The sequence below is a fragment of the Glycine max genome, chromosome 4 (genome assembly GCF_000004515.6).
Source record: "Glycine max cultivar Williams 82 chromosome 4, Glycine_max_v4.0, whole genome shotgun sequence".
Lineage (NCBI taxonomy): Eukaryota > Viridiplantae > Streptophyta > Magnoliopsida > Fabales > Fabaceae > Glycine > Glycine max.
In genome coordinates, this window is record NC_016091.4 from 33,566,936 (window position 1) to 33,855,293 (window position 288,358).

At 37.8% G+C, this 288,358-nt stretch overlaps 1 protein-coding gene, 1 non-coding gene and 1 pseudogene across 2 annotated transcripts; all 3 read left to right on the plus strand.

Moving 5' to 3' along the window:
• The first annotated feature begins 24,893 nt into the window (after window positions 1-24,893).
• LOC100790766 (importin-9-like) lies at window positions 24,894-167,420 on the plus strand (annotated as a pseudogene).
• Window positions 167,421-207,774: 40,354 nt separating this feature from the next.
• LOC121174752 (uncharacterized) lies at window positions 207,775-211,839 on the plus strand (the record flags this gene model as incomplete). Its single annotated transcript, XM_041014703.1, has 6 exons — window positions 207,775-208,839; window positions 209,224-209,470; window positions 209,918-210,553; window positions 210,686-211,460; window positions 211,617-211,738; window positions 211,796-211,839. Coding segments are annotated over 6 exons (2,889 nt in total), but the record flags the coding sequence as incomplete, so codon positions are not given.
• A 30,905-nt stretch (window positions 211,840-242,744) lies between these two features.
• On the plus strand, window positions 242,745-242,851 carry LOC113001599 (small nucleolar RNA R71). The gene has a single exon (XR_003266992.1). It is a non-coding gene; the product is annotated as a small nucleolar RNA R71 (small nucleolar RNA).
• Window positions 242,852-288,358: the final 45,507 nt, after the last annotated feature.

A 288,358-nucleotide genomic window follows, 5' to 3' on the forward strand; every position in this document is an offset into this window, starting at 1 on the left:
TTTTTTCTCAAAAACTGGTTATGATCATTGAATTTTTCTAAAGAAAAGTTGGAAGTTATTTCTTTTCACAAGCATGTTGTTTTCTAGCTAGACAACTTTTATTTTTATTTATTTTCTTTTTTTCTTCCTTCTTTTTCTTTTCTTACTTGCTCTTTTTTCCTTTGCCTCTTTTTTTTTTTCTTTTTAAAGTTATTTATCATTTGTTCATTTTTTTTCTTCTCCTCTCTAAAAGATCATGCGGATGGGGGCGCATACTACCTACTTTCGTCTAACCACAAGGTAGACGAAAAACACACGAAATGGTAAGTCGCAAAAAACGGTGACGAAATAACTGAGATCCATAACGCCGAAAAATAATAATAGTAATGTTAGTAACCATATGGACAATAACAGGAAATAGTAATGTCAAGCAATATAGACAATAATAGAAAACATCAATAGCAAACTAACAAAAAAAAACAGTAATCTCACTAACAAAAGTGCGGCGACCTCGGTCATGTGGCTCCGCTTCCTCCCAAGAAACCGAGCAAGTCCGTCATCTCCTTATCCATACGGGCCTCCTCTCTGCATCACCGCGAGCTCTTACAGGCGCCTCCCATGCCTGGGCCTCGGGCTAATCTCCAGGCCATGCGACCTCAGCCCTAAACTGATCTGGAGTAGGGCACGCAAAAGGAGCGAAACCTTGTCCCTGCTGACTGAGGCTGAGCTGGTAGAGACACTCATGTATCTGCACCTGCCCCTGGTGGTTGGCCGCCTGTTGGCGAACCAAGTGCTGTAGATACCGCTCCATGCCTAATGACCCAGCGGGATCAGCCTGATGAGGTGGTGGCGGTGCATCTGCGCTTGCCTAGGTGTTCAATACTTCTCAATGAAGGCCTGGGTGATCGGTGGTCGGATCACCTTGCTAGGAGTGATGGGAACCCCGAATGACTGGCAGAGCCCCCTGATCAATGCCGGAAACCCCAGGGCCCTGTTAGACTTATCCGGGTCTAGAGGGTGCCTGGTGGGTGGCATACCTGCAAATAAATAGATGGTGTCAGCAATCAACTGAGCCACATGGATGCTCATACGTGTCAGGATGGCATACACTAGCTGACACTTCGGCAGAGGGAGATCAGAGTTATGATCACTAGGCAAGAAATTGCAGAGTAGCAATGTCATCCACATCTGGGTCAAGGTGGTCATGCTGGTGCGCATGATCCACACCCGCCTCCCTGCAGCGGTTCGGGCGAAATCCTGACCTGGTGTGCATAATAGCTGGGCAATGGCCTCCTTGTCGAACCCATCGGCCTTGTTCCTCCTCTGACTAAACTCACACTCCTAGCCTTCCTCCAACACTAGCGGGTCACCCAAGAACTGGCTGAGGGCATTTGTGTCAAAGGGAATCCACTGACCCCTCACCCATGACTGCATGTCTCGCACTCCCTCTTCTGTGGGCCAAGCATTAGCATAAAACTCCAGGACTATATCAGGGTCAAACTTAGCCATGGGAGTCACCAGCGACGTCCAATGTCGGCGAGCTATCTCCTCCTGAAAATCTATGTACTCATCGTCCCTGAGCTGGACGCGTCTCTCTCTGTGGAACGACCATCCTTTGATGGCCTCGAAGCGCTGCTGGTGCTCGGCGCTCCTGAAACGGTGGCTATCAAACTCGGGGGCGGCACTGGTCCCTTCAGCTGTGACATCCCTCCTAGATCTCTTCACAGAAAGCTTTTTCGGAGCCATTTCCTACGAGGACAAACATTTGGAAAGTTAATTTGCAAGGAAATACCAATCATTACGAACAAGAGCCAAACAACACTTATATGGTGCGAGTGTCAACATGCACTTTACAAAACAATCACATTGGGGCATGTGCTATTTTATGACACATATCTATATACATGCATTTACACACACAATTATTTTTTGGTGAAAGGCACTTTATGACACATATCCGTGTATGTTTTTGACAAGCATTTCCATGCTACATCCCACATACATGCACATTTCTTTTGAAAGGCTACCTACTCACAAATATACATATTTTGAAAGGAATTTTTTTGCTATATATTCACACACTTTGCAAGGCATTTTCATGCTATATATTCAACATATATACATATTATTGAAAGGTATTTTTCATGCTAACTAGGTGCAAGGTATTCCTCACGAGGCAGCAAATTCAAATTCTAGTCAAAAACCTCTAAAAAATGTTCTAATATTCATACATCTTTTACATTCAAAACCAAAAACTTAGATTCTTAGGCGTAAGTCATGCTTTTGGCACTTTAGTATAGCTTCTACAAAATTGCCCACACACTCACAATGGCAGGCATATGTGCATAATTCGTTCCACAAAATCATGCGCAAATGCCATTGAGGCATTTCACCGAACACTTGGTGGGCGCATGTTTAGGCATGAAAATCAAGGGAATGGGGGCAATGTGGCATGCCCCATTACTCCAGAATACAAACTAGGCCTAAGGCCATCCCCTACAACCCCTCAATTCAACGAAAACAAGCAACAATCCAAGGATAAATCCATCACGTTTTTGAGCAATTACATGCAACTTAGAGCACCAAAATACATCAATGGAAAGCTAGAGATCCCAAGAATGAGGTACTTACTTGTTGGAGATGAATAATAGTGCAAATTGGAATAAAAAACACGGAAAAATGGTGACCTAAGGGCTACAAAACTCGTGAATCCCGTGAGCCTTCGTTTTTTGAATGAGGGGGGGGGGGAGTTTTTGGGTGCAGAAAACTTCCCCCTCCCCCTTTTTAACCCCCCGGCGAGCTAACCTGCATTTTTTTTTTGGGTATGAAATAAGTACGGCTTCCTACGGGTCGGCATTCGCTTACTCGAACCCCCTCAGGGTAGATTAAGCATCCAATATTTACTTTAAAGAGACATCATAAATAATTACTGGGAATTTAAAGGATACTAGGTTTCCTTGCAGTGGCGCTTTCCGTTTGTCCAGAGCTGGGCAAGGGACGACGATCTATCGGTCGTGACCCTAGCCTCTACTTGCGTCTGTCCCTAAGTACCTGAAAGTAGGAAACAACATTGCACGGTAAACTGTGGCCGCGTTATCGTTTTACCTTGATTGGTTTCTGCCTTCAGCTTCGTCCCGACATCTGACCACTGCCTAAGACGATTCTGCCCCTGTTATCACAAAATATGCATGCGTATTCATATGGCTGAGTGTTTTTCAAATGCAACAATCTTTTTAGTGAAAGCTGGTTAGGTTCAGTTTTAATTAAGCGCTTGGGGCATCCCATGGATTGAGCGAAAAGGCTCAGGTTATCACAAACTGCACATGGTTTAAAGCACAAAGTGAGGACCGAAGCCTCAAACTCATGTTCTCTTCTTTTAAAAGACTATGACGAGAAATATACAGCAGACGGGAATCCCTGGGGGAAACCAAGAAGAACACATAAATATAAAAGAACATGCAGCGATATCCTCAATTGGCCCATATTCTAAGCATAGTATCGCTTAACAACATCAGAGTTCACGGGTAAAGGTAGCTCCTCGCCATCCATGTTGGTAAGCACCAGGGCCCCTCCGGAAAAGCCTTTTTCACGACGAAAGGTCCTTCGTAGTTCGGGGCCCACTTCCCTCGATTATCTTTAACAGCGTGGGACATCTTTTTCAGCACAAGGTCCCCCTCATGGATCTTGCGCAAGCGCACCTTCTTGTCGAACACATTCTTCATTCTTTGTTGATACAGGTGCCCATGGCTCACGGCCGTCAAGCGCTTACCTTCAATAATGTTGAGTTGGTCATAGCATGTTTGAGCCCACTCCAATTCTTCTAAGCCTGATTATGCTAGTATCCTCTGGGAGGGGACCTCTACCTCAAACGGGAGTACTGCTTCCATTCCATAAACTAAGGAGTATGGTGTTGCCCCAGTAGAAGTTCGTACAGAAGTTCGGTATCCATGCAAGGCAAAAGGCAACATCTCATGCCAATCTTTGTACGACACTGTCATCTTTTGAATAATTTTCTTAATATTCTTATTGGTTGCTTCCACGGCTCCGTTCATCTTTTGTTGGTAGGGCGTGGAATTGTGATGCTGGATTTTGAAATCCGCGCATATTTCCTGCATCATCTTGTTATTCAGATTGGTGCCATTGTCAGTAATGATCTTCTTAGGGAGTCCGTACCGACAAATCAGCTCCCTCTTTATGAATCTGACCACTACACTCCTCGTGACATTGGTGTAGGAAGCCGCTTCGACCCATTTGGTGAAATAATCTATTGCCACGAGAATGAAGCGATGACTGTTCGAAGCCTTAGGTTCGATGGCCCCTATGACGTCTATCCCCCACATGGAAAAAGGCCAAGGGGCGGACATGACATTCAGGGGATGTGGCGGAGCATTGACATTGTCCGCGAACGCTTGACATTTATGGAATTTCCTTACATGGGTGCAGCAATCACTTTCCATTGTAAGCCATTAATAACCTGCTCTCAGGATCTTCCTGGTCATAGCATGCCCATTGGAGTGAGTTCCAAATGAACCCTCGTGGACTTCCTCGATCATGTGGTTCACTTCTTTGGCATCCACACATCGCAGGAGGGTCATGTCATGGTTTCTGTTATATAGTATGCTCCCGCTCATGAAGAAACCGACCGCCAATCTCCTCAATGTCCTTTTATCATTGTCGAAAGCCCCCGGTGGGTATTCTTTGCTTTCAACGAATCGCTAGAGATAAAATGCGGGAGTAATTTGATTCGCACTGATTTTTGGATTAAAAAATGGGATAAACTCATTTTATTCAGAAAGTTATAACTAGTCAAGATCTGAGTGACAATACAAACTTCCTAGCGGTTTCTAATTATATGGGTCATTAAATCTATCATATGCTAACAATAGCCGAGAAGTCTGTGGATCTCCTCAGGGGCGGAGTAGGTGTCCGCCATTGCTTTGGCCTTGGCTAGCAATCGGGGAAGTTCTTGACTCCCGTTCAAGGTAAGAGCAAATCGGTCCATCCACATTGTTGCCTCTTGATGTAATGAGTCAATCACCCTTCCTCTAGCCTCCTTCTCCGCGTACACTCGGGCATACTCATCCGCCACTTTATGCTCGTGGGCCGTGGCTAGATTTAGCTCTTCTTGGTATTTGCTGACGATAGCTAACATGTTGGTCTCTGTCTCGCATAACCACTGAGACAAGTTTCTTTTGGACCTTGAGCAAATCTTCAACTCGTCTTTCAAGATCAAACTGTCTACTCGTGATTGGTCCCTTTCCATTCTCCGGAGCTTAAGCTCGCTGTTGCTGCCCCACAGAGCCCCTCGGAACTTGTTCCAGCCATGCTCTTCCCTACGAGCCCTCTTGGTCTCTTGTTCCAAGGCTTTGGGGGTTGCTATATTTATATCTCTCAGTTCGGCATTCTCCTTTCGAATTTTCAGAGCTGCTGATTTGAACCTTTCTTTGACTGTTTGGGTTTGCTTGAGTTCTGCCCTAAGTGCCTGCACCTCTTCGTCTTCCTCCGGTGCCTCAACTTCGTCCCTTTTAGCGGTTCTCAAACTCGAGAGCCAATCCAAACCTTGCACGTGGGCTTTCAACCACCTTTGGTAGCTACCGATGGGCCCATTGTTACTGCCCTTGAGTTCTTTGTCCTTCTTTTGCACCACCTCCCATGCTTTGCGGTCCTTCTGAAGTGTCTCCATGTTGGTCTTATTGAAACCTCGTGAAATGACAGGAGCGAGCTCTTCCTCTAGTGGTGCCCCTCTCATAGGGTAGCCAAGTTGCCTTATAGCAAGAACGGGATTGTAACTGATGCAACCCCTTGTCCCCATCAAGGGAACATTCAGAAATCCTCCGCACAAAATAAGAACCCTGGTTATTCCTTCTTTCCATCGAGGAAACCAGTTGACAGACGCTCCTTCTTTGTTTGCTAAGAGTTGGTCCCAATTTGCCCCTCCTTTCTCTGTGCATGAACGATGGCTTTCTAGCGGGCAAGCATGCCTCACCTCTTGGCGAAAAAGGTGCGAAACCAACCATACATAAAGAGTCGGAGTGCAGCAAACAATCCTCGTACTGCTCTTCTCACATCTTCGATCGAAGGTGTCATATAGGTCGGCTAGCATAGCGACAACTGGGCTTTCCTTGTGGTCATGATAGGCGAGAAAAGCGTCGATTGCTGCTAGGTCCACCAACCAATCCACATTTGGAAAGAGGACTCCTCCGAAGATCAACAGTGAGAGAATGTCTATGAACGGGGCCCATTCGCCTTTACCTACCAAGATTCTTGCTTTTGCCTCCAAACATTTTCTCAGTATTCCAACCACCCCATTTTCGACTTGCTTTCCGTGGTCTAATTCCTGCACCGAGATTTGGACTATCTTTGAAATTCTAGCTAATGAGGGATAGAACCCTGAGAAGAGGTATGGTCTCCTTCCCCCTAGAGGACATCCTAGGATTTCTTCAAATTCTTCCACCATGGATGACAGCTGGAAGTCCCCAAAGGTAAAGCACCTCAACAACTGATCATAATACTGGGCAAGGGAGGCAATGGCCTCTGTGGAGACTTCTACCATGGCTAGGTCCTAGATTTTACCGTAAGCTTTGCGAAAAGCTTGCTGCTGGAGCTGACCCATCAACTGCTTTAACTCTTTTAGACTGGTGATCCCTAGGCTCTTGACCTTGACTTGATAGAACCTCTTTTTAAGCGAAGGCATTTGACTTGATCCCATGTTTTACTAAAACAAAATCTAGTGCGAATCAAAACTCCAACATCTATTGTGGGTGGAATGGATGAATGCATGAAGAAATGCATATGATACAGATGCAATTTATGAATATGGGAGCCCGAAAAATTGTCTCCTTCGTAGATACAACGTCTTGGGGTAGCACAGTGCCCGACGTATGTATTTAAGAAGGTGACACGGACCCTCCGTCGGTTTGCCAAAGAGAGGGGATCAAGACAGAACCCGTGCATGATGCATATGTGAAAGGCACAACACGGGGATGTACCTAGTACGACAATATTCACAAACAAATATAAGCAAAAGGGTACATGACACTTATGCATGGCAGTGTGAAAAATGGTGCGCAGCGTGTTTGCTCCGTGCCCCTATTTTAGGGACCTACATGGGAGGGAGCTAAAAGGGCTTTTAGTGATAATTCCCAAGGTGGTCATATCTCTCTTGATGGTCTCTAGAGGTATCATCCCCTTCGAAGAACACATTGCAGCAGTAGGGACTACTAGCAACAATAAGTTCTCAAAGAGAAAAGCTCTAGATGAGGGTTCACTGTAATCAAGCAAGTCGAAGACCTAGCATGATCACAGATTCACCTCCACTCCTTATGTTCTCACGAACCCGGGTATAGGGCCCTTTTTCAACTCACTGTGTGTGCAAATAGTGTTGGTGTTTGTGTGCATCAAATGAATAAATATTTACCTCATGCATACATTTTAAAACACACTAAAAGCATCAAAGAGTTATATACACAAGAACATAAGAAAAATAAAGGGAAACCAACAAAGGAGAAAGTCATGATAAAACATTGCACAAGATTAAATGGCCTAACTCTCTAAACACAGTCCCCAGTGGAGTCACCAACTATCGCAACCGTCCCTTCGGAGGGAGGGAGACGCGTGACTCGTGGGAGCGTCTTCCAAGAAAGGAATACGCGTGGAGTCGCCACCAACGTTTATTTGAGGAAAACGTCGAAAAAACCGGAAAAGACGTGGTCTACGAACTTTAAGTGAACGGTTCGGGAGTTGTATTTACACACGGGGAAGGTATTAGCACCCCACACGTCCATCACAAAAGACGACAACCTTTAATCAAATGTGCAAATATGACTTCAATTTTTGTTATTTTCCCTTGTTACGTTCTTATGTCTTTTTATGCCTTTTTATATTTTTATCTTCTTGTGGTCGACAAGGGTGTTTCCCTTTGCTCCTACGTATTCCTCAATTATGATAAGGAAATCAAACCTACGTAGTTCTTTAACTAAGCGTTGGTTAAGTTGTTTTTTTATCCTTTTTTGCAAGATATGTTTTTATTGAATGAAAGGTCATTTAAGGCGTTGGACCATTAATGATCTCTTATTATTTTTGAAAGAGGTAATAAAGCTACATGTTGATTTTAGGCCTTTAGAAAATCTATGTTTAACCAATAAAAGCGGAAAAGACCATTTCAAGGCATTGGACCTTTAAAAATGGCTTTTTTAGGCGATGACCAAAAGTTTGATTTATGAATTGATTTTAGCCTTAGTTTCACTTTGGTTATTAGTCGATTCGATTAAGAAAGAAAAACCCCAAAGAAAAAATGTCCGATTGATTTTTTTGATTATTTTACTAAAAGACATTTTTTGATTATTATATTATTATTTTGCCTCTTTGATTTTAAACGTGGTTATGGCATGACCGAACGGTCGGATTTCATTTTAACAAAAATTAAAGTATGTTATAATGCGAAAGATCGGTGGAAATTTATTTTATTTTTTATTGGCGAGAAAATGACTTAAATAAATGACTAAAGCACGTCAAAAGTGGGTACAGAAAGTAAATGAAATAAAAATAAAAGCACGCAAAACAAATGAGGACCACTAAGGGTACATAGAATGAATTGAAAAGTTTGATTTCGGGAACTTACCGGTTGAAGACCGAAGAACGACGAAGAACGATTGAAAACTTCCTGGAAGGCCCAAGTGGGCCTGGTTGCTATTTGCACCCCCCCTGTTTACTAAATACACCCCTATCTTTTTTTTGTTGATTCTATTTCCATAACGTTACGAAACTTTACAAATTTTGTAACAATACTTGTTTTCTTTCCGTAATGTCATGGAACCTTACGGATTACGTAATCATTCCCTTTTTTGGCTTTCAGAATGTTACGGAACTTCACGAATTGTGTAACAATTCTTCCTTTTGACTTCCGGCATGTTACGGAACCTCACGGATTGTGCAACAATGCTTTCTTTCGACTTCCGACATGTCATGGAACTTCATGGATTGCCTAACGATGGGTGCTAAGTACCTCGAAGTGGTCAAATGAGGGTCGCATCCCAACAAACGGATGGTCCCTAGACGAAATTAGGGTATGACAGTGTCGTTTTGAATTCTTTGACAAGGGAGAAGGGAGACACAAAAGAATCCAGGCGGTTAGTCCTTCGTTCTTTTGGAAAAGGGAGAAGAGAGACACAAAAGGAATCCAGGCGGTTAGTCCTTGGCGAATTCTTTTTGGCAAAGGGAGAAGAGAAAGAAAAATGAATAGCACACTTTTGTTTTCAAGGTTTGGAAAAACCAGAAAACTTTAGAAAGCTTTTGGCAAAGGAAGAAGAAGAAGAAGAAGAAATTTAAGAAGATGCTCAATGAGATTCAAAAGGTTGTAGAGGATTGCAATGATTGTACTTCAAAATGCAAGTTAAGGACTTGCATTTATAGACTCTTCATGTCTGGTCAAGAAAACCATTAGAAGAGTTATAGCCTTTAGAAAAACTTGAAAACCATTGGAAGAGTTACATCTTTTTATTTTTGTTCAAAACTTATCACTGGTAATCGATTACCATATCATTGTAATTGATTACAAAAAGCATTTTTGTGAAAGGATGTGACTCTTCACAATTGAATTTGAATTTCAACGTTCAAACACACTGGTAATCGATTACCAATATCTTGTAATCGATTACACCATTTTGAAATTAATTGGAACGTTGTAAATTCAGTTGAAAGCTTTTGAAAACAAACTTTGCCACTGGTAATCGATTACCAGAGAGTAAAAACTCTGGTAACTTAGAAAATTTTGAGAAAAACTCTTTTGAAAAACAAAATTGTGCTATGTTTGTTTTTTGAAAAATCTTTTCAATACTTCCCTTGTGAAGTCTTCTTGATTTCTTCTCTTGAAACTTGAATTCATCTTTTCTTGAATCTTGAAATCAAACTTCTCTTGATTCTTGAATTGTTCTTGACTCAATCTTGAAATCATTCTCTTGGGCTTTTTGTCATCATCTTTGTTATCATCAAAACAACTTGAATCTATCTTGATTCAACATCATGAAGCTTGCTTCTATAGGTTACCCACTCTAAATCATCTATAGGATAAATATTTTCATGAGTCTTGAGTTGTCGAGAAAACATAGGTCGCTACTTGTCCTCCTACAAGCACTCCTCTTGTAAGCAATGGAAAACTTCATTATAGTTACCCACACACACTCAATGTAATGTATGCTCTGCAAGACTTCCAATAGTTAAAGTCATGAAGTATGTGGTCATCTTTCCAATACGATGAACATATTATAGCCAATTAATTAGCAAGGACCATAACAAAATATGTATTCGACCATGTACAACATATCCAAACTTCAGGAGAAAAAAAGAAAAGAAAGACAGAGTATTTGCTCAAGGATCATGCCATCTAGCCAATCCCAGAGGTCAAACTATATTGTGTTAATAAGCTTTGCAGGATGCCACTGCTGCTAACCAAAACAGTTTCCCAATTATGACCATACCCAAAAGAATAAAATGTTTAAACCAAAGTCATATCTCGCTCATTTATGCTAACTTAGCATAACAATGCATTGTTAGAATATTATGGGAAAGCAATTTGGGGACTTTCAATTCTTTTTACCACAAATTTATCCCTTTGGCCTTTTCTTCATCCAACCTCACCTTTCCCTTTACTTCTTTAATTTTCTTCTTCTCTCCCTTGTATGTAGTGTGTAGAAGCAAGCTTCATGATGATGAATCAAGTTGATTCAAGATGTTTTGATGATAACAAAAGATGATGACAAAAAGCCCAAGAGAATGATTTCAAGATTGAGTCAACAATTCAAGAATCAAGAGAAGTTTGATTTCAAGATTCAAGAAAAGATGAATTCAAGTTCCAAGAGAAGAAATCAAGAAGACTTCAAAGGGAAGTATTGAAAAGATTTTTCAAAAAAACAAACATAGCACAGTCTTGTTTTTCAAAAGAGTTTTCTCAAAATTTTCTAAGTTACCAGAGTTTTTACTCTCTGGTAATCGATTACCAGTGGCAAAGTTTGATTTCAAAAGTTTTCAACTGAATTTGCAATGTTCCAATTAATTTCAAAATGGTGTAATCGATTACAAGATATTGGTAATCGATTACCAGTGCATCTGAATGTTGGAATTCAAATTCAATTTTGAAGAGTCACATCCTTTCATAAAATGCTTTGTGTAATCGATTACAAGGATTTGGTAATCGATTACCAGTGACAAGTTTTGAACAAAAATCAAAAGATGTAACTCTTCCAATGGTTTTTATATTTTTCTAAAGGTTATAACTTTTCCAATGGTTTTCTTGACCAGACTTGAAGAGTCTATAAAAGCAAGACCTTGATTTTCATTTAAAAACACTTACAACCTTTACAAACAACTTTTCCACATATTCTTTTACAACCATTGAATCTCCTTGAAAATTTTATTAAACTTCTTCTTCTTCTTCTTCTTCTTCCTTTGCAAAAGCTTTCTAAAGTTTTCTGGTTTTCCAAACCTTGAAAACAGAAGTGTGCTATATCTTTTATTCTCTTCTCCCTTTGCCAAAAAGAATTCTCCAAGGACTAACCGCCTGAATTCTTTTTGTGTCTCTCTTCTCCCTTTTCCAAAAGAACAAAGGACTAACCGCCTGAATTCTTTTGTGTCTCCCTTCTTCATTGTCAAAGAATTCAAAACAATACAGTCTGAGAATTCTTTTGATTCTTCCCTTTCCCTTATACAAAAGATTTCAAAGGACTAACCGCTTGAGATATCTTTTGTATCCCCTTCACAAAGTTTTGAAGGACTAACCGCCCGAGAACTTTGTCTTAACACATTGGAGGGTACATCCTTTGTGGTACAAGTAGAGGGTACATCTACTTGGGTTGTTGTAACTGAGAACAAGAGAGGGTACATCTCTTGTGGATCAGTTCAAGTGGAGGGTACATCCATTTGGTTGTTCAAAGAGAACAAGGGAGGGTACATCCCTTGTGGATCTTTGCTTGTAAAGGATTTTACAAGGTTGAAAAGAAATCTCAAGGACCGCAGGTCGCTTGGGGACTGGATGTAGGCACATGTTGTTGCCAAACCAGTATAAAACTCTTGTGTTTGTCTTCTTCTTCCCTACACTTTTAATTTCCGCTATGCACTTTAATTATCGCTTTTACTTTTGGTTAAGTTTCTATTTCTGTTATTTACTTTCTTAACATTATAGTAAAAACCTAATTGAATCTAGTAACATTAAGAAGGATAAATTTTTAATTAGTAAAGGTTCACTAATAATTAATTCAACCCCCCCCCCCTTCTTAATTATTTCGAGGCCACTTGATCCAACATAGTGGGATGACGTACAACAAGGCTTTGCACTACATAGATTAGACATTTATGAATGAATTTGTCTTCCCCCATTTGGGGGTCCAAAAGAATTTCTTCTTTTTTCCCACTTCAGAAAAGAAGGAAAAGTTATCAAGTTGAAATAATTCTATTTATGAATTTATGATCACAACTCAGTATTATATAGAAAGTGATTGTAGCATTATGTCACTCTCTCTTCTCTCCATAAAGGATGACTGACATCGACAAACTATTGTGTCATTTTCCTAAGTGAATCAATAGAAATAATGGTAAATAAAAAAACTCAAGTGCTAGCAAAAGCATAATATCTATCATGTTTCAATTACCTTCCATTGTGATCCAATACAAAATTACATATGACAGTGCAACAAGTAGAAGCTAGATCGTTCTATCTACATCTCAATCATAATATATCTTTGTATTGTGTACTATTCTAAATTCTGAGCTTCAACAATTTAAAGCAAAAAAAAAAAAAAAAATTGAACCCATTACAAAATTCTTCACTTGTTTCACCTCTTCCAAAAAATTACAAAATCATAACACCGTCTGATCAATTTCATGCCCCACTAACTGTAAGTCTATAACACAACTATAAAAACTCAAAATTCTGCTATCAAAACCAAGGTGTTAAATTATTGTCATGTTAAAAATCTGATCTTTAATTATACTACCATATAAACCTAAAAAAATATTGACAAATGTTAAGTGTTAGTTTGTTAGTTTTTCCTTTTTCTTAACCACTCAAGCAACCTTATATCTCCTGAAAACTCAAAAAACCTTGAAGTTGTGTCGTAGACGGTTTAATAAAACCTTGATGAAAACATAACCTATGATGGTCTAATATAACTTAAACTCTCTAATTAGTTAATTACAAACCTCATATTATATGGACAACCCTATGCACACAACCACCTTTTTAGGAGAAGAGTAAAACATTGAAAAAAAGGGAGTATTTTTTATTTTCTCTATATATATTTTGAAAATTAGAGTTGGAAGCCTATAATATAAACTATACGGACATGACATGACCCTTAGGCAAAGGATGTGATTTGTGAATAAAAAAAGAAAGAATAAGAATTGTTACATATCAAAAGGTGACTCAGTTTGCCCCACTGCTAACTTGACCAATGCAAGTAGTACCAACAACCAATGTAGTAAAATGAACACCAAAATGGCATAGAGGCCAAATTATCAAAATGATGTTATTTATTCAAACTTTGGGCATTAAAAACTACCAAGGATCAATCAGACATCCATTAATCAACTTCTTATCTAGTTTTTCATTTGATTGAACTATTAAATGCAAAACATACTTGTTCCTTCAAGGGCAATAGACAGTTGTTCCCCTGATTAACACACGGGAGCTTCTTCCAACTCATTGCATCAATTTTACAATTTTTCTATGTTCAAGAGCTAACTAAACACGCAATGAAGAAACAAACAGACTATCAAAAGGTTACTATGAGCACGTCATTTCTCAATTCAATATACATTGGTCGTATTCAAAATATTCAAACAAAACCAATTATTCAGTCCACTAACACACAACAGTATATGAAATATCCTCTAATCACATTATTATGGCATTCTTCAATAAGAAAAACTTCATTGATACATTTTAATTCAAGCTCTAATTTAGCTAGGAATACAATGATTCATTTTAACTAAGCTATCTATGATATTTTAGCCACAAATAAAACTACCCCTATGATGCAATCCTACCCCGCAAGGGCATTGGATAGAAAACTCCAAGTAGATTGGGCCAGAGATGCAAGAGAAGGCCCTAGGGTTCTTATGAGCCTTAGGGTAGATTTCGGGCCCATGGGCTAAGTACGAGCCCACTTATCTTTGTAAATATTAGATTAAGGTTTCATTATTTTTGGGCCTTGTATTTAGGGCTCCATAATGTAGGTAGGGTACCCTAGAAATATAGGATTTTTCAGCCCTTGTATTTTAGGGCACCTAGACTAGTTTTTGTATTAGGGGTAGTTTTGTAATTTTACATGCACTAAGTGGATATTTGATGTGTGTGGTTGGAAATAAATTTAATTGGATTGGGACCCCCTTGAAAAGGATTTGACCTCAAATCCCGAGGTTCTTGAAACGCTGGGCTTTTTTCCTTAACACCTGTAAAAAGAACAAAAACATATGTATTAGTGGTGTTTAGTATGTTGAAGTAAGGTAAGGTCTGAAAACTCATTTCCTGGGCATCTTCCCATGAAGGAACATGGTTCCTCACCAACTCAATGAGTGGTGCTACAAGTATAGAAAAATATGGGGCAAACCTTTTGTAAAAGTTTGTTAAGTCTTGGAAGCCCCAAATTTTTCTTACACTTGGTGGAGCGGGCCACTCAGGAATGACCTTTATTCTCTTAGGGTTCATGGGAACCCCTTGATCACAATTTAAAAAATTAAGAAAAGTAAAGCAATAGAACATACCTTTTTCTGTATTTTCATGTTGATTATTCCTACCAAAAAGTATGACAAACCTAAGGTGTCCCATATGAGTGCCTAAGTTTGTATTGAAACTAAAAATAAGAACAAACCTACCTAATGAGTCCCTATGTACACAAATCATGAAGATGTTCGGTGCACGAGTGATTTTACAAAAGAGTGTTGCACCACCCAAAACATTCATCACACCACCTATTTTAGGGATTTGGTGCCTAATAATACCTATTTTGGGCACCAACAAAGCACAAGGATTTAATCTCTTGTGAACCAAACCCTCATCCAACAACTCCTTTACTTGAGGATTAAACTCAAGCCTAAGAGATGTGGCAATGCTAACAAGTGTCTTTTTACAAAGGAGAAAATGTGGAGGTTCTCTAAGAAGGGAAATTTCTTTAATATTTGTTTTTATTTCAAAATGTCTTTCCTTCTTAGCTAACCTCTTGGAGGAGACACTTACCTCCTTACACTCCTCCTTAACCATTAAAGGTTGTCCTTCTTCTTGGGGGTAGATCTCTTCACTAGATTCTTCCCCTTTTGCTTCTTCACTTTTACTAGAGGAAGGTGAAGTAGTAGCCTCATCTTGGCTACTATAAATGTCTTGGCCCCTCATAATCATGGTTTTCTTGGTGGGGCATTGAGAAGTAATGTGTCCTCTTCCAAGACATTTAAAGCACTTCATGGAGCTAGTATTCTCTTGCATACTAGCCTTAAGGGGTTGCTTTTCTATTGTCTTCCCCTTATCATCTTTGGGCTTAGAAGGTCTCACCCCTAAGATTCCTTGACCTTGGTCTTTCTTTTGATAAGAGTGAGAGCCATAAGATTTTGAAGTGGACTTCCTTTTAAGTTGTTGCTCTACCCTTATTTTCCAATCTATATTAGCCTCTACATTGTCCTTCCCATGGAAGTATGGGAGTTTAATGTTAACCTCTTGAGGCTTTCTTTCATTTTCTCTCCTATGGGAGTGAGGTCTAAGATGTGACCTATGCCTTCCTTCATAATAGTTACGAAGTTCTTCACTTAGGCTCTTGCAAGAGTTATGACTACTATAGGAGACATGTTTTTCTCTTTTCATTTCTTTCATTATTTTTCTTCTTTCTTCCTCTCTTATTTTCTTTCTTTCATCTTGACTTATTTCTTCCACTCTTTTTTTACCTTTATCTTTTCTCTCTTGTTTTTCTTTCCACAACTTAAGGGATCTCAACTCATCTAATATCTTATACAAGGGGTCCTTAGGAGTAGAACCCTCACCATTAACACTAGATGAAGAATGAAGACTCATGTTGGTTCCTAAGTTATGGTTCTTTCTTGTTGGGGGTTTGAAAAAAAGGTAAAAGAAACTATGGTTGAAACTAGCCAAAATAAACACTAAAAAAGGTTTGAAAGATAAGGTAAAAACTAATTGGTAAAAGGAAAGCTATCTAGGCGGTTTGACAATAGAGGGTAAAGGAAATAAGCTATGAAAGTAAGCAAGAAATTAAAGTGCAAGAAATGCAAACTAGGCGGATCCTAAGAGTGTTTGGATGACCTCATTTAAGGTTCCCAACAAAACACTCACTATCCTAAGGGAAAATTGCCTAAAATTATTACACACAAATGGAAGTAGGGTGACCTAGCGGAGGCTCCCAACTTACTTCCAATGAAAGGCCTTTTTGTTACAAAATTTGAAAGCAAAGCAAATTGCCAATTACAAAATTACAAAGAAAAAAGTCCTCAATTGTGGTGGCTATTCTCTCTTTAGTGTTTCACTCAATTTGGAGTGCTTCTTAGTCCAATAGCTCTTAAGGTGGTTGGCCCCTTGCTTCTTGACTCAAATTCTTCAAGATATGGCACCAATCCTCCTTTCCAATTCCCTATATGGCAACTCACAAGCAAGGAAACAAAGAGACAAGCAATAACCAAAGACCAAAAAAAAATGAAATGAAAGCTAAACCAATAGAGTTTTAACAAGACAAATTTCCAAGGATTATTCAACAATTAAAGCAATGAAAAGCAGAAAAAAGCAAGCTAGGACTCAAAGAGAAACCTAGAATGGCTCTAGAGTAGAGTAGAAAAACTCTAAAAAAAAGACTCAAGAAACCTCTAGTTTTGGCCCTTGTTTTCACAATAATTTTCAATTGAAATTTCAGAACTAGGATTGGTATAAAATAGGCACCAATTATAGAACAAATTTTGAGCCAAAACAACAAGCACACTTTCCTTTCACTTTTCTTTTTTTTTCCCTGGACACTGATTTTTCTGCCAACTTGTAATATTTTTCTTATTTTTTCCTTTAATCCAAATCGCTTGGTTCTTTTTTTATAATTTTTTTCCAGATGTCTAGAAAATTCAGTAAAAGTTTCAGCTCAAAAAATCAAGAGTAGTGTTTGTGTTGCTTAAGGCTTGGATAGTTACAATTTGTGTTTGCTTATGCTCAATTATCTTGAGTAACACAATTAAAGAGAGCTTAAGACTTATTTTGATTCACAAATCCAGCCACAACTCAGCACCAAACCTCAACTTCATCATAGGCATCATGTAGGAAACTTAGAAAGCAAAAAAAAAAAGTTCAAGAACAAGACTACCTCTAGGAATTGATTTAGAACATGTTATGAACTAAATAACATGCATGAATTAGACTCAAAATTCAAAAGATAGGCTAAGAATGACAAGAATACATGAACAAATGTATCTAGAATTCAATCAACAAAATAAAATTCAACACAAACTTAGAACATAATGTGACAATTACTATGACTAAACATGACTCTAAGACAACATGGATTAAGTGATTTACACTTAGATTTTTGTGTTTTTTTTTCTAATCAATATTTTTGAACAAAATTTAGATCTAAAGGTTCAGCACAAGAATATTATGAATGAAAATTGATAGAACCTAAAATCAATCACAAAAACAAGATTCAAGAGTAGATCTACAAAATTTGAACCATAGAAATGCAAGAACAATTGTAGATCTAAGATTTAATCGGTTTTTTTTTAATCTACTCTAAACAGCACCAAACCACAAGACAATGGAGGATATACATGGAGAATAAGATGAAGAACAAGGAATTAAAGAGAATTCACCGAACAAAAAGATAGAGGAAGCAAAAGAACATCACCTAGATGAAGATGCTCTGATACCACATGATGCAAGCTCCATTGGAGCTTGTAAGCCTAGGATCTTCTTCATCAATGGATTCCTTTGCTTCTTGGAAGATGAATGGCAGCGGAATGGAGAAAGGGAAAGAGAGAGGAGACGCCACTTCAAGGAGAAGATGAGTCTAGAAGAAGCTCACCACCATAGGAGGCCATGGATAAGAGCTTGGAGGAAGAAGGAGATGAATGAAGGGAGAGGAAGAGAAGAGCAAGAAATTTTGTACTCTAAATGAGCTTTGAAATCTGAATTTTAATATTCAAATTATCAAAGTTGAAAAAAATGCACACACATGACCTCTATTTATAGCCTAAGTGTCACACAAAATTGGAGGGAAATTCAAATTTCACTTGAATTTAAAATTGACTTTGTGGAGCCAAACTTTGGAGCCAAAATTTCACTAATTATGATTAGTGAATTTTAGTTATGGTTCAGCCCACTAATCCAAGATCAATTCCAAGATTCTCCACTAAGTGTGCTTAGGTGTCATGAGGCATGAAAAGCATGAAGGACATGCACAAAGTGTGACTATATGATGTGGCAATGGGGTGTAGTAAGCAAATGCTCACCTCCCCCTCTAAAATTTAATTGGATTGGGCTTCTACCAATTCAATTAAATTTATTTCCAACCACACACATCAAATATCCACTTAGTGCATGTAAAATTACAAAACTACCCCTAATACAAAAACTAGTCTAGGTGCCCTAAAATACAAGGGCTGAAAAATCCTATATTTCTAGGGTACCCTACCTACATTATGGAGTCCTAAATACAAGGCCCAAAAATAATGAAACCTTAATCTAATATTTACAAAGATAAGTGGGCTCGTACTTAGCCCATGGGCCCGAAATCTACCCTAAGGCTCATAAGAACCCTAGGGCCTTCTCTTGCATCTCTGGCCCAATCTACTTGGAGTTTTCTATCCAATGCCCTTGCGGGGTAGGATTGCATCACCCTACACTTATGTTTGAGGTTGTATTCATCAGCGACAATAATCATAATTCATAAAGCAGAACATGATATAGCCAGAAATAAAATTACCCCTACACTTATGATTGAGGCTATATTAATCAGTGACAATAATCATAATTCATAAACCAGAACATGATTTGCACAAACCTCACAGGCAGCCAAAATATGTACAAATCATCGAGACACAATGGAATTGTTCTTTGACTCGGTTAGGTCCATGTGAGTCTCTTTGGCCAATTTGCAAAACAACACTTTAATCTCGTCAAAGGAGCTGGTCTCGAACACTCCTAACAACTCATATGCGTTCTTTACAGGAAAATCTGTCCAAGCAGATTCATGTTTTCTATAGTACCAACACAAAGATGGGACGAAATAGAGCGTTGGAATGACGCCGTTTGGTATAATTGATATGAAAAAAACTTGTTTAATTACTTCTTTAGTCATAGTTTTTAAAATTATCTCTTTTAGTCCTTATAACTAATAAGTGAATGTTTTAGTTCCTAAAGTTTAATCAGTGAATTTTTTAGTTCCTGAAATTTACATTTTAATTCCCAAAAGGTTTTTGCTATTAATTTTTTTTAACTCCGTTAAGTAAATAATTTTTACAATAGAAATCTTTTGAGAATTAAAATGTAAACTTCAATGACTAAAAAATTTACTTATTAATTATAAGGACTAAAATAGATAAATTTAGAAACTATAGGGACTAAATGGATAATTAAATCTTTAAATTTTAATGCCTCATAGATTCATGATATTTTCTTTTTAAATACACTAAATTAAAAATTGAAATAGAACTTGGCATGGTGGCAATTCTATGCAAAGTTACTAATCATGTTTCTATGCAAATTTAACATTATAGATTAGTTTTTCAAGGCACCAAGCAAAATAATTTAAGTTAATGTAGTAAACTCCAGTTTATAATTCTTAGAAAAGCATTATTGTATTATATCTATATTAAATTAAAAATTTCACTTAATAATCATAATTAATATAAATAATTGTTTTTTAAATTTAACAATAAATGTATTTATTTTAAAACTTAATTAAATTAATTTTATGTCCTCTAATTTATTTTTTAAATTCAATTTGATGCTCTATTTATTTTTATTCAATTTAATAATCTAATCTTACATATCAATTCAAGAAATTGTACTTTATGACAGTTTAAAACTATTACTAGTTGCTTCTTGGCCACTACAAAATGTACATTTCTAACACCATCAGTTTAATTTAAATAACATGATTAAATTGAATTAATTTTTAAAATTAGAGGATCAACGTGACCAGGGTTCAGCGAATGTCCTGAAAACAACATTAATTTTATAAAAAAATAACTTTTACAATATTTCATTTTCAAGGATTTTTTAAAGGAAGTGTAAAAAGATCCTATTACGGTACCCAAAACACAAGAGACATTAAGGGAAGTTCAAACTAACTAGGAGAAAGGCATAGAAGTCATGATTACCTCAGAGAAGCTACGAAAGAAAGGATTGAGAGTTTGTTCTCCACCGAATCCTTAAGGTAGATTTTGAGAATTCCACTTTGATTAAAACATTCCTCTTCATATGGTGGTTTGACGACAAACAACAACAACCTGTGGTGGCCAACGATGGTCATTGGGTGGTGGAGGAGGGGTTTCTAGGGTGGTTTGGCAGAGTTTTGAGAGAGGGATTATGATTTTCACGCCGAAGAACGTATTTATAATCTGTAGATCTCGCTTATCCAAACTCACTAAGTGAGAATCCACTTTCAGTGATAAGCGCAATTTCCTCTCGGGTTAGGATTTGCGTAGAGCGTGACAATTTGCGCTAAGTGCATCTCATCTTGCACTGAACGCGACAATTCGCGTTGAGCGCAACTCATCTTACACCGAGCATGAAAATTAGCGCTGAGTGTAATTTTTTCTCGAGTTAAAATTGCGCTTAGCATGCTTCTTATGCTAAGCAAAATGTCAAAAATTGTTATTTTTTAAATCCCACCAGTCAAAACATGAATGAAATTCTGATATCGATGACAGATGTCGTACCGGATGTCACGACATCACGCTTCAGAACATGCAGATTATATTTGACAGTATGAACAGATTAAACAAGTAAATAACACAAGAGAATTGTTAACCCAGTTCGGTGCAACGTCACCTACATCTGGGGGCTACCAAGCCAGGGAGGAAATCCACTAAAATAGTGTTAGTTCGAAGATCTAACAGCCACTGTTTACAACCTTCTCACCTAACCACTACCCGTGCAACCTCTACCTAAGAGCCACTCTTAGATATGAGAACCCCTCTCACTCCCTCTCAAACACTCTCCCGTGTTTACAAATAAATCAAAGACACACCAGAGATTGCTCTCTGAACAAAAGAGATCAACTCTACACACTCAGGTCCAACACTTGATGTTAGGGTAACATCAAGGTGGCTCACAAAACACTCAAGTCCCAAAACTCACAAAATAACTCTTCAATCCCGGACTTGGTACAGAACCCGTGCAGCCTTCATGTTTATATAGCAGTGTACGTATCTGGGCTGCAACAACTTGCGCTGGATGAGATCTATCATTCTCCTGAAAAATCTGCACTTAAAGATCTAAAAGATACAGTTTGATCTTTTAGTTTTTATCTTTAATCTTTAATCCCTGAACGAACTATTCAAGTTTGTAATTCGAACTTTAATTATCTTTTAATTCGTTCCTAAAGATAGATCGCCAAATCTGTTGCTAACTGCACAATAATCTGTTAAAGATATAACAGATTTATGTGTCCAGTATTTTCGGGCAGGATGTCCTGGACATTGTATCCGACATCGTGGATCCTGCACAATCTGTTAAAGATATAACAGATTTATGTGTCCAGTATTTTCGGGCAGGATGTCCTGGACATTGTATCCGACATCGTGGATCCTGCAGCTTCAATTCTTCATTTGACATTTTATCTTGCCTTGTGCATTGTGCAGCCCGATCTGATTCCTTGACATCATGTGCAGCAACTCCAGCTTTCCTTCATTGTCTAAGTGCTTATGTTTTAACAAAATTTTAGCCAATCTTTTAAAACTCAGTAGAGCTAAGCACTAACAATGAAGATATGGGTTATGAACTTACAACCCAAATTTTATGGCGATCTAACGTTTAACGAATCCAGGATCATGTTTAGGTGAAACTTGAAATCTCATAATTTCAACCTAAGTCAATAAAACTCCATATAACTCAACATCCACATCAAGTAAATCACACATGGCTAATTCACACCATACCTCAACTCATCCAAGTCAATCATATAAATACATTTAAATATCGATTTACAATTAGCAAAATTTCAGGGCGTTTTATAAAACATCACAATGAACTTAACTTAAAGCACAACAAAACAAATTGATTTGCGAAACCGATGATGCAATCCTCCCTAGGAAGGGACCAATCACTAGAACCATGAGCAAGAGGCTCCAAGAAGATTGGGCTAGAGCTGTTGAAGAAGGCCCTAGGGTTCTCATGAACCTTAGGGTAGATTTCTGAGCCCATGGGCCGAGGTTGGGTCCAATTATCTTTGTACATATTAGACTAGGATGTCATTATATTTGGTCCTTCTATATAGGGCTCCATATTGTAGGTAGGGTACCCTAGAAATATAGGATTTTTCAGCCCTTGTATTTTTGGGCACCTAGACTAGTTTTTGTATTAGGGGTAGTTTTGTAATTTCACATGCACTAAGTGGATATTTGATGTGTGTGGTTGGAAATAAATTTAATTGAATTGGTAGAAGCCCAATCCAATTAAATTTTAGAGGGGGAGGTGAGCATTTGCTTACTACACCCCATTGCCACATCATATAGTCACACTTTGTGCATGTCCTTCATGCTTTTCATGCCTCATGACACCTAAGCACACTTAGTGGAGAATCTTGGAATTGATCTTGGATTAGTGGGCTGAACCATAACTAAAATTCACTAATCATAATTAGTGAAATTTTGGCTCCAAAGTTTGGCTCCACAAATTCAATTTTAAATTCAAGTGAAATTTGAATTTCCCTCCAATTTTGTGTGACACTTAGGCTATAAATAGAGGTCATGTGTGTGCATTTTTTTCAACTTTGATCATTTGAATATTAAACTTCGGATTTCAAAGCTCATTTGGAGCACAAAATTTCGTGCTCTTCTCTCCCTCTCCCTTCATTCATCTCCTTCTTCCTCCAAGCTCTTATCCATGGCCTCCTATGGTGGTGAGCTTCTTCTAGACTCATCTTCTCCTTGAAGTGGCGTCTCCTCTCTCTCTTCCTTCTCCATTCCGCTGCCATTTATCTTCCAAGAGGCAAAGGAATCCATTGATGAAGAAGATCCTAGGCCTACAAGCTCCAATGGAGCTTGCATCAACCTAGAAGCATTCTACCCAAAGAAATAACAAAACCATGCTTACATACCAATCCAAACTGAAAAAAAGGATATCAAACCAATCCAAACTGGAAAGAAAATGATATCAAAGAAATATGGTAACTTCACGTTTAGCACACCAAAACCAAGTCATTCAGTGCAAACCTGTGATGTAGTTGTATATCACAGATGCAGCGGATTCTAATGATTCACCTACAACATAAAGAAACAAAAGTTGTCAACCAAAGTGTTAAATACAAAAACTTCGAAATCCAAAACATAAAACACTAACACAAAATTAAAATGGGAAAGTCAACGCGCGGTTGCTATGACATTACAGTATAACAATCAAACCCTACCACAACATAAAAAGCTTGTTGTTTGAATCAAAAACCAAAACACACAAACCACAAACCAAGATAACTCACAATATATCAACACAATCAATTGATTTTTTTCTTAAAAAAAAGGGATAGAAAATCTGTGAAAATGATTTCGATGCCAAAATACCCAAACCTCATCCAACACTTGAGTCAAACTATAGGTTCAAATGGACACGAAAGAAAAGGAAAAAAATGAGGGAACTTAAACATTCGAGAATAATAAAAATTAAAAAAGATGCCAAATGTGCGAAAGTTATTCGAATGCCACAAATCCCACGCCTTATCGTACACTCAACTAGCCTTATCCTACACTCAACTATGATAATAGGATCAAATGGATATGGAAAAGTTGGACGGAGAAATGAGTGAAGTTAAACATAATGATAAAAGAGTAAAACAAAAATAGAAGTTAGGAGTACTCTCCGAATCCGAACACAACAATTTGATAATAGATGTGATGGACTTGACATTAATTCGGCTAAGTCAAGAAAAACGAGAAAATTTCTTCTAAAATCTGAAGTGCAGCAACCGAGGTATATGTTATCACAACTTCAATTTTTTTTGCTCGTTTGTTCTCTATTATATGCATATAGTTTTTAGAAAGCTTATAAATAAAGCTATAAATTTAATCTTACAAGTAAAGTTTGATTTGACTTTTGTTTATTATATAGTCATTTCAATAGTTTTTTATTTTTATTTTTTTAGTTTGAAGATGAAACAACAAAAGTATAATTTTGTTTTGTTATGAGAATCAAATGGACAATTGAATCAAAATATGACACACGTAATTAAATATATATTCTTTTATTAAGAGAAGTTGATGTTTAAAAAGCTTAATTTTAGTTTTGTAATATTTTTTTATTAGGTTAAATTGATTTTTTCATTACTTTATTATATCAATTTGATAAACTTGATAATACATGACAAATTATAAAAATGTCACATCAGTAAAAAAAGAAAAAGAATAAATTAAAACCTAAAATGTAGATAAGGAGAAGTTCTATTTAACTAGCAATAATTATATGTACAAAAAATTAACTCATGCATTTCCACGGTTTAAAAATTAAAAGGCTAGTAAGAAATAAGAAATAAAATCAAGGAATATCACAAAATTTCATTTCTGCCACTACCCATATAATGACTAATAACAGTTGAAAAACACCTTCCCAGCTCTTCCCCTATATATACATTCCTTCTTCTACAGAGCGGGAAAAAGTAGCGCGGCGAAGTGTCAAGCAGGGAAAGCAACAAACATCGTCGTTCCATCATCGAGCTCTAGGGTTTTCCATTTCGCGCATGGGGAACCTCGTGGATCAAGATCAGCAATGGCTGCTCAGTTGCTTGTCCACCACACTCGACCCCAACCCTGAGGTTCGCTGTTTCACCGAAGCTTCCCTCGATTAAGCCTCTCGCCAACCAGGTTTCGTTCATCACTTCAATTGTCTTGGTCGAAAACCTAATTGGATGCGGATTTCGCTCCGTGATGAAAAACCTTAGTTCATGTTTGGGATGGCTTGGTTATTCAGAAACGTTTGTTTAGGAACATAAGCGATTGTTTATTCAAAATTAGGTGAACTGAATTGATGCTTGTTGGTTTGTTAGGTGTGCTATGATTGTTGTTTGTGTAGTGTGATGTGGAGTGAGTGTTTTGCAGTTGAGGACTTGAGGGGGAGTGGCTATTGGTTTTGGAAATTTAGTTTGTTCGACAATCCTGTTGTTTTTTGTTTTTAATGTGTTACTAAAAGGATGAAAGGAAGAGTGGTTTTTGGTATTTCAGAGGTTGATGCATCTGCATAAGCATTTAACAAGAAGGAAATGATGATATTCACTAGGGTGGTAGCTTGTTGAATGTGAACATATGGTAATGGTGTTATGTATCAATCTTGTGCGGGCTTGATAATCATCATTGTTGAACGAGAATTGTATTTGTCATACTTAAACGGGAATTATATGGTTGATTTTCTTTAGTGAAGCACTTATTGCTGTTTTGCTTTATCTTTTGTAATTTGTATATTGTCTATAACTTGGCCATGGAGATGAAGGAGCATAACTCGTAATGCTCATTCAATGCTACTTTTACTTAACGAATATTCTTAATCTGGTTCAACCATGTTTCTATCCTAATTTTAAATGTTAAATTGTCCTGAAGGTTTTGGCAGTGCATTATCAAAAGTTGCTGCAAACAAGGAGCTCGTTGTGGGACTGCGTCAGATATCCTATTTCATAATGATCACATACTTAGTGTTATTTTTTATTCAGAAGTTGGAACCAAAACATTTCCTTCCATCTTTTCATTATTTTTCTTAAAGAAAGAAATATTTTGTGAGTTTTTCAGTGTTCATAGTAACAATCACTATGTTAGTTTTTATCATTGGTGAAAGTGATTACTAAATAGAACTTGTAGGAAACGAAGAAGACAGCTGATTGGACAACTAAGGAAGGAAACATTTGTTGTTGTATGCAATAACGCTACACTTGACATTTTCCTTGTTATCGAATTATCTAATCTTTAGAGTAACTTGATGAAGGACATTTGTGCTATGTTTTTTCTATCCTTTACAATCTTTTTATCATCTTAAATATTTCCTATATAATCCTTTCGAAAAAAGGAAACAAAGTGAAAAACATATATGACATTTTGTAAGTAAAAGTAACAAAAAAACATTTTCTCAAACTAAATGCCCTTTTATTCTGAGGAGAAAACAACTTTCTATAATCTTCATGTTTCATTTACAAACTTTTGCAAATAGGAAAGAAAGTCAAACAATATGACATTTTTGTATGTAAAAGTAAAAACATAAAACATTTTCTTGAACTAAATGCCCCCTTATTCTTTTAGGAAAAAAAAAAAAGTTTTATGCTATCTTGCTTGTTCCTTTTTTTTCATCAACATGTGAAGAACTATACTAGAGTTACAAGTCAAATGTTTTCATTTTCCTTCTTCCATGGGCTTTTTTTTTAATCAGCAATGATAATATTGTATATATATAATATGGAGTACCAGAGGTACTGATAATACAGAGATAGGGGATACCATACAAATGGTTCCATAATCAGACAGTCACAGTCTAAAAGAGAACCATTCTATGGTTACAATTGAAATTTACATGTATTACTCTCCTATTTGTTCTATCCTCTGTTGATACACAAAAACCTATCTAATGCTACTTGACCATTGATTAAAGTGGATTATGAAGTCTTTCTCCAAGCTCCTAAGCCAAGTCCAAAGAAGGAATGTTGCATCTTCAAACAGTTTATTAGCATTGAAAGTTGCATTAGAGAACACTATACTATTTCTGAGCTGCCAAATAGACCATGTTAAATCTAACCACCAATATTGCCATCTCTTGATTCGTACTCCATCAGCTTGACCATCTATTTGTTGAAGGAAATTGTGTTTTGGAGTTAGGAGAAAAGAACCTTTTATATTCATCCATGACATGGTTTCCCACCGAATAGGTTCGATTTTGCTGCAGTGAAAGAATAAGTGGAATGCACCCTCCTCTTTATTTCTACAAAAAGGACAAAACATATCTATTACTTGCACTTGTCTCCTCTGCAGATTTTGTCTTGTCGGCAGTCTGTCTCTAAGTAGCCTCCATGCAAAGACCGCTATTCTGCTTGGAATCTTTATTCTCCATAATTCCTCAAAGCAATCCTCCTGACTTCCTACTGCTGATTCCTCCCCCAGCATATTATAGGCATTGTGTGTTGAATATTGATCTGTTGGGTCTCCAATCCACTCCCAAACATCAGATCCTTGTTGCTGTATGGCCTTACCTTCAATCTCTCTTACAAAACTGATAGCCAAGTCAATTTCATTGTCAAACAGCGGCCTTCTCCAGGTAAAATTCCACTCCCAACCTATATCCTTGTGACTTCCCACCTGTCGGATAAGCTGATTCTGTTGTGATGATATCAAATAAAGTCTAGGATATTTTTCTGCCAGTGTTTCCTTCCCACATATCCACTTATCCTCCCAGAATTTGATTTTATCTCCACTTCCTACCTTCCACTTCAGACCATTTTGAATAACCTGCCCCTGATGTGAATGAAGGAGAGCATTTTTTAAATCTCTCCACCATATTGATTCAGGGCCTACTCTATCAGCTTCAACCAGACCCCGCCATCCTCCATATTTAGATTCCAATACCCTAGCCCATAATTCCCTTTGATGTTGCATGAGATTCCACTTCCATTTGCCGAGCAATGCAAGGTTAAAGTTGTTGATGTCCTTGATGCCCAGACCTCCATTTTTGATATGAACCCTCATTGCACAAGGGCTGACTTAGGATCGTCTAGGATTAAACCTTGTTGGAAAATTCAGAAAATTGATTAAGAAAAGGATGGGAAATTGGAAAGATTCAAGGGTTGGGCAGTGGCTAATTTCCTGGGACTTAATAAGTTGAATCTTGGCATAAAATGGATGAATGGGATGGTAAAAACGTAGGTTAAGTGATGGATGAATAGAAATATAAAAATGGTTATAACTCATGCTACAGGGCTCCAAATGAGGTGATTCCAAAATGAGGTGAAAGGACTCGTTTTGAATTTCAATTTAGGCTCAAGAATCACTTAATTTGAACAAGTAAAACGAGAGTTATGGTCATGAGATAATTTGGATTTTCTGGAATGGTGGTTTGAAAGAACAAGGTTGAAGATGAAATGGTGGAAGGAAAGAATCACTCTTTCCAACGAGGGCAACACACAAAGGATGTGAAAGACCTTTGATATAGCTAGGGTGTTCTTGAATCACTCAAGAACTTAGGAGAATCACTCTCACTAAGAAAAAGAGATAAACTCTAATTTTTCTGAATAAAACGCAGCATGTGTTTATTGATAAAATGGTTCAGCTTATATAGAAGCTTTACATTAGATTTTAGTAATGATCCACTAACCCAGGGAATTAAAAGAACTTAATGGCTGAGTGTAACTGAAATTGTGGCAACCAAAAGTCACCCCCAACAGCCATCAAGCCAGCCACCATTTGGTCTCCCAATAGGCTGATGCCTAGGTTGCCAATTGGACCCTTATTACAACTTGAACTAAACCAAACTAAAGCCCTTTTAGTTGATTAACCCAAAACATATTCTTGGTCAGCCAACTTTACAAGGATTGGGCCATTATTTAGACAAACTAAACTCTCTAAAATTGAGACAAAGTGGTGCCCTTTAGTCCTCCTTCATTTGGGCCATGATACAACTCACAACCTTGGACTTTTCTCCTTGAAACTTGGGCTTGTATTCATATAGTATGGACAACACTTGTTGAAGAGCTTCCTTGGCTTTCCTTGCTCTAGCCCTTGTCATAGGTCCTCCAAGTCCTTCAAGTGGATCCTTGCCCTTGCTCTTGGTCATGTCCTCATCATTCTCTCCCTCTTGAGAAGGATTTGTCCTCAAATCGGATTCTCCATCTGCATCAAAAAGAGATAAGTCAGAGACATTGAAGGTGGAACTAACATTATACTCACCGGGCAACTCAACTTTGTAAGCATTGTCATTGATTCTTTCAAGCACTTGAAATGGTCCATCTCCCCTTGGTTGAAGCTTTGATTTCCTTTGTTCCATAAACCTTTCTTTTCTCATGTGCACCCAAACCCAATCTCCGGGTTCGAAGACAACCTTCTTTCTCCATTTGTTGGCTTGTTTAGCATAACTTTTATTTCTCCTCTCAATTTGATTTTTTACTCTCTCATGCAGCTTCTTCACATAGTCCGTATTTGCTTGACCTTCTTTATGCTTGAAAATAGAAACATTGTGCATAGGCAAAAGATCAAGAGGAGTTAGTGGGTTAAAACCATAAACAACTTCAAAGGGAGAACAATTAGTGGTGGTATGAACAACTCTATTATAAGCAAACTCAACATGGGGTAAACAAACTTCCCAAGTTTTTAAGTTCTTCCTCAAAATTGTCCTAAGCAAAGTTCCCAATGTCCTATTAACAACTTCTGTTTGCCCATCGGTTTGTGGGTGACAAGTGGTTGAAAATAACAATTTAGTGCCCAACTTGCCCCACAAAGTCCTCCAAAAATGGCTTAGGAACTTAGAGTCCCTATCACTAACAATGCTCCTTGGCAAACCATGGAATCTCACAATCTCCTTGAAAAACAAATCAGCCACATGGGAAGCATAATCAACTTTTTGACATGGAATAAAATGAGCCATTTTAGAAAACCTATCAACAACCACAAAAATGGAATCTCTACCACTGTTTGTTTTTGGCATCCCCAAAATAAAATCCATGGATAAATCAATCCAAGGATACTTCGGAATTGGCAATGGAGTATACAATCCATGAGGCTTTACCTTAGACTTTGCCTTTTTGCATACAATGCAATGTTCACAAAATTTCTGCACATCCTTTTTTGTATGAGGCCAATAAAAATGTTCTTGTAATGTTTCTAGAGTCTTTTGGACCCCAAAATGCCCCATTAAACCTCTTTCATGTGCTTCACAAACAAACAAATTTCTTGTAGAACATTTAGGCACACACAATTTGTTTTCTTTGAAAAGAAAGCCTTCATATCTAAAGAAACCATTTTCTGAAAATTTTTCACAATTTTTAAAAATTTCTCCAAAAGTTTCATCATTTCCATACATGCTTTTCAAACATTCAAGACCAATCAATTTTGTTTCAAGCATAGAAAGTAATGCATGACGCCGAGAAAGAGCATCGGCTACAATATTACCTTTTCCCTTTTTATGTTTGATAGCATAAGGGAATTTCTCTAGGAATTCCACCCACTCACATGCCTTTTGTTAAGCTTGCCTTGCCCCTTGATATATTTGAGGGACTCATGGTCACTATGAATGACAAATTCCTTGGGATAAAGGTAGTGTTGCCATGTTTTCAAAGCCTGTACTAAGGCATACAACTCCTTATCATAAGTTGAATAGTTAAGGGTAGGACCACTTAACTTTTCACTAAAATAAGTAATTGGATGGCCTTCTTGCAACAACACTGCCCCAATCCCAACATTTAAAGCATCACACTCAATTTCAAAAGATTTTTGAAAGTTTGGCAACGCTAGTATGGGGGCATTAGTTAGCTTTTGCTTGAGAACATTGAAAGCTTCTTCTTGTTTCTCTCCCCATTTGAAACCAACATTTTTCTTGAGCACTTCATTGAGAGGTGCTGCCAATGTCCTAAAATCCTTCACAAATCGTATATAAAAACTTGCTAAGCCATGAAAACTCCTCACCTCGGTCACGGACTTAGGTGTAGGCCATTCTTGAATAGCCCTAACCTTCTCCTCATCAACTTGCACTCCTTTTGAACTTACAACAAATCCAAGAAACACAACATGGTTAGTACAAAAGATGCATTTTTCAAGATTGGCATACAATTGTTCTTCTCTAAGCACACACAAGACATATTTTAAATGATCAATATGCAAATCAAGTGAAGTGCTATAGATAAGAATATCATCAAAGTACACCACAACGAACTTTCCTATGAACTCTCTCAAGATATGGTTCATTAATCTCATGAAAGTGCTAGGAGCGTTAGTTAGGCCAAAAGGCATAACCAACCATTCATACAAACCATATTTTGTTTTAGAAGTAGTTTTCCATTCATCCCCTTCTCTAATCCTAAGTTGATTGTATCCACTTTTTAAATCGATTTTAGAGAAGTAACATGCACCATGATATTAATCAAGCAAATCATCAAGCCTAGGTATAGGATGCCTATATTTAATGGTGATGTTATTAAGGGCTCTACAATCAGAACACATGTGCCATGTCCCATGCTTATTAGGGACCAAAATCACTGGGACAACACAAGGACTCATACTATCTCTTATCCAACCTTTGCTAATGAGTTCATCCACTTGTCTTTGATTCTCTTTGGTTTCTTGTGGATTACTTCTATAGGCTGGCCTATTGGGCAAAGAAGCTCCCAGAATGAGATCAATTTGATGCTCAATTCCCCTCAAAGGTGGTAGTCCATGTTGGATCAAGTGGCCTCAGAATAATTAAGAAGGGGGGGAGGGTTTGAATTAATTATTATTGTACCTTGACTGATTAAAAAATTATCCTTCTTAACGTTACTAGATTTAATTAGGCTTTTACCGCAAAGTTAAGAAAGTAAAAAACAGTAATTGAAACTTAACCAAAAGTAAAAGCGATAATTAAAAGTGCACAGCAGAAATTAAAAGTGTAGGGAAGAAGAAGACAAACACAAGAATTTTATACTGGTTCGGCAACAACCCGTGCCTACATCTAGTCCCCAAGCAACCTGCGGTCCTTGAGATTTCTTTCAACCTTGTAAAAACCTTTACAAGAAAAGATCCACAAGGGATGTACCCTCCCTTGTTCTCTTTGAATAACCAAGTGGATGTACCCTCCACTTGAACTGATCCTCAAGAGATGTACCCTCTCTTGTTCTCAGTTACAACAACCCAAGTAGATGTACCCTCTACTTGTACCACAAAGGATGTACCCTCCAATGTGTTAAGACAAAGTTCTCAGGCAGTTAGTCCTTTGAATCTTTGTAAAGGGGAAACAAAAGATATCTCAGGTGGTTAGTCCTTTGAAATCTTTTTTTAAGGGAAAGGGAAGAATCAAAAGAATTCTCAGACTGTGTCCTTTCGAATTCTTTGAAAAGGGAGAAGGGAGACACAAAAGAATTCAGGCGGTTAGTCCTTTTTTCTTTGGGAAAAGGGAGAAGAGAGACACAAAAAGAATTCAGGCGATTAGTCCTTGTTGAATTCTTTTTGGCAAAGGGAGAAGAGAATGAAAAAATATAGCACACTTTTGTTTTCTGCAGAAGAATAAGGTTTGGAAAATAGAAAACTTAGAAAGCTTTTTGGCAAAGGAAGAAGAAGAAAGATGAGAAGCATGAGTTTCATGAAATCTCAAAAGTTGTTCAAGAAGTTCTTAAAAGTTGTAAAAGTTGTTTGAATGCAAGTCAAGGTCTTGCTTTTATAGACTCTTGATGTCTGGTCAAGAAAACCATTGGAAGAGTTATAACCTTGAGAAAATCTTGAGAAAACCATTGGAAGAGTTACATCTATTGACTTTTTATTCAGAACTTGTCACTGTTAATCGATTACCATAACCATGTAATCGATTACACAAAGCATTTTATGAAAAGATGTGACTCTTCACAATTGAATTTGAATTTCAACGTTCAGATACATTGGTAATCGATTACCAATATATTGTAATCGATTACACCATTTAAAAAACATTTGGAACGTTGCAAATTCAGTTAAAAGCTTTTGAAATCAAACTTTACCACTGTTAATCGATTACAGGAAACTGGTATTCGATTACCAGAGAGTAAATACTTTGGTAACTTAGAAAAATTTGAGAAAACTTTTATTGTAAAACAAAACTGTGCTATGTTTGGTTTTTGAAAAATCTTTTTCAATACTTCCCTTGTGAAGTCTTGAATCTTGAAATCATCTTCTGTTGAATCTTGATTCTTCTTGATGTCTTTTCTTTAATCTTGATCTTGAACTTGTTGACTCAATCTTGACATCATTCTTTTGGGCTTTTTGTCATCAACAAAACTACTTAAATCATACTGATTCATCATCATGAAGCTTGCTTCTACAGTCCACTTGGCACATTTGATGGAAACATGTCTTGAAAATCCTGCAAAAGAGTTTTAACACTAGAAGGCACTTCAAAATCATCAAAAGTGTTAGTGGTCAAAATCTGATTTTTGCAAAACAAGATGTATAGTGACTGTTTAGCACAAAACAGCCTCTTGACCTCACTTTTTGTGGCTAAATAGCTCTCCCTCACTTCAAGTGTTTCACTCTTTTTCCTCTCAAGTGTTTCCCTCTTTTTCTCACTCTCAAGTGTTTTGCTCACTTTTTCTTTTTCTCTTTTCTCTTGAAGAAGTCTCTCATTTTCTTTTGATCCTCACACACTTCTTGTGGACTCAATGGTTTGAGCACAATCTCTTTGTCTCGGTGCATGAAAGAGATCTTGTTGGTGAAATAGTCATGATTGGCTCTTTTATCAAATTGCCAAGGTCTCCCCAAAAGTAAGTGACTGGCCTCCAAAGGAACAACATCACAAAGTACCTTATCATTGTATTTCTCAATGGAAACGTCCACTTCAACTTGCTGCCTTACTTGTACCTCCCCATCCTTACTAAGCCATTGAAGTTTGTATTGCCTAGGATGTGGTTTAGTAGCTAAATTTAGCTTTGACACTAATCTAGCACTAGCCACATTGGTGCAACTACCTCCATCAATGATCACCATGCACACCTTGCCATTGATTAAATATCTAGTGTGAAAGATGTTTTCTCTTTGGCTCTCCTCCTCATGCTTCAATTGACCACCAAGTAACCGTCTAATCATCAACAAATCTCCCTCTGGAGTCTCCTCTTCCTCTATGTACTCACTCTCTTCTTCCTCTTTAACATTAGATTCACTTATATATTCTCCATCTCTAAGAACCATGGACCTTTTGTTAGGGCACTCATAAGCATAGTGTCCTAGGCATTGGCACTTGAAACACTTCACATCTCTACTCCTTTTAGAGGGTTCCTCTTGGGACTTTGAGCAAGTTTTTGATGGGGTAGGTGTGGAACTACTAGAAGTAGCAGCCCCATCTTTCTTACCTTTGTCTTTCCAACTAGAAGAACCAAAGTTGGTAAAATTCCTCTTAGCCACTCCTTTCCTTTTTAATTGTTGCTCTACTTGGATTGCTTTGTGAAGCAAATCATCCATTTCAACAAACTCCTGCAGCTCAACAATATTACGAATATCATTAGTCAAACCATTAAGAAATCGAGCCATAGTTACCTCCTCATCTTCTTCAATCTTTGCTTGAATCATGAGCACATCCATTTCCTTGAAATACTCCTCAACCCCCTTGTTGCCTTGGGTTAGTTTTTGGAGCTTGAATTTCAAATCCCTTGAGTAACTAGCCGGCACATACCGCTTCGTCATGATCCTTTTCATCTCCGCCCATGTATCAACCATTGGCTCTTCATTTCTTGCTCTCTCCTTTTGTAGCTTCTTCCACCACACAAGAGCATAGTCGGAAAACTCCATGGCGGCAAGCTTCACCTTTTGGTCCTCCTCATAGTTGTTGCATGAGAAAACATGCTCTATTTTCATCTCCCACTCCAAGTAGGCCTCCGGATCATTCTTTCCTTTAAAGGGAGGAATGTTGAGTTTAATACCATCAATTCGGTTTTGTCTAGGAACACCATCATTCCCTCTTCTCCTCCTTTCTTCTTCATTATGATCTCTATTCTCCATTTGATCCAACCTCTCATGGAGCACATCATCTCATTGTTTCATTAACCTCTCCAAATGTTGCATCAAAGCTTGCATTTGGAATTGCGAAAGCCCCACTCCATCATTAGGATTTGTTCCTGCCATCTCAAACAAACAAATCAAACGTAACAAGACAATTATAGTTGCTGTTTGAATACCTCACTCACTCAAGTGTATCACACAATTATGGTTTTTCTCTAATGAAACACTCTTGCCTTTTACCACTCTAATTCCCCTTGAGTTCTTAGGCAATTCAAGAGATTATGGCCACAACAAAGAACAATTCACCAATATGTGTAAGGTAAGGCTAGAGAAACAAGGAAAAGGTTAACCAAGAAAAAGGCTAACAATGTTTTTAGGCACAAATGAAGGAAACAAAATTCAGAATTTAGGAATTCAAGTAACAATCCTTCATGCAACCAATATATTACCTTAAAGAGATTTTTTTTTTAAAGTTCCTCAAGCATGAACCATTCAGCCCAATTTTTTTTTTTTAATTTTGCTTATACGAATTTCTGTTTTTTTTTTTATAACAAAGAGATCAAAAGGCTTAACTTTTGCAATGGTTCAGCCTAAAAATATATGAATAAAAAGGTAATATAAATGGCAAAGAGAATAAAGAAGGATGTTACCCAATATTTCCAACAAAGGAAGTGTTGGTCCTAGAACTGGAGCTCTGATACCAAATGATATGAATCCTCATTGCACAAGGGCGGACTTAGGATCGTCTAGGATTAGACCTTGTTGGAAAATTCAGAAAATTGATTAAGAAAAGGATGGGAAATTGGCAAGATTCAAGGGTTGGGCAGTGGCTAATCTCCTAGGACTTAATAAGGTGAATCTTGGCATAAAATGGATGAATGGGATGGTAAAAACGTAGGTTAAGTGATGGCTGAACAGAAATATAAAAATGGTTATAACTCATGTTACAGGGCTCCGAATGAGGTGATTCCAAAATGAGGTGAAAGGACTCGTTTTGAATTTCAATTTAGGCTCAATAATCACTTAATTTGAACGAGTAAAACGAGAGTTATGGTCACGAGATAATTTGGATTTTCTGGAATTGTGGTTTGAAAGAACAAGGTTGAAGATGAAATGGTGGAAGGAAAGAATCACTCTTTCCAGTGAGGGCAACACACAAAGGATGTGAAAGACCTTTGATATAGCCAGGGTGTTCTTGAATCACTCAAGAACTTAGGAGAATCACTCTCACTAAGAAAAAGAGATAAACTCTAATTTTTCTGAATAAAACTCAACATGTGTTTATTGATAAAATGGTTCAGCTTATATAGAAACTTTACATTAGATTTTAGTAATGATCCACTAACCTAGGGAATTAAAAGAACTTAATGGTTGAGTGTAACTGAAATTGTGGCAACCAAAAGTCACCCCCAACAGCCATCAAGCCAGCCACCATTTGGTCTCCCAATAGGTTGATGCCTAGGTTGCCAATTGGGCCCTTATTACAACTTGAACTAAACCAAACTAAAGCCCTTTTAGTTGATTAACCCAAAAAATATTTTTGGTCAGCCAACTTTACAAGGATTGGGCAATTATTTAGACAAACTAAACACTCTAAAATTGAGACAAAGTGGTGCCCTTTAGTCCTCCTTCATTTGAGCCATGATACAACTCACAACCTTGGACTTTTCTCCTTAAAACTTGGGCTTGTATTCAAATAGTATGGACAACACTTGTTGAAGAGCTTCCTTGGCTTTCCTTGCTCTAGCCCTTGTCATAGGTCCTCCAAGTCCTTCAAGTGGATCCTTGCCCTTGCTCTTGGTCATGTCCTCATCATTTTTCTTTTGGTAAGCACATTGTCTCCCACCTAATCCATGCAATCTTGTTTTGGTCAGGTCCACCTCCCCATAGGAATCTACGTTGTAATCTCACCAGCTTATCCACCATTGATTTAGGCACCCTGAAAAAACAAAAAAAGTAGATAGGAATTGATGTTAGCACTGATTGTATTAGTGTCACTCTCCCCCCCAAAGGATATGTGTCTCTGTTTCCACTTTGCTAACTTTTTCTCACATTTCTGGATAATGGGATCCCACATCTGACGTCGCCTCAGGTTGGCCCCTATAGGTATTCCTAGGTAAACTAAAGGAAAAGCCAACAAACCACAATTCAAATATTTGGTTGCCTGTTGCTTCCATTGATCTGTTTCACCAAAAGCTCCAAAATAGCTTTTTGCAAAGTTTATTTTTAGGCCTGATGCAAGTTCAAACGTCCTTAGGATAATTTTTATTGCTTTAACGTTCTCCATAGTTGCCTCCCTAAAAAAGATTGTATCATCAGCATACTGTAAGATGCTTATACTCACATTATTGGAGCCTACTTGGAAACCCTTATACAAATTTTCCTCCTTAGCTATTGATGCAATCCTACCCCCCAAGGGCATTGGATAGAACACTCCAAGAAGATTGGGCCAAAAATGCAAGAGAAGGCCCTAGGGTTCTCATGAGCCTTAGGGTAGATTTCTGAGCCCATGGGCCAAGGTTGGGTCCAATTATCTTTGTACATATTAGACTAGGATGTCATTATATTTGGTCCTTGTATTTAGGGATCCATATTGTAGGTAGGGTACCCTAGAAATATAGGATTTTTCAGCCCTTGTATTTTTGGGCACCTAGACTAGTTTTTGTATTAGGGGTAGTTTTGTAATTTCACATGCACTAAGTGGATATTTGATGTGTGTGGTTGGAAATAAATTTAATTGAATTGGTAGAAGCCCAATCCAATTAAATTTTAGAGGGGGAGGTGAGCATTTGCTTACTACACCCCATTGCCACACATATAGTCACACTTTGTGCATGTCCTTCATGCTTTTCATGCCTCATGACACCTAAGCACACTTAGTGGAGAATCTTGGAATTGATCTTGGATTAGTGGGCTGAACCATAACTAAAATTCACTAATCATAATTAGTGAAATTTTGGCTCCAAAGTTTGGCTCCACAAATTCAATTTCAAATTCAAGTGAAATTTGAATTTCCCTCCAATTTTGTGTGACACTTAGGCTATAAATAGAGGTCATGTGTGTGCATTTTTTTGAACTTTGATCATTTGAATATTAAACTTCAGATTTCAAAGCTCATTTGGAGCACAAAATTTCGTGCTCTTCTCTCCCTCTCCCTTCATTCATCTCCTTCTTCCTCCAAGCTCTTATCCATGGCCTCCTATGGTGGTGAGCTTCTTCTAGACTCATCTTCTCCTTGAAGTGGCGTCTCCTCTCTCTCTCCCTTTCTCCATTCCGCTGCCATTCATCTTCCAAGAAGCAAAGGAATCCATTGATGAAGAAGATCCTAGGCCTACAAGCTCCAATGGAGCTTGCATCATGTGGTATCAAGAGCATCTTCATCTAGGTGATATTCTTTTGCTTCCTCTATCTTTTTGTTTGGTGAATTCTCTTTAATTCCTTGTTCTTCATCTTATTCTCCATGTATATCCTCCATTGTCTTGTGGTTTGGTGCTGTTTAGAGTAGATTAAAAAAAAAAACCGATTAAATCTTAGATCTACACTTGTTCTTGCATTTCTATGGTTCAAATTTTGTAGATCTACTTTTGAATCATGCTTTTGTGTTGATTTTAGGTTCTATCATTTTTCATTCATAATATTCTTGTGCTGAGCTGTAGATCTAAATTTTCTTCCAAAATATTGATTAGAAAAAAAAACACAAAAATCTAAGTGTAAATCACTTAATCCATGTTGTCTTAGAGTCATGTTTAGTCATAGTAATTGTCACATTATGTTCTAAGTTTGTGTTGAATTTTTATTTTGTTGATTGAATTCTAGATACATTTGTTCATGTATTCTTGTCATTTTTAGCCTATCTTTTGAATTTTGAGTCTAATTCATGCATGTTATTTAGTTCATAACATGTTCTAAATCAATTCCTAGAAGTAGTCTTGTTGTTGAACTCTTTTTTTTTTTTTTTTCTAAGTTTCCTACATGATGCCTATGATGAAGTTGAGTTGTGGTGCTGAGTTGTGGCTGGATTTGTGAATCAAAATAAGTCTTAAGCTCTTTTGAATTGTGTTATTCAATATAATTGAGCATAAGCAAACACAAATTGTAACTATCCAAGCCTTAAGCAACATAAACACTACTCTTGATTTCTAGGTTGAAATCGCTGGTGTTGGCAGCTTGAACATACGAACTTGTATAAATTACTGGGAATTGGTAACTACGTTTTTTGAGCTGAAACTTTTACTGAATTTTATAGACATCTGGAACAAAATTATAAAAAAAGAATCAAGCGATTTGGATTAAAGAAAAAAATAATAAAAATCTCACAAGTTGGCAGAAAAATCAGTGTCCAGGAAAAAAAAGAAAAGTGAAAGGAAAGTGTGCTTGTTGTTTTGGCTCAAAATTTGTTCTATAATTGGTGCATATTTTATACCAATCCTAGTTCTGAAATTTCAATTGAACATTATTGTGAAAACAAGTGCCAAAACTAGAGGTTTCTTGAGTCTTTTTTTTTTTTTTTTAGTTTTTCTACTCTACTCTAGAGCCATTCTAGGTTTCTCTTTGAGTCCTAGCTTGCTTTTTTGTGCTTTTATTGCTTTAATTGTTGAATAATCCTTGAAAATTTGTCTTGTTAAAACTCTATTGGTTTAGCTTTCATTTCATTTTTTTTTTTGGTCTTTGGTTATTGCTTGTCTCTTTGTTTCCTTGGTTGTGAGTTGCCATATAGGGAATTGGAAAGGAGGATTGGTGCCATATCTTGAAGAATTTGAGTCAAGAAGAAAGGGGCCAACCACCTTAAGAGCTATTGGACTAAGAAGCACTCTAAATTGAGTGAAACACTAAAGAGAGAATAGCCACCACAATTGAGGACTTTTTTCTTTGTAATTTTGTAATTGGCAATTTGCTTTGCTTTCAAATTTTGTAACAAAAAGGCCTTTCATTGGAAGTAAGTTGGGAGCCTCCGCTAGGTCACCCTACTTCCATTTGTGTGTAATAATTTTAGGCAATTTCCCCTTAGTATAGTGAGTGTTTTGTTGGGAACCTTAAATGAGGTCATCCAAACACTCTTAGGATCCGCCTAGTTTGCATTTCTTGCACTTTAATTTCTTGCTTATTTTCATAGCTTATTTCCTTTACCCTCCATTGTCAAACCGACTAGATAGCTTGCCTTTTACCAATTAGTTTTTACCTTATCTTTCACACCTCTTTTAGTGTTTATTTTGGCTAGTTTCAACCATAGTTTATTTTACCTTTTGTTTTCAAACCCCCAACAAGAAAGAACCATAACTTAGGAACCAACATGAGTCTTCATTCTTCATCTAGTGTTAATGGCGAGGGTTCTACTCCTAAGGACCCCTTGTATAAGATATTAGATGAGTTGAGATCCCTTAAGTTGTGGAAAGAAAAACAAGAGAGAAAAGAAAAAGGGAAAAAAAGAGCGAAAGAAATAAGTCAAGATGAAAAGGAGAAAATAAGGGAAGAAGAAAGAAGAAAAATAATGAAAGAAATGAAAAGAGAAAAACATGCCTCCTATAGTAGTCATGACTCTTGCAAGAGTTTAAGTAAAGAACTTAGCGACTATTATAGAGGGCGTCATAGTTCACATACTAAACATCACTCCCAAAGAAGAGAAAAGGATAGAAGGCCTCAAGAGGTTAACATTAGCCTCCCATATTTCCACGGAAAAGATAATGTTGAGGCCTACTTAGATTGGGAAATGAAGGTTGAACAACTCTTTGTTTGCCATCATATTAGCGAAGAGAGAAAAGTTCCATTGGCTACCCTTAGCTTTCAAGGGTATGCCCTCTATTGGTGGACTTCCCTTGTTAAAGAACGAAGGATTCATGGGGATCCTCCAGTAGAGTATTGGAATGATCTTAAGAGTGCCCTTAGGAAGAGGCACATTCCCTCCTACTATGAAATGGAGCTTATGGACAAGCTCCAAAGGCTTAGACAAGGGAGTATGAGTGCTGAAGAATATAGACAACAAATGGAATTACTCCTTTTAAGAGCTGGACTTAGGGAGGAGGAAAGAACAAGCATAGCTAGGTTCCTTAGTGGGCTTAATATGGAAGTAAGGGACAAGGTTGAACTCCTTCCATATAGGGACCTAGATGAGCTAGTCCAACTTTGTATAAGAGTGGAGCAACAACTTAAAAGAAAGCCTTCTTCAAAATCTTATGGCTCTCACTCTTATCCAAGGAAGGACCAAGCCCATGGAAGTTTAGGGGCTGCACCTTCAAAACCCAAGGAAGATAAGGGTAAGACCATAGAGAAATACACCCCTAAGACTAGTTCCCAAGAAAGGACTAGCAACATTAAATGTTTCAAATGTCTTGGGAGAGGTCACATTGCCTCTCAATGCCCCACAAAGAAAACCATGATCATGAGGGGTCAAGACATTTATAGTAGTCAAGAGGAGACTACTTCTTGCCCTTCCTCTAGTGGAAGTAAAGATGAAGTAAGGGGTGAAGAGTCTAGTGAGGAAGTCTACCCCCATGAAGAAGGTGACCTCTTAATGGTTAGAAGGCTCCTTGGAGGTCAATCTTGTGATCTATCTCAATCCCAAAGAGAGAACATCTTTCATACAAGATGCAAAATTTTAGATCAAACTTGTTCTCTCATTGTGGATAGTGGATCTTGTTGCAATTGTTGTAGCACAAGATTAGTTTCCAAGTTGAACCTCACTATCATTCCCCACCCAAAACCTTATAAACTTCAATGGCTCAATGAGCAAGGGGAAATGATAGTTAACCAACAAGTGAAGGTACCTTTCTCCATTGGGACATATAAGGATGAAGTTAATTGTGATATAGTTCCCATGGAGGCAGGACATATTCTTTTAGGAAGGCCATGGCAATTTGATAGGAAGATCATTTGCAATGGCCTAACTAATGAAATTACCCTCACCCATCTTGGCACTAAATTTGTGTTGCATCCTCAAACACCTTCACAGGTGGCCAAAGATCAACTAACTATGAAAGATAAGAGGGATGAGGAAGAAAAACTAGAAAAACAAAAGAAAAAGAAGGATAGTAAGGCCTTGTGTTCAAAGGCCAAGGGGAAGGAAAAAGAGGAAAAGGGTTCCTCCAAGAAGATTGTTAACAAGGAAAATCATTTTGCAATCAAATGTGATATTAAAATAGCACTCCTTCTTAAACAATCTTTCTACCTTCTCCAATCAAGGGAAACATCCCTTAGCACCGCCATACCTCTTGAGCTTGAGGTTATTCCTCAAGTAAAGGAGTTGTTGGATGAGGGTTTGGTTCGCAAGAGCTTAAATCCTCGTGCTTTGTTGGTGCCTAAAATAGGCATTATTAGGCACCAAATCCCTATGATAGGTGGTATAATGAATGTGTTGAGTGGTGCAACACTCTTTTGTAAAATCACTCATGCACCCAACATCTTCATGATTTGTGTACATAGAGACTCATTAGGTAGGTTTGTTCTTATTTTTTATTTCAATGCAAACCTAGGTGCTCATGTGGGACACCTTAGGTTTGTCGTAATTTTTTTTAGGAATAATCAACATGAAAATAAAGAAAAAGGTATGTATTATTCCATTACTTTCCTTAACTTTTTAAATAGTGATCAAGGGCTTCCCATGGACCCTAAGAGAATAAAGGTCATTCCTGAGTGGCCTACTCCACCAAGTATAAGGGAAATTTGGGGCTTCAATATCTTAACAAACTTTTACAAAAAGTTTGTCCCATATTTTTCTATACTTGTAGCACCACTCATTGAGTTGGTGAGGAACTATATTCTCTCATGGGAAGATGACCAGGAAAGGGGTTTTCAGTCCTTACCATACTCTAACATACCCAACATCACTAATACATATGTTTTCATTCTTTTTACAGGTGTTGAGGAAAGAATCCATGAGTTTCAAGAACCCCTGGATTTGAGGTCAAATCCTTTTCAAGGAGGAGGGAATGATGCAATCCTACCCCCCAAGGGCATTGGATAGAACACTCCAAGAAGATTGGGCCAAAAATGCAAGAGAAGGCCGTAGGGTTCTCATGAGCCTTAGGGTAGATTTCTGAGCCCATGGGCCAAGGTTGGGTCCAATTATCTTTGTACATATTAGACTAGGATGTCATTATATTTGGTCCTTGTATTTAGGGATCCATATTGTAGGTAGGGTACCCTAGAAATATAGGATTTTTCAGCCCTTGTATTTTTGGGCACCTAGACTAGTTTTTGTATTAGGGGTAGTTTTGTAATTTCACATGCACTAAGTGGATATTTGATGTGTGTGGTTGGAAATAAATTTAATTGAATTGGTAGAAGCCCAATCCAATTAAATTTTAGAGGGGGAGGTGAGCATTTGCTTACTACACCCCATTGCCACACATATAGTCACACTTTGTGCATGTCCTTCATGCTTTTCATGCCTCATGACACCTAAGCACACTTAGTGGAGAATCTTGGAATTGATCTTGGATTAGTGGGCTGAACCTTAACTAAAATTCACTAATCATAATTAGTGAAATTTTGGCTCCAAAGTTTGGCTCCACAAATTCAATTTCAAATTCAAGTGAAATTTGAATTTCCCTCCAATTTTGTGTGACACTTAGGCTATAAATAGAGGTCATGTGTGTGCATTTTTTTGAACTTTGATCATTTGAATATTAAACTTCAGATTTCAAAGCTCATTTGGAGCACAAAATTTCGTGCTCTTCTCTCCCTCTCCCTTCATTCATCTCCTTCTTCCTCCAATCTCTTATCCATGGCCTCCTATGGTGGTGAGCTTCTTCTAGACTCATCTTCTCCTTGAAGTGGCGTCTCCTCTCTCTCTCCCTTTCTCCATTCCGCTGCCATTCATCTTCCAAGAAGCAAAGGAATCCATTGATGAAGAAGATCCTAGGCCTACAAGCTCCAATGGAGCTTGCATCAGCTATCCTCATTAGCCCATTCAAAGCTTCAGCTACCACATTAAATAGGAAGGGTGATAATAGATCCCCTTGCCTAAGTCCCCCTTTGGGGGAGAACTCAGCCATGGGGCTACCATTCACCAAAACCGAAATAGACGCAGATTTTAAACACCCTCAATCCATTTGGAACTGAAATCTGTTATTTCCAACATGTACAACAGAAAATACCAGGAGACCGAGTGCCTTCTCATAATCTACTTTGAATACAAGGAATGATTTGCTGCTCTTTTTGGCCTCTTCAATCACCTCATTTGCAATGAGAGCACAATGTAATAGATGTCTTCCCTCAATGAATGCATATTGGGTCTCATCTACGATATATGCCATCACCTTCTTCATTCTTTTTGCCAATAACTTGGAGACTATCTTGTACATACAACCTATTAGTGAGATAGGTCTGTAGTCATTCAAGAATTGTGAATCATCCACCTTGGGAATTAAAGCAATGAAGGATGCATTACAACCCCTTGGCAAGGCACCATTGACATGAAATTCATCTAGAAAACGGAGAACATTAGGTTTAATTAGCTTCCAGAACTGCTTGATGAATTTAAAATTCATTCCATCAGGGCCTGGGCTTTTCTCACTCCCACAATCCCATATAGCCTATTTTACTTCCTCCTCTTGAAAGCGAGCCACCAACATATCATTATGGTGCTGACTAATCGTCTGAAAATAGATTCCATCAAGCCTAGGTCTGTGTTTATCTTGTTCTTGAAATCTTTGTGAGGAAAATGATCTAACTTCCTCCTTCACCTTATATGGCTCAACAATGCATATTCCACCAATCATGACTCCCTTTAGAGAGTTATTCCTGTGATTAGCATTCATCATTAAATGAAAGTAACATGCATTGCAGTCTCCATGCTTGATGCATCTTGATCTCGTCTTTTGTCTCAACAACAATTCATAAGCATGGGCAGCTACCCATAGAGCTTCCTGTAATTGTCTCATTTTCATCTCTTCTTGAGTAAATAGCTATCTTTGGATTGTATCCTCCTCCATTTTGTTTAATTCATCTTCAATCTTCTTGACCTTCTTGAAATTATCTCCAAAACTCTTCTTATTCCAAATCTTCAGCCTTTGTTTGAGTCTCTTTATTTTTTCTTTGAGATCATAACCTCCTCAATCTGGTTGCTGATTGGAGGTCCAACAATTGTGAACAGTTTCCTTGAAAAAGTTGTCTAATAACCAGCAATCTAGAATCCTAAAAGGTTTAGGACCCCAGTCTACAGATATAGACCTAAGCAGGATTTGACAATGGTCTGAGAAGTTCCTAGGTAAAGTAATTTTAGTGCTTGCAGGCCATTTTCCAAGCCACTCAGGAGATAGTAGGAATCTGTCAAGCTTACTCCTGGACGCCCTGTTTGGTCTAAACCAAGTGAATTTTCTTCCCAACCATGGTGCCTCAACAACCTCCAAATCATCTATCCAACCATTGAACTCTTTGATGTTGTTATTCCTTGAGTCCCTTTGGCATATGCCAAATCTTTCAACTGGGTACCTGATGCTGTTGAAATCACCCAAAATGCAGCAAAGATCCCCAGACAGTGAGTGTTTCAGCTACTTTACATGATCCCACAATGTCCTCTTATTTTGAATGTCACATGGGGAGTAGATTGTAACTATATTGATTTGCTGTGCCGCCCTAATCCATTCCCCTACCAGGACAATAAAGCCATTTTCAATGACTTTCCTTTGTAGCTTGAATGTGTTTTCACTCCACAAACATAAGATTCCTCTTGTTGTGTTATTAGTGGGTTGCATCTCCCAACTAACCTCAAGATCCCCCCACAATGATTGGCACATGGCTTTATCAATCGACTCTTTCTTTGTCTCATGTAAACATATCGTCCGCATTCTCCTTCTTGATCAATCTTTGAATAGCTATCCATTTTATCCCCCCTCCCTAATCCCCTGACATTGTATGATATAATATTCATAGACAACTGCTATTGTTTCCACCATTTCCTCTCTACTGATTCTGTAGTAGAGTCATTATTGGTATTGAAAGCAGTCCCATATTGCGCCATGTCCTCTAGGTGCTGAGTATGCAAGCTAACCATTCCTGTTTCTATCGCTGTAATAGAGGAAGGGTAGCCCATATGTAGTTTGTTTTGATACCTCCTCTGTCTTGAATATACCTGACAGGTTCTTTCAAATCCTCCCTTCCTATTTTGCGAAGTAAGACCCAAAAGTTGTGTATTCTGCGTGCGGGTGTAAATAGAAAGGCCCACCCTTTTATTGGGCCTTCCTCCCTCCACGTGACTGCTCTCCCCCTCCTCACATGATGCCTTTTTCATGTACTGCCACATAGGTCTCCTGAATTTTAAAATTTTCAACTCCAACTTTTTCACGTGCACTACATATGGTTTGTGTTTCTGCCACGTCACATGTTGCTATTCCTAATGCCATCCTTGCCTCTGCCGCACCACTGCTCTCCCCCTTTTCTTGTTTTCCATTTTCATGACTTGGGTTTTCCCTTTCTGCATAGGTTGCGCTCCCGACACAATGAATCACCCCTTGTTTGGGTGTCTTGTCATGGTGGTAGGTCACCGCTGCCTATCACCCTAAAGTCCTTGTCTGTTCATCCAATGTGACCTGGCGTATACTGCATAGCGTCCGTGGGCTGAGGGCATTACCTAGTGGGTAGTTGCGCTCTCGATGACCACTGGATAATGGGTTTGTTCCATGGTCGTTGCTGCCGGCACTGGGAGAGTTGGTGGTCCTGCATGGCTCAGCTTGCGTTGCCGATGCCAATAGATCGTGCATGTCGCCTTCCTTCTCCAAAGTGTTTGTCAATCTCAGAATCAGGTTCCCGAGGTAGCTTTCGTCAGAGTCAATCTTCTCCGACGATCCACTGAAGCTGCGTCATCTTCTACGATAGTCATGGCTGCCACCGCCATATTCCTCCACTACGAACACTTTAAAACACTCATCGCCTATGTGGACATCGATGGTGTGCTTGATTGTCGGCCTCCATGGGGTCTTAACGAGCACCCTTTCTTGGTCCAGCCTCCGTTTGTCCTCGACGTCATCATCCATGTCCACCATTTCCCCCATAGGAACCAATATCTTCTGGATATATTTCATATCCCAAGCCTGAAGCGGGATACCCCAACATTGAACCCATGTTAGCCTGAAGCCTATGCATAAGCTTGGGCTCCACTTCTCCATTGAGTAAAACATCGATGCGCCTCCATGTTGTCGGCCATTCATGACTTGTTCTACTCCGGCGTTAGTGAGACCAAGTAGTAGGACTAGATCTTCCCCTATGTACTTGGGTGATATGTTCATTCCTATCTCCCACAGTAGCTCATCGTCCAATCTATCAAACATGGCAGGATTTTTTAGATGCCCTACCCACGCATCCTTCAACCAATTGTTATCTTCTGGTCCTATGTCGAGGTGAACCGAGGATATTGAAGTGTCATGTCTTTGGGAATGGTTGTTGTAAGCCAACCTTTGTCCCGGAGGTCTGATATTTCTTGTCAGCACCGCCATGTATGAGCTCGGGTTTATATGGTGTTGTTTTCTAGCTCAATCAGCTTCAGTTTGATTACTCTCGACGTGGTCCTGTGGTTTGTTTCCTGAAGCCACCTTTCTTGGCATCTCCCTACCATACCTTGGGATGTTAACGTATAATTTCATCCCACCAATAACGATCCTGTCCAGCTTTTTTGCCAAGCAGTGGGCATCGTTGACCCCTTCGAATCTGACAAAACCGTACCTCCTTCCATTGTAGTTTCTTCAGTTGGGTATGAAGATTTCCCTCACATCACCCCACTTTTTGAAATGATGCCATAACTCCTTTTCTGTAATGTTGTCAGAAAATCGGGTGAAGTAGAAGGATGATATATCCTTGTGATCCTTCCAGTTTGAAATGGCATTTTGCTGATCTCTTTCTTTGTTTCCTGGATATACTCGTCAGAGATCCTCCCTGAAGCTCACTCTACCTCTCTCTGCTACATGACATCTAAACTTGTCTCTCTCCCACCCAGTGTTTTTCTCTCTCTCTACCCATCTCTCACTTCTTCCATGGGCTTATGAACTGGGATAACTTAACTTTCCTGTACTTAGCTGTAGTCCTTCTTAAGCAGTTTGTTAAAAAGCATTGGCAAGAGGGTGAGGACTCTTTTGAACCTCCTGTTGTTGCTAGTGATGAAAAGGTAAATATGCTTTCATTTTTATTGTGAGTATTATTGATATGTAGATGTCTAGAAGCTATTGCAGGAAATAATTTTCTGAGCTTGATTTATTAAGATTTAAATATAGGTAAACTAATGAGATCTTTGAAGTTTGAATTTGATATAAGTAGTGCGGAAGTTAGGCTATGGTCCTAAGATATGAAAGGTATATTCTAGAAAAGGAAAAAAGAGGGATATGTGAAAAACAAACATGAGAGGTTGTTATGCTAAGTGGAAGCATGAGTGGGGTCCACAAGGAGGTGTCAAGATTTTGAGGTGGTTATGATTTAGAGACCAGAGAGTGATAGGGAATGTGGACATTTTTTGGAAAGCTTGGATTGGCCTTGGGGCATTAGCAGGATGTGACATTTCATAGCTACTCTGCATTTTTCTTTTATCTTTTTTGCATCATGTACTTTTTTTTGTTTCTTTTATACTAAAAAGTCTAACAATTAATCATTTTCAATGTTTTAATAGTTACACAAATATTTCACTTGGTGTTATTTTGCTGGTTGGCATCATAAATCTGATTGTGATTTGAATTTGTTTTGAGGTTTAGATACCTCACCCTTGGATTATAAATACATCTTTTGGTCTGTCATTGGGGGCCTGAAATCACATTGCATAATATAGTGCTGGATTTGGACTTATTAGTTTTGTCCTTCAGTTGTTGTTGTCAATGCCATATATTTCCTTGCAGTTGGTTGTTTGCAAGTGTTTCTAGTCTATGATAATACCAATTAATTTGGTATTTTCCTTCTTCTTGGGATCTAGACTGCTTCTGTCTTAGCGTTTTACTGGATGAATAATCATTTGCGCTTACTTATAGAAAATATCTTTTTACTTAAAAAAATGTCCAAAAATTCAAGATAACTGGGTAATTTTTTTAAATATGAAAAGCAACAAAAAATCAATTTCTGTTTTTTGCCCCTCACAAGTAAGAGTAGTTTATTAAAATAAGCTCTAAAAAATGCTTAAATGGGTGGGGGAGAGAAAATGAGTAGAGAGAGAAACATTGGGTGTGGGAGAGATAGACTTAGAGGTAAGACAATAGAGAGAGCTAGAGTGACCTTTGGGGAGGCATTCCGATGGGAATATGCTGGAAACAAAGAAAGAGTCAAGCAAAACTACATTGTGTCTAACTGGAGAGATCACGAGGATATCACATCCTTTTACTTCACCTGTTTTGCTGATGACATCACGGAGAAGGAGTTGTGGCACCATTTCAAAAAATGGGGGGACATTAGGGAAATTTTCATTCCAAATCGAAGAAACTACACAGGCAGAAGGTATAGATTTGTTAGATTTAAAGGGGTACGAGATATCCCATACACGGCAAAGCAGTTGGATAGGATTGTAATTGGTGGGATGAAATTATATGTCAACCTCCCAAAGTATGGAAGGGAGTTGCCAAGGAAGGTAGATGCAGGAATCAAAACACAGGTACACAAGGACAGAACTCAAATAGAAGATGCTTAAGCCCGACAAGCACGCCAAATAAATCCAGCCTCATATATGGATGTGCTGACATGAACTATCAGTTTACTGGGACAACGAGTGACCCCCAACAGTCGTGTATCTTCAACATCCTCGGTTCACATCAACATTGGCCAGAAGACGTGGGGAGGGCACCTATAAAACCCAGCCATGTTTGAAAGAATGGAAGATGAGCTATTGTGGGAGACATGATTGGATATAACACCTAAATACATAGGAGATGACTTGGTCTTGTTACTTGGTCTCACCGACACTGATGCAGAACATGTCATGAATGGCAAAAGAGAAGGAGGCACATTGGTTTTCTACTCAATGGAAAGGTGGAGTCCGAGCTTACGTACAGGATGTAGGCTGACCTGGGTTCAATGCTAGGGAATACTACTTCAAGCCTAGAATACGAAATATATTCATCAGATTGTGGCCGTTATAGGAGAAATGGTGGATATGGATGATGAAGTGGAGGAGAAATGGAGGTTTGATAGAGCAAGGGTACTCATTAAGACTCCATGGAGGCTGACAATCCAACACACCATTGATGTTGTCGTTGGCGGTGAAACTTTTAAGGTACATGTCATCGAGGAGTGTGGTGGCGGTTATCGCGACTGCCTCATGAGGGGTAGAAGTTTTAGGGGCTCGTCGGATGAGATTGACTCCGACGACACCTGGGTAGCCTCTCTCCAAAATCGCAAGACAAGATGGGTTTTGAATACAACATGCACCACCTATCGGCAATGAAATCGCGCATAGCTCCATCCCACATCGCTACGACACCCATCACCGCACCGAAGACCAACGGGTAACAATATTACCCAGCAGTCAAAGAGACCACAACTACCCGTTAGTTATTGACAATATCCCGTGGTTGTTTGGCGGAAACCAGCCACCAACTCCGTGTGGACATAAAAAGAGTCCAGGGAGGCAGGTAGGGGTCACCTACCACTGTGGCGAGGTAGCCAAATAGGGGTTTGGACAACATATCGGGTCCTCCAACCTTGTAGCAGGGGCACAAAAGTTTCACCGAAATGGTAATAAAGATAGTAGGGAGTCCAGCGGTGCAGTAGAGGCTCGAAAGGCACCAACAAATGAAGCACGTGATGAGATAGAGGTTCAAGACAGCTTTGGTACATGTGACAATTTCAAAAATAAGGAGGGTAGTGAAGATGCAACTGAAGAAGCAACACATGACTAGGACCATGCGGATGCTACTTGGTTAATTAAAAGGATGGGCTTTCTAACTTATGCCCCCAATGCAAAAACTTACAACTTGGGCCTCAATCCAGTAAACAATAAAGCAGGAGTTGAAAATACCTAGCAGGTGCATTCAAGACAAAGGAGGTGCCAAAAGAAATCCCAACTGGGCCATTCTTTATCCACTACAGTGGCTGAAACACATACAAGCAGCTTACAACTGCATCACCCACAGAACATGACTCAACAGGAGGCAATGTTCAATTCTAATCAAGACCCTATCATCGAAACACCTATAAACAATGGAGGGTTAGAAGCAATTTCAGATTCTGAAAACCAGCACATTCAAGAGGCAGCTCACATATGGAGCATGGCTAAACAATTGGGAGCTACAGGAGGAGAGAAGCAGAATATAATCATTAAAAAACTTCAGTATATAGAAGAAAGGGACAAGGCAGAAGCGGAAAGAAGGCGAGATAGCAGAAGGAATCAATAAATATAGTTTCATACAATGTCAAAGGTTTAGGGAGGGCTGTAAAATGGGGAGCAATTAGAAGATTGATTAAGAAAGAGGGTGCAGATATGATCTGTCTTCAAGAGACAAAGAAAGAAATGGTTGGCAAAGCTATGTGTCAGGCTTTATGGAGGGATGTAGAGGTTAGTTGGGGAATGCAATCTGCTAATAACACAACAGGAGGTATATTATGTTTGTGGAGTGAAAAATCATTTAGGCTTTAGAGGAAAGTCATTGGCAGTGGTTTTATACTTATGGTAGGGAAATGGATCAAAGAGGCATAGTAGATCAATATTGTTACCATCTATTCACCATGTGACATTCATAATAAGAGAGTGTTATGGGACTCAGTAAAGCAGCTGAAAGATTCATTGTCTGGGGGACTGTGGTGTATCTTAGGTGATTTCAATTCCATCAAGGATCCAGATGAAAGGTTTGGCAGTGGTCACAGGTTGTCCGGGGATAGCAACATCAAAGAATTTAATGATTGGATAGATGATATAGAGGTACTTGAGGTACCATGGTTGGCTAGAAAGTCCACCTAGTACAGAACAAATGGTGCATCTAGGAGTAGGCTTTATAGGTTCTTGGTCTCTCCTGAGTGGCTTAGCAGATGGCCTGGCAGCATTCAAACTACTCTTGCAAGGAATTTTTCAGATAACTGTCCAATTTAGCTTTGACCTAAGGATGTAGATTAGGGTCCAAAACCTTTTAGGATTCTAGACTACTGGCTATTAGACAAATCCTTCAAAGAAATTGTTCATCATTGCTGGACATCTAATCAGCAATCAGGCTGGGGAGGCTACATTCTCAAAGAAAAAATAAAGAGATTAAAACACAGGTTGAAGATTTGGAACAAGGAGTAGTTTGGAAATACTTTCAAAAAGGTCAAAAAGTTTGAGACTGTATTAAACAAATTGGAGGAAGACACAAGCCAAAGACAGCTATCTCCCCAAAAAGAAGCGAAAAGGAAACAACTACAGGAAGCACTATGGGCAGAAGCCCTAGCTCATGAATCTTTGTTGAGGTAGAAATCGAGATCGAGGTGGATCAAGGAGGGAGATTGCAATTCACATTACTTCCATCTGATGATGAATGCAAATCATAGGAATAATTCTCTAAAGGGGGTCCTGATTGATGGAATATGGATAGACGAGCCTCATAAGGTGAAGGAGGAAGTCAGATCTTACTTATCAAAAAGATTTCAAGAAACAGATTTTCATAGTCCCAAGCTTGATGGTATCAGTTTTCAAACCATCAATCAACAGCATAATTTCATGCTGGTGGCTCCTTTTCTAGAGGAGGAAGTACGGTAGGCTATTTGGGATTGCGAGAGTGAGAAAAGCCCTGGCCTTGATGGACTCAACTTTAAGTTTATTAAGAAGTTCTGGCAGTTGATCAAACCTGATGTCCTTCATTTTCTAGATGAATTTCATGCTAATGGTGCTTTTCCCAGGTGATGTAATGCATCCTTCATAACATTAATCCCCAAGGTGGCTAACCCACATCTCTAGAATGATTATAGACCTATCTCTCTAATAGGTTGTATGTATAAGATTGTGGCAGAGCTGTTGGCTAAAAGAATGAAGAAGGTGTTTCCAACTATCATAGATGAAGCCCAATTTGCCTTCATTGAAGGTAGACATTTACTTCATAGTGCACTCATAACTAATGAGGTGATTGATGAAGCCAAAAGGAGTACCAAATTCTGCCTTGTCTTCAAAGTAGACTATGAGAAGGCATATGACTGGTTTCATGGGACTTTCTATTCTACATGTTAAAGAGAATAAGCTTCAACCCCAAATGGGTCAAATGGATTGAAGGGTGTATGAAATCTGCATCTATTTTAGTTTTGGTGAATGACAGCCCTACGACATAGTTCCTGCCCCAAAGGGGTCTAAGACAAGGGGATCCATTAGCACTCTTCCTATTTAATGTTGTAATTGAAGCTTTGAATGGGCTGATAAGAAGAGCTTTGGAGGAAAATCTGTATAAGGGGCTCCTAGTTGGTTCTAATAATGCGAGCATAAGCATATTACAGTATGCGGATGATACAACCTTTTTTGGGGAAGCTTCTATGGAGAAAGTTAAAGCTATATAAAAGCTATCCTAAGGACATTTGAACTTGTCTCTGGCTTAAAAATCAATTTTGCTAAGAGTTGTTTCAGAGCATTTGGATTAATAGATTAGTGGAAGCAATCTGCGGCTAATTATGTGAATTGTAGTTTGTTGGCTTTTCCTTTTGTTTACCTTGGCATACCCATAGGGGCCAACCCGAGGCAGTGTCAGATGTGGGATTCCATTATCCAAAAATGTGACAGAAAACTAGCAAAGTGGAAACAAAGACATATATATCCTTTGGGGGGAGAGTGACACTCATTCAATCAGTGCTAACATCAATTCCTATTTACTTCTTTTCTTTTGAAGTAGGCAGGACATACCATGAATCAATATGATGGAGGGATTTAAAAAGGGCTATCCATCATTCACACCAGGGCAGGGTTATCCAAAATGGATTGAAATGGAGGGTAGGAGCTGGGGATAAAATCAAATTTTGTGAGGATAAATGGATCTGTCAGGAGGAATCACTAGTAGAAAAATATCCTAGACTTTACCTGATCTCATCACAGCAACACCAACTTATTCGACAATTGGGAACTCACAAGGACACTGGTTGGGAGTGGAACTTTATCTGGAGAAGGCCGCTATTTGACAGTGAAATTCACTCGGTTGTCAGTTTCCTTAGTGAGGTTGAAGGCAAGTCCATACAGCAACAGGGATCTGATGGTTGGGAGTGGATAGGAGATCCATCAGGTACATATTCTACACATAGTGCTTATCTTTTGTTCTGGGAGGAGGCAACAGCTGGAAGTCAGGAGGATTGTTTTGAGGAGCTATGGAAAATAAATATCCCAAGCAAAATTGCTATATTTGCATGGAGATTATTTAGGGACAGACTACCAACAAAGAAAATTTTGCGTTGAAGACAAGTGCAAATCATGGATATGTCATGCCCTTTTTGTAGAAGTGTGGAGGAGGATGCATCCCATTTATTCATTCATTGCATTAAGATCCAACCTATATGGTGGGAAACCATGTCTTGGATTAATATTAAGGGTGCCTTTCCTTTAAATCCAAAACACCATTTCCTTCAACATACATATGCTCAGGTTGATGGCATCAAGGTCAAGAGGTGGCAGTATTGGTGGTTGGTTGTAACATGGTCCACTTGGCAGCTTCGAAACATAATTTTGTTCTCCAATGCAACTTTCAATGGTAACAAACTGTTTGAGGATGCAACATTCTTAATTTGGACTTGGCTTAGGAACTTGGAGAAAGATTTCACAATGCACTTTAATCAATGGCCAAGTAACCTCCAACAAGGATTTTTGAAGTTGTAGAGGGTAGTATCACTTGGATAAACAACAGATGTGTATTCCATATATAGCCATAGTCTGGTTTCTATTTAGACTGTGTTTGTCTGATTGAGGAACCATTTATATGGCTTTTTACCTATGTACTCAGTACCTCTGGTACTTCATTTTCATTTATATATATATATATATATATATATATATATATATATATATATATTATTTTTTTTGCCGATAAAAAAAAGCTCTAAAAAGACTATTGTAAAAGCACTTGTTGTCAAAGCTTATGTCCACAAGCTGCTATATCTTTTCCCCATTGAGCTTTAGGTCTGCTGGATTTTTCTTTTCACTGGACAAGGATGTAGGGTAATATCAAGGTTTGAATGCCTTTTAGCTTAATTTCAATGGTTCAAAGTTGTCCTCATGGATCTCATATATGGCACTGCAAATAATATTTAATTTTCTGAGCATGAAATTCTGGAGCACTAAAATGATATGTCATATGTGTATACATTACTAATAAGCATGTTCTTGTTCCATGTCAATCTATAATTTTTATTTTCTGTATAAGACCATTTAATTAAACTGTCTACAAAAAAAGAACTTTTCTGATACTAACTAAAGTTTGTTCCATCATCAGGAAATCATCCGCATAATGCTTCTATTGGCATTGAATGACCCTCATAAGAAAATTTGCACGACTATTGGTATGGTTGTGGCATCCATTGCAATGCATGACTGGCTAGAGTTATGGCCGGATTTGTTACCATTTCTCCTGAATTTGATTAACAATCAAACCAACATGAATGGAGGTAAGCATTTCTGTTTGAGTTAGTGATTTTTGGGATTTTCTATGTATGAATGATTGTGGAAAAGCCTTGGGTAGTAGAGAGTAGAGACTAAACATTACATGGTAGGAGCACTTTTATATCCCTGAGTTGCCAATTGCTTGCTTGATGTTTTTCTTTCCCGCTAGTGACTTCTAGATTCATTCACTTTCTCTATTAGGTTTTCCAGAAATAATTTTATGATCGATAATTGCACTGCTTTGGGGCTACAATATTTGATGGAATTTTAGAATGTGAATCAACTTTTTAATTTGTTTATTTCTTAATCATTTTATCTAGTGCATGGAGCTATGAGATGCTTGGTTCTTCTCTCTATGGACTTGGATGATAAAATGGTTCCAAAATTAATACCTACTATGTTCTCGAGTTTTCTGAAAATTGTCTCCTCTCCCCAGGTTATGTTATGTATATTTTTCTGTTAACTTTCTAATTATCCTGTTTTGTATGTTTCTTTTGGTGTGCTGTGTTACATTTATTGTTCTCTTAGTTTTTTTTTCTCTTTTCATTCTTATTTTTTGGAACAGTTTTTGAGAATTTCTTATCCTCTTGCATTTGTACCTCAAAGTTCCCGTTATATCATTCCCCTACCTTATCTCCATTGTTACATATTCTTAACTTTCTGCTTTAGAAAGGAAGATAGCATACTGAATGAATTAACAAGTCCGGTACTCTAGTTATGGATAGGACTTAGTAGTCCTTTCTGTCTACCTGTATTTTGCATTTTTTCATTTGTCAAAAGTTTTGCCATTTAGATAGTGCTGACTTTTTGAAGTAAAATTGAAATATTTGAAATAATGTAATTTGTTTTTGGTTATTTATTTAAATACTTCTCCAGATCTTTGAATTCTACTTAAAAGGGAAAACGAAGAAAATAAAGGAAAATTACCATTTTTCTGTTTATAGGTTAATTGAGTATCTTCTGATACCTATACAGCTTTCTTACTGCCATTCAGATATATGATCCATACATTCGAATAAAGGCCCTTTCAATAATCTATTCTTGCACTTCTATACTGGGGACAATGAGTGGTGTCTATAAGGTATTTTTCCACTAAGTGATTGTTGTGAACTATTCCTGGGGATTGTTTGTTGGGCATTTTTCTTTTTAACTATTAACAGATAAAGGCATTCTGTTTAGGAAGAAACTAGTTCTCTGATAGTTCCTTTGCTTAAACCATGGATGGGCCAATTTTCTTTTATTCTACAAATTCCAGTTCAATCTGAAAATCCAGATGATTGGAGTATTAAAATGGAGGTTAGTCTGGTTCTTTTTAATAGTCTTTCCCCCTATCTATATGTGTCTCTGTGTTTAGTGTACAAACACAAACAGATGTATATATTTCCTATGTAGTAACATGATGTTGTGTTTACGCTGTTAAGGTTTTGAAGCAGTGTTGTCAAATGGCGGTTATGGCGGCGCCATGGTGGTATGACATGGTGGATTTTTGAAAAAACACCACCAAATAGCGGTGGTGTTGCGGGTTTCAACTGGTCGCGCCATGGCAGCCGTCAAAGGTTTAACGGTGGTGGCAGAATGGCGGAAGAAACATTTTTTTTTTTAAATTTTCCCAAAATGACAGATTGGGCCGTCTTGGGATGATTCGACCCAACCCTAAATCTGGTTTTGGAATCAAAATGGGATGAGCAGCACGCACTAGCGCGAGCACCACGCGAACTCCTGAACTCCCGAAGTCGACGACGACACCACGCGGGCACCATGCACCAACGCGAGTTCTCTCACGGTCTCAGCCGAAGTCGACGACGGCACCACGCGAGCACCACACATGCGAGCAACGAACGGTGATGGCAATGGCTACAGACGATGGTGGCAACACCCTGGTTCTATTTTTTTTTGTTCTGTTTTTTTTGTTTCTGTTTGACACTCTTTTTCAATTTTTGGTTCTGTTTTTTTGTTTCTGTTCAGCCTTCTTCTACTAATTACATTGGAGAAGATGATTAGAGCCTCAACCTTTACTTTGCACTTTGCATTATGCTTTTATCCTTTTGTTATTTTGAACTCTTGAATGAGTTTATTTGGTGTTGGTTATTGGTTATTGTGTGAACTCATGAAACTTTTTTAGTTTATTTGAATGCAATCCATTATTTTTTTAATTTTATTTATATTTATTTTTTGTTAATATTCATATGTGCATATATATATATATATATATATATATATATATATATATATATATATATATATATGTGTGTGTGTATATGTCATACCCTAATTTCGTCCGGGGACCATCCGTTGTAAGGATGCGACCCTCGTTTGACCACTTCGAGGTACTTGGCACCCATCGTTAGGCAATTTGTGAAGTTCCGTGACGTGCCGGAAGTCAAAAGAAAGCATTGTAGCACAATCCGTAAAGTTCCGCGACATGCTGGAAATTAAAAGGAAGTATTAGTGCACAATCTGTAAAGTTTCGTAACACTCCGGAAGGCAAAAAGGGGATGATTACGTAATCCGTAAGGTTTCGTAACATTACGGAAAGAAAACAAGCATCATTATGAAATTTGTAAAGTTTCGTAACGTTACGGAAAAAGAATCACCAAAAAAAGGCAGGGTGTACTTAGTAAAAATGGGGGTGCAAATAGCAACCAGGCCCACTTGGGCCTTCCAGAAAATTCCTCCAGAAGCAACCTCCTGGAGGAAGCAACATAGCTCGCCTGGGCGAGCTGGGTGGCAAGCATCTCCCCCATTTTCCTATAAATAGGGGGAGAAGTGAAGAGGAAAATTGTTCAGCCCTCCTGGTAATTCGAGAATCACTTGAAATTAGTGAAAAAAATTGGTTCTGTGAAGAAAATCCAAGCCAAGGCGCTGCCGTAACGTTTCCGTGGGTGATTTCGCGAAGATTTTCTACCGTTCTTCGACGTTCTTCATTCGTTCTTCGTCGTTCATCGGTCTTCAACCGGTAAGTTCCCGAAATCGAACTTTTCAATTCATTTTGTGTACCCTTAGTGGTCCTCATTTGCTTTCACGTGCTTTGATTTTCATTTCATTTACTTTCCGTACCCCCTTTTGACGTGCTTTAGTCATTTGCTTAAGTCATTTTTCGCCTAATCAAAAAATAAAATAAATTTCCATCGATCATTTGAATTGTAATATCCGTTAATTTTCGTTAAAATGAAATCCGACCATTCGGTCATGTCGTAACCACGTTGGAAACAAAAAAGAGGTAAAATAATAATATAATAATCAAAAACATCTTTTAGTAAAATAAGTCAAAAAAAATCAATCGGACGTTTCTCTTTGGGATTTTTCTTTCTTAATCGAATCAACTAATAACCAAAGTGAAACTAAGGCTAAAATCAATTCATAAACCAAACTTTTATCATCGCCTAAAAAAGCCATTTTCAAAGGTCCAACGCCTTGAAATGGTCTTTTCCGCTTTTATTGGTTAAATGTAGATTTCTAAAGGCCTAAAATCAACATGTAACTTTATTACCTCTTTCAAAAAATAAAGAGATCATTAATGGTCCAATGCCTTAATGTCTTCTCTCTTTTCAAAAGAATCAAAAGTTTGTTTAATGGCCCAATGCCTTAAATGACATTTCATTCAATAAAAACATATCTTACAAAAAGAATAAAAACAACTTGACCAAACACTTTGTTCACAAAGAACTACGTAGGTCTGATTTCCTTATCACAATTAAGGAATACGTAGGAGCAAGGGAAACACCCTCGTCGACCGCAAAAAGATAAAAAAATGAAAAAGTACAAAAAGAAATAAAGACGTAAAAGGGAACATAAAAATTGAAGTCATGTTTGCACATTTAATTAAAGGCTGTCGTCTCTTGGGACGGACGCGTGGGGTTCTAATACCTTCCCCGTGCGTAAATACAACTCCCGAACTTTTCATTTAAAGTTCGTAGATCCCGTCTTTTCCAGTTTTTCCGATGATTTCCTCAAATAAACGTTGGTGGCGGCTCCGCGCGTATTCCTTTCTTGGAACACGCATCCACGAGTCACACGTCGCCTTCCTGCCGAAGGGTAGGTTGCGACAGTTGGCGACTCCACTGGGGACTATTTTTTGAGAGTTAGGCCATTTAATCTTGAGCAATGTTTTATCATGACATCCTCCTTTGTTGATTTCCCTTTATTGTTTCTTATGTTCTTGTGTACATAACCCTTTGATGCTTTTAGTGCGTTCTAAAATGTGTGCATGCGGTAAATATTTATTCATTTGATGCACACAAACACCAACACTATTTGCACACACAATGAGTTGAAAAAGGGCCCTATACCTGGGTTCGTGGTAACATAAGGAGTGGAGGTGAATCTGTGATCATGCTAGGTCTCCGACTTGCTTGATTACAGTGAACCCTCATCTAGAGTTTTTTCTCTTTGATAACATATTGTTGCTAGTAGTCCCTACTGCTGCAATATGTTCTTTGAAGAGGATGATACCTCTAGAGACCATCAAGAGAGATATGACCACCTTGGGGATTATCACTAAAAACCCTTTTAGCTCTCTCCCATATAGGGCCCTTGAATAAGGGCACGAAGCGGACACGCTGCGTGCCATTTTTTCACACTGCCATGCATAAGTGTCACGTACCCTTTTGCTTATATTTTGTGGATATTGTCATAATGTACATCCTCGTATTGTACCTTTCGCATATGCATCATGCGCGGGTTCCGTCTTAATCCCCTCTATTGGGCAAACCAACGGAGGGTCCGTGTCACCTTCTTAAATACATACGTTGGGCAGTTTGCTACCCCAAGACGTTGTATCAAAGAAGGAGACAATTTCCCGGGCTCCCGTATTCATAAATTGCATCTGTGTCATGTGCATTCCTTCATGGATTCATCCATTCCACCCATGATAGATGTCGGAGATTTGATTCGCACCGATTTTTGTTTCGCTTTAGTAAACATGGGGACAAATCAAACTAGCAAAAGGTTTTATCAAGTCAAGGTTAAGGGCCTAGACATCACCAGCATTAAGGAGTTGGGGTAATTGATGGGACCTCTCCAAATGCAAGCCTTCCGCAAGGCGTACGGAAAGATCTTAGATTTGACCATAGTAGAGATATCCACAGAAGCCATTGCATCACTCACCCAATACTATGACCAGCCCTTGAGATGCTTCACGTTTGAAGACTTCCAATTAGTACCGACTGTTGAAGAATTTGAGGAGATTCTAGGATGTCCTCTTAGGGGAAGGAAACCGTATCTTTTCTCCGGCTTTCTTCCCTCCTTAAGCAAAATTGCAGTTGTGGTCAGGGATTTGGCGAGGGGATTGGACCGCGTAAAGCAAACTCGAAACGGCATAGTGGGCCTACCACGAAAGTACTTAGAAGGCAAGGCGAGGGATATGACGAATCAAGAGGAGTGGGTCCCGTTTATGGATGTATTAGCATTGCTAATCTTTAGGGTTGTCCTTTTTCCAAACATGGATGGTTTGGTGGACCTAGCCGCAATTGACGCTTTCCTTGCATATCACCATATCAAAGAGAGCCCGGTGGTAGCTATCTTGGCAGACCTTTTTGACACATTTGACCGAAGGTGCGAAAAGAGTAGTGCACGGATCATCTGTTGTTTACCCGCTCTTTGTGTATGGTTGGTTTCACACTTATTGCAACAAGACGTAAGGCATCCATGTCTGCTCCGAAGCCATTGCTCGTGTGTCGAGAAAAGAAGAGTAGATTGGAACCAACTCTTGGCTGGGATAGGAGGCAGAATAGTCAATTGGTTTCCACGATGGAAAGAAGGAAATGAGGGTTTTCTCTTCTCATGTGGAAGCTACCCAAACATCCCATTGATAGGAACGAGGGGTTGCATTAACTACAATCCCGCGCTTGCTATAAGACAGTTAGGGTACCCCATGAGGGGAGCACCGACGGAAGAAGGCCTGTCTCCTTTCCTTGTGAGAGATTTTGGCGCGCAAAGTTTCAAGGTTATACAAAGAGTCCATAAGGCGTGGGAAAACCCCTTAAGGAAAGATAAAGAACTTAGGGGCATTCGTAATGGCATCATTGGTGGTTATCATGAATGGCTGAAAGTTTATACACGGGGTTTAGATTGGCTCGCCAAGTTAAAGATTATCAACGAAGAGAATTTCGAAGCTTTGGAAGAAGATGAAGAAGTCCGAGCTCTAAAAACCGAACTAGGAAAAACGAGACTTGCCAAAGAAAAATTCAAGTTGGTCGCTACAGACGTCCGGAAAGAGTGTGCCGGGTTACGAGAAGAAAATGCAGCTACCGCAAAAGCCCTTGAACAAGAAACTAAGAGGGCTCGCAAGGAAGAGCATGGCCGTGACAAATTCCGTGGAGCATTGTGGGGAAGCAACAGTGAGCTCAAGCTTCGAAGGGAAGAGAAAGACCGATCACGAGCACATAGCATGGTCGTAAAAGAAGAGTTAGCCGCTTGCTCAAGGTCCAAAAGGAACTTGACTCAGCATTTGTGTGAGACAGAGACCAACATGTTAGCTATCATCACCAAGTACCAAGAAGAACTAAGTCTAGCCACGGCCCATGAGCATAGGGTGGCGGACGAGTATGCCCAAGTGTACGCGAAAAAGGAGGCTAGACGAAGGGTGATCGACTCATTACACCAAGAGGCAACCATGTGGATGGACCGATTTGCTCTTACCTTGAACGGGAGTCAAGAACTTCCCCGATTGCTAGCCAAGGCCAAAGCAATGGCGAACACCTACTCTGCCCCCGAGGAGATCCACAAACTTCTCGACTATTGTCAGCATATGATAGATCTAATGGCCCATATAATTAGAAACTGCTAGGGAACTTGTATTGTCACTCAGATCTTGACTAGTTATAACTTTTGAATAAAATGAGTTTACCCCATGTTTCTACTCCAAAAAAGTCAGTGTGAATCAAATCACTCCTGCATTTTATCCTCTAAACATGAATTCATAAATTTTACCTACTCCTCACGTTTGGTTTTTCTAGGAAAAACACCATAACTAAACGCGCCCCAAGGCATCCCTATCGCACCAGATCCAAATCTAGAACGATGGGTGATCAAGAGGAGACGCAGAAACAGATGAAAGCCGACATGTCAGCTTTGAAAGAACAAATGGCTTCTATGATGAAGGCCATGCTAGGAATGAGGCAACTCATGGAGAAGAACGTGGCCACCCCTGCCGCTGTCAGTTCGGCTACCGAAGCAGACCCGACTCTCCTAGCCACCGCGCACCATCCTCCCCCAAATACGGTAGGACAAGGAAGGAACACACTGGGGCACAACAGCAACCCCCATTTGGGATACAACCGAGCGGCTTACCCTTATGGATTGCCGCCTAATTACTCGCCGCCAGTCATGCAAGATGATGCGGGTCATATCTCTTCTCCCATCCTTGAAGGGGAGCCTCCTCGACAACCTGACGAGGTCCACGAAGATCATCAAGAGTATGCCCAAAGGGATGTTGAGTTCTACCCCCCGATCCTCGTCGAGGGGCCGGCACCCAACACTTTGCCTCAGCCCAAACTCACAGCACAACCAATAATCTTGTCCACAGAAGGACCACCCCCGGCGACCGAAGAAAGAAGGAAACTCGATCTCCTCGAGGAGAGATTGAGGGCTGTTGAAGGCTTTGGTGACTATCCATTCGCGGACATGACAGACCTTTGCTTGGTACCGGATGTTGTTATCCCCCCAAAATTCAAGGTGCCGGACTTCAACAAGTATAAAGGGACAACTTGTCCCAAGAACCATCTCAAGATGTATTGTCGCAAGATGGGCGCGCACTCTAGGGATGAGAAGCTATTAATACACTTTTTCCAAGATAGCTTGGCCAGAGCCGCAGTTGTTTGGTACACTAATTTGGAAGCTTCCCGCATCCGTACTTGGAAGGACCTGATTAATGCTTTCCTAAGGCAATATCAGTATAATTCCGATATGACTCCCGATCGCACTCAGCTACAGAATATGTTCAAGAAGGAAGGTGAGACCTTTAAAGAATACGCACAACGATGGAGAGACCTGGCAGAACAAGTGGCCCCTCCCATGGTCGAAAGGCAGATGATCACCATGATGGTGGACACCTTGCCAACATTTTACTATGAGAAGTTGGTAGGTTACATGCTATCCAGCTTCGCGGACCTAGTGTTCACTGGGGAAAGAATCGAAGTAGGGTTGAAGAGAGGGAAGTTCGATTACGTTTCCTCTACAAGTGCCAATGCTAAAAGGATCGGAGCAACTGGGGCTAAAAGGAAGGAGGGAGATGCCCACGTCGTCACTTCGGTGCCCGCGTGGGTCAAAACCCCGTAGACATCTCATGGTACACATCAGTACGTGCAACATCATCCGAGCTTCTCAGCTCACGCCAGGAACTCCTCTAACTCAGCACCCATGCAGCCTAAGGCACCCGTCCAGAGGGAGGCCCCCCAAGTTCCAACTCCAACCACGACTCACCCGGCCGACAATTCCAACACAATGAGGAACTTTCCCCCGAGGCCAATTCAAGAATTCACCCCACTCCCAATGACGTATGAAGACCTCTTGCCGTCCCTCATCGCCAACCAACTGGTCGTGATAAATCCCGGGAAGAACTTCCAACCCCCTTTCCCAAAGGGGTATGATCCTAATGCAACTTGCAAGTACCATGGGAATACCCCGGGGCATTCCATCGAAAAATGCTTGGCCCTTAAATACAAGGTCCAAAATTTGATAGATGCTGGATGGCTGACATTCCAAGAGGATCGGCCCAACGTGAAAACCAACCCGCTCGCCAATCATGGAGGGGGAGTAGTTAATGCCATTGAGTCAGATAGGCCACGCGGGTCTAAACCTATAAAGGACATGGCAACCCCTAGGAGGTTTATCTTTGAGGCCCTACAAATGGGAGGTGTGATTCCCCACGGTGGGCATGAAGAGGACTCTTGTTTGTTGCATCCCGACGAGCTACATAGCATGGAAACATGTTTGGTAGTAGAGAAATTGTTGCAGCGAATGATAGATCAAGGTAGACTGGAAGTCGGTAATGAAGGAAGAGAAGAGCAGCATATATGTATGCAGTCCGTGGATGAGAGAAGTTTTGGAAAGCCTAAACCTTTGGTGATATATTTCACCAAGGGCGCAGCTTCGCAAAAACCCCGACACCCCTCGGCAGCTAAACCTGTCCCTTTCCCATACCAAAATAGCCACGCAGTCCCATGGAGGTACACACCTCCGAACAAAGAAGGAGAAGAAGCCATCGACATCAGTTCGTTGTCGGCCAAGGTAACCAATATCACGGGGCTGAGCGGTGTGACTCGCAGCGGTCGCGTATTTGCGCCCCCCAACCTACCAATTCAGCCCACAAACGTCAAAGGGAAGGCAAAGGTAGTGGAAGAACAAGATGATAAAACACCCCTCACTCCGAACGAGGATACTCCGGTGAAAGGTCTTCCAGAGAAAAGGGATGGTTATGGCAAGAAGGAGGTGTCGCTAGAGGAAGCCAGCGAGTTTCTCCGCATAATTCAGCAGAGCGAGTTCAAGGTTATTGAGCAGCTCAACAAAACCCCGGCCAGGGTCTCACTGTTGGAATTACTCATGAGCTCAGAGCCTCATCGGGCTTTGCTAGTAAAGGTTTTGAATGAGGCCCACGTGGCCCAAGATATCTCTGTGGAAGGCTTCAGAGGGCTCGTCAATAATATCACTGCCAACAACTATCTCGCCTTCGCCGAAGAAGAAATCCCTGCCGAGGGAAGAGGGCATAACAAGGCTTTGCACGTATCAGTCAAGTGTATGGACCACGTTGTAGCCAAGGTGCTCATCGATAATGGTTCCAGCTTAAACGTGATGCCCAAAAGCACTTTGGAGAAATTACCGTTTAATGCTTCCCATCTAAAGCCAAGTTCCATGGTAGTTCGTGCCTTCGACGGCACCCGCCGAGAGGTTAGGGGAGAGATCGACCTCCCGGTACAAATAGGCCCTCACACCTGTCAGGTTACCTTTCAAATCATGGATATTAACCCCCCTTACAGCTGCCTGTTGGGACGCCTGTGGATCCATTCAGTGGGAGTCGTTCCCTCTACACTCCATCAGAAATTGAAGTTCATAGTGGAAGGGCATTTGGTTATCGTATCGGGCGAGGAAGACATCTTGGTGAGTTGCCCATCCTCTATGCCATATGTGGAGGCCGCGGAGGAGTCATTAGAAACCTCTTTCCAGTATTTCGAGGTGGTAAGTATTTCCTCTGTGGATTCCTTCTCTGGGAAACCTTGCCTGTCAGATATGGCAGTGATGGTGGCCCGGGTAATGTTGGGGAATGGTTACGAACCCGGAATGGGTTTAGGCAAGGACAACGGCGGCATAACTAGACTGATAAGCGCCAAGGGAAATCGTGGGAAGTTTGGGTTAGGCTACAAACCCACACAGGCATATATAAGGAAAAGCATTGTGGGAAAGAAAAGCGGAAGTCAAGGCTCACGATTAAGACAAGAAGACGAAGGAAGCCTGCCCTGCCATTTACATGTTTATTTCTTTATGTTTTAAAACACCAGATCCGACGACGAGTCCCTCGAAGGTACTAATACCTGGGACCCGCCCATCGATTTCGAGCAAGAAACAAATCAAATAGAAGATGAAGAGAACGAGGATGTGGGACTTCCCTCAGAATTGGAAAGGATAGTCGCCCAGGAGGACCAAGAAATGGGGCCTCATCAAGAAGAGACGAAATTAGTAGACTTGGGAACTGGCAATGGAAAAAGGGAAGTAAAGGTAGGCACGGGTATGACTGCACCCACCCGTGAAGAATTAACGACCCTGCTAAGAGACTACCAAGACATCTTTGCTTGGTCGTACCAAGATATGCCCGGTTTGAGTTCTGACATTGTACAGCACTGATTACCCCTAAATCCCGAGTGTTGCCCGGTAAAACAGAAACTGAGAAGGATGAAGCCCGAGACATCCTTGAAGATAAAGGAAGAGGTACCCAGAATGGGTCGCCAACATTGTACCAGTCCCTAAGAAGGATGGAAGGTGCGGATGTGTGTGGATTATCGGGACCTGAATCGGGCCAGTCCCAAAGATAGCTTTACTTTGCTGCACATCGATATTCTTGTGGATAATACGACAAATTTCGCTTTATTTTCCTTCATGGATGGGTTCTCCGGTTACAATCAGACAAAGATGGCACCTGAGGATATGGAAAAGACTACCTTCGTCACCCTGTGGGGGACATTCTGTTACAAGGTGATGTCCTTTGGACTCAAGAATGTTGGGGCAACTTATCAACGAGCTATGGTAGCTTTGTTCCACGATATGATGCACCAAGAGATTGAGGTCTATGTGGATGACATAATTGCCAAATCTAAGTCCGAGGAGGAACACCTTGTCAACCTGCGGAAGTTGTTCGAAAGGCATAGGAAGTATCAATTGAGGTTGAACCCCGCTAAATGCACTTTTGGGGTCAAATCAGGGAAATTGCTAGGTTTCATCATAAGCCAGAAAGGGATAGAGGTGGACCCCGAAAAGGTGAAGGCCATCCTTGAAATGTCGAAACCCCATACCGAGAGGCTAGTCCGAGGTTTCCTGGGACGTTTGAATTATATTGCCATATTCATATCACAGCTCACTGCTATTTGTGAGCCGTTGTTCAAACTCTTACGCAAAAACCAAACCGACCGTTGGAATGAGGATTGTCAAGAGGCATTTGGGAGGATCAAAAAGTGTCTCATGAATCCTCTTGTGCTTATGCCACCAGTACCCAGAAGGCCTCTCATCTTGTATATGACGATTTTGGACGAGTTGATGGGATGTATGTTGGGGCAACATGATGAGTCCGGAAAGAAAGAGCGCGTTGTCTACTACTTGAGTAAGAAGTTCACGGCCTATGAAATGAATTACTCCCTGCTCGAAAGAACGTGTTGTGCTTTAGTCTGGGCGTCCCATCGCCTAAGACAATACATGCTGAGCCATACCACCTGGTTGATATCCAAGATGGACCCGGTTAAGTACATCTTTGAAAAGCCAGCTCTTACGGGACGGATCGCCCGGTGGCAAGTCTTGCTATCCGAGTTTGATATAGTTTACGTCACCCAAAAGGCGATAAAAGGAAGCGCCTTAGCAAATTATTTGGCTCAGCAGCCTCTCAATGACTATCAGCCCATGCATCCCGAATTCCCGGATGAGGACATCATGGCCTTGTTTGAGGAAAAACTAGACGAGGATCGGGACAAATGGACTGTGTGGTTTGATGGAGCGTCAAACGTTCTAGGCCATGGCATTGGAGCAGTATTAGTCTCTCCAGACAATCAATGTATACCTTTCACAGCCAGGCTGGGGTTCGACTGCACCAACAATATGGCTGAGTATGAAGCATGTGCCCTGGCCGTCCAGGCAGCGATTGACTCCAATGTCAAGCTACTCAAGGTGTACGAGGACTCAGCGTTGGTGATCCATCAGCTGAGAGGGGAATGGGAAACTAGAGACCCCAAGCTGATACTCTACAAAGCCTATATCAAGGAGATGGCTAATTCCTTTGATGAGATCTCCTTCCATCATGTTACCCGGGAGGAAAATCAAATGGCTGATGCGCTTTCCACTTTGGCGTCCATGTTCCAGCTGACGCCGCACGGGGATCTACCATACATTGAGTTCTGGTGTCGGGGCAAACCCGCGCATTGTTGCCAGGTGGAAGAGGAACGGGACAGTAAGCCTTGGTATTTTGATATCAAGCGATATGTTGAAAGCAAAGAGTACCCACCGGAGATTTTCGACAATGATAAAAGGACATTGAGGAGATTGGCAGCCGGTTTCTTCATGAGTGGGAGCATACTATATAAAAGAAACCACGACATGACTCTCCTGTGATGCGTGGATGCCAAAGAGGCGAACCACATGATCGAGGAAGTCCACGAGGGTTCATTTGGAACGCACGCCAATGGGCATGCTATGGGCAGGAAGATCCTGAGAGCAGGTTATTACTGGCTCACCATGGTAGGTGATTGTTGCGTCCATGTAAGGAAATGCCACAAGTGCAAGCGTTCGCGGACAATGTCAATGCTCTGCCATATCGTCTGAATGTCATGTCCGCCCCTTGGCCTTTTTCCATGTGGGGAATAGACGTCATCGGGGCCATCGAGCCCAAGGCTTCGAACGGTCACCGCTTCATTCTCGTGGCGATAGATTATTTCACCAAGTGGGTCGAGGCGGCTTCCTACACCAATGTCACGAGGAGTGTAGTGGTCAGATTAATAAAAAGGGAGCTGATTTGTCGGTACAGACTCCCTAGGAAGATCATTACCGACAATGGTACCAATCTGAATAACAAGATGATGTAGGAGATGTGCACGGATTTCAAAATCCAGCATCACAATTCCACGCCCTACCGGCCAAAGATGAATGGAGCCGTGGAAGCAGCCAACAAGAATATTATGAAAATTATTCAGAAGATGGCAGTATCATACAAAGATTGGCATGAGATATTGCCTTTTGCCTTGCATGGACACCGAACTTCAGTATGAACTTCTACTGGGGCAACGCCGTATTCCTTGGTTTATGGAATGGAAGCGGTACTCCTATTTGAAGTAGAGATCCCTTCCCAGAGGATACTAGCAGAATCAGGCTTAGAAGAATCGGAGTGGGCTCAAACACGCTATAACCAACTCAACCTTATTGAAGGTAAGCGCTTGACGGCCATGAGTCATGGGCGCCTGTAGCAACAAAGAATAAAGATTGCGTTTGACAAAAAGGTACGCTTGCGCAAGTTCCATGAGGGAGAACTTGTGCTAAAAAAGATGTCCCACGCTGTTAAAGATAGTCGAGGGGAGTGGGCCCCGAACTAGGAAGGGACTTTCGTTGTGAAAAGGGATTTTTCCGGAGGAGCCCTGGTGCTTACCAACATGGACGGCGAGGAACTGCCTTTACCAGTGAACTCTGATGTTGTCAAGCGATACTATGCTTAGAATCTGGGGCAATTAAGGATGTCGCTGCATGTTCTTTTATTTTTGTGTGTCTTCTTGGTTTCCCCCAGGGATTTCCGTCCACTGTATATCTCTCGTCACAGTCTTTTAAAGGAAGAGAACATGAGTTTGAGGCTTCAGTCCTCGCTTTGGTTTTAAACTATGTGTTAGTTTGTGATAACCTGAGCCCTTTCGCTCAGTTCATGGGGTGCCCCAAGCGCTTAATCAAAACTGAAACTAACCAGCTTTCACTAATAAGATTATTGCATTTGAAAACATTCATGCATACGTATACGCATGCATATTTTTGTGATAACAGGGGCATAATCATCTTAGGCCACAGTTGGAGGTCGAGACAAAGCTAAAAGCAGAAACCAATCAAGGTAAGACGACGACACGATCACGATTTGGCACGCATTGTTGTTTCCTACTTTCAGGTACTTAGGAACGGACGCAAATAGAGGCTAGAGTCACCACCGACAGATCGTCATCCCTTCCCAGCTCGGGACAAGCGGAAAACGCCGCTGCAAGGTAGCCTAGTATCCTTTAAACTCACAGTAATTATTACTGTTGTTTGTTTAAAATAAATAATGGATTCCTAATCTACCTTGAGTGGATTCGAGTAAGCGAACGCCGAGGGCCATGCTTATGTCCCCCTAAAAAAAATGGCAAGTTAGCTTGCCTGGGCGAGCAACCCCTGCACCAGAATATAAAAAAAACAAGGGAGGGGAACGTTTTTTGCACTCAAAAACTCCCCCCCCCCCCCCTCATTCAAAAAGAGAGAGCTCACGGGACTCACGGTTTTTGCTCCCCCAAGCCACCTTTGGTTGCCTTTTGCTTTCATTTTTGGTACTCCTACTCACTCCAACAAGTAAGTATCTCATCCTTGAGTTTTCCAGCTTTCCATTGGTGTATTTTGGTCCTCTTTTGGTGCTCTAAATTGTGGGAATGTGCTCAAATTTGTGGGGCAATTTTGGTTTGATTTCATGCTTGATTGGTTTGAATTGAGGGGTTGTAGGGGATGGCCTTAGGCCTAGGGTGCATCCTGAAGCAATGGGGCATGCCACATTGCCCCCACTCTCTTACTATTCATGCCTAAACATGCGCCCACCAAGTGCTCGGTGAAATGCCTCAATGACATATGAACATGGTTTTGTAAGGTTGGGATTGTGGGACTGTTTTATATATATAGGGACAGCGTAAAGGATTTGAAATGAGTGCCCAAATGCAATTCTAGGCTTAGGAACCCAAGCTTTTAATTTCAAAGCAAGGAAGCATGACTTATGCCTAGGAATCTAAATTTTGGTTTTGAATAGGCATGAATATTAGGACGTGTTTGAGAGGGTTTCTACTTGAATTTGGTTGCCCCGTGAGGAATACCTTGCACCTAGGTAGCATGGAAAATACCTTTCAACGGTATGTATATATGTGGATATAGGTAGCGCGGAAATGCCTTGCAAAGTGTGTGAGTATATGGCATAAAAATACCTTGCAAAGTGTGAATGAGTAGCAAAAATGCTTTTCAACATGTGCATATTTGTGGATAGATGGCATAAGGAGCCTTTCAAAAAATGTACCCGTGTCAGAAATGCCATGAGAATGCTTCCCAGATGAATATATGATGTGGAATTGCCCCTCAAGTGTAGATAGATGGCATGAAAGTTCCTTTTTCAAATGCAAGTGTGTGCGTGACGGGAGATTGGCTCTCGGATGTGCATATGTGTATAAATAATGTGAATGAAACAACAAAAATTTGTGTGTTAATAAAATACTTCAAATGTGCGTAGGTAGTTTGTGGTAGCGAAATGCTTAGGATATGAACATGTGTAATTTTGACACAATATTTTGAGCACGTGTATACATATTCTGTGTGGTGACTAGAATGTTTTGAATATCCTTGTATGTTGATAATATTTTACACATATGCACATTCATAAATGTTTTACATTAAGGAAATATGTGCACAAGTTTCTTCTAAATCGGAAAGATTAGCATGTCGTTTTTGTTTTAAAATAAGCGTTTTCTTGTAAACTAACTTTCCAAATGTTTGTCTTTGCAGGAAATGGCTCCGAGAAAGCTTTCCACAAAGCGATCTAGGAAGGACGCCGCGGCCGAAGAGACTAGTGCCGCTCCCGAGTTCGACAACCATCGTTTCAGGAGCGCTGAGCACCAGCAGCGTTTCGAGGCCATCAAGGGATGGTCCTTCCACCGAGAGAGACGCGTCCAGCTCAGGGACGATGAGTACACAGATTTCCAGGAGGAGATAGCTCGCCGGCGTTGGACGTCGCTGGTCACTCCCATGGCCAAGTTTGATCAGGATATAGTTCTCGAGTTTTATGCCAATGCTTGGCCTACGGAGGAGGGCGTGCGGGACATGCAGTCATGGGTAAAGGGCCAGTGGATTCCTTTTGATGCAGACGCCCTCAGCCAGTTCCTGGGATACCCGCTAGTGTTGGAGGAGGGCCAGGAGTGCGAGTACAGTCAGAGAAGGAACCGGGCCGATGGATTTGATGAGGTGGCCATTGCCCAACTGCTATGCATACCAGGTCAGGATTTTGCCTGGACTGCTGCTGGGAGACGGGTGCGGATCATGCGCACCAACATGACTACGTTGACCCAGACATGGATGACGTTGCTGCTCAGCAACATCCTGCCCAACGATCATAATTCTGACCTCCCTCTGCCGAAGTGTCAGCTGGTGTACGCCATCTTGACATGGATGAGCGTCCATGTGGCTCAGTTGATCGCTGATGCCATTTATTTATTTGCAGGTATGCCACCTACCAGGCACCCTCTAGACCCAGATAAGTCTAACAGGGCCCTGGGGTTTCCAGCGTTGATCACGGGCCTCTGCCAGTCATTCAGGGTTTCCGTTACACCCAGTAAGGTGATCGGGCCGCCGATCACCTGAGCCTTCATTGAGAAGTATTGCACGCCTAGACAAGCGTAGGGTGATGCACCGCAGGCCATAGATGAACCGCCACCACCTCATCAGGCGGATCCAGCTGGGTCATTTGGCATGGAGCGGTACTTACGACACTTGGTTCGCCAGCAGGCGGCCAACCACAGGGCGCATGTGCAGACCCATGACAGTTTTTACCAGCTTAGCCTCAGTCTGCAGATCTAGGGTTTCGCTCCTTTTCTGTGCCCTACTCCAGATCAGTTTAGGGCTGAGGTCGCATGGCCTGGAGATTGGCCCGAGGACCAGACAGAGGAGGCGCCCGCAGAGGCTCCCGGCGATGGAGAAGAGGCCCGCATGGATGAGGAGATGACGAATTTGCTCGACTTCTTGGGAGGAAGCGGAGCCATGTGACCAAGGTCACCGCATTTTTTGACATATTTGTTTTTGTTTTGTTTAGTTTGCTATTAACGTTTTCTGTTATTGCCCATATTACTGTTGACATTACTATTTTCTATTTTGTTCATATGGTTGCTAACTTTACAATCATTATTGTTCGTTTCTGTTAGAAATTTTTGGCGTTATGGCCTTCAGTTATTTCGTCACCATTTTTGCGACTTACCATTTTCGTACGTTATTCGTTCACCTTGTGGTTAGACGTGAATAGGTAGTGTGCGCCCTCATCCGCACGACCTTTTCCAATAGGAAAAAAGAAAGGAGAGAGAGGAAATGAACAAATAATAAATAACTTAAAAAAGGGAAAAGGAGGAAAAAGAAAAAAGAGCAAGTAAGAAAAGAAAAAGAAGGAAGAAAAAAGAAAATAATAAGAATAAAAAGTTGTCTAGCTAAAAAAACAACATGCTCGTGAAAAGAGATGATTTCCAACTTTTATTTAAAGAAAGAATTCACTGATCATAACCAGTTTTTGAAAAAATGTGTATACACTTGAAGGATGAATGTTGTGAAAGTTTTTCGAACACCCAAAATAAGACTCGGATAAATGTGCATATTGATAAAAGAACATATTTTGGAAACACTGGGTTGACTAAAATAGAGAAAATGAATTATGAGCCCTAGCATCACATGACCAAAATTTTTTCGACACTTGAGTGTCCACATAGGTGCATGGATGACTAGTTTTGCATAAAATTTCCAGATCATCATTGTTGCATTTGTGTCATGGAAATAATGTGGGACATCCCCTTTTATCCCTGAACCAAACCAAACCCTGACATATATCATGTCCAGCCGTTCTACGAGCCTTGAGCCAAAATCCCAACTCACCATAAACCTTGCCCTCAAAAGAAAACAAAAAAAAAAAGGAGAAAAGAAGAAAAGAAGAGAAAAGCAAAAAGAGAAAATTCCCAATCAAGGAAAATGGGGGAAAGCAAAAAAGGAAAGAGAATTCTCGATCAAAGATCGAAAGAGAAAATAAGAAATATGCAGAAAGATCTTAGGACCAGACAATATCTGAACAATACACATTTGTCACCAAGAAAACATGAAAAGAAAGGAAACCACGAACAAAAGTGGTTCTCTCCCTTTGATTACCAACCAAAATCCTGTGCGTCGGTGACTTGTTTGCCTCGCGCTAAACAAAAATAGAAAAGGAAAAAGCCAAAAACATTCAAATTCCCACAAAAAAAACACCATTCCCAAGAAAAAGTCCTACTAATCCATGATCACGCATGTAACCTTTGATTTGATAGGAAATGATTTGCAAGATCAAGTCATGGCATATCTATGGTTCGGAATTAGGATGAAACACTTACCTGTGTGAGATTGATACACTTTGAGTGATTTTCTTCTATTTTTGTTGAACCCAGCATTTCCTCTAAATGGTCATTTAGAAACGAAATGCTAACATCCAAAATCTCATTTGTGGTTATGAGAAGATTTCATCAGCATACTCCCCTTCCCCGTAGACACATTGTTTTTATCCGAAAAGTGTATGTTGCTCTGATTTAGTTGGAAGTTTTTCTCTCTTTACTAAAGCATGTTCACATTTTAGTGAAGAAAACACCGAGACTATTTTTAGTCTCACAAGTTATCCAGAACTACGTAGGTCTGAGTTCCTCATTGAGGATTCACAGGAGCAACAGCCTCGCTTTTGTCGGCCGCCCCCACAATTTCTGTCATACTGACACTGGAGTCACGTGACATGCGGAGATACCCGAGTGGTTTTCCGTAAAAACTTTCTTTTGCTATCTCTAAGACTCAAAGCATGATAGCACGCAGAGACTAACGTCGTCTTCTGCACCCTTTGTCAATCGCGGCCAACAAGCCTGTTGACACGCGAAGATTTACGTCATCTTCTGCGCAGACTGATTCTGTCATACTAACACTGGAGTCACGTGACATGCGGAGATACCCGAGTGGTTATCTGTAAGAACTTTCTTTTGCTATCTCTAAGACTCAAAGCATGATAGCACGCAAAGACTAACGTCGTAAAGACTAACGTCGTCTTCTGCACCCTTTGTTAATCGCGGCCAACAAGCTCGTTGACACGCGGAGATTTACGTCATCTTCCGCGCAGACAGATTTTGTCATACTAACACTGGAGTCATGTGACATGCGGAGATACCCGAGTGGTTATCCGTAAAAACTTTCTTTTGCCATCTCTAAGACTCAAAGCATGATAGCACGCAGAGATTAACGTTGTCTTCTGCACCCTTTGTCAATCGCGGCCAACAAGCCATTGACACGCGGACATTTACGTCATCTTCCGCATAGACAAATTCTTTCATACTGACACTGGAGTCATGTGACATGCGGAGATACCCAAGTGGTTATCCGTAAGAACTTTCTTTTGCTATCTCTAAGACTCAAAGCATGATAACAAGCTGAGTGGGTAAACGCGTAGATACAGATTCTGCACCCTTTATCATTCAGGAATGACAAGCTGAGTGGGTAAACGCGTAGATACAGATTCTGCGCCCTTTATCATTCAGGAACGACAAGCTGATTGGGTAAACGCGTAGATACAGATTCTACGCCCTTTATCATTCAGGAACGACAAGCTGAGTGGGTAAATGTGTAGATACAGATTTTGCGCCCTTTATCATTCAGGAACAACAAGCTGAGTGGGTAAACGCGCATAAACGGATTATGCGCCCTTTATGATTCAGGAACAACAAGCTGAGTGGGTTAACGCGCAGAGACAAATTCTGTGCCCTTTATCATTCAGGAGCAGTGAGGCGGGTGATAAACGCGCAGAGACAAATTTTGCGCCCTTTGTCATTCAAAAACAGCAAGTTGAGAGGTGGGCGGAGACAAATTATGGTCATTCCGCACACCTTTTCGCTGTCCAGAGGCGGTCGTGTCCGGTGGCACACAAAGACAAATTATGGTCATTATGTGTCTCGCTGCCCAGGCTCGATCGTGTCCAACAAAATGCAGAGACAAATTATGGTCATTCTGCGTCTTGTATCAACCAAGAGGAGCAAATTCGACAGTATCAGGATGATGTGTCGGTACTGATCATTTTCAATTTTTTGCAGGTTCCGCTGACAGGGAGGTTCACTTGCCGAGTGGTGTTTCGCTCGAACGAAATTAGTGTCTTATCTTTACTTCCCTTTTATCTCCAATAAAAGAAAAGTAAAGAGGGGCAACTGTCATACCCTAATTTTGTCCGGGGACCATCCGTTGTTGGGATGCGACCCTCGTTTGACCACTTCGAGGTACTTGGCACCCATCGTTAGGCAATTCGTGAAGTTTCGTGACGTTCCGGAAGTCAAAAGAAAGCATTGTAGCACAATCCGTAAAGTTCCGCGACATGCCGAAAATTAAAAGGAAGTGTTAGTGTGCAATTCGTAAAGTTCCGTAACACTTGGGAAGGTGAAAAGGGGATGATTACGTAATCCGTAAGGTTTCATAACATTACGGAAAGAAAACAAGCATCGTTATGAAATTCATAAAGTTTTGTAACGTTACGGAAAAAGAATCACCAAAAAAAGGCAGGTGTACTTAGTAAAAATGGGGGTGCAAATAGCAACCAGGCCCACTTGGGCCTTCCAAAAAATTCCTCCATAAGGTGGTTGCTTCTGGAGGAAGCAACCTAGCTCGCCTGGGCGATCTGGGTGGCAACCATCTCCCCCATTTTCCTATATATAGGGGGAGAAGTGAAGAGGAAAATTGTTCATCCCTCCTGGTAATTCTAGAATCACTTGAAATTAGTGAAAAAATTGGTTCCGTGAAGAAAATCCAAGTCGAGGCGCTTCCGTAATGTTTCCATGGGTGATTTCGCGAAGATTTTCAGCCGTTCTTCGACGTTCTTCATTCATTCTTCGTCGTTCTTCGGTCTTCAATCGGTAAGTTCCCGAAATTGAACTTTTCAATTCATTCTATGTACCCTTAGTGGTCCTGATTTGCTTTCACGTGCTTTGATTTTCATTTCATTTACTTTCCGTACCCCCTTTTGACGTGTTTTAGTCATTTGCTTAAGTCATTTTCTCGCCTAATCAAAAAATAAAATAAATTTCCATCGATCATTTGAATTGTAATATCCGTTAATTTCTGTTAAAATGAAATCCTACCGTTCAGCCATGCCGTAACCACGTTGGAAACAAAAAAGAGGTAAAATAATAATATAATAATCAAAAACATCTTTTAGTAAAATAAGTAAAAAAAGAAAAATCAATCGGACGTTTCTCTTTGGGATTTTTCTTTCTTAATCGAATCGACTAATAACCAAAGTGAAACTAAGGATAAAATCAATTCATAAACCAAACTTTTATCATCGCCTAAAAAAGCCATTTTCAAAGGTCCAACGCCTTGAAATGGTCTTTTCCGCTTTTATTGGTTAAATGTAGATTTCTAAAGGCCTAAAATCAACATGTAACTTTATTACCTCTTTCAAAAAATAAAGAGATCATTAATGGTCCAATGCCTTAATGTCTTCTCTCTTTTCAAAAGAATTGAAAGTTTGTTTAATGGCCCAACGCCTTAAATGACATTTCATTCAATAAAAACATATCTTACAAAAAGGTTAAAAACAACTTGACCAAACACTTTGTTCACAAAGAACTACGTAGGTCTGATTTCCTTATCGCAATTAAGGAATACGTAGAAGCAAGGGAAACACCCTCGTCGACCGCAAAAAGATAAAAAAAATAAAATGTACAAAAAGAAATAAAGACGTAAAAGGGAACATAAAAATTGAAGTCATGTTTGCACATTTAATTAAAGGCTGCCGTCTCTTGGGACGGATGTGTGGGGTGCTAATACCTTCCCCGTGCGTAAATACAACTCCCGAACCTTTCATTTAAAGTTCGTAGATCACGTCTTTTCCGGTTTTTCTGACGTTTTCCTCAAATAAACGTTGGTGGCGGCTCCGCGCGTATTCCTTGCTTGGAACATGCACCCACGAGTCACGCGTCACCCTCCCGCCGAAGGGTAGGTTGCGACATATATATATATATATATATATATATATATATATATATATATATATATATATATATATATATATATATATATATATATATATATATATATATATATATATATATATAAACAACATTGTTTTGAGGTGCTTGAAAGAGTTTATTCAGAATTTTTCAAGTCTATTTACAAGTGAATTTGAGGGTATGTTTGCTCCCTAGCTGAGTTGCTAAGTATTTGTTTTTAGTTATTTAATTTATTTTGTTACTATATGCTTTTCATTATAAATATATTGGGACTTTTGTGGAATATATTTGTCACTTCTTTGAGAGTTTATGAGAAAGTGTCCATTGAAGGAACAGAAGATTCACATGAGGGAAGATATGATTTTGATGGTTCAGAGAAAAGCCTTGATTCATTTGTTATCCAGGTGATGATAACAGCAGTTTGTTGTGTTTAGCATGGTAATTATTTTGTATAGCAAAAAATGAAATTCTTCTGTTAGAGATATTTCCATGTCGGAGTTAACTGACTGACTTTCTGTCGTGAGTGGTGTTGAGTGTGTGTGAAGGTTTGTGTTTCAGCTTTTTCAGAGGACAGCTGTACTTTCTCATTGTTAACAGTTGTCCCTCTCTCTCTCTGTATATATATATATATATATATATATATATATATATATATATGTTAATAGAAATCTCAAATTCAAAATTCGAGCGGGTTCTTTGTCCGCCGCCGCCAAATTCACCAGCGAGTTCAGGGTTGGTTGCGCCTCGAGGAGCGTGACACACCCTTACAGGTCACGTGGCCAGATTCCCAGCCACGCGCCACCACGTGCCGCCACCATCTCCCGCCCATTCCAGCACGTGAAGCCCACGCGTCGTGATCTTCTAGGCACATTTCAGCCTCTGTTTCAGCGTTTGCTTGTCAACTCGTGGTTCCTCTTCTTCTTCTCCCTTAGGGTTTTGCCCTTTTGGTCAAAAATGGAAAAACTCGTGCTTCTACTACTGCAAAACTCAACTGGAAAAACTACTTGTCTTGGTCTGCTTCAGTGGAGTTGTGGTTCCTTGGCCAAGGATATCATGACCATTTGGAAAAGGGAGTTGGTGTTGTCCTGAACAACAAGAGAGCTGAGTGGGAGAAACTTGATTTTCAACTTTGTGATGTGCTATGGCAATCGGTTGAGCCAGATGTTTTGGAAATCTTTAGATCATTGAAAACATGTTGCTTCTTTTGGAAGAAGGCCCAAGAGATTTTTGCTAATGATATTCAAAGCCTATTTGATGCAAGCATGAGAGTTATGGCTCTTAAGCAAACCAGCCATGACATGATTGCACATATACGTAAAGCTTGAGCAGCAGTGGAAGAGCTGAAAAGATTTCTTGTGGCCGATTCGTTGGAGGAAGTGAATAGGAAGCTGGACAAGTTCTACATGGTTCTTATCTTGATGAGCCTACACTCAGATTTTGATCATGTGTGTGATAAGTTCTTGCTGGAGACCAAGTTTCGTCAATGGACTCTCTCATCACTAGACTTCTTCGTATGCCTCATGTATTGAAAGATGAAAATCTAGCTGATATTATGGAAACATCAGCCATGGTTGCACCTCGTGGGAGAGGATGAGGCTGTAATAAAAGAGGAAGCCACAGTGGAAGAGGTGGACGCCCTCAATGCACCTATTGCAAGAGGATGGGCCACACTCAAGAAAACTGCTATTCTCTGCATGGCTTTCCTGACAAAGTAGCACAGGTGTCTAAGTTAGAGAGATAAGAGTCTAGGTTCTCTGATGAGGAGTACCAAGAGTATTTGAAGCTCAAATCTGAGAAATCCAATAACCAAGCACAATCTTCCTCCATACCATGTTTTTCATCAGCATGTATCTCTCAATCTATTGAAGGTCCTAGTCCTTGGATACTTGATTTAGGTGCCTCTGATCATATTTCTGGTAACAAGTCTTCTTTTTCATCCATTTCCTTTCCAAAAATTCATCACTTTGTTACTGTAGCTAATGGGTCCAAAGTTGCATCTCAAGGAAGTGGTCAAGTTTCTTTATCTCCCTCATTAAAGTTGAATTTCGTATTATTTATTCCTCAATGCCCCTATAATCTAATCTCATTAAGTCAGTTAACTCGTTCATTAAATTGCTCAATAACCTTTACTGCTAATTCTTTTGTTATTCAGGAACATGGCATGGGTCAATTGATTGGAGAAGGACGTGAATCACGAGGACTTTACTACTTAGAACCCAACTTTCCTGTGTCCTGTCTTGCAACTTCAAAACCCAAAATTTTGCATGATCGTCTGGGTCACCCAAGTCTACCAAAACTGAAAATGATGGTTCCTAATCTTAAGAATCTTCGAGTCTTAGAATGTGAGTCTTATCAACTAGGAAAACATGTTAGGTCATCATTTCCTCAAACTATACAAAGATGTAACTTGGCTTTTTCTACCATTCATTCTGATATTTGGAGACCAAGTCGTGTTACATGTTTTCAATATTTTGTAACCTTTATTGATGAGTCTTATCAACTAGGAAAACATGTTTTCGATATTTTGTAACCTTTATTGATGAATTCTACAGATGTAATTGGGTTTATTTAATGAAAGACAGATCTGAACTTTTGCCTATATTCATGTCTTCTTTCATGAGATTGAGAATCAATTTGGAAAAACTATTAAGATTTTCAAAAGTGTTAATGCTAAAGAGTATTTCTCTCATGATCTATCCTCTTTTTATCTTCAAAAGGTATTCTACATCAGTCCACATGTCCTCATACACCACAACAAAATGGTATAGCAGAAAAAAAGAATTGTTATCTTCTTGAAACTGCATGTTCCCTAATGTTAAACTCCAATGTTCCTACACACCATTGGGGAGATGCAATACTTAATGATTGTTTCTTAATAAGCAGGATGCCTTCTTCTTCCCTTGAAAACCAAATCCCTCACTCAATTATTTTTCCTCATGATCCATTATTTCATGTTTCTCCTAAAGTGTTTGGTTGTACTTGTTTTGTCCATGATCTCTCTCCTAATTTAGACAAACTTTCTACTAAGGCCATTAAATGTGTCTTTTTGGGTTATTCTCGTCTTCAAAAAGGTTACAAGTTCCACTCTCCAATCACAAGATGATACTATTTGTCTGCGGATGTAACCTTCATTGAAGACACACCCTTCTTCTCACCCTCAATGGATTATTCTTCTTCTCTTAAGTAAGTACTTCCAATTCCTTCTCCTTGTCCACTAGGTAACTCTGACCAAAATGTTAGTGAAGTCCCATCTTCTCCACCAAATTCAACTAAAGTTGCTCCTCCACCTCTTATTACATATCAACGCATGACAAGCGAAGTTGGTTCTATAGTGCCTGAATTGTCTCCTTGTGATCCTCATTCTCCTCCAACCAATCCTCAAACCATGGATCCTTCTTCTTCCACTTCATCCCATCATTCTGATTCAGATTGGCCCATTGCCATCAGGAAAGGTACTCAATCTACTTGTAATTCTCATCCTATTTATAACTTCTTAAGTTATCATCGTTTGTCTCTTTTATATTTCTCCTTTGTTTTCTCATTGTCTTCTCTTATTGTTCCTTCTAATATTCATGAGGCACTTGGTCATCCTGGATGGCGACAGGCTATGATTGATGAAATGCAAACTCTTGAAAATAATGGTACTTGGGAACTTGTTCCTCTTCCTCCTGGCGAGAAAACCGTGGGTTGTAGATGGGTTTATACTGTTAAGGTTGGGCCCATTGGTGAGGTTGATCGGCTTAATGCTCGACTAGTAGCTAAAGGCTACAAAAAATGCCTTGATTATTGTGATACTTTTTCTCCTATAGCTAAGATCACCACCGTTCGAATGCTTCTTTCTATGGCTACCATGCATCATTGGCCTCTCCATCAGCTTGACATTAAAAATGCCTTCCTTCATGGTGATCTTGTGGAAGAAATTTATATGGAGCAACCTCCTGGGTTTGTTGCTCAGGGGGAGTATGGTCTTGTGTGCAAGCTACACCAATCTCTCTATGGGTTGAAGCAATCTCCTCGAGCTTGGTTTGGTAAATTTAGTCATATTGTACAACTTTTTGGGCTGAAACGAAGTGAGGCAGACCATTCTATTTTTTATTGTCATACATCTCCTGGAAAGTGTGTTTATCTAATGGTCTATGTTGATGATATAGTGATTATAGGAAATGATGCTACTAAGATTGTCCAGCTAAAAGAGCACTTATTCAGCCATTTCCAGAAGCCTAGGACATTTGAAGTACTTCCTTGGTATTGAGGTGGCTCAATCAAGAGATGGTGTTGTGATCTCACAGAGGAAGTATGCCCTTGATATTTTGGAAGAAACAGGCATGCAGAATTGTAGACCTATTGATAGCCCTATGGACCCAAATCTGAAGCTCATGGCAGATCAAAGTGAAGACCCCGAGAGATATAGGAGACTTGTGGGAAAACTCATTTCTCTCACCATTACAAGACCTGATATCTCCTTTGTTGTTGGAGTGGTTAGTCAATTTATGCAAAATCCTCATGTTGATCATTGGAATGCCGTTATGCGTATTCTTAGATATGTACAGAGAGCTCCTAGACAAGAATTGTTGTATGAAGACAAGGGTAACACACAAGTATCTGGATACTGTGCTGCAGATTAGGCTAGTTGTCCCATGGATAGGTGATCTACATTAGGATATTGTGTTTTCTTGGAGGGAATCTTATCTCTTGGAAAAGCAAGAAACAAACTGTTGTTGCTTGATCCAGTGCAGAGGCTGAATATCGATCTATGGTTATGGTTACATGTGAACTTATGTGGATTAAGCAATTTCTCCAAGAGTTGAAATTTTGTGAAGTTGTACAAATGAAGTTATACTGTGATAATCAGGTAGCCCTTCACATTGCCTCAAATCCAGTCTTTCATGAGAGGACTAAGCACATAGAGATTGATTGTCACTTCATTCGAGAGAAACTATTGTCCAAGGAGATTATCACTGAGTTCATTAATTCTAATGATCAGCCAGCAGATATTTTGACTAAGTTCTTAAGAGGAACTAGGATTCAGTCTATATGTTCGAATCTTGGTGCATATGATTTGTATGCTCCAGCTTGAGGGGGAGTGTTGAGTGTGTGTGAAATTTAATGTATGCATGTTGAGTGTGTGTGAAGGTTTGTGATTCAGTTTTTTCAGAGGACAATTGTACTTTATCATTGTTAACAGTTGTCCCTCTCTCTCTCTCTCTCTCTCTCTCTCTCTCTCTCTCTATATATATATATATATATATATATATATGTTAATAGAAAGCTCAAATGTGTGGTGAGTGTGTGATTTTTCCCACATAATTCAAAATTCAAGTAGTTGTTTCTTCAATCTCCTTTTCAATGGCTTTTCAATCTCTTTTATGTTATTTAGTTTATGGCAATGCCTGCCTTTGCAAATATTTGTCAGCTGGGTGATATATTACAGAATATGGTTTTCTATCTTGATATCTCTATTCATTGAAGCCCTTATCCTTGTGAATTCTTCATAAAATTGATTTGTTATTATCTTCTATCTGTTTCTATGCTTCTTATCAATGACAAAATGGAGAAACTTAATAATATTATCCAATAGAAGGTAGTAACATACCCACTAGTCAATCAACATGAATTTTGGTAATAAATGTATAGCTCCATTCTTTGTATAAAGGTTTTCTTTCATATAAGACTTCTATTTCCTTCATTTATTTGTGTATTCCAGTAAGTTTTTAAAGAATGGGATGTTTGAATTTGCAGCTTTGTATTGCCACTAAATGATGCAATTAAGCAAGGGTTGAGAATATTCATCCATAATTTGGGAAAAGATAAAATTAGAGTGCCAAATACACCATGTCAGGGAGATCCACCAAGTCTGTCATCAGTGTAACCTAATACCATTAAGACTACAGTAGGAGTGTTGGAGGCAATGGTCTCTTGGAGTTTTTGTAAATACACCTAATATGTTTAACCAAGACATCGATTCCCACCTCAGCGGCATGATTCTAACACAGCTGAAAAAGGGGTGCCATGCATCTTTGTCATGATTTCTGCAGAATGGTCATCGGACGTTGTTAATTTCCACATTTTGCTTCTTAAGTTATTCTTTGTTGGCAGTCTGTCTCGGATTAATCTTCAAGCAAAGAATGAGGCTTTACTTGGGATTTTTAACTTCCATAGTGCAGTAAACACTCCAACCTGATTTTCATTTGTCGAATCCCTATCAAGCAACATGTAAGCATTTCCCACTGTATATCCCCTGCTTGAATCTCCCTCCCAATTCCAGGTGTCTTGTCGCTGCAGTTGTATGATCAGACCTTCTATATCCTCCATAAATTTTGCAGTCATGTCCATTTCACCCTCCAAAAAGAATCTCCTCCCCTAGAACTGTCATTCCCCACCTGCACCTGATGTCGCCCGTAGCTGGTGGATATATTGATGTTGCTGTTGAGAAATGTGGTACAATCTTGGGTACTTTTCAATTAACAAAACCCCATCATCCTTCCACCCGTCTTCCCAGAACAACACCTTTGATCCACATCCAATTTTTCATTTTTCCCCACTTTTAAACCAGCTCCCCTCCTCGGTTGAATTACAGATGAAGCTTAGGTCCTGCCACCAGAGGGACTCTCTGTATGTCCTTCTTGTCACATCCAAATTCCTCCACCCTCCATATTTGGATTCCAAAACTTGTGGCCATAATTCTCCTTGGTGATGAAACAAATTCCAACACCATTTTCCAAGCAGTGCATAGTTGAATTTCATCAAATCCTTGATGCCTAAGCCACCTTTTTCCTTTTGTAGACAGACTGAACCCCCAATTCACCCACGTAATCTTTTTCTGATCCGAGTGTCCTCCCCACAAGAACCACCGCTGCAGCCTCACCAACCTATCCACCACAATCTTTGGAGCCTTGAAAAAAGAAAAAAAAATTAGGGATGGAGTTCATGATTGACTTAATCAAAGTCACCCTTCCCCGAAAGAAAGATATTTTTGTTTCCATTTTGACAATTTTCTCTCACATTTCTTGACTATTAGATCCCAAATCTCACTACGTCTTGGGTTTGCCCCAATAGAGATACCCAAATAAGAAAAGAGTACTGACAACATTCTGCGACTTATCTGACTGCATTGTTCATCCATTGCTCAGTCATCCCAATTGCCCAAAAACTGCTTTTGGAAAAGTTTATCTTTAATCCCGATACCAACTTAAAGCTCCTTAACATCACCTTGATTGCTCTTACATTTGCCATCGTTGTTGTCCCAAAGGAAACCGTATCATCTGCATACTGCCCCAAAGAAAACTCCTGTTAACTTGATTATTTAATTGGAACTGTACATAGTTGTCAGTATTCCAAAGAGAGAACGGTCACCATGAAGTGTCAAACTAAATTAGCTGCTATAATGGTATCCTTTAACTTGTTATTTGGCAAGGAAGACAGCCCTAATTTTCAAATTAGTCAAACTGGAATCCACAGGGGATACTATAGTCACTGCAATGATGGCTTCATCAGCTACTATCGAAAGGAACCTCTTTGTTTGATCTATACCTTTTATTAGTGTCTTATAGTTTTGCTGGATTATTGTATGGAAACGATAAAAAAATTATAATCATAGGATTTTATATAATAAACTGGCTGAGATCTGTCTAAAACTTGCGTAAATCAGGTTTGCTTGGTTTTTTGTTTGTGTTTCCTTCATTTATTGTAATAATTTTTGAATTATCATTTTCATCCAAGTTGTTATTTACAGTTGTTTGCACTCATGTTGACCATTGTGGGTAATCCAAGACTAGGAAAGGTTTGGTTCAGAACATTCTTCAAATCTTATTTTTCTGTTGATTGTGTTCAATTGTATCATTACTTTGATCTATGGTTTGCATTTCTATAGGTGGTTGTGGCTAATATCAGAGAATTGGTGTACTATACTATTGCTTTTCTTCAAATGACAGAGTAGCAAGTATAGCATTATTGACTCCAGTCATTGCTCTTAGTTCACATTTTTTTTATTTTACTCAGTAGCATCTGATTGGCTTTCTACAGATTCACTTTATAATTTTTCTGCGATTTAAAGGTTGTGCTTGTCATTTGAAAAAAGGGTTGTAGCTTACTTGAGTTGAGCGCAGATTGATTATTCTCTGTATCCATTAATTATTATTTTTTTTAATTTCGTTATTTCATCATAAAATGAATGCCAATCCTTTTACCACTTCATATATCACTTTACTGTTGACTCACTTGAACTCATTTTGCCACCACTACTACAATAATAGTTTATTACAATGCACTAATAACTACAGTCGGCATAGACCGTCTTTGAAAATGATATAGTGGCAGTATGGTAATTAAGTACATTAAAATTCTAAGTTTAAGTACGGTTATGTAAAAACCGTAGTAATTGAGTTCTGTACAAAGGCGATTTTGTACAAAACCGTCTTTGAACGTTTACATCTTTTTGTTTTCTCTCTATTGTTGGGCAGCGTACTTCGTTGCCTCGACTTCTATGACTGGTCTCTCTCTCTTTCTTCTCGCGCTCACACCCTCCTTCACTCTTCACACAATTTCAAAATCCCTAATCCATCCTTTACACTGCATTCTTCTCACATGTGTGTGTTTTGCATTCTGCATTTGGCTGTGTTGAGGCATTTGGTTTCCTCATATGCCTCATGTGAGATGAGGAAGAAAATCATAGATCCCTCCTCCGGGAAGAAGTTTTGCGCCAAAACAAACTGACGCGCCGATGAGCGTGGCTAGGTCATTGCAGAATGTCATGGCGGGCGTTCGAGGTTCTCTCGACGCGACGACGTTGAGATTGGAGAGCTACAAAACTAATGGATCTGAGTTTTAGTATAAGGCTGAGTCTAATGCTTCTGATACCGAGCGCATAACTTCTGAAAGTTCCTCTGGAGAAGGAATTCGAGGTTCTCGAGGACTGGTGGTTCCAGCGAGGTTCTGGCAAGAGCATAATAACCATTTACGGCGCCAAACGGAAACTCCGAGGTTCTAGCGACCCCATCACTGTGGTCTCCTTCGAGAGGAGTTAGTCCGTCACAAGCGCAAAACGACATCGTTAGTGGCTTGAGTAGTAGGTTCGGTGGTAGTAGTGAACCTTTTGTTTTGAGCTTCGCTGTTGATGTTTCGAGGGGGAAGGTAACGGAGAACCGGACCTTTGATGCGCATTTATTGAGACTCTTCCATAACAGATTCTTTCAGTGGCATTTTGTTAATGCCAGAGCTGATGCTGCTCTCTCTGCGCAGACATTGAATACGGAGGTTTTTCTCCTTCTTTTTTTAATTTCAAATATTTTTGTATTGAAATTGAATTGCACTATTAAGAATTTACTTGCTTGTGCGTTACTCTTTGAAGATTGTGAATATATCATTTTAGTTTGATATTAGTTCCATTTTAGCATATGATCACGAACACCAGTGTCATTTTAACTGAGTAGAGAAAGGTTATTAATATTATATTTATCTGTCTGTTTGCTAGTGATTGTTTTCTTTTCCACTTAGTTTTCTTTTGTTATGTTTTATATTTTTTTCTAAATATTCTTTATTGTATCAGAAAAGCCTCTATGATGCATGGATTGCTATGTAGAATCTACGAGAATCCGTTAGAGCCAAAAGAGCAGAGTTTCAGTTGCTGAAGCAACAATTTAAGTTCATATCCATCCTGAAGGATCAAGTAAGATCTACAGCTTCTCTGTTTTTAAGTTTACTAATGGTCTATACTTGATATTTTGCTTCACTTGATTTAAAGTTTTATCGTTTCCCCAGTAGTTTGATTGCCATGTCATTTTGTCCTTCATTGTGCAACTGCCATTTCATGGCATATGGATTCATGTAATTAGTTTCAATATTGTAATGTGCATTTTTGGGTATAAGCACATTTATTGATTAAAATGGCCGCAATAGTTTCTTATGTTATTTTAAAAATATTCACCTATTGAGTAAAATGTTGCACAATGTAGATTGCATTCTTTTTTCTTTTTTTGTTAGTTTTTGGTTATGTGGAATTGAAATGTTGCAGCGATTGGTGTGAAGTCGATAATGAAGTTCGACAGTCGGTACTCTGTGGAAATCGTGTTTGATGGAAGCAAGCTTGGAATTGAGCCTTATGTCGTCCTCGCTTTCTTTAAGTAAGTATGTCTAATTGGTAGGATGGTAGCTTAAGTTTGTGATCTGATTCATTGGATTTATTTTTTGTTTAATTTAATTTTATAAAATCAGCATAGTCACATAATTTAAAGTTGTCCTTTCTTCTCTAAAACTGCATAGTCTAATGTTGCTAAATTTGTTATGCGAATACATATGAAGTCTTGAATCATTTATTCATCTGCTGCTTTTGTAGGCTGAGGGTGCAGCAATGTCTGGCATTTCACCTTGAGTTGCTAAATGAAGCAGAAGTGGCAGCGGTTGCAGAAGAGAAAGAAACTCATTCATTTGAAATTGATCCTTCTTAGGTAATGTATGTGTGAGCTTTTGGAGAAGATTACAGTATTTTTTACTCTCTTACTCTTGATCTGTTTTTTTTTATTTTATGCTAAGAAGCACAAATACTTATTAATAGTACTTTTTGTGTTGGACAAATGTCAAACACTACAAGGACACTTTGAATATTTCTAGCTGTATTTTATATTTTTTTTACTTTTTATTTTAAACTTTTGTAACAATACCATAAAATTTAGATAAACTATAGCATTTTTATCATGTTTACAATGAATCATAGTCATTTTGGAAACATGAATCCTCTCTTGTGATTTAAGAATTTTATTTTATGCTTATTTTAGATTAATTTTGCATGTATTATAGCTGTGCTATGTGCTATGATTTTAAAATTTTCCATATTTCCATGTTCATGTTGAATCATGTTTGTCTCGTGTTATATATCCATGCTATTTAGATTTTACATTATATTCCCAAGTCAAACCTCAAAATTGTTGTCTTGGGAAATGATGCTAGATTAGGTCATTCATGTTTCAGAAAAAGAAATTGGATGAGTTAATTTTAGCGCTAGCTAAATACACTTTTTAATGCTACATTCTTCTCTATATGATGCAGCTCTGGCATTGTTTGGAGTGCTTTTGGTTGCCAGTGATAAGTGTTAATTCTTATCACTGTTAGTAGTTCATGACTTATATTGTAGAATTCTCCTATACTTAAATAGCGTCAAAATATTCCATTAGTTTCACTACAAGAATTTTAATTAGTCAAAATATTCCATTATTATTTGCGGATTAAAATTTTTTTGATTAAAAATTTTAATTAGTCAAAATTTGTTCCCAGTTTACTTGCTTGAATTCATTCATCTTAATTGATTATCTTCATGTTATTTGTCAATAAAGCATCATACTTATGGGTTGGCTGACATTCAAATTAATGAATTAAATGCCAGGGAAAGCTTGAGGATAGGATGGCAGGGGCAAGGAGGAGTATAATGCATTTTTTTATTCCCTTGTTTCAATTGATACCCAGGTATACATTTATTCTATGCCAAGTCATATGTTCATTCATCGGATCATGCATTCTTTGAAAAATAAAACTATCATATATTTATCCTGTATTGTGCACTTTGTCATAATTGTATTTGCAGGAGATGTATTACTCAACTAAGAGACATCAATTTTTAATTGATCAGGGTTACAACTTTAAGGTTAGGTTCACTCTATGTTGCATTTCTTTCGATTTGCTCTACTTTGTTTGAAGTTATTTTTCCTTGAGGATCAATTGGCACTTCTTGGAAAGGTTTGCATCCTCATTCCCTGTTGACTATATAGTGATATTTATAAACAGTAAGTATTTTTTTTAATCTTATATAATTTTATTTATAGATAATTTTGTAATATACATAATTTTGTCATTATAAATAATATCTTTTAATTAACCTCAAATTTTTCTGCAGGTTAAATATGTTTTTACATTGGTGCTTCTGTTAAAAATGATGTAGAAATCCATGTTACTACATCGGTGCCTCCATTAAAAATGATGTAGAAATCCATATTACTACATCGGTGAATACGCCACCACCGATGTAGAAATCCATGTTAGTACATTGGTGCCTCCGTCACAACCGATGTAGAAAATCAATGTTACTACATCGGTGCCTACATCACAACCGATGTAGAAATATCATATTTCAACGTCGCTGCTTACTTTAAAAATGACTTAGAAAGTGCATCTTACTACATCAGTGCCTACTTCACCACCGATGTAGAAACAAATGCAATTCTACAACGGTCACTTATGGACCGTTGTTAAAATATTTTTACTTTCAACAACGTTACAATAAAAAATGGTTCATCACCGTTGTTGAATCCTCATTTTGACCGATGTAGAAAACGCGCTTTCTAGTGGTGCACAGTCACGGAGTAATTCACTAATCAATCTCGTTTAGGTTAAGCTATTAAATGGAGGCTAACGAATGATTTTTTTTATCTTATTGAAGTAGTATGACAGCATGAAGATCAACATTTCAAGATATTTGTGACATAATGATTAAAATCTATTTTGTACATGAAATACTTTATTTCTTTTTCCGAATTTTTTAAAAAAATTCTAATGTAGGAAAATGGTTGAGGTTTTGGGCTTTGCATCAGTATGATACATGCTAATTATGTTTTTAAATTGTCAATAATTAGCTTTGTTTTGTTGAAATTTTTAAAGATTTTGCAATGTTGGAAAATTGTAGAGGTTTTGGGCTTTGCATTAGTATGGCAATTACTAATTTTATTTCTTCCAAAATTACTGGAATCTATAAAAAATCACAATATTGTTTGGCATTAGCTTGCTCAAGTACCTTAATTCAAGAATATGAAAAAAGGATTGTCCGTGATGTGGTTCCCATCACTGTGGACTCTTGGAAGTATCAGATGTATGCTGCCATACCCCAATGGGCCGAGGGGTAGTTTCCATGATTAGAACTTGGTGTAGATGTATTTATTGTATTTTACAACAGTGAAAATACGGTAATATATAGTGGTGCCTTTGATGCTCTCCCTCTCTCTCTCATTTTTCAGCAATTGAACCCTTTACTATTTTTATTACTCAAGAATTGTCAATTCTATTTTGAGGTTCATACATGGTCTGTGGATGCTAACCAGCTCATTGCTGATGAAGAAGATGCCACTTATAGTTGCCGCATCTCTAGTCAGTATCCCCCCTTAAGATTTTATTTGCCATTTTAAGTTTGACATTGGTAATTTATTTCAATTTGACTAATAGGTTCCTATGTGGAGTTAGTTTCCTTCATCTTAATTACTTTGGTGATTGTTTTGATAATGATTTTAATCCTTATCCTTATAATAACACTTCTAATTTTGATGAGTTTCATCATTCAAGAACACTTCCAATTTATCATTCAATAATGTTTTCAAATGGATGGATTTTAGATTGGATCATTATGGATCGATAATTTATAATCCATTAGTTCATTTAGTATCCACTAAAAATCTTCACTGGCTATTCATTAGATATTTTGGTTGGTTTTTTAACCATCCAATTGCCACCCCTACTTTAGGGTGATTTTGATTTTTCATTTGTGATTGTGTTAAAATGTATTTATGTATCTGTTTTATATAGTTTCATAAGCTTCATCAGAAAATGCTTCTTGTAGGTGTGCTTTTACTGGAAGAGGTTGTGAATTCTTTTGATGGTGAAGGAATTTTGGCCATAACAGATGGTGCAAAACAATGGTTCACCGAGTCTCAAATTAGAAAAGTAGCTGGTAATTAATGCAAGTTGGTGGAGGGTAAGTACAAAATATATATTCTCCTTGGATCTAGAAATTTTCTAATATGTTTGGTAGACAAATTTGATTGACCTACTGACATAGGCTATTTTTAAAATATTGTTGATTCTCAAGTATAGTGCCCACAACCTGCATTCAAATTTCTAGATGGTTCAACTAGGAAAAGTTATCAATGTCCCACTGGGAATTGTCCGTCCAACATCCACTTGGACAGCTAATTGCTTTTAAGACAATTTCAATTAGGCATTTCAAAAACCTCAGACATTATCAGCTACTTATGAGAAATATTTAACCATTAGTGCTGCATGTATAGATTGATAATTGTATACAATCTCATCCATTTACTTTATCCGCTTGTGAGGGAAAGTTAACTACCATTAGACATTTTAATAACCTCATGACATTTTTAACCACTTGTGAGGCATATTTAACCATAAGTGCCACAAGTACTGATTGATGATTATATACACATTTATTTCCTCTTAGTCACCTGTGAGACAAAGTTAACCACCATTAGACGTTTCAATAACCTCATGACACTATTAATCACTTCTGAAACATATTTAACCATTAGTGCTACAAGTACTGATCAACATAATGGGTATGGTCAACATAATGCGATGACAGTGGCGGCACAACGAGTGGAGGGAAGGAGTAAAAATTTTAGGGATGCATCAAATGTTTACTCTTTCTACTTCATAAGTTTTTTGGAAGATACGGGGGAAAAAGATTTGTCGTTTGAGTTCAAGAAATGGGTCGGCGTCAGGGAGGTATTCATCGTAAAGAATAGAAATTGGAGCGTCCGAAGATACAGTTTTGTACGATTCAAAGGGGCCGATGACGTTAGGAAACTTGAGAGACAATTGGATAACTTGATTCTTGGCAGACTGAAACTACATGCAAATCTTCCGAAACATGGAAGGGAGTGGAAGCTGATGGAGAAAACCAACAAGATCAGCACAAAGGGCTGGTCAGAGGCAGGGAGATAACAGAACCAACAACAATGAATGGAGGAGCTTAGAAACAACATCCCCAACGGAAGACAGTACCAGTTTCATATGCAAAAGTGGTTGCGACAGGCAGCAAAACTACGGTGAAGAGGTGGTTACCGAGATATGTGCAAGCAACGAGAATGACATCCCACTTGTGAATTTAGTTAAGTATACCAATGGAAAAGAGGACACGGTTCAGCAACGCTTGGGTAGGTAAATTGAGGAATCTAGCAATGTTTGATAGACTAGAAGAAGAACTCATGTGAGATGGAGGTAAAGACATTAAGCCAAAGTACCTTGGTGGCGACATAGTGTTACTCATGGACCTCATTGATACCAGAGCAGAAGAAATATGTAGGGAAGAAGTCGAAAATGGACTGCCTATGTTCCATACATTGGAGAAATAGAGCCTAAGCCTGAGGTTTGGATTTTGGTTGGTTTGGATTCTGGGCTGGGGAATCCCATTACATGCATAGGATTTGGAGAACATCCAAAATATTTTGATGGGTTGAAGTGGTGGATATTGATGACGATGTTGAAGACCTTCAACAATTGGATAGGGCACGAGTGCTCATAAAAACATCATGGCACCTTATAATCAATCACTCCGTAACTACGCCCATTAACGGGGACGATTATGTGATCAACATCATAGAGGAGACGTGCTACAACCCCTGTATGTGTAAATGCAACAGCGGGAGCCTGATAGGGTCCTCAAAGGAAATATTTTCTAACGAGAATGAAGTGGGGCTGGCCTTATCGTTGGAGGTTGCGTCGTCCCACGATGAGTCTCCAACGATAACCATGCTAGCTGATGCAGATGGAGGTGAGCAGAACAAAAGTGGTGGGGAGCAGCAGTTGTCCGCTGGTCTATATATCATGTCAGCACCTATGACATAGGGAATGCTTTCGATAGAAGACAAAGACCTTCCTAGGTGCAACGGGCTGGTGATAAGGTCTGGAAGGCAAAGGAGGAAGCTATCAGGGTGTATGGGCAATAAGGGTTGTGGCAGAAAAGGTGACTAATGCCATGGCTTTTGAAGATAAGAACGAAAACAAAAAGAATGGAAACAATGGAGAAGAAAGGGGCCCACATCTTACTCATAATTTTGAATTAAAGGAGATGGAGACATGTGATTATCTAGAAGAAGAGGAAGCAAACAACTCACTTTCAGGTCCCATTAAAAACAATTCTGTTGAAAGACAAGGAGGGGAACATAAGTTGTTAGGCCTTAAAGTAAATCGGCCTGACCCTATATGGAAGGTATACTCAAGAAATAGGTGGTGTAAAAAGGAATTAAGACCTAATGAAACAGTTGGGCCCAAAGACTGACAAAAGAGATAGTCAAACAATAATGTAGGAAAGGAGCCCAACAATGGCCCAAACAATCATGAGACTTCTCCAGCAATGATAAGGTGCAGTAGGTTGAAGAAAATTGCTGGATGGGAGGAAAAGCGCTATGAAAATTATGTTACAGTGGCATCAAAATTAGTCTGAAGTCCTAAAACCTGTGAGCTGGTAAAAGAAGCATCAATTAATTAGGACATGGCAAAAAAATTTGGAGTAAATTGTAGTAACCAGAAAGGAACAATGGTATGCAAACTAGTCAGTATATATGAAAGGGATAAGGGAGAGGCTCAAAGTGATGCAATCCTAGCTCCCAAGGGCATTGGATAGAAGACTCCAAGAACATTGGGCCAAAGATGCAAGAGAAGGCCCTAGGGTTCTTATGAGCCTTAGGGTAGATTTCGGGCCCATGGGCTAAGTATGAGCCCACTTATCTTTGTACATATTATATTATGGTTTCATTAATTTTGGATCTTGTATTTAGGGCTCCATAATGTAGGTAGGGTACCCTAGAAATATAGGATTTTTCAGCCCTTGTATTTTAGGGCACCTAGACTAGTTTTTGTATTGGGGGTAGTTTTGTAATTTCACATGCACTAAGTGAATATTTGATGTGTGTGGTTGGAAATAAATTTAATTGAATTGGTAGAAGCCCAATCCAATTAAATTTTAGAGGGGGAGGTAAGCATTTGCTTACTACACCCCATTGCCACATCATATAGTCACACTTTGTGCATGTCCTTCATGCTTTACATGCCTCATGACACCTAAGCACACTTAGTGGAGAATCTTGGAATTGATCTTGGATTAGTGGACTGAACCATAACTAAAATTCACTAATCATAATTAGTGAAATTTTGGCTCCAAAGTTTGGCTCCACAAATTCAATTTCAAATTCAAGTGAAATTTGAATTTAAATTCAAATTTCCCTCCAATTTTGTGTGACACTTAGGCTATAAATAGAGGTCATGTGTGTGCATTTTTTTCAACTTTGATGATTTGAAAATTAAACTTCAGATTTCAAAGCTCTTTTAAAGCATAAAATTTCGTGCTCTTCTCTCCCTCTCCCTTCATTCATCTTCTTCTTCCTCCAAGCTCTTATCCATGACCTCCTATGGTGGTGAGCTTTTTCTAGACTCATCTTCTCCTTGAAGTGGCGTCTCCTCTCTCTCTTCCTTCTCCATTCCACTGCCATTCATCTTCCAAGAAGCAAAGGAATCCATTGATGAAGAAGATCCTAGGCCTACAAGCTCCAATGGAGCTTACATCACAAAGGATGGGAAATAATGAAAGTGATTGATGAAGATCATAACGTACAATATAAAGAGGCTCGGGAGGGGATTAATGTGGGCTTCAATTAGAAAATTGGTGAAAAAAGAACAAGTAGATATGATATGCCTACAAGAGACTAAGAAGGAAATGATAGATAAGGATGTATGCCAAGCTTTATGGGGTGATTCCGATGTCAGTTGGGAATTACAGCCAGCATGTAATTGTTAGGAAGTCCCACATCGCTTGCCTCAATTCTTGGGGTGTAGCTTATATATCTGTTGGGCAACTTCACTTAATGCTAATTGGTTTTAAGTTGAAATCTAACATGGTATCAGAGCCTATAGCCTATCTTAGTTGTTGCCTATTCTAGTAGGCTCGCCTGTATTGGCAGACATATGTGGAGGAGGGTGTTAGGAAGTCCCACATTGCCTGCCTCAATTCTTGGGGTGCAACTTATATATCTGTTAGGCAACTTCACTTAGTGCAAATTGGTTTTAAGTTGAAATCTAACAGTAATAGTGTTGGAGGAATATTGTGCCTTTGGAGTGAGGAAACATTTAAACTGGACAAGAAGTTGATTGGATGTGGTTTCATTTACCAGAAGAAATATGGGTTGCTGATTGTGGAAAAAGTGATAATAGTGAACTTATACTCGCCATGTGATGCAACTTTGAAAAGAAATTTATGGGAATAAGTTAGATAGATAAGGAATGTAAGCTTGGGAGGCCTATGGTGTATATTAGATGATTTTAATAAAATTTGATGAACACCAGAAAGAGTAGGTATATGTCAAAGGGTGCCAATTGAGAGCATTATGAAGGAATTTAATGAATGGATTGCAGACCTAGAGGTTGAGGATGTGCCTTGTGTGGGACGAAAATTCATCAGGTACAGGCCAAATGGGACAAAATTTTTGTATCCGCAGAATGACTTTCCAAATGGCAAGGAAGCACTTAGTTTATCATGGATTGCAATTTCTTAGACCACTGCCCAATTCTATTGAGATCCACAATTGTTGATAGAGGCCTGAAGCTGTTTCAGGTTCTAGATTGTTGGTTTGAGGATAAATCTTTCAGGAAGGTAGTCTGTGACTGTTGGACAACAAACTCTGTAAATGGTTTGGGGGTTTTTCTTGTTAAATGAAAAGATCAAGGGATTAAAGCAGACGTTGAAAGTGTGGAATAAGACTTAATTTGGTGATATTCAGCAAAAATTAAGAAGAGCAGAATTAGAGTTGAACAAGCTGGAAAAAGAAGGGGATGATAGACAACTGAATGAATAAGAAAAAAATTGCGAAAGCTACTACAGGAGGAATTGTGGGTAGCAATACACTTAAATGAATCCATTTTGAGGCAAAAGGCAAGGATTAGATGGATCAAAGAAGGGGATTGCAATTCTCAGTTCTTCCACTTGATGTAAATTGGAAATATAGATATAATATGGTTAGAGGAGTGCTTGTTGATGGGTGTTGGATAGAAGAGCCATGTAGGGTCAAAGAGGAGATTAGACATTTTTTCAAGAGGAGACTGAATTGGAGAGGCCTAGACTAGCTGGGGTCAGATTTCAGTCCATTGGCCAGCAAGATAATGTTCTCCTGGTGGCGTGCTTTGAAGAGAAAGAAATGAAGGTTGCAGTGTGGGACTGTGGCAGTGTGAAAAGCTCTGGATCGGATGGACTAAATTTCAAGTTTATCAAGGAATTCTAGGACATTATCAAAACATATTTGCTTTGTTTTTTTGGATGAATTCTATATCAATGGAGTATTTCGGAAGGGAAGCAATGCATCATTTTTAGCTTTGATTCCCAAGGTCCATGATCCCCAGAGCCTCAATGGATACAAACCTATTTCATTAATAAGATGCATGTATAAAATTATGGCTAAACTGTTATCTAGAAGGCTGAAGAAGGTGCTGCCATCCATTATAGATGAACACCAAACTGCCTTCATAGAGGGTAGCATATGCTGTACAACGTGGTTATAGCCAATGAAGTGGTCAAAGAAGCAAAAAGATGTAATAAAAACTGCCTAGTGTTCAAAGTTGATTACGAAAAGGCGTATGACTTAGTATGTTGGGACTTTCTATTGTATATGATGAGTCAGATGGGTTTTTGTACCAAATGGATTAGATGGATTCAAGGTTGCCTAAAATCAGCTTCTATTTTCATATTGGTTAATGGGAGCCCAAGAGCAGAGTTCACTCCTCAAAGAGGACTTAGGCAAGGTGACCCACTAGTCTCATTCTCGTTTAATATTGTAGCGAAGGGCTTAACTGGTCTGATGAGAGAAGCCCAAGAGAAGAATTTGTTTGAAGGTTTTACAGTAGGAAGAAACAACATGGAAATCGGTGTATTATGGTATGTAGACACAACAACGATGAAAAATGTAAGAGCAATCAAGGTGATGTCCAGGAGCTTTGAGTTGGTATCGGAATAAAAAATAAACTTTTCCAAAAGCAGTTTTGGGGTGATTCGGATGACTGAGCAATGGATGAACAATGTTGTCAGCTATTTAAATTGCAGAATGTTGGTCAGTACCCTTTCCTTATTTGGGTATCCCTATTGGGGCACACCCAAGACATAGTGAGATTTGGGATCCAATAGTCAAGAAATGTGAGAGAAAATTGTTTAAACCGAAGAAGGTGGTGGATAGGTTGGTGAGGCTGCAGCGGTGGTTCTTGTGGGGAGGACACTCGGATCAGAAAAAGATTGCACGGGTGAACTGGGGTTCAATCTGTCTATCAAAGGAAAAAGGTGGCTTGAGCATCGAGGATTTGGTGAAATTCAACTATGCACTTCTTGGAAAAGGGTGCTGGAATTTGTTTCATCACCAAGGAGAATTGTGGCCACAAGTTTTGGAATCCAACTATGGAGCATGGAGGAATTTGGATGTGACAAGAAGGAACAACAGAGAGTCCCTCTGGTGGGAGGACCTAAGCTTCATCTGTAATTCGACCGAGAAGGGAAGCTGGTTTAAAAGCGAGACAAAATGAAAAATTGGGTGTGGATCAAAGGTGCTATTTTGGGAAGACGGGTGTAAGGATGATGGGGTTTCGTTGATGGAAAAGTACCCAAGCTTGTACCACATTTCTCAATAGCAACATCAATATATCCACGAGCAAGGGGCGACATCAGGTACAGGTTGGGAATGACAGTTCCAGTGGAGATTATTTTTTGGAGGGTGAAATAGACATGACTGCAAATTTATGAAGGATATAGAAGGTCTGATCGTCCAACTGCAGCGACTAGACACCTAGAATTGGGAGCGAGATTCAAGTGGGGGATATACAATTGGGAATGCTTATATGATGCTTGATAGGGATTCGACAAATGAAAATCAGGATGGAGAGTTTACTACATTATGGAAGTTAAAAATCCCAAGTAAAGGCTTATTCTTTGCTTGGAGATTAATCCGGGAAGGACTGCCAACAAAGAGTAACTTAAGAATCAAGAATATGGAAATCAACAACGTCCAATGACCATTATGCAGAAATCATGACAAAGATGCATGTCACCCATTTTTTAGCTGTGTTAGAATCATGTCGCTGAGGTGGGAATCGATGTCTTGGTAAATGAACTTAATATTATATATAATATTAATCATACTTTTGCTAATAGAAAACAAATTACTCTTCCTTGCCTTCTGCTCCCACATTTTCTCATTCCCTCCCAAACCCCTTACCATGTAAGCATGGTTGTTATGGCTCAATTTTGTTTTTTCTGCTCGTTGTTCCTCTTTTAGATTTATTCTTCCTGTATATCTCATTGAAAGCTTCAATCATGCTCTGTTAATCTCTGACATGAAGTGCATGCCATTGATTCTGGAAAAATGTGACATGAATGACATATTTTACTTATGCAGTTATGCATCGATTATTCTGTGAGATTTTGTTTTCATTTTCTCCCGTTTCATTTCTAAGTTTCGAGCATGTTAATTTTTGGCAAATAAGAGAAGCTACTCTTTTTGCCTTATCGTCTCTTTCAGAAGAACTGTTGGAGACAGAAGTTGGGATTCTTACTTGAGTTGGGAATTCTGATAAGCAGAATTAGGCTTAAACCTTTTCGTGTCCATCTTTAATAACTTATGGTTTTGTTTTCCATAGGATAAACGATGATATATTTTTCTATTGTTACAAGAAACCGAATTTGATACGAGTAGCTCTCGCGATGCCTCTTCTTTGGTAAATGATCTTGTCCTAACTTTTAAGATTGCCTCTCTCTCATGACTTCTAACTGATGTTCATATTTTACAGATAAGCAATGGTTTACTAGAACACTTTCTCTATTTTGCAATGAAAGCAATTAAAATGGATGTGTAAGCACACTTGTGTCTATCTATATTCTTTGTGTAATATACTCTCTTCTAACTTTGACTTTAACAAGCCCCCACCTGTAAAAGTAGGTGTCTGCAGAGAACTTACTAACCTTCTTCCTGAAACAAAAAAAGAAATTGTCCAATCACAATTGTTGGGTTTAATTTCATCCCTCACAGATCTTCTTAATCATGTACCACACAATATAAATCCTTTTATCATATATCTTCTACTATTGTTGCATCTAATAGTTACCTAATATGATTTCCATGCATTAGATGAAACCTTGCTCATGGTACTTGATACATTGCTTGCTGCAGTAAAAGCAAGTTAGTTTATATATTGCTCAGATTAGATATTGAAGTTATATTTATACATATGTGTGTTTATGTTCTCATCTTACTTACGCATTGAAGTTGTATAGATTGGGGTTATGGGGTTATTTTGAGATTAGTGCCTACATAAAATGCAGATTGTTCTTGTTGGCAATCCCATTTCATGCAAGAGTAAAAAGTAGAATGTTGTTGCAAGGTTTATTGCAGAGTTAGAGTATCGGGCAATAGGTTTGTAAAGTTGGCCCTATGAGTTCTTTTGTGATAATCATGTAGCCTTGCACATTACTTCAAACCCAATTTTTCATGAGCAAATGAAGTATAATGAAATTGATTGCTATTTATTAATGAGAATTCACTATATCGTTTGTTGGTTCTTATGACTGACTACCATACATCTTCACAAGTCTCTTCGTGGACTGATGATATCATTTATGTAACAAGCTGACTGCATATGTCTTATATGCACCAGCTTGAGGGGAGACTGTTGACATTAGGCGTAATATTTCTTATTATGTTTGAAGCCAAATGACCTATTTAGTCTTTTATTTTCTGCACATATTTATAATAGGTAATTATGTTGTAATCTTGTTTATTCCCAAAATTTAGATTCTCTTGTACAAAACATGTATTATAATTTAAGTTTAATTACTTATTAGTCCCTATAGTTACAAAAACTTCCCCTTTTAGTCCCTACACATACCACTTTTAATCCCTTTTAGTCCTTGTCTTAGGAACTATTAGGGATTAAAATGATGTATATGGACTAAAAGGGATTAAAAATGGTATGTATAAGGACTAAAAAGGGATGTTTTAAAGAATAGGAACTAAAACCAGAAGTTTTTGTAATTATAGGGACAAATAAGTAATTAAACCTATAATTTATAAATCATTGAGCTAATAGGGTTTCTTTCAAACAAATTTTCACTAAAATCGTTGTCTTTTATCTCAATTTCAACTGTATTTATTCCCTTGTTATTGCTTATTATAGGTCATGAGTCATCAACATTAGTTGAACACATGATTTCTCCCGTAATCCTTAATGTGTGGGCATCACATGTTTCGGATCCTTTTATCAGTATTGATGCACTGGAAGTTCTTTAGGTAATGATTTTTTTTAATAATATTATCTAAAGGGTTACTTGATTGTTTTTTCTTAGCATGTTACCTTTGTTATGACTGATCACTTATGTCAAACATGTAGATCCTACCTTGAATTGGACAATGAGAGGTAGGAATGTAAAACATGCGATTTTAACAAGAAATGTTCTATCCAACCAATGATAAGCTAAATTTTATGTCAAAATTATTGTTGTTTTAAGTAGTCAATCCTGGATAGTGTTGCGTAGTGGCCCACCCAAAACAACTAAAGCGGGATAGCAGAAAATGGGATGGTTGCTATTCTTTTTATTTCTTTTTGCTTCTTGATTATTGGACTTACTATCTTTAGTCCCTAAACTTTTTAGGATTTCTGATTTTAGCCCCTGAACATTTCTTTGACTGGTCAGCATCCCTTCATTTTTAACCTCCTTATGTTTTAGTCCCTTTAGGATAGAAGATAAGTGAAGGGACTGAAAACATAAATTTTAAAGTTTAGTGACTAAAAAGATAGTAAACCCTATATTATATGTTATCCTTTAAATAGTTTAATATGTTTTTATTACTACTATTTTTAGTTTATTATATTTCCTCTTCTTGCTCTTGTTCTTCTTATTATTACTATTATTAGGGTACAATATGTTTTTTGCCCTTGGACTTTTTGCATTTATGGTTTTGGTCCCTAAACTTTTTGACGATCGATCAACGTCCTCAAACTTTTTTTATGTCCATTGTTTTAGTCCTTTCCATTTGTTTTTCCATTAAATGATGACGTGACATTTATTTATTTTTTATTATTTTATTATGATTCATTTTCTGGCGACTAAAAATTGCCAGAAATTGGAAAACACAAAAAAAATCAACGACCAGATCCGAACCCATATCTAACTAAAATCTTCCCTCCCTCATTCACCTGTAACCTCAAAACCCCAGTTCTAACAAACACTGATACGGCCAGATCCAAATAAAAAAATCTGATCCAACAAAGTTGGGCATCACACCCAATTGCAACAATTGTCGACAAAGCCACTACTGGGTTCGATGGAAGCTCGTGGATTTGGACGGAAAGGATCAAAATACTGGATGGAAGAAAAGTTTGGGGATAAAGGACCAAAACCATTAAAGCTGAAAAGTTTGGGGACCAAAATAATAATTTACCCTTATTATTATTAAAAAAGTTAAACTGGACTCAAAATGAATCCTAACAAACCAAAATAAAAAATAATAATTTGGAGAAGAAATGTTAAAAATTGAGAGGTCTAAGGAAGTTGGTGAACACGTGGAAAAGGGAACTCAAAATTTAAAGACATAAATATTAATAGGACCAAAATGGGATAATGCTATGAATGGTTGGTTGATGGTGGTTACAGAAAAATAAAAGAGATAAAGGGGAGAGAAAGACCAAGAACAAGGGAATTTGGGTTGCTAGAAAAATGTGGGTCTCTGGAAAATACAGATCATCAGAGGTGAGGCTTTTGTTAACAGAGGCAAATATGAAAAAAAATAGGAGTGTGTTGAAAATGAAAAGATACGGTTGTCGGGATCCTCATGATAGACTTTTGTGCATTAGGGTTTCACTTGAGCTTATGGACCTTAGGTATGCCCATGAAAATAGGTAATAATTAGTTAGGGGCATAGAGACACATCTCTTTCTTTACTGGTTTTTTGGACCTTTTCTGCCATAACTGTTTTTGAGTCTATGAAGCCATGATAATCTGCCATGTCATAACACATCTCTTGTTGAACTACCATGCCATACTGCCATGGCACTATCATGACCGTTATTTGATATCATTGATCAAAATAAAGTTCTGAGCTACCAAATACAAGCAAACCAAAGGAATTCTTATACGTAAATATAATTAAGAACAGAATTGGAAAGGGGGTTGAAGGGTGATCAATGAAGTACATAAAAAGGTAGAACAGAACACGAAGATACAAAATAGGTGTGAACATGTAGAAAAAAAATGAGGGACTAGAACAGAAAAAAGGTTAAGAACACCGACACGACACCCGTACGACGTCCTATATTTTGGACATTGCAGGTGTCTGTGTCGTGTCCGGTGCCCATGTCAGTGTCGGTGCTTCATAGGTGATGAGACATAGATTTAGAACTCTGATGTATGTGTATGTGTATATATGCTTGCAAATATAAATATATGTTATGTTTATATATATGTTTTTTTCTCATTGATGCTTTTTGATCTGGATTTTTATTTGTCAAGCTCCACTATTGACTTTGAAATCAATTATTTCAATAATTTTATATCATTTCTTTTGTCATCTGATAGAATTTATTTCTTTTCCAGGCTATCAAAAGCATTGTCGGATGTGTACATCCATTGGTTTCTAGAATTTTGCCATATATTGGAACAATTTTGAATAAAGTATGACTTTTTCAAGTTATTACAGTGTCTGGTTAGTTATTTTAGAATAATTTTGTTGCTTATACACTTCTGTAAATGTTCTTATAGCCCCAAGAGCAGGCTGATGGTTTGGTAACTGGATCATTAGATTTGGTAACAATGTTATTGAAGGCAATTATACTTGGAAACATGTCATCTTTGACCTTTGAGCACATTTTTTTATCTTTATGGTTTTCTCATCTCAGTATGTTGTTGCTTTATACAGAATGCCCCTGATGATGTAGTGAAAGCAATATATGATGTCTCTTTTAATGCTGTTATCAACATAATCCTTCAAAGTGATGACCACAGTGAAATTCAGGTTATTCTTTTTTGCCGCCGCCCAACACTTGGTTCCATACGACATAATTATTCCTACAGTTATGCTGTAAACTTTTCCTTTAAGCTTGAGCGAAAGCTTTTTGTCACAAATAACACTCAAGGCACTTTTTGGTTTCAATTACCCAACTTGAATTCTATGATTTACATCATCTCTTATTTTTGTGCGTATGTGCGGGTGTATCTGTTCCCTGTTTCTAATTTGTTGTCTGATTTCTTGTAAATTTTGGAACAGACTGCTAGACCCCAAATTGGAAAGCTCTGGGTCTCTCTTTGTTGGAAGTTGCATTCTTCAACTGATTTTGCATTTACCATCACAGATAGTGGTACATATACGAGACCTAATTGCTGCTCTTGTCAAACACATGCAATCTGCTCAAAACTTTGTCTTGCTAAGCTCATTGCTAATTGTTTTTGCCAGACTGGCAATATCGCCAACTTTTCAAATTAATTTGAATGATTCTACTATCAGTTTTTGGTGGTAATGATTAATGGTCAAATTTCTGTTTTTATTTGTTTTTTTGGAGGAACGATAACATCCCATTGGTTCTCATTGATTTGCTAATAAATACAGTACAAAAGCAGAAGTGGGCTTAAGACTCAATAAGCTCAACACATAAATTAGAACCCACAAACTCTAACACTATTAATAACCTTCAGAGGTTGAAAGCCAGTACTTCTGGAAATGGTCATATTTATAACTTTTTTTGCTATTAATCAAGGCAAAGACTACAATGGACAAGCTTGTAAGTGGTTCATGATGAAGCAATTTTATCAACTGTTGGATTCATCTATTTTATATGGTTCCAATTTACACCACTCACACTAGATTTATTGCTTCCTTCCTAGCAACCTTCTGATAACCATTTGCTGTTGTCGAAGTCAATTTCTGGCAACAGAATTTTTTTAAATCTTTTCCTTACCACCTTTGTTCCTTTCTCTCCCCATCAATCCCTTGTCTTCGACTGCAACTGTCTTTCACAAAATATTGGCACCCCTAAAATTTGAAATTAAGGCCATTCCAAGATTGAAAAGTGAAACACGACATAAACATCAAAAGTGATGCGTATGACCGAAAGTGCATTCAACATACTAATCTTCAACACAAAAACAAAAAAATGAAAAAGTAAAAAAAAAAAAAGAAGCTTCATTTAGACCTACTTTCCAGAGCCTGCTTTACACTTTAATGGGAATTCGAGTTGATGCAGACACAGATTCACTATAAGACATAGTATTTGATGATTGAGGGTGAGTGGGAGAGGGTGCAAATGGTATAGATTCACTAGATGACACCGTATTGGATGAGTGGAGGTGGATTCTGATGAGGTCTGATTTAAGGCAGTAATAGAGAAATCAGAAGGAACAGAGGGAGCTGAAAGGGAATTGGAGGAGGGTATTTGGGAAAGTGAAGGTGTAAAGGCTGAAACAGGAGGAGATAGGTCAAGATTGAGGTTGAAATAGGAAGTGATATTCTGTGTTGAACTACAGGAAGAGGAAAACAAATCTAAATATGGAAACCTCAACTCATTAAATAAAACATCCTTGGAAATATAAATTCTACCAGTTGAAGACAAACATTTATAGCCTTTATGTGACGAGGAGTACCCTAAGAAAACACACTCTTGAGACTTGAAATCTAGTTTATGAGTATGATAAGGTTTCAACAGAGGAAAGCATGCAAAACCAAATGTTTTAAAATAATGAAAATCAGGCTCTTTGTTAAAAAGAGTGACAAATGGAATAGCATAGTTGAGTGATGCAGTGGGTAACCTATTAATCAAATAAAGTGCAATGACAAAAGCATAATCCCAAAACTATAGAGGTAGAGTTTCATGATGAAGTAATGTGAGTCCTAGATCAACTATATGCCTATGCTTCCTTTCAACTACGCCATTTTGATGATGAGTGTGTGGGTAAATTAACTTGTGTGAAATACCATAGAAAGATAATAAAGCAGAGAAGGGTCTATATTCAGCACCCCAATCAGATTGGACACCTTTTATTTTAGTGTTTAGTTCAAGTTCAACTGATAACTTGAAAGTTTGGAAAACAGACACAATTTCAGGTTTGGTTTTAATAGGAAATATCCAAGTGTGATTTTAGGGACTTCTGGGGAGAAAAGCAATAGGAGAGGAAGAATAATTCTTGTATATTATTCAGGAATAAAAGATTTACATATATAGGCAAGGATGCCAATTACATAATAAATGTAGAAAGGAAAGTAAATAAAAAGGGATCAGATCAAATTAGAGAGATTTGATTCTGACCCAAAATAATAATCAAATCAGATCAAATCGGAATAATCTGATATGGATCTTAATTATTCAATCTTCTAGAAAATTATTTCCAAAAATAAACATCCAGTTGTCTAATTAATTCTTAATATAGACATACAACTGTCAACACCCCCCTTCAAGTTGGTGCATAGATGTCCAACATATCCAACTTGCTTACAAGAAACTCAAAGATGGGACTAAATAATCCTTTTGTAAGAATGTCAGCAACTTGTTGTGAAGAAGGAACAAAAGGCATGCAAAATTAGGCTGGCGTCCTCCTTCTCCTTTATGAAATGTCTATCAATTTCAACATGCTTGGTTCGGACATGTTGTACAGGGTTCTAGGAGATACTGATTGCAGCCTTATTATCACAATACAATTTTATTGGAAGAGTCATAGGAAGCTGCAATTCTTCTAGAATCCTTTTAAGCCATAAAATCTCATAAACACCCTGGGCCATTGCCCTATACTCAGCCTCGGCATTGGTCCTGGCCACAACATCTTATTTTTTGCTCCTCCAAGTAACCAAGTTTCCCCAAACAAATGTGCAGTAACTGGATGTTGATTTCTTGATAAACATCACACTAGGCTGGCTGGAGGACTGAGCAACTGGTTTAGAGTTAGGATTAACCCTAGTGTTTGAGGTCCTACCTGAGGCAATCGAATAAGGAATTGGTTGGAGTGTAGTTGTATCAAGAAAGGTGAGTGACTCATGAGTTTAAAAATTCATATTAGAACAAAAGTGGCACACATTCGCAATGTGACCATACTTGAGGCAGATTTGACACTTGAAGTTAGCAAATCTGCCTCCACCGCGGCCTTTTCTAGAACCACCGCGACCAGCACCTCAATCAAACAAAGCATTATGCCCACCATTACCTCTGCCATAACTTTCTCTGAATCTGTTGGAATCATTAGCTTTGGACAAACTTCCATATGAGTAGCTTTGAGTGTAATTAATAGACAAAGATACAAGTAGTTGGGTGTCGCGATTGTATTGATCTAGGCGAGTTTCATGGCCATAAAGGAGAGCCTCAATCTCTGCAATAGATGGCATACGTTTTTTGCTTTCAATCATGGAAACCACTGGTGCATAATCCGATGGTAAACCTTCAAAAATAGCATCAACATGCTCATCATGGAGAACTGGAACTCCAACACCGGCGAGCTCGTCGACATCGTTTTTTATTTTGTGAAAGTACTCGTCCATCGTTTTCCCTTTGAGTGAGACAGCACGCATTACCATTCGCAATAGATGTGCCCTAGACTTGGTGTGAAGACTAAAATGCTCGTGAATCTTCTCCCATACCTGGTAGAAGTGATTCGAACCTATCACACGAAAAAAGGACAGACTTCGAGAGTGTCGACTGAAGCCAAACAAGCAATGTTTGGTCTTGCACTTCCTAGGCTTTATATTTAGGATTAACGAAATCCATGATCTGATCATCCTCTGTGAGAAATTAAGGTGGAATGATGGGATTAACCATGAACCTCAGCAATTTATGGGACTTGATGACTTGACTGACTGGCACGACATATTGTCGACAGTGTAGATAGTTGGAATCATCCAATTTTTCTGCTATTGTAGTTGGAAACAAATATGAATTAAAACTTTGAGATGTCGAAGCCATGATCGTGAAGATGAAGCTCAATAAACTAAGGAAAGTGAATTTTACGTTACAGGGAATAAATAACTAATCTTACTGAATCATAAAAGTTAGGTCTAATACAGTTACAAAAGAGGTATTTATAAACCTCTAGACCTTGAAGCTAATCACAAACTAACTAATAGAATTCTGTTAGTGAAAGAAAAGTAGTTTGCTTATACTAACTATCCTGCCTGCAATAACTGTTTGTAACAATTATTTTTATACATTCATTCTAATAGTATTAGGTTACAATGATGGCAAATTTGGTGGATCTTTGTGCTGGGGGCGCGAGGGGGGGGGTAGATATTTTGTGGTTGGGTGCCTAGCTTACAGTCAGATCTACGGTTGCCTAATTGTATTGCATGTATTAGGTCACCATAGCTTTGCATAGTATGGTGCTAGGTTGTATATACAACAGTACCTCTTGTATTGAACTTAATATTATATATAATATAATCATACTTTTGCTGATAAAAAAAATCTATGCAACTTTGTTATGCTACTTTTTCCCTTCATGTTTCTCCTGAATTTTGTGTTTCCCTTATCAATAATTATTCTTTGTTAGTAAGAGCCTGTGTTTTGAGGTATCCTTTTAATTTTTTATTTTCTGGTTCACGTGAAGTTATCCTTAGCATCTTATTTTGTATCACATTATATGTTTTGCAATAAAGCTACTCCTTTCCCTTTTTTTTCTTACTCTCTAGGAATAAGTTGCTGAAATATTACTTAAAATTCAGGTACACATAAGTGTTCCTAATGTTGGATAGTTTATTGATTTATTGATCTCAATTCTTGCGGAAAGACATGGTAATTCCTTTTCTTATATAATGTCAGAATGGACTAAGCAGCAAGGTGACATCCTTCTACTATTATATTTGTTAAGGTATCTTAGTTTGTGATTTTTTTGGGATTTTGTTTTTTGCAAATTATGAACTTGTCACGACATAGTTTGTCCATAGAACTGAAGTATGTTTCTGTAATTTCTCTTTTTTGGTTATGGCTATGGAGTTATCCTCATGAATGAATGGTTTAAAAAATCATTAATTAGTTTTGACTCAACTGTTAAGGATCAAATCCAAATACCAAATAGTGTTTAATGCTTTGTGTTGGAAATAGGAATATTTTAGGAGATGCAACTCTAGTCTCAAATATAAGAAAAAAATTACCTTTTTCTTGGTCTCAAATATAAGAAAATTTCAACTAACAGTATCTCATGTAATGCTACTATCTCTAAAATACTCTTCATGTAATTGAGGTTATAGTTCTAATGACTCCTTTTTATTCGTAATACCAAGTTTGAATGAAGGGTAAGTTGGGGGAAATTTAACTTTTAATTGAGACTGATGCAATTGAATGTGGTTAACTAACTTTCTTAGTTAGCGTGAATCTTTTCTCTTATATATGAGACCAGATGGAGTAAGAACTTCAATTTTTATTTTTTTCAAGTTTCCTAGATACTTGTTATAGCTAAGTTCAATGCATCATAGGAAGTAGTGGTATCTTAGTTGTTCACTTGTAATTTTTTTGGCATTATTTTCTTTGTAATTCTCTTGAATATAAATAACTATTTAGGCTTTAATTATCTCTGTAATTATCTTAATGCGCATAGGAAGTAGTGGTATATTACATGCTTGTGAATTCACCCATATATGGCATCATCAAAATAAAACCTAGCAAGCAAAGTCTCCAAAGCTATTAACTCCAAAGCTATCAAAATAAAACCTATTCCCGAAGTCCCAACAATAAGAGAATAACAACTCAGATGACTCCTCTACCTTTAACTACAAATGTTGTGTTGCTGGATATGAAGCTGCCCCACAATTTACTAACACCTATGCAATATTTGTTGGAATCTTCCCCCATAACATAAAGGTTTTCCTTGAAGTTAATCCAACCAAGCTATGCAATGTTAACTGCTTAAGCTTCCTTTTCCATACTATTTCTTCTCCCTCCTCTCCTCGATCAACTCCATTATTAGATTCTTCTTCCTTTATTAGTATGATCATTTAATTCTTATTCTTGCTATGTGAGTAGGGGAGTACCTTTCATCGCGAGTGAAACACAAGCCTTTCATCTTCAGGAAGCTGCTTAGGGGTAGGATTCGAATTTGACCCTTTCTCTTCCTTTCCCAGCTGAAATTTGGTTGCTTCCTCATTTTGCCCATCACTTATCATATTCACTTATTTCTCACTTCTAAATGGTGAGGCTCTATTGCTTCCCTAATACTTTACTCTTCTTCCACTCTATGTAGTCAATAGCAGCCACTATAGTGGTGGAGCGGCCCCCATCCGTGACGGGCACCTCTGTAACGGAGCGGTTTCATGTCACGGCTAGAGCGACAGTTATCGCGGCAGAGCAGGGCGGGTTCAAGAGAAATTTTTTGTGCCACTACTTCGAAGCAATGAAAATTCTGAAAATACCCTCACTTAATGAGGATAAGTGAGGGTATTTTAGGTTTATCAAATTTTTCCTATAAGCTTTTCTTCGCACGATCAGGGCTCCATCATCTTCAACAGTTCAACCCTAGCGTTGCCATTGCTACTCTGCACACCTGCGATGCCTGCTTTGTCCATTCCGGCAACGCCGTTCCAACTCTGTTTCATTCTGGTAGCGACTTCTGTTTTGGCGAAGCCTGCATCCTTCATTCCGGCAAATTTTTGTGCTTACTGCTTAATGCTTATTGCCTACTCTGTTCTAGCGACTCTGTTCCGTTCCGACTTCTGTTCTGACTCTGTTTCATTATTTTTTATTGTGCTTACTGCTTATTTCCTAGCAAAAGCAAAACCATGGCATCCTCTGATCAACAAAAGAATACCAATTTAGAGGGGTCTTCAACTGGAATGTTCAAGCCTACGGGTGATAATGTAGATGTCTTTTGGAATTGGAACAGCTTAAAGGATAAAAATAACAGGAAGAGTGTGACATGTGATTTTTGTCAAAACACGTCTACTGGAGGAATTTGTAGAGCCAAAAGACATCAACTTCAAATAAAAGGTGATGTGGGTTCTTGTAAGAATTTACCGGAAGATGATAAATTAGAAATTATTTCTGCTTATGAGAAATAGTTGAAACTGCAACATACATGGAGGCAATGCAAGAAGAAGACGACGAAGAGGAAGATGGGATCCAAGAGATTACAAGACTTAAAAGTGGAAAAAGACCTCCAACAACATCAAATGAAGCCTTCTCATCTACTTCCAAGAAGAGGACCACAAACAAAAAAGGCCCTCTTGATTTTTTGTTCTCCAAACAACTTGAAGAAAGTATCAAATTAGGAAAAACCATGAGACAAATAAGTGTAAATGAATCTTATAACAAGGCATCATGAGACAGGGCAGTTCAGTACATTGCTCGTTTCTTTTTTAGGAATGGAATGGCATTCAATGTTGCTAAATCAAAAAAGTTTCAAGTTGATGATTCAGGCAATTGGAACCTATGGTTCTCATTTAAAGCCTCCAAGCTATCATGAATTGAGAGTTCCACTCCTTAAAAAAGAGTTGGAATACACGAAGGGCTTATTGATGAGTCATGAGGAGGAGCGAATCAAATATGGATGTTCAATTATGTCAGATGGTTGGATGAATAGGAAGAATAGAAATTTGATTAATTTTTTGGTAAATTGTTCATTGGGAACACAGTTTGTGAGGAGTGTGGATGCTTCTGAATACATGAAGACTGGTCAAAAGATCTTTGAGCTTTAAGATAGCTTTGTTGAGGAGATTGGAGAAAAGAATGTCATTCAAGTGGTGACGGACAATGGAAGTAATTATGTGTTAGTGAGTGAGAATTCAATCATGCTTAATGAAGTTTTTTATTTTATAGTTATAAATTGTTACACTACTCATACAAGTTTATTGATTTTGGTCTTTATAGGTAAAATTTTACAAGTCACGAGACCAAAAATATTTTGGACTCCATGTGTTGCACATTGTCTTGACTTGATGCTAGAAGATATTGGAAAGATCCCAAAACTAAAAAAGGTTATACAAAGAGGCATCAAGCTTGTAGGCTACATTTACAACCATACATTGGCTTTGAACACCATGAGGAAATTCACACAAAAAAACTGAATTGGAGAGACACGGAATTACAAGATTTGCTACCACTTTCTTAACTTTGCAAAGATTGCATAAGAAAAAGCCCAATCTTAGAAGGATGTTAACTTCGGATGAATGGTTGAAGTCTAAGGTGTTGGATCAAGTGGCCTCGGAATAATTAAGAAGGGGGGGGTTGAATTAATTATTAATGAACCTTTACTAATTAAAAAACTTATCCTTCTTAATGTTACTAGATTCAATTAGGCTTTTACTACTAAGTTAAGAAAGTAAAGAACAGAAATAGAAACTTAATCAAAAGTAAAAGCGATAATTAAAGTGCACAGCAGAAATTAAAGAGTGTAGGGAAGAAGAAGACAAACACAAGAATTTTATACTGGTTCAGCAACAACCCGTGCCTACATCCAGTCCCCAAGAAACCATCGGTTCTTGAGATTTCTTTCAACCTTGTAAAATCCTTTACAAGCAAAGATCCACAAGGGATGTACCCTCCCTTGCTCTCTTTGAACAACCAAGTGGATGTACCCTCCACTTGAACTGATCCACAATAGATGTACCCTCTCTTGTTCTCAGTAATAACAACCCAAGTAGATGTACCCTCTACTTGTACCACAAAGGATGTACCCTCCAATGTGTTAAGACAAAGAATTCTCAGGCGGTTAGTCCTTTGAATCTTTGTAAGGGGAAACAAAAGATATCTCAGGCGGTTAGTCCTTTGAAATCTTTTGTTTAAGGGAAAGGGAAGAATCAAAAGAATTCTCAGATTGTGTCCTTCTGAATTCTCTTGTGAAGGGAGAAGGGAGACACAAAAGAATTCAGGCGGTTAGTCCTTCGTTCTTTTGGAAAAGGGAGAAGAGAGACACAAAAAGAATTCAGGCGATTAGTCCTTGTTGAATTCTTTTTGGAAAAACGTGATGAGAATGAAAAAGATGAATAGCACAATTTTTTTATCAAAGAACTTTTCTTGAAAGAAAAAGTTTTGAACAAAAACTTTTAGAAAGATGAAGAGAAGATGAATTAGAAAACATTTGTTGAAAGAGTTGAATGATGTTGAGAGAGAAGATTGAAAGATAGATTTCTTGATTGTTATTAAAATTCATGCCATGGTCACATATTTATAATTTCTTGATGACTCAAGTCAAAGTTTGTGACTCTTGGCAAATTTTTTTAAAACTAGTCACTTAGAAAAGTTGTGACTTTTGAAAGAATCTTCAGAAACAAGTCACTTGAAGAATTGTGACTTTTGGAAATGTATTTTTCGAAAACAATCACTAGTAATCGATTACCATTAAGGTGTAATCGATTACACATCAACAGATGTGACTCTTCATTTTGAATTTTGAAAATCTTAACGTTTTAAAAACACTGGTAATCGATTACCAGAGAGTAAAACTCTTTGGTAATGATTTTGTGAAAACTTCTTGTGCTACTCAATGTTTTGAAAAACTTTTTTAATACTTATCTTGATTGATTCTTCTCTTGAGTCTTGAATCTTGATCTTGATTATTCTTGAATCTTGATTCTTGAAACTTGATTCTTGAAAAACTTCATTCTTGAATCTTTGGAATTTGCTTGACTCTTGATTCTTTGGCATCATCAAAATAACCTTGGAAGGCGTTGCTTCCACAATCTCCCCCTTTTTTATGATGACAACCTTGAAATCAAGAGAATGCATACAATTTTTGTTCTACCCTTCACTCATCCCTTTCTCCCCCTTTCTTTTTGATTTTATGCTTGATTTTAAAGTTTTGAAAATATAATATCTTAATTTCTTAAAATGCCCATTTTTCTCTCCCCCTTTGGCAACATCAAAAAGGCCAAAGTGCGTAAGAAATATAAAACCATACAAGAGAATAGAAAAAAATCAAACAAGATAACTTTACCATTCATCAAACTAGAAAGATAATACTTCATAGAATGTCATATAATCCAGAAAGTCATTCATAATAACCAAATAAAACTACTAATGTAGGAAGAAAGAAAATGCTAGTAAGTGTTTTTTAAGACATAGCCAAATACACGGCTTGAAAACAAAATATAATTATAATCTAAATCTATTATCAGAGAATCAAAACTTAATTTTAAGTAACAAAAATTAGTTATGAACACATATATGGTAACTCATTACTTATCTCAATTGTTTTAGCATATCAATATAATTTTGACAAAAATCCAATCATGTCAAATCATACATAAATGGATAAACATACAATAAATGTATTCATACAAAAGAGAAAAACTTATAAAAATCAAACATGATAATAAATCATCCACAAATCATAATAAAACGTATGAATCAAATAAGTCATAAGTCATCAAAAAGTAACCAAGTAGAACCATAACACATAAAGCAACTAACAAGTTTTAAACTTTTAGAAAATAAAGTACTAATAAAGTTTCAAAACATAATTCACTAAGTAACAAATAAGTAAACAAGATAATCAAGTTTAAACACATAACAGAAAGACATTAAAACAAACTATTTTGCACCCATAAAAAATACATATTCACTATCTTAATCAACATAACCTTTAAATATAATAAAAAATCATAATAACTCTCAAACACAATCAATCATCAAATATTTCAAATTAATTAAATTTAATTAACAATCAATTAACTATGCACAACAATTTCTATTTCAAAAAAAATCAAATTTCAAATTTTTAAATTTCAATTTCAAATTTTAAATTTCAAATTTCAAATTCTAAATTTTAAATTTTAAATTTCAAATTTCAACTTCTGGTAACTTCCTTTTTCAACTTCCAACTTCTATTTTCAACTTTCAAACTTCCACTTTCAACTTCCAACTTTTAATTTTCAAACTTCCAATAACTTCCAAATTTTAATTTTCAAACTTCCAATAACTTGCAAATTTTAATTTTCAAACTTTCAACTAGTTGGACACAATTACCAAAGACAAAAAAAAAATCAATCATGTATATTGAAATTCTTTAAACTAAATATAGTTAATTAATCATAATAAATTTTAACATAATCAAATAATTTTGTGCTTATCTTCAATTTACATAACTAAGTCTATTCTATTGTAATCGATTACACATAGTGGTAATTGATTATCAGAGAATTAAAAACTAAATTTTAAGTATCAAATAACAATCATCAACACATATCATGGTAATTATTTACTTAATTCAATTATCTTAACATGTCAAAACATTTTTTATTTTTTTTAACAGAATCTAATCATCTTAGAAACAAAACATAAGCAATTCAAGCATTAATCAATTCAAACAAAATTCAAATAATCATACATATTCAAAATTAAAACTAAATATAGTTATTTAAACATTGTAAACACAATTAAACAATTTCAACAATTATTTTCTATTAGCCACAAAAATAACTTAACTGAAAATATTAATCATACATTAATTCATAGAGATGGCTTAGATGTTACCTCTTTTGAGATTTTACTGATATTGTTGTTGTCGTATGTAACATGTCCACTTTTCTTGGGGGAAATGGTTGTAAATTTGGATACATCTCCCGTCATATGCTTGGAACATCCACTGTCGATGTACCACTTCTTCCTTACAGATTCTTCTTTGTTGTTTTCATGAGATTTTGTCATGAGATTTCAGATTTGAACTGTTCCTGAAAATACTTTTGAAAAAAAAAGAATTTAAAGAGGCCATGAATCTCGAAGTTGTTAAATTTTCTACAAGATACCTGCTCTAATACCACTTGTTAGGTCAAGTGGCCTCGGAATAATTAAGAAGGGGGGAGGGTGAATTAATTATTAATGAACCTTTACTAATTAAAAAACTTATCCTTCTTAATGTTACTAGATTCAATTAGGCCTTTACTACTAAGTTAAGAAAGTAAAGAACAGAAATAGAAACTTAATCAAAAGTAAAAGCGATAATTAAAGTGCACAGCAGAAATTAAAGAGTGTAGGGAAGAAGAAGACAAACACAAGAATTTAATACTGGTTCAGCAACAACCCGTGCCTACATCCAGTCCCCAAGCAACCATCGGTTCTTGAGATTTCTTTCAACCTTGTAAAATCCTTTACAAGCAAAGATCCACAAGGAATGTACCCTCCCTTTTTCTCTTTGAACAACCAAGTGGATGTACCCTCCACTTGAACTGATCAACAAGAGATGTACCCTCTCTTGTTCTCATTAACAACAACCCAAGTAGATGTACCCTCTACTTGTACCACAAAGGATGTACCCTCCAAGGTGTTAAGACAAAGAATTCTCAGGCGGTTAGTCCTTTGAATCTTTGTAAGGGGAAACAAAAGATATCTCAGGCAGTTAGTCCTTTGAAATCTTTTGTTTAAGGGAAAGGGAAGAATCAAAAGAATTCTCAGACTGTGTCCTTTTGAATTCTCTTGAGAAGGGAGAAGGGAGACACAAAAGAATTAAGGCGGTTAGTCCTTCGTTTTTTTGGAAAAGGGAGAAGAGAGACACAAAAGGAATTCAGGCGATTAGTCCTTGTTGAATTCTTTTTGGCAAAAGGAGATGAGAATGAAAAAGATGAATAGCACAAGTTTTTTTATCAAAGAACTTTTCTTGAAAGAAAAAGTTTTGAACAAAAACTTTTAGAAAGATGAAGAGAAGATGAATTAGAAAACATTTGTTGAAAGAGTTGAATGATGTTGAGAGAGAAGATTGAAAGATAGATTTCTTGATTGTTATTAAAATTCATGCCATGGTCACATATTTATAATTTCTTGATGACTCAAGTCAAAGTTTGTGACTCTTGGCAATTTCTTTTAAAACAAGTCACTTAGAAAAGTTGTGACTTTTGAAAGAATCTTTAGAAACAAGTCACTTGAAGAATTGTGACTTTTGGAAATGTATTTTTCGAAAACAGTCACTGGTAATCGATTACCATTAAGGTGTAATCGATTACACATCAACAGATGTGACTCTTCATTTTGAATTTTGAAAATCTTAATGTTTTAAAAACACTGGTAATCGATTACTATATTCTGGTAATCGATTACCAGAGAGTAAAACTCTTTGGTAATGATTTTTTGAAAACTTCTTGTGCTACTCAATGTTTTGAAAAACTTTTTTAATACTTATCTTGATTGATTCTTCTCTTGATTCTTGAATCTTGATCATGATTATTCTTGATTCTTGAAACTTGATTCTTGAAAAACTTCATTCTTGAATCTTTGGAATTAGCTAGACTCTTGATTCTTTGGCATCATCAAAATAACCTCGGAAGGCATTGCTTCCACATAAGACAGTGAAAGAGCCCAAGGGGAAGAAAGCAACAAATGTTGTTCTTATGCCATCATTTTGGAATGATGTTGTCTACACTTTAAAGGCTATGGGGCCTCTTGTAAGTGTGTTAAGTTTGGTGGATAATGAAAAAAAACCTGCAATGGGTTTCATTTATGAAGCAATGGATAGGGCCAAAGAGGCAATTCAAAGAGCTTTCAATAACAATGAAGGGAAGTATAAGGATATCCTTGCAATCATTGATAAAAGATGGGATTGCCAACTTCACCACCCTTTGCATGCAGCGGGTTATTATCTAAATCCGAAGTTCTTTTACACCAATCCAAACATTGACAATGATAATGAAGTGTTGGATGGCCTCTACAAATGTATTGATAGGCTTAATGAAGATGATAATTTTGTAGTTGAAGTTCACAAACAATTGCTAGTGTATAAAAGGGCTGGAGAGAGGTTTGGTATGACTGTAGCAATTCTATAAAAGGGCTGAAGTGGTTAACCAAAGCATCATTAACCAAAGCTGTATCCTTTTCCAGTACTTCTTTCAATAAAAAAAATGAGGGGGGGGGGGGGTTCACATGATTAGAATCAACAATAATTAATTTCTACTAATAATAACATATTACAATTTAGTCTAATGAAAAATAAGATATGTCATGAAAGTAAATATATATAATTATATTTTGTGCAAAAAAAAAAAATAGAAACAGGAAAGCATTCTTAGGACTTAGTTGAATTAAGGAGTAGACTGAGATTGATATAATTATTGACTTAAATATGAATAACATTGAAACAATAATTTAGTAAGTCAAGATAAAATAATACTAATTTTTTAGTCTAAATACACCAATTTGAGACCAAAATAATATTTATTGTAGAATAACAAGTTGAATAAAGTCCAAAGCAAATATTGCTTGAACCAATCTTTGATATAGAAGTTTATTAAAATCAAAACATCTTTATATGTAAATTCAACTTTTAGCAAAAGAATTTTATATGAATTAGATTGTTGAAACAGTGAATCAAAGAAAGAGAAACCGAGTTGGTGATAGAGGCTTATTGAGGGCTTCAGCCCATTGATTTATAGCAGGGATATGATACACTTTGAGCTCTTTAGCTAAGACTTTCTCCCTGACAAAAAGATGTCAATTTCCATGTGCTTAGTCCAGAAATGAAGAACTGGATTATGAGTGATAGCTACTGCACTTTGGTTGTCACAGTAAATCTCTGGGGTCTGAAAAGGAACAGATAACTCTGTTAAAATAGTTTGAATCCATGTAACTTCAGTTGTGGCTTAAGCCAAGCTCTTATATTCAGCTTCAGTGGCAGATCAAGTCATAATTTGTTGTTTTTTGGACCACCATGGGACCAAATTAGGACCAAAATAAATCACTGCACCAGAGGTAGACCTTCTATCATCTGGATACGAGGCCCAATCAGCATCACACAAGGCTTTGATAGTAAAAGGCTAAGAGGAAGGAGCAACGTTGAAATGCAGACCATGACGAATAAAGCCTTTGAGGTAACTTAGAATGTGTTTAACAGCTGTCCAGTCTGAGTCCATAGGATGAGCCATGAACTGACAGACCTTGTTCACAGCATAGCTTAACTCAGGCCTTGTAATGGTTGTGTATTGGAGAGCTCCAACAACAGACCTATAGAGAGATGGATTACTGAAAAAATCCAAGTCAACTTTGGTTAACTTGCAATTAGCAGTCTTAGGGGAAGAAATAAATTGTGCTTCTGCCATTTTAGTTTTCTGAAGCAAATCTCTGATATATTTGCTTTGGGTTAGTAGAATAATCCCATCAGCCACTGATTTGATTTCTATGCCAAGAAAATAGTCAAGTTTTCCTAATTGTTTAAGAGAAAAATTGGAATCCAGCTTGGTGGTGAGTTGCTGAATTATAACATTGGAGTTACCAGTAATAATAATATCATCTACATAAACAAGAATGTAGATAATGTGTCCTTTGTCTTTATAAACAAAAAATGAAGGATCGCACTTGCTGACCACAAACCCAAGCTGTAAAAGTCCTTTGAGCCTTTCAAACCATTGTCTTGGGGCCTATTTAAGGCCATACAAATCCTTTTGTAGCTTGCAAACCAAGGTTTTATCTAAACTTTGGAAGCCTTGTGGCTGCTGCATGTGGATAGTCTCTTCAAGATGACCATTTAAAAAGGCATTGTTGACATCATGCTGGAACAAATTCCATTTATTAGTGAGAGAAAGAGTGATAATCAGTCTGATTGTAACAAGTTTTATAACAAGAGAAAATGTTTCATTAAAGTCACAACCAACAACTTGATGAAATCCTTTAGCCACTAACCTAGCCTTGAACCTGTTAACTGTTCCATCAGCATTCTCCTTAATTCTGAAGACTCACTTACAACCCACAACTTGCTTGTCTTTGGGAAGAGGAACAAGATCCCATGTTTTATAGTTGAGAAAAGCCTCATACTCTTGTTTCATAGCAGCAAACCAATGAGGGTCCATAAGCAGTAGGTAAAAAATTACTCTTAGAAGAAGGATAGAGTTGGATAAAGATGGAAAAGGATCGTTGTAAGGATATTTAAGCTCATTGAGGATAACATCTTTGGAAACATATAATTTTCCATTAGGAGAGAGACTTTAGGATTAATAGGGGAAATAAGCTAGTGTAATAAGAAGACTTAATAGAAAGGCCTTGGCCATTACCAATGTATATTTGGTTTGGCCCTTCAAATGGACCAAGCTGCTGGATGTTTTGAGACTCTCCAATTACGTGGAAGGATGCACCAGAATTAGGTATCCAAGTAGTAGAGTTAGGATCTTGATTTTTAGAAATAACCAGCATTGCACTAGGTTGGGATGACCTCCACCACGACCAAAGTCATTACCTCCACAACTGTAGCCACTGGCGCTATCAGAATCATAGCCTCCACAATTGTAGCAATCACCACAATTGAAGCCACCATGATTTCCAGAATAATTGGATTGATTTTGTGGATTGAAATTATTTGAAGATGAATTGTAAGAATTTGTAGATGAGTGTAACCTTGAGCAACAATAATCGAAGGTGAATCAGCAAAGCGCTTCTGAAACTTTTTAATGCGTGCCTCATGTTCAAGCAGCGGTGCCCTTACTTCTCCAATCTAAAGTAGTTCGAACTTACTTTCAATCACTGGATTGTACTCCTCTGGTAGGCCTTCAAGAACTGCGTCAAGGTGTTCACCTGGAAGAACAAGATCTCTTCATGTTGTGTTTTATATAAGGAGTAGGCATACACTAGGTCAATGTTTTAAGCTTAACTATGAATCCATGATTATGAATTTAAGCTTAATAAGTATTTGATTTGCGTTATAATTTTCTTTTCTTTTTTATTTATACTATGTTAGATGCATTTATTATGTATATATATATATATATTAATCTCGTAGAATCTTATGCTTCGAGTTACAATTCTATGCTTTATGATTCTGTGACACCTTTTAGATTCAGAGTAGAATCTCGAGTTTGACTTCCATGATCCAAACAACTTATTCCCACTCTCCAATTCTAACTGGGTGCGAATAGTTTATTCTTTTTTTGTGTGTGAAACTCATGTTTATGTTACTTGTAGGTCTGTGTTAAACATGAGAATGATTAGTAAGGAATGCTTAATTGTGCATAAGCAATATCAAGTAAATTTTCTAACACTTGATATATGATTGTAGGGGAGATACAAGGGGCATATCAAATAAAAGTCACTACAAGTGCTCTGGCCTTGTTGCTAACCAGTAGGCACAATGAATTGGCAAATATACATGTCCAGGGCTATCTGACTAAGGTGTTACTATTAATTATTTATTTTTTTGCTCTCTATTTTTCTTCGCCCGAGAGGGTGGGAGTGCTTTCTGAATTCCTTAACTTATTTGTCTCATGAAGTCTAGCAAGGGAATAACCACAAGGTCAAAAGCTAAATCAGCCCCAGATCAATGGGTAATGTTGCAACTTTCTACAAAGGTAATTCTTTTTTATCGTATATAGTGCCTTGTGGAAGACATATGATCATCTATAGAGCTTAGTTGTTTGGACATGTTTTGTTGTTGTCAAATGGTATTAAGAATTGAGTAGAGAGAATAATGAACCTTATTGATCATATATTTGAAAAATACAAAAAAATGATGATTTTCTGTTATAATAGATCTATATATTGGCCAGAGCCAGAGGATCATTACTGATAAGTGTCAGTTATAACTGACAAACAGAAGTGAAATTTAACTAATAAACTAAAAGAATCTAAGATCTAACAGAATAACAGAACTAAAACTAACATTGAGTGTATTTATTTCTTAAGTGAGGAGAGGATCTTACGGATATTTCTAGGGTACATAGAGTGCCAGAGAAGCTACTTAGTGCTGACTCAACACTGACTAAACTCAATAACTAACTTGAGACGCAAATTAGTTATAGAAGAAAAACTAGCCAACTACAGGTCTATTATTAGACAATGAACCTTTTAAACATATACACTTATACTCCCTCACAAACTCAGAGTTATTGATTTTTTATCAATAACTATAATTCTGAGTTTGTCTAGATAAACAAATCTAGTACTAGATAGTGGTTTAGTGAAAACATCTGCAATCTGATCTTGAGCAGGAACATGAGTGACTGCTAAGGAGCAATTCAAAACTTTCTCCTTGACAAAAAAGATATCAAGCTCCATGTGCTTGGTGTGAGAGTGAAGAACTGGACTGGATTATGAGAAAGAGCCACTGCACAAATTGTCACAGAAAATGGTGGGAGTAGTGTAGAGGATTTTTAACTCTCGAAGAAGCGACTGAATCCAGAGAAGTTCAGATTCAGTAGTAGCAAGGCTACGATACTCAGCCTCTGCACTTGATCGAGCCACTAAGGATTTCTTCTTGGATCACCAGGATATAAGATTGAGTCCAAAAAGTGCACATGATCCAAAAGTGGACCTTCTGTCATCAACATCAGAGGCCCAGTCTGCATCATAGGATGCAGAAAGACTGTAGGGAGTTGACTAAGATGCTGGCTGGAGATGTAACCCAAAAGAGATAATTCCTTTGAGATACCTTAAAATCCTTTTGACTGCCTTCCAGTGAGTCAGCAAAAGGTTGTGCCATAAACTGGCAAACTTTGTTAACACTGTAACCAATCTCAGGTCGACTGACAGTAATATACTGTACAGGCCCTTCAATGGACCTGTACAGAGCTGGATCTTCCATATTAACAGAATCTAAGAGAATGAGAATATGAGAAAACTAAAGTGAGCTGCCATTGTTGATTGTATTCAACCCAAACATAAATTGAGTGCAATACAGTTTATATAGCAATTGCGTAACTATAACTATAGTTTGACTAACAATATGAATAGAAGAAAAGAAAGAGTTACATAGAGCAAGTATACTCATATACCCCCTGCAAGCTCATGAGGGGTTGACATAATTCTTTTCAACCACTCTGAGATTTGACCTATGAGTAGTGAATTAGAAGGAGTAAGGGCCTTTATTAGGATGTCTGCTCTTTGATCAACAACTAGATCATGAACAACTTGAAGATGCTTGGCAATGACTTTTTCCCTAACAAAAGAATAAATCAAGCTCCATATGTTTGGTTCGAGAATGAATCACAGGGTTATGAGCAAGAGTAACAATGCTCATATTATCACAAAAATAATAGAAGTTGCATAAGGAATATGAAGCTTATACAATAGTGATTTGATCCATGTGACTTCTGTTGTAGCCAAGGCCAAACTATGATATTCAGCCTCTGTGCTGGACCTAGCAACCACAGATTGATTTTTAGACCACCATGAGACTAGATTGGAGCCAAAGAAAACTGTTGCTTCTGAAGCGGATCTTGTGTCATCTGGATCAGAATCCCAGTTAGCATGACAGTAAGCATGTAGAGAAAGTGAAGGTCTAGTAGAGGAAGGGCGAAAGCTTAAACCCAAATTAATAGTGCCTACCAAGTATCTTAGGATTCTCTTTACTGTTGTGCAATGTTGTTCAGTAGTATCAGACATAAATTGACAGACCTTGTTGACAGAAAAATTAATTTCAGGTCGAGTGACGGTAGCATACTGCAAAGCTCCCACAATAGATCTGTACAGGGTGGGATCAGAAAAGGACTCATACCCAGACTTGATTAACGTGCAGCCCTAACCATGGGAGAGGAGATGGAATTAGCTTCATCCATCTTGGTTTTAGTCAACAGGTCTCTTATATACTTGGACTGAGTAGGATTGTGACAATTATGCCATCAACATATACCAACATATAGTTCACAGCCCTGGATTCAGTTGTCGCAACCTACCCTTCGGCGGGAGGGCGACGCGTGACTCGCGGGATGCGTGTTCCACGAAAGGAATAGGCGCAGAGTCGCCACCAACGTTTATTTGAGGAAAACGTCGGAAAAACCGGAAAAGACGCGATCTACGAACTTTTAAGTGAAAAGGTTCGGGAGTTGTATTTACGCACGGGGAAGGTATTAGCACCCCACACGTCCGTCCCAAGGGACGACAGCCTTTAATCGAATGTGCAAACATGACCTTGATTTTTTATGTTCCCTTTTAAGTCCTTATATCCTTCATACCCTTTTTATATTTTTCTCTTTTTGTGGTCGACAAGGGTGTTTCCCTTTGCTCCTACGTATTCCTCAATTTGCGATGAGGAAATCAGACCTACGTAGTTCTTTCTTATCAAGTGATTCTTTCTTTTTACTTAAAAGGTGATCATTTTAAGGCGTTGGACCTTGAAAATGACCCATTTTACTTAGTAAGAAATTGAAATGATAAAATTCAAAACCTATTTTTATGGACGAGCTTGACTAGGCGAGTTGATTTTAGCCTTAGTTTCACTTTACTTATTAGTAAATTCAATTAAGAATGAGAAATCCCAAAGAGAAAACGTCCGATTGATTTTCCGCTTTATTTTACTAAAAGATTTTTTTTTATTATTATATTATTTTTTACCTCTTTTTTTGATTTCTAACGTGGTTACGGCACGACCGAACGGTCGGAATTTATTTTTACCGAAGTTAACGGATAATACAATTCAAACGTTCGGTGGAAATTTATTTTATTTTTAGGTTAAGCGAGAAATGACTTAAATAAAATGGCTTAAGCACATCAAAAGGGGGTATAAAAAGTAAATGAAATGAGAATAGAAATACACAAAACACAATGTGGACCACCATGGGTACATAGAATGAATCGAAAAACTTGGTTCGACGTACTTACCCGTTGAAGATCGAAGAACGATGAAGAACGAATGAAGAACGTCGAAGAACGGTCGAAACCTTTGCGAAATTCTTCACGGAAAACGTTATGGAAACATTTCGGAAGCGCCTCGGCTTAGATTTTCTTCACGGAAACAATTTTTCCAAGCAAATTCGAAAGAGAGAGAAGTGCCTAAGGGGCTGAACCCTTTTCCTTCTCACTTCCTCCCCTATTTATAGCAAAATAGGGGAGATGCTTGCCGCCCAGCTCGCTCAGGCGAGCCAGGTTGCTTCCTTCAGAAGCAACAGCCTTCTGGAGGGCCCAAGTGGGCCTGGGTGCTATTTGCACCCCCATTTTTACTAAGTACACCCCCCCTCTGCTTTTTTTTGGTGATTCTTTTTTCGTAAAGTTACGGAAACTTACGAATTTCGTAACGATACTTGTTTTCTTTTCGTAATGTTACGGAACCTTGCGGATTACATAATCATCCCCTTTTTGACTTACGGAATGTTACGGAACCTCACTTAATTATGCAACGATGCTTCCATTTGATTTTCGGTGTGTCACGGAAACTTACGGATTGTGCATCAATATTTTTTTGGTTTTCCGGCATGTCCTGGAATTTCACAAATTGCCTAATGATGGGTGCCAAGCACCTCACAAGGACAAAAAAAAAGTCGTATGTCATCAAGCAAAGGTCCCCGGACGAAATTAGGGTATGACAGTTGCCCCTATTTACTTGTCTTTTATTGGAGATAAAAGGAAAGTAAAGATAAGACACTAATTTCGTTCCTCTCGATTTGACGAGAGTCGCGGGTGACCATAAAATCTCCACATGCAAATGACTTGTTGTTCCCGGGGGAACAAAAGGTGCAGAAGACGATGTCAGTCTCTGCATGCTATCAAGCGTTCTGTCTTACAGATAGCAAAAGAATGTTTATACGGATAACCACTCGGGTATTTCCGCCCGTCAACGTGACTCAAAAGTCAGTATGACAGATCTTGTGAGTGCGGAAGATAATGTAAATCTTCGCGTGTCATCGGGCCTGCCGCCTCTGGATGACAAAAGGGTGCAGAATGACCAAATTTTGTCTCTGCGCGCCATCGGACACGACTGTGTCTGAATGGCAAAGGGGTGCGGAATGACCAAATTTTGTCTCCGCGTGTCATCGGGCCCGCCGCCTCTGGATGACAAAGGGTGCAAAATGACCAAATTTTGTCTCTGCGTACCATCGGACACGACTGTGTCTGAATGGCAAAGGGGTGCGGAATGACCAAATTTTGTCTCCGCGTGTCATCGGGCCCGCCGCCTCTGGATGACAAAGGGTGCAGAATGACCAATTTTTGTCTCTGCGTGCCATCGGACACGACTGTGTCTGAATGGCAAAGGGGTGCGGAATGACCAAATTTTGTCTCCGCGTGTCATCGGGCCCGCCGCCTCTGGATGACAAAGGGTGCAGAATGACCAATTTTTGTCTCTGCGCGCCATCGGACACGGCTGTGTCTGAATGGCAAAGGGGTGCGGAATGACCAAATTTTGTCTCCGCGTGTCATCGGGCCCGCCGCCTCTGGATGACAAAGGGTGCAGAATGACCAATTTTTGTCTCTATGCGCCATCGGACACGGCTGTGTCTGAATGGCAAAGGGGTGCGGAATGACCAAATTTTGTCTCCGCATGTCACATGACCTCAGGGTCAGTATGACAGATTGTGGGGCGGCCGACAAGAGCAAGGCTCTTGCTCCTGCGTATCCTCCAATGAGGAACTCAGACCTACGTAGTTCTAGATAACTTGTGAGACTTGAAAAAGTCTCCACCGGAAGATGCTGACATCTCCGGAAAGGGCGTAGATGACCACATTGGCCTCTGCTCATCAATCACACTTGGGGTCACTGAATGACGAGGTGCGGATAACCGTAAGGTGTCTCCGCGGGTTACCAGATCTGGGGTCATGGTAACAAAAAGCGGTGTGGTCGACAAAAGCAAGGCTTTTGCTCCTACGTATCCTCCAATGAGGAACTCAGACCTACGTAGTTCTGGATAACTTGTGAGACTTGAAAAAGTCTCGGTGTTTTCTTCACTAAAAATGCAAACATGCTTTAGTAAAGAGACAAATATTCCAACTGATTAGAGCAACATATGCTTTTTTCGAGTGAAAAGAACAATGCGTTTACCGGGGAAGGAGAGTATGTTGATGAAATCCCCCATAACCATAAATGAGATTTTGGATGTTAGTATTTCGTTTCTAAATGACCATTTAGAGGAAACACTGGGTTCGACAAAAATAGAAGAAATCCACTCAAAGTGTATCAATCTCGCACAGGTAAGTGTTTTATCCTAATTCCGAACCATAGATATGTCATGACTTAACTTTGCAATTTATTTCCTATCAAATCAAAAATTACATGTGTGATCATGGATCAATAGGACTTCCCTTGGGAATGGGTTCTTTTGATGGGTTTTTCGGCTTTTGTGTGTTTTTGGCTTTTGATTTTTTTGTTGGCTTTTTCCTTTTCTGTTTTTGTTTAGTGCGGGGCGAAAAAGTCGCTAGCGCACAAGATTTTGGTTGGCAATTAAAGGGGGAAGACCATTTTAGGTCGTGGTTTCCTTTCCTTCTTTTTGTTCATTTGGTGACAATTCTGTATTGTTCAGATATTGTTCGGTCCAAAGACCTTTCTGCATATTTCTTCTGTTTTCTTTGATCGGGGACTTTCTTCCCTTTCTTTTTTTCTTTTTTTCTTTCTCCCATTCTTTGATTGGGAATTTTCTTTCTTTTCTTTTTGCTTTTCTCCCACTCTTTGATTGGAAATTTTCCTTCTTTCCCTTTTCTTGCTTCCGAGGGTAAGGATTATGGTGAGTCAGGATTTCGGCTCAAGACTTGTAGAATGGCTAGACATGATACATGTCAGGGTTTGGTTTGGTTCAAGGATAAAAGGTATGCCCCACATTATTTCCATGACACAAATGCAAAAATGATGATTTGGAAATTTTATGCAAAACTCGTCATGCATGCACCTATGTGGACGCTCAAGTGTCAAATTTTTATGGTCATGTGATGCTAGGGCTCAGGATTCGTTTCCTCTATTTTAGTCAACCCAATGTTTCCAAAATATGTTCTTTTATCCATTTGTGCATTCATCCGAGTCCATTTTGGGCGTCCGGGAAAATTTTCACAGCGTTCACCCTTCAGGTGTACACACATTTTTTTTCCAAAAACTAGCTATGATCAGCGAATTTTTCTTTAAAGAAAAGTTGGAAGTCATCTCTTTTCAAAAGCATGTTGGTTTTTCAGCTAGACAACTTATTTTTCTTTTTTCTTTCTTCCTTTTTTATCATTTGTTTATTTCTTTTTCTTGTTTGTTTTTTTTTCATGAGGTATTTTGCTACCTAAACATGTGTATATTTTTGTGAGGTATTTTTGCTATATACACGCATATCCAAGGTATCTTGCTACCTAAGCATACATATATATGTTTTGTAAGGTATTTTTGCTATATACATGCATATCCAAGGTATCTTTCTACCTAAACATACATATATATATTTTGTGAAGTATTTTTTGTTTACATACATGCATATCTAAGGTATCTTCACTACCTAAACATACATATATATATTTTGTGAGGTATGACTACCTTCCGAGCTTGCGCTTGTTTTATTTAAATTCCCAGGATCATGAGCAACTAGGTGCGTCCTACTATAAAAAGTGATCAAATAACAAGCATAGATTCAAAAGGTACTAGGTTGCCTCCTAGTAGCGCTTCTTTAACGTCTTGAGCTGGACGCCTTACGACTTGTCGGTCACTGACCTAGTACTTTGCTTACCTTTGGCTTCGGACTTGGTCGCCTATGGGTCGGCCATGTGTCGTAGGCAACGCTCTAACCTTTTTATGGATGAGCTGAGGTGAACTCTAGAGGTGGTGGCGATGTGTCTATTGCCCGCTACCGGTCATCCCAATGCTGCTGTGGTGTTTCGCCCTGCGCCTGCCTGGGGGCACAGTACTTCTTGATGAAAGCTCGATTGGTACGGGGCCTAATGACCTTGTTGGGGCGACGGGCACTCCGTAGAACTGACAGAGGCCCGTAATCAGAGCTGGAAACCCCAAGACCCTATCGGACTTCTTTGGGTCCACCGGGTGTCCTGCGGGCGCGATCCCTGCAAACAATAGATGACATCAGAAATCAGTTTGGACCATATGCATACTTACCTATGTCGGGATGGCATGACCTTGCTGGGGGGGTACGGGCACCCTGTAGGACTGATAGAGGCCCGTAACCAGAGCTGGAAATCCCAGGGCCCTGTTGGACTTCTTCAGGTCCATTGGGTGTCTTTGTGGGTGCGATCCCTACAAACAATACATGGTATCAGAAATCAGTTGAACCATATGCATACTTACCCATGTCGGGACGACACAGACCAACTGATACTTTTGCATGGGGAGATTGGCATTGCGGTCGCTGGGCAAAATGTTGCTAAGTAGCAATGTCATCTATATCTGTGTAAGAGTGTGTCATACCCTAATTTTGTCCGGGGACCTTTGCTTGATGACATGCGACTTTTCTTTGGTCCTTGCAAGGTGCTTGGCACCCATCATTAGGCAATTTGTGAAATTCCAGGACATGCCGGAAAACCAAAAAAATATTGATGCACAATCCGTAAGTTTCTGTGACACACCGGAAATCAAATGGAAGCATCGTTGCTTAATTAAGTGAGGTTCCGTAACATTCCGTAAGTCAAAAAGGGGATGATTATGTAATCCGCAAGGTTCCGTAACATTACGGAAAGAAAACAAGTATCGTTACGAAATTCGTAAGTTTCCGTAACTTTACGAAACAAGAATCACAAAAAAAAAGCAGAGAGGGGTGTACTTAGTAAAAATAGGGGTGCAAATAGCACCCAGGCCCACTTGGGCCCTCCAGAAGGCTGTTGCTTCTGGAGGAAGCAACCCTGCTCGCCTGGGCGAGCTGGGCGGCAAGCATCTCCCCTATTTTGCTATAAATATGGGAGGAAGTGAAGAAGAAAAGGGTTCAGCCCCTTAGGCACTTCTCTCTCTTTCGAATTTGCTTGGAAAAATTGTTTCCGTGAAGAAAATCTAAGCCGAGGCGCTTCCGAAACGTTTCCGTAACGTTTTCCGTGAGGAATTTCGCAAAGGTTTCAACCGTTCTTCGACGTTCTTCATTCGTTCTTCATCGTTCTTCGATCTTCAACGGGTAAGTACCTTGAACCAAGCTTTTCGATTCATTCTATGTACCCATGGTGGTCCACATTGTGTTTCGTGTATTTTTATTCTCATTTCATTTACTTTTTATACCCCCTTTTGACGTGCTTAAGCCATTTTACTTAAGTCATTTCTCGCTTAACTTAAAAATAAAATAAATTTCCACCGAATGTTTGAATTCTATTATCCGTTAACTTCGGTTAAAATAAATTCCGACCGTTCGGTCGTGCCGTAATCACATTGGAAATCAAAAAGAGGTAAAAAATAATATAATAAAAAAAAAACATCTTTTAGTAAAATAAAGCGGAAAATCAATCGGACATTTTTCTCTTTGGGATTTCTCATTCTTAATTGAATTGACTAATAACTAAGGTGAAACTAAGGCTAAAATCAACTCGCCTAGTCAAGCTTGTCCACAAAAATAGGTTGTTGAAGTTTGTCATTTCAATTTCTCACTAAGTAAAATGGATCATTTTCAAGGTCCAACGCCTTAAAATGATCACCTCTTAAGAAAGAACTACGTAGGTCTGATTTCCTCATCGCAAATTGAGGAATACGTAGGAGCAAAGGGAAACACCCTTGTCGACCACAAAAAAGGAGAAAATATAAAAAGGGTATAAAGGATATAAGGACATAAAAGGGAACATAAAAATCAAAGTCATGTTTGCACATTCGATTAAAGGTTGCCGTCCCTTGGGACGGACGTGTGGGGTGCTAATACCTTCCCCGTGCGTAAATACAACTCCCGAACCTTTCACTTAAAAGTTCGTAGATCGCGTCTTTTCCGGTTTTTCCGACGTTTTCCTCAAATAAACGTTGGTGGCGACTCTGCGCGTATTCCTTTCGTGGAACACGCATCCCGCGAGTCACGCGTCGCCCTCCCGCAGAAGGGTAGGTTGCAACAGTTGGCGACTCCACTGGGGACTGTTTTTAGAGAGTTAGGCCATTTAATCTTGTGCAATGTTTTACCGTGACTTATCCCTTTGTTGGTTTCGCTTCATTATGTTCTTGTGTATATAAACTCTTTGTTGCTTTTAGTGCGTTTTAAAATGCATGCATGAGGTAAATATTTATTCATTTGATGCACACAAACACCAACACTATTTGCACACACTGTGAGTGAAAAAGGGCCCTATACCCGGGTTCATGGGAACATAAGGAGCGAAGGTGAATCTGTGATCATGCTAGGTCTCCGACTTGCTTGATTATAGTGAACCCTCATCTAGAGCTTTTCTCTTTGAAAACTTATTGTTGCTAGTAGTCCCTACTGCTGCAATATGTTCTTCGAAGAGAATGATACCTCTAGAAACTATCAAAAGAGATATGACTACCTTGGGGGTTATCACTAAATGCCTAGTTAGTTCTCTCCCTTATAGGTCCCTTAAATAGGGGCACGGAGCAAACACGTTGCGTGCCATTTTTCACAACTGCCATGCATAAGTATCATATACCCCTTTTGCTTATGTTCAGTGAATATTGTCATACTATGTACATTCCCGTATTGCGTCTTTTGCATATGCATCGCATATGGGTTCTGTCTTGATCCCCTCTGTAAACAAACCAAGGAGGGTCCGTGTCGCCTTCTTAAAAACGTATGTTGGGGCGCTTTGCTACCCCTAGACGTTGTATCTAAGAAGGAGACAATTCCTCGGGCCCCCGCATTCCTAGATTGCATCTGTATCATATGCATTCCATCATGCATTCATCCATCTCACCCATGAGATATCGGAGTTTTGATTTGCACCAGCTTTTGTCTCACTTTAGTAAGCATGGGAACAAATCAAACCGGCAAGAGGTTCTACCAAGTCAAGGTTAAAAGCCTAGATACCACCAGCATCAAGGAATTAGGGCGGCTGATGAAACCTCTCCAAATGCAAGCCTTCCGCAAGACTTACGGAAAGATCTTAGAGTTGACCATAGCAGAGGTGTCCATAGAAGCCATTGCATCACTCACCCAATACTACGACCAGCCTTTGAGGTGCTTCACATTCGGAGACTTCCAATTAGTACCAACCATTGAAGAATTTGAGGAAATTCTAGGATGTCCTCTCGGGGGAAGAAAACCATATCTTTCATCCGGGTGTCTCCCCTCTTTGAGCAGAATTGCAATTGTGGTCAAGGATTCAGCAAGAGGTTTGGACCGCATAAAACAGACTCGGAATGGCATAGCGGGCCTACCACGGGGGTACCTAGAAGACAAGGCGAGGGGTATGGCCAATCAAGGAGATTGGGTCCCGTTTATGGATGTGTTAGCTTTGCTAATTTTTGGGGTCGTCCTCTTTCCAAACGTGGATGGTTTGGTGGACCTAGCAGCAATCGACGCTTTCCTTGCATACCACCATAGCAAGGAAAGTCCGGTGGTAGCTGTCTTGGCAGATCTATTTGACACATTTGACCGAAGGTGCGAAAAGAGTAGCGCACGGATCATCTGTTGCTTGCCCGCCCTCTGTGTTTGGTTGGTTTCGCACTTGTTCCAACAAGACACAAGGCATCCATGTCCGCTCCTGAGCCATCGCTCGTGCACTGAAAAGAAGAGAATAGATTGGGACCAGCTTTTGGCTGGGATAGGAGGTAGAACAATCAGTTGGTTCCCCCGATGGAAGGAAGGAAAAGAAGGAGTCCTTTTCTCATGTGGAGGATACCCAAACATTCCGCTGGTAGGAATGAGGGGTTGTATTAACTACAATCCCGCGCTCGCTATAAGACAACTAGGGTACCCCATGAGGGGAGCACCGACGGAAGAAAGCATGTCTCCTTTGCTTGTAAGAGATTTCGGCGCACAAAATTTCAAGGCTATACAAAGAGTCCACAAGGCATGGGAAACCCCGTTAAGGAAAGATCAAGATCTTAGGGGCATTCGTAATGGCATCATTGGTGGATACCACGAATGGCTGAAAGTTCATATACGAGGTTTAGATTGGCTCGCCAAGTTAAAAGTCGTCAGCGAAGAGAGTCTTGAAGCACCGGAAGAGGACGAAGAAGTCCAAGCTCTCAAAAGCGAGTTAGGAAAGGCGAAACTTGCCAAGGAGAAGTTCAAGTTGGCCGCTACACACATTCAGAAGGAGTGTGCCGGGTTACGGGAAGAGAATGCAATTACCGCGAGAGCCCTTGAACAAGAGACCAAGAGGGATCGCAAGGAAGAGTATGGCCGGAATAAATTTCGTGGAGCTCTATGGGATAGCAATAGTGAACTCAAGCTGCGAAGGGAAGAGAGGGACCCGTCGCAAGCACATAGCATGGTTCTAAAGAGGAGTTAGTTGCTTGTTCAAGGTCCAAAAGAAGCTTGTCTCAGCGTTTATGCGAGACGGAGATCAACATGCTAGCTATCATCGCCAAGTACCAAGAAGAGTTAGGTCTAGCCACGGCCCACGAACATAGAATCACGGACGAGTATGCTCAAGTATACGCGGAAAAAGAGGCTAGAGGAAGGGTGATCGACTCTTTACACCAAGAGGCAACCATGTGGATGGATCGGTTTGCTCTTACCTTGAACGGGAGTCAAGAACTTCCTCGCTTGTTAGCCAAGGCCAAGGCGATGGCGGACACCTACTCCGCCCCCAAAGAGATTCATGGGCTTCTCGGCTATTGTCAGCATATGATAGACTTAATGGCCCACATAATTAGAAATCGTTAGGAAACTTGTATGGTCTCTCAGACCTTGACTAGATACGACTTTCTTTTTGAAATAAAATGAGTTGGTCCCATGTTTCTACTCCAAAAGCTTGTGCAAATCAAATCACTCCTACATTTCATCTCTAGCATGCATTTTCTTTCTTTCTTTACCCACTCCTCACGTTTGGTTTTTTAGGGAAAAACACCATAACTAAACGCGCCACAAGGCATCCCTATCGCACCAGATCCAAATCTAGAACGATGGGTGATCAAGAGGAGACACAGGAACAGATGAAAGCCGACATGTCGGCTTTGAAAGAACAAATGGCCTCCATGATGGAGGCCATGTTAGGTATGAGGCAGCTCATGGAGAAGAACGCGGCCACCGCTGCCGCTGTCAGTTCGGCTGCCGAAGCAGACCCGACTCTCTTGGCAACTGCGCACCATCCTCCCTCAAACATAGTAGGACGGGGAAGGGACACACTGGGGCACGATGGCAGCCCTCACCTGACCGAGCGGCTTACCCTTATGGATTGCCGCCCAACTACTCACCACCGGTCTTGCAAGACGATGCGGGCCATATTGCTTCTCCCGTCCTTGAAAGAGAGCCCCCTCAACAGCCCGAAGAAGTCCACAAAGACCCTCAAGACTATGCTCGAAGGGATGTCGAGTTCTATCCCCCGATCCCCGAAGGGCCGGCACCCAGCACGTTGCCTCAGCCCAACATCGCAACACAACCAATAGTCTTGTCCACGGAAGGACCGTCCCCGGCGACTGAAGAAAGGAGGAAGCTCGATCTCCTTGAGGAAAGATTGAGGGCCGTGGAAGGATTTGGGGACTATCCGTTCGCAGACATGACGGATCTTTGCTTAGTACCCGATGTTGTTATTCCCCCGAAGTTCAAAGTGCCGGACTTCGACAAGTATAAAGGGACGACTTGTCCCAAAAACCATCTCAAGATGTACTGCCGTAAGATGGGCGCCCACTCTAAGGACGAGAAGCTATTAATACACTTCTTTCAAGATAGCTTGGCCGGAGCCGCGGTAGTGTGGTACACTAATTTGGAAGCTTCCCGTATCCGTACTTGGAAGGATCTGATTACTGCCTTCCTAAGGCAATATCAGTACAATTCTGATATGGCTCCCGACCGCACTCAACTGCAGAATATGTTCAAGAAAGAGGGTGAAACCTTTAAAGAATATGCGCAGCGGTGGAGAGATTTGGCGGCACAAGTAGCTCCTCCCATGGTTGAGAGAGAGATGATCACCATGATGGTAGACGCTCTACCAGTGTTCTACTATGAGAAGCTAGTAGGTTACATGCCGTCCAGCTTTGCGGATCTAGTATTCGCCGGGGAAAGAATCGAGGTAGGATTGAAAAGAGGAAAGTTTGATTACGTTTCCTCCACGAGTGCGAATGCCAAAAGAATCGGGGCAACAAGGGCAAAAAGGAAGGAAGGAGATGCCCATGCCGTCTCTTCAACACCCGCGTGGGTCAAACCCCAGCAAACGCCTCATGGTACCCATCAGTACGCGCAACATCACCCGAGCTTCTCGGCTCATACCGGGAATGCCTCTAGCTCAACACCCGTGCAGCCTAAGGCACCCACCCAAAGGGAAGCTCCCCAAGTTCCAACTCCGAACACGACTCGCCCGGCCGGTAATTCCAACACGACAAGGAACTTCCCTCTGAGGCCATTTCAAGAATTCACCCCACTCCCAATGACGTACGAAGACCTCTTGCCATCCCTCATCACCAATCATTTGGCCGTGGTAACTCCCGGAAGGGTCCTCCAACCCCCTTTCCCAAAGTGGTATGACCCTAATGCAACTTGCAAGTACCATGGGGGTGTCCCGGGACATTCCGTTGAAAAATGCTTGGCCCTTAAATACAAGGTCCAACATTTGATGGATGCTGGATGGCTAACCTTCCAAGAGGATCGGCCCAATGTGAGAACCAACCCACTCGCCAATCATGGAGGGGGAGCAATTAACGCCGTTGAGTCCGATAGACCGCGCAAGTCTAAACCTTTAAGGGATGTGGCAACCTCTAGGAGGTTTATCTTCGAGGCCCTACAAAAGGGAGGTGTGATTCCCCATAGTGGGTGTAAGGAGGATTCTTGTTTGCTACATTCCGGCGAGCTGCATGACATGGAGACATGTTTGGGGGTAGAGGAGTTGTTACAGCGGATGATAGATCAAGGTCGACTGGAAGTCGGCAGTGAAGGAGAAGAAGAGCAGCATATATGCATGCAGTCCACGGATGGTAGCAGTGTTGCGAAGCCCAAACCCTTGGTGATATACTTCACTAAAAGCGCAGCTTCGCAAAAGCTCGGACACCCCTTAGCAGCTAAACCTGTTCCTTTCCCATACCAAAGTAGCCACGCAGTACCATGGAGGTATACACCTCCGAGGGAGAAGGAAGAAGAAGCCACCGACGTCAGCTCGTTGTCAGCTAAAGTAAAAAATATCACGGGACTGAGTGGTGTGACCCGTAGTGGTCGTGTGTTCGCGCCTCCGGACCTACCAGTCCAACCCGCGGACGTCAAGGGAAAAGGAAAAGTGGTGGAGGAACAAGATGGCGAAGCACCCCACGCTTCGAATAAAGATATTCCGGCAAAGGGCCTCCCGGAGAAAAAGGATGGTAAAAAGGAGGTGTCGCTAGAGGAAGCCAGCGAGTTCCTCCGTATAATTCAGCAGAGCGAATTCAAGGTTATCGAACAGCTCAACAAAACCCCGGCCAGGGTCTCGCTGTTGGAGTTACTTATGAGCTCCGAGCCTCATCGGGCTCTGCTAGTAAAAGTTCTGAACGAGGCCCATGTGGCCCAAGATATCTCGGTAGAAGGTTTCGGAGGGTTGGTCAACAATATCACTGCCAACAACTATCTTGCCTTCGCCGAAGAAGAAATCCCCGCCGAGGGGAGAGGGCATAATAAGGCTTTACACGTATCAGTCAAGTGTATGGATCATATCGTAGCCAAGGTGCTCATCGATAATGGTTCCAGTTTAAACGTGATGCCTAAGAGCACTTTGGGGAAATTATCATTCAATGCTTCCCACTTAAAGCCGAGTTCAATGGTGGTTCGTGCCTTCGACGGCACTCGCCGAGAGGTTAGGGGAGAGATCGATCTCCCAGTACAAATAGGCCCTCACACCTGTCAAGTCACCTTCCAAATAATGGATATTAACCCCCTCTACAGCTGTCTGTTGGGGCGCCCGTGGATCCACTCAGTGGGAGTTGTGCCCTCTACACTCCACCAAAAGTTGAAATTCGTAGTGGAGGGGCACTTGGTTATCGTGTCAGGCAAGGAAGACATCTTGGTGAGCTGCCCATCCTCTATGCCTTATGTGGAAGCCGCAGAAGAATCGTTAGAAACCGCTTTCCAGTCTTTTGAGGTGGTCAGCATTTCCTCCGTGGACTCCTTCTTTGGGCAGCCTTGTCTGTCCGATGCAGCAGTAATGATGGCCCGAGTTATGTTAGGGAACGGTTACGAACCCGGAATGGGTTTAGGCAAGGACAACGGCGGCATAACTAGCCTGATAAACGCCAAAGGAAATCGTGGGAAGTATGGTTTAGGCTATAAGCCCACTCAGGCGGATATGAACAGAAGCATCGCGGGAAGGAAGAGCAGTGGTCAAAGCTCGCGTTGGAGACAAGAAAGTGAAGGAAGCCCGCCCGGCCACATAAGTAGAAGCTTTATAAGCGCGGGTCTGGGAGACAAAGGTCAAGTGGTCGCGATATGCGAGGATGATGTTCCGAGTACATTGGATTTGGTACGACCATGCCCTCCTGATTTCCAGCTGGGAAATTGGCGAGTGGAGGAACGCCCCGGCATTTACGCAACGAGCATAATGTAAACCTTTACGGTTTTAAAAGCTCTATAGTTAGGCCTAGGCTTTAGAGTTTTTCCTTTTGTTAAGGCTTTGTGTCTCTTGTTTTTGAATTTATAATACAAGGATCTTTCTTCATCTGTTCCTACGTCTCTACCCATTCTCATTCATTTGCATGTTTACTTCTTTTTCTGAAACGGCAGATCCGATGACGAGTCCCCCGAAGGTACTAATACCTGGGACCCGCTTATGAACTTCGAGCAAGAAATGAGTCAAACGGAAGATGAAGGAAACGAGGATGTGGGACTTCCCCCAGAATTAGAAAGAATGGTCGCCCGTGAGGACCAAGAAATGGGACCTCATCAAGAAGAAACAGAGCTGGTAGACTTAGGAGTTGGCAGTGGAAAAAGGGAAGTAAAGATAGGTACAGGTATTACCGCACCTATCCGTGAAGAATTAATAATCCTGCTAAAAGACTACCAAGACATCTTTGCTTGGTCATACCAAGATATGCCCGGTTTTAGTTCTGACATTGTACAACACCGATTACCTCTAAATCCCGAGTGTTCCCCGGTAAAGCAGAAACTGAGAAGGATGAAGCCCGAAACATCCTTAAAGATAAAAGAAGAAGTGAAGAAGCAATTTGACGCTGGATTTCTGGCCGTCGCTCGGTATCCAGAATGGGTTGCCAACATCGTACCGGTCCCTAAGAAAGATGGGAAAGTATGAATGTGTGTGGATTATCGGGACCTGAATCGAGCCAGTCCCAAGGACAATTTTCCTTTACCACACATCGATATCCTCGTAGATAACACAGCCAATTTCGCTTTATTTTCCTTCATGGACGGTTTCTCCGGTTACAATCAGATAAAGATGGCGCCCAAGGATATGGAAAAGACTACTTTCGTCACCCTGTGGGGGACGTTCTGTTACAAGGTGATGTCCTTTGGACTCAAGAATGCCGGGGCAACTTATCAACGGGCCATGGTAGCTTTGTTCCATGATATGATGCATCAAGAGATCGAGGTCTATGTGGACGACATAATTGCTAAATCTAAATCTGAGGAAGAACACCTTGTCAACCTGCGGAAGTTGTTTGAAAGGCTTAAGAAATATCAATTAAGGTTGAACCCCGCTAAGTGTACCTTCGGGGTCAAATCAGGGAAATTACTTGGTTTCATTGTAAGCCAGAAAGGGATAGAGGTAGACCCCGAAAAGGTGAAGGCTATCCTTGAGATGCCAGAACCCCGTACAGAGAGGCAAGTCCGAGGTTTCCTAGGACGCTTGAATTATATTGCCAGATTCATATCGCATTTCACCGCCATTTGTGAGCCGTTGTTCAAGCTCTTACGCAAAAACCAAACTGATCGCTGGAATGAGGATTGCCAAGAAGCTTTTGGAAGGATCAAGAAGTGCCTTATGAATCCTCCCGTGCTTATGCCACCAGTACCTGGAAGGCCTCTCATTTTGTACATGACAATCTTGGACGAGTCAATGGGGTGTATGCTGGGGCAACATGACGAATCCGGAAAGAAAGAGCGCGCTGTTTACTACCTGAGTAAGAAGTTCACGACCTGTGAAATGAATTACTCGTTGCTCGAAAGAACGTGTTGTGCTTTAGTATGGGCATCCCATCGCCTAAGGCAGTACATGCTGAGCCATACTACCTGGTTGATATCCAAGATGGACCCAGTTAAGTACATCTTTGAAAAGCCAGCTCTCACGGGACGAATCGCCCGGTGGCAAGTCCTGCTATCCGAGTTTGATATAGTCTACGTCACCCAAAAGGCGATAAAAGGAAGCGCCTTAGCAGATTATTTGGCTCAACAGCCTCTTAATGACTATCAGCCCATGCATCCTGAATTCCCAGATGAGGACATCATGGCCTTGTTTGAGGAAAAATTGGACGAAGATCGGGATAAATGGACCGTATGGTTTGACGGAGCGTCAAACATTCTAGGTCATGGCGTTGGGGCAGTATTGGTCTCTCCGGACAATCAATGTGTACCCTTCACAGCCAGGCTAGGATTCGACTGCACCAACAACATGGCCGAATATGAAGCATGTGCCCTAGCCGTCCAGGCAGCGATTGACTCCAATGTCAAACTACTCAAGGTGTACGGCGACTCGGCATTGGTAATCCATCAGCTGAGAGGGGAATGGGAAACTAGAGATCCCAAGCTGATACCCTACAAAGCCTATATCAAGGAATTGGCTAAGACCTTTGATCCTTGAACCAAACCAAACCCTGACATGTATCATGTCTAGCCATTCTACAAGCCTTGAGCCAAAATCCTAACTCACCATAAACCTTGACCCAGGGTGAGAATGTCAATCCTTACCCTCGAAAGCAAAAAAGAAGAGAAGGAAAATTTCCAATCAAAGAGAAAGAAAAAAGAGGAAAGGAAATTCCCAATCAAAGAGTGGGAGAAAGAAAAAAGAAAAGAAAGAAAATTCCCAACCAAAGAATGGAAGAAAGTAAAAAAAGAAGAAAGCTCCTGGTCAAAGAAACCAAAAGAAATGTGCAGAGAGGTCTTTGGACCAGACAATATCTGAACAATACAGAATTGTCACCAAATGAACAAAAAGAAGGAAAGGAAACCACGACCTAAAATGGTCTTCCCCCTTTAAATTGCCAACCAAAATCTTGTGCGCTAGCGACTTTTTCGCCCCGCACTAAACAAAAACAGAAAAGGAAAAAGCCAACCAAAAATCAAAAGCCAAAAACACACAAAAGCCGAAAAGCCCATCAAAAGAACCCATTCCCAAGGGAAGTCCTATTGATTCATGATCACGCGTGTAATTTTTTGATTTGATAGGAAACAATTTGCAAAATCGAGTCATGACATATCTATGGTTCGGAATTAGGATGAAACACTTACCTGTGCGAGATTGATACACTTTGAGTGATTTTCTTCTATTTTTGTCGAACCCAGTGTTTCCTCTAAATGGTCATTTAGAAACGAAATGTTGACATCCAAAATCTCATTTATGGTTATGGGGGGGTTTCATCAGCAGACTCTCCTTCCCCGGTAAACGCATTGTTTTTCACTCAAAAAAGCATATATTGCTCTAATCAGTTGGAATATTTATCTCTTTACTAAAGCATGTTTTCATTTTAGTGAAGAAAACACCGAGACTTTTTCAAGTCTCACAAGTTATCCAGAACTACGTAGGTCTGAGTTCCTCATTGGAGGATACGTAGGAGCAAGAGCACCGCTTTCTGTTACCATGACCCAAGATCTGGTAACCCGCGGAGACACCTTACGGTTATCCGCACCTCGTCATTCAGTGACCCCAAGTGTGATTGATGAGCAGAGGCCAATGTGGTCATCTGCGCCCTTTCCGGAGATGTCAGCATCTTCCGGTGGAGACTTTTTCAAGTCTCACAAGTTATCTAGAACTACGTAGGTCTGAGTTCCTCATTGGAGGATACATAGGAGCAAGAGCATTGCTTTTGTCGGCCACCCCACAAGATCTGTCATATTGACCCTGAGGTCATGTGACATGTGGAGACAAAATTTGGTCATTCCGCACCCCTTTGCCATTTAGACACAGCCGTGTCCGATGGCGCGCAGAGACAAAAATTGGTCATTCTGCACCCTTTGTCATCCAGAGGCGGCGGGCCCGATGACACGCGGAGACAAAATTTGGTCATTCCGCACCCCTTTGCCATTCAGACACAGCCGTGTCCGATGGCGCGCAGAGACAAAAATTGGTCATTCTGCACCCTTTGTCATCCAGAGGCGGCGGGCCCGATGACACGCGGAGACAAAATTTGGTCATTCCGCACCCCTTTGCCATTCAGACACAGTCGTGTCCGATGGCACGCAGAGACAAAATTGGTCATTCTGCACCCTTTGTCATCCAGAGGCAGCGGGCCCGATGACATGCGGAGACAAAATTTGGTCATTCCGCACCCCTTTGCCATTCAGACACAGTCGTGTCCGATGGCACGCAGAGACAAAAATTGGTCATTCTGCACCCTTTTGTCATCTAGAGGCGGCGGGCCTGATGACACGCGGAGACAAAATTTGGTCATTCCGCACCCCTTTGCCATTCAGACAAAGCCGTGTCCGATGGCGCGCAGAGACAAAAATTGGTCTTTCTGCACCCTTTTTCATCCAGAGGCGACGGGCCCGATGACACGCGGAGACAAAATTTGGTCATTCCGCACCCCTTTTCCATTCAGACACAGTCGTGTCCGATGACACGCAGAGACAAAATTTGGTCATTCTGCACCCTTTGTCATCCAGAGGCGGCGGGCCCGATGACATGCGGAGACAAAATTTGGTCATTCCGCACCCCTTTGCCATTCAGACACAGTCGTGTCCGATGGCACGCAGAGACAAAATTTGGTCATTCTGCACCCTTCGTCAATCGCGGCCGACAAGCCCGTTGACACGCGGAGATTTACATCATATTCCGCACTTACAAGATCTGTCATACTGACTTTTGAGTCATGCTGACGGGCGGAAATACCCGAGTGGTTATCCGTATAAACATTCTTTTGCTATCTGTAAGACAGAACGCTTGATAGCATGCAGAGACTGACATAGTCTTCTGCACCTTTTGTTCCTCCGGGAACAACAAGTCATTTGCATGCGGAAATTTTATGGTCACCCGCGACTCTCGTCAACCGAGAGGAACGAAATTAGTGTCATACCCTAATTTCGTCCGGGGACCTTTGCTTGATGACATGCGACCTTTCTTTGGTCCTTGTGAGGTGCTTGGCACCCATCATTAGGCAATTTGTGAAATTCCGGGAACAACAAGTCATTTGCATGTGGAGATTTTATGGTCACCCGCAACTCTCGTCAAATCGAGAGGAACGAAATTAGTGTCTTATCTTTACTTTCCTTTTATCTCCATTAAAAGACAAGTAAAGAGGGGCAACTGTCATACCCTAATTTCGTCCGGGGACCTTTGCTTGATGACATGCGACTTTTCTTTGGTCCTTGCAAGGTGCTTGGCACCCATCATTAGGCAATTTGTGAAATTCCAGGACATGTCGGAAAACCAAAAAAATATTGATGCACAATCCGTAAGTTTCCGTGACACACCGGAAATCAAATGGAAGCATCGTTGCTTAATTAAGTGAGGTTCCGTAACATTCCGTAAGTCAAAAAGGGTATGATTATGTAATCCGCAAGGTTCCGTAACATTACGGAAAGAAAACAAGTATCGTTACGAAATTCGTATGTTTCCGTAACTTTACGAAAAAAGAATCACCAAAAAAAAGCGGAGAGGGGTGTACTTTGTAAAAATAGGGGTGCAAATAGCACCCAGGCCCACCTGGGCCCTCCAGAATATTCCTCCAGAAGGCTGTTGCTTCTGGAGGAAGCAACCCTGCTTGCCTGGGCGAGCTGGGCGGCAAGCATCTCCCCTATTTTGCTATAAATAGGGGAGGAAGTGAAGAAGAAAAGGGTTCAGCCCCTTAGGCACTTCTCTCTCTTTCGAATTTTCTTGGAAAAATTGTTTCCGTGAAGAAAATCTAAGCCGAGGCGCTTCCGAAACGTTTCCATAACGTTTTCCGGGAGGAATTTCGCAAAGGTTTCAACCGTTCTTCGACGTTCTTCATTCGTTCTTCATCGTTCTTCGATCTTCAACGGGTAAGTACCTTGAACCAAGCTTTTCGATTCATTCTATGTACCCATGGTGGTCCACATTGTGTTTCGTGTATTTTTATTCTCATTTCATTTACTTTTTATACCCCCTTTTGACGTGCTTAAGCCATTTTACTTAAGTCATTTCTCGCTTAACTTAAAAATAAAATAAATTTCCACCGAATGTTTGAATTGTATTATCCGTTAACTTCGGTTAAAATAAATTCCGACCGTTCGGTCGTGCCGTAATCACATTGGAAATCAAAAAGAGGTAAAAAATAATATAATAATAAAAAAAACATCTTTTAGTAAAATAAAGCGGAAAATCAATCGGACATTTTTCTCTTTGGGATTTCTCATTCTTAATTGAATTGACTAATAACTAAGGTGAAACTAAGGCTAAAATCAACTCGCCTAGTCAAGCTTGTCCACAAAAATAGGTTGTTGAAGTTTGTCATTTCAATTTCTCACTAAGTAAAATGGATCATTTTCAAGGTCCAACGCCTTAAAATGATCACCTCTTAAAGTAAAAAAAGAATCGCTTGATAAGAAAGAACTACGTAGGTCTGATTTCCTCATCGCAAATTGAGGAATACGTAGGAGCAAAGGGAAACACCCTTGTCGACCACAAAAAAGGAGAAAATATAAAAAGGGTATAAAGGATATAAGGACATAAAAGGGAACATAAAAATCAAAGTCATGTTTGCACATTCGATTAAAGGTTGTCGTCCCTTGGGACGGACGTGTGGGGTGCTAATACCTTCCCCGTGCGTAAATACAACTCCCGAACCTTTCACTTAAAAGTTCGTAGATCGCGTCTTTTCCGGTTTTTCCGACGTTTTCCTCAAATAAACGTTGGTGGCGACTCCGCGCGTATTCCTTTCGTGGAACACGCATCCCGCGAGTCACGCGTCGCCCTCCCGCAGAAGGGTAGGTTGCGAAAAAGTTGTCATGTTGGTGCGCATGATCTGCATTCGTTTCTTTGCAGCGACACGGGTGAAATCTTGCCCCGGTATGCATAGTAGCTGTGTGATAGCCTCCCTCTCTGGTTGTGCTTGCACAGTTGGTCGCCCTCCAATATCAGGGGGTGGCCCAGGAACCGTTAAAAGGAAACTACTGGCCCCTTAATCGGGAGTGCAAGTCTCGGTTAAGCATTTAAGGGCAGAGGACCTTAAATTCTCTTAAGGTGTGGATGTGGAGCACCCTGAAAATGAGGACACGTAGCCCTCTAAAGGTGAGGGCGTGCAGCCCTCTCAAGGCGAGGATGTGTAGTCCTCTGGAGGTGAGGGCGTGCAGCCCTCTGCTGGCGAGGACGTGTAGTCCTCTGAAGGTGAGGGCATGCAGTTCTCTAATGGCGAGGGTGTGTAGCCTTCTGAAGGTGAGGACATGCAGTCCTCTGATGGCGAGAGCGTGCAGCCCTCTGAAGGTGAGGACATGCAGTCCTCTGATGGTGAGGGCGTCTAGCCCTCTGAAGGTGAGGACATGCAGTCCTCTGATGGCGAGGGCGTGTAGCCCTCTGAAGGTGAGGACGTGTGGTCCTCTAAAGGTGAGGGCGTGTAGCCCTACGAAGGTGAGGACATGAAGTCCTCTGATGGCGAGGGCGTGTAGCCCTCTGAAGGTGAGGACGTGTGATCCTCTAAAGGTGAGGGCGTGTAGCCCTATGAAGGTGAGGACATGAAGTCCTCTGATGGCGAGGGCGTGCAGCCCTCTGAAGGTGAGGACATACAGTCCTCTGATGGTGAGGGCGTGTAGCCCTCTGAAGGTGAGGACATGCAGTCCTCTGATGGCGAGGGCGTGTAGCCCTCTGAAGGTGAGGACGTGTGGTCCTTTAAAGGTGAGGGCGTGTAGCCCTACAAAGGTGAGGACATGCAGTCCTCTGAAGGTGAGGACATGCAGTCCTCTGATGGCGAGGGCGTGTAGCCCTCTTAAGGTGATGACATGCAGTCCTCTGATGGTGAGGGCGTGTAGCCCTACGAAGGTGAGGACATGAAGTCCTCTGATGGCGAGGGCGTGTAGCCCTCTGAAGGTGAGGACGTGTGGTCCTCTAAAGGTGAGGGCGTGTAGCCCTACGAAGGTGAGGACATGCAGTCCTCTGATGGCGAGGGCGTGTAGCCCTCTGAAGGTGAGGGTACTAGTACCCAAGGGTTCACCCTTATGAGAAAGCAAGAGATCGACTCATCGAGAGGGTCGGTCATCCCAAATCCACACGACTGGATATTAGATGTAGGAAATCTATGCATTTAACATGATTTTTTAGGGATGCAGATGCATGCAACCTTTGTCTTGAAATATGGTAAATGCAGACTTCATATGAAACAATGCAATGTAATGGAAAGTTGTACAACGTTCATGACATTCTTTCCCTATTTTGTGATTTTGATTTTGATTTGATTTTTTTTGGAAAACACAAATTGACTGTCCTTTTGAAAGAGGTGATAGTCCATGCAACCTTATCCTATCTTTTGCAAATCTCTCCGAGAACTCCCTCTGAGTGTTGTTCTATTTGATTTAGTCATTTGACCATTTTGGAGTGACGGCAATGGAGTCGTTTGATGTTTAATCAATCCATTGAAATCCTAAGTTTTGTCCCCCTTTTTTTTGTTAAAAATATCGATGGGTGAGAACTTTTGATCGACCCCTATGTTCACTTAAGGCTCATGCACGGTGCCCCTCATTGCCCCAGTGTAAGGCTTTGAGGTACCAATTGTTATCTTTCGTCATGACCTTGTAGCAAGGAACCTATTGGGTGAGAACTTCTAATCTGCCCCTAGGTTCACTTGAGGCTCATGCACGATGCCCCTCATTGCCCCAGTGTAAGGCTTTGAGGTACCAATTGTTGTCTTGTTTTCATAGCCTCGTAGTGAGGAAGAATGAAAGAAGTAGTTGATTTTTTTGCAAAAAAGAATTTTCCAAGGACGAGAAATAGTTGAAGAATTTTTTTTTTTTTCAATTGATGGATTAAGTCAAATGACTCCTATGTAGAAGCAAGATGTTTTGATGTTTTGATGATGCCGAAGGATCAAGTGCTTCTAAGTTTTATTCGAGACAAGAATCCAAGAAAATCAAGATATATGATCAAGTTGATCTCCAGAATCTTAGGAAGAAGTTTCCAAATTGAAAAACAAAAGGTTTGACCAAAGAATTCTATCTAAATCATTTTAAATTGAGATTTACTCTCTGGTAATCAATTACCAGCAACTGAAAATGTTTAGAATAGTCACTAGAAATTTGAATTCAAAATTTATAATGTGTAATCGATTACACATGGATGGTAATTGATTACCAGCAGTTTATTCAAATTTTAAAGCCTGTGATCGATTACACAAGTCTTGTAATCGATTACCAGAGGAGATTTTCAGAAAATAATTTCCAAGAGTCACATCTATTCAAATGGTTTATGAATGGCCATCAAAGGTGACTTGGAAACACGAATTTAAAGAGAGTTTTCATTGCCCAAAAAGTTTATCCTCTCAAAAGATTAAGAGTTTTTCTGAACTGAACTGTCTTATCCTCTCAAAAAGATTCCTTGGTCAACCACTTGCATATTCAATAAGGAATTTTGATTGATCTTCATTGTACAATCTATCTCTTTTAAGAGAGATTTCTTCTTTTCTTCTTCTTACTTCTGAAAAGGGATTAAGAGACCGAGAGTCTCTTGTTGTAGAGGATTCCTGAACACAAGGGAAGGGTTATCCTTGTGTAGTTCAGACTTTGTAAAAGGAGTTTTACAAAGAGAGTGGAAAATCTCAAGTGGGTTGCTTGAGGACTGGACGGGAAGTGGCCGAACCAGTATAAATCAAGTTTGCATTTCTCTCTTCCCTTAAACTTCTTTTATTTATTGCTATTTATCTTTTGCTTTAAAGAAGTTTATTTTGAATTGTCTTTTGAGTAATTCATGTTAAGGGTGAATTGTTAATCCGAAAAGAGAGAGTGAAAGTTTAATTGAGGAATAGTCTTTGTATCTTAATTCAACCCCCTTTTTTCTTAAGGTAACTGAGGCCATTTGTCCAACATCCTATTCTTGACAACTCGCTTCTCTAAGAAGACAGACTTTCCGGCATGATAAAATGAGGCCACATGAACGTCTATATTTTTACTTGAAAACACAGTCAATCAAATGCCCTTTTTCTTTTTGAACCCCTTTTTTTGTTTTTTTGTCTTTTTTTTGTTTTTTTTTTACTTTACTCGTCGTTTTACGACACCCCCACCAACGTGCAAGATGAGTAATCTTTGATTGAACGGTCTTGGAAGTCCAAACTCAGGAGCACAGGTCGCTTGAGCAAACTGACCAATGGCTTGCACTTGAAAATCCTGATGAGTCATTAGAGACATCTAACAACAGCTTTCAAAATTGCCCCATGTGTGGCATCTCTTGTCAATGTCAGAATTTACACGCGATTCTCCTCAAATTTCAGCCAGCCTGTATCAATTAGACTTCACACTTTATGCTTCGGGGTCATACAATGCTCAATGGAATGCCCAGGGGCTCCTCCATGATAAGCACACGTTGCGTTCGAGTCGTATCCTTTAGAAAAATGGAGGTTGAGGAACCTTGGTTGGGGTTATGGCTACCATTGAATTATCGAGTGGATATGGGATCAAGTTTAGCATATGACAACGGAATTTGGGGTGAACCCTACAGGCTTTTTGCTGCAAAATTCCTTTTTGTTGGTGTTTTTTGGTTTGTGCTAAAGGTGGTCTTCATCATTGGAAGTGCGGTAGACAGGCTTTGTGGTTGATTTAGGGATGGCCTTTGTGGATAACTGGGTGGTGGGTAAGGAGGTTTGTTATTGGCTGAGTAATGACATTTTTGGGTTGGTGGGAAACTTGGCCGTATAGGAATGGCAGTCACAGCATGGGTTTCTCCCTCTTTCTCACCCTCTTTATTTGCCCCAGTTTTCTCAGTCGTCCTAGTAGGATGATCAAATTTGCCTCTTTTCGGACCCACATGGATCCTTTCACTGGCGAAGACCAAATCTGCAAAGCTTTGAGGGTGCCCAGCCCACCATCTTTTCATAGTAGAGTACTGATAATGTGTCTACCATCACGATTATCGTCTCCCTTTTTGCACATGTTCTGTAGTTGCATCCTATCCGAAACCATATCAGAATAGTACTGATACTGCCTAACGAAGGCAACCATTAGGTCCTTCCAAGTATGGACTCGGGAAAGTTCCAAGTTAGTGTACCAGGTAACAACTACCCCAGTAAGACTTTCTTGGAAGAAATGTATTAGCAGTTCCTCATCTTTGCGTATGCCCTTATCTTCCGACAATACATCTTTGGATGGTTCTTGGGGCAAGTAGTCCCCTTGTGCTTGTCAAAGTCCAGCACCTTGAACTTGGGAGGGGTGATGATATTGGGTACTAGGAACAACTCTTCTAGGTTAGCAAAGGAATAATCTTTACCTCCTTCAATGGCCCTGAGCCTTTCCTCTTTCCCATTTCTGCCATAGCATGAGGGTTTTTAACCGCTGTGGAATGTGAGGGTTGTGGTTGTGGGTGACACTGAGGGCCCTCCAAAGTGTTTTGGAGGGGTATACCACCAACTGCTTGCCCTTCAGTGGCATATCCGAGGCAAGGCTCGAAGTCGGCTAGATTGTGGTGGGGCATTCCATGTGTCTCCTCCATGGGTCGAGAGACATGTGCATGATCAGATTGAGGTTGTTGGCTCTTAATGAGTATGAGAGTGGAGTTATTGAGATTTTCATTGAGAATGTACGCCACATTGGGTGGTGTATAGTTTGGGAGGCAAGCCATATGGCGGGAAGGCGTGCTTGTTTTGAATTTGCACATCATGGGGTCATCCGTACTTCCTAAATCTTTGCCTACCATATTTGAGGTTGGATGATTCATTTGCTTGAGGCCAGATTGGAGCATCGGGTTCACCTTAGCGACAGCGCTAGTAGCGGCAACTATAACCGCATTGGCTTCCATTATCTTCTTCATGCTCATCATGGCCTCCATCATTGTGGCCATTTGCTCTTTCATGGCCTCCATTTCGGCCTTCATCTTCTCTTGCACCTCCTCTGCTTCACCCATTACTCTAGCTCTAGCACGAGTTCGGTAAGGGCACCGTAAAGCGTGTCCTTTTCTTTTTGATAACAATGATTAAGTTCATTTTATTTTATTTTATTTTATTTTTCAAGGAAAGAATGTAATGAGCAATGCAACCAATGAAAAGCATAGATGCATGCGAATGATGTACAGTTGAAGTATTGCGAATTTTTACGCTGGATATGGGGTTGAATCAATTTAGATTTTCAACATGATCCATTTTGTCAAGGTGAAACTGGAAGTAACAAGGACATCAACAATCCTAAATATGTTTGGCAGTAGACGAAGCAGTGATGTGACTCGATTCATCTTTTGCCCCAATTTTGCAAGACGGATACTTCCATATTTCAACTTGACTTGATGAACCTTTTTGTAAAAGCATGAGCTTGGTTCAACCCTATAATCCAAGGAATGGCAATTCTGATCGCCAATACTTCAACAACATCTCATAGGGATGAATGACTCGGGCATACTTTAAGCTTATGCACGGAAAATGTAATTATGAACTTGAGATGCCCGAAGAAACATCATTTCCTAGTTAACCATGCATTAGGTACCATGTTCACTTATTTTGTTTTGTTGTTGTGTTTTTTTTTTTTTTTTTAGAAATGGGTTTATGATCCCAACATGGTTGGCTCATGGTACCCAATATATGCAACCAAGAATGCATCATGAATTTTCATGCTTCCTTTTTTGTTTTTGTTTTGTAGAGGAAAATGCATGGATCACGCATGAGCAAACATGAAAACAAAAGGTATGCAGTTTGTAGAACAAAAAGTATGTTGAACGCATATGCATGATGATGCAATGACTCATGCAAAATGTGATGCTGGAATATGATAACGGACAAATGCAGGAACGATATGTTCATTATGATGCCATGGAGAGATGCTTATGTCATGCATGATATGCATGCGTGCTAGAGATAAAATGCGGGAGTGATTTGATTCGCACTGATCTTTGGAGTAAAAAAAACGCGGGATACACTCATTTTATTCAGAAAGTTATAACTAGTCAAGATTTGAGCGACAATACAAACTTCCTAGCGTTTTCTAATCATATGGTCCATTAAGTCTATCATATGCTGACAATAGCTGAGAAGTCCGTGGATCTCCTTGGGGGCAGAGTAGGTGTCCGCCACTGCTTTGGCCTTGGCTAGCAATCGGGGAAGTTCTTGACTCCTGTTCAAGGTAAGAGCAAATCGGTCCATCCACATTGTTGCCTCTTGGTGCAATGAATCAATTACCCTTTCCCTTTCTGCTGATATCTTGGCGTACTCATCCTCTAGCCTTTGCTCGTGAGTTGCTGCTAGATTTAGCTTCTCTTTGCACTCATCGATGATGGCCCACATATTCCCTTCAGTCTCGCTTAACTGTTGGGACAAATTTCTTTTCGACCTAAGGCAAACCTTTAGCTCGTCCTTCAAGATCATGCCTTTGACCCGTGATGATTCCTTTCACCTCTTCGGAGATCATGCCTTTGACCCGTGATGATTCCTTTCACCTCTTCGTTCCAAGGCTTCAGCTGTGGCCATATTGACGTCCCTTAGTTCATCATACTCTTTTCAGACTTTGATGGCTATGGACTTGAACTTCTCTTCGACTACCCGGGCTCTTTCAAGCTCTGCCTTTAGGGCTTGTACCTCATCACTTTCTTCCGAAGCTTTAACCTCATCGTCTCTCACAGTCTTTAGATTTGGGAGCCAATCCAATCCTTGTGTTCGGACTCTCAGCCACTTATGATAGCCGCCGATGATCCCATTACTGCTTCCCCTAAGCTCTCTGTCCTTTCTTCACGCCGCATCCCATGCCTTGCGAACTCCTTGGAGTACCCTCGCGTTGTGGTCACCGAAACCCCGTGCGATGAAAGGCGTGATGCTTTCGTCTGATGGCACTCCTCTCATGGGGTAGCCAAGCTGTCTTATGGCGAGGACGGGATTATAATTAATACAACCCCTTGTTCCATCAAGGGAACATTTGGACATCCTTCGCATGAAGATAGAATCCTGATTCTTCCTTCCTTCAAGCGAGGGAACAAATTAACAGATGCCTCTCCATGCTAGCCAAGAGTTGGTCCCAATTCGCCTTTCCTTTTTCGACGCACGAGCGGTGACCTTGTAGCGGATAGACGGGCCTACCTTCTTGGAGAAAAGGGTGTGAAACCAGCCACACACAGAGAGCCAGTGCACAACAAAAAATTCTTGCGTCGCTCTTTTCACATCTCTGGTCGAACGTGTCATGCATGGCCAAAATGGCGACGACCGGGCTTTCCTTGCCATGATGAAAGGCGAGGAAAGCGTCAATCGCTGCTAGGTCCACTAACCCTTCCATATTTGGAAAGAGGACACCTCCAAAGATCAAAAGCGCCAAGATGTCAATAAAAAAAAGCCCATTCGCCTTGATCTTGCCAAGGCCTTTGGCCTTTCCTCCAAACACTTCCTTGGTACTCCGGCTACCCCATTCCTGTTTTGCTTTACACGGTCCAACTCTTGTGCTGAGATTTTCACTACCTTGGCAACTCTTGTCGTGGAGGGATAGAACCCAGAGAAAAGATATGGCTTCCTTCCTCCCAGTGGGCATCCCAGGATTTCTTCAAACTCTTTCACAGTCGGCACTAGCTGGAAGTCTTCAAATGTGAAGCACCTTAGGGGCTGGTCATAATACTGGGAAAGGGATGAAATCGGTTCCATGGAGACTTCTACCCTAGCTAGGTCCCAAATCTTACCATAGGCTTTGCGGAAGGCTTGCCGTTGAAGTTTGACCCATTAATTGCCCCAACTTTCGTAAACTAGTGACCTCTAAGCTCTTGATTTTGACTTGATAGAACCTCTTTTTAAGCGAAGGCTTTTGACTCGATCCCATGTTTTACTAAAGTGAAATAAAATCTAGTGCGAATCAAAACTCCGACATCTATCATGGGTGGAATGGATGAATGCATGAAGAAATGCATATGACACAGATGCAATTTACGAATACGGGAGCCCGAGAAATTGTTTCCTTCTTGGATACAACGTTTGGGCAGCATGGCACCCAACGTATGTTTTTAAGAAGGCGACACGGACCCTCCGTCGGTTTGCTAAAGTGAGGGGATCAAAGACGAAACCCACGCATGATGCATATGCGAAAGGCACAACACGGGGATGTACATAGTACGACAATATTCACAAACAAATATAAGCAAAAGGGTATATGATACTTATGCATGGCAGTGTGAAAAATGGCACGCAGCGTGTTTGCTCCGTGCCCCTATTTAAGGGACCTATAAGGGAGAGAGCTAACTAGGCTTTTAGTGATAACCCCCAAGGTAGTCATATCTCTCTTGATGGTTTCTAGAGGTATCAACCCCTTCGAAGAACATACTGCAGCAGTAGGGACTACTAGCAACAATATGTTTTCAAAGAGAAAAACTCTAGATGAGGGTTCACTGTAATCAAGCAAGTCGGAGACCTAGCATGATCACGGATTCACCTCCACTCCTTATGTTCCCACGAACCCGGGTATAGGGCCCTTTTTCAACTCACCGTGTGTGCAAATAGTGTTAGTGTTTGTGTGCATCAAATGAATAAATATTTACCTCATGCATACAAAAAATGCACTAAAAGCATCAAAGAGTTATATATACAAGAACATAATAAAGGGAAACCAACAAAGGAGTAAGTCATGGCAAAACTTTGCACAAGATTAAATGGCCTAACTCTCTAAAAATAGTCCCCAGTGGAGTCGCCAACTGTCGCAACCTACCCTTCGGCGGGAGGGCGACGCGTGACTCGCGGGATGCGTGTTCCACGAAAGGAATACGCGCGGAGTCGCCACCAACGTTTATTTGAGGAAAACGTCGGAAAAACCGGAAAAGACGCGATCTACGAACTTTTAAGTGAAAAAGGTTCGGGAGTTGTATTTACGCACGGGGAAGGTATTAGCACCCCACACGTCCGTCCCAAGGGACGACAGCCTTTAATCGAATGTGCAAACATGACCTTGATTTTTTATGTTCCCTTTTAAGTCCTTATATCCTTCACACCCTTTTTATATTTTTCTCTTTTTGTGGTCGACAAGGGTGTTTCCCTTTGCTCCTACGTATTCCTCAATTTGCGATGAGGAAATCAGACCTACGTAGTTCTTTCTTATCAAGTGATTCTTTCTTTTTACTTAAAAGGTGATCATTTTAAGGCGTTGGACCTTGAAAATGACCCATTTTACTTAGTAAGAAATTGAAATGATAAAATTCAAAACCTATTTTTATGGACGAGCTTGACTAGGCAAGTTGATTTTAGCCTTAGTTTCACTTTAGTTATTAGTCAATTCAATTAAGAATGAGAAATCCCAAAGAGAAAACGTCCGATTGATTTTCCGCTTTATTTTACTAAAAGATTTTTTTATTATTATTATATTATTTTTTACCTCTTTTTTTGATTTCTAACGTGGTTACGGCACAACCGAACGGTCGGAATTTATTTTAACCGAAGTTAACAGATAATACAATTCAAACGTTCGGTGGAAATTTATTTTATTTTTAGGTTAAGCGAGAAATGACTTAAATAAAATGGCTTAAGCACGTCAAAAGGGGGTATAAAAAGTAAATGAAATGAGAATAGAAATACACAAAACACAATGTGGACCACCATGGGTACATAGAATGAATCGAAAAGCTTGGTTCGAGGTACTTACCCGTTGAAGATCGAAGAACGATGAAGAACGAATGAAGAACGTCGAAGAACGGTCGAAACCTTTGCAAAATTCTTCACGGAAAACGTTACGGAAACATTTCGGAAGCGCCTCGGCTTAGATTTTCTTCACAGAAACAATTTTTCCAAGCAAATTCGAAAGAGAGAGAAGTGCCTAAGGGGCTGAACCCTTTTCCTTCTCACTTCCTCCCCTATTTATAGCAAAATAGGGGAGATGCTTGCCGCCCAGCTCGCCCAGGCGAGCCAGGTTGCTTCCTCCAGAAGCAACAGCCTTCTGGAGGAATCTTCTGGAGGGCCCAAGTGGGCCTGGGTGCTATTTGCACCCCCATTTTTACTAAGTACACCCCCCTCTGCTTTTTTTTTTGGTGATTCTTTTTTCGTAAAGTTACGGAAACTTACGAATTTTGTAACGATACTTGTTTTCTTTCCGTAATGTTACGGAACCTTGCGGATTACATAATCATCCCCTTTTTGACTTAAGGAATGTTACGGAACCTCACTTAATTATGCAACGAGGCTTCCATTTGATTTCCGGTGTGTCACGGAAACTTACGGATTGTGCATCAATATTTTTTTGGTTTTCCGGCATGTCCTGGAATTTCACAAATTGCGTAATGATGGGTGCCAAGCACCTCACAAGGACCAAAAAAAAGTCGTATGTCATCAAGCAAAGGTCCCCGGACGAAATTAGGGTATGACATCAGTGTAGATGAATAAGGATCACATTTTTTTTACCTGAAATTGTATTGAAGGAAAGTGGTCTTAAGTCTATCAAACCAAGCTCTAGGGGCTTGTTTTAAGCCATAGATGGCTTTGTGCAGCTTGCACACAAGTTGCTTGTTGCTGTTTTCAAAACCAGGAGGTTGGGACATGTAAATATCCTCTTTAAGGATGCCATTTAAAATGGCATTGGTGACATCTAACTGTTGAAGACTCCACCTGTGAGTAATGGCAAGAGACAAAAGAATTATGACAGCTACTGGTTTGATTATAGGAGAAAAGTCTCATTGTGATGATAACCAAGTTTTTGATGAAATCCCTTTGCTACAAGTCTTGCTTTGTACTTTTTGATAGTGCCATCAAGATTCTCCTTCACCCTAAACACCCATTTGCAGCCAATTGGAGCCCTAGATGAAGTTAGATCAGTAAGAGTCCAAGTACCATTTTTCATCAAAGCATCATAGTCAGTCTTCATTGCTGCAAACCAAGTAGGATTGGAAAGAGCAGATTTATGGACTCGGGCTCAGAATGAGCTAGAAAAAGAGTAGGATGGAGTCTAGACTCAATAACACCAGCTTTAGCTCTTGTGCACATAGAGTGCACATTATCAGGTCTGACAAGAGCATTTTGAGAGACAGTGACATGAGGTACAGAAATAGTGGTAGGAGTAGAAGATAAAGATACCTCAGCAGTAGTGGCCTCAAGATTAGATGATGCATCTGAAGAAACAGATTGTTGGACCTTGTGGCCTCAATAACATAAGAAGGGGTGAATTAATTTCCCACTAACAAACTTTCAACCCCCTTCTAAAAGAGATAGGCTCAGAATACAGAAGAAGCAACAATCAATTTTAATAATATTCTTTAAACATGAAAGACAAAATTGATTGCAATAAAATAAATAAGATAAGGGAAGAGAGAATGAAAACATAGTTTTATACTGGTTCAGCAAATTCCGTGCCTACGTCCAGTACTTAAGCAACCCACTTGAGATTTCCACTATCTTTGTAAAATCCATTTACAACTTCTGAACCACACAGGGACAACCCATCCTTTGTGTTCAGGAATCCTTACAACTCAAGAGACCCTCGGTCCCTTAATCAATCTCATTGATTAAGAAAAATGGAAGAAGAATTCTCTCTTGAAGAGAAGAATATTACAATGAAGATCCATGGATGAACTCTTAATGGATTTGCAAGTGTTTGCCCGAGTTCTTGAGAGAGCATTTGGCAATGAAGTTCTCTTGGAATCTCTCTCATTTTCTTTTAAGAGGATAAGACATTTTGGCCCAACAAAACTCTCTCTCTAAAATTCGTGCCCAAATCCCCTATTTATAGGCCTTTGATGGTCATTCACAAATCCAATGAAAAGATGTAACTGTTGGCAGATTTTCTGAAAATTCTCCACTGGTAATCGATTACAATGAGTGTGTAATCAATTACACAGTTATAATTTGAAGGGTCATGACTTTTGAATTTGAATTTCAGGAGTTTCGTTGCTGGTAATCAATTACAGACATATGGTAATCGATTACATGTTCAAAATTCAAATTCAAAACGTTTTTCAACAGCTATTTCTCAACCCTGTCTTCTGGTAATCAATTACAATTCCTGGTAATCGATTACCAGAGCCTTGCATGTCTTGAAAGCACTTTGTTTTAAGGCAAGACTTGATCTTGAGTTAATCTTGAAGCAAGGCTTTGTTTGTTGAAGCAATCTTGTATTAATCTTGAAGCCATGCTTATCCTTTGAAGCAACTTTGTTTGATTCTTCTTTTGACATCATCAAAATCATGTATACATACATTCACACAGATGTGATGTAGCTCCATTGGAGCTTGTAGGCCTTGGATCTTCTTCATCAATGGAGTCCTTTGCTTCTTAAAGTTTGATGGTAGTGGAATGGAGAAGGAAGATGATTGGAGACGAACCCTAGGGCCATCTCTTGCATCTTTGGCCCAATCTACTTAGAATCTTCTATCCAATGCCCTTGCGGGGTAAGATTGCATCAAGATGATGCTGTTGCTGGTGGAATAATAGGTAAGTCAGAATTTCCTTGTGGCTAAGGAAAATAACTAGATGTTGATAAGGCTGGTGTTGCAGCTGCAGGTGAATTGACAGATGTTGCAGCTGTTTGTGAAGCAGTAGCAGAAGGTGTTGAGGCAGCTGGAGTAAGAAAAAGCTTATGAGACTGTAGCTCAGTTAAAGTGTTGGGACACTCTTGGGACCTTGGTTGTAGCTTGTGTTGATTATAGGGCCTGTGAAGAGGAAAACAAGCATAGCCAAAGACTTTAAGGAATTTGTAATCTGGCAGCTTGTGAAGCAGTCTTTGATAAGGCACTTCATTTTGAATTGCTGAAGAAGGAAGTCTGTTTACTAGGTAAACACTAGAAATGACTGCATAATCCCAATAGTCAAGGGTCATTGAGGCCTGTGACATCATAGTTAAAGTTGTTTCAACTATGTGTCTATGTTTCCTCTCTACAACACCATTCTGATGGTGTGTATGAGGACAAATCATTCTATGCATAATACCAAGATCTATAAGATACATAGAGAAATGCCTATATTCACCTCCTCAATCAAACTGAACAGCTTTAATAGGCAGGTTAAATTGAGTTTTAACCATAGTTTGAAACTGTTTAAAAATAGCTAGTGTCTGATTTACTTTTTAACAAAGAACAGCCAAGTAAATCTGGTGTGAGCATCGACAAAGGTTACATCATATTTGTAACCAGTGCTGGACACAATGGGAGAAGGACCCCACAATTTAGTAGAGATAAGTTCAAAAGGAGTTGAATAGACACTAAGAGAAAGGGAGGAGGAAAGCCTATGGTATTTACCAATGCAACAATGTGAACGAAAGTTAGAACCTATTTTATTGATAATAGGCAGATTACAAAGTTTGAATACAAGTTTCAAAGTATCATCATTAGGATGTCCTAATATAGAATGTCAAGTTGCAAAAGAAATAGAACTATTAGAAACTGTGTTTACAACAGAAGCATCATTAACCCTATTTACAGAATTCGGAACAAAATTTGAAGAAGATGCTCTGAAGACAGGTTCTAAAACATCAGATGAAATGGTATTGACAATGAATTGAGACTTGAGTTGCTATCTAGATGACTGACGCGGATTAGGGAATTGGTAAAGGCCATCAACACCAACCGACCCTTGAAGGACCTCTTTAGAGACCTAAGATTTGACCAAGCAAAACTAAGAATGAAACTCTAAAAACAGAGTTATCTCTACAAAATTGACTGACACTCATCAAGTTTTTGGTTATAGAAGGAACAAATAACATGCTATTAAGAACAAGAGGAATTTGAGAGTTAAAAGGAGATTTAAAGGAGGCTACACCTGAGGAATTGATGTTTAACCCCTGACCATTACCAATAATAATTTGATCTGGTCCTTCAAAGGGTGTGGTCTGTTGAATATTCTGAGAAACATTTGTGACATGGTGAGATGCACCTGAATCTGGATACCAATTTTGTGAAGAGGACTGAGCACTGGTTAGATGAGCTTATGGTGGTGGATTGTTGTATTGAGGTGGAGCATTCTGATATGGATGCTGATTAGGATATGAATTGGAAGATTGAGTGGGATACTAGTTTGAATGTTGACTAGTAGGATACTGGTTTGGATATTGATTTTGGTATTGGTTTGGGTGTTGGTTAGAATACCACTATTGATTGGGATTTTGGTTTGAGTTGGAGTACTGATTCTGAATTGCATAAGCCATTGGTTGAGTAGGGATATAGTTATCATCATGCCTGTATAGCAATAGGAAGCCTTATGTCCATATTTCTAATAGGTGTTTATTATCAAAGGAAACTGTAAACACAGAAAAATGAGAAAGGGATAACACAAAATGAAAGCCATGCTCCCCCAAAAACACAGAAAGGTTCTCAGGTCTCCAATTCTATTTCCAAATCCCCCATACCCCTACAAATACTAGCCCCATTCCTATATAACAACAATCACACTCAACATTCTCTCTCCCCTAACTAACTTCCACTACACAAACCAACCAGATACGGTTAGGCCTTATTGGGCTTGGGCCCACGAGAATACACTTGGAAAGGCTTGTTCCAGTTGATAGCAGAATTCCTATCAATCTACCACCATGGCCATCACCATAGCCGCGACCACCACTATGGCCACTGCAAGAGAAAATGCGGCCACCTCCACGGCCATTGCTGTGAAAAGAGGAATTCATCGGTGAAGTTGGAATAGAAGTGGAAGAATTGACACCAGTTGGCGAAACTGTGGGGAATAGTGTAGGTTGAAAAGGACTAGAGGCCATTAGAGAAGCTTCTCAAGCTCTGAATACCATAAAAGAATCTTAACACCTAACAGAATAACAGAAAACTAAAACTAACTTTGAGTGTATTTATTTCTTAAGTGAGGAGAGGATCATACAGATATTTATAGGCTACACAAAGAGTGCGAGAGAAGCTACTCAGCGATGACTCAGCGCTGACTAAACTCAATAATTAACTTGAGACACAAATCAGTTATATAAGAAAAACTAACCTAATGCAGGTCTACTGTTAGACGGTGAACCTTTTAAACAAATAGTTTAAACATATACTCTTATACAAACAGAATATACCAGAGAAATATCTCCTACAAATGACAGTGTCTTAGCATTTTTGTATTTCTTGATATGTGTACTTTTGAGGTTCTATCTTGCAAATTATTGCTGATTATTGTGTAATTTTTGTTTAGTGTATGAGTAGAAGCATCTTTTTATTAACTATTCCAAAAGTTTAAGCAATTAAATGAAGACACGTAAATTGTTTTATATTACATGTCCACACAAATGATTATTATTAGGTAAAAATATGTGAACGGTTTCATTCATATTAATTCTCTAGCACTTGTTTTTATCAAAAATGCTTTTTTCCCTTTAAAACCCAAAGTGCAGTTTTGACAAAATGTCTTGGATGAATTGCAACAATGCTACTGTGTTACCATCCTGATTAAAATTTCTGGTTATCTGTAAAAGGAGACTATGGGTAGTTGTGGAATTTTTTGATATTGTGCATACACTTAGTATGTTTTTTCTTTCTTAATATCTTGCAGATAGTGGCTTTATTGGCAGATGCATTAACTGAGATACAAGAACAAGTTTTGGCCGCTGATGATCAGGTATTTAATGCATATTGATGTTTATACTAATTATACACTAATTAGTAAGCTTATTACCTAATATAATATAAACTGTACTCAGGATAGTGACTGGGAAGAAGTTCAAGCAGATGGCATTGAAAATGATAAAGAATTTCTTTATTCAGTATCTACATCTTCGGGAAAAGCCACAAATGAACAACTTGAAGCAAGGCGAAAGTATTTAATGAGGTTTGGTTGAGTTACAGCAGTTGTCACTCATCTAAATTTCTGTATTATGCAATTATATCATACTTTTATGCTGAATGTTTAATTTATTCTTTTTTTATTTTGCTGAACTTGCTTTAAAATCACAAGGATCAAGATGATCACTATGAAGATGAGCTTTTAAGTATTGCTGATCCTCTCAATCAGGTCAGTCTGTTTTGTTTCTTCCCAACGTGTTTCACTAACTTGCTTATGTATCTGTTAACAATTATGGTTGCAACTGACAGATAAACCAGGCAAATTACCTTGCTGATTTCTTTGTTAGCTTTTCTCAGTCTGACAGACAGCTCTTAGATCACATTTGCAAGGTCATTACACAGTAATATTTTTCATTTAGTTTACCTTGTTGTACATGACGATTGTTACTTGTCCAATGATTGTCTTGCACTTCAGAGCTTGTCTCAGTCTCAACAAAATGCCATTCAAATGGTACTGAAGATATGAGAATTTCGTGTGCTGTCATCGAGTGCTGTCTCAAGGATGGGCTGATAATACCAGAGAGAGTGAAACAAAGAAATGGTTGGAAACCAATATCTTACCTTGTTCAGGTTGGGGAATCTGTCTGCAGTTCTGAAAGGTATTTTATTTCTGCTGCAGTGTTCCCCCTTGTATGTCTCTGATTCTCTTTTATTGGATGTGTTATGTATGTATCGGATGTCAGTTTTGCTTTTATATGGTTTTGGCCCATCAATTCATCAAATCTTTTGTTTGTATATCAATTGTGCATTTATTAAAAGAAGGGGGGAAAAACATCAGTTGGTAGCATAATGGTGCATTAGAATGTCAATTGGATGTTTTCTGAAGAAAAAAATGAATGTCAATTGGATTGGTTCCTGCTTATTACTATTTGGAAAACTTTTGCAGTCTCGAGTTTATTCCAAACTGTTTTTAAGTGCTTGCTTTCAATTCTTCAATGCGAATAACCACCACAAAATATATGCTACAAATATTTGCTTCTGCATAATGAGTGTTGGACGTGGAGAGTGTCCGATCCCGTTGCATAATCCGTTCCAACACATGGCTTTATAAGTTTTAAAATTTTAACTATCTTTCATTGCCACCCTCCCATATATCCCTGGGTCATATGAAAGCAGTACATCCTACAGGGCGGAGTTAAGCACAATAAGTGATTCACCAATTTAACTATTGATACAATATTCTTTCTGAATCAACTAACAATCCGTGTTTCACAATATGATAATTAGATAATGTTTACTTGCTATGATAAAAAAAAATTCTAAAATAAAAACTAAAATTCTTTGGATTAACTATTAAAAGTTATATTTGATGATGAATTCATCAAATTATTTATTGAACATGAAATTTTACAATTATTTGATTATAAAAATTTGATAAATAATTTCACAATATATTAAGCTATAAGAAAAAATATGAAATGGATGTTTTACATTATAAGTCATTCCAAAAAAAAACCCAACAAGTGGTGGGTGTGAGGCAATTGCTTATGCAGTGTTTTTTTTTTTTTCACAAAATCTCACACTCTTAGTGTGTAAGTTATTTTTGTTAGTTTTCTTTTTTTGAGTGTTTTTTGATTTTAGTGGTGTATGTGCGTTGTTGAAGAGGATACGCTGAAGTTGGATGGTTATTCATCGGAAAAGAAGAGGTACGTTAAAAAACTTAGAAACATATGGATTGTCATTAATTCGTGTAACTCATACGAATTGACAATCCGTATGTTTTTAAATCCGCATGACCATATAGTGATTAATAATTAAATTTTAAATTTTAAATTTGGGTTTTAATATTTTTTATAACTATCAAATTTAATATATTTTTAAATTTGATTTCAATCATTATTTTAAACTAACAATCTTATTATATTTGAAATTTTAAATTTTGGTTTCCATATTTTTTATAACTATCAAATGTAATATATTTTTAAATTTGATTTCAATCATTATCTTAAACTAACAATCTTATCATATTTTAAATTTAAAATTTTGGTTTCAATATTTTTTATAACTACTAAATTTAATATGTTTTAAATTTGATTTCAATCATTATCTTAAATTAATCATCTTATAATATTTTATATTTTGAATTTTACTTTCAATATTTTTTATAACTACCAAATTTAATATGTTTTTAAATTTGAATTCAATCATTATCTTAAACTAAGAATCTTATCATATTTTATATTTTAAATTTTAGTTTCAATATTTTTTATAACTATCAAATTTAATATATTTTTAAATTTGATTTCAATCATTATCTTAAACTAACAATCTTATCATGTTTTAAATTTAAATTTTGGTTTCAATATTTTTTTATAACTATCAAATTCGTGGGAAGTAGAGGAAAAAGGAGGAAAGAAGAAGAAACCCAACCAGACGCGCTTGAATGAGAATGAAGGAGACCACCATGATGAGGAAGAAGCACGACACAAAGGAAGAAGAAGCATTGCACCGGAATCGTATGGACGCGCACTGTAGCCGTATTTATATAAATAGGTTGAAGGACATTTTAATCCTTTCGCATAGGGTGTTGATTGCCCAAAGTAACAACCTTGGTCTAATAGTAGTGAACTTTGATCTTTTAAGCAAGTAGTTGAAAGTTTAAATTCTAAAATTTTGTGTATGAGATACCCTAGTTGAGGGGCATTTCACCTCTTTATGTCTTTAAATCTTTCATAAAATGATTAATCTTTATAAATGTCTCGAGATACTCGTTGCAATTATATATGTACAAAAAATCCTTTAAAAAACTTCGTATAAGGTACTTACATTTTTAGATACACTTGTTGATCTAGATATTCGTGTGTGTGTGTGTGTGTATATATATATATATATATATATATATATATATATATATATATATATATATATATATATATATATATATATATATGAGATACCCTAGTTGAGGGACATTTCACCTCTTTATGTCTTTAAATCTTTTAGAAAATGATTAATTTCTATAAATGCCTCGAGATACTCGTTGCAATTATATATGTACAAAAAATCCTTGAGTGAAAGCTATTTGATTCTGGTAAATTTCAACTAATTATAAAAAAAAAAATGTGTTACAAGAGGTATTGCTTTTTAACACATAAAATAAGGATTTATTTTCTCACATATGTAGCTAGGCTAAATTGATTATTTAATATTTTTGTAATAAAATGAAGAAAAAAGCTAAATTCATTTTGCCAACCTTAAAGAAAAATATCAGGTGAAAATAAAATAAAAAATAATAAAAGGTTGTTTCCTTAATTTATCAACTACATTCAAAAAAATTTAATTGCACAGCCAAAAACGTTAGATAAACTAAACTCTGCGATTGGTTTATTTCATTGGATCCAAAAGTTTTTTCCCACTATCCTTCTAACGATAGTCTGAGACTAATTTGATTTCAGACGTAGAGTTATTGTATTGAATTTTATCTCAACAAAATATTTTTTTTATACACATGACTAGAACTCGAATTTCTAAACCATATCTTAAAAAAAAAAAAAACTAACAATCTACACACTGTGCTGGTGTAGGATGCAAAAGCCTTGAAGCCCCCATTAATGTACTCAGCGTAGCCACCATGTCTCATCATTACACTTTTGGACAGAACAAAACTGAAATAGCACAACCTCAGCTCCAGAGTTAGTGATAGGCCTTTTTGGAGTCAGTGATCCTCTGCAAAGAGGACACGTGGCATTCTCGAAACCAACCCATCTATCCAAACAACCTTTGTGGAAGACATGCTCACATCTCATAACTCTAATCACCTCATCTCCTTCTCCAAATTTGCTTAGACACACAGCACAATCCACATGTTCCTCTGAGCCAGAGGAAAATTCATAATGAAATGTACTCAATTCAGTTCCAAGATTTATGGGTGGATGAGAATCATAAAGCATGTAAAAAGGGTAGTAGAGAACAAAATCTAATACCCATTTGAGATGAGTATAAATTGGAGCTAGGTACTTACTCAGCATGCTCAAGTTTTAGGTGTCGGAAAGTATGAAATGGTATATAGGGTTGAGAAAAAGGTGGTGCCATATGGGAGTATTTATACACCTCTTCAGTCTCGAACTTGAAGTCTTGAATGGTGAGAAGCAACCGAAACAAAGGAAAGAAACAAATTTAGGGTTGGTAACATATTTATGTTTTTTCTTTCTATTTTACAGTTAAATAAAATTTCATGTGAATCTTATTACTAAGGATTATTTCAAATTTTTGTGTGTGTAATTAATAACATATTTTACTTCAAAATTCTTACATCTCATATTATTTGTCATTAAAGGCCATGAACATTAAATTATAAGTTATACAAGTTATTATGTTAATATTCTTTTTTTTTTGTAAAATTACTCTCGTTAAAAAAGTTAGAATTTGATCGTGAATTCATTTAATTATTTAGGTGAGATACCAATGATTCAAGAATGGATTTTATACATGAGAAGAAAAATAAAATAAAAATAAATTAATATTGATAGAGAAAATTGATAAAAAAAAATAAAATAGTGAGTTAATATTTGCTTAATTTTCTTATAGTCATAGATTTTACCTCTAGTTTTACACATAAATTTAATAATAAATATTTTTATGGAATTTTTTATTTATAAAATAATTATCTATTAAAATTTAAATAATTGTGCTAAAAAAATTGCCCCCTTTAATGCATTCTTGAATCTATCCCTGCCAATTGATAAAATCATTGTTAAAAGAGTTAGTAGAATCTGATTGTAAATTCATTTAATTTGTGAGTGTGTATGTTTAATGAATAAAAGCATTGTTAAAAGAGTTAAAATTTAATTCTGATTTCATTTAATTTGTGTGTGCGCGCATGTATTTAATGAAGAAAAATATAATTAAAAGATATAGAATCTGATTGTGAAATCATTTAATAAGTGTGTGTCTTTAATGAATAAAAATATTGTTAAGAGAGTTAGAATTTGATTGTGAATTCATTTGTGTGTCTCAGTCTCCAAGTTTAAATGGTTTTTATTCTCTCATATTTTATTTGAGGATTTATCTTCTAAGTTTCTCAAATTCACTAAATATTTATTTTAGTCCTTCATGTAGCCAAAAACCATCATACATTGTGCTTCCTATTAAAAAAATATTTTGTGAATTTAAGAAATTAAAAAAATATAAATTTTAATTTGGAAGATTAAAATAAACATATTTAAAATTTTTCGGATAAAAACATATTTTTAAGTTTTTTGAAAAGATATAAAATAAAGGTAATAAAATATCATTTTTCTATAAATAAATAAAATTTGATAAATTTAATTTATTTATTATAAATTTAAAATTAATTATTAGATTAATAAAAAATATTTTTAATAGAAAATATTAAAAATAAAAATTTTAATATTCTATAACATTTCAACCTATCCTATCCATTTGTTGCGAGTCACGTACGGTTGCATTATGGACCACATAAAGCATTGATTCATTTCCGGTCAGCATTAGCCGTGTAAGCAAATTCAACCCAATATAAATGTGAATCATGCGAGTTCAATCCAATATAATTAAATTTTTGTGAATTAAATTAAATTATTGAATTAAAATAATTTTAATTTAATAAAAATTGGATTGCATAATAGGTTTGAAGTTTTTATCCAATCAAACTCAATCCAACCTATTTTAATTCACATATAATTAAATTACTAAAATATAAATTTTAAATTAAACACATCAATAATACTATTTTATCTTAAAGTAATATATTATTTTAAATTTTATCTTTTTTGTATTTATTTTAAGAAAATATTTTTTTATTAATAGTATTGTCAATATATATTTATGGTTTATCTTTTCTTATCTATTTATCACCGGTGTAACATAATATTTTATGAATATTATTATGTAAAATAAAAAATATCCTTATTACTTTTGAATTTAAAAATTTCTTTAATTTTTTTCTAAGACTTACAAAAATGATAGTCTAAGGGTACTGAATTAAAGAATATAAAAAACTCAACCCATTCAGACCACTTACACCCCGACCAGAATAGCGTTTCCTAAACCAGTCATTACATTCTCATGTTGAAAGATTATAGTTTGAAATGGAATGGAATTATGAAATAAATAAGGAAAAAGCTAATTCTTAAGGAAAACATCAAGTGAACTTGGAAAAAGGATAGTACAAGGTTATCTTCATTAATTTTAAGGTATATATTTTTTTGTGTTTTGAAGGAAAAATAAACAAAACAGAGATAACGATAACTGTATAGAATATCAATTTTTTCACGTTTAAATAATGCAATTCTACCTTGAAATTGGAAAAGAAGAAAATAAACGTATTGAATCAAAGGGAATAAAGAGTATTTCATCGTGTTCTATATTATTTTTATTATTTTAAAAACATGATTTATAAAATATTAAATTTTAATATAATTATATTCTAAGGTTAATAGTGTTTTTTATTTTTTAAAAAAAACAAATTTTAGATTTAAATTCCAACATTTAAAATATTAACTTTAGAAACTGAAATTTGGGTACTGCACCCCCCCCCCCCCCCCCCCCCCACAAAAAGAAAAAAACAACTTAAGTAGTAATTAACGGATTTGCAGTCACCAAGTTATGAAAAGAGATATAAATTTATGTCTGATTCCTCCATATATATATATATATATATATATATATATATATTAAAAAATATATCATTAAAAACAGAATAAATTTTGATAAAATATATGCTAAAATTTTAAATAAGTTGTTTGGATAAGAAATCGTTGGTATGAGTGGTTTCAAACTCGATTTTTTTAAGTAAGATTCTATATTTAAGTTTTATAGATGAAAAAAATATAATTAAAAGAATTTTTTTAAAAAAAAGTGATTAATTAAATTTTTCAATAAAAATTAATTGAATATTTTTCATCAACATCGTAAAGATAAAAAAATGCCTTTACATATCCTCCAATTAAAACAAAAATTTAAAACATTTAAAAGTATACCAATTGGACAAGAAAGAAAAACGCATAAAGCGTTGGAATCGTGTAATTTGTGGCTAATTGAAGTCAAACCTAAATAGGACGAATTGCAACTAAAATATCTGACAGGTTTTTTTTTTTTTAAGGAAAATGATATCCTTAACATAGCAGCAGTGAACCATATTGATCTCAGCATATTTCTCTGGATAAAGTGGGTCCAATCTAAACCGATTTTGTAACAGATTTACAATTATTAGTTTTTGAAAACTAAACACTAAAATCCAAATTTTAAAGTCACTAAAAATTTCACTAATTCTTACCTCCGCTCCAAAATAAAAATAATTTTCATCCTAATTTATTTTACATAGATTAAGAAAAAAATAATTAATAAATAAATAAAAGAAAATAATAATTTTATAAAATTAATCTTAATTTATCAATAATTTAATTTTAGATTTTAAAGTTCATTATTAATATATAAGTGATATAATTAAGTGAAAAAATTATAATAAGACTGAGAAAGTACATTCTATTCCATACTATTCTTTCTCCACTTATAGCAGACTTCTTCTTATCATTGCTGGGTTGTTGGCAGAATAGCGCGTTTACTAATACACAGACCGTTACCTTTCATGTTCAATATGTTTAGGAGTAAAATGAAATGAATGAGATTGAACAGAATGTTGTAAAAATAAAAACCCAAATCAAGTTACTGATTTATTATTGGATTATTTGAATTATAAAAAAATAAGATAAAAAGTAATAAGTATTTAAATATTTTTAGGATTAAATATTTTTTTATTCCTTAAAAACATTAATTTTAATCATCATACATTATTTATTTTTCATTCTTAATGCACTTTAGCACTTTAAATAGTAAAAAAAAGTGTTGCATAAACTATTTTAAGGACAAAAAAAAATATAATTTACAAAGATTAAAAAAATTACATGAATAATAAAATACTAAATTATAAGGACTAAAAGTATATTAATCATATTTTTATTACAAAATCAGCAAAAAGGCTTATATCATTCCATTCCTACAAATTAGAAGAGAGACAAAAATAGAGAGATAAGGAAAGATATAAATTGGATGAAACATATAATATAAAATATATTTTATAATATTTTTTTGGTGGTATATTTCATAATGATGTATCACATTTTATTTTACTTTAGGTTAAATTATTCTAGCTACTTGACAAAATTTAATTTGGAGTTTGCAGTAAGGATGTTGTAAGGTCAAACTTGAAGAGACTTGTGAAATAATACTTAAGTTAAGTGTATAGGCAAAGATTAGTGGGTGAAGAACCTAATTAAAATTCATGGAGAAATGAAGATACTAACATGAAGAAGTGGCAATATTGTATTTATTGACTAATTAGGCTCATGTGGTTAACTTTTCATAATGACAATTAGACACAAGGAATCAATTAAAAGGGATTGTCGATGGTGGAATGACGAAGGGGAGCAAGAATCGATACCACCATATGTTGACGGTGACGTTAGACCAATTGTTGGAGATGTAAGGGAGGACACTGGTGGGGGTTGGGAGCTGATGAGGGGGGCAAGGGTTTGCGAATGGAGTTATCGGAGGAAGATTAGATTTGAAAAAGGACGTGGAAGAACAGTTTGGAATGTGATGTAAGCTCCATTGGAGCTTGTAGGCCTAGGATCTTCTTCATCAATGGATTCTTTTGCTTCTTGGAAGATAAATGGCAGCAGAATGGAGAAGGAAGAGAGAGAGGAGACGCCACTTCAAGGAGAAGATGACTCTAGAAGAAGCTCACCACCATAGGAGGCCATGGATAAGAGCTTGGAGGAAGAAGGAGATGAATGAAGGGAGAGGAAGAGAAGAGCACGAAATTTTGTGCTCTAAAAGAGCTCTGAAATCTGAAGTTAATATTCAAATGATCAAAGTTGAAAAAATGCGCACACATGATCTCTATTTATAGCCTAAGTGTCACACAAAATTGGAGGAAAATTTGAATTTTAATTCAAATTTCACTTGAATTTGAAATTGAATTTGTGGAGCCAAACTTTGGAGCCAAAATTTCACTAATTATGATTAGTGAATTTTAGTTATGGTTCAGCCCACTAATCCAAGATCAATTCCAAGATTCTCCACTAAGTGTGCTTAGATGTCATGAGGCATGTAAAACATGAAGGACATGCACAAAGTGTGACTATATGATGTGGCAATGGGGTGTAGTAAGCAAATGCTCACCTCCCCCTCTCAAATTTAATTGGATTGGGCTTCTACCAATTCAATTAAATTTATTTCCCAACACACACATCAAATATTCACTTAGTGCACGTGAAATTACAAAACTACCCCTAATACAAAAACTAGTCTAGGTGCCCTAAAATACAAGGGCTGAAAAATCCTATATTTCTAGGGTACCTTACCTATATTATGGAGCCCTAAATACAAGGCCAAACAAATAATGAAACCTTAATCTAATATGTACAAAGATAAGCGGGCTCATACTTAGCCCATGGGCCCGAAATCTACCCTAGGGCTCATGAGAATCCTAGGGCCTTCTCTTGCATCTTTGGCCCAATCTTCTTGGAGTCTTCTATCCAATGCCCTTGGGGGGTAGGATTACATCATTCCCTCCCCCTTGAAAAGGATTTGACCTCAAATCTAGAGGTTCTTGAAACTCATGAATTCTTTCCTTAACACCTGTAAAAAGAATAAAAACATATGTATTAGTGATGTTGGGTATGTTAGAGTACGGTAAGGATGGAAAACCCCTTTCCTGGCCATCTTCCCATGAGAGAATATAGTTCCTCACCAACTCAATGAGTGGTGCTACAAGTATAGAAAAATATGGGACAAACCTTTTGTAAAAGTTTGTTAAGATATTAAAGCCCCAAATTTCCCTTATACTTGGTGGAGTAGGCCACTCAGGAATGACCTTTATTCTCTTAGGGTCCATGGGAAGCCCATGATCACTATTTAAAAAGTTAGGGAAAGTAATGGAATAAAACATACCTTTTTCTTTATTTTCATGTTGATTATTCCTACAAAAAATTACGACAAACCTAAGGTGTCCCACATGAGCCCCTAGGTTTGCATTGAAACAAAAAATAAGAAGAAACCTACCTAATGAGTCCCTATGTACACAAATCATGAAGATATTAGGTGCATGAGTGATTTTACAAAAGAGTGTTGCACCACTCAACACATTCATCATACCACCTATCATAGGGATTTGGTGCCTAGTAATACCTATTTTAGGCACCAACAAAACACAAGGATTTAAGCTCTTGCAAACCAAACCCTCATCCAACAACTTCTTTACTTGAGTAATAACCTCAAGCTCAAGAGGTATGGCGGTGCTAAGGGATGTTTCCCTTGATAGGAGAAGGTAGAAAGATTGTTTAAGAATGAGTACTATTTTAATATTACATTTTGTTGCAAAATGATTTTCCTTGTTAACAATCTTCTTGGTGGAATCCTTTTCCTCCTTTTCCTTCCCCTTGGCCTTTGAAGACAAGGCCTTACTATCCTTCTTTTTCTTTTGTTTTTCTAGTTTTTCTTCCTCATCCCTCTTATCTTTCATAGTTAGTTGATCTTTGGCCACCTGTGAAGGTGTTTGAGGATGCAACACAAATTTAGTGCCAAGATGGGTGAGGGTAATTTCATTAGTTAGGCCATTGTAAATGATCTTCCTATCAAATTGTCATGGTCTTCCTAAAAGAATATGTCCTGCCTCCATGGGAACTATATCACAATTAACTTCATCCTTATATGTCCCAATGGAGAAAGGTACCTTCACTTGTTGGTTAACTATCATTTCCCCTTGCTCATTGAGCCATTGAAGTTTATAAGGTTTTGGGTGGGGAATGATAGTGAGGTTCAACTTGGAAATTAATCTTGTGCTACAACAATTGTAACAAGATCCACTATCCACAATGAGAGAACAAGTTTTATCTAAAATTTTGCATCTTGTATGAAAGATGTTCTCTCTTTGGGATTGAGATAGATCACAAGATTGACCTCCAAGGATCCTTCTAACCATTAAGAGGTCACCTTCTTCATGAGGGTAGACTTTCTCACTAGACTCTTCACCCCTTACTTCATCTTCACTTCCACTAGAGGAAGGGGAAGAAGTAGTCTCCTCTTGACTACTATGAATGTCTTGACCCCTCATAATCATGGTTTTCTTTGTGGGGCATTGAGAGGCAATGTGACTTCTCCCAAGACATTTGAAGCATTTAATGTTGCTAGTCCTTTCTTGGGAACTAGTCTTAGGGGTGGATTTCTCTATGGTCTTACCCTTATCTTCCTTGGGTTTTGAAGGTGCAGCCCCCAAAATTCTTTGGGCTTGGTCTTTCCTTGGATAAGAGTGAAAGCCATAAGATTTTGAAGAAGGCTTTCTTTTAAGTTGTTGCTCCACTCGTATACAAAGTTGGACTAGCTCATCTAGGTCCCTATATGGAAGGAGTTCAACCTTATCCCTCACTTCCATATTAAGCCCACTAAGGAACCTAGCTATGCTTGTTCTTTCCTCCTCCCTAAGTCCAACTCTTAAAAGGAGTAGTTCCATTTGTTGTCTATATTCTTCAATACTCATACTCCCTTGTCTAAGCCTTTGGAGCTTGTCCATAAGCTCCCTTTCATAGTAGGAGGGAATGTGCCTCTTCCTAAGGGCACTCTTAAGATCATTTCAATACTCTACTGGAGGATCCCCATGAATCCTTCGTTCCCTAACAAGGGAAGTCCACCAATAGAGGGCATACCCTTGAAAGCTAAGGGTAGCCAATGGAACTTTTCTCTCTTCGCTAATATGATGGCAAGCAAAGAGTTGTTCAACCTTCATTTCCCAATCTAAGTAGGCCTCAACATCATCTTTTCCATGGAAATATGGGAGGCTAATGTTAACCTCTTGAGGCCTTCTATCCTTTTCTCTTCTTTGGGAGTGATGTTTAGTATGTGAACTATGGCGCCCTCTATAATAGTCGCTAAGTTCTTCACTTAAACTCTTGCAAGAGTCATGACTACTAATGGAGGCATGTTTTTCTCTTTTCATTTCTTTCATTATTTTTCTTCTTTCTTCCTCTCTTATTTTCTCTTTTTCATCTTGACTTATTTCTTCCACTCTTTTTTTTCCTTTTTCTTTTCTATCTTGTTTTTCTTTCCACAACTTAAGGGATCTCAACTCATCTAATATCTTATACAAGGGGTCCTTAGGAGTAGAACCCTCACCATTAACACTAGATGAAGAATGAAGACTCATGTTGGTTCCTAAGTTATGGTTCTTTCTTGTTGGGGGTTTGAAAAAAAAGGTAAAAGAAACTATGGTTGAAACTAGCCATAATAAACACTAAAAGAGGTGTGAAAGATAAGGTAAAAACTAATTGGTAAAAGGCAAGCTATCTAGGCGGTTTGACATGGAGGGTAAAGGAAATAAGCTATGAAAGTAAGCAAGAAATTAAAGTGCAAGAAATGCAAACTAGGCGGATCCTAAGAGTGTTTGGATGACCTCATTTAAGGTTCCCAACAAAACACTCACTATCCTAAGGAAAAATTGCCTAAAATTATTACACACAAATAGAAGTAGGGTGACCTAACGGAGGCTCCCAACTTACTTCCAATGAAAGGCCTTTTTGTTACAAAATTTGAAAGCAAAGCAAATTGCCAATTACAAAATTACAAAGAAAAAAAGTCCTCAATTGTGGTGGCTATTCTCTCTTTAGTGTTTCACTCAATTTGGAGTGCTTCTTATTCCAATAGCTCTTAAGGTGGTTGGCCCCTTGCTTCTTGACTCAAATTCTTCAAGATATGGCACCAATCCTTCTTTCCAATTCCCTATATGGCAACTCACAAGCAAGAAAACAAAGAGACGAGCAATAACCAAAGACAAAAAAAAAATGAAATGAAAGCTAAACCAATATAGTTTTAGCAAGACAAATTTCCAAGGATTATTCAACAATTAAAGCAATGAAAAGCACAAAAAAGCAAGCTAGGACTCAAAGAGAAACCTAGAATGACTCTAGAGTTGAGTAGAAAAACTAAACAAAAAAAAAAGACTCAAGAAACCTCTAGTTTTGGCACTTGTTTTCACAATAATTTTCAATTGAAATTTCAGAACTAGGATTGGTATAAAATAGGCACCAATTATAGAGCAAATTTTGAGCCAAAACAACAAGCACACTTTCCTTTCACTTTTTTTTTCCTGGACACTGATTTTTCTTCCAACTTGTGCGATTTTTCTTATTTTTTCCTTTAATCCAAATCGCTTGGTTCTTTTTGTATAATTTTGGTCCAGATGTCTAGAAAATTCAGTAAAACTTTCAGCTCAAAAAACGTAGTGACCAATTCCCAGTAATTTATACAAGTTCGTATGTTCAAGCTGCCAGCACCAGCGATTTCAACCTAGAAATAAAGAGTAGTGTTTATGTTGCTTAAGGCTTGGATAGTTACAATTTGTGTTTGCTTATGCTCAATTATCTTGAATAACAAAATTCAAGAGAGCTTAAGACTTATTTTGATTCACAAATCCAGCCACAACTCAGCACCACAACTCAACTTCATCATAGGCATCATGTAGGAAACTTAGAAAACAAAAAAAAAAAAAGATCAAGAACAAGACTACTTCTAGGAATTGATTTAGAACATGTTATGAACTAAATAACATGCATGAATTAGACTCAAAATTCAAAAGATAGGCTAAGAATGACAAGAATACATGAACAAATGTATCTAGAATTCAATCAACAAAATAAAATTCAACACAAACTTAGAACATAATGTGACAATTACTATCACTAAACATGACTCTAAGACAACATGGATTAAGTGATTTACACTTAGATTTTTGTGTTTTTTTAATCAATATTTTGGAAGAACATTTAGATCTAAGGCTCAGCACAAGAATATTATGAATGAAAAATGATAGAACCTAGAATCAACACAAAAACAAGATTCAAGAGTAGATCTACAAAATTTGAACCATAGAAATGCCAGAACAAGTGTAAATCTAAGATTTAATCGGTTTATTTTTTTTGAATCTACTCTAAACAGCACCAAACCACAAGACAATGGAGGATATACATGGAGAATAAGATGAAAAACAAAGAATTAAAGAGAATTCACCGAACAAAAAAATAGAGAAAGCAAAAGAACATCACCTAGATGAAGATGCTCTTGATACCACATGATGTAAGCTCCATTGGAGCTTGTAGGCCTAGGATCTTCTTCATCAATGGATTCCTTTGCTTCTTGGAAGATAAATGGCAGCGGAATGGAGAAGGAAGAAAGAGAGGAGACACCACTTCAAGAAGAAGATGAGTCTAGAAGAAGCTCACCACCATAGGAGGCCATGGATAAGAGCTTAGAGGAAGAAGGAGATAAATGAAAGGATAGGGAGAGAAGAGCACGAAATTTTGTGCTCTAAAAGAGCTCTAAAATGTGAAGTTAATATTTAAATGATCAAAGTTGAAAAAATGCACACACATGATCTCTATTTATAGCCTAAGTGTCACACAAAATTGGAGGGAAATTTGAATTTTAATTCAAATTTCACTTGAATTTGAAATTGAATTTGTGGAGCCAAACTTTGGAGCCAAAATTTCACTAATTATTATTAGTGAATTTTAGTTATGATTCAGCCCACTAATCCAAGATCAATTCCAAGATTCTCCACTAAGTGTGCTTAGATGTCATGAGGCATGTAAAACATGAAGGACATGCACAAAGTGTGACTATATGATGTGGCAATGAGGTGTAGTAAGCAAATGCTCACTTCCCCCTCCCAAATTTAATTGGATTGGGCTTCTACCAATTCAATTAAATTTATTTCCCAACACACACATCAAATATTCACTTAGTGCATGTGAAATTACAAAACTACCCCTAACACAAAAACTAGTCTAGGTGCCCTAAAATACAAGGGCTGAAAAATCCTATATTTCTAGGGTACCTTACCTATATTATGGAGCCCTAAATACAAGGCCAAAAAAATAATGAAACCTTAATCTGTACAAAGATAAGCGGGCTCATACTTAGCCCATGGACTCGAAATCTACCCTATGACTCATGAGAACCCTAGGGCATTCTCTTGCATCTTTGGCCCAATCTTCTTGGAGTCTTCTATCCAATGCCCTTGGGGGGTAAGATTGCATCAGAAAGGGATGTGAAAGAGAAGAGAGAAAGAAGGAAAAGATGAGGGTTAAGGGTAAAGAAAGTGGAAGTTGAATGAATTAAGCAAGGCACACATGATAGCACTACTAGAAAATATGATTTTAACATCGGTTATTAACTGATGTTGAATGTAATATTGTTAACATCGGTTTTCCGAAACCGATGTTAACATAAAAATGATAACATAAAAAATTGATTCTATATAGTAAGAATTATAAAAAAAAGTCAAATATCTTCATATTAACATCGATTTTTACGAAAATCTATGTTAACTCAAACGTACAACATCAGTTTTTTTAAAAAAATGATGTTAATATATACATACATCATCGATTTTTAGTAAAAACTAATGTTGGTTATTAGACAACAAGTAAAAACCGATGTTGATTTGTACTCCACAACATTGGTTTTTTTTGTGAAAACTGATGTTGGTTTTAGGTAAAAACTGATGTTGTTGATTGACAACCAACATCGTTTTTATAGAAACTAATGTTGTGAGTGCAACTTAACATCAATTTTTGTAAAAATGGATGTTGTTTGTAAACATCAACATCAGTTTTTACTAAAAGGTTTTTACTAAAAATTGATGTTGTTTTTTTGGATTTTTTTAATGTGCTATCTATTTTTTTAATTACCCCAAATTAACTTATAAATTTAAAAGCAGAACCACAACAGATAATTTTCAGTTTGTTTTTGGACAATTTTTACCAGAAATTCCATAAATATTGAATATTTACTATGAATTAAAAGAATATTTAACATGTATATAACATGAATTGTAAAAAATATAAATCAACTAAACTACAATTCCAAAATGACTTAAACACTAATTGTTTCATTTTTAACTTTCAAATAATAACTTGCCCACTGGATGCGAAGCGCCTTCAATCTCTCTGGTTCCAATGGTCTAGTATCAGTGAAATACTGCATGATATAATAAAACATAAGTTAATAATATATAATACCAATTATAATAAAACGAAATACGTTTGAATTAAACAATTACCGGTTACCAATTATTCTTGAAACTTCCTAAGATTATAGTTGACATCCAGTGCATGACGTAATACCCGTACTTAGTGCTTCCGTTTTGTTTATTACACTAAATACATTATGAAATTTAGATATTTAATGTTAAGTACAAATTAGTCTACACATTATTAAAATGTAATTAGAAGCATTGTTTAAATAGCTTACTTTAACAACAATCCACCTAGCAGCAGCCTTGGATTTACTTTGTGGAGTATCGACAAATCCTTTCAAAGAACTTTTCAATACAAACATGGATGCATATTGTACAATTAAAATGTTGATGTTCACGACTAATGCTAATGTAAATGTATTGAAAATATAACTGACTTGTAAATAATTATTTTCAGGTAGTTGTCTGGCCAAGTGCAACGAACAAAACCAGATGACAACATTTTCCTTAAGCAAAATGATGACCATTTTTCAATGTGCACTGTAGTGGAGAACAATATAAGTTATTATACTATTATATATTATTTAAATTCATTTTTCAGTTTAACTTAACCATTTAAGTAGGCTCCTAGGTACACATCCCTCTTTGAATTCTGGATCCAGTTCTTAATATAACTTTCTGATTCAAATTGCGATTGTCCAGATCTCTGTATGGACTGTGGCTCGTGGAATCCATACGCATTGACATTCCCCGCTCGCATACTTGTCTCGGTCATATGCCTATTGTTTTTAAAATCAAGTAAATTATGTATGAATTTAAAATAATAAGTTAGGTAATAAACAATAATGTAAAGTGGCTTACGAAATTTACAATTGTATAAAAGAGATGCTGAGACATTGACCACCGTGTGCTATTTCAGACACATCTTTATGCTTTATGTACAAGGGAAAGTTGTCATTAAACACCTCAAACACGGTAGCTTCCCACATAACCTGCAATGACTTTAGAAAAAGTTTTGGATGGTCAATGTTATCAGATATAGGGGATGATCGACATCATGATCTGACCTATTTGTAGGTTTCTCCGGTCCCACAACTCCCTGTTTAACCAACACAGTTAATTAACATAATTTAATGATAGTGAAAACTTTAATTGTAAAAAACATTTAATGATAGTGAAATACCTGCTCTGAGAAACGCTTGACAAGATGTGTCAGACTTGTAATGAAGGTGTTAAGTGCCTACCACACTAACTAAATGAGAGCATTTGCATCTCTAACTTCCTCAACACTAACCTTGACTTGATCATTGCGCAATAGGATGTTGTAAATGGTTGTCGACCCCTCATAAAGTCTTCATAGGACAACCAGACGGAGAGAATTTTCTTTGATGCACAACCCGCATTTCTCTGAGTCACTTGTGTTTGGGTCATTTCCTATGGGATTAACATAACTCTCCTTTGTGCTGACACAAGCAGCTGAAGGATCAACCTCAGGCTCAGGAGATAGTGCGAGTCCCTGTGATTGCATTTGGCTGAAGGACAACATTAGTTGTCAAGTCACTTTTTTTGTGATTGACTCCTCCAGCTGGTCCCTAATGTTTTGCGTTAGTTGCTCCAGGTCTTTGGGAGCCATGGAGGAAGACCTGCAGGAGGTCATTGGAGCTAGTCCAAAGTGTTGTTTGATTGTGACACCAACTCTAGCAGCACGCACACGACCAGGGTGTTTTGGTCTCCCAATGGCAGTGGTTAGTACATTCTGACGTCCATCGGTGACAAAGGAACCCTGTGAGGCCTGCTCCTCCAAGGAATCATGTAACAAACACATTTATTGGTTTACTCAATCAAATAATAAATAATTTCAATTGACAATTAAAGTGACTTACAATCTTGTCAACAATTTCCTTTGCTACCTTAGATGTCATTTGGCAAATTTTCTTGGTGCGGGTCATCTTTCACTTCATGTGTCATCTGATGGGAGAAGGAGGATCAATGACGGTGTCAGTGCTTCCAGATTTTGTAGCTTCCTGCAATTGTTTCTTTTTCTTCTCCTCCATCAACTTGCTTTCTATAAATTCATAACCCCCATGAGACAACACGTGAAGGGCAATGTTTTGTTTCTAAATGGTTTGTGCCTTCTTTCGCACATCCTTTAAAAATTAAACATTATCCAAAGTTATTATTACTAACAATAATAAGTAAATTTAAAGTAACTTTTGTATAGAAGAAATACTTTTCTCCTCTTGTGCTTTTGTATAGAAGGAATATTTGTTTATATCATATCATTGCCAAGTTATAACATTTCTTTTAGGCCCATCTGCTAGGTTTATTAACGTCTTAAAAGCATTATTGTCACCAGAGATTGTATCTTTAAACCAATTTAGGAAAGTCTTGTTATGCTATTTCAACACCCTATTCTTCAACATTTTTGGATTACTTTCCTTCACTAAACCTTCATGGAGAAGTATGTATGGAAAAACTTCATCATTGTTATTCAATACATACAGAGCTTGTTGCAAATCTTCTACACTTGGAGTGATAACATGCAATCCTTTTGAACCCTTACCTCCTACTCTTTCGTCATGCCAAGTCTCGAGAAGTCCAACAGGTTTTGCCTTTTCAATGTACTATGAACAAAACTCAATAGCTTCTTCTACAATGTACCTTTCCACAATAGATGCTTTCGGACGACATAGATTCTTTGTATGACATTAAAGAATAACTTTTTTCGCAACGTATTTTCCTCTGGAAGCATATCTTGACAACAATCATATGTCTGTCAATTCACCATGCCATATCCACGTTGTATAATTCTTTTTTATCCCATCACACAACAGATCCTCCTGTATGTCATCGAGTATTTTCTGTCTCCCATTCAAACAATTTATACAAGGACAATTTTTTTTTCCTCATCTGGTCGACTTCTTTCAAAAGCAAATTGCAAGAACTTTGTCATGCCTTCCTCATACACAGGGCTCATAACTTTGATCCATCTAAATAATAACTCCGTGATACTCACAAAGTTATTCGATGGCTGGAAATCTCACTTTTTCATTAAAGGTGTGACCCTATCCCATTCCGGAAGACATTTTTTTATGGTAGATTCATACGTCAAGGTTAAGTCTCTTTTTTTTTAAAAAAAACTGACGAAATTTTGGCAACATTTCGCATTGATCTCCAAGTACACGACATGAAAACGACGAGATTAATTCACTGACAATCAAGTATGCACTCAGAGAACAACTAGAAATGCATTGTACCAAAATTTAATTAAATTCAACAAAATAATCTTAACCTTAACGCATGAATCTACCATAAAAATATGAATCTTCCCAAATTGTCCAAATAGACAATTCAAGATTCAATACAATGATTAATGCAAACTGTCTGCAAGAATCATTGTATTGAATCTCAAACGGGAATCTAATGTTCACAAGTGATGAACATAGCTTGTATATAAAGCACTGGTCATTATTCACAAATAACAACGTAGAAAAGCATTGGTAACAAAAATGAGCATCAAAAGTTTATGAAAAACTTTCGTACTTGTGATGATGATCAATATAATGTCTAATAACGAATGTCGTGATCACGATGCAAACAAGAAGACAAATAGTGCCTACAAATTAAATATTTGAATGCTAAGTGAGATTTATGAGAAACTTGGATATATCAAGTAAGACTTTACATGAAATGAACAATGACCCTTGATTTTTGAAAAAACGTGTGTTCACTGTGAGGGTGTGATGTGCCATCATTTTCTTCTATTTTCTAAACCCTTTTTGCACCATTTTAATTACTGATTGGTCTTAATTGTCAATTAATCAGGAAGTTTTATTATTTGGGCTCATTTAGCTAATTTGATGTTTTTAATCTAATTTCAGGAATTAATGAAACATTGGGCTTAATCCGGATTTTGGTTATGGACTTGAAGAGGGCAAATAAAGCAGCGCTTACCTTAGTTAATTTCTAATTAGGAAATTTCGCAATTTTATTTTATGTTGTTCAGTGTTTATTTCGTTTTGGGCCAGAGTATTGTAATAGGGCCCAGTGACTTTGAGTGACTCTTTTTAAATAGCAGCCTTGGGATTCGTGCAGGGCATTCTGTCATGCTATTTTCATTATTCAGAGCTTTGGTTTTAGGGTTTTCACGTTTTTCTGTTCCCTTGTTACAGTTTTCGTTCCTAATGCAAATTTCCATTTTCTGCTTCTAATTACGAGTTCATTCTTGCTTCTTCTTCTACTTTCATTTACGTTTCTGTCTCATTTACGTTTCTGCTTCATGTTTCATTTGCGTTTTCTGTTTGAATCCATGGAAGGCTAGATTTTCTGGTGTTGTTTCCTTTTGAGGACGAAGCCCAACTCTCTTTGAGGTTTTGCTTGTAATGTGGTTTCCTGGTAGTTTTCCCTTCACCAGTTATCCCAATTTCGTGAATATTAATTAGTGCACGCTTCATGTTTGATTAATTGCCTCTGAGCCTAACTTGCGTTCATGCTTAATGGACGAAGGGCTAACCGGTGTATGTGGTGCCTAATCACGTATTGAAAACCCTAAGTTGATTTTCGCTTAGTAAATTGAAATAGGGTTGGATTAAGTGGTTGACTGTTAGGGACGAATTCTCCATAACCCAGGATAAGAGAATGGCTTCTGAATCAGAGGAAACAACCCGTTTTTAATATTAGTAGTTTCGTATTCCAGTTTACTTGTTCTGCTCTTTAATTACCAAACAACCAACCCCCCCCCCAATCGTTACTGTTACTGCAAGTATATTATGAACATTTGGCTTGTCACTGTGATGCAATCCTCCCTAGGAAGGGACCAATCACTAGAACCATGAGCAAGAGGCTCCAAGAAGATTGGGCTAGAGCTGCTGAAGAAGGCCCTAGGGTTCTCATGAACCTTAGGGTAGATTTCTGAGCCCATGGGCCAAGGTTGGGTCCAATTATCTTTGTACATATTAGACTAGGATGTCATTATATTTGGTCCTTGTATATAGGGCTCCATATTGTAGGTAGGGTACCCTAGAAATATAGGATTTTTCAGCCCTTGTATTTTTGGGCACCTAGACTAGTTTTTGTATTAGGGGTAGTTTTGTAATTTCACATGCACTAAGTGGATATTTGATGTGTGTGGTTGGAAATAAATTTAATTGAATTGGTAGAAGCCCAATCCAATTAAATTTTAGAGGGGGAGGTGAGCATTTGCTTACTACACCCCATTGCCACATCATATAGTCACACTTTGTGCATGTCCTTCATGTTTTTCATGCCTCATGACACCTAAGCACACCTAGTGGAGAATCTTGTAATTGGGCTGAACCATAACTAAAATTCACTAATCATAATTAGTGAAATTTTGGCTCCAAAGTTTGGCTCCACAAATTCAATTTCAAATTCAAGTGAAATTTGAATTTCCCTCCAATTTTGTGTGACACTTAGGCTATAAATAGAGGTCATGTGTGTGTATTTTTTTGAACTTTGATCATTTCAATATTAACTTCAGATTTCAGAGCTCCTTTTGAGCACAAAATTTCGTGCTCTTCTCTCCCTCTCCCTTCATTCATCTCCTTCTTCCTCCAAGCTCTTATCCATGGCCTCCTATGGTGGTGAGCTTCTTCTAGACTCATCTTCTCCTTGAAGTGGCGTCTCCTCTCTCTCTTCCTTCTCCATTCCGCTGCCATTTATCTTCCAAGAAGCAAAGGCATCCATTGATGAAGAAGATCCTAGGCCTACAAGCTCCAATGGAGCTTGCATCACACTGCTCGTTGGGAAACGACCTAGGATCACTTCCTAGTTACTGCATTTTCATGTTTATTTGATTCGGGTACGGCCTCGATCAGGGTGCTTCAAGGGAGTTAGAGGGTAATGAAACTAAGTGGATCTCAAGTATTTGGACATGTATGTTTCTCAACTCTCAACAACTAGATGTTCACACATAACTAAAGTTCAGCAAACAAACCCAAATTAAAGAATCAATGGTATAAAGCAAATAAATGAAACTCCATAGAAAGAACAAGAAGAAGCTAATTAGTACAATAAAATACTCCGCAAGATGGGTATTAATCCAAAAAGTCACAAGCCAAGGATAGACTTGAGTCATCTAGTTAGATTTTCTTCTTTGTTTTCATTTTATTGAAGTCCTTTTCAATAATCAAACTCTTTAAAAATAATCATATTTAAATTTAAGGATTTTTTTAATTTTTTACTAACAACAACTATATCATTTAGAATTCAATCACACTCAAAGGCTTTTCATCTCTCTTCAATAATATATTATACAAGAATCAAACATATTTCATTTCCCATAAAATTAAGATATATTAGTAATTGAATTACACACATTAGATATTTTTTTTATCATTATCCTGAATCAGCACTTAAATCTATTATCAATATTTGAATTCAGCCCACTTTAATAACTTAAGCTGGTTTAGTATGACTACCACACCCTATTGCACATGTCCACATAGGCATGTAGTTTCAATATTCAAGCACCAAGCTACCATGAAGTTATCAAAAGTTCATACTTAATACAATATTCTTTCGACCATTATTACTATCTCTATTGATTTTATGCAATCTATTTTTTAAAAAAAAACTAATTTCGCCCAATTTGTTTTTTTTAAAGGATTTGGGCCAGAATGCTTTTGAAACAACCTTGTTCAGAACCATTTTTGGGCTAGTCCACTCCCCCTCAACTCAGATTGTGGCATAGCATTATCCCAACTCAGAAACAAATATTGAAAATTTCATTGTCCAGCAAACACTATCTCAATAGTGAAGCTCTAAACCAATGTCAAGTATGAAAATTTCTTCGTGCTCTTAGAGCCGGATTTCAACTTGCTTATCCTATAAGGTGTGTGTGCTGATCATTTTTTTTCTTTCTTTGTTTCATTCAGACACTGTTCTTTATACACATTCTACTTTGTACTGTTTCAGCTAAACTTGCCACATACAAATTGTTTGGCTCCATGTCTTTCACTTACACTTCATCCCTCTCACACCCACTCATGTCATTCTCTCATGCTCTCATATCTCTTATTCTCTATTTGTTGCAACTTTCAAGTTTGTGGGTTCTCTATTTGCTGCAACTACTAGGCTTGTGGGTTCTTTATTTGTGTCTCTCATCTCTACGATTCTCATTTATTTTCTTTACAAAAAGTGTTTTATAACTTTGTTATTCCTTGCTCTGCTTCTATTATCCCACTTGTTAGATTGTTGCACTAGGACTGTTTTGTACTTATGATTTTGAATTTAAGTTCAATTATGCTACTTTTTATGAACATAGGACTGTTTTATTGCAGTTAACCCAACCCAAAAAGATTATCATTTGGCAAAAAACACAATAACAACAACCAAAATGAACATCAAGAACACAACATATCCTCTATAAACAGATTAACAAAGTTCATTTTCATTCATATATTACTATAGTATAACTTCACTGATAAAAAAAAACACAAAAATTGTTCATTGCAGTAGATGTTTGTCTTGCCAATTATAATTGAGACAAAACTTAATTTATGTCCTTTAGATGTTTCCGACATTATTTTCCAATAAGAGTAGTTGTCTCGATTACCATCCCAATAAAGGTTTACACTGAAGATTTACAAAGACTAGCAAGGTGAAACTTTAATTCTAATTAGATAATATAACCAAAATCAATCAAGGAACTGCACTCAATTTTGTTCCTAGAACCCAACCTGAAAAGAAGGACCTTCATCAGCACCATTGAGTGTATAAATGCAAGAAGAACAGAAGGGACCACATCAAGCACTCAACATCTCCTCTAATCCTCTATATTATAAACAACTTAACAAAGTTCATTTTAATTCATCAAATATCATAATATTATAACTTGGCTCATTAACAAAGCAAAAAAATAATCGTTCATTCCAACAGAGCTCCAACACCTCTCAAAAAACCACAAGCAGGCTCTACAAGCTAGTCAGAACTCTCTTTCAAGTTAACATGAACTCCACCAAAGAAAAGAGGGGTGCTAAAACCAATCCATAAAAAAATTCTTAGGAAATAGACCGCATGACAATTATTAACACTTTTCAGACTCAAATAATAAAACAACCTAATTACAAGCACGATGCATATTTTCTTGAAGAATGCCTAAAGTACTCACGGTGAAACCTAAGTGAACAAGATTCCCAACCATGTACCTCAACTGATTGTATCTTCGAGTGGATGATGAAGAGGATTCAAACTTTTTGAGACCAAGGGATGCTCATAAGAGTTTTCAGAAGTCCAAGGATCATGTAGAGAGAATAAGACTTAGTTTCACTTTATGATTGTATACATACTGGTTAGTGTTGAAACTCTTGTATTGTGATATTTTCTCATATTCAAGTACACATTGATTTATTTGAGAAAATTTATGCTTTAGACCAAGAATAAATATTGGGTTTATTCATTAAGTTTTATTACCACATTGAGAATACTACTTGGGAAATTGAACATGTCGTAATACATGGATGATATTACTCGTTATAGGAGGAACTATTACTATGATTCACATGTTTATTTCTTAAGAAAATTGAGCATTGACTTATTTTAGTCAATGAGTCAAAACGTTTGGATCAAGTGGGAGAATGTCATAATTGTTATTAAAAAACTTTGATTAACTCCTTAATAGTGACCTATACGTTTTGCACTTGGAAGGTTAAGTGCTCTATCAGTTTTTGAGTTGAAACACCAAATATTGAATGACATTAATGAATGATAATGACTATTAAATGCATTCTTGATGGTAGAATGCCTATATATAGAACATGTGTTTGTTCCTTGAGCTTATTTTTCATTTTCATCTGATACACCATCTACAAAGAGAGTAAAAACTTGGAAGAACCAAAACAAAACAACTCTTTCATGATAATAGCTGGACGTATATTTTGATTATGTTTTTCGCTTTTTTTTAATGACATGTGTTTCGTTTTATTATTTGTAACATCAGATATTTAATATTTTAGTCTTACATATAATCCTCTTTAGATTCGGACTTGAATGACGGTTATATCGTATGAGACTAAGATACATATTTATGGTAGGTAAGATATTTTATAATTATTTTGTTTTTTATTTTTATAATAAAATACTAGTATTTTATGTGGAACTTATTATTAAGAATTGTTTCGAATTTTTCTTTTGTAATTTCATAGTTTACTTAACAGTAAAAATATTTATAAAACATGCATAATAGTATAAAAAATGTTATTCAAGTCATCTCACACCATGAGTAAATAATTTGTGTATTAACGTATGAAATAATTTTAGATTATCATCTAATTACAAATTATCATATATAATAAATTTATTTTAACAATCTAATTGATTATCAAGGTAATTTTTAGTCATTATACTCTCAGATTAATTGTAGTTGTTGTTTGATAATGCACACTTTAAAGAAAAATATTAATTATACAATTTTTTTTTATAATAAAATGATTTTTTAATAAAAATATTCTTATTAAAAGATGTATGTAACTGTGAATTCATTTAAGTATCCAAGTGAAATACTAATAAATGAGATTATTACTCAAAAAATAATTCATGCTTTTTTTTAAGATCACGCGTATATTTTTTGAGATAAACTAAAACACATAAATAGACATATGATATGAGATGGAATGAATAAAGTTTGAGTTAGGTTTGATTCTTTTCTTGTTATAATGAAATTAATGAAAAAACAGAAAAACCATATTTCCAAATGAAGGAAAAGTCTCAGTAAAGGAAATACAGCTGGTAGCAGCAATTCTACTGTTATGATTGTGATGTATAAAAAAACTTTTTTCTCATCAATCATCCGCACTTTGCGTTATTAACTAAACTGGTGTTGCAAATTAATAAAATTATTAAAATTGAATGCTTTAATTAATAAAAAACTCTTTTAAGTTATAGTTAATAAAAAACTTTTTTACACGACAACAATTCTAGACAGATAGATACTAAACTCTTGTAAGTTATAGTTGCTTAAGTTTAATTTCTAGCGTCGTGCTCAGTTAGGCAAACCTTAATTAATTCTCGCATGCCTTGCACTCACGTAGAAGGATTAAATCATAAAAATAAGTTATTAGATCACTATGTTTATGATATTGACTTTTATGTGATATATAAACAATTTTTTTATTTATAAAAATAATATTTAACTACTAGTATATATTATGTGAAAATTAATCAGAATCATAATATATAATTTCCTTCCAGAAATTTCCTTCCAGAAACAGTGTATTTTTAAGATAACTTTCACTCAAGTTAACATTTGTCAAGGATGAATAAGGGTGGGTAAACGAGTTGGCCCGTCCTGTGTAAGGTCTGTCCGCATAAGTCAGCATTGACAGCAAATTGGGTCAGCCTGCCCCGCATTCTTACATGGGCCTAATAAATTGGTCTGTCCCTCCCCGTGGATCCCACGGGTCAAACGGATCGGTTTGCGGGCCTAGTTTTAAAAGAATTTTAATTTCAATAAAAATGAAACACAATCAAATTAAGTTCAACACAAATGTAAATAAAATATCAACAATTAGTCAATTATATCAATAAAATAAATAATGTCTTAACAAAAGAAAATCTAAACAATAAATCTAAAATACGAAATTAAAACATCTTCAACAACAAATGATTCTATATTTAAAGTAACTTGAGTCTTTTCCATCTCCACATCTTCATATTCTTTTCCTAAAACTCAAAATGATAATAAATATTAGAATCAACTCAAGTTAAGTGATTAAAAGACAACAATTATTACACATTATTTACCTTACTCATCAAATCCTAGTAACCAATTTTTAGTACATATCAAAGTTTACACATTGTCACCAAGAAGTCTAGTTCGATATTTGTTAAGCACCCGTGAGCCAATACTAAATGCCGAATTGGAAGCCATAATTGTAATTTAGATGCTCAAAATATCACAAACCGACGATGAAAGATTTGGATTAAACGATATTCTTAATGTGTTATAGTTGGTGGTATTCTCAAACCATGGATTAAATAGGCTTACGGGCAACCCATGGACCCTGTAGGCCAAACCCGCATAGTGGTTAAGCGGGACAAACCCAAAAATATTACATAACCATGGACTGCTTAAAAAGAATCGATCTGTTATCCTCGTGGATCGTGAGCCCCGCAGACCAATCCATGAACCTTGACCCGTTTACCCACCCTTAAGGATGAATGATTTCTAATAGGAAATTTTGTCTTCATTTTTTATTTATAAAAAATAATAACATTCAACAATATTAATATATTATGTTAATTTTCATATTGGGAAATTTTGTCTTAATTTTCAATTGTTAAATTCCTAATCGATCCGAGTGTTGTAGTGTAGTTTTAGTTTGTTACACTTATTGTTGTTTTCATTCCAACTATTAAAATGATAGAGATAAAATAAAATAGGCAAACTCTTTATATATATATATATATATATATATATATATATATATATATATATATATATATATATATATATATAATAGTTTATGATTGGATGACAATATAAATATTTAATATATAATCTATTGGATTAATTAAGTTTTTAATCTTTAAATTTTTTTTAAATTCAATTTTTAATTCTTAAACAAAAGTTTGACTGATGAAAGTTTTTTAACTTTTTCAAAATTTGATTTTTAGTCCTAAAATAAAAATTTAATGAATTAAGATCCTTCAAATTTTTCCATTATGATTTTTCATTCCTAAAATTTTGATAATTTTGATATTTAGTCTCACAAATCTCATTAAATAAATAAATAATTGATTCAAACTTTTATTTAGAATCTAAAACTTAAAATTTTTAAAAGTTTAAAAATCTTGACTCTAAACAAAAGTAGGAACTAAAACTTTTAATGAAAAAAAATTAAAAAACCTTAATCAATCAAATATTTATTAAAATCAAATTTTGAAAGAATTTAAGAACTAAAAACTAAATTTCAAAGGATTAAAAATTTAGTTCACCCTAAAACGCGGACTCTTGTCTCACTTTCCTAATCCCAAAACTTTCTATTTCTTAAGCTACAAGGGGTGTTGTTCCCTTTCTTAAATTTAAACTGTAACACAAAAAAAAGGAACAAACTTCATTAATTATGTCGATCAAAAAATGCCTAATCATAATCATATTTGTGTGAGTGATGTGCCGATCTACGTTGAGTGGCCAATATTTTATGTGACGGACAGACGGCTAACTAAATAATAAATATTTTGGAATGATCGGATCCTTCGGCAGTCAATATCTTAGACTTTAGTCTATTTCTGCTGCTTATTAAATTATAAATAAATGATTTTTGTCGCTAAAAGTATATAAGATGGATAATTTAACTTTTGAAAGAAAGAAAATTCTTATATATATAATCTTAAATGGGTAACATCAATTATGTCTTATAGTATCACTAGGGGTGGGAATAGGCCAAGCCGACTTACAGGAGTCTACGACCCGATCTACATAAAGTTTGGTCTGGACTGACCTATTTAATTAAAAGGTTAGGCTCAAACTTTTTTAAAAGTCTATTAAATTAAATAGACTAGACTTAGACTTATTAAAAAACTTTATAAGTCTCATAGGTCGGCTTATATATATATATATATATATATATATATATATATATATATATATATATATATATATATATATATATATATATATATATATATATATATATATATATATATATATATATATATATATATAGTTTTTTAGTACCAATTTATATTATTTTTTGGATACAATTAATTTTTTTTCAAACAAGCAGACTTTGATTACATATTACTGCTCCATAACTTCCATTCTTATAATCAAGTAAGGCTTTAATTACAATTTAGGTGTGAGTCATGTGTCCCTTTATATTCCTATTATTTTTATATTCCTCATTATTTTTATTATGTATTACCGTTTACGATTCATTTTCCTTTCCTATTACGTTTCCTACTCCAGAGCATAGGAATATTAAAAATTTAGTGCGAAAAAGGCTTTTAAATCGGCTATCAGGCCAGACTAGACTTTTAAAAAGGCCGAGTCAAAATAAAAGCCTTTGATAGGCAATAGGTAAGACTCAGGCCTCAAAAATTCATGATAGGCTAGTCTTAGACCTTTTAAATTTAAAGCCTGGACTGACCTATTCTCACTCCTAAGTATCACTTAACATCAATCTAATTTAATATCAAATTAATTATTCAACATTAAATTATCACTTTATACTTTTAGAGAGAAAGAGACCATTTACTTTTAAATAGAAATATATTAGGAAATTTTTAATAACTCATACAACCAAACAATTGAGTTAGACCTCATATATTGAATGAGTATGATACATATAATGTGATAAAAAATATCTAAATCATAACTTACCTAAAATTATTATAAACTAATTAATTAAATTAAAATATTTTATAAAATTAACTTATAAATTAATCGATAGTTACAGAAAATTATACATTTAATAATTTAATTGTGTCTACTAGGATAAATTTTATGTCATTTTATAAATATATTTATCGATATTTAAATTTATTTCTAATAACTTACCTCTTAAAATTAAATTTTATATTATAAAAATTTGACAACGATTTAATTATTTTAATTAATAATCCTCAAGTGTATCAGTCCATTAATTTTGAAAGCAATAGTCAGGCGTAGTTGTTTTTTCTTTTTGTGATGTATTTCATTTTTTCAAAAAATATATAATTTAATTAAATAAACTTATATTATTTTAAATTAATTTTTAATACTTGAATAATATTTTTATAAAATGAATATATATTTTTTGTTTATAATTTAAATATTTTATCAACTTGTGTTACAGAAAAATATTTTAATTAAAATTAAAAATAAAGAATGAAATAATTAATTAATAAAAAGGTAAAATATAAATTTAAAGAAAATTAGTTAGGATAAAAAATAGGAAAGGAAATGGTAGTGGTGACGATGTTGTACAAATCAATTGACATGAACCTAGGATACGTCTTAGCGAATGTTTATATATATAGGGAGAGAGTATGCATTGCAAGGGAGTAGCTTATTGTCATTACGAATGTTGAAGCATAATCCTTTATGAACTAAAAGTCTTAATGACATTAAACTTTCAAGAAGAAAATTTAAGTCATTTAGACTTGTGCTACTAATAGTTTTGCCATGAGTGCTTTCAAAGAGACATGACTTAATCAACAAGCATGGAAAAAAAAAAGGAGTGAAGCATTAGCCTATGGTGAATAATTCTTAAACCTCAAGACCATATCCAATTTCAAAAGCAAGAAACCAAAAGCAAAATAATAATAATGAATTCTATGTCAAAGTGTAGATATCATAAGCTCCATATGATTGGAAGCATGATTTTGAAGGTAATTAAAGTCAATGGGTAGATATCAGAAGTTACACATGACTTAAAAATCATTAGAAGATTGCCTGTAGAGGACAACACCACTAACAAGAATTTATAAAGAAAGATGTCATGCAATAGTGTATTGAAGGCACTGGCACAACAAGCTCTTTTGAAGACACAAATCTATTTGAAGAAGATAAGAGGTAGTCAATAGCAACAACTCCTACATCAATGAAGAAACTAGAAACAAGAAAAAGAGTTTCAAACACATAAGTAACGATAAGAAAAAAATGGAACACTGACTTGCAAAAGTCTAATTTTTTGAAGTAGTAGAACTCATGACTATGCTGAAGAAAAGAGAAGTCATGAGCCATTAACAACATCAAGTACCAATGACCACAATTCAAATTTAAATTATGTGCAAGTTTTTCCTACAAAGGAAGAATGAGGAACCAATTGTTATTGATGGAGATAACTCACAATGAACCTCCTTGGCCTCTCAGTCTCTCAAGAGTGTTAAGTCTGACTGCGTCCATGTCACATTGAACTGTACCAAACAATTAAATCTGTAAGGTTTTGATGCTTACCAAATATACATTTTATGAATTAACCTTTCATGCTTATTCTATAGGTTCATATATCTCTATGAGATACAAGTAAAAAAACATGAATAGAAAGACTTGTTGGACAACTCGTCTCAATAACTTAAGAGGGAGGGGGGGGGGGTGAACTAAGTTAAAAAAATTCTCGTTTAATTGACTTCTAAATCCTCTTTCAAATATATATGTTAAGAATATTAAAGATGAAATTTATATCAATAGAATACTTCAAGTGTGCAAGATAAATAAAATATGCAAGATAAAGTAATCAAGATAGGGAAGAGAGGAATACAAACTCAGTTTATCCTAGTTCGGTCACTTCCTATGCCTACGCCCAGTCCTCAAGCAACCCACTTAATATTTTCACAAAGTTTGTAAAAATTCTTTTTACAAGTTCTGAACACCCGAGGGATCCCTTTCCCTTGTGTTCAGGATACTCACAATTCAAGAGACAAACAACCTCTTGATCTCAATAGTCTTTAAAGAAAGTACAAATGTTTTTCTCTCTTTTAGAGATGATGATACAAGATGAAGTTCTTAGGATAATCCTTAATTGATTTTCAAGTGTTTGTCCAATGATTTGTTTTTGAGAGGATTAGACAATAAGGTTCTGAAAAACTCTCTAAAAACTTTCGCAAATAAGTCACATATTTATAGGCCCTTGGTGGCTTTTCAAAAACTTATGAAGGGATGTGACTTTTTAGAAAAAATTTTAAAATTTTCTCACTGGTAATTGATAATAGCTCTTTGGTAATCTATTACACAGTTATGTAATGAGGAGTCACGACTTTTCAATTTGAATTTATGTAGTTCAGTTACTAGTAATCGATTACAGACAAGTTGTAATCAATTACAACTTTCAAAATTCAAATTTCAAACTCTCTGAAAAATCTTTTAAGATAATTTTTGTTTCTGGTAATAGATTACAATGCCTAGTAATCAATTACCAATGGAAAAGTGCATTTTTCATAAATGTTAAAATATTTTAAAACTTTTTATAATTAATTTAAAAATTATGTTTTCAGGCCAAACCTTTTCAATCATTAAAAGATTCTTTTGACAAAAATAGAATAAGGCTTATCTTTTCTCTTGATCGTTGTTTTCTTGATCTTGATTTGGACTTGAAGTAAGCTTGTGTTGATTCTTTCTTGGTATCATCAAAACCTTCATACATATACATTCACAAGACTTTGGACGATAGATAAAGTATCAGTCATTGGACGATACTGCTTCAGCATCCAGTCTTGCAAAGACAAGTGCTTTAACACTTGGCTCGTAGTACAAAAGCAATGTAACAATTACTTGATCTACTAAAAACAATCATTAGAAAGTAACATCCATAGGTTCAGTAAGAAACTCGTGTCGCAACACACAAAAGTGAAGATTTAAATTGTCTTGTCTTGACATTCTTAATTCCTTTTGTCTTATGCTTTTAACATTTCTTTTGATTTATATGTTGAAAGTCACCTCTAAACACTAGACGACACTGGCAGATTGTACTTCTTTAAAGATATGTTGCAAAAAGTGTTTGTTGTCCCTACTCCCTTTCTCTGCATAGTAACGGCCTCGTGTCCAGCGCCAAATCTATTAGACAACAACTACTTGTGATCTCTCAACGGATCAAAGCTCTAAAGTCTATATAAAGCTTGAAGATGTTCGTGTTCAAGTTTGTCGAATCACACAAGAATAATCTGAGACAAAACAAACAAAGTGTTGTAACACTATCAATTTACTGGGTGAAGGAAACTGGAGCAAATTGAGCAAATAATAGCATTGCCAAGTTAGAGAGTTTCATTGTATTCGATCTTATTGTGTAAACACTCTTTGAGTGATCAAAATACATTTTCTATTAAACACATAATGTTTGTGAAAACCAGGAGTGACTTAGTGACAAAGAATACTTGGGTCTTATCTTAGGGGGAGATTAAGTGTAGTGTCGGGAATGGCTTAGAGAGTACTCGTTATAGCCAGAAGTGATATAGAGAATACTTGGTTGTAATCAAAGAATTGATTAGTGGAACCCTTCAAGGTTTGAAAGGAGAATTGGACGTAGCCCAAGAGTTATGGTGAATTAGTATAAAACCTTTGTGTTTTCTTTACTGCTTCTATATAACTAGTTCTTTTCTATAAGTTGATCCTACACTATTATATCCAAGTTTTGTAAACTGATTTTCTAAGCACAATGTGATTTCAAACCCTTTGGACAAAACCCATCATCCATTGATATCTATTTTAGAAAGACTTTTATAAGTTTTCAAAAGACTAAGTTTTTATCCATCACACTATTTAACACCCCTTCTAATGTTTTTCAGGTACTTCATTTGGTATCAGAGCTTGACCTCTAGTTTAAGCTCTTGACAGAGTAGGGGAAAGAAAACTCTTGAAATGATGGACGAAGGATATGTAGTGAACAAGCCTCCCAAGTTCAAGGGAGCCAACTACGACTACTGGAAGGAAAGAATGATTGCCTTTTTTGAATCCACTTAGATCAATATGTGGGACATCGTAGAAAAAGGAAATCATATTCCTTTATACGCTTAGAGGAATGAGATCCCAAAGGACAGATGGATAGATGAACATAAGTCTAGATTTTTTCTTAACTCTTGTGCAAGAAATGTTCTGTTGTGTGCTCTATCTGAAGAAGAGTATTCCAAAGTTCACAACTTCAGAAGCACTAAATAGATGTGGGACACCTTAGCCATTACGTAAGAAGGGTCCTCTGAGCTAAAATGTAACAAGTTGAGTCTTCTGGCATGTAAGTATGGATTTTTTAGTATGGAAGAGGGAGAAGATATCCAAACCATGTTTGGACGCTTCCAAACCATTCTGAATGAGCTTCACTCTCTAGGTAGACATTATGATAATTATGATCACATTGATAAAATATTACAAGGTATATCTAGAAAATGGAGACCACAGGTTACAACATTAAGAGCCATCAATAATCTTTATTCAATGACTCTTGAAGAACTTGTTAGAATTCTTAAAGTCCATGAGCAAGATCTTGCTAATGATTCAAGATCAAAGAAAGGGAAATTTCTAGCCCTTACGGTTCAAAGACCAAAATGTAACTTTGTGTCCAAAGAGTCATTGTCCAAAGCCCTTGCTACTAATGATGTGTTAGAAGAAGAATCTAATGATAATGACTCTGATGAAGAAGATGATGAGCTAAATCTGATCACAAGAAAGATAAAAAAATATGTGGAAAAACAAGAACTCCTCCAGGTTCAACGAATCATCCAAAAGATCTTTCCACAAGAAAAAGAAAAGTCCAGTCATCTGCTATGAATGCAAGAAGCCAGGGAACTTCAAGCCAGAATGCCATGACCTTAAAAAGCCAAAGTATAAGAAGAAGAAATTCTTCAAGTCCAAAAGGAAGACCACATGAGCACTTGGGAGGACCTAGAAAATTCATCGTCTGACGAGGACACCGAGGAAGAAGCCAACTTGTGTCTGATGGCTGATGCGTCCACCGGTAAAGTAGAACTAGCACTGGACACAAGTTCAGATGATGAGGACTCTTAGCCCGATGACATTGTCAACTTTGATGGTGAAGTGGTAATATTCAAATCTAGAGAAGACTTAATTAAAGGATACTATCAACTTTTATCTGCCTCTGCTCACATGTCTAAAGCTTATAAAAAATTAAACAAATGTTTCAACACCTTGAAAGAGAGCATGAGGATCTCAAGAAACCTCATCAAGTCATTTAGTTGATTTTGTCTTGGAAACCACTTCTCTTGGTAATGTATAAGATGCCTCTGTTTGTGAGGACGTTAAGGCACCACTGGATGAAAAGGTATCTAGTGGATGCAAAACTTTTCTTAAGAATTTTCAAGACTTGGAAGAAAGGGTGAAATCCTTAATCACAACTCTTGAAGATTCAAAAGAAGGGTTCAAGGAAATGCTTAAACAAAAACTTTGTTTAAAAAATTGTCCCCTTTCTAAAGATGAAATTGATAAGATGAAAAAGAAGAACTCATATCTCTGGATGGAAAGTCAACATTACAAAACAATGTCTTCTTATTTGAATTATAAGCTTAAAAAACATGAAGCCTTTAAGGAACTACCTTTTGAGATTGTAAAACTCTATGAGGAGATAGAAACCTTGAGAAATAAACTAGGCTATTTTTTTGGTGGTCATGAAGCCCTTAAAAAAATTATTAAGGTGAAAAGAAACCCCAAAGAAAAATTTGGCCATGGTTTCAAAGGAAAAAAGATTGTACATAGTGAAGAAGTCATTGTTTGTTACTTTTGTGGAAAAGTGGGTCATGGAACTCATAAGTGCAAGGACCTCCCATAAAGGGTAACCCATCAAATGGTCCATCCAGTGCTTACCAGCATTCACAAGCTAACAAGGAAAAAGGACCCAAAAAGATATAGGTATCCTAAGAGTAAGATAATTCCTTTTGTAAACCTCCTTGATAGCAAGAAAGAAACACTAGTCATGGTACCTGGACAATGGATGCTCACAACACATGATAGGAAAAAAGTCTATGTTTTGATCCCTAAGCCTTATGTCTGGTGGGGTGGTCACTTTCGAAGGGAATCAGAAAGGTCTGATAACTGGTGTAGGTAAGGTCTGTATCCACTCAAAAGGTGTCATGCTTACTTTCAGCTAAAGAGCATCACTAGGTATGAGATAAGAAACTTGGTCATGCTAGATTGAGGTTAATCTCAAAGCTTCAAAAGTATAGCCTCATAAGTGGACTTCCAAACCTGTCATATCAAGATGATTCTCTTTGTGAAGTTTTCCAAAAAGGTAAACAAGTAAAAAGTTCTTTTAAAGTAAAAAATGTTGTTTCCACTTTGAGGCCTTCAGAGCTTCTACACCTTGACTTGTTTGGACCAACCAAAACTGCATCCCTTCCTAAACGTAGATATCGACTAGTTATAGTGGACGACTATACTAGATGGACATGGGTGAGGTTCCTAACCTATAAGGATGAGTCTTTTGATACCTTTTATAAATTCTGTAAAAACATTCAAAATGAAAAAGGAATTTGTATCTATTCAATCAAAAGTAATCACAAGGGAGCATTTGAAAACAATCTTTTGGAAAAATTTTGTGAAGAAAATGGTATTCACCATAATTTTTAAACTCTAAGAACACCACAACAAAATGAAGTTGTTAAGAAGAAAAATTGATCTCTTTAAGAAATGGCTATGACCATGCTTAACGATCACTAAACTCCTAAACATTTCTAGGTTGAAGCAATAAATATTGTTTGTTATTTACATAATAGAATTTATATAAAGCCATTATTTAAAAAAGACTCTCTATGAGTTGTGAAAGGGACATAAGCCCAACATCTCTTACATCCACTCATTTGGATGTTAGTGTTTCATGTCAAACACCAAGGATAACCTTGGAAATTTTTATTCCAAATGTGATTTTGGAATCTTACTTAGATACTTTGAATAGTCCAAGGCATATAGAGTGTATAACTCAAGAACCATGACTGTGGAAGAGGCCATTCACGTAAGACTTAATGACAATAAGCCTAACACTACAATGTTGGAGCTAGATGAGTCTTCTACTGAGATGAAAGTAGAAAATATCGTGAAATATGTTGCTAGGTCCAGTCAAGACCAATATGCGTCCAACTCACCAGTGGATGATCAACCTCTATAAGTCAGAGAACCAACTGGATGATTGCTACAAAAAGATCATCTAGAGTCCCAGATCATTGGTGATCCTAAGGACAAAGTCCTGACAAGGAACTCTTTCAAGCATAGAACTTTGCTTTTCGAGATCAAGCCAAAGTACATAGATGACGCTATGTCTAATGAATACTGGGTTAAAGCAATGTAGGAAAAGTTGGACTAGTTTCAGAAGAACGATGTACGAAAGCTTGTAGAACTCCCCAAAGATAAATCTGCTATTGTAGCAAAGTGGGTGTTCAGAAATAAGCTGGATGAAACAGGTAAGATTGTGAGGAACAAGGCTAGGCTTGTGCATGGGGATGTGAATGACCGACAATCTTTTAGGGGGGGGAGGGGGGACGTGTGGTGTGGTTGATCGAGGCCGTACCCGAATCAAATAAACATGAAAATGCAGTAACTAGGATGTGATCCTAGGTCGTTTCCCAACGAGCAGTGACAAGCCAAATGTTCATAATATACTTGCAGTAACAGTAACGATGGGGGGGGGGGGGGGGGTTGGTTGTTTGGTAATTAAAGAGCAGAACAAATAAAATGGAATACGAAACTACTAATATTAAAAATGGGTTGTTTCCTCTGATTCAGAAGCCACTCTCTTATCCTGGGTTATGGAGAATTCGTCCCTAACAGTCAACCACTTAATCCAACCCTATTTCAATTTACTAAGCGAAAATCAACTTAGGGTTTTCAATACGTGATTAGGCACCACATACACCAGTTAGCCCTTCGTCCATTAAGCATGAACGCAAGTTAGGCTCCGAGGCAATTAATCGAACACGAAGCGTGCACTGATTAATATTCACGAAATTGGGATAACTGGTGAAGGGAAAACTGCCAGGAAACCACATTACAAACGAAACCTCAAAGAGAGTTGGGCTTCGTCCTCAAAAGGAAACAACACCAGAAAATCTAGCCTTCCATGGATTCAAACAGAAAACGCAAATGAAGCATAAAGCAGAAACGTAAATGAACAAGAACGTAAATGAACAGAAACGTAAATGAACAGAAACGTAAATGAAAGTAGAAGAAGAAGCAAGAATGAACTCGTAATTAGAAGCAGAAAACGGAAATTTGCATTAAGAACGAAAGCTGTAACAAGGGAACAGAAAAACGTGAAAACCTAAAACCAAAGCTCTGAATAATGAAAATAGCATAGCAGAATAGAATGCCCTGCAGGAATCCCAAGGCAGCTATTTAAAAAGAGTCACTCAAAGTCACTGGGCCCTATTACAATACTCTGGCCCAAAACGAAATAAACACTGAACAACATAAAATAAAATTGCGAAATTTCCTAATTAGAAATTAACTAAGGTAAGCGCTGGTTTATTTGCCCTCTTCAAGTCCACAACCAAAATCCGGATTAAGCCCAATGTTTCATTAATTCCTGAAATTAGATTAAAAACATCAAATTAGCTAAATGAGCCCAAATAATAAAACTGCCTAATTAATTGAAAATTAAGACCAATCAATAATTAAAATGGTGCAAAAAGGGTTTAGAAAATAGAAGAAAATGATGGCACATCAGTGGTCTAAATGGCTTGTCCCCCATTGGGATATTCCCTACAAGGGCGATGTGACGATGGACTTTATGATATTAAGTTAGATGGGGAGCCACAAATGAAAGCTTAGAGCTCAAGAGGCTTAGTGCTTATGCCTTGGTAACCACATCATTGTACCAGCCATGAACCCCACCAAAAATGTTCATGATGAGAAGGCATCCCAAATTGCAATGTTAGTGAGGAGGGATGGCAATAGAGTTCCTAAACGTGTAAGTGAGTGGGTGGCTACAATTGGAACCTGGGGTATGGAGGTGAGGACCAGGATGATGCAAGCTCCATTGGAGCTTGTAGGCCTAGGATCTTCTTCATCAATGGATTCCTTTGCTTCTTGGAAGATGAATGGCAGCGGAATGGAGAAAGGGAGAGAGAGAGGAGACGCCACTTCAAGGGGAAGATGAGTCTAGAAGAAGCTCACCACCATAGGAGGCCATGGATAAGAGCTTGGAGGAAGAATGAGATGAATGAAGGGAGAGGGAGAGAAGAGCACGAAATTTTGTGCTCTAAATGAGCTTTGAAATCTGAAGTTTAATATTCAAATCATCAAAGTTGAAAAAAATGCACACACATGACCTCTATTTATAGCCTAAGTGTCACACAAAATTGGAGGGAAATTCAAATTTCACTTGAATTTGAAATTGAATTTGTGGAGCCAAACTTTGGAGCCAAAATTTCACTAATTATGATTAGTGAATTTTAGTTATGGTTCAGCCCACTAATCCAAGATCAATTCCAAGATTCTCCACTAAGTGTGCTTAGGTGTCATGAGGCATGAAAAGCATGAAGGACATGCACAAAGTGTGACTATATGATGTGGCAATGGGGTGTAGTTAGCAAATGCTCACCTCCCCCTCTAAAATTTAATTGGATTGGGCTTCTACCAATTCAATTAAATTTATTTCCAACCACACACATCAAATATCCACTTAGTGCATGTGAAATTACAAAACTACCCCTAATACAAAAACTAGTCTAGGTGCCCTAAAATACAAGGGCTGAAAAATCCTATATTTCTAGGGTACCCTACCTACATTATGGAGCCCTAAATACAAGGCCCAAAAATAATGAAACCTTAATCTAATATTTACAAAGATAAGTGGGCTCGTACTTAGCCCATGGGCCCGAAATCTACCCTAAGGCTCATAAGAACCCTAGGGCCTTCTCTTGCATATCTGGCCCAATCTACTTGCAGTTTTCTATCCAATGCCCTTGCGGGGTAGGATTGCATCATTCCCTCCCCCTTGAAAAGGATTTGACCTCAAATCCCGAGGTTCTTGAAATTCTGGGCTTTTTCCCTCAACACCTGTAAAAATAACAAAAACATATGTATTAGTGGTGTTTAGTATGTTGAAGTAAGGTAAGGTCTGAAAACTCATTTCATGGGCATCTTCCCATGAAGGAACATGGTTCCTCACCAACTCAATGAGTGGTGCTACAAGTATAGAAAAATACGGGGCAAACCTTTTGTAAAAGTTTGTTAAGTCTTGGAAACCCCAAATTTTTCTTACACTTGGTGGAGCGGGCCACTCAGGAATGACCTTTATTCTCTTAGGGTTCATGGGAACCCCTTGATCACAATTTAAAAAATTAAGAAAAGTAAAGCAATAGAACATACCTTTTTCTGTATTTTCATGTTGATTATTCCTACCAAAAAATATGACAAACCTAAGGTGTCCCATATGAGTGCCTAAGTTTGTATTGAAACTAAAAATAAGAACAAACCTACCTAACGAGTCCCTATGTACACAAATCATGAAGATGTTGGGTGCACGAGTGATTTTACAAAAGAGTGTTGCACCACCCAAAGCATTCATCACACCACCTATTTTTGGGATTTGGCGCCTAATAATACCTATTTTGGGCACCAACAAAGCACAAAGATTTAATCTCTTGCGAACCAAACCCTCATCCAACAACTCCTTTACTTGAGGAATAAACTTAAGCCTAAGAGATGTGGCAATGCTAACAAGTGTCTTTTTACAAAGGAGAAAATGTGGAGGTTGTCTAAGAAGGGAAATTTCTTTAATATTTGTCTTTATTTCAAAATGTCTTTCCTTCTTAGCTAACCTCTTGGAGGAGACACTTACCTCCTTACACTCCTCCTTAACCATTAAAGGTTGTCCTTCTTCTTGGGGGTAGATCTCTTCACTAGATTCTTCCCCTTTTGCTTCTTCACTTTTACTAGAGGAAGGTGAAGTAGTAGCCTCATCTTGGCTACTATAAATGTCTTGGCCCCTCATAATCATGGTTTTCTTGGTGGGGCATTGAGAAGTAATGTGTCCTCTTCCAAGACATTTAAAGCACTTCATGGAGCTAGTCTTCTCTTGCATACTAGCCTTAAGGGGTTGCTTTTCTATTGTCTTCCCCTTATCATCTTTGGGCTTAGAAGGTCTCACCCCTAAGATTCCTTGACCTTGGTCTTTCTTTGGATAAGAGTGAGAGCCATAAGATTTTGAAGTAGACTTCCTTTTAAGTTGTTGCTCTACCCTTATTTCCCAATCTAAATTGGCCTCTACATTGTCCTTCCCATGGAAGTATGGGAGTTTAATGTTAACCTCTTGAGGCTTTCTTTCATTTTCTCTCCTATGGGAGTGAGGTCTAAGATGTGACCTATGCCTTCCTTCATAATAGTCACGAAGTTCTTCACTTAGGCTCTTGCAAGAGTTATGACTACTATAGGAGACATGTTTTTCTCTTTTCATTTCTTTCATTATTTTTCTTCTTTCTTCCTCTCTTATTTTCTTTCTTTCATCTTGACTTATTTCTTCCACTCTTTTTTTACCTTTTTCTTTTCTCTCTTGTTTTTCTTTCCACAACTTAAGGGATCTCAACTCATCTAATATCTTATACAAGGGGTCCTTAGGAGTAGAACCCTCACCATTAACACTAGATGAAGAATGAAGACTCATGTTGGTTCCTAAGTTATGGTTCTTTCTTGTTGGGGGTTTGAAAAAAAGGTAAAAGAAACTATGGTTGAAACTAGCCAAAATAAACACTAAAAAAGGTGTGAAAGATAAGGTAAAAACTAATTGGTAAAAAGGAAAGCTATCTAGGCGGTTTGACAATGGAGGGTAAAGGAAAGAAGCTATGAAAGTAAGCAAGAAATTAAAGTGCAAGAAATGCAAACTAGGCGGATCCTAAGAGTGTTTGGATGACCTCATTTAAGGTTCCCAACAAAACACTCACTATCCTAAGGGAAAATTGCCTAAAATTATTACACACAAATGGAAGTAGGGTGACCTAGCGGAGGCTCCCAACTTACTTCCAATGAAAGGCCTTTTTGTTACAAAATTTGAAAGCAAAGCAAATTGCCAATTACAAAATTACAAAGAAAAAAGTCCTCAATTGTGGTGGCTATTCTCTCTTTAGTGTTTCACTCAATTTGGAGTGCTTCTTAGTCCAATAGCTCTTAAGGTGGTTGGCCCCTTGCTTCTTGACTCAAATTCTTCAAGATATGGCACCAATCCTCCTTTCCAATTCCCTATATGGCAACTCACAAGCAAGGAAACAAAGAGACAAGCAATAACCAAAGACAAAAAAAAAATGAAATGAAAGCTAAACCAATAGAGTTTTAACAAGACAAATTTCCAAGGATTATTCAACAATTAAAGCAATGGAAAGCACAAAAAAGCAAGCTAGGACTCAAAGAGAAACCTAGAATGGCTCTAGAGTAGAGTAGAAAAACTAAAAAAAAAAAAAAAGACTCAAGAAACCTCTAGTTTTGGCACTTGTTTTCACAATAATTTTCAATTGAAATTTCAGAACTAGGATTGGTATAAAATATGCACCAATTATAGAACAAATTTTGAGCCAAAACAACAAGCACACTTTCCTTTCACTTTTCTTTTTTTTTTCCTGGACACTGATTTTTCTGCCAACTTGTGAGATTTTTCTTATTTTTTCCTTTAATCCAAATCGCTTGGTTCTTTTTTTATAATTTGTGTCCAGATGTCTAGAAAATTCGGTAAAAGTTTCAGCTCAAAAATCGTAGTGACCAATTCCCAGTAATTTATACACTTTTGTATGTTCAAGCTGCCTGCACCAGCGATTTCAACCTAGAAATCAAGAGTAGTGTTTATGTTGCTTAAGGCTTGGATAGTTACAATTTGTGTTTGCTTATGCTCAATTATCTTGAATAACACAATTCAAGAGAGCTTAAGACTTATTTGATTCACAAATCCAGCCACAACTCAGCACCACATCTCAACTTCATCATAGGCATCATGTAGGAATCTTAGAAAACAAAAAAAGAGTTCAACAACAAGACTACTTCTAGGAATTGATTTAGAACATGTTATGAACTAAATAACATGCATGAATTAGACTCAAAATTGAAAAGATAGGCTAAGAATGAAAAGAATACATGAACAAATGTATCTAGAATTCAAAAAGCAAAATAAAAATTCAACACAAACTTAGAGCATAATGTGACAATTACTATGACTAAACATGACTCTAAGACAACATGGATTAAGTGATTTACACTTAGATTTTTGTGTTTTTTTTTCTAATCAATATTTTGGAACAAAATTTAGATCTAAAGGTTCAGCACAAGAATATTATGAATGAAAATTGATAGAACCTAAAATCAACACAAAAACAAGATTCAAGAGTAGATCTACAAAATTTGAACCATAGAAATGCAAGAACAAGTGTAGATCTAAGATTTAATCGGTTTATTTTTTTTTGAATCTACTCTAAACAGCACCAAACCACAAGACAATGGAGGATATACATGGAGAATAAGATGAAGAACAAGGAATTAAAGAGAATTCACCGAACAAAAAGATAGAGGAAGCAAAAGAACATCACCTAGATGAAGATGCTCTTGATACCACATGATGCAAGCTCCATTGGAGCTTGTAGGCCTAGGATCTTCTTCATCAATGGATTCCTTTGCTTCTTGGAAGATGAATGGCAGCGGAATGGAGAAAGGGAGAGAGAGAGGAGATGCCACTTCAAGGGGAAGATGAGTCTAGAAGAAGCTCACCACCATAGGAGGCCATGGATAAGAGCTTGGAGGAAGAATGAGATGAATGAAGGGAGAGGGAGAGAAGAGCACGAAATTTTGTGCTCTAAATGAGCTTTGAAATCTGAAGTTTAATATTCAAATCATCAAAGTTGAAAAAAATGCACACACATGACCTCTATTTATAGCCTAAGTGTCACACAAAATTGGAGGGAAATTCAAATTTCACTTGAATTTGAAATTGAATTTGTGGAGCCAAACTTTGGAGCCAAAATTTCACTAATTATGATTAGTGAATTTTAGTTATGGTTCAGCCCACTAATCCAAGATCAATTCCAAGATTCTCCACTAAGTGTGCTTAGGTGTCATGAGGCATGAAAAGCATGAAGGACATGCACAAAGTGTGACTATATGATGTGGCAATGGGGTGTAGTTAGCAAATGCTCACCTCCCCCTCTAAAATTTAATTGGATTGGGCTTCTACCAATTCAATTAAATTTATTTCCAACCACACACATCAAATATCCACTTAGTGCATGTGAAATTACAAAACTACCCCTAATACAAAAACTAGTCTAGGTGCCCTAAAATACAAGGGCTGAAAAATCCTATATTTCTAGGGTACCCTACCTACATTATGGAGCCCTAAATACAAGGCCCAAAAATAATGAAACCTTAATCTAATATTTACAAAGATAAGTGGGCTCGTACTTAGCCCATGGGCCCGAAATCTACCCTAAGGCTCATAAGAACCCTAGGGCCTTCTCTTGCATATCTGGCCCAATCTACTTGCAGTTTTCTATCCAATGCCCTTGCGGGGTAGGATTGCATCACAGGATGGTCCTTGGGGAAAAGAAATGGTGCCAAGATATCATACCTCAATGAGGCTGAGGGACTAATGTAGATAACTTGGCAACCCAACAATCACTCGGAGCATAACCAAGTTATGGTGAGAGTAACTGCCTGTAGTATTAGGGAAAGGATATATACTCCCATGACGTCACCTAGAAAAATAAACAAAGATGTAGGACCTCTATGTCGGCATGTTAATGAGGCGGTCAGGCTCAAGTAGTGGAACAAAATATGTAGTCAAAGATTAGGACTACTAGAGCAAATACGAGTAGTTAAACATTGGGAACGAATATGTGAATAGTGTAATGTGTTTGTTATTATGAACTTTCATCCTTTTTTTTGAAGCATGTTAAGGGGGGTGTGGATGACTCACCCATAAAACCTTATTTTTTAGAAAGTGATGGAGGACCGTGTACGAGTGATGAAGATGGAGCGACGATGCCGATAAAATATGTCAATGCCAAGGAGTGAAACGAAGAGGAGAAAGATCACTTAGAAGGAACCAAAGAATCTTACTTGGGTTTTGGGAGCTCATAGTCTTAACTGAGTCGCTACTCCGAGTTCTAGTCCTCTTGTAAATATAGGTAGCCTAGGAACTATTAATATCATGTATCGGTTTTTATTAGTGGCCCAAGTATAGTATGTATTTATAAGAAATGATGTAAGTGTATATTTTGTTGATTATATGAGGATGTTCTATTAACGAATTTGTTGATGTGTAAATGAAATATATAGTTTTGAGTCATCTTAAGATATAAATGTCTTTTGACTTAACGATTTTTTACCTAGTGTGTTTAATAAAAGATAAAGGCATTTGATTTTTTCAAGTGGTCATGTATTCATTAACTAACTTTAATCTTGACTATTTATGTATTTAGAGGAAAAGGTCTTAGAAGGTAAATAAGTGGTTCATGTATGCTACTGCATAAAAAAATCACTTTATTCTTTGCTGGAAATTCACAGAAAATGAGAATTATAGTGTCAAATTCGGATACCAATTTGTGTTCAGTAATGAAGTACCAAGATTCCATCAACAAGTTCAAGGTGGGTGCCCGCAATGTAGAAGCCTTATGCTTTAGGCCGGCAATGAAGGTGTCGGCAGAGATGGTTTTTCATAATGTGGTGTGCTAAACTAATAGCCAAAGAATTTTCTTTAAATGGAAGAAGCAAGGAAGCTATATAGACCGAGAAACTATTTTGGTGGTGTTGTGGAAGATTTTCATAGTGTATTCAGCAAAGAATAAAGTGATTTTTTTGTGCAGTAGCATCCATCGCAACTTCCCATTTCTCTTTCCACACACGAACTGTCCTTCCTTCACCAATCCTCTAAATTCCCCCTTTATTTATCACCCACCAGTTACCCCACATGTTTGACCATGCATAACTAGGCTGGAAACCTTTGTGTGGTTATGATATTGTTGTCATTGGATAGTATTTTTCCTTGACCATTCTGGAAAAGAGGGATTCCAAATTTTTCAAAAGCGTTCTTTTGGAAGCTTGTGCAATTTTAAAACCAAGGCCACCACCATCTTTTGTGCAATTTGATTGCATGTTGACTTTGGTAGCATGAAACATCTCATCACATAGGAAGGAATAGCTTGCACCACTAACTTTATTAGGCCACTCATCCTGCTTTTGAAAACATCTTCTCCTTCCAACCTTTCAGCTTATTCCAAACTCTATCTCTAGCAAAATTAAACACTTGAGTCTTTGATCTCCCCAAAATGGTTGGAAGACCCAAATAATTTACATGTCTCTCCATTGCCTTTACCCGAAGCAACTTATCAAGTTCATCAATTTTGGTACTAGGCACATTTTGGATACAAGAGAGCTCAGATTTCTCTAGATTAATCCTTTGGCCAGAAAAAGCTTCATAGGTTTTCAAGATTTCAACCAAGTGTTTTTCTTCCTCTCCATTAGCTCTTGCAAAAATGATGCTATCACCTACAAAAAAAAAGTGAGATAATAGGAGCCCCAGGGTGCACTTTGAATCCATGCAGTCTCTTTTGATCCATAACCTATGATATCATTGAAGAAAAAATTTATGCACATAAAAAGATGAGGTATATGGGGACAAAGGCCCCCCTGCCTTAATCCCCTATGTGGTATGAACTTCATATAAGGTTGGCCATTTAAATTAACAAAAAAATGATATTGTTGTGACACACCTCACCACCAAAGATATCCAACTATTAGGGAAACCCATGCTAATAGTCACTTCTTTCAGAAAATGCCATTTCACCCTATCATACGCTTTTGACATATGAAGCTTGATAGCCATTATGTCTTTCCTCCCATTTTTCATTATTTGCATATGGTGGAAACAATCAAACTCAATTAGTTCATTGTTGGTTATCAATCTTTGAGGAACAAAACCACTTTGTAATTCATGAAAAATGATAAAGATAATTAACCTCAACTCGCAACACAAAGTTTGTAACTTCATTGCCCACTACCTCCCATAACTGATGGTACAAATGTGTTGATGTGTCGTCAATGCCAAGAGCTTTTGTAGGGTGCATCATATTTAAGGCCTCCACCACTTCTTCTCTAGTAAATGGTCTCTCAAGCTCACCCTTATATTTTTGGGTAATCAACACTCCCACAAATAAAATTACCACCCACACAAAGGATTGTGAGAACACACACAAAGATTACACCGTAAGAAAAATAATAACAAACACAAAAATTTAACGTGGTTCGACACCTCTTGCCTATATCCACAGAACTGACTCAAAAATTATTTCACTGTCACAAAAATAATAACAAGATTGTAACCCACCCCTAATAGTGTATCACTCTACAAACCCGAGTACCCCACTCAATGGTTACAAGAAATGATAATACACAAAGACATTTTTCTCTCAACAAAGTGACTTTGTTTCACAATCTGATGAGGACATGACCAAGAGCAAGGGCAAGGATCCACTTGAAGGACTTGGAGGACCTATTGATGAGGACATGACCAAGAGCAAGGGCAAGGATCCACTTGAAGGACTTGGAGGACCTATGACAAGGGCTAGAGCAAGGAAAGCCAAGGAAGCTCTTCAACAAGTGCTGTCCATACTATTTGAATACAAGCCCAAGTTTCAAGGAGAAAAGTCCAAGGTTGTGAGTTGTATCATGGCCCAAATGGAGGACTAAATGACACCACTTTATTTCAATTTTAGAGTGTTTAGTTTGTCTAAATAATGGCCCAATCCTTGTAAAGTTGGCTGACCAAAAATATGTTTTGGGTTAATCAACTAAAAGGGCTTTAGTTCAAGTTGTAATAAGGGCCCAATTGGCAACCTAGGCATCAGCCTTTTGGGAGACCAAATGGTGGCTGACTTGTTGGCTGTTGGGGGTGACTTTTGGTTGCCAACAATTTCAGTTACACTCAGCCATTTAGTTTGTTTTAATTCCCTAGGTTAATGGCATTAAGTTATTTTAATTCTAGGTTAGTGGGTCATTACTAAAATCTGCTGTAAAGCTTCTATATAAGCTGAACCATTTTATCAATAAACACAAGTTGATTTTTATTCAGAAAATTAGAGTTTATCTCTTTTATCTTAGTGAGAGTGATTCTCCTAAATTCTTGAGTGATTCAAGAACACCCTGGCTGTATCAAAGGACTTTCACAACCTTTGTGTGTTGCCCTCGCTGGAAAGAGTGATTCTTTCCTTCCTATCATCTCCACCCTTGTTCTTTCAAACCACAATTCCAGAAAATCCACCTCTGCCCAAAATTATCTCGTGACCATAACTCCCATTTCACACACTCAAATTAAGTGATTCTTGAGCCTAAATTGAATTTCAAAACGAGACCTTTCACCTCGTTTTGGAATCACCTCATTTGGAGCCCTGTAGCTTCCGTTATTGCCATTTCTATATTTCTGTCCAGCCACCACTTAACCTACGTTTTACCATCCCATTCATCCATTTTATGCCAGAAACCACCTTATTAAGACCCACGAGATTAACCACCTTATTTTCCATCCTTTCCTTAATCAATTTCCGCATTTTCCATCAAGGTTTAATCCTAGACGATCCTAAGTCAGCCCTTGTGCCATGAGGGTTCATATCATTTGGTAATCAGAGCTCCGGTTCTAGGATCAACACTTCCTTTGCTGGAAATATTGGGTAACATCCTTCTTTATTCTCTTTGCCATTTATATTACCTTCTTATTCATATATATTTTTTTTAGGCTGAACCATTGCAAAAGTTAAGCCTTTTGATCTCTTTGTTATAAAAAAAAAAAAAGAAGCAGAATTTCGCATAAGCAAAATTAAAAAAAAAAAAATTGGGCTGAATGGTTCATGCTTGAAGAACTTAAAAAAAAAAACTCTTTAAGGTAATATATTGGTTGCATGAAGGATTGTTACTTGAATTCCTAAATTCTGAATTTTATTTCCTTCATTTGTGCCTAAAAACATTGTTAGCCTTTTTCTTGGTTAACCTTTTCCTTGTCTAGCCTTACCTTACACATATTGGTGAATTGTTCTTTGTTGTGGCCATAATCTCTTGAATTGCCTAAGAACTCAAGGGGAATTAGAGTGGTAAAAGGCAAGAGTGTTTCATTAGAGAAAAGCCATAATTGTGTGATACACTTGAGTGGGTGAGGTATTCAAACAGCAACTATAATTGTCTTGTTACGTTTGATTTGTTTGTTTGAGATGTCAGGTACTAATCCTAATGATGGAGTGGGGCTTTCGCAATTCCAAATGCAAGCTTTGATGCAACATATGGAGAGGTTAATGAAACAACGAGATGATGCGCTCCATGAGAGGTTGGATCAAATGGAGAATAGAGATCATAATGAAGAAGAAAGGAGGAGAAGAGGGAATGATGGTGTTCCTAGACAAAACCGAATTGATGGTATTAAACTCAACATTCCTCCATTTAAAGGAAAGAATGATCCGGAGGCCTACTTGGAGTGGGAGATGAAAATAGAGCATGTTTTCTCATGCCACAACTATGAGGAGGACCAGAAGGTGAAGCTTGCCGCCACGGAGTTTTCCGACTATGCTCTTGTGTGGTGGAACAAGCTACAAAAGGAGAGAGCAAGAAATGAAGAGCCAATGGTTGATACATGGACGGAGATGAAAAAGATCATGAGGAAGCGGTATGTGCCGGCTAGTTACTCAAGGGACTTGAAATTCAAGCTCCAAAAACTAACCCAAGGCAACAAGGGGGTTGAGGAGTATTTCAAGGAAATGGATGTGCTCATGATTCAAGCAAATATTGAAGAAGATGAGGAGGTAACTATGGCTCGATTTCTTAATGGTTTGACTAATGATATCCGTGATATTGTTGAGCTGCAGGAGTTTGTTGAAATGGATGATTTTCTTCACAAAGCAATCCAAGTGGAGCAACAATTAAAAAGGAAGGGAGTGGCTAAGAGGAGTTTTACCAACTTTGGTTCTTCTAGTTGGAAAGACAAAGGTAAGAAAGATGGGGCTGCTACTTCTAGTAGTTCCACACCTATCCCATCAAAAACTCGCTCAAAGTCCCAAGAGGAACCCTCTAAAAGGAGTAGAGATGTGAAGTGTTTCAAGTGCCAAGGCCTAGGACACTATGCTTATGAGTGCCCTAACAAAAGGTCCATGGTTCTTAGAGATGGAGAATATATAAGTGAATCTGATGTTGAAGAGGAAGAGGAGAGTGAGTACGTAGAGGAAGAGGAGACTCCGGAGGGAGATTTGTTGATGATTAGGCGGTTACTTGGTGGTCAATTGAAGCATGAGGAGGAGAGCCAAAGAGAAAACATCTTTCACACTAGATGTTTAATCAATGGCAAGGTGTGCATGGTGATCATTGATGGAGGTAGTTGCACCAATGTGGCTAGTGCTAGATTAGTGTCAAAGCTAAATTTAGCTACTAAACCACATCCTAGGCCATACAAACTTCAATGGCTTAGTAAGGATGGGGAGGTGCAAGTGAGGCAGCAAGTGGAAGTGGACGTTTCCATTGGGAAATACAATGATAAGGTACTTTGTGATGTTGTTCCTATGGAGGCCAGTCACTTACTTTTGGGGAGACCATGGCAATTTGATAAAAGAGCCAATCATGACGGTTACACCAACAAGATCTCTTTCATGCACCAAGACAAAAAGATTGTGCTCAAGCCATTGAGTCCACAAGAAGTGTGTGAGGATCAAAAGAAAATGAGAGAAAAACTTCTTCAAGAGAAAAAAGAAAAAGAAAAAGTGAGCAAAACACTTGAGAGTGAGAAAAAGAGGGAAACACTTGAGAGGAAAAAGAGTGAACAAAAGAAGAGTGAAACACTTGAAGTGAGGGAGAGCTATTTAGCCACAAAAAGTGAGGTCAAGAGGTTGTTTCGTGCTAAACAGTCACTATATATCTTGTGTTGCAAAAATCAGATTTTGACCACTAACACTTTTGATGATTTTGAAGTGCCTTCTAGTGTTAAAACTCTTTTGCAGGATTTTCAAGACATGTTTCCACCAAATGTGCCAAATGGACTACCACCTTTGAGGGGAATTGAGCATCAAATTGATCTCATTCCGGGAGCTTCTTTGCCCAATAGGCCAGCCTATAGAAGTAATCCACAAGAAACCAAAGAGATTCAAAGACAAGTGGATGAACTCATTAGCAAAGGTTGGGTAAGAGATAGTATGAGTCCTTGTGCTGTCCCAGTGATTTTGGTCCCTAAAAAGGATGGGACATGGCGCATGTGTTCCGATTGTAGAGCCCTTAATAACATCACCATTAAATATAGGCATCCTATACCTAGGCTTGATGATTTGCTTGATGAATTGCATGGTGCATGTTACTTCTCTAAAATCGATTTAAAAAGTGGATACAATCAAATTAGGATTAGAGAAGGGGATGAATGGAAAACTGCTTTTAAAACAAAATATGGTTTGTATGAATGGTTGGTTATGCCTTTTGGCCTAACTAACGCTCCTAGCACTTTCATGAGATTAATGAACCATATCTTGAGAGAGTTCATAGGAAAGTTTGTTGTGGTGTACTTTGATGATATTCTTATCTATAGCACTTCACTTGATTTGCATATTGATCATTTAAAATCTGTCTTGACTGTGCTTAGAAAAGAACAATTGTATGCCAATCTTGAAAAATGCATCTTTTGTACTAACCATGTTGTGTTTCTTGGTTTTGTTGTGAGTTCAAAAGGAGTGCAAGTTGATGAGGAGAAGGTTAGGGCTATTCAAGAATGGCCTACACCTAAGTCTGTGACCGAGGTGAGGAGTTTTCATGGCTTAGCAAGTTTTTATAGACGATTTGTGAAGGATTTTAGCACATTGGCAGCACCTCTCAATGAAGTGCTCAAGAAAAATGTTGGTTTCAAATGGGGAGAGAAACAAGAAGAAGCTTTCAATGTTCTTAAGCAAAAGCTAACTAATGCCCCCATACTTGCGTTGCCAAACTTTCAAAAATCTTTTGAAATTGAGTGTGATGCTTCAAATGTTGGGATTGGGGCTGTGTTGATGCAAGAAGGCCATCCAATTGCTTATTTTAGTGAAAAGTTAAGTGGTCCTACCCTTAACTATTCAACTTATGATAAGGAGTTGTATGCCTTAGTACGGGCTTTGAAAACATGGCAACACTACCTTTATCCCAAGGAATTTGTCATTCATAGTGACCATGAGTCCCTCAAATATATCAAGGGGCAAGGCAAGCTTAACAAAAGGCATGCGAAGTGGGTGGAATTCCTAGAGCAATTCCCTTATGTTATCAAACATAAAAAGGGAAAAGGTAATATTGTAGCCGATGCTCTTTCTCGGCGTCATGCATTACTTTCTATGCTTGAAACAAAATTGATTGGTCTTGAATGTTTGAAAAGCATGTATGAAAATGATGAAACTTTTGGAGAAATTTTTAAAAATTGTGAAAAATTTTCAGAAAATGGTTTCTTTAGACATGAAGGCTTTCTTTTCAAAGAAAACAAATTGTGTGTGCCTAAATGTTCTACTAGAAATTTGCTTGTTTGTGAAGCACATGAAGGAGGTTTAATGGGGCATTTTGGGGTCCAAAAGACTCTAGAAACATTACAAGAACATTTTTATTGGCCTCATATGAAAAAGGATGTGCAGAAATTTTGTGAACATTGCATTGTGTGTAAAAAGGCAAAGTCTAAGGTAAAGCCTCATGGATTGTATACTCCATTGCCAATTCCGGAGTATCCTTGGATTGATTTATCCATGGATTTTGTTTTGGGGCTGCCAAAAACAAGCAATGGTAGAGATTCCATTTTTGTGGTTGTTGATAGGTTTTCTAAAATGGCTCATTTTATTCCATGTAAAAAAGTTGATGATGCTTCCCATGTGGCTGATTTGTTTTTCAAGGAGATTGTGAGACTCCATGGTTTGCCAAGGAGCATTGTTAGTGATAGGGACTCTAAGTTCCTAAGCCATTTTTGGAGGACTTTGTGGAGCAAGTTGGGCACTAAATTGTTATTTTCAACCACTTGTCACCCACAAACCGATGGGCAAACGGAAGTTGTTAATAGGACTTTGGGAACTTTGCTTAGGACAGTTTTGAGGAAGAACTTAAAAACTTGGGAAGCTTGTTTACCCCATGTTGAATTTGCTTACAATAGAGCTGTTCATAGCACCACTAATTGTTCTCCTTTTGAAGTTGTTTATGGTTTTAACCCACTAACTCCTCTTGATCTTTTGCCTATGCCTAATGTTTCTGTTTTTAAGCATAAAGAAGGTCAAGCAAAGGCGGACTATGTGAAGAAGCTTCATGAGAGAGTCAAAGATCAAATTGAGAGGAAAAATAAAAGCTATGCTAAACAAGCCAACAAAGGGAGAAAGAAGGTTGTCTTCGAACCCGGAGATTGGGTTTGGGTGCACATGAGAAAAGAAAGGTTTCCGGAACAAAGGAAATCAAAGCTTCAACCAAGGGGAGATGGACCATTTCAAGTGCTTGAAAGAATCAATGACAATGCTTACAAAGTTGAGCTGCCCGGTGAGTATAATGTTAGTTCCACCTTCAATGTCTCTGATTTATCTCTTTTTGATGCAGATGGAGAATCCGATTTGAGGACAAATCCTTCTCAAGAGGGAGAGAATGATGAGGACATGACCAAGAGCAAGGGCAAGGATCCACTTGAAGGACTTGGAGGACCTATTGATGAGGACATGACCAAGAGCAAGGGCAAGGATCCACTTGAAGGACTTGGAGGACCTATGACAAGGGCTAGAGCAAGGAAAGCCAAGGAAGCTCTTCAACAAGTGCTGTCCATACTATTTGAATACAAGCCCAAGTTTCAAGGAGAAAAGTCCAAGGTTGTGAGTTGTATCATGGCCCAAATGGAGGACTAAATGACACCACTTTATTTCAATTTTAGAGTGTTTAGTTTGTCTAAATAATGGCCCAATCCTTGTAAAGTTGGCTGACCAAAAATATGTTTTGGGTTAATCAACTAAAAGGGCTTTAGTTCAAGTTGTAATAAGGGCCCAATTGGCAACCTAGGCATCAGCCTTTTGGGAGACCAAATGGTGGCTGACTTGTTGGCTGTTGGGGGTGACTTTTGGTTGCCAACAATTTCAGTTACACTCAGCCATTTAGTTTGTTTTAATTCCCTAGGTTAATGGCATTAAGTTATTTTAATTCTAGGTTAGTGGGTCATTACTAAAATCTGCTGTAAAGCTTCTATATAAGCTGAACCATTTTATCAATAAACACAAGTTGAGTTTTATTCAGAAAATTAGAGTTTATCTCTTTTATCTTAGTGAGAGTGATTCTCCTAAATTCTTGAGTGATTCAAGAACACCCTGGCTGTATCAAAGGACTTTCACAACCTTTGTGTGTTGCCCTCGCTGGAAAGAGTGATTCTTTCCTTCCTATCATCTCCACCCTTGTTCTTTCAAACCACAATTCCAGAAAATCCACCTCTGCCCAAAATTATCTCGTGACCATAACTCCCATTTCACACACTCAAATTAAGTGATTCTTGAGCCTAAATTGAATTTCAAAACGAGACCTTTCACCTCGTTTTGGAATCACCTCATTTGGAGCCCTGTAGCTTCCGTTATTGCCATTTCTATATTTCTGTCCAGCCACCACTTAACCTACGTTTTACCATCCCATTCATCCATTTTATGCAAGAAACCACCTTATTAAGACCCACGAGATTAACCACCTTATTTTCCATCCTTTCCTTAATCAATTTCCGCATTTTCCATCAAGGTTTAATCCTAGACGATCCTAAGTCAGCCCTTGTGCCATGAAGGTTCATATCACAATCTCTCTTCATGTGTTGTGTTTCTCCACTAATTCTCTTCTCTATTTATAGTGAAGATTGCCACCAACTATTATAAATAATTTTTCTTGGAAGTTGAAACAAAAACAACTTCCAATGCATCCATTCAACTAAGGTTCATCTAGTAAAATGCAATCTTCCACTTTGCATTTAAGCCACCTAAACCTTAGTGATAAAAATCCAATCTTCCACTTTACAATTCTCCCCCTCAAGCCAAAAGAGAAATATCCTTCAATCAATTTGAAAGTGAACAAACTCCTCCTCGAATTGAAGTATCTCCCAACACTTCCACAACATTAGAAAACTTTATTTTCTTCTTCACTTTGCTATCATGGCTCCTCTTCAAGGCTTGACCATCCAAATAGCAAAGTTTATCTTTATTTTTCTGTCCTTGCAACACCTAGTGTCTCCCCTTGTACACTTTGCAACCCCACTTTGAACCAATATACTTGTACCCTGTGATGTCATCTCCACAATAGAAATCATATTGACAATAGCGGAAGGTGCAAACCTCACATTTGAGAAAGTTTGAGTAGCACCATCATGGAGCTTCATCCTCACGCTCCATATGCCTTCAACCTTCATTTTTCCACCATTCCCTAACTTGAAATGAATGAATTCTCCATCATTTTTCAAAGTATCAAACATCTCTTGATCTCTGTAAATGTGCTTTGAGGCAATAGGATCCATCACCCATTTTGTTTTAACAACCTCATTGTTTGATGCCAAAAACACATCATCTTCATCTTTAACACTTTTTACTACATTAGTTTGGAGTTGGCGTCATCTTTGTTCATATCTCTTAATTTCTTCAAGTCCTCCTTCATTTGTTTGCATCTCACTTACACATGACCATTCTCACCATAATAGTAACATTGTATGTTACTCATATCTGGTTATAGACGCGATTGCGATTTTGATCTTCCTCTTAGCCTATCATGATGTCTCCTTGAATGATTTCTCCCCCGCTCAGACTCCACCACTACTATTGCATTGTGTTCATCATCAACATTTTCACTTCTCATCATTCTCTCATTTTCTCTAAGAGTGACAATCACCTTATCCAAATTCAAAGTTGATCATCTAGCAAGCAACATTTCAACCAAAGCTTTGAAGGACCTTGGTAGTGAGGCCAACAACAACAATGTCTATTCCTCATCAGAGAGTTTATCATCTGCATTTAATAGTTGACTTACTAGTTGACTGAACTTGTTGATGTGGTCATGGAGGTCTCCTCCCATCTCCATTTTGAGTTGATACAACTCCATCTTCAAACAAAGGTGATTGGTTAGCGACTTTGACGCATAGATATTCTTGAGCTTCTCCCATAAGGCCTTTTGTGTTGTTTCCTTAAGCACATTGTGTTTTATCTCAGGAGCAAGGGCTAACCGAATTGTGCTCACATCCCTCCTTTGGATCTTAGTCCACTCGGTTTCATTTATAGAAGTCCACCTTTCATCTTCTAATGCCTAATCAAGACTTTGTTACCCCAAAAGGTCTTGAATATTACTTTTCCAAATCGTAAAATTTATTTTTTCGTCAAACAACGATATCTCGAACCTTTGTGTGCTCCCGACCATTGCTCTGATACCACTTTTGGGTAATTAACGCTCCCACAAATAAAATTACTCACCCCCACAAAGGATTATGAGAACACACACAAAGATTACATCGTAAGAAAAATAATAACAAACACAAGAATTTAACGTGGTTCGACACCTCTTGCCTACGTCCATGAAACCGACTCAAAAAGTATTTCACTATCACAAAATTGATTACAAGATTGTAACCCACCCCAAATAGTGTATCACTCTACAAACCTGAGTATCCCACTCAATGGTTACAATAAATGATAACATTCTCACACAAAGACACTTGTCTCTCAACAAAGTGACTTTGTTTCACAAACTCTCTTCTCACACACTCTCTCTTCATGTGTTGTGTTTCTCCATTAATTCTCTTCTCTATTTATAGTGAAGATTGTCACCGACTATAATAAATAAGCTCTCTTGGAAGTTGAAACAAAAATAACTTCTAATTCATCTATTCAACTAAGGTTCATATAGTAAAATGCAATCTTCCACTTTGCCTTTAAGCCAGTTAAACCTTAGTGATAAAAATTCAATTTTCAATATGCATGTACCTTATCTTTTGGCTTGATACTCTCACATACCAACTATTATTCTCACTCACACTAATTCAGTCATGTTATCATAGTTTTTCTAGATTTCAATAGGTAAACAAATCTGAGAAAAATTGTGTCAGCATGCTAGCTATTTCCTCATCATCGTCAATGGTATTTCTTTTGTTTCTCTAGGATGCATTTTGGTGGAAACTTTTTCTATTAAGATCCCTATGCTTTTGCCATTGATCTTTGACCCAATTCATCTCCTCTTGATCTAAAATATAATCCAGATTTTACTCTACCCCCCCCCCCCCCCCAAATTCCTCAATACCCACCAATGTCTTCACTTCTTTTTTCCAAAGAGTATCAACTCGAGTTTTATAATATCATTTAATCATAATTCGTCATTTAAATTATTTTAAGATAATTATTTAAAAAATTCACAAATTTATCTAACATAATAAGTTGTGATTGGATAATCGTGTAATATTTTTTACATATGATGGCATAACTTTTTTTCTCTATATATATATATCCATACATATATAATTCTTTATATTAATATTTAAGATGATATTCTACATATAAAGTTTGCATCGTAATGTTAGAGAATACAAGACATTATTGCGTGCCGCGGTGCCGGGTTTGAGACAAGACAGCCACCATTCCTAAACAACATCAGAATCAAATACTTCACATAGCCATATATATAGAATTCTAGTTGTTTTCTAAACTGAATCTTTTGATGGAACAAGAATCTAATAGCAGAATTTCAGCTCTAAATAACTTTCCAGATTCCCTTTTTCCCGATGAATCTCTGCAAAGAGGGCAAGTAGTGGCATTGTTGAAACCAACCCAAGTATTCAAGCAATCTCTGTGGAAGACATGTCCACACCGCAGCGTTATGATCCTTTCTTCTGTTTCTCCCATTTTGCAGAGACACACGGCGCAATCTTCATCTTCCCGTGACACATAGGTGGGCACGTGATCATGGCAAGAGCTAAGCTTTTCTCGAAAGAGGGTGCAAGATAAGGGATACCACAAATGGTGGAAAATGGAATGTAATGTCCATTTTAGAAGGGTGTGAGGGAGAGCTAAGCACTTCATGAACATTCTGAAGGTATGGGAAGAGGAAATAAGGTTAATTGCTAAGGCGAATCTGATTAGAGGGCTCATGGTTGAAGTTTGGGTTTGATGAAATGTTGGAATGGTACGTTGTGTGTATTTATTATAACCTAATGAGGAAAAGTTGGGTCAAAATTCCGTAGTGTTGAATGCTAGGAAAAGACTTGCCCCTGATTGGGTGCATGTATATGCAACAATTTGGACCCAAATTGGGTCTAAATTCCATAGTGTGGAATGGTACGTTGTGTGTATTTATCATTAATGTGTGGAATTTTGTTGCATAGGAAAAATAAAATAAAATTGATGACCCTAAAAACCTCATTTAAATTAAAAGATGTTTTTAATTATACACACACAAAATTTTAAAGACTTTTTTTAAAGAAAAATGATTTTTTTCTTATAACAATGTGGCTCTAAATATTAAAATTTGGTTAAAAATGATTTTATCTCATCATTTTAATTTATTGGAAGAAAAAAATAACAAGAAGTTAAATAGAATAGGTTTGTGTTTCACGCAATTCCCCTTTCTCCATATTGGACCAACTGCATCCGTCATTCTTCTCGCTTGAATCACGGACTGTTTGGTCACCGACTATTAGGATTTTGTCTATTTGCTGATATTTTTCTTGCTGAATTTTGTTTAAGAATTTTACGTGACTTTTATTTTGATTTACACAAAAATTGTTATAAAATTTATGCTAATTTAAATTCATGGGATTTCAAAGTTTCTTGTAGATTAAATCGATTAACACTCTAATAAGATTCTAAAATAAATACCAAATGATTAATGTTTGATAAGGGAAATATACTTCTCAACTAAAGCTTTCCAAATTACTAGAAAAAGTATTTGATGTAAGTGAAAGAAAAAAGTATGAATCAAAAAAGCAATAAAGCAAAATTTAAAGGCAATAAAACTGTAAATTCCGTAAGATAAAATGTACAAATAAGATAAGTGCCGTAGCCTAAACTGATGCTAATTTCAAATTAGATTCGTCTTACATTGACCAAAGTTAACACTAGTAGTGTATGCACGGTAACATCCACCTGGCCAAACGCTGCATGGCAATTAATGTTATTGATGGATCTAACTGTTTTAAATTAGTTGTGAGATAGTATCGGCTTGGCTAACACTAAAACAAATATTTTGTTTGGCATCAGTTAAAAATAACTCTAAGTCAGAAGCTAATTCAAAATGCTATAATGCATTAAATACGTATTAGAGTTGGCTTGATAGACACTAGCGTCTAATTAATGCACTCGTTTCAACTTAACCTCAAAATAATAAATTAAATGGCCAGCCAGATCCATCTCTCTTATTCTCCTTTTTCTTCTTTTTTAACAATGTCCCATGGTAATCATTCTAATGATCTCAAATGTGATCAGATAAAAACACTACGATTTTAACATAAAAAGTTTATTTTTAGTTCTTTTGAAAATAGGTAAGAATTTTTCACAATTTCAAGCATATCATATAAGCATTGCATATAAAATTCTCCAAGTCCTAAATCATAAAGGTACTTGTGTCCCAAGACACTTCATTATCAAAACATCATAAATAAATCTCTAAAATAATTTTCAAGTGTCCCATTAGGATAATAAATACGACATAGATCCATGAATATATTTAAATCCTAAGCTAGTCTCCACTAAGACAAAACATAAATAAAGACCAAGGGTCAAATCTCGCCTCAAAGTTCATTACCAAGTCTGTATCAACCATGAGTGACATGTTCCAGAGAAGCTACATCATAATTTTCTCCCATGTCAAATGACACGATCATCACAGTTTAACAAAAAATGCAAGGGTAAACTCATTTAAAAAGAAATATCATGTAATTGAAATAATATAAGATCACAATTTTAAGAAAGATATAGAAAATCCTTCACATTTTTTATACCAATGTAGTTATACAACTCACCAAGTATCACATTATTCTTAAGTCACAATTATTAATGTACATGCCTAACTATTATATCATGTCATCCTAACTTTTTACTCTCATGTAGATTTCACCTTGAGCGATTAACCCAAGTGCATTCCTTAACATAGTCACGCTTTCACCATTCAACAAGGTTCAAATTAATCTCGTGGAGGAAGTGTGATTTTATTGGCAATGGATGAACACGGTTAGTGGCTTACCTCTTGTAAGACTTGCATCAACCTTAACTTATTTAGGGATTCACTCACTCATCCATTCTTAACACTGTTAGTCATCACTAACAACCTCCAGCACTAGGTTGAGGGCCTTCTTAGCACCCCAAATCCATATCCAACTCAAATCTTTTGTTTCCAAATATGATCATCAAATTAGTACACCATTAATAACCTAAAACAACGATCCAACACATCAAGCATAAGATTGAAGTTAGTTTAAAGCTTTCCTTAACTATCAAACTCAAGAAACTTGCTTTGAGATGAAGAAAAGTAGAAAGGATGGAACTTTGGGTCCAACATGTTGGATCAAGTGGCCTCAGAATAATTAAGAAGCGGGGGTTGAATTAATTATTAGTTTGCCTTGACTAATTAAAAAACTTATCCTTCTTAATGTTACTAGATTTAATTAGACTTTTACTACTAAGTTAAGAGAGTAAGGAACAGAAATAGAAACTTAACCAAAAGTAAAAGTGATAATTAAAAGTACACAACGGAAATTAAAGAGTGTAGGGAAGAAGAAGACAAACACAAGATTTATACTGGTTCATCCACAAACCATGCCTACATTCAGTCCCCAAGCAACTTGCGGTTCTTGAGATTTCTTTCAACCTTGTAAAATCCTTTACAAGCCAAAGATCCACAAGGGATGTACCCTCTCTTGTTCTCTTTGAATAACCAAGTGAATGTACCCTCCACTTGAACTGATCCACAAGAGATGTACCCTCTCTTGTTCTCAGTATAACAATCCCCAAGTAGATGTACCCTCTACTTGTACCACAAAGGATGTACCCTCCAATGTGTTGGGATAAAAACTTCTCAGGCAGTTAGTCCTTCGAATCTTTGTAAGGGGAAATAAAAGATATCTCAGGCGGTTAGTCCTTCAAAATCTTTTGCTTAAGGGGAAGGGAAGAATCAAAAGAATTCTCAGGCGATTAGTCCTTTGAATCTTTTGTAAGGGAGAAGAGAGACACAAAAGAATTCAGGCGGTTAGTCCTTCTATTCTTTTGGCAAGGGGAGAAGAGAATGAAAAAGATGAATAACACAAGTTTTTGAACAAAGAACTTTTCTTGGAAGAGAAAGTGTTGAACAAAAACTTTTAGAAAGATGAAGAGAAATGAATTGGAAAGTTTTGTTGAAAGTGTTGAAAGAGATGAAAGACGATATTGAAAGATTGATTGAAAGAGATGATCTTGTTCTTTCTTAAATTCATGCTATGGTCACATATTTATAATCTCTTGATGACTCAAGTCAAAGTTTGTGACTCTTGCCAATTTCTTTAAAACTAGTCACTTAAAAAAGTTGTGAATTTTGAAAGAATCTTCAAAAACAAGTCACTTGAAGAATTGTGACTTTTGGAAATGTATTTTTCAAAATCATTCACTGGTAATCGATTACCATCAAGGTGTAATTGATTACATATCAACAGATGTGACTCTATTTTGAATTTTGAAAATTAAAACGTTTAGAGGCTCTGCTAATCAATTACAAATATTTTGTAATCGATTACACAAGTTTAAAATGATTTAAAACTGTTTAAAAACAAGTTGTGACTCTTGAAATTTGAATTCTAACATTTTAAAACACTGGTAATCGGTTACTACCTTCTGGTAATCGATTACCAGAGAGTAAAACTCTTTGGTAATGATTTTGTGAATACTTCTTGTGTTACTCAATGTTTTGGAAAACTTTTTAAGTACTTATCTTGATTGAGTCTTCCCTTGTTTCTTGAATCTTGAGTTTTGAATCTTGATCTTGATTATTCTTGAATCTTGATTCTTGAAACTTGATTCTTGAATCTTGATTCTTGAAACTTGATTCTTGAATCTTTGGATTTTGCTTGACTCTTGATTCTTTGGCATCATCAAAATAACCTTGGAAGACATTGCTTCCACAATCTCCCCCTTTTTGATGATGACAATCCTGAAATTAAGAGAATGCATACAATTTTTGTTCTACCGTTCACTCATCCCTTTCTCCCCCTTTCTTTTTGAATTTGTGCTTAATTTTAAAGTTTTTTTTGAAAATATAACATCTTGATTTCTTAAAATACCAAATTTGTCTCCCCATTTGGCAACATCAAAAAGGCCAAAATGCATAAAACATACATAATTTTAAAAACATACACAAAGCATATTTTGTAAAATAAACATAAAAGATTCTAAATCATTCATGAAGCAAGACATAAACCAAATGATAATGCAAATCACATAATCATATGTCACAATCCATAAATATTCAGTCATACTAAGAAAATATTAAAAATACTAATTGTTCAAATGTCATAATTCGTTCACAAAACATAATAAAAGCATGTGTATTAAACAAGTCATAAGTCATCATAACATAAAACAAATCATTTGTCTAAGTCACTGGCATCTAGAAGTCCTAATTCTCTTCTAATGGTATAGAAGGAATCTTTGGGTAGTGGTTTTGTGAAGATATCTGCGAGTTGATTTTTGGTATCTACAAATTCTAGAACACAGTCACCTTTTAGGACATGATCTCTAAGAAAATGATACCTAATTTCTATGTGCTTGGTTCTAGAGTGGAGAACTGTATTCTTAGATATATTTATGGCGCTTGTGTTGTCACATTTTATGGGGATATGGTCTAATACAATCCCATAATCAGACAGTTGTTGTTTCATCCACAAAATTTGTGCACAACAACTACTAGCAGAGATGTATTCTGCTTCGCCTGTGGATAATGCTACACTATTTTGCTTCTTGTTGTGCCAAGAGACAAAAGTAGATCCTATGAATTGACATGTGCCACTAGTACTCTTCCTATCTGTTTTGGATCCAGCAAAATCTGAATATGAGTATCCTACTAAATTGCAAACAAAATTTTTAGGGTACCATAATCCTAAGTTAATTGTTCCTAAGAGATATCTTATGATCCTTTTTACTGCAGATAAATGTGAAAACTTTGGATTTGACTGAAATCTTACACACATGCATACACTGAACATAATATCTGGCCTACTTGTAGATAAGTAAAGTAGAGATCCAATCATACCTCTATATTACTTTTCATCAACGGGTTGAACGGACTCATCTTTATCAAGGTAGCAACCAGTGCTCATAGGAGTAGTCAAGTGTTTTGAGTTCTCCATTCCGAATTTCTTGATAAGTTCCTTACAATATTTTGCTTGGTTGACAAAGATTCCATCATTTGTTTGTTTGATTTGTAGTCCAAGAAAGTAGTTTAACTCACCCATCATGGACATCTCAAACTCACTTTGCATGTCAATAGAAAACTCCTTGCACAAAGATTCATTAGTAGATCCAAAGATTATATCATCAACATAAATTTGTACCAATAAGATATCATTATCCTTCTTTTTTATGAATAAGGTGGTATCTACCTTTCCTCGAATGAAATTCTTTTATAATAGGAATTTACTTAATCTTTCATACCAAGCCCTAGGTGCTTGTTTTAACCCATAAAGTGCTTTCTTTAACCTATAGACATGATCTAATTTTTGTGAGTCTTCAAACCCGGGAGGTTGTTCTACATATACTTCCTCTTGGATTAGACCATTTAAGAAGGCACTTTTGACATCCATTTGATATAATTTAAAATTCATAATAGATGTATAGGCTAAAAGCATCTTAATGGCTTCTTATCTAGCTTCAGGTGCAAAGGTTTCTTCATAGTCTATCCCTTCTTCTTGGTTGTACCCTTTTGCAACTAGTCTAGCCTTATTTCTAATTACTATACCATTTTCATCTAGTTTATTTCTAAATACCCACTTAGTTCCTATAATGGGGTAGTTATTTGGTTTCTCAACTAGTTCCCAAACATTATTTCTCTCAAATTGATTTAACTCTTTTTGCATAGTAACTATCCATTGATCATCTATTATGGCTTCTTTAAAGTTTTTAGGTTCTATCATAGAAAAAAAATGCCATGTTATTGCATAAATCTTTAAGAGAGTGTCTAGTTGTTTCCCCTTTTGAGATATCTCCGATGATGTTGTCAAGAGGATGATTTCTTGAAGTTTTCCATTCTTTGGGAAGATCATCATTTTCATGAACTATGTCATCTTGAACATCCTTGTTTTCTTCATTTCTCTTTCTTTTTAGATCTCTTTCTTGATTGTGCATATCTTCCAAAGAACCTGCAATATCATTAAGAAACTCCTTTCTCGGAGAGGTAATATTAGTTTCATCAAAAGAACATGTATTGATTCCTCAATTGTCATGGTTCTTTTGTTGTATATCCTAAAGGCTTTGCTATGTAGGGAATAACCAAAGAAGATGCCCTCATCTGCCTTAGCATCAAATTTTCCTAGGCTTTCTTTACCATTGTTTAGGACAAAACATTTACATCCAAAAACATGTAAATGAGCAATGTTTGGTTTTCTATTGTTAAAAAGTTCATATGGGGTTTTCTTAAGAATGGGTCTTATTAAGGCTCTATTCATAATATAGCATGCAGTGTTGACTGCTTCTGCCCAAAAATATTTTGGAAGTGGTGTGTCATTTAAAAGGGTTCTAGCAATTTCTTCTAAAGATCTATTTTTCCTTTCTACTACTCTATTTTGTTCGGGTGTCCTAGGTGCAGAAAAGTTGTGTTCTATGCCATGTTCATCACAAAACATTTCAAAATCATTGTTTTCAAATTCACCTCCATGATCACTTCTAATGGAGATAATTTTGAGATTTTTCTTGTTTTGGATGACTTTGGCAAGTCTTCTAAATGCATGAAATGCATCATTTTTGTGAGTAAGAAATAAAGTCCTAGTATACCTAGAATAGTCATCAACAATTACTAAGGCATAGTAACTACCACCAAAACTCATGACCCTAGAGGGTCCAAACAAGTCCATATGCAATAATTGTAATGGTTGAGTGGTAGAGACAATATTTTTAGATTTAAAAGATACTTTTGTTTGTTTACCTTTTTGGCACGCATCACATAACTTATCTTTTTTAAAATTTAATTTTGGTAAACCAACAACTAGGTCTTTTGAAATTAATCTATTTAGATGATCCATGTTAATGTGAGCAATTCTCTTATGCCATAACCATGGATCACTATCTTTACTTAGAAAGCATTTATCATTTTCAGATTTTTGTTTCAAATCAATCATGTAAACATTATTTTCTCTGAAACCTATATGCTCAATATCCTTTTCATGCTCATGCTTGATAACACATTTTTCAGAATCAAAAGATACTTTATATCCTTTATCACATAATTGACTAACACTTAATAGACTATGCTTTAAACCTTCTACAAGTAACACATTTTCAATGGGAGTAGAGGAACTCGTACCTATTTTGCCGACTTCAATGATTTTTCCTTTGTTGTTGTCATCATATGTAACATGTCCACTTTTCTTGGGGGAAATGGTTGTAAACTTGGATACATCTCCCTTCATATGCTTGGAACATCCACTGTCGATGTACCACTTCTTCCTCATAGATTCTTCCTCATTGTCTTTTTGAGATTTTTTCATGAGACACAAGTTGGCTTGGTCTTTATCATGATCTTGACATGACTTCATATTTGATCATTTCCTGAAATTACTTTTGAAAAACAGAAAATTTAAAGAGGCCATTTATCTTGAAGTTGTGAAACTTTCTACAAGATACCTGCTCTGATACCACTTGTAGGATCAAGTGGCCTCAGAATAATTAAGAAGGGGGAGTTGAATTAATTATTAGTTTGCCTTGACTAATTAAAAAACTTATCCTTCTTAATGTTACTAGATTTAATTACGCTTTTACTACTAAGTTAAGAAAGTAAGGAACAGAAACAGAAACTTAATCAAAAGTAAAAGCGATAATTAAAAGTACACAACGGAAATTAAAGAGTGTAGGGAAGAAGAAGACAAACACAAGATTTATACTGGTTCAGCCACAAACCATGCCTACATCCAGTCCCCAAGCAACCTGCAGTTCTTGAGATTTCTTTCAACCTTGTAAAATCCTTTACAAGCCAAAGATCCACAAGGGATGTACCCTCCAGTATAACAATCCCCAAGTAGATGCACCCTTTACTTGTACCACAAAGGATGTACCCTCCAATGTGTTGGGACAAAAAATTCTAAGGCGGTTAGTCCTTCAAATCTTTGTATGGGGAAACAAAAGATATCTCAGGCAGTTAGTCCTTCGAAATCTTTTTCTTAAGGGGAAGGGAAGAATCAAAAGAATTCTCAGGCGGTTAGTCCTTTGAATCTTTTGTAAGGGAGAAGAGAGACACAAAAGAATTCAAGCGTTTAGTCCTTCTATTCTTTTGGAAAAGGGAGAAGAGAATGAAAAAGATGAATAACACAAGTTTTTGAACAAAGAACTTTTCTTGGAAGAGAAAGTGTTGAACAAAAACTTTTAGAAAGATGAAGAGAAATGAATTGGAAAGTTCAGTTGAAAGGGATGAAAGAAGATATTGAAAGATTGATTGAAAGAGACGATGTTATTCTTTTTTAAATTCATGCCATGGTCACATATTTATAATCTTTTGATGACTCAAGTCAAAGTTTATGACTCTTGGCAATTTCTTTAAAACTAGTCACTTAAAAAAGTTGTGACTTTTGAAAGAATCTTCAGAAACAAGTCACTTGAAGAGTTGTGACTTGGAAATGTATTTTTCAAAATCAGTCACTGGTAATCGATTACCATCAAGGTGTAATCGATCACACATCAACAGATGTGACTCTATTTTGAATTTTGAAAATTAAAACATTTAGAGGCTCTAGTAATCGATTACAAGTATTGTGTAATCGATTACACAAGTTTAAGATGATTTAAAACTGTTTAAAAACAAGTTGTGACTCTTGAAATTTGAAATCAAACGTTTTAAAACACTGGTAATCGATTACTACCTTCTGGTAATCGATTACCAAAGAGTAAAACTCTTTGGTAATGATTTTGTGAAAACTTCTTGTGCTACTCAATGTTTTGAAAAACTTTTTTAGTACTTATCTTGATTGAGTCTTTCCTTGTTTCTTGAATCTTGAGTCTTAAATCTTGATCTTGATTATTCTTGAATCTTGATTCATGAAACTTGATTCTTGAATCTTTGGATTTTGCTTGTCTCATGATTCATTGGCATCATCAAAATAACCTTTGAAGACATTGCTTCCACACAAGATGCAAGCATTTCCTCACCTTTACTTAATTCTACATCATCCATACAACTCAAATCCCAAAAACCAACATAAAACACATCAAAACCTTGAAAAAACACCTTTATGAAACTTATGAAAGTGCCTATGGAGGAAAAGAAAATAGAAGATGTGCGAAGAAAGATGAGGGTCTTTTACTTCTAAAATCAGTCCAAATTTGAAAAAGAAGCTTAGCCACAAGATCGTTTGTGCTTGGGATTCGAGGTCTCACACTCTCTAACAGTGGGTTGTCTTGGAGAGGAAGAAGCTAAAAGAGTGAAATGAGAGGATTTTGTGTTGTGATTCAGTTTTGATTAAATAAAATTGAGAATAAAACTCTTCCTGTTATTTCTATTCACACTTCTTCAGTTCACCTACTTTGTTTTCATCACTTAAGGTCAACTCATCCCAACTCAAACACTCTAAAACTTACTATTCACACCGAAAAAATATTTTCACATATGTCAATATTAGTATACATATGAGCACAACAAACCACCATCTCATAATAGATTAAAAATCAAAGGAGTTGCCATCAATGTTTATTAAGGAAAACATTGATAAAATCTTTTCAGAAAAAAATGATCTTTGGAACCACATTTTGAGTTTAAGAGTCCATTACTAGTAGGGAAGATGTTAACATCCTACGACATTTGTCATAAAGACGATTACCTCTAATTAAATGCATAAAATTTGAGTAACTTAAAATTGTTTAATTTACCCCTCAAAACAAACACATATATTTTATATTTTATTTATTGTTATTTTAACAAGAGATTTTTATTAAGAGGAAATATATTACTATGAAAGAGGAATGCATTTTTGATTTTTTAATTTATCTTTTTTAGCTTAGTTTTGCTCAATGGGAATGATCATTTTTAAAACGAGTATTTGCTAAATCGATCTAAAATGTTTAATTTTTTTTATAATACATTTTATTTATTTTTCTCCCTATGAACAGATAACAACAATACCAAACAAATTCACAACAACTTAATATGTTTCCTTGAAATTTAAAAATAATGCAATAAACACAACCAAGAGACAAGTAGGAGGTAGTCCTCGGTTCTCTACAAGCACATACTCTTCAAAGATTGAAATTTGAAAAGGCTAGCTAACAACATATTTTAATCACCTTTACTAAAATTAGACTTCATTTAACTGTATCAGAATCTTAACCCCACCAAAAAGTATACTTTAGATCATATGCACAAAAACTGTATAGCAAACACTTCAATTATATTACCATCATCAAGTAATAAAAAATTCTGTTAGAGATGCAATACAATAAAGCCAGTCATGTTCCTCCATCTAACAACTTAAGCTTTTGGGAGAGTTAGTGCATCTCATGGTACCAAAGTCTGTGACAAAGAGATCTGAATTTGATCCTTGCCTCCCTTACTCTTCTAATAAAAAGTTTAATTTCAGAACAAGGTAGGCAGGCCTATGCCTGCATTCAGTGGTGGATCAAAAACCCTAAGACAATAGGTGCAAATTATAAAAAATAAAATGAGTGGGTTCAATTATATAAATATAAATAAAATAAAATAAAATATAAAAATATATGATTTTATTTACAAATTTGATAAATTTTAAAAAATGAGGGGGTGCAAGTGCACACCCTCACAACTATGTAGGTCCACCACTGCCTGCATTGTCCATGTGTCAAACCGAGAGGAGTCTTGCATGAGTGAGTGTAGTAGAGAATGTAATATTTTATTAGTGTCTTCACCTAATGGCTGAAGCTTTTAGGAGAGTGGATTCGTGAAGCCAACAAAAAAAATGTTTTTCACATAATAAGGTTGCATTTAATAAAACTATAAAATGAAGAAGTGTTTTGGACAGTCAATAACAAGTTCAAGCATGGAATCTATATTATTATAACCTTGTAACTATGTATCTAATAGTAATGTAACATGTTTGTGTGCTAACTTAATCATGCTGCTGTCTTTCTAAAGGTAAATGAGAACCACCCCTTTTTCTTTCCTATTCAACGTGATTGCTTTTCCCTTTGGATTTGAACATGTGATGGATTATAATAAGATGGACATTTTCTTGTTTATATGTTTTTTTCTATGATATGATTAGGTGTTACAAGAGATAAGACCTTTTAGCTTTGATAAACTTTTCTTGAGTTTCTGCTTGTCAAAACGGGCTATTTGTAAACATTTTGGTTCAAGATATAATGAGAATACTATCACTTATCTCATTTTCTCTCTCTCTCTCTAATATCTGATTTGGTGTAAAGCACATTATGATAACCTACATCATCATTCATCGTGCATTAAATTAGATTTATGGGTTTGACTATCAGGTAGTCTGCTTAACCAGCGAACAGAATAGGTTAGGAAGAGATAATATATCAATCTATTTAAATACAAATTAAACTCATTTATCAGAATCTTTGGTTGTCAGAAAGTTTTAATTGTTGATAATGATCATTGTTTCAATTATAGCTCCCCACATGACTGGAATCCTGGTCAAGATTTTCACTTGGTTCTTGGAGTCTCCAATATTTGGACCCTTGCTATTGTATATATTGAAGGGAAACAATCTTATTAATAAGGTAAGCTCTTGGTCCATGCTCAGTTCATTCCATTTTCGTGAAATCTTGTTCCAGTTGAACAGAATTTCATCCTGCGTACTACTAGTAACACTTCTTTTATTAAATGATTGGAGAAACCAGCAGTGTGGATACCACTTAAATAGCAATTTTCTGTTCCCAATTCATGGCCAGTTTTTATTTTTGCAGCTTATTACAAATGCAGACTTAGAAGAAAACTATCTCTTATCTAGTTTTGATGGAAACTCGTCATATAATACCTTTATTCTCTTTATATCTTGAACCAAAATGTTGTTCCCAGCTAGCTCTTACTTTAGCTAAGAACTGAAAGTTAGAAGGGGTTGCAGATACTGTTTTTGGCCTATGCGCATGTAGCCAGAGTTTCCTTAGCAAGAAAACTACACCTGGTTTTCCTGTTCATGTGTTTCTCTGTGGGAGTGACAACTGAACTGAAAACTGCATACATATGTGTGAGGATGCTCTGAAACAGATGGAAGAAAACAGCTTTAGAATATAAGATAAAATACAGTACCGCAAGTGGCCACAACTAATAATTCGTATTTCTTCTATTGTATATCAACGCACCTTCAACCAACAACACAGTTTCACATTCTGGCACTGTTAGTGCAAATTAAAAAATACAGTAGACTGTACAACAATTCAATTTAATAGTATCGTACTACAAATAGGCAAGCTGGTGTAAACAATTTGTGGAGTTTCAGTAATGTCGCTTCAAATCCTCACAGAAACCAAACTCAACCCAACACATACCTCCAAACACCGACAACTATGGTAAATTCAATGTTTTATTTTCAAAAATCCCACTTTCTTTTGTTTAGAACAGTTCTTTTACAACTGTTCTAAAATCTCATTTTTGCACTAGTGTTCCCTAGCATGGGTTGGATTCCATGAAGTGCTTATTCAATAAATATCCATTATAAGATTTTTTTTTCTAACAAACTACCCTCACATTAAAAGTTTTACAGATAAACTTAATAAACCTCTAATTACAAGTTTCTTGGATCTCTCTCGGTTGGGTGGTCTTTCTTAAAAACTTGTACTTATATACTTCACATCTTAATATTGAAAGAGAAAACAATTTCCTAAAATAAAAATAAAATGTTTAAATCTAAAGAAAATCTGAAAAATTTGATAACATTTTTAAATTTAGGTTAAATTATTCATTTCCTCCTTATACTTTTATAACTTACATTTTTAGTCACTGTAGTTTGAAAGTGATTTTTTAAATTCCTATAATTTACATTTTAATTCTCTTTTAGCTCATGTAGTTTAAAAGTATTTTTTTAATCCTTATAGTTTGTATTTTAATTCTCTTTTAGTCCATATAGTTTGAAAGTGATATTTTTAGTCCCCATAATTTGTATTTTAATTACTTTTTGGTCCTTACTAAAAAAATATAAAAATAATTAACTACAAATTAGTTATAAATTATCAATTATTTTTTATTACACATTATTTTATAATAAATTAGTTACGAATTACTTGCTAATATTTTTGTAATTAATTGTAATTGATAATATTACTCATATTTTGATGATAAGGACTAAAATGGAATTAAAATATAAAATATAAAGACTAAAAAGATCACTTTCAAAATAAAGGGAATAAAAGTGAATTAAAATAAATTATAAGGACTAAAAAAATCACTTTCAAAACTATAAGAACTAAAAGAGAACTAAAATGTAAACCATATGGACTAAGAAAAACCACTTTCAAACTATAAGGACCAAAAGATAATAATCGAGAAATTATAGGCACCAAACGAGTAATTTAGTCTTAAATTTAAATCACATCATGCATCCTGATGTAGCTCCATTGGAGCTTGTAGGCCTTGGATCTTCTTCATCAATGGAGTCCCTTGCTTCTTAAAGTTTGATGGTAGCGGAATGGAGAAGGAGAAGGATGATTGGAGACGCCACTTCAAGGAGAAGACGAGTCTAGAAAAAGCTCACCACCATAGGGAGCCATGGATAAGAGCTTAAAAGTAGGAGAAGATGAGAGGAAGGAGTGGGAGAGAAGAAGCACGAAATTTGGTGCCTCAAAAGAGGTCTAAAGTTTGAAGTTTAATTCTCAAATGATCAAAGTTGAAAAAATGCACATACATGACCTCTATTTATAGCCTAAGTGTCACAAAATTGGAGGAAATTTTGAATTTCAATTCAAATTTCACTTGAATTTGAAAATGAAGTTGTGGAGCCAAATTTTGGAGCCAAAATTTCACTGATTATGATTAGTGAATTTCAGTTATAGTTCAGCCCACTAATTCAAGATCAATTCCAAGATTCTCCACTAAGTGTGTGTGCTTAAGTGTCATGAGGCATGTAAAGCATGAAGGACATGTACAAAGTGTGACTATATGATGTGACAATGAGGTGTAGTAAGAAAATGCTCCCCTCCCCCTCTAAAATTTAATTGGATTGGGCTTCTACCAATTCAATTAAATTTATTTCCCAACACACACATCAAATATTCACTTAGTACATGTGAAATTACAATACTACCCCTAATATAAAAACTAGTCTAGGTGCCCTAAAATACAAGGGCTGAAAAATCCAATATTTCTAGGGTACCCTACCTACATTATGGAGCTCTAAATACAAGGACAAAAAATAATGACATCCTAATCTAATATGTACAAAGATAATTGAACCCAACCCTGGCCCATAGGCTCAGAAATCTACCCTGAGGTTCATGAGAAACCTAGGGCCTTCTTCAGCAGTTCTAGCCTAATCCTCTTGAAGCCTCTTGCTTATGGCTCTAGTGACTGGTCCCTTCCTAAGAAGGATTGCATTATCCCCTCCCCCTTGAAGAGGATTTGACCTCAAATCTGTTAGTTCCTCTTCCTCAATATCAACTTCACTTACAAAAGGAATTAAATCAGAAATGTTAAAAGTGGTGTTGACTCCATACTCATTTAGGAGGTCCAACCTATAAGCATTATTATTGATTCTCTCCAAAACCTGAAAAGGTCCATCCCCTCTAGGGCTAAGCTTGGATTTCCTTTTAGTAGGGAATCTTCCTAAGATGGAGCCAAACCCAGTCACCCTCATTAAGAACTAACTCTTTTCTTCCTCTATTGTCTTTAGTTGAATACACCTTTGTTTGGTTCTCTATTTGGTTCTTAACCCTCTCATGCAACTTTTTTAGAAACTTTGACCTAGATTCCCCTTCTTTATGTATAAAAGAAGTGTCCAGTTAGAGGGGAATGAGGTCTAACGGTGTTAGGGGATTGAACCCATAGACAACCTCAAAAAAGGATTGTTTGGTGGTTCTATGAACCCCCCTGTTGTAGGAAAATTCTACATGAGGAAGATACTCATCCCAAGACTTATGGTTGCCTTTCAGAAAAGCCCTTAAAGGATGGATAAAGACCTATTCATTACCTCTGTTTGCCCATCAGTTTGTGGATGACAAGTGGTAGAGAAAAGAAGTTTAGTTCCTAGCTTAGCCCATAAGGTTTTCCAGAAGTGGCTAAGGAACTTAGCATCTCTATCTGACACAATGGTCCTAGGCAAACCATGGAGTCTCACAACTTCCCAAAAAAAGAGTCTTGAGATGTGGGAAGAATCATCCACCTTGTGGCATGGTATAAAGTGTGACATCTTGCTAAACCTATCCACCACCACAAAGATAGAGTCTACACCTCTTTGGATTCTAAGAAGCCCAAGGACAAAGTCCATACTAATGTCTACCCAAGGTGCAGAGGGGATGGGTAAGGGTGTGTATAGCCCATGAGGCATCACCCTAGACTTGGCTTTTAAACAAGCCACACACCTAGTGTAATGCTTTTGGACATCTTTCTTCATATGGGGCCAATAAAACTTTTCTGAGTAAGACAAGGGTCTTGTCTATCCCAAAGTGGCCCATGAGCCCACCCTCATGGCTCTCTTTCACAAGTAATTTCCTAATGGATCCTTGGGGTATGCAAAGCTTTCCCTCTTTGAACAAATACCCCTCAGCCAAATAGAATCCATCTTGGGCCTTTTTTCCACAACTCTCGTAAATGGGAGAGAAATGTTCATCTAAAGCATACAAGTCCCTAATGTTATCAAATCCTAAAATTTGAGCTTCTAGGAACCAAAACAATGTGTGTCTCCTAGAGAGGGCATCAACTACCACATTCGTTTTTCCCTTTTTGTATTTGATAACATATGGAAATTGCTCTAGGTACTCTACCCATTTTTCATGTCTTTTGTTTAACTTGCTTTGCCCTCTAATGTACTTAAGTGATTGATGATCACTATGAATGGCAAATTCCTTGGAAACAGGGTAATGTTCCCAAGTTTGGAGGTCTCTTATTAATGCATGAAGCTCTTTATCATAGGTTGGGTAGTTGAGGGTGGCACTATGAAGTTTTTCACTAAAATAAGCAATAGGGTGCCCACCTTGTAACTGTAGAAGCAAAGCTCCATGATGAATCAACAATGATTCAAAGGTATTTTGATGATAACAATGATGACAACAAAAGATGATGAAAAAAGTGATGAACAAAAAGCTCAAGTGAATCAAAGAACATCCATCTCAAGAGAATCAAGAACAAGTCAAGAGTTCAAGAATCAAGAAGAATTCAAGACTCAAGAAGAAAGCCTACAATCAAGATTCAAGACTCAAGATTCAAGAATGAAGAAAAGACTCAATCAAGATAAGTATTAAAAAGTTTTTTCAAAACTTTGAATAGCACATGAGTTTTTGACAAAACCTTTACCAAAGAGTTTTTACTCTCTGGTAATCGATTACCATATTGTTGTAATCGATTACCAGTAGCAAAATAAGTTTGAAAATGTTTTCAAACTGAATTTACAACGTTCCAAATATTTTCAAAAGGCTGTAATCGATTACAATGTTTTGGTAATCGATTACCAGTGTCCTTGAAAGTTGAAATTCAAATTTAAATGTGAAGAGTCACATTGTTTCACTCAAAAAGCTTTGTGTAATCGATTACACATATTTGGTAATCGATTACCAGTGTTTGTTTCTGAAAAATCTAAAGATGTAACTCTTCAAAAAGGTTTTGACTTTTTCAAATGGGTTTTAAGTTTTTCTAAAAGTTATAACTCTTCTAAATGGTCTTCTTGATCAGACATGAAGAGTCTATAAAAGCAAGGCTTTGTTTTGCATTTTGAATCAATCATTTTCCAATCTTTCTAACAAACTCATACAATCTTTTACAAGCCTTGAATCTCTTGAAATCTCTTTGAACTTCTTCTTCTTCTTTGTACCAAAAGCTTTCTGAAGTTTTCTGGTTTTCCAAACCTTGAAAACTTGTGCTATTCATCCTTTTCATTCTCTTCTCCCTTTGCCAAAAAGAATTCGCCAAGGACTAACCGCCTGAATTCTTTTTGTGTCTCTCTTCTCTCTTTTCCAAAAGAAGGAAGGACTAACCGCCTGAATTCTTTTGTGTCTCCCTTCTCCCTTGTCAAAGAATTCAAAACGACACAGTCTGAGAATTCTTTTGATTCTTCCCATTCCCTAATACAAAAGCGTTCAAAGGTTTAACCGCCTGAGAATTCTTTTGTATCCCCATTCACAAAGTATCAAAGGTGTAACAGCCTGAGATCTTTGTCTTAATACATTGGAGGGTACATCCTTTGTGGTACAAGTAGAGGGTACATCTACTTGGGTTTTACTGAGAACAAGAGAAGGTACATCTCTTGTGGATCAGTTCTAGTGGAGGGTACATCCACTAGGTTCAAAGAGAACAAGGGAGGGTACATCCCTTGTGGATCTTTGCTTGTAAAAGGTTTTTTACAAGGTTGAAAGAAATCTCAAGGATCGCAGGTCGCTTGGGGACTGGAGGTAGGCACGGGTTTGTGCTGAACCAATATAAAAATCCTTGTGTGTTTGTTTCCTTCTTCCCTACTCTTTTACTTTCCGCTGTGCATTTAATTTCTGCTTTTACTTTCTGTTAAGTTTCTCTTTTACTCCTCTTTCTCTTAACAATTTAGTAAAAGCCTTAAAAGAGTAATTTTTAATTAGTAAAGTTCTAGAAATAATTAATTCAACCCCCCCTTCTTAATTATTCTGAGGCCACTCGATCCAACAGTAACAAAACTGCTCCAACTCCCACTCCGGAGGCATCATATTCTAGCTCAAAAGTTTTAGAAAAGTCAAGAGGAGCTAGAACAAGTGCCCTAGTAAGCTTTTCTTTAAGCAAAGCAAAGGCTTGCTCTTGTTTTTCACCCCAGGTAAATGCCACATTCTTCTTCACCAGCTCATTGAGAGGTGATGAAATTGTAGAGAAATTAGGAACGAACCTTCTATAGAAGCTTGCTAACCCATGGGAGCTCCTAATATCTCCCACACTTTTTGGGGTGGGCCATTCTTGGATGGCCTTGATTTTCTCAGGGTCCACTTGAACCCCATTTCTACCAACTACAAACCCTAAGAAAACTATATTATCTACACAAAAGGTACACTTCTCTATATTTGCATAGAGGGCGTTTTTCCTAAGGACTGAAAGAACTTGTCTGAGATGTCCTAAGTGATCATCTAGGCTCCTACTGTACACTAAAATATCATAAAAAATAAACAACTACAAATCTACCTATGAAATCCCTTAAGACATGATGCATAAGCCTCATAAAGGTGCTTGGTGCATTAGTGAGCCCAAAAGGCATCACTAGCCATTCATACAAACCAAACTTGGTCTTGAAAGCGGTTTTCCACTCATCACCCTTTTTCATCCTGATTTGGTGATAACCACTTTTAAGATCAATTTTTGAAAAGATATTGGCACCATGCAACTCATCAAGCAAATCATCAAGTCTAGGAATGAGGTGCCTATACTTTACAATGATGTTGTTGATGGCCTTGCAATCTGTTCACATTCTCCACATACCATCCTTTTTAGGCACCAACAACACTGGCACAGCACAAGAGCTTAGGCTCTCTTGGACCCAGCCCCTCTCCAACAATTCTTTAACTTGAGACTCTATCTCCTTAGTCTCCTGAGGGTTAGTCCTATAGGCTGGCCTATTAGGAAGACTTGCTGATCGAGGCCGTACCCGAATCAAATAAACATGAAAATACGATAACTAGGAAGTGATCCTAGGTCGTTTCCCAATGAGCAATGATAAACCAAATGTTCATAATATACTTGCAGTAACAGTAACGATTGGGGGGGGGAGGTTTGTTTGTTTTGTGATTTAAGGAGCAGAACAAGTAAACTGGAATGCGAAACTAATAATATTAAAAATGGGTTGTTTCCTCTGATTCAGAAGCCATTCTCTTATCCTAGGTTATGGAGAATTCGTCCCTAACAGTTAACCACTTAATCCAACCCCATTTCAATTTACTAAGCGAAAATCAACTTAGGGTTGTCAATACGTGATTAGGCACCACATACACCAGTTAGCCCTTCGTCCATTAAGCATGAACGCAAGTTAGGCTCCGAGGCAATTAATCGAACACGAAGCGTGCACTGATTAATGTTCACGAATTTGGGTTAACTGGTGAAGGGAAAACTGTCAGGGAACCACATTATAAACGAAACCTCAAAGAGAGTTGAGCTTCTTCCTCAGAAGGAAACAACACCAGAATATTTAGCTTTCCATAGATTCAAATAGAAAACGTAAATGAAACATGAAGCAGAAACGTAAATAAACATAAACGAAAATGAAAACAGAAGCGTAAATGAAGTAGAAGAAGAAACAAGAACGAAATTGTAATTAGAAGCAGGAAATGGAAAATTGCATTACGTGAACAGTAGCATCCAAGCAGAAAAACGTAAAAACCCTAAACAAAGCTCTGAATAATGAATGGCATAACAGAATAGCCTTGCACGAATCCCAAGGCTGCTATTTAAAAAGAATCACTCAAAGTCACTGGGCCCTATTACAATACTCTGGCCCAAAACGAAATAAACACTGAACCACATAAAATAAAATTGCGAAATTTCCTAATTAGAAATTAACTAAAGTAAGCGCTACTTTATTTGCCCCCTTCAAGTCCACAACCAAAATCCGGATTAAGCCCAATGTTTCATTAATTCCTGAAATTAGATTAAAAACATCAAATTAGCTAAATGAGCCCAAATAAGAAAACTGCCTAATTAATTGACAATTAAGACCAATCAGTAATTAAAATGGTGCAAAAAGGGTTTAGAAAATAGAAAAAAATGATGGCACATCAAAACCCCCCATACTTAACCTTTTGCACTCCTAGGCAAAATGAAACAAAAAACAGAATCCACGGATATTCAAAGAGAGACAAACGAAAACATTCACATATTTCTCAATGAACATCAAGGAATTAAAGGAATGGGTAACATCTAACATAAGGAGATCCGAAAAGTCAAGACATTCATGAAAATCATCCAAGCAACCCAATCATGGCAAAATAGTTAATCAGCTCAAGAATGAAAAGTGATAAAGCCTTACAAGATATACACTCTATCTCTCAAGTGTCTAGGCTACTATTTACCCTCAAAGCACCCATGAAAACAAACACCACATAAACTTGGCAAGATTCTAAAATTGACAGTCAACCCATAAACACAAGCACATGAGGATCAAAAGGTCTTTTAAGGTTTTAATGGGGCCAAGGACAAGGTATGGAAAAATATGGAATAAGTGGCTGAATCCCAAAGGAATAGAGGAGTAATGGGGAATAAGTGCATATTAAGAAAAAATAAGAAAATAAAAAGAAGTAAAGATAAAATTTAAACATAAAGAGTAGAACCAAGAGTCTCATCATTCTTTTGTCATTTAAGATCTTATTCACTCAACTTTACTGCTTTTCTTTTTCTTTTCCGAATTTTTTTTACTCTGTAGCCTTTGAGAAACAGCATCTCATTCAGCATGTCCAACATTTAACCAATATGCAATGTGCATCAAGTATGGCTCAAAATATATCATGAAGCATGGCCAACAAAACATGTTATCCAATGAAACAAAAAACCCCCACACTTATTCCCAAAACAATTCCAAAGCTCCAAAATTCCTTAAGGATATGGTGATATCATGGTTTTTCACTTAAGGCTTGTAGTGAGCTTCAAAACAAGGAAAGGGAAACAAGGCTCAAAAGGGCTATCAAAGGAATTAAGTCAAGGTAAGTCCATTTGGCTAGAAGCTTATAAGAACAAAATTGCCTCAATCATTTCCTAATATGCATGTGAATTAGGAAGCATCAACAAGAATCAAGCCAAGGCTATTGTGCAAGCAATCAATGGGGCAAAACACACCAAATGATTATGATGATGGATGGCTCAAATTCTCACAAAGGTAAACTCATCATTTTCTTTCAAATTGAGCTTTCAAAACTATCATGACATGTAGAGGAGAATCAAAGATTTCAAGTCACAAAATGTCAAAAACTTTTATTTTCAAAACAATTACCCATTTCTTGAACATATCCTATAATTCAAAGAAAAACATGCAAAGTCGTACATGCACACAGAATTGACCTAAAATATTAAACTAGAAATCCGACGAAACTAACAACATTAACAAATTAACACAACTAACAAATTAACAAAACTGACAAAACTAGCAAAACCAAAGAACACTCCCCCCCCCCCCCCATACTTAAACAACACATTGTCCTCAATGTAGCACAATTAAAAGATTAAAACAATTAAACCATCAAATAGAATTGGACAAGTGTAATAAAAGCAAAGAAAGAGATAGGAAAAGAGGAACTCCCTAAGTCATGGTGGAGGAAGAGTAGGGTGGAGTAAGGAAGTCTCTTCCACCACTACGTCCACTAAAGAAGGGTTCGTGAGGAATGGCTTAAGTCGATGTCCGTTGACCTTGAAGCTCTTGTTTGTGGAGTCGCTTTTGATCTCAACTATACCATAAGGAAAAACATTAGTAACAACAAAAGGACCAATCCACTTAGACCTCAACTTACCACTCATGAGTCCAAGCCTAGAATTATACAATAGCACTTTTTGCCCAACCATGAAGTCTTTCTTAACTATCATGCTATCATGGAACTTCTTGGTCTTTTCTTTGTAGAACTTGGCATTCTCGTAGGCTTCTAGGCGGATTTCATCTAACTCACTCAGTTGCAACTTTCTTTCCTCACTAGCTTGATCCATAGAGAAGTTGCAAGTCTTCACTGCCCAGTATGCTTTGTGCTCAATTTCCACTGGAAGATGACATGCCTTTCCAAAGACAACCCGATAAGGAGACATTCCTATGGGTGCTTTGTAGGCAGTCCGATGTGCCTAGAGAGCATCATCAAGCCTGGTACTCCAATCTTTCCTGCTTGGCTACACAATCTTCTCTAAAATTCTCTTGATCTCCTTGTTAGAAATTTATGCCTGTCCATTGGTCTGGGGGTGGTATGGTGTGGATACCCTGTGTACCACCTCGTACTTTTTAAGCAGGGCATGCATTGTTCTGTTGCAAAAATGGGTTCCTTGATCACTAACAATTTCTTTAGGTACTCCAAACCTGCAAAACAGATTAGACCTGACAAAATCTGCAACAACTTTAGCATCATTAGTTCTAGTGGGCTTGGCTTCCACCCATTTTGAAACATAGTCAACTGCAAGGAGAATGTAAACATAACCAAAAGAGACAGGAAAAGGGCCCATGAAATCTATACTCTAGACATCAAACACCTCACAGAATAGCATAGGTTGCTGAGGCATTTGTTGTCGCCATGTAAGTGTATTTCCTGCTCTCTAACACTGCTCACAAGTGCTGCAGATCTTCCACGCATCTTTAAAGATGGTGGGCCAATAAAAACCACAGTCAAGCACTTTATGAGCTGCCCTTTGAACACCTAGATGACCTCCCGGAGCGGAAGAATGACAAAACTGCAGGACTGAGTTAGTCTTATGATCTGGAATGCATCGTCTAATGACCTGATCACTGCACAATTTCCACAAGCAGGGGTCATCCCAAATAAAATGCTAAGCATCACTTTTAATTTTATCTTTTTGGGCTTTAGATGCTAAGGGAGGAAAAACAGAAGCAACTAAATAATTGACAATGTTAGCAAACCAGGGAGTAGAAACAGAGTCAGAAATACTATATAGTATATACAAATGATCATCCGGGGAATCATCCCGAATGGGTGAATTCGCATCCGATACACGTTCGATCCGACTCAAATGATCAACAACTAAATTTTGTGCTCCGCTCCTATCACGGATCTCCAAGTCAAACTCTTGAAGCCAGAGCATCCATCGGATCAACCTAGGCTTAGAATCAGCCTTCTTCAACAAGTACTTTAGAGCTGCATGGTCAGTATAAACAATAATGCGGGTACCAAGCAAATAAGATCGAAATTTTTCAAGAGCAAAAACTATGGCTAGAAGCTCTTTCTCAGTAGTAGTATAATTCGCTTGGGCAGCATCTAAAGTCCTAGAAGCATAATATATCACCCTGGGCAATTTATCAATTTTCTGAGCAAGGACATCCCCCAATGCATAATTTGATGCATCACACATAAGCTCAAAAGGGGCTGTCCAGTCGGGTGCCTGGATGATGGGGGTGGTAGTTAGCTCTCTTTTGAGGCAATCAAAAGCCTCTTTGCATCTGTCATTAAAGTCAAACTCCACCTCCTTTTGCAACAAGTTGGACAGTGGAAGGGCTACTTTGCTAAAATCCGTTATAAAGCGTCTGTAGAATCCTGCATGACCAAGAAAAGATCGCACCTCTCGCACACAAGAGGGGTAAGGCAATTGTGAAATAACAGAAATTTTTGCAGGATCTACTTCAATACCCTTATTGGAAATAATGTGGCCTAAAACTATACCTTGCTCAACCATAAAATGACATTTTTCAAAATTTAGAACATGGTTAGTTTCAATGCATCTATTCAAAACTTTTTCCAAACTATCCAAACAACCATCAAAAGAGGATCCATATACAGTGAAATCATCCATAAACACCTCTATGCAATTTTCTAAGAAATCACTGAAAATACTAATCATGCACCGCTGGAAGGTACCAGGGGCATTGCACAGGCCGAAAGGCTTCCTCCTATAGGCAAAAGTGCCGAAGGGGCAGATGAATGTGGTCTTTTCCTGATCCTCAGGAGCAATAGTAATTTGCATATAACCAGAAAAACCATCAAGGAAACAGTAGTGAGATTTACCTGCCAGGCGTTCAAGCATCTGGTCAATGAATGGCAGGGGAAAATGGTCCTTTTTGGTAACCTGGTTCAGCCTCCTATAGTCAATGCAGACTCTCCAATTGTTCTGCACCCGAGTAGGAATCAACTCCTCCTTCTCATTTTTGATCACTGTGAGGCCGGTCTTCTTCGGGACTACCTGGACGGGACTCACCCATTGGCTGTCAGAGATAGGATAAATGATTCCAGCTTGCAAAAGCTTGGTTATCTCCTTCTTCACTACATCAAGAATCACCGGGTTGAGTCTTCTCTGTGGCTGTCTTACTGGTTTAGCTCCATCCTCTAAATTTATTCGATGCATACATGCGGATGGGCTAATACCAGGAATGTTCGCCAGGGTCCAGCCTATAGCCTTCTTATGCTTCTTGAGAACAGACAACAACTCCTCTTGCTCATCAGCAAGGGAGGCAGATATAATCACTGGAAAACTTTTGCTATCATCCAAGTAAGCGTATTTTAAATTTGATGGCAGAGGCTTCAATTCTGGTGTGGTCGGCTAGATAGTGGTAGAAGGAGATGGTTTCTCAGCCTGTACCTCATAAAGAAAGTCAGAGGTATGTGTAATTCCTGAAACATGGTTAGTCCTATCTGACTCTATAAAATCAATCTCGAGAGGTAAAACACCACCACCAAACATGCAATCAATATCACTTTCAGATTCACTTTCAGCATCAAATTCAGACATATGATCAAGTACAATTTCAGACTCAATGCATGAAGAGTGAGAGGCATGCAGATTAGAGTAAAGATCAGTCATGTATTCATCAACAACATGGTCAATTATTTCAGCACGAAATACAGAAAGATCTTCAGATGGGTATTTCATAGCATCCAGAATATTAAAATGAACAGTTATATCACCAAACTCCATGGATAGTGTGCCTGCATAAACATCTATCTTAGTTCTAGCAGTTTTCATAAAGGGTCTGCCTAGAATGATGGGAACTGATCCTTGAGAAAATCCATCTTCCATATTCAAAATATAAAAATCAACAGGGAAAATCAGTTCACCAACTCTAACTAAGACATCTTCTATGAAACCAACAGGATAGGCAACACTTCTATTAGCTAAATGAATTACCACATCAGTTGACTGCAAGGGACCTAGAGATAGAGAATTAAAAATAGACAGAGGCATAACACTAACAGAAGCTCCTAAATCTAGCATGGCATTGTCGAACTTACTATTCCCTATAATACAAGGTATGCTGAATGTACCTGGATCTTTACATTTTTCAGGAATTTGGGGAACAGATTTACCAATCAATGCGGAGACGTTTCTGCCCATGCTAATTCGTTCACTTCCTTTAAGCTTCCTCTTATTACTGCACAGCTCCTTCAAGAATTTGGCATATCTTGGAATTTGCTTTATTGCATCCAGCAGAGGTATGTTTACCTCTACTTTTCTGAATGTTTCCAAGATCTCTTTCTCTGCCTCTTCCATTTTTTTGTTGGAAACTGCTCTTGGAGGGAATGGAAGAGGAGGGATGTGCTGCTTCTAGAAATCAGAATTACCAGTGGAAGATTCACCTGCACAGAAACTGTTAGGTAAATTTTTGTCATCACCTTTTTCAGGAGTAGAGTGAAGTTTGGCAGGTTCATTTGTAGATGAGGATGGTGCTACGAGTTGAGGTCCTTGACACTGCTTTCCCGAACTCAATGAAATGGCACTGACATTTTTGGGATTTTGGACAGCTTGGGAAGGCAACTTGTCAGAATTTTGGGACTATTGTTGATTCAATTGTGTATCCAATTGTCCCATCTGATTAGTTAAGCTCTGAATGGAGGCTCTGGTCTCTTGTTGAAACTGCATGTTCTGCATAGTCATTTGCCTCACAAGTTCTTCGAAGAAAGGTTGTGGAGGGGCCTCAACTGTTGGCTGTTTCTGGGGCTGTTGCTGTTGTTGGATTGGTGGAGGAATGTATGGTCTGCTTGGGCCAACAACATTTTGGAAGGAAGGAGCAGGCTACTGTTGTTGTTGCTGAGGGCTAGACCATATGAGATTAGGGTGATTCCTCCATCCAGGGTTGTATTTGTTGCTGGAGAGGTCATAATTGTTCTACTGTGGTGGATTTTGCTGTTGAGGTTGAGGAGGTCTATTGTAAATATTTGCAGCATAAGCTTCGGGCTGCTCAATTGCTCCAGGTTGCTGCATGGAAGGGCAAAGGTCTGTATGGTGGTCAGTAGAGGAGCACAAACCACAAACCCTTGCAAGAGGTACAAATTTCTGGTTCAAGGCCAGCTGGGTTACCAAGTTAGCCAATGCATCCAGTTTGCCTTCAAGCTTCTTAGTTTCAGAGGATGCTGCTGAATTTGTAGCTACCTCATGCACTCCTCTAATGACTATAGCATCATTTCTGGCGCTAAACTGCTGGGAGTTGGAAGCCATCTTCTCAATTAAATTTCTGGCTTCAGCAGGAGTCATGTCTCCAAGGGCTCCACCACTGGCAACATCTATCATACTTCTCTCCATATTACTGAGTCCTTCATAAAAATATTGGAGAAGAAGCTGCTCCGAAATCTGATGGTGAGGGCAACTGGCACATAGTTTTTTAAATCTCTCCCAGTACTCATACATGCTCTCTCCACTGAGTTGTCTAATACCTGAGATATCCTTCCTGATGGCTGTGGTCCTAGAAGCAGAGAATTTTTTTTCTAAGAATACTCTCTTAAGGTCATTCCAGCTCGTGATGGACCGTGGAGCAAGGTAATACAACCAGTCCTTTGCCACTCCCTCTAAAGAATGAGGAAAAGCCTTCAAAAATATATGATCCTCTTGGAAATCTGGGGGTTTCATGGTGGAGCAGACAAAATGAAATTCCTTCAAATGTTTGTGCGGGTCTTCACCTGCAAGGCCATGAAACTTTGGAAGCAAATGAATCAGTCCAGTTTTAAGAACATATGGGACATCCTCATCAGGGTATTGAATGCACAAGCTTTCGTAGGTGAAATCAGGTGCAACCATTTCCCTTAGAGTCCTCTCACAGGGTGGAGGTTGTGCCATGTTCTCAGAATGTTCAAAATTAGAATGCTCAGAATCAGAATGCTCCAAATTATAATGCTCAAAATCAGGATGTTCAAAATCACCAATAACAGAATGCACAGATGATTCACCAGTAATGGAATGCTCAGGATGATCAAAAGGTATAAAATGATGCCTAACTAATATATGAAATGTCCTATCTATCTCAGGATCAAAGGGTTGTAAGTCAGATGGATTGCCTCTAGTCATACACTACATTCAGCATGCACAACTAGTTGCTTTGTCATGTAAATAAAGGTGTAGGTTTGAACTACAGCTACCCTCAAATGATATTCAAATGACTTGAAATTTTGTGAACAACCTTATAAAATGATGAGAAGATAGGACAAAAAATTTCAGGCAAAAAATCAAAGTCTAACTATGGAAGCTAAAAATGGTAGGTTAAGAAAAATAAGTGAATAAAACTTGAAAAATAAAAAACTTTTGACAGAATCACTTTTTTTGGACGATGGAGACCTCAACCGGCCTATGGCCAGCTGTCACGGCGTAGCAAATTTTTTTCTACCCCAAATACATATATAATAATTGCGATTCTGATAACCGGAGCAAAAGTTATGGTCGTTTGAAGTTTTGACAAATACAAAATTTGCTACTTTTTTGGAACTTTCAAATCTGACCAAACTAAAGGCTCTAGCTATTTTTCCCACAAAATATAGATTAAAAGAAGTTACCACAAAAAAATTAAGCCAAAAATAACAACCCTAGCTACTAAAACAAAAAATATTAAATAATTCAGCATGGGTGGTCGCTAAAATCCGTCTCTACTTGATTTCTACTACTACTCTGTTTTGCCGCAAGCAAAAGTGGTCGCTAAGTCCGTCGCAAAACACTATTCACAACAAAACACCCAAAACTGAAACAGGGGAGGCGCTTAATAGGAAAACTAAAACAGAACACACACTAAACAAAATACCAGGACACTAAACAACACTAACACACATGCTAACACAATACTAACAATTAAACATAAAACACAAAAGAATTAAACACACAACACTAGCTAGCTATTATAAACCTTTGGACACTGCTCCCCGGCAACGGCGCCAAATTTGATCGAGGCCGTACCCGAATCAAATAAACATGAAAATGCAGTAACTAGGAAGTGATCCTAGGTCGTTTCCCAACGAGCAATGATAAACCAAATGTTCATAATATACTTGCAGTAACAGTAACGATTGGGGGGGGGGGGGGGTTTGTTTGTTTTGTGATTTAAGGAGCAGAACAAGTAAACTGGAATACGAAACTAATAATATTAAAAATGGGTTGTTTCCTCTGATTCAGAAGCCATTCTCTTATCCTGGGTTATGGAGAATTCGTCCCTAACAGTTAACCACTTAATCCAACCCCATTTCAATTTACTAAGCGAAAATCAACTTAGGGTTGTCAATACGTGATTAGGCACCACATACACCAGTTAGCCCTTCGTCCATTAAGCATGAACACAAGTTAGGCTCAGAGGCAATTAATCGAACACCAAGCGTGCACTGATTAATGTTCACGAATTTGGGTTAACTGGTGAAGGGAAAACTGTCAGGGAACCACATTATAAACGAAACCTCAAAGAGAGTTGGGCTTCATCCTCAGAAGGAAACAACACCAGAATATTTAGCTTTCCATAGATTCAAACAGAAAATGTAAATGAAACATGAAGTAGAAACGTAAATAAACAGAAATGTAAACGAAAATGAAAACAGAAACGTAAATGAAGTAGAAGAAGAAACAAGAACGAAATTGTAATTAGAAGCAGGAAATGGAAAATTGCATTACGTGAACAGTAGCATCCAAGCAGAAAAATGTAAAAACCCTAAACAAAGCTCTGAATAATGAATGGCATAACAGAATAGCCTTGCACGAATCTCAAGGCTGCTATTTAAAAAGAATCACTCAAAGTCACTGGGCCCTATTACAATACTCTGACCCAAAACGAAATAAACACTGAACTACATAAAATAAAATTGCAAAATTTCCTAATTAGAAATTAACTAAAGTAAGCGCTGCTTTATTTGCCCCCTTCAAGTCCACAACCAAAATCCGGATTAAGCCCAATGTTTCATTAATTCCTGAAATTAGATTAAAAACATCAAATTAGCTAAATGAGCCCAAATAATAAAACTGCCTAATTAATTGACAATTAAGACCAATCAGTAATTAAAATGGTGCAAAAAGGGTTTAGAAAATAGAAGAAAATGATGGCACATCACTTGCTCCTGGGACTAAATCTATTTGGTGTTATATTCCTTTTAGAGGAGGTAGCCCAAGGGGTATCTCTTTGGGAAATATATCACCAAATTCATGTAAGAGTTCTTGGACCTTTGGGGGTAAGGTCTCAAATGTGGGAATTATGGCAGTGCTAAGGGATGTTTCCCTTGATAGGAGAAGGTAGAAAGATTGTTTAAGAATGAGTGCTCTTTTAATATCACCTTTTGTTTCAAAATGATTTTCCTTCTTAACAATCTTCTTGGAGGAATCCTTTTCTTCTTTTTCCTTCCCCTTGGCCTTGGAAGACAAGGCCTTACTGTCTTTCTTTTTCTTTTGTTTTTCTTCCTCACCCCTCTTATCTGTCATAGTTAATTGATCTTTGGCCACCTGTGAAGGTGTTTGAGGATGCAACACAAATTTAGTGCCAAGATGGGTAAGTGTAATCTCATTAGTTAGGCCATTGTAAATGATCTTCCTATCAAATTGTCATGGCCTTCCTAAAAGAATATGTCCTGCCTCCATGGGAACTATATCATAATGAACTTCATCCATATATGTCCCAATGGAGAAAGGTACCTTCACTTGTTGGTTAACTATCATTTCCCCTTGCTCATTGAGCCATTGAAGTTTATAAGGTTTTGGGTGGGGAATGATAGTGAGGTTCGACTTGGAAACTGATCTTGTGCTACAACAATTACAACAAGATCCACTATCCATAATGAGATAACAAGTTTTATCTAAAATTTTGCATCTTGTATGAAAGATGTTCTCCCTTTGGGATTGAGATAGATCACAAGATTGACCTCCAAGGAGCCTTCTAACCATTAAGAGGTCATCTCCTTCATGGGGGTAGACTCCCTCACTAGACTCTTTACCCCTTACTTCATCTTCACTTCCACTAGAGGAAGGGCAAGAAGTAGTCTCCTCTTGACTACTATAAATGTCTTGACCCCTCATGATCATGGTTTTCTTTGTGGGGCATTCAGAGGCAATGTGACCTTTCTCAAGACATTTGAAGCATCTAATATTGCTAGTCATTTCTTGGGAACTAGTCTTAGGGGTGTATTTCTCTATGGTCTTACCCTTATCTTCCTTGGGTTTTGAAGGTTTAGCCCCCAAAATTCCTTGGGCTCGGTCCTTCCTTGGATAAGAGTGAAAGCCATAAGATTTTGAAGAAGGCTTTCTTTTAAGTTGTTGCTCCACTCTTATACAAAGTTGGACTAGTTCATCTAGGTCCTTATATGGAAGAAGTTCAACCTTGTCCCTCACTTCAATATTAAGCTCACTAAGGAACCTAGCTATGCTTGTTCTTTCATCCTCCCTAAGTCCAACTCTTAAAAGGAGTAGTTCCATTTGTTGTCTATGTTCTTCAACACTCATATTCCCTTGTCTAAGCCTTTGGAGCTTGTCCATAAGCTCCATTTCATAGTAGGAGGGAATGTGCCTCTTCCTTAAGGCACTCTTAAGATCATTCCAATACTCTATTGGAGGATCCCCATGGATCCTTCACTCCCTAACAAGGGAAGTCCACCAATAGAGGGCATACCTTTGAAAGCTAAGGGTAGCCAATGGAACTTTTCTCTCTTCGCTAATATGATGGCAAGCAAAGAGTTGTTCAACCTTTATTTCCCAATCTAAGTAGGTCTCAACATTATCTTTTCCATGGAAATATGAGAGGCTAATGTTAACCTCTTGAGGCCTTCTATCCTTTTCTCTTTTTTGGGCGCCCTTTATAATAATCGTTATGTTCTTCACTTAAACTCTTGCAAGAGTCATGACTACAATAGGAGGCATGTTTTTCTCTTTTCATTTCTTTCATTATTTTTCTTCTTTCTTCCTTTTTTTATTTTCTCTCTTTCATCTTGACTTATTTCTTCCACTCTTTTTTACCTTTTTCTTTTCTCTCTTATTTTTCTTTACATAACTTCAGGAATCTCAACTCATCTAATATCTTATACAAGGGGTCCTTAGGAGTAGAACCCTCACCATTAACACTAGATGAAGAATGAAGACTCATGTTGGTTCCTAAGTTATAGTTATTTCTTGTTGGGGGTTTGAAAACAAAAGGTAAAAGAAAATATGGTTGAAACTAGCCAAAATACACACTAAAAGAGGTTTGAAAAGATAAGGTAAAAACTAATTGGTAAAAGGCAAGCTATCTAGGAGGTTTGAAAATGGAAGGTAAAGGAAATAAGCTATGAAAGTAAGCAAGAAATGTAAACTAGGCGAATCCTAAGAGTGTTTGGATGATCAAATGTAAGGTTTCCAACAATAAAATAGGCACCAATTATAGAACAAATGTTGAGCCAAAAAAACAAGCACACTTCCCTTTCACTTTTTTTTTCCTGGACACTGATTTTTATGCCAACTTGTATGATTTTTATTATTTTTTCCTTTAATCCAAATCAATTGGTTACTTTTTTATAATTTTGTTTCAGATGTCTAGAAAATTCAGTAAAACTTTGAGCTCAAAACACGTAGTGACCAATTCCCAGTAATTTATACAAGTTCGTATGTTCAAGCTGCCAACACTAGCGATTTCAACCTAGAAATCAAGAGTAGTGTTTATGTTGCTTAAGGCTTGGATAGTTACAATTTGTGTTTGCTTATGCTCAATTATCTTGAATAACTTAATTCAAGAGAGCTTAAGACTTATTTTTATTCACAAATCCAGCCACAACTCAGCACCGCAACTCAACTTCATCATAGGCATGATGTAGGAAACTTAGAAAACAAAAAAAAATGTTCAACAAGACTACTTCTAGGAATTGATTTAGAAAATGTTATGAACTAAATATCATGCATGAATTAGACTCAAAATTCAAAAGATAGGCTAAGAATGACAAGAATACATGAACAAATGTATCTAGAATTCAATCAACAAAATAAAAATTCAACACAAACTTAGAACATAATGTGACAATTACTATGACTAAACATGACACTAAGACAACATGGATTAAGTGATTTACTCTTAGATTTTTGTGTTTTTTTTTCTAATCAATGTTTTGGAAGAAAATTTAGATCTAAAGGTTCAGCACAAAAATATTATGACTGAAAAATGATAGAACCTAAAATCAACACAAAAACATGATTCAAGAGTAGATCTACAAAATTTGAACCATAGAATTGCAAGAACAAGTGTAGATCTAAGATTTAATCGGAGGATATACATAGAGAATAAGATGAAGAAAAAGGAATTAAAAAGAATTTACCGAACAAAAAAAGATAGAGGAAGCAAAAGAGCATCACCTAGATGAAGATGCTCTTAATACCACATGATGTAGCTCCACTGGAGCTTGTAGGCCTTGATCTTCTTCATCAATGGAGTCCTTTGCTTCATAAATTTTGATGGCAGCGGAATGGAGAAGGAGAAGGATGATTGGAGATGCCACTTCAAGGAGAAGATAGTCTAGAAGAAGCTCACCACCATAGGAAGTCATGGATAAAAGCTTAAAGGTAGGAGAAGATGAGGGGATGGAGTGGGAGAGAAGAAGCACAAAATTTGGTGCCTCAAAAGAGGTCTAAAGTTTGAAGTTTAATTCTCCAATGATCAAAGTTGAAAAAATGCACACACATGACCTCTATTTATAGCCTAAGTGTCACAAAATTGGTAGGAAATTTGAATTTCAATTCAAATTTCACTTGAATTTGTGGAACCAAATTTTGGTGCCAAAATTTCACTAATTATGATTAGTGAATTTTAGTTATGGTTTATACCACTAATCCTAGATCAATTCCAAGATTCTCCACTAAGTGTGCTTAGGTGTCATGAGGCATGTAAAGCATGAAGGACATGCACAAAGTGTGACTATATGATGTGGCAATGGGGTGTAGTAAGAAAATGCTCACCTCCCCCTCTAAAATTTAATTGGATTGGGCTTCTACCAATTCAATTAAATTTATTTCCCAACACACACATCAAATATTCACTTAGTGCATGTGAAATTACAAAACTACCCCTAATACAAAAACTAGTCTAGGTGTCCTAAAATACAAGGGCTGAAAAATCCAATATTTCTAGGGTACCCTACCTACATTATGGATCCCTAAATACAAGGACAAAAAATAATGACATCCTAATCTAATATGTACAAAGATAAGTGGACCCCACCTTGGCCCATAGGCTCATAAATCTATCTTGAGGTTCATGAGAATCTTAGGGCCTTCTTTAGCAGTTTTAGCCCAATCCTCTTGGAGCCTCCTGCTCATGGCTCTAGTGACTGGTCCCTTCCTAGGGAGGATTGCATCACATCATACATTGACTTAAAATTAGAATTTAAAATTGTTTCTTGAACAATTTATCCATTTAAAAATATTTATTTTTCATAAATTTGAATTATATAATGGTGAGAATCATGAATAAATATTATGCATTTAATGTATAATAATTAATAGGATTCGATATCTGATTTAGGGGAATTGAATATTCTTTAATCACATGTAATCAATATAATCAATTTATATAAACCAGCGTCGTGTTGTCATTTAGACATATGGTTTCAGTCCAATGTGTCTATGTTATTTTTCTATTTTGATATGGTATTTAGAGCCTGAAAAAGGCTTCTAAAACCTGTGTTTCCCGGTGGACCCATTGTCCTCGGCGACAAAAATATTTTTTGCCAGTGGTTCTCAAATGCCATCAAACGGTATTAACACTGCACATCCGCTTCCTTCCCTCCCTTCCCAGGTGAAGCATTAAGTGGCAACAAGCAATGATTGATGAGACCTGTGCACCTCTAGAAAATTTGTAATTAGCATTAAATGTTCCCAAAAGTCACATTCATTAGATGCAAATTTAATAGAAGAAATGTATCTGTTTACATATAATTGATAGTTGATGAGAGGAAGTCTCTAAATATTAAAAGCTTTGGAGACATGAAGAACCAACTTAAGGGCTTTTATTTAAATTTTTATATAAAAAGTTTTTTTTTTAATTTTTGTAAAGTTTAGAATTGCTCTCAAAATACTTTGATTATTTTGATAGAAAAGGCTATGTGCTAAGATTGTCTATCCATTTATAAGACAATTGAGTATTGGTCATTATACAATCAAATAAACAAATCTTTTTATTGGTGTTAGACTAGCCATGGCTTAGTAGGATAAAAAAAAATATTGATTGGAACAAGTTTGGTATAGAGCTTGAGTTAAGGAACTAAAAGTGAGAGTCATAAATACTTATAAGTAGTTGAAGTTAGTAGTACTTAGTGGTTTGTCAAGAACTGAATGTAGTCTCAGTGGTTTAGATGAACCAATATAATTCCATGTGTCTTATCTTGTTTATTTTCTCTTTTGTGTTTTAAATTGACTTATGGTTCGAATTTGATTTTTGTATTTGAAAATCATTGTTTGTCTTACAAGATCCGAAGTCATTGTCTAAATTGCTTTGCGAAAATTTGATATATGTTTTCTTACATATTCATCTTCAGACGTAACATTGTTGTGTTTAGAAAAAGTTTTGAAAATTTGTAAAAATTACAATTCAACCCTCTTATTGTCATATTAGTCTTTATAGAAGGGAAAAAAAGAGGGTTCCTTACCACTGAACTAAACCCTCAAGCTTGACTAAAGCATTCCTACAAGGTACCTTGAGCAAAGGAATTCAAGGTGTCAAGCCCTCCAAGAGAAAGAAAAGAGTGAAATGGGAGTGTTTTGAATGTTGTGGTTTAGCTTTGAATCAATAGTATTGAGTTTATGACTCTCTCTCTTCTTTATATTTGCATTACACTACTTCCTAAACTCCCCCACTTCATCCCCTATCACTCAAGGCCCAATAGTTTCAGCCTAACTACTCTAAAACTTACTACTATTTACAAGTGAAACAAGGTTTTCGCATAAATAATCATCATACATGCAAACATCAAAGACTGTCATATCATAATAAATTAATTACATGCATTTAACTTTAAATTTAATTATTCTTATAATCTAATTAAAACACTTAATCAGATATTACAAAAAAACAACATAATGTTACATAATAAAGCACCTCATAAAAAATTTAAAATTACATTATATATATATATATATATATATATATATATATATATATATATATATGTAATTGGTGATATTTAAAATGAGTTTACTTCTTAAGACTATATAGCTTTTTAACATAAAATTTAGATTAAAAGGAAAACTAACGTTTTAAGGTTATAAATCCCTAATGTTTAATTACATTATTTTTATAAATTATTAAGAATACATTGTATTTATTTAGTTTTTGAATACGTTATATTACAAAAATGAAAAAAAAGTTACTTAAATATTATCGGTTCAACCATGGTTTAATTACTGTTGAACATATTAACTTTTGAAGAGGATATATCCTTTGTTTCACAACCTTTTTATGAGTTTATTATGCCAAAATTGGTGCCCCAAATGTTTATTTTCAAGTCCAAAACATGGAGTCCAATTTCATTAACAACATCAAAAGTTATCGCAAAAACACTAACACATGTACAAACAAAAATGCACCAGACAACATGTTCTTTATTTTTAGCCATCATATATTCTCATTCATTCAAATCATATCACCACCAAATCATCAAACAATACATCCAAAAGTTAACATGCATCACAACAAGTCCATGCACAAAAATTACTTCAAGATATGTAAGCTTTCCTTACCTATTTGCAGTCACAAGTTGAAATCTCTATAGAATGGGGGAAGAAAAGGAATTTCTTAAGTCTAAGAGAAAGATTTTCAACCAAAATCAAACAACCCACATGATTGAACACAAAACCCAAAATTAGAAACTTGAAATCAATGGAGGAATCATCAGGAACAAGGTAAGAGATGAGAAGAAAAGATTCAAATTCTTATCAACACAAAAATTAGAACATGGAACAACTTGATGGAGAAGATGAATGAGTTTCCTTGATCAAGATTCAAGTTAACTTTTACATTTTGGGAAAATAAATGAGAGAGAAGGGATTGAGGGTCTCCTTTGTGCTAAGAAAATGAAGAAAAAGCAAAAAGTTGACTATGGAGGGAATAGGTGTTGGTGGGTAAAGGCAAATGAGGAGAAAATTGTGTGTTGGCCGATTAAAGATCCAAGTTAAGTACAACACCTATTGCACTTACCAAAATTTGGAGCTAGGACACGTCAAGGTGGACGTGGCCAAAGTGAACTTCTGGACTTCACATGTCGACTTTAAGAGCAGCCTTTGTCAAGAGCACAAGAGGGGAGACCTGCAAAACAAAGGGACTCTGATGTTTAAGTAAGTATATTAGTTAAGAGATAAAGCAAGTACATGCTTGAATGTAAGCTCAAGTGAGCAATAAAGAGAAATGCGCACAGACATGTTCCTCATGTGCTGGAGTGTGTGGAATATGTCGAGGGTTCAATGGAACCTGGTATTTATAGGAATACAATGTAGTTACAGATACGGGTCCTTGTTTGTAGGGTTTGTTATAGTATTTGCAGGTAATTTTCATCTTATAGATAATAGCTAGTAGCTTGCATATAATGTTGGAGATAAACTATAGCTTATAGATAAAATCTAGTAGATAATTGTAGATAGTGTGTGATTTTGTAGACAATTAATTACCTTCCGATAGATAAAGATATTGAAATATATTCAAATATTAAAAGGTTAGAGATAAGTTTAGTTAGGGAGTCTAGCTGCTAACGATTGAGTGTCCGTGCTCATGTTCCAGGGCACGTGGAGGGTTGACACATTCCTTAGAATGCAACATAGGGTGTAACATATATTTTGTGGACCCTGGACAGTACACCTATAATTAACAATTTTGAATAAAAATTTGGGGTCCAAATTAGTATAAACAAAATGAATTTGATTGTCTAAATGTGTGGAAAGTCTACATTCTTACTTTTACGGGAAAAGGTGTCTTAATTTTATAGATAGCAAAAAGTTTATACGGATAACCGCTAGGGTATTTCTGCTTGTCGCATGACTCCAAGGTCAGTATGACAGAGATTGTGGGGCGGCCGACAAAAGCGAGGCTCTTGCTCCTACGTATCCTCAATGAGGAACTCAGACCTACGTAGTTCTGGACAACTTGTGAGACTAAAAATAGTCTTGGTGTTTTCTTCACTAAAATGCGAACATGCTTTAGTAAAGAGAGAAAAATTCCAACTAATCAGAGCAACATATGCTTTTCGGATGAAAAACAATGTGTCTACCGGGGAAGGGGAGTATGCTGATGAAATCTTCTCATAACCACAAATGAGATTTTGGATGTTAGCATTTCGTTTCTAAATGACCATTTAGAGGAAACATTGGGTTCAACAAAAATAGAAGAAAATCACTCAAAGTGTATCAATCTCACACAGGTAAGTGTTTCATCCTAATTCCGAACCATAGATATGCCATGACTTGATTTTGCAAATTATTTCCTATCAAATCAAAGACTACATGCGTGATCATGGATCAATAGGACTTTTTCTTGGGAATGGTGTTTTTGGTGGGAACTTTGGCTTTGAGTGTTTGGGCCTTTTCCTTTTCTGTTTTTGTTTAGTGCGGGGCGAAAAAGTCATCGACGCACAGGATTTTGGTTGGTAATCAAAGGGAGAGGGCCACTTTAGGTTGTGGTTTCCTTTCTTTTCTTGTTTACTTGGTGACAAATCTGTATTGTTTAGATATTGTCTGGTCCAAAGACTTTTCTGCACATTTCTTTTTCTTCCGATATTTGATCGGGAATTTTCTTTCTTTTTGTTTTCTCCCACTCTTTTGATTGGGAATTTCCTTTCTTTTTTTTTTCTGTTTTCTTTTGAGGGCAAGGATTGACATTCTCACCCTGGGTCAAGGTTTATGGTAAATTGGGATTTTGGCTCAAGGCTTGTAGCATGGCTGGACATGATATATGTTAGGGTTTGGTTTGGTTCAAGGATAAAAGGGGATGTCCCACATTATACCCTTGGGTGTTCGGAAAAACTTTCACTACATTTACTCTTCAAATGTGTACACACATTTTTTTCAAAAACTAGCTATGATCAGCGATTTTTTTTCCTTCAAATAAAAGTTGGAAGTCATCTCTTTTCAAAAGCATGTTGGTTTTTCAGCTAGACAACTTATTTTTCTTTTTTCTCTTTCTTCTTTTTCTTTCCTTACTTGCTCTCTTTTCCTTTTCCTCTTTTTTTTTTCTTTTTTAAGTTATTTATCATTTGTTCATTTCCTCTCTCTTCTTTCTCTTTTTTTTTCTTTTTCTTTTCTTTGAAAAGGCCGTGCGGATGAGGGCGCACGCTACCTACTTACATCTAACCACAAGGTGAACGAGAAACGCACGAAAATGGTAAGTCGCAAAATGGTGACGAAATACTGAGAGCCATAATGCCGAAAATTTCTAACAGAAACGAGCAATAATGATAGTAATGTTAGTAACCATATGAACAGAAACAGAAGACAGTAATGTCAACAGCAATATAGACAATAACAGAAAAACGTCAATAGCAAACTAATAAAAAAACAGTAATGTCAAAAAATGCGGTGACCTCGGTCACGTGGCTCTGCTTCCTCCCAAGAAGCCGAGCAAGTCTTTCATCTCCTCATCCATGCGGGCGTCCTCTGCATCGTCGGGAGCTCCTGCAGGTGCCTCCTCCGTCTGGTCCTCGGGCCAATTTCCGTGCCATGCGACCTCAGTCCTAAACTGATTTGGAGTAGGGCATGCAAAAGGAGCGAAACCCTGGCTTTGCTAACTGAGGCTGAGCTGGTAGAGACACTCATGTATCTGCACCTGCACCCGGTGGTTGGCCGCCTGTTGGCGAACCAAGTGCTGTAGATACCACTCCATGCCTAATGACCCAGCGGGATCAGCCTGATGAGGTGGCGGCGGTGCGTCTACGGCCTGTGGCACATCACCTTGCGCCTGCCTAGGCGTGCAATACTTCTCCATGAAGGCTCCGGTGATCGGCGGCCGGATCACCTTACTAGGTGTGATGGGAACCCCGAATGACTGGCAGAGGCCCGTGATCAACACTGGAAACCCCAGGGCCCTGTTAGACTTATCCGGGTCTAGAGGGTGCCTGGTGGGTGGCATACCTGCAAATAAATAGACGGCGTCAGCAATCAACTGAGCCACATGGATGCTCATCCGTGTTAGGATGGCATACACCAGCTGACACTTCGGAAGAGGAAGGTCGGAGTTATGATCACTGGGTAAGACATTGCTGAGTAGCAACGTCATCCACATCTGTGTCAAGGTGGTCATACTGGTGCCCATGATCCGCACCCGCCTCCCTGCAGCGGTTCGAGCAAAATCCTGACCCAGTACATAATAGCGGGGCAATGGCCTCTTCGTCAAACCCGTCGGCCCTATTCCTTCTCTGACTAAACTCGCACTCCTGGCCTTCTTCTAACACCAGCGGGTCACCCATGATCGCATGTACCGCACTCCCTCTTATGTGGGCTAAGCATTAGCATAAAATTCTAGGACTATATCTGGGTCAAACTTAGCCATGGGAGTGACCAGCGACGTCCAGCGCCGGCAAGCTATCTCTTCCTAAAAGTCGGTGTACTCATCATCCCTGAGCTGGACGTGTCTCTCTCGGTGGAACGACCATCCTTTGATGGCCTTGAAACGGTGTTGGTGCTCGGCGCTCCTGAAACGGTGGCTATAACACTCGGGGGCGGCACTGGTCCCTTCAGCTGCGGCGTCCCTCCTAGATCTCTTCGCAGAAAGATTTTTTGGAGCCATTTCCTGCAAGGGCAAACATTTGGAAAGTTAGTTTACAAGGAAATGCTATTTTAAAGCAAAAATGGCATGCTAATCCTTTCGATTTAGAACAAATTTGTGCCCACATCTCCTTAAAGAAGAACATTTACCAACGTGCATACACGCCAAGTATCCTGCTATTTATCAATATACAAGGATATTCAAAACATTCCAGTTACCACATATATATTTTTTTGAAAAGAATTCATATATGCATGCTCAAGGTATTGTGCCAAAATTACACATGTCCATATTCAAAGTATTTTGCTACCAAAAATTACCTACGCACATTTGAAGTATTTTATTAACATAAAATTTTTTTGTTTCATTCACATTTATTTATACATATATGCACATTTGAGAGCCTATCTCATGTCACGCACACACTTGCATTTGAAAAGGAATTTTCATGCCATCTATCTACACTTGAGAGGTAATTCCACATTATTCATTTCGGGAAGCAGTCAAACGTCCGTACATTCATAAAGCGCTTGACCACCTATTCAACATATACACGTCTTATTTGAAGGGTCCTTTCTCTAGCTACCTATCCTATACATATACGTACATGGTGAATAAAATCTTTACACAAACTAAGCAAACATCATGGTGCAGCCCCAAAAATCTGCCGCTGGCCTAAAGGGAAACCCCTATCATAATGCCCTCATTTTTATGTTTTCTTGTATTGAAATCAAAAGCTTGGGTTCCTAGGCCTAGAATCGCATTCGGGCACTCATTTTAAATCCTTCATGTTGTCCCTATACATATAAAACAGTCCCACAATCCCAAGCTTACAAAAGCATGCCCATATGTAATTGAGACATTTCACCGAGCACTTGGTGGGCGCATGTTTTGGCATGAATAGCAAGAGAATGGGGGCAATGTGGCATGCCTCATTACTCCAGAATGCAACATAGGCCTAAGGCCATCCCTTACAACCCCTTAATTTAGCGAAAACAAGCATGGATTCACATGTGAATTGCTTCACGAATTTAGCAAAAAATGAGCAACTAAAGCACTAAAACACATCAAGGGAGAGCCAAATAACCAGGGGAAAGTGCACTTACTTGTGGGGAGTGAAATAAAGCGTGAAAAGGGAAGCAAAAACTCAAAAATGGAAGGTTGGGGGCTGCTGTCTTTGTAGTTCCCGTGAGCTTGGTGTTTTTGAAGTGAGGGGGGAGAGTTTTGGGTGGAGGAAAACTCCTCCTCCCTCGTTTTTTATTTGCAGGTGCAGGGGTGCTCGCCCAGGCGAGCTAACCTGTTTTCTTTTTTTGGGGGAAGAAATAAGTAAGGCTTTCTATAGGTCGGCGTTCGCTTACTCGAACCCCTCAGGGCAGATATCCAATATTTACTTTAAAGACACAACAGTAATTACTGTAAATTTAAAGGATACTAGGCTGCCTTGCAGCGGCGCTTTCCATTTGTCCAGAGCTAGGCAAGGGACGACGACCCATCGGTCGTGACCCTAGCCTCTACTTGCGTCCGTCCCTAAGTACCTGAAAGTAGGAAACAACATTGCATGGTAAACCGTGGCCACGTTACCGTTTTACCTTGATGGGTTTCGGCCTCCAACTTCATCCTGGCATCTGACCACGACCAGTTGATTCTGCCCCGGTTATGACAAAATATGCATGTATATGCGTATGCATGAATGTTTTCGAACGCAACAAATTTTTAGTGAAAGCTGGTTTAGGTTTAGTTTTAATTAAGCGCTTTGGGGCATCCCGTGGATTGAGCGAAAAAGGCTCAGGTTACCATAAACTGCACATGGTTTTTAAGCACGAAGTGAGGACATAAACCTCAAACTCATGTTCTCTTCTTTTAAAAGACTGTGACGAGAAATATATAGTAGACGGGAATCCCTGGGGGAAACCAAGAAGACACACAAAAATAAAAGAACATGCAGCGATATCCTCAATTGCCCCAGATTCTAAGCATAGTATTGCTTGACAACATCGGAATTCACGGGTAAAGGCAGCTCCTCGCCATCCATGTTGGTAAGCACCAGGGCCCCTCCGAAAAAGCCCTTTTCACAACGAAAGGTCCTTCGTAGTTCGGGGCCCACTTCCCTTGATTATCTTTAACAGCGTGGGACATCTTTTTCAGCACAAGGTCTCCCTCATGGAACTTGCGCAAGTGCTCCTTCTTGTCGAACACATTCTTCATTCTTTGTTGATACAGGCGCCTATGGCTCATGGTCGTCAAGCGCTTACCTTCGATAAGGTTGAGTTGGTCATAGCGTGTTTGAGCCCACTCTGATTCTTATAAACCTGATTCTGCTAGTATCCTCTGAGAAGGGATCTCTACTTCAAATGGGAGTACCACTTCCGTTCCATACACCAAGGAATACGGTGTTGCTCCAATAGAAGTTCGTACCGAAGTTCGGTATTCATGCAAGGCAAAAGGCAACATCTCATGCCAATCTTTGTATGATACTGTCATCTTCTGAATAATTTTCTTAATATTCTTGTTGGCTGCTTCCACGGCTCTGTTCATCTTTGGCCGGTAGGGCATGGAGTTGTGATGCTAGATTTTGAAATCCGCACACATTTCCTGCATCATCTTGTTATTCAGGTTGGTGCCATTGTTAGTAATGATCTTCCTAGGGAGTCCGTACCGACAAATCAGCTCCCTCTTTATGAATCTGACCACTACACTCCTCGTGACATTGGTGTAGGAAGCCGCCTCGACCCACTTGGTGAAATAATCTATCGCCACAGGAATGAAGCGGTGACCGTTCGAAGCCTTGGGCTCGATGGCCCCGATGACATCTATTCCCCACATGGAAAAAGGCCAAGGGGCAGACATGACATTCAGAGGATATGACAGAGCATTGACATTGTCCGCGAATGCTTGACACTTGTGGCATTTCCTTACATGGACGCAGCAATCACTTTCCATGGTGAGCCAGTAATAACCTGCTCTTAGGATCTTCTTGGCCATAGCATGCCCATTGGCATGTGTTCCAAACGAATCCTTGTGGACTTCTTCGATCATGTGGTTTGCCTCTTTGGCATCCACACATCGCAGGAGAGTCATGTCATGGTTTCTTTTATATAGTATGCTCCTGCTCATGAAGAAACCAGTCGCCAATCTCCTCAATGTCCTTTTATCAGTGTCGGAAGCCCCCTGTGGGTATCCTTTGCTTTCAACGAACCGCTTGACATCGAAATCCCAAGGCTTACCGTCCCGTTCTTCTTCCACCTGACAACAATGCGCGGGTCTGCCACGACACTAGAACTCAATGTATGGTAGGTCCCCGTGCGGTGTTAGCTGGAACATGGATGCCAGAGTAGCAAGCGCATCCCCATTTGATTTTCCTCCCAGGGAACATGATGGAAGGAGATCTCATCAAAGGAATCAGCCAACTCCTTGATATAGGCTTTGTAGGGTATTTGCTTGGGGTCTCTAGTTTGCCATTCCCCTTTCAGCTGGTGAATCACCAATGCTGAGTCCCCATACACTTTGAGCATTTTGACATTAGAGTCAATTGCCACCTGGACGGCCAGGACACACGCTTCATACTCAGCCATATTGTTGGTGCTGTCAAACCCCAGCCTGGCTGTGAAAGGTATACATTGATTATCTAGAAAGACCAATACTGCTCCAATGCCATGACCTAGAACGTTTGACGCTCCATCAAACCATACAGTCCATTTGTCCCGATCTTCGTCTAGTTTTTCCTCAAACAAGGTCATGATGTCCTCATCCGAGAATTCGGGATGCATGGGCTGATAGTCGTTGAGAGGCTACTGAGCCAAATAATCTGCTAAGGCGCTTCCTTTTATTGCCTTTTGGGTGAAATAAACTATATCAAACTCGGATAACAAGACTTGCCATCAGGCGATCCGTCCTGTGAGAGCTGGCTTTTCAAAGATGTACTTAACCGGGTCCATCTAGGATATCAACCAGGTGGTATGGCTCAGCATGTATTGTTTTAGACGGCGGGATGCCCAAACTAAAGCACAACACGTTCTTTCGAGTAGGGAGTAATTCATTTCACAGGCCGTGAACTTCTTACTCAAGTAGTAGACAACGCGCTCTTTCTTCCCGGACTCGTCATGTTGCCCCAGCATACATCCCATCGACTCGTCCAAAATCGTCATATACAAGATGAAAGGCCTTCCGAGTACCGGTGGCATAAGCACAGGAGGATTCATGAGACACTTTTTGATCCTCCCAAATGCCTCTTGACAATCCTCATTCCAACGGACGGTTTGGTTTTTGCGTAAGAGTTTGAACAACGGCTCACAAATAGTAGTGAGCTGTGATATGAATCTTGCAATATAATTCAAACGTCCCAGGAAACCTCGGACTTGCCTCTCAGTACGGGGTTTTGGCATCTCAAGGATGGCCTTCACCTTTTCAGGGTCCACCTCTATCCCTTTCTTGCTTACGATGAAACCTAGCAATTTCCCTGATTTGACCCCGAAAGTGCACTTAGCGGGGTTCAACCTCAATTGATACTTCCTAAGCCTTTCGAACAACTTCCGCAGGTTGACAAGGTGTTCCTCCTCGGTTTTAGATTTGGAAATTATGTCGTCCACATAGACCTCGATCTCTTGGTGCATCATATCATGGAACAAAGATACCATAGCCCGTTGATAAGTTGCCCCAGCATTCTTGAGTCCAAAGGACATCACCTTATAATAGAACGTTCCCCACAGGGTGACGAAGGTAGTCTTTTCCATATCCTCCGACGCCATTTTTATCTGATTGTAACCGGAGAATCCGTCCATAAAGGAAAACAAAGCAAAATTGGTCGTATTATCCACGAGGATATCGATGTGCGGCAAAGGATAATTGTCTTTGGGACTAGCTCGATTCAAATCCTGATAATCCACACACATTCGCACCTTCCCATCCTTCTTAGGAACTGGTACAATGTTGGCAACCCATTCTGGGTACCGAGCGACTGGCAGAAAACTAGCGTCAAATTGTTTTTTCACCTCTTCTTTTATTTTCAGGGATGTCTCGGGTTTCATCCTCCTCAGTTTTTGTTTTACCGGGGAACACTCAGGATTTAGAGGTAATCGATGATGTACAATGTCAGAACTCAAACTGGGCATATCTTGGTACGACCAAGTAAAGATGTCTTGGTAGTCTTTCAGTAGGGCCGTCAATTCTTCACGAATGGGTGTGGTCATACCCGTGCCTATCTTTACTTCCTTTTTCCCACTGTCGGTTCCTAAGTTCACTAGTTCTGTCTCTTCTTGATGAGGCCCCATTTCTCGGTCCTTATGGGCGACTATCTTCTCCAACTCCGGGGGAAGTCCCACATCCTCATCCTCTTCATCCTCCGTTTGATTTGTTTCTTGCTCGAAATCGATGGTCGGGTCCCAGATATTAGTACCTTCGAGGGACTCGTCGTCAGATCTGGCGTTAAACGTAAAGAAATAAACATGCAAATGGATGAGAATGGGTAGAGACATAGGAATAGATGAAGAAAGATCTTTTATTTTATAATTTTAGGAACAAAAGACATAAAGCCTTAACAAAAGAAAACTCTAAAGCCTAGGCCCAACTGTAGAGTTTAAAAGCCACAAAGGGTTACATTATGCTTGTTGCGTAAATGTCTGGGCATTCCTTCACTCGCCAATTTCCTAGTCGGAAACCAGGAGGGCATGGTCGTGCCAACTCCGACCCACTTGGCGAATCATCTTCACATATCACAACGACTTGGCCTTCGTGTCCTAGACCCGCGCTTATAAAGCTCCTACTGATGTGGCAGGGCGGGCCTCCTTTGACTTCTTGTCCCAGTCGCGAGCCTTGACCTCTACTCTTCCTTCCTGTAATGCCTTTCTTTAGGTTCACTTGTGTGGGTTTATAGCCTAACCCGAACTTCCCGCGGTTTCCTTTAGCGCTTATCAGTCTGGTTATGCCATCGTTGTCCTTGCCTAAACCCATTATGGGCTCGTAACCATTCCCCAACATCACTCGGGCCATCATTACTGCCGCATCGGACAGGTAAGGTTGCCCAGAGAAGGAATCTACAGAGGCAATGCTAACCACCTCAAAAGACTGGAAGGCCATTTCTAATGACTCCTTCGCGGCTTCCACATATGGCATAGAGGACGAGCAACTCACCAAGATGTCTTCCTCGCCCGATACGATAACCAAATGCCCTTCCACTACGAACTTCAATTTTTGGTGGAGTGTAGAGGGAACGACTCCCACCGAATGGATCCATGGGCGCCCCAACAGGCAGCTGTAAGCGGGGTAAATGTCCATTATTTGAAAGGTAACCTGACAGGTATGGGGGCCTATCTGTACAGGGAGGTCGATCTCTCCCCTAACCTCTCGACGGGTGTCGTCGAAGGCACGGACTACCATGGAACTTGGCTTTAGAAGGGAAGCATTAAACGGTAATTTCTCCAAAGTGCTCTTGGGCATTATGTTTAAACTGGGACCGTTATCAATAAGCACCTTGGCTACGACGTGGTCCATGCACTTCACTGATACATGTAAAGCCCTGTTATGCCCTCTCCCCTCGGCAGGGATTTCTTCTTCGGCGAAGGCGAGATAATTGTTGGCAGTGATATTATTGACGAGTCCTCCAAAGCTCTCTACAGAGATATCTTGAGCCACGTGAGCTTCGTTCAAGACCTTTACTAGCAAAGCCCGATGAGGCTCAGAGCTCATGAGTAATTCCAAAAGAGAGACCTTGGTCGGGGTTTTGTTGAGCTGCTCAATGACCTTGAACTCGCTCTGCTGAATAATGCGGAGAAACTCGCTTGCTTCCTCTAGTGACACTTCCTTCTTGCCGCTGCCATCCCTTTTCTCCGGAAGACCCTTTACCGGAATATCCTCATTCAAAGTGAGGGTCGTCTTGTCATTTTGCTCCTCCACCATCTTGGTCTTTCCCTTAATGTTTGCAAGTTGTGTTGGCAGGTCGGAAGGTGTAAACATGCGACCGCTGCGGGTCACACCGCTCAGCCCCGTGATATTGGTTACCTTGGCCGACAATGAGCTGATGTCGGTGGCTTCTTCTTCCCTTTCACTCGGAGGTGTATACCTCCACGGGACTGCATGGCTGTTTTGGTATGGGAAAGGAACAGGTTTAGTTGCCGGGGGGTATTGGGGTTTGTGGAGCTGCGTCCTTGGTGAAATATATCACCAAAAGTGATGGAAGCTTGCTTGTGGAGCTTCAATGGAGGCTGGATCTTTGAGCTTCAATGAGGTCCTTTAATGGTGATTTTCCACCATGGAGATGCAGCGGAAGACAAAGGAGAAGAGGTAAAAGGCGGCGCCATCCACTAGGGAATAAGCCTTGGAAGAAGGAGCTTCACCACCAAGATGAGCCTTGGATAAGAAGCTTGGAGAGGATGCTTCAATGGAGGAAAAGAAAGAGGGAGAGAAAGAGAGAGGGGGGAGCACGAAATTGAAGGAAGAAAAAGGGAGAGAAGTTGAACTTTGAGTTGTGTCTCACAAGACTCTCATTCATCAAAGTTACAACAAGTGTTACACATGCTTCTATTTATAGACTAGGTAGCTTCCTTGAGAAGATTTCTTGAGAAAACTTCCTTGAGAATCTTCATTGAGAAAACTTCCTTGAGAAGCTAGAGCTCAGCTACACACACCCCTCTCATAACTAAGCTCACCTCCTTGAGAAGCTTCCTTAAGAAGATTCCTAAAGAAGCTAGAGCTTAGCTACACACACCTCTCTAATAGCTAAGCTCACCTGCTTGAGATGAGAAGCTAAAGCTTAGCTATACCCCCCTATAATAGCTAAGCTCACCCCCATGACAAAATACATGAAAATAAAAAAAAAAGTCCTTACTACAAAGACTACTCAAAATGCCCTGAAATACAAGGCTAAAACCCTATACTACTAGAATGGCCAAAATACAAGGCCCAAAAGAAGGAAAAAACCTATTCTAATATTTACAAAGAAGAGTGGATCCAACCTTGGCCCATGGGCTAAAAAATCTACCCTAAGGTTCATGAGAACCCTAGGGCCTTCTTTAGTAGCTCTAGCCCAAGCCTCTTGGAGTCTTCTATCCAATACCCCTGGGGGGTAGGATTGCATCATCCCCTCCACCTTGGAAAGGATTTGACCTCAAATCCCGAGGTTCTTCATACTCTGGGCTCCTTCCCTCAACACCTGTAAAAAGAATAAAAACATATATATTAGTGGTGTTGGGTATGTTAGAGTAGGGTAAGGTCTGAAAACCCATTTCCTGGGCATCTTCCCATGAAGGAACATGGTTCCTCACCAACTCAATGGGTGGTGCTACAAGTATAGAAAAATATGGGACAAACCTTTTGTAAAAGTTTGTTAAGTCATGGAAGCCCCAAATTTTTCTTATACTTGGTGGAGTGGGCCACTCAGGAATGACCTTTATTCTCTTAGGGTTCATGGGAACCCTTTGATCACTATTTGAAAAATTAAGAAAAGTAACGCAATAAAACATACCTTTTTCTGTATTTTCATATTGATTATTCCTACCAAAAAGTATGACAAATCTAAGGTGTCCCATATGAGTACCTAAGTTTGTATTGAAACTAAAAATAAGAACAAACCTACCTAATGGGTCCCTATGTACACACACCATGAAGATGTTGGGTGCATGAGTGATTTTACAAAAGAGGGTTGCACCATTCAAAACATTCATCATACCACCTATTTTAGGGACTTGGTGCCTAATAATACCTATTTTGGGCCCCAACAAAGCACAAGGATTTAAGCTCTTGCAAACCAAACCCTCATCCAACAACTTTTTTACTTGAGGAATAAACTCAAGCCCAAAAGGTGTGGCAATGCTAGCAAGTGTCTTTTTATAAAAGAGAAAATGTGGAGGTTGTCTAAGAGGGAAAGTTTCTTTAATGTTTGCCTTTATTGTAAAATGAGTTTCCTTCTTAGCTAAACTCTTGGAGGAGACACTTACCTCCTTACACTTCTCTTTAACCACTAATGGTGGGGCATTGAGAAGTAATGTGTCTTCTTCCAAGACATTTAAAGCACTTTATAGAGCTAGTTTTCTCTTGCATACTAGCCCTAGGGGCTTGATTTTCTATTGTCTTCCCCTTATCATCTTTTGGCTTAGAAGGTGTCACCCCTAAGATGCCTTGAACTTGGTCTTTCTTTGGATAAGAGTGAGAGCCATAAGATTTTGAAGTAAACTTCTTTTTAAGTTGTTGCTCTACCCTTATTTCCCAATCTAAGTTAGCCTCTACATTGTCCTTCCCATGGAATTATGGGAGGCTATTGTTAGCCTCTTGAGGCTTTCTTTCCATTTCTCTCCTATGGGATTGAGGTCTAAGATGTGACCTATGCCTTCCTTCATAATAGTCGCGAAGTTCTTCACTTAGGCTCTTACAAGAGTTATGACCACTATAGGAGGCATGTTTTTCTCTTTTCATTTCTTTCATTATTTTTCTTCTTTCTTCCTCTCTTATTTTTTCTTTTTCTTTTCTCTCTTGTTTTTCTTTCCATAACTTGAGGGAACTCAACTCATCTAAGATTCTAGATAAAGGGTCTTTATGACTAGTACCCTTGCCATTAACACTAGATGAATGATGACTCATGTTGGTTCCTAAGTTGTGGTTCTTTCTTGTTGGAGGTTTGAAAACAAAAGGTAAAAGAAACTATGGTTGAAACTAGCCAAAAATAAACACTAAAAGAGGTGTGAAAGATAAGGTAAAAAACTAATTGGGAAAAGGAAAGCTATTTAGGCGGTTTGACAATGGAAGGTAAACGAAATAAGATATGAAAGTAAGCAAGAAATGTAAACTAGGCGAATCCTAAAAGTGTTTGGATGACCACATTCAAGGTTCCCAACAAAACACTCACTATCCTAAGGAAAAATTGCCTAAAATTATTACACACAAATGGAAGTTTGGTAACCTATTGGAGGCTCCCAACACACTTCCAATGAAAGGCCTTTTTGTTACAAAACTTGAAAACAATGAAGGTAAGTAAATTGCAAATTACAAAATTACAAAACGGTCCTCAATTTTGGTGGTTGTTCTCTCTTTGGTGATTCACTCAATTTGGAGTGCTTCTTAGTCCAATAGCCCTTAAGGTGGTTGGCCCCTTTCTTCTTGACTCAAATTCTTCAAGGGATGGCACCAATCCTCCTTCTAATTCCCTATATGGCAAACCACAAACAAGGAAACAAAGAGACAAGCAATAACCAAAGATCAAAAAAAATGAAATGAATGCTAAATCAATGAAGTTTTAACAAGACAATTTTTCAAGGATTACTCAACAATTAAAGCAATGAAAAGGACATAGAAGCAAGCTAGGACTCAAAGAGAAACTTAGAATGGCTCTAGCGTAGAGTAAAAAAACTACAAAAAAAAAAGACTCAACAAACCTCTAGCTTTGGCACTTGTTTTCATAGTAATTTTCAATTGAAATTTCGGAACTAAGATTGGTATAACATAGGCACCAATTATAGAATAAATTTTGAGCCAAAACAACAAGCACACTTCCCCTTTCACCTTTTTTTTTTTCTGGATACTCATTTTCCTTCCAATTCGTGTGATTTTTCGTATTTTTTACTTTAATCCAAATCACTTGGTTCTTTTTTTATAACTTTTTTCCAGATGTCTAGAAAATTAAGTAAAAATTTCAGCTCAAAATTCAAAGTAACCAATTCCTAGTAATTTTTACAAGTTTGTATGTCCAAGCTGCCAGCACCAGCGATTTTTTTTAAGCATGGTATATTGATTGCCTTGGGCTTACTTTCAACCTTCCTATGTATGTTGAACTCACTAGGATTGTTTAACACAGTTTTAGGAGTTCAATATTCACTTAGGATCAACATTTCAGCCAGCAATTCAATCACCAAAACTCAAATTCACAATAGACACAATCATAAGGAAACCTAAAAGTTCAAGAAAAGGTTCACAATCAAAGACTCTCTAAGAATTTTGCATGAACATGTTAAGGACTAATTAACATGAAAGATTTGACTCAAATCAAATAATAGGCTAAAAGAATTTCATACACTCATGAACAAATGAGTTAGAAAATGAAACAAGAAAATAAAATTCAGCACAACATAAGAAATCTTATGTGACAAGTTTCATGACTAGACATGACTTCTATGACAAAACTACAATAGGTGAACGAGTCACTCTAGATTTTTGAGGTTTTCTTCTACTTTAATATTTTTGTAAGAATTTTATGGTTTAGGTTTCAGCCACAAAAAATAACAAGAAAAAACTCAAAGGAACCTAAACTCAACACAATTCATGGTTCAAGAACAAGAACAAGAAATTTGAACCATAGAAAATCAAATCTAGCTTCTATAGCAAGTTTAATCGGTGGAAACCCTAAAGAATCATGTTAACAACATTTAGCACAAGACATGTGAGGAGATACATGGAGAAAAATGAAGAAACAACAATAGAAGAGAAGGTAAAGCAAAAAATTAATGGAGGTTTAAGGAGCACCTACTTGAAGCTCTTGTGCTCTGATTACCACTTGATGGAAGCTTGCTTGTGGAGCTTCTATGCAGGCTGGATCTTTGAGCTTCAATGAGGGCCTTTAATGGTGATTTTCCACCATGGAGATGCAGCGGAAGACAAAGGAGAAGAGGTAAGAGGAGGCGCCATCCACTAAGGAATAAGCCATGGAAGAAGGAGCTTCACCACCAAGATGAGCCTTGGATAAGAAGCTTGGAGAGAATGCTTCAATGGAGGAAAAGAAAGAGGGAGAGAAAGAGAGAGGGGGGAGCACGAAATTGAAGGAAGAAAAAGGGAGAGAAGTGGAACTTTGAAGTATGTCTCACAAGACTCTCATTCATCAAAGTTACAACAAGTGTTACACATGCTTCTATTTATAGACTAGGTAGCTTCCTTGAGAAGATTTCTTGAGAAAACTTCCTTGAGAAGCTTCATTGAGAAAACTTCCTTGAGAAGCTAGAGCTTAGCTACACACACCCCTCTCATAACTAAGCTCACCTCCTTGAGAAGCTTCCTTAAGAAGATTCCTAAAGAAGCTAGAGCTTAGCTACACACACCTCTCTAATAGCTAAGCTCACCTCCTTGAGATGAGAAGCTAGAGCTTAGCTACACCCCTCCTATAATAGCTAAGCTCACCCCCATGACAAAATACATGAAAATAATAAAAAAAATCCTTACTACAAAGACTACTCAAAATGCCCTGAAATACAAGGCTAAAACCCTATACTACAAGAATGGCCAAAATACAAGGCCCAAAAGAAGGAAAAAACCTATTCTAATATTTACAAAGAAGAGTGGATCCAACCTTGGCCCATGGGCTGAAAAATCTACCCTAAGGTTCATGAGAACCCTAGGGCCTTCTTTAGTAGCTCTAGCCCAAGCCTCTTGGAGTCTTCTATCCAATACCCTTGGGGGGTAGGATTGCATCAAAAGGTTTAGGCTTTCCAAAACTTCTCGCATCCGCGGACTGCATACATATATGCTGCTCTTCCCTCCCCTCATCACCGACTTCCAGTCGGCCTTGATCTATCATTCGCTGCAACAATTCCGCTACTGCCAAACATGTTTCCATGTTATGTAGCTCGCCGGGATGCAACAAACAAGAATCCTCTTTATGCCCACCGTGGGGAATCACACCTCCCTTTTGTAGGGCCTCAAAGATAAACCTCCTAGGGGTTGCCACGTCCTTTAAAGGTTTAGACCTGCGCGGCCTATCTGACTCAATGGAATTAACCGCTCCCCCTCCATGATTGGCGAGCGGGTTGGTTTTCACGTTGGGCCGATCCTCTTGAAATGTCAGCCATCCAGCATCTATCAAATGTTGGACCTTGTATTTAAGGGCCAAGCATTTTTCGATGGAATGCCCCGGGGTATTCCCATGGTACGTGCAAGTTGCGTTAGGATCATACCACTTTGGGAAAGGGGGTTGGTCGATCTTCCCGGGAGTTATTATGGCCATTTGGTTGGCGATAAGGGACGGCAAGAGGTCTTCGTACGTCATTGGGAGTGGGGCGAATTCTGGAATTGGCTTCGGGGAAAAGTTCCTCATTACGTTGGAATTGCCGGCCGGGTGAGTCGTGGATTGAGCCGGAACTTGGGGGCCTCCCTCTAGATAGGTGCCTTAGGCTGCACGGGTGCTGAATTGGAGGAGTTCCCGACGCGAGCTGAAAAACTCGGATGATGTTGCACATATTGATGTGTACCATGAGAGGTCTGCGAGGGCTTGACCCATGCGGGCGCCGAAGTGACGGCATGAGTATCTCCCTTCTTCCTTTTTTCCCTAGTTGCTCCGACTCTTTTAGCATGGGTACTTGTGGAGGAAACATAATCGAACTTCCCTCTTTTCAACCCTACTTCAATTCTTTCCTCGGCGAATACCAAGTCCGCGAAGCTTGAAGGCATGTAGCCTACTAACTTCTCATAGTAAAACACTGGCAAGGTGTCTACCATCATGGTGATCATCTCCCTTTCGACCATGGGAGGGGCCACTTGTGCCACCAGATCTCTCCATCGCTGAGCGTATTCTTTAAAGGTCTCACCTTCCTTCTTAAACATATTCTGTAGCTGAGTGCGATCAGGAGCCATATCGGAATTATACTGATATTGCCTTAGTAAGGCAGTAATCAGGTCCTTCCAAGTACGGATGCGGGAAGCTTCCATATTAGTGTACCAAACAACCGCAGCTCCAGCTAAGCTATCTTGGAAAAAAATGTATTAATAACTTTTCATCCCTAGAGTGCGCCCCCATTTTACGACAATACATCTTGAGATGGTTTTTAGGACAAGTCGTCCCTTTATACTTGTCAAAATCGGGCACTTTGAATTTTGGGGGGATGACGACATCAGGTACCAAGCAAAGATCCGTCATGTCCGCGAATGGATAGTCACCGAAGCCTTCAACAGCTCTCAATCTCTCCTCGAGGAGATCGATTTTCCTTCTTTCCTCAGTTGCCGAGGGTGGTCCTTCTGTGGACAAGAATGTTGGTTGTGCTGTGAGGTTGGGCTGAGGCAAAGTGTTGGGTGCCGGCCCCTCGATGGGGATCGGGGGGTGGAACTCGACATCCCCTTTGGCATACTCTTGATGATCTTCGTGGACCTCGTCCGGCTGTCGAGGAGGCTCCCCTTCAAGGATGGGGGAAGAGACATGACCCGCATCATTTTGCATGACTGGCAGCGTGTAATTAGGTGGCAATCCATAAGGGTAAGCCACCCAGTTGTATCCCAAATGGGGGTTGCTGTTGTGCCCCAGTGTGCTCCTTCCTCGTCCTATCGTATTTGGGAGAGGATGGTGCGCGGTAGCTAGGAGAGTAGGGTCTGCTTCGGCAGCCGAACTAACAGCGGCAACTGTGGCCACGTTTTTCTCCATGAGTTGCCTCATTCCTAACATGGCCTCCATCATGGAAGCCATTTGTTCTTTCAGAGCCAACATGTCGGCTTTCATCTGTTCCTGTGTCTCCTCTTGATCACCCATCATTCTAGATTTGGATCTGGTGCGATAAGGATGCCTTGGGGCGCGTTTAGTTATGGTGTTTTTCCCTAAAAAAACCAAACGTGAGGAGTAGGTAAAAAATAATGAATGCATGTTAGAAATAAAATGCAGGAGTAATTTGATTCGCACTGACTTTTCGAGTAAAAACATGGGATAAACTCATTTTATTCAAAAAGTTATAACTAGTCAAGATCTGAGTGACAATACAAGTTCCCTGGCGGTTTCTAATTATATGGGTCATTAGATCTATCATATGCTGACAATAGCCGAGAAGTCCGTGGATCTCCTCGGGGGCAGAGTAGGTGTCCGCCATTGCCTTGGCCTTGGCTAGTAGTCGAGGAAGCTCTTGACTCCCGTTCAAGGTAAGGGCAAATCGGTCCATCAACATCGTTGCCTCTTGATGTAGCGAGTCGATCACCCTTCCTCTAGCCTCATTTTCCGCGTACACTTGGGCATACTCATCCACCACTCTATGCTCGTGGGCCGCGACTAGATTTAGTTCTTCTTGGTACTTGGTGATGATAGCTAACATGTTGGTCTCTCTCTCGCCTAACCGCTGAGACAAACTTCTTTTGGACCTCGAGCAAGCCTTCAATTCATCTTTCAAGATCAGACTGTCTACTCATGATTGGTCCCTTTCCTCTCTCCAGAGCTTAAGCTCGCTGTTGTTGCCCCACAGAGCCCCTCGGAACTTGTTCTGGCCGTGCTCTTCCCTACGAGCCCTCTTGGTCTCTTGTTCCAAGGCCTTGGTGGTAGCTATATTTATATCTCTTAGTTCGGCATTCTCCTTTCGGATCTTCAGAGCTGCTGATTTGAACCTTTCTTTGATTGTTTGGGCTTGCTCGAGTTCTGCCCTAAGGGCCTGCACCTCTGCGTCTTCCTCCAGTGCCTCAACTTCCTTTCTTTTAGCGGTTCTCAAACTTGGAAGCCAATCCAAACCTTGCACGTGGGCTTTTAACCACTTACGATAGCCACCGATGGGCCCATTGTTACTGCCCCTGAGTTCCTTGTCCTTCTTTTACAACACCTCCCATGCCTTGCGGACCTTCTGAAGTGTCTCCATGTTGGTCTTATTGAAGCCTCGTGAAATGACAGGTGCGAGCTCATCCCCTAGTGGTGCCCCTCTCATAGGGTAGCCAAGTTGTCTTATAGCAAGAACGGGATTGTAGCTGATGCAACCCCTCGTCCCCATTAAGGGAACATTTGGAAATCCTCCGCATGAAATAAGAACCCCGGTTCTTCCTTCATTCCATCGAGGGAACCAGTTGACAGATGCTCCTTGTTTGGTTGCTAAGAGTTGGTCCCAATTTGCCCCTCCTTTCTCTGTGCATGAACGGTGGCTTTCTAGTGGGCAAGGATGCCTCACCTCTTGGCGAAAAAAATGTGAAACTAACCTTACATAAAGAGCTGGAGTACAGCAAACAATCCTTGTATTGCTCTTTTCACATCTTTAGTTGAAGGTGTCATATAGGTCGGCTAGCATAGCGACAACCGGGCTTTCCCTTGTGGTTATGATAGGCAAGAAAAGCGTCAATCGCTGCTAGGTCCACCAACCCATCCACATTCGGAAATAGGACTCCTCCGAAGATCAACAGTGCGAGAATATCTATGAACGGGGCCCACTCGCCTTTACCTACCAAGATTCTTGCTTTTGCCTCCAAATATTTTCTTGGTATTCCAACCACCCCATTTTCGACTTGCTTTTGGTGGTCTAATTCCTACACCGAGATTTGGACTATTTTAGAAATTCTGGCTAATGAGGGGTAGAACCCTGAGAAGAGGTATGGTTTCCTTCCCCCTAGAGGACATCCTAGGATCTCTTCAAATTCTTCCACCATGGGTGATAGCTGGAAGTCCCCAAAGGTAAAGCACCTCAACGGCTAATCATAATACTGGGCGAGGGAGGCAATGGCCTTTGTGGAGACTTCTACCATGGCTAGGTCCCAGATTTTACCGTAAGCTTTGCGAAAAGCTTGCCGCTCGAGTTGACCCATCAACTGCCCTAACTCTCTTAGACTGGTGATCCCTAGGCTCTTGACCTTGACTTGATAGAACCTCTTTTTAAGTGAAGGATTTTGACTTGATCCCATGTTTTACTAAAGTGAAACAAAACCCAGTGCGAATCAAAAATCTGACATCTATCATGGGTGGAATGGATGAATGCATGAAGAAATGCATATGATACAGATGTAATTTATGAATACAGGGGCCCGAGAAATTGTCTCCTTCTTAGATACAACGTCTTGGGGTAACATAGTGCCCGATGTATGTATTTAAGAAGGTGACACGGACTTTCCGTTGGTTTTCCCAAGAGAGGGGATTAAGACGGAACCCACGCATGATGCATATGTGAAAGGTACAATACGGGGATGTACATAGTACGACAATATTCACAAACAAATATAAGCAAAAGGGTACATGACACTTATGCATGGCATTGTGAAAAAATGGCACGCAGCGTGTCCGCTTCGTGCCCCTATTCAAGGGACCTATATGGGAGAGAGCTGAAAGGGTTTTTAGTGATAGTCCCCAAGGTGGTCATATCTCTCTTGATGGTCTCTAGAGGTATCATCCCCTTCGAAGAACATATTGCAGCAGTAGGGACTACTAGCAACAATATGTTATCAAAGAGAAAAACTGTAGATGAGGGTTCACTGTAATCAAGAAAGTCGGAGACCTAGCATGATCACAGATTCACCTCCACTCCTTATGTTCCCACGAACCCGGGTATAGGGCCCTTTTTCAAATCACCGTGTGTGCAAATAGTGTTGGTGTTTGTGTGCATCAAATGAAAATATTTACCTCATGCATACATTTTAAAACACACTAAAAGCATCAAAGAGTTATATACACAAGAACATAAGGAAAATAAAGGGAAACCAACAAAAGAGGATGTCGTGATAAAACATTGCAGAAGATTAAATGGCCTAACTCTCAAAAAATAGTCCCCAGTGGAGTCGCCAACTGTCGCAACCTACCCTTCGGCGGGAGGGCGACGCGTGACTCGTGGGTGCGTGTCCCAAGAAAGGAATACGCGTGGAGTCGCCACCAACGTTTATTTGAGGAAAACGTCGGAAAAACCGGAAAAGACGTTATCTACGAATTCTAAGTGAAAGGGTTCGGGAGTTATATTTACGCACGGGGAAGGTATTAGCACCCCACGCGTCCGTCACAAGAGACGACAACCTTTAATCAAATGTGCAAATATGACTTCAATTTATATTCTTTTCCCTTTTTACGTTCTTATGTCTTTTTTATGCCTTTTTATGTTTTTATCTTTTTGTGGTCGACAGGGGTGTTTCCCTTTGCTCCTACGTATTCCTCAATTGTGATGAGAAAATCAGAGCTACATAGTTCTTTTGTGAACAAAGCGTTTTGGTTAAGTTATTTTTTATCCTTTTTTACAAGATATGTTTTTATTGGATGAAAGGTCATTTAAGGCGTTGGACCATTAGAAAATCTTTCGATTCTTTAGAAAAGTGAGAAAACATTAAGCCATTGGACCATTAATGATTTCTTTATTTTTGAAAGAGGTAACAAAGTTACATATTGATTTTAGGCTTTTTAGAAATCTACACTTAACCAATAAAAGCGGAAAAGACCATTTCAAGGCATTGGACCTTTGAAAATGGCTTTTTTAGGCGATGACAAAAGTTTGGTTTATGATTTGATTTTAGCCTTAGTTTCACTTTAGTTATTAGTCAATTCAATTAAGAAAGAGAAATCCCAAAGAGAAACGTCCGATGGATTTTTTTGGTTTATTTTACTAAAAGATATTTTTTTATTATTATATTATTCTTTTACCTCTTTTTGATTTCCAACGTGGTTACGGCATGACCGAACGGTTGGATTTCATTTTAACGGAAATTAGCGGATATTACAATTCAAATGATCGGTGGAAATTTATTTTATTTTTGATTAGGGGAGAAAATGACTTAAGTAAATGACTAAAGCACGTCAAAAGGGGGTACGTAAAGTAAATGAAATGAAAATAAAAGCACGTGAAACAAATGAGGACCACTAAGGGTACATAGAATGATTTGAAAAGTTCAATTTTGGGAACATACCGGTTGAAGACCGAAGAACGACGAAGAACGAACGAAGAACGTCGAAGAACGGTTGAAAATCTTCGCGAAATCACCCACGGAAACGTTACAGAAGCGCCTCGGCTTGGATTTTCTTCACGGAAACAATTTTTTTCACTAATTTCAAGTGATCTCGAAATACCAGAAGGGCTGAACATTTTTCTCCTTCAGTCCTCCCCCTATTTATAGGAAAATAGGGGAGGAGCTTGCCACCCAGCTCGCCCAGACGAGCTCAGCTCAAGTGGGCCTGGTTGCTATTTGAACCCCCATTTTTACTAAATACACCCAATGCCCTTTTTTGGTGATTCTTTTTCCGTAAAGTTACGGAAACTTACGAATTTCGTAACGATACTTGTTTTCTTTCCGTAATGTTGCGGAACCTTACGGATTACGTAATCATCCCTTTTTTGCCTTCCGGAACGTTACGGAACTTTACGGCTTGCGCATTAACACTTCCTTTTAATTTCCGGCATGACACGGAACTTCACGGATTGTGCTACAACGCTTTTCTTTTGGCTTCCGGCATGTCTCGGAACTTCACAAATTGCCTAACGATGGGTGCCAAATACCTCGAAGTGGTCAAACGAGGGTCGCATCCCAACAACGGATGGTCCCCGGATGAAATTAGGGTATGACAGGTATTTTAATTGGTACTTTCATAATACTAATTTAAATGACTTACTAAATAATTTGAGTATCTAGAAATTATATATATAGCTCAAAAAAATTTCAACTCTTAAGACATTTGAAACTTGTGCACCATGAAAGAGTTTGATTAAGATAGTTATTATTTTAATCACCAGTATTCTCATAATAACACAAGTTTTCCACAGGAATATAATATAATTACTAAAGGCTAAAATACTAGAATTAATGTCTCATGTGATAGGCATGTAACTTATGTAGGGACTAATAAGTAAATAATTAATAATTAAGGACTAAATTGTAATTGGGTTAAATAAGAGAAGTTTCTAGTGGTAGCTCCTACTTGATAGGAATAATGGTTGTAAAAGGGATTAATACCCACTAACGTGGAACAAAGTCTTCTTCCTGACAGAAAATTATTCTTTCTAACCCCTAGTCATCACAAATGTAGTGAGACAGAAAGAATAGTCAAGGGAGCGACATCTTGTTTCTCTCCTCTTCCAAGGAATCAAGAGAGAAACTAACTATGGAGAAAAATACGCATTGTTTATCCATTGTTTGTGAGAATCATAGGTTTCAAGATCCTATTGGTTTCCTACAATTGTTAATCTAAGAAATCCTTAAAATTTACATGTGGTATTAGAGCATAAGTTATGAAAATTATGATTCTCCAAGAAAGGTTTCTTTTCTCCCAATTATGCATGAACCCTAATTATGAAATCTGGGATTTTATTTTTTTGGCTGCAATGTATGATATTTTATTATTGTTGAATTTCATTTTCAAATCAAGCTTATGAAGAAGTGGTGTTGTTACATTGTGTGAACAAATGGATATGGATTTGACTTTCACAAGCACCACTACTAGAAAATGTAGATTTAACATTGTCAAGTTAACATTGGTTTTTGATAAAACCGATGTTAACATAAACACTATGACATAATTGTAAATAATGTGTATACTTTAACATCGTTTTTGTTTTGGAAAACCAATGTTAACGTATGATAAGTTAACATCAGTTTCTTCCAGAAAACCAATGTTAACGTTAACATCATCTGGTTAACATCACTTTTCTTTTTATTGGAAACCAATGTTGAACCTACATTTAAAAATATTAGAACGCAAGCCTTATTTTCCTTGTTCTCTCTTCTTCTTCGTCTAAGCTTTGTCTTTGTGAGTCTATCCCTCTCTACAACCTTATCGCCATTGTGACACCTCGCCACTATACCCAGGTATTTTTCTACAACCTTATTTTTTGCGACTCTGTGTTCTTTGCAGCTTTTCGCGACTCTGGGTTTGGCTCACCTCTCATGGTTGAGTTTTTGCCAAGTGCCATGGCAGCGAAGTGGCCGCATGGCTGGGCTTTTCTCCTTTTACAAGGGAAAAGTCCTTGTGATTGTCAATGTTGCTTCTCAAAATCCATGTCATGTTGTGTTTGTTACTTCTTCTTTTTCCTTGATTGTGCCTTCTAATCAATTTAAAGATTTGATATTTTCATCTTTTCTATTATTTTCAGTAACTACTTGCACCACTAATGTTATAAACTTTGATAATATTTACAATATATGTTTGGGATTGAGACAACGGCTTGACCAACTCCAAGTATAAAGACCAAGGTTTGTTTGTATTACTGTGTATTATTAGTTATAGTCAACAGTAACCATTATAACCTTATTGTTTATCTTTGCTTATGTTTGTTGTCTTATAAGTATATTACTGATTTTGTAAACTTATTTAGGTTTGGAGGTGAGTTTTTTAGGCTTTGTTTATGCTTCTATCATTATTTATCAAAAGCATATGTTCATTATGTGAATGTATAAAGCTTGATGTTGTGGCTGGAATCGCTACTGCGGATCTTTGTTAAGCCTTGGTCTGTGATGTTGTGAAAATGAAGGTGTTGATGTTTTTATCTTTTGAAAGGGGAATTGGAAAATAATGCAAACAATTGATAAATGGTTTATTTTTGTGATTGAAATAAAAAAGGGTGAATTTAGGATCCTATTTATAAGCTTGGTTGTGAGAGTGTTGCTTGGTGCCTGATTATTTGGGATCTTATGCTTCATTTTTGGGTGGTTTTGGTGTGTTCTTTAGGCACATTTTCTTGCAGTTTATTATAGTTTGTTCAAATTTTTTTCACTTGTTTTGAATGTTTGTCAATTGAAATTGATATATTTTTTGTTCATAAGTGGTATTGGTTTTTTACATAAGCATTGTTGTTACCTATGTGTTTTTTCCTTGGTACATTCCCTTGTTTGTTTAATAAGGAATTATTACTAATCTAGATAAGGGGATCTAGCTTTTTTTTCATCACCCAGTTTGATATCAAATGCTTTTCCTTTCTTCAGTTATTCAAACAAATTTATAAATAAGGAAGAATGTTGCCTCAGTTCTAAACAAAGTATAATCTAGCTTAACATTTTCCAATAAACCATAAGCATAGAGATGCAAAATTTGAATAGGTAAACCTATTATTTTTCACATATAAGTATCACACATTACTATGCATTGATTTGAAGATCTTTATAGAAGAATAATTTTTGGTACATACCAGGAGCAATGTAGCCAAGGGAGCCACATAACAAGCCATGTGTTGCACTGAAAGATAAGACACTTGTGGGCATGTTGTCATCACTTTTTACAAGCCTTGCAATACCAACATAGGAAAACTTACCAGTTTTTGTTGTGTCTAACACCTTCACTGCTATTCTTGTGTTACTTGAAAGAACTCCTTTGTAAACCTATCCAAATTGACCCGAACTAATTAGGCTTGAAGCAGTAAAGCTTTCTGTGGTCTCAATAAGTTGTCTATATGAAATTCTAAGGTACTTGAGCTCCTTTGTTTTCTCATCTTCATCCTTAAAATCCCCTTTGCTAACTATTGTGTATTGCATTCTTTCTTTTTGACCTTTTTATTATGGGGAACCCCACCATGCACAAACATAACAAGGGGCTGTCAAATAGTAACACAAGAAGGAGCTCCTGGTATGCCCAAAAGTGACTCATCTTTAACCACATTGACTAACATTTGTTAGCATGCAAACGAAATTTCATTGTAGAACAATAATAAATCAGTCACTAACTACACAAATTCATCTTCTCATCACTCATTTGGTGCATTAGATTGAGACTTTCTCCTTTTCTGCAATAGCATGAAATAAGTTAAATGTGCCATCATATATTTTGTTGCTCATTCAATTCCAATTCTAATTCAAATATTTAATTTTTATGCAGTATTTGTGTTCTTGTTTGCATCATCATCATGACATTTGTTGTTGGACATTATAGTGATCATCATCATAGGTATGAAAGTTTTTCATAAACGTTTGATGCTAATTATTGTTACCAATGTTTTTAATGTTGTTGTCTATGATTAATGACATGTGCTTTATATACAAGCTTTGTAAATCATAAGTGAACCTTAAATTCCCATTTGAGATTGAATATAATGATTCTTGCGGATAGTATGCATTAATCATTGTATTTAATCTTAAATTGTCAATTTGGATGGTTTGGGAATAGTCATATTTTTATGGTAGATTCTTGCGTTAAGGTTAAGATTATTTTGTTAAATTTGATGAAATTTTGGTACAATGCATTTCTAGTTCTTCTTTGAGTGCACACTTGATTGTCAGGGAATTAATCTCACCATTTTCATGTCGTGTACTTGGAGATCAATGCGAAATGTTGCCGATGTTTCATCAAATTTAACAAAAAGAGACTTAACCTTGATGTTTAAATCTACTATAAAAATATGTCTTCCTGAATGGGATACAGTCACACCTTTAATGAAAAAGTTAGATTTCCATGCATCAAATAACTATGTGAGTATCACGGAGTTATTATTTAGATGGATCGAAGTTAGATGAACGAAATTCGCATGAGCTCTACATATGAGGAAGGTGTGGAACAATTCTTGCAATTTGCTTCAAAAAGAAGTCGACCCAATGAGGACCGAAAATTCTTTTGTCCTTGTATAAATTGTTTGAACAGGAGACAACAAATACTCGACAACATACGGGAGCACCTATTGTGTGATGGAATTAAGAAGGATTATATAATGCATATATGGCATGGTGAATTGACAGACATGCAGAGTGGGTACCAGGCTGAAGCATTTGATGTAGAAATGGGAAATCTCTTAGAGGATATGATTTGTGATCTTAGACAAGAGTCTTTTGAGCAAGCACATGCCCCTATGTATAATACATTGCAAACTGATTCAAAGAAGTCTTTGTTTCTGGGGGTGCAACAATTCCTTGACACTGTTATCATTGGTGTTAAGTTTGGTTAAAGTGAAGGCCAGATATGGGTGGAATGACAAAAAATTTTGTTCACTGCTTCAAGTAGTGCACAATATGCTTCTAGATGAAAACATGTTGCCAAAAAGTTACTATTAGGCCAAGAAGATATTGTGTTTGATGGGTATGGAGTATCAAAAGATTTATGCTTGCCCCAATGATTGCATACTGTACAGACATGATTTCGAACAAATGCACAAATGCTCTAGGTGTGGGGTATCACGATTCAAAGTGAAGGATGATGACGAGTGTAGTAATGATGAAAACTCAAAGAAGGGCCACCTAGTAAAGGTGTTGTGGTATCTTCTAATCATTCCAAGGTTTAAGCGTTTATTTGTTAATGGAGACTATGCAAAAGACCTTAGATGGCATGCAAATGGGAGAAACTACGATGGAATGCTCTATCATTCGACTAATTCCTCCCAGTGGAAGAAGATTGATCGTTTGTATCTGGATTTTGGCAAAGAGGCAATAAATCTTAGGCTTGGGCTTGCCACTGATGGAATGAATCCACATGGCAGTTTAAGAACTCAATATAGTTCGTGGCTAGTTTTGCTAGTAATTTACAACTTGCCTCCTTGGTTATGCATGAAGTGAAAATACATGATGTTGTCTATGATGATACCGGGCCCAAGACAACCAGGAAATGACATCGATGTTTATCTTAGTCTGTTGATTGAAGACTTGACAATGTTTTGGGATGAGGGGGTTTTAGTGTTTGATGGGTTTCGAAATGAGACTTTTGATTTGTGTGCAATGCTTTTTTGTACTATAAATAACTTTTTAGCATATGGAAATTTGAGCGGGTACAGTGTGGAAGGTCCATTGTGCATGCCCCATCTGTGAAGAAGACACAATGATGCAATCCTACCCCGCAAGGGCATTGGATAGAAGACTCCAAGTAGATTGGGCCAGAGATCCAAGGGAAGGCCCTAGGGTTCTCATGAGCCTTAGGGTAGATTTTGAGCCCATGGGCTAAGTATGAGCCTGCTTATCTTTGTAAATATTAGAATAGGTTTTTTCCTTCTTTTAGGCCTTGTATTTTGGCCATTCTAGTAGTATAGGGTTTTAGCCTTGTATTTCGAGGCATTTTGAGTAGTCTTTGTAGTAGGGACTTTTTTTTGTATTTTCATGTATTTTGTCATAGGGGTGAGCTTAGCTATTATAGAGGGTGTGTAGCTAAGTTCAAGCTTCTCATCTCAAGGAGGTGAGCTTAGCTATTAGAGAGGTGTGTGTAGCTAAGCTCTAGCTTCTTTAGGAATCTTTTCAAGGAAACTTCTCAAGGAGGTGAGCTTAGTTATTAGAGGGGTGTGTGTAGCTAAGCTCTAGCTTCTCAAGGAAGTTTTCTCAAGGAAGCTACCTAGTCTATAAAGAGAAACATGTGTAACACTTGTTGTAACTTTGATGAATGAGAGTCTTGTGAGACACAAGTCAAAGTTCAACTTCTCTCCCTTTTTCTTCCTTCAATTTTGTGCTCCCCCCTCTCTCTTTCTCTCCCTCTTTCTTTTCCTCCATTGAAGCATCCTCTCCAAGCTTCTTATCCAAGGCTCATCTTGGTGGTGAAGCTCCTTCTTCCATGGCTTATTCCCTAGTGGATGGCGCCTCTTCTCCCTTGTCTTCCGCTGCATCTCCATGGTGGAAAATCACCATTAAAGGACCTCATTGAAGCTCAAAGATCCAGCCTCCATACAAGCCCCACAAGCAAGCTTCCATCACACAAGCTACATACAACTGAAACACGGTAGAAAATAGTATACAACAGGCATCAACGTTTTCTTAAACCTTATCATCCTTACCAATGATTGAAAAAAAAAATTAATGGGAGTCTATATCATGAAACTGTGCTGATACCGTTAACTGGTCATCAGGTCTTTCAGCGCGTTCAACACTTGAATACTATATTTGGAAAGACCCAAAAGAAGGAAAAAAGTAACACTTGCATATGGAAGAAAATGTCGATTTTGTTTGATCTTTCATATTGGTCGAATCTGGATGTTAGACATTGTATTGATGTTATGTATGTAGAGAAAAATGCTTGTTATAGTGTCATTGGGACACTCCTTAACATTCAAGGTAAGACGAAAGATGGTTTGAATACTCGTCAAGATCTAGCTGAGATGGATATACAAGCCCAGTTACATCCAAGGTTTGAAGGTAAAAAAATATACATGCCTCCATCTTGTCATACTTTGTCTAGAAAGGAAAAGATGAGTTTCTTTCAGTGTCTGTGCCATGTCAAAGTTGCATAAGTACACTCTTCAAATATTAAGAGCCTTGTGCAGTTGAAAGATCTTAATTTGGTAGGCTTAAAGTCTCACGATTTCCACGTGTGATGTAACAATTGTTAGCCATGGCCATACGAGACATTTTGCCTAAAAAAGTCAGGCTTTCCATAACTCGGTTGTGCTTATTCTTCAATGCCACATGTAGCAAAGTCCTTCATCATGTGAAGCTAGATGAGTTGGAAAACGAGACTGCCATTATATTGTGTCAGTTGAAGATGTATTTTCCTCCTTCTTTTTTCGACATCATGTTTCACTTAATTGTTCACCTGGTCTGAGAAATCAATGTTGTGGTCCTATTCATTTGTGGTGGATGTACCCAATTGGGTGATAGAGGAAGATCTTAAAAGGGTATACAAAGAATTTACACTATCCAAAAGCATCTATTGTGGAAAGGTACATTGCAGAAGAAGCTATTGAATTTTGTTCAGGGTACATTGAAAAGGCCAAACCTGTTGGGCATCCCAAATCTCGCCATGACGAAAGAGTGAGAGGTAAGGGTTCAAGAGGACTGGATGTTATCACTCCACGTGTAGAAGATTTGCAAGTAGATCATTTGTATGTATTGAATAATAGTAATGAAGTTTTGTTATACATACTTCACCACAAAGGTTTAGTGAAGGAAAGTAATCCAAAAATGTCAAAGAATAGAGTGTTGAAAGAGCATAACAAGACTTTCCTAAATTGGTTTATAGATACAATCTTTGGTGATGATAATGCTTTTGAAACACTAAGAAAGCTAGCAAATGGGCCTAAAAGAAATGTTATAACTTGGAAAGGATACGATATAAGAAAGTATGCCTTCTATACAAAAGCACAAGACAACAAAAGTACAATGCAAAATAGTAGGGATACCCTAAGGGCTGAATCTCAACACTTCGCTAGTGTACATATGAAAATCCTCGTGTAGCTTTCCATCCCTTACTTTGATTTCAGTGAAGAAATTTAGGAGCTTAACTATGTCAAATTTATTGTCTATGTTTTCAAATGCAAGTGGGTTGATAGCAATATCGGTGTGCAGACAAATGATGTAAGATTTCTGTTGGTGGATCTTAAGAAACTCGCTTACCATAATGACCCATTCATCATGGGAAAACAAGCTAAACAAAAAATTTATGTTCAAGACCCTTGTGATGAAAGGTAGTCAGTGGTTCTACACGGGAAAACAATTGGTGTCAATGTTGAAGATGATGATTTAATCATTTATACTTATGTTAGTCCTTTGTCCACACAAATGTCGCCTAACATCATTGGAGAAGAAGAAGCTGATGACGTTCATGCAAATCTTAATGATCATAATGAAGGAAAATTAATTAACAACATCTAATGTAATTTTTTTTATTATGTTCTTAATTTTAATCCATTCAATTACATAAGCTATTGAATTTTGTGATTATCTTGAAAATTAATGTTTTTTTTTCTTTACATGCAAATGACTACACCACCCAACTCTCTTCCTTCTCCTCCTACTACTACTTATGCAGCATCACATTCCCCTTCTACGTTGAAGTGGACAAGAAAAGCCACACACCTGAGATCATTGGCTACTAGACTAGTTAGGGGAGAGAGACCCCTGGTCCATGTGGATCCTTCCACAGGGAAAGCCGACGGTCCCCACAAAAAGAAGTTAAGAACATATTTGGGAATCGTTGCTCATGATAAGGTGGATGTGACATACGAGAATTGGAAACAAGTCCATGCTGCCTAGAAGGATTTGATATGGGAGGATATTCAGGTATTTTACTTAAATGTTGCATGTTGTTGATTAACAACAAAATTGTAATTTAGTAACAATAAAATGTAATTTTTGTTTGTCAGGCTAAATTTGATATCCTAGAAGCATCTGATCTGAAGACAAAAAAGGAAATACTTCAGGCTATGGAGGAGCATTGGAGACAATTTAAGTCTGATTTGACTTCGAAATGGGTACTTGTAATCATCAAGGACTGTGTCGATGACACTGTATGCAAAAAGTAAGACATTAGCAAGTAAAGTGGACCTAATTTTGTCAAAGCCGTAGAGACCCTTCGTGGGAGGTAACTTTGTGATTTCTATTGTTTTAAACTTTAAATTTACTTATTATTTTTAGTAATAATAAATTTGAATAATGTTTAATTTTTAAAGGATGTGCGAAAGAAGGCACGAGTCATTCAGAAACAAAACATTGCCCCTCATGTGTTGTCTTGTGGGGGTTATGAATTTCTAGAAAACAAGTTGATGGAGGGGAAGAAAAAGAAACAACTGGAGGAAGCTGATAAATCTGAAAGCACTGACACCATCATTGATCCTCCACCTCCCATCAGACGACATGTGAAGTGGAAGATGTCTCACACCAAGAAAACTGGCCAAATGATGTTTGTGGCAGCAAAAAAAATTACTGACAAGATTGTAAATCACTTCCAATTTTCAATTGGAATTATTTATGTTTATTGTTTGATTCAGTAAACCAATAAATGTATTTGTTATAGGATTCCTTGGAGGAGCAAGCCTCATAGGCTTCCTTTGTCTCCCATGGACGTTAGGATTTACTGACTGCTGCCATTGGGTGATCAGAACACCCTGGTCGTGTGCGTGTTGCTGAAGCCGGTGTCACAATCAAACAATACTTTGGACCGACTCCAAGGACCTCCTACACTTCTTCGTCCATGACTCACAAATACTTGGAGCAACTAATGCAAAAGATCAGGTACCAGCTGGAGGAGTCGATCATAGAAAAAGTGACTTGACAACTAATGTTGTCCTTCAGCTAGATGCAGTCCCAATTTCCATCACAGATGCAATCACAGGGACTCGCACTGCCTCCTGAGCCTGAGGTTGATCCTTCAGTTGCTTCTGTCAGCACAAAGGAGAGTTGTCTTGATCTGTCAAGGAACAATCCAGATGCGGGTGACTTAGAGAAATGCGGGTTGTACAATGAATAAAATCCTCCCCGCCTAGTTGCCATAGGAAGACTTTATGAGGGGTCAACAACCATTTACAACATCCTTTTGTGCCATGATCAAGTCAAGGTTGGTGTTGAGGAAGTTAGAGATGTTGATGCTCCCATTCCAGTACCCAATGAAGAGGTTTAGTTAGTGGGGCAAACACTTAACACCTTCGTTGTTTGGCCAACACATCTTGTCAAGCGTTTATCAGAACAAGTATTTCATTGTCATTAAATGTTTTTTTCAATTAAATTGTTCACTGTAATTAAATTATGTTAATTAATTATGTTGGATAAACAATGAGTTATGGGAGCGACTATACCTATAGATATGCCAGATCATGATGTTGGTGATCCCCTGTATATGATGACATTGACCATCCCACAGCTTTTTCTAAAGTCGTTGCAAGTTATGTGGGATGCTATTGTGTTTGGGGTGTTTAATGACAACTTTCCCTAGTACATAAAGTATGAAGATCTATCTAAAATAGCACATGGTGGTCAATGTCTCAACATATTTGTTATACAATTATGGATTCTATAAGTCAGTTTACATTATTGTTTATTACCTAAGTTATTGTTTTATATTCATACATAATTTATTTTATTTTAACAACAATAGGCATATGATTCAAACAGATATGCAAGCGGGGAAGGCCGATGTGTATGGATTCCTCGAGCCACAGTCCATACAGAGATCTAGGCAATCACAATAAGTTATATTAAGAACTAGATGCAAAATTCAAAGAGGGATATGTACCTAGGAGCCTACTTGAATGGGTAAGTTAACCTGAACAAATGAATTTAAATAATGTATAATAGTATAATAACTTATATTGTTCTCTACTGTAGTGCACATTCGCAAATGATCATCATTTTGCCTAAGGAAAATATTGTCATCTGATTTTGTTCGTTGCATAATAGGCTAAACAATTACCTGAAAGGAATTATTAACGGATTAGTTATATTTTCTAATACATTTACATTACCATTAGTCGGGAACATATCAATATTTTAATTGTACAATACGCATCCATATATGTTTGTATTGAACAGTGCTTTGAAAGGATATGACGATACTCCACAAAGTAAATCCAAGGCTTTGCTAGGTGGATTGTTGTTAAAGTAAGTCATTTAAACAATGCTTCTAGTTATATTTTAATATTGTGTAGACTAATTTGTACTTAAGATTGAATATCTAAATTTCATAATGTATTTAGTGTAACAGACAAAAAGAAAGCACTGAGTGTGGGTATTACGTCATGCACTAGATGTCAACTATAATCTTAGGAAGTTTCAAGAATAATTAGGAAACAGTAATTGTTTAATTCAAACACATTTCATTTTGTTATAACTGATATTAAATATTATTAACTTATACTTTATTATGTCATGCAGTATTTCAATGATACAAGACCATTGGAGCCATAGAGATTGAAGACACTTCACATCCAGTGGGCAAGCTACTATTTGAAAGTTGAAAATGAAATAATTAGTGTTTAAGTAATTTTGGAATTGTAGTTTACTTAATTTACATTTTTATAATTCATGTTATATGCACATTAAATATTGTTTTAATTCATAGTAAATATTCAATTTTTTATGAAATTTTTGCTAAAAACTGTTTGAAAACAAAATGAAAATTATATGTTGTGGTTCTGCTTTTAAATTTGTAGGTTAATTTGGGGTTATTAAAAAAACAGACAACACATTAAAAAAATTAAAAAAAAAACATTGTTGTATGTATATAATAACATCGGTTTTTCTAAAAACCGATGTTAAGCTTCATTCACAACATCGATTTCTGTAAAACCAATGTTGTTGTTGAACATATAACATTGTTTTTGCCAATAACCGATGTCGGTAGCCAGACAACAACATCCGCTTTTACTAAAAACCGATGTTGTTGAATGACTACAAACATCGGTTTTTACCAAAACTGATGTTAATATATACATATAATATCAGTTTTTGTTAAAAATCGATGTTGATGTTAACGTATATGATTTTTTTATTATTTCTAACTATATAACATCGGTTATTTAAAAAACCGATGTTGTCATTTTTATGTTAACATCAGTTTTGGAAAATCGATGTTAAAAATATTACTCTCAACGTCAGTACTTTCAACATCGGTTAATAACCGATGTTGAAAGTCCTTAATAACCGATGTTAAAATCATATTTTCTAGTAGTGGAGGGAGAAAGTAATATAAATTGAATAGGCATTGCATTTGAATACGAGAAAGCAACAACCCTTTAAGATGAACGAAAGCTTTTTGCAGCCATAACCCTTTGTCTTTTTTCCATGTACGTGAACAACAACAAAAAAAAGGATTCTTTTTATTTTGAGTTTCTTTGAAAATTTCTACATGTTAGAGTGGTCTCTTCCAATTATGGAGAAAGAAAGCAAAATTCCTCTCTGTCGGCATGTACGTTTATTCTTTAATTGAAAGGAATTCGTTTGAATTGCTATTCTCAATCCATTTTTTGCTATTCTTAATCCCACATGCTTATTTTTTTAATATTATTATTAAACGTGATTAAAGGATTGAAAGTTTATGTCCTGTAATTAAATTAACATGAATGTTTTAAAATTGTCGATAGTAGTAAATATGTATATGCTATATATTTGCTTGAATGTGATTGAATTTTTATTATTTTTATTGGCTATAATGTGAATGTATGGTATTTATTTGGTCCGGAATGAAATTAATAAAATGACTATGAATTGTTAATAACAGTAAGTATGTGCAGGCCATATATTTGATTGGAATTAAGTGTATGATGAATTTGTTAGTAACCAAATGGCCAAATTTATAAGGTTATTTAATTCTAAATTAATGATTATTTCAATTACTCATAGAATAATTGATGCTAAATTACGTGATTATTGGTTTATGAGTAGATTGAAATTCATTGTTATAAGACATTTATGGATCGCCCAAAGGTTGATTAGTTGTTTATATAATTAATGAATATAATTGTAGGTGATTTGTGTGTATAATTTGTTTTAGCTATATACCCAAAGGAAATAGATACTACTAATTGGTGTATATTTAATTGTCAAATAATGTTAAGAGTTTTATTAGCATAATCTTGTTTCTATGTTGTGTGTTAGTGTATCATCCAATGGAGAACATTAATATACATTGATTGTTATCTGAATGAATTATATGTATGACATGTGTTTTATGTTTTAAAGTGCTTATGTGAATTTTATTATGCAGTACCTATTCCCCATTCATTGAACTCTTATGTATCATATGTTCCAATTTTTAACGGGCTTAACTTCTTGGACTAGAATGAGCAAGTCCAATTTCATCTTGATGTTTTGGATCTTGATCTTGCTATATTGAAAGAGAAGTCTCCTGCTATTACTAATGCGAGTAGCAATGAAGATAAAACCCATTATAAAGCTTGGGAAAGATCTAACAAACTCAACCTAATGTTCATGAGAATGACTGTAGCAGACAATATTACGACAACTTTCCCTAAGAACGATAGTGCTAAAGAGTTTATGGGGTTAGTGTGAGAGCGATCTCAAACGGTTGATAAGTCTATTGCCAGGACATTAAT